The sequence below is a fragment of the Candida pseudojiufengensis genome, assembly GCF_024610245.1.
Source record: "Candida pseudojiufengensis strain CBS 10847 chromosome Unknown scaffold16, whole genome shotgun sequence".
NCBI classification, from domain to species: Eukaryota; Fungi; Ascomycota; class Pichiomycetes; order Serinales; family Debaryomycetaceae; genus Lodderomyces; species Lodderomyces pseudojiufengensis.
The window spans coordinates 19,854-264,835 of NW_026261534.1; the positions used below are offsets into that span (position 1 = coordinate 19,854).

Consider the following 244,982-nt stretch of genomic DNA (forward strand, 5'->3'; position numbering starts at 1 on the left):
TAAAAAAGTATATTCTTTTTCATGACGGACAAAATTAATTCCTTGAATCGGTGTGTTTGAGAAGAATCAATTGTTTTGATAAGTCTAATGCAAGTTAGTCATGGCCACGACTAGAGAAAACCTAACGGAGTATGAGCAACAACTTATCATGATTTGTTAAAGATAAAATTCAGCTTTCTGGAACATAAATCTCTTGAGTCCGTGAAGGTTACTGGAGTTAAATGATTGTTGCTTTTTTATTGGCAATTAGACCAGAGAAATGTTAATTTTGAAGCTGAACTCCAATTGATCAAGATTCACAAAACTTAGGGGAAGAATTTTAATATGAAATCTATAAAAATACAGAAACTGGTGATGATGCTGAGGAATATAATTCAGATTATACATCTGAAGTAGAAGGTGAAACTCCAAAACGTCAAGCACAAGATACAACAGTAGTTATAGACTAAGTTGATGAAGAAAATGAGCAAGATAGCAATTATGAAAAGGAAGAAAGTGACACTCACTTCGATTGAAGAAAGTAATTATTATAAAAATGAAGCAACTATTGAACAAAATTAGACTCAAAATTATAAAAATGAGGAAATTAGAGAAAGAGAACACACTGAAGATGAAACTTAAGAAGAACCTGAAGATGAAGAAAATGCCGAATATGTTAAACAAGAATCTGAAAATGAAGAAAATGTTGAAGACGTTGAAGAAAAAGCAGAAGGTGATTAAGAAAAAGGATCAGAAGTATTAGAAAATGAAATAGATCATGTTGATAAAGATGATAATGAAATTGAAGTTCTCAATTATTTACATGCAGACATATTTTTTATTAATAACAAAATTTTAATGAAAAATGTCTTTAATAAAAAATATGTCTGTATGTAAGTAATTGAGAACTTCATTGCAAATAACAAGTTTCATTAGTTTCGGGATTCGATTGGAATTTTTATTCATAATAACGGCTTATTAATTGTAGCTGCGTTTCCTTCATTTTGAAATAACAAAAAGCATATATTAGGATACCAAGTTAGAAAATTCAACAAAACTTAATTGAATATCAGCATATCAGAAACTCAATTTTGCATGCCAAATAGTAATTGTTATGTCAAAAATAAATGGAAAATATAAATGGAAAGTTAATCACAATTTTTATTTGATCCAAATAGCTCATCTAAGATTAATGAAGTCAATAATCATACAAAATCATGTCAACATCATACAAAATCATGTATGATTATTGACTTCATTAATCTTAATTTTCGTTGAGCTAATTGAATTATTGGTGTTGCTAGGAATTGTGATTGATTTAATTACAATTATAACTCAAGTGGTGTTCTCTCTCTTTTAAATCCGCCTCTCTTCGCCCTATTTGAAAGCAGATTCAAAGACAAGTTTTTGCTACATAGCATTTGTAGGCTGAATCAGGGGTTAAATCGAACTATTGGCAAAAAAAGGATTCTTGCAAAACAACAGATTTTAACCAATTTGGCAACACTCTCGATTTAACAAGAGATGCATTATTTTCTAAAAGCTGAAACAAGCACAAAGAGTAATGTTAACATTTCTTTTCCATTTACACAAAATTTGAGCTAATAATACATAATAATATTTATTAAAACATATAAACAATGATAATATAAAGAAGTGAAAAACCATATCACCAAAATAAAAAAAAAAGAATACATAAAAAAAAAGGGTATTACAATAAATAAATATGACCATCAGAAGAAATACCTCTCAAAGATTTATTCTAATCAAAACAAAACATTTTAACTTCTCCATTTTCTAAACCAGAAACAAATCTTGAATCACTTAAACCAACACAAGAAACACTTGAAGAATTACCAAAACTATGTAAACATTTACCATTTTGTAAATCCCAAACTTTAATTAATCTATCATGAGCACCACTTATTATTCTAAAAGTATCTGATGCAATTGACCAAACACCTTCAATATGACCAAATTGTGTACGAATACATTTTCCTGTTGATACATCCCATAATTTTATTGTATTATCTAATGATGATGTTAGGAGATGAGTTGGTAAAGAATTTGAAGTTGTTGCTGGTATTAAATTTGGTGTTAAATTGGAATTGTTTGCTGTTGTGGTTGAATTAGGATTTGAGTTTGTATTTATATTTGTATTTAATGAAGATTGTTGATTATTTTGTGAAGAAGTACTATGATCAGTTTCATTTTCATTTTCACTTAATTGATCTTCAATTAATTCTTCTTTATAAGTTAATGGTATAACACATTGAACTTGACCAATATGACCATTATTTTCTAAACCTCCAAATATTTTAAGACATTGATTTGTATTTAAATCCCACATTCTTATAGTTGTATCATCACTTGCACTAAATATAGTATTTGAACCAGGATGAATTTTAACACAATTTACCCAATCTGTATGACCTCTTAAAGTATAACAAGTTCTTGAATCAACATGCCATACTCTAACTGTATGATCAGCTGATCCACTTACAATTGATTTATTTGAAAAATCAACACTAACTACTGCATCATCATGACCTCTATAAGTAGCAATACATTGACCAGTATGATAATTCCAAACTTTTATAGTTGAATCTAATCCACCAGTAATTAATTTTTGATTATCAAATACTAAAGATCTTACTCCCTTTGTATGACCAGTTAAAGTTTTAACACATTCACCAGTTTCAATTTTCCAAATTTTTATAGTTGTATCATATGATCCAGTCATAAGATATTTTCTATTAAATTGTAAACATGTTATACCATCTGTATGTCCTATGAATGATTTTAATTTATATATACCTTTTCTCCAATTTTTTTCTAATTTATATCTTTCTGAATAAACTGATTTCCATGGTCTTTTTTTAAGAACTGGGGATGTTTTCTCGGTTTTTTGTTTTTTTCGACTAGGTTCGATATTTTCTGATTGTGTAGGCTGTGCTGGATGTTGTTGTTGCTGTTGAGATGATGAATCTTCAGTTTGTGGTTGTGATGATTGTTGTCTTTGCTCCTCCGCTGCTGCTTCTGCTTGAGCTTCTTCATTTCTTTTTATAGGTTTTATATCATCTTCAGTCATTTCTCTTGCTCTTTTCATATGCATTAAAGGTAAACCCCAACCACAATTTGGACATTTTCTATCAATATGTTGTTCACACATATGATGCCAAACTCTATCATCATCAGCTAAACTTTTCCATTTTCTTGAAACTTGTGCAGCATTACAAAGACTATTACAATCTAAATAACATAAAATTCTTAAAGAAATTTCTTGTGGTAAAATTGATATAAAATCAATTTTAATTAATGATGAAACTTCTTGTGATATAAATGATAATTGAGGAAAACAACATTGAGTTAATAAACCTTGTAAAATTAATTGTCTATGATGTACTGGAGCAGCACTAAAAATTGACCAAACATGACTTATAGCTTCTTGATCTCTATTTGGTAAATTTTCTAATTTATCTTGAATTTTTTTCATTTTAACTTCATCTGTTTGTTTATTACATGTTACATCTGGATTATGACGATAACAATATTTATGAAAATTATCTTTTGGTATTAGATTTTGATCACTTATATGTTTCACTAAAAATGGTGTAACTACAGAAACATCTTGAGTTGGTGTATTTTGTTGTTGTTGAGTTTGAGGAGTATTTAATGATGTATCTAGTTGTGGAGTTGATTCTCTTGAAATTATTGTATGATCATTTGTATATGATTTATCATTTATTAAATTTGATTTTGTAGTTGAAGAAGTTAAATTATGAGGTGGTAATAATATAGAAGGAGTAGTTGATCTTTGAGTAGGTTGCATCGGTACTTGTTGTTGTTGTGGTTTAATTATTGGTGAAGTGACTGTTGAACTTATTATATCATTAAAATTATTAGTTGTAGTAGAAGATGAGACCTGCTTATCTGGTGCACAATTCGTTTGTAAATTCATTTATTTGTGGTTTGATATGACTATTAAAATAAGTTTGGTTGTAAATGTAGTATATATATATATGAAATGTAGTATTTAGACGATACTATCCTTGTTATTTACACGAGACGGAGTTAGACTGAATGTAGTAGTAGTAGTAGTATCTGAATATATAGATGTTACACGAATTATTTATTTGTTGTATGAAAAATGTGTGGAATGTGGTGTCTTTTATTTGCCTAAAAAAAGAAGTTGGATTCTTTTTCTCAAAATTTCTTTTCTTTTTGAATATAGTCTAAAGGATTATAAAACAAATTTAAGAATGTTGATGGTTTTTTGCAATTAAGTAGTTGGATACTTATTGTTTTATGGTAAGCTGATAATTGTTTGGTTGTACTTGATCTAACTAATGAATGACTTTTATGGTTGTAAAAGAAGAAGAAAAAGAAAGCATTAAAAATTTAGTGTGAAGTATTTTTTTTTTTCTTCCTTCTCTCTTTATTTATTATGTGGCTCACCCGCTTTTTTGTCTTAGGCTAAATAATTTTGTGTTTTTGGTCTAATAAACTAAAATGGTTATTAGACTTACTTAATTAATACTACTATATTGATCTCATAAAGATTAGTATATAGATAGGTTATAGAGTTTTATGGGTAGAAGTAAACCCATAACTTTTGGATAGTCACATTGTAAAACCTTTTCATGAACTTTCAGATGAAATTTACTTCTGAAATTAACTTTGAATTTCGTAAATCAAAAAACAATAAGAAGAATGTGATATTTTTTTTTATTCGATACACCACAAAATGTATATATTGTTGTATGGATTTTGTTTCAAAACAATTAGCCACTTACTTGATAGGAATTAAAACTTATTATGATACTTTTAATTCTTTTAGACAGATTTGTAATATAAGAGTAGATTAGTGAAGTTGATCAAAAGCATTTTGGGTCGTCATTACCACCTGATGCCATGATTTCGTTATACATCCTTATTTAAAGCGGGATTGATGATGTCTCACTACCTTAACAAATATCGGTTCGGGATTTCGGTTTCAATACTGAATTTCGGTTCAGCTTAGTTATAGAGAAAAAAATATGAAATCTTCAAATTCAGTTTTTTTTTTTCTTTCAAAACTAGGTTAGTTGTTTATTAAAAGACTTTATGGAATTGGATTTCATCATGTATGCATCATAAATTCTTCGTACAATGTTAAAATTTATAAATACATTTTACGAAGAATTTATGATGTAGACTAAATGGAATCCAATTATATTTAGAGACGCCACTCCACTTTAGAGTTGTAAATGCATATGAATTTCCGTAGAATTTCATCAACAGTTAATGAAACTAGCAACATGTTTTGGAGTGAGTATAGAGCTTATCATTTGGTGTCGAAGAACAGGTGCTGGAGGATGAATGGCAACAAGAAAACGTAATGGTCCCAATTTATAATTTTATTTTGCTTCAAAAATTCAACTTATTCGATGAGATTGAATCATGAAAGACATTTCTATTTTCGTGATTGTAATAATAGTACACCTTTCTTTACATATGCATGAGATTTCTTCAAGTGACCTCGCAGTATAACGAGTTGGAGATTTCAGTGGATCAGCTCTCAAAGCTTTAGAGAGACTAGAAGCATCTAGGTCGAACACTCGCTACCAATGATTATTTGCTTCCAAGCCGAATAAAAAATCCATCGCATCAGGTCATCTCACAAAAACTGAAACTTCTACAATGAAAGACTTATCTATAAAACTTGAGGCATTTGATTGAATTTTATTTTCAATGGAAAATTCGAATCCTGACAATCATATCGATAAGAAGCCAAGATTAAGCATGTCAGAAGAAAAACAACAACAACAACAGCCAAAAGAAGTTTTTGCATCAGTTGGAGATCAAGCTCAATCAGTTGATAATAATAACAATAATACTAATAATGAAGTAAGACAAACAGGAGCTGAAGATGCAGAAGGTCATCCAGTTCAAGAAGTAGAATCATTATGTATGAATTGTCATAAAAATGGTATAACTAGAGTATTATTAACTAGAATTCCATATTTTAGAGAAATTATAATAATGTCATTTGAATGTCCTCATTGTGGATTTAAAAATAGTGAAATACAACCAGCTGCACAAATTGCAGAAAAGGGATCAAGATACGTTTTAAAAATTGAAGATAAAAAAGATTTTAATAGACAAGTTGTAAAATCAGAAACTGCAACTGTTAAATTTACAGAATTAGATATTGAAATACCACCTCAAAGAGGTCAATTAATTAATGTTGAAGGAATATTACAAGATATGATAACAGATTTAGAATCTGATCAAGAAGAAAGAAAAAAAATTCAACCTGAATTATATGAAAAAATTCAAGAAGTTATAAATAAAATTAAACTGTATATAAATGCTGATGAAGGAACATTACCTTTAACTGTAAGTATAGATGATCCAGCTGGAAATTCATGGATTGAATATGTTCCAGGAGAACCATCTCATAAATGGGCAATGTATGAATATAATAGAACTGCTGAACAAAATGTATATTTAGGATTAATATCAGCTGATGAAGTAGCACAACAAAAACAAGAAAAAGAAAATAAAAATAAAAATCAAGATTTAACAAATTCAAATAAACCACAAGAATCCATCGAACAAGATACAGTAATTGGATTATCTGATAAATCAGAAATTGAAAATTTATCAAATGAAGTACAAACTTTTGATGCTACATGTGGTTCATGTTATAAACCATGTTCAACTCATATGAAATCAGTTGATATTCCACATTTTAAAGAAGTTATAATAATGTCAACAGTATGTGATCATTGTGGATATAAATCAAATGAAGTTAAAACAGGAGGTGAAATACCACAAAAGGGGAAAAAAATAATATTAAAAGTTACTGATCCAGAAGATTTAGCAAGAGATATATTAAAATCTGAAACTTGTGGGTTAAATATTCCAGAATTAAATTTAGATTTAACTCCAGGAACATTAGGTGGTAGATTTACAACAATTGAAGGATTATTACAACAAGTTTCAAATGAATTACATAGTAGAGTTTTCACACAAACTTCAGATTCAATGGATGAAACAACAAAATTAAATTGGATAAATTTTTTTGCAAAATTAAAAGATGCATTAGATGGAAAAATTGGTTTTACAATTGAAATGATTGACCCGTTGGCTGCTTCTTATATTCAAAATATTTATGCACCTGATCCTGATCCAAATATGAAAATTGAAGAATTTGATAGAAGTTTTGAACAAAATGAAAATTTAGGTTTAAATGATATGAAAACTGATTAACAAGAAATAAATAATAAATATAAATTACGTGTATTATAATATTGTAATTAAATAAATTCTATAAATTAAACCTTTTGTATTATATTAAATTATTTATCTTTTTTATATTTATTTGATCTAACTTCACTTAATGCATCTCTCCAAGAAGAAGTTTCTAAAATTTCTTCAATATTATTATCATCTTTGAAAGGATCTTCTTCAAATGGTGATCTTGTAATATCATCATCTAATACTTCACCTAATCCTGGAATATTAATTGTTAAACTTGGTCTTTTATTTCTTGTTGGTGATTGTAATCTATTATGATTTAAATTTGATGTATGAATAATTGGTGAATTTGGATAATATATACTACTTGACATACTATGATCTCCATATATAACAGAATTTCTATTAATTGGTTCTTGCTTTTTATAAAATTCATTTTCATCATAATTTTCATTTTCATTTTCATCATTAATGAAAATTGTAGGTGGTAAATCAGTATTAATTAATAAATCTTTATTTGATAGATAACTATTTCTTTTCAATTCTTTATCAAATGCTATATTATCATCTCTTAATCCTAATTTTCTATTTTTTTGATATTTCCATCTACATGCATATGAAGCAATTGTTTCATAAACTCTTTTTGTATGAATTTTTTTCATAACTTTACTAATTAATAATCTTCTTTCTAAATAATCAATTAAATTAAAACATTTTCCTGTATCAAATGTTGTATATAATGGTAATTGTAATATAATTCTTGTAAATGATATACCTGGATCTTCATTAATTTCCATTGTTAATAAAGCTTCTTCAATAAACATTTCATAAGATTTTCTACGAGCTCTAATTTTTGGAATATCCATTTGATTCATTGTTTCTTCTATTGCATCATAATTGACAGTTACATCATATGGATCATCTGAATTTTGTTTAACCCATCTTCTACACAATTCTTTAATTTCTAATTGTCCAGTATAAAAATGAAATGATAAAGCACCTTCTAATGAATGTAATAATTTAGGTAAATCAATTGGTTTAATATATCCAGTACCTTGAGGATCAAATTTTTGCCAATTTCTTTTAAATTTTCTAATTTCTTCTCTTTGAATTAACAGATTATAACCAGATCTATGATTTATATAATCAAAACTATCCAATATTAATGAAACGAACATATTAAGGAAAATATACATTGATATAATATTCCAAGCAATAAATAAAATATAAGCATATTGTTTACTACCACAATCATTATGATCTAAATTTTCTTCTGCTGTACAAAATGGTGATGATAATGTATAATCTTCCATTATATAGTTCCAACCTTCTCCAAAACTACATCTAAATAAAACAATTAATGTTTTAGGAACTGATCTTAAGTTTAAATTACCTGTTCCATTTGGTCCAATTTTAGTTAATCCAAAAATTTGATTCATAGCAATAGCAAATACTAAAAATACAATAATCCATGTATATGATAATGATAATATCGAAGGTAATGAAGCAGAAGCAAATCGTAATAATTGACTTAATCTATTACTTCTTGGAATAACAAATAATAACATAGTTACCAAAAATAATTTATTCAAATTAATGAAAGGGGAATCAGGATCTGTTTTAAATGCAATTAATGTTGTAAGGAAAGCACTAAAAGAAACTGCTAAATTAAAAATATTCCATTTATAATGCCAAAACGTAAAACCTTGACCAGTTAATAACATTAAAGCATTCATTAAAAAAATTGTAGATGCAATCATATAAATAGCAGTTCTAAATTCATTTAATCCATCATATGAAGGAAAACATTCCATTAATAATGCAACTGTATGTAAAAATAATGTTACATTTAAAATTCTAACCCAAACTAAACTTTTCTCTACTGTCATTTTATAACAAAATTTTCTAAATTTTGATAATGATTTATAATCTTTTCTTTTTGATGGTCTAACTTGAATTAGTATTTTTTTAACTTGATACCATGAAATTTGATCTGTTGTCATATAAGCTCTTCCTGTTGTTCTTGAATAATTACTTATAATAACTGATACAAATAATGTTAAAATAAAAACAATACTTATAAAATTAAATAAAACAACAAAAAATCCATTTATTGGAGTAGCATTACTATCAGGTACTGTCCCAATTCCTGTACTTGCCATTGAATTTTTTAATAAATCTGTCCAACCTTCTAATGAAACAATTTCAAATAATGTTGCAAATGCAGATGCAAATCTATTAAATTCTAATTGAGGATTTGTATAAACATTTGGACTTACTATTTCCCAATTAAAAACTTCTGCATTAAATTCATTATAACATTCATCAACTGTTGATTCACCATCAATACAATATCCTAAACGACCATTAAAAATATTTAAACCCCATATAGAAAATGGAAACAATAAACACAATGATATAATTGCAGCATTAATAATTTTACCAAATCCCGCAATCATTGTATTATGAAAATTAGATTTTGCAGTTTCACTAATTGTTAATAATCTTAAAGCTCTTAAAGCTTTTAAACCTCTAACAATTCTTGATAAATCACCGTCATTTTTTATATATGCAAGTGCTTCAATCCATAATGATATTAAAACAACTAAATCAATTAAATTCCAAGATGATCGACAATAGGCATTAGGTGTGAAAATAAATCCATCTGCTAAAACTTTTATAACAAATTCAATAGTGAAAAATACTGCAAATGTATATTCTGACCAAAAAATCCAATTCAGATGAGCATATTGCATTCTAAAAATTGGAGTCATATAACAAGCAAGTACAACTAATCCAACAGTAGCAATGAAAGTTAATACAACAAATGATTCAGAAATTGGTTTATATGGTGGTACACCATCAATTCTTTCTCCAAAACTAGGTTTTACTATTCTTTGACATAATCTTCTAATTTTATGTCTTGGTCCCATCACATAAAATACATAATTATATCTTGGATTTTTTTCTAAAAATTCATTTTGTTTTTTAAGTAAATTATTTCTTTCTTTTATAATAGTTTTTGCAAATGATGAAGGTTCAAAATTTTCTAATTTAAATTTTGTATGATTTTTAAAACTTGAATCAAATGGATTTTTTAAAAAATTAGATATCATATTTTTATTTAGAATAAACCATCTCTTTAACTTATTAGTTGGTGCTTCATTTATATCACTTTGTACTTCATCATCTTCATTAATTTGTTCTTGTAAATCTTTATCTAAAAATTCTTGAACTGCTGTACCACTTAATAATAAATTTACAACTGCTTTTTCTAATTCTTCTTTTCTTTCTCTTCTTCTAAAAAGTTTTGATTTAATTTTTCGAAGTAATCCTGTATCTTCATTAATACTTTGAAGTCTATTAGTCATTATTTCAATGAATTGAAATAATTGTTGTTTTCTTTTGGCTTCTTCTGATACTTCTAATGTTTTAGCTATAACTGCAATGAAAATGTTTAATATAATCATATTTGATAAAATAAACCATGTGATTAAAAATATTGATCCAAATGAACGATAAGAAGTAGTACCTGCATATTGCTGTAGTGAATATAAGATATCTGTCCAATTCTCAGTTGATGTTATTATATACAAGGCAATGAAAGATGATGGTAAGTTATTCATTGGAAAATCAACATCATCTAAATCTTCAACTGGAATAGCACCTTCAAAATAACGTGATAAAATGATACTCATTAAATATAATAAAATGAAGTAAAGGAATGCTAAGTCAAATATAGCTTTAAAGTTACTCATTATTTTTAACCATAGGTTTCGAGTGATTGATGTTGCTAAAACCACTCTATAAAATCTCATTAATTGAAATACTGTCAACCAATAATATGCATGACCTAATTTATTTTTTATTGGATCTATCACAATTATGGTACATATTATAGCTAAAAATAAATCAAAACAATTTCTTTTCAATTGGAAAAATAACCTCCATTTGGGGTAATAAAATAAAAATCTTAAAATTATTTCCACCAAAAACACTATTGTAAAGCTTACTTCGAATCTAAATAATAAATGACGTCTATGATCCGACATATAAAAGCTTCTGAAACATTGAACAAAAAGACTCACAGCTATAACAATAATAAAAACAAATTCAAAATTGTAATAATATTTTAAAAAAATATTTTGCTTTTTCAACAGTTTGATTCTTTCTTCATGCAGTAAAGGATCTTGATCAAATCCAAAAAATTTTAAAAATTTTCGATTCTGAAGGTTTTGTTTTTCTTCACTTGCTTTTAATCTAGTCATATTGAAAGATGCAACGATAACAGCAATGAAAACATTAAGTAACCAAACAGTCATAACAAATATACAACCAATGAAAAATAAACATGCAGCCATATTATCTGTATCCATAGTTTTATACATAATATCAGTGAAAGTATTTGCACTCATAACAACAAATACCATCTCTAACGATTGTAATATATTATCAAAATTAACTGTACCACCATAGGGATTTTCTCCTGATATACATTGTGAATACATTGGACATCTGAACCCCTTCACTGCACCTGACGGTACGCCTTCTCTAGTTAAATAAGATCGTTTCAGTCCATCTAAACCTATAAATGAACCACAATACAGATCTTCATTTATGTATGTATCAGTTGAATTATTTGGATTAGTCCAAACACAATGACGAGTTAATGATGATTTAAATGATTGAACCCCAATTATACCAAAAAATAACCAAAAACAAGAAATGAAAATTGAAACATCAATAAGTTGAGGTATAGCACTTTTACAAGCTGTTAAAATTGTAGTTGTACCAGCAGTTAAATTACATAATCTCAAAATTCTAATACAACTTAATGATCTAAATAACATGATATGATGTTTTGCATCATATTGATTTATTGATAATAATAATGAAATCCAAAAACAAAATGTAGAAACAAAATCTATTCTATGCCAACTACTTCTCAAGAAAGCTCTTTTTAAATGAGAAGGATTGATTTGGTCATGTTCCGGTTTGAAAAAAGTATTAGTTGATCTTAATTTGAAAGGTGGTTCATATTTATGATTTGAAATTTTGGGTGATGAATTATCATGATACAGATCAAATTCATATTTTTTTGATAAATCATAATTTAATGAAGAATTTCTCTCTAATAATTCATGGAAACTTTCATTTGCATCAACTTCATCAATAACATCATCTAAATCATCACTATTTGAACTTGAGAACTCATCATGTTGTGCTTGCTTCAAATCTTCGGACTTAAAATCACTTTTTTTCTTTTTACCAAGTGATATATTTGTTATGTAATTGTAAATAGTTTTTAATATTTGCCAAGATTGATCAAAATGTCCTTTTGGAAACGGTATATTTAATTCTCTATACATTACAGAATCATTAATTAGTCCATATGTTATGATTTGAAATGCTATTTCTATTGTGTATATAACATTTATGATGATTAAAAGAAAATCCGCCCAATTATACCCAGAATAATAGTACCCTTTCTTATTTAATGGATCCCATTGTCTATAACTTAACAATATTACTTGAAAAATCAAAACAAGTAAAATGAACAGATTTGTGAATTGATTCTCAATAATCATATGACAAAGCCTTCTAATTTTTGATTTTGGCGAGAAAATACCTAAACTATTACCAAATAATTTCAGACGTAGTGTAGATTTTGAATGTATTGATTTTTTTTCACTTTCAACATCATGTATTAAAGAAAACTGACTAGTTGCATCTTGATCTTCATTAAATTCAACCCGACTAGATTGATTTGAATTCTTTAAATAAACACCTAATCCTTGAGTTATCGTAGTTTCATTATATATCGACTCTCCCTTATCTGTAGTTACCGTTAAATTGGGTATATCACGCTTGAGACTTTTGGAAGGGGAAGTTTTGTTTTCGTCGTCAACAAATGAAAAATGCTCCCTCATAGGTGTCTTTAACAGCACATTATCTTTCGATTGAATACTTTTCAAGTTAGACGAATCTTTTTGGTTTTCATTCATTGTATCAACATCATCATCATCATCTCCGGCACCAGCTATACGATTTGATATTCTAGCAATAGCATCCGCAAATCGAGATGTACCAGGTGAGGTTGGATCTTTAATCTTGTCCGGACTTAGAAGACCTGCTTCAAGACGCATAGGACTTAATTGATTATGACTGTCGGGATTATTTATATTAATACTATTGTTTGACGTAGTTTGATTTAATGACTTAATGTTTTCCTCTTCGAAAAATGGTTGTGATATAGCTGTACTTTGACTTTTACTTCGCGAATAGCCAGGTCGAGAAAAGTCTAGATCATCAAGTGGTATATTAGTTGTATGATTTTGTACAAGAATGTCGTCTTTCGTAGTTGTTATTGACTCAAGATTCTCTTTTGATCTATTTAGTGTGGGACTTTTCGAGCGTTGGGAAACTGGGAACCAATTAGGTTCTTCATTTTTTGTCCCTAATGCAAATTTTAAACCTTCTTTTAAATCCTCAAAATCGTTATCACTTAGACTTTCTTGTAGAATTGGTGATGATTGTATGGATCGATCAAAAAATGATGACGCGTGATTTGATGAAGGATTCACTTTTAAGAAATTATTTTCACTTAAAATTGAGGTTCTATTTTCATTAAATGGATTATATGTCTTATCAGGATCATATTCTTCATCAATTACAATATTCTGTGTGTCGTAATTTTCAGTATTTCGAAGTGAGGACGAGGTTGATTCATAATTTTCTGATGTTTCCGTGGAATCTGAAAACTTTGCATGTTTATTATGATGTTCCATTTGCGATAGAATATGAAAGTTGTTTTGCCGTGTGTGACTATGAATTTGATAATATAACTATATTTGTATCATGAAGGACGTGGATTAATTTACTGGTGCAAAAGAAATAAAGGTGGGATATTAAATGCAAAAAAAATATTGAAAGCAGAAAGCTAAAGTTGAATATCTCTGCTAGTTATGTTGATAATGAGTGATGTTAGATGATAGTTGTTAATAATAGAATATTTGTGATATAAATAATAACCGAAAGATTAGAGTAAATCGAAAATTTGAGGTTATTGTTTTTGTGCCTCGAAATTAATTGATGTGCATTCTATAATGTAGTGAGCACCTGTTGTCTCTTCAGTTGACTCAGCTATCTGACTTATTGTCAGTTTATTACTAATAGCTACCGTACAGGATTTAAATAAAACAATGTCCATAAGTAACTACAAACTTTCCCGGTCAATTCGTTGATCAATCAAACCTTCATTTGATGTGTTTCACAAGTATTAAATGGAACAAAATCAAAAATCTCTCGCTTTTCATGCAAGTGATTTAATACGAAGGAAGCAGGCTGAGCTAGGCATTGAAATTAATGAAATGTCAACGCCACATAGTCATAACTCTTGAGTTCAGTCTAAACTATTTCATGATAAAATTGGGTAAGAAACTTTGTAGACCAATGTATTGTTAAATTGTTTGGCAAAATTTTATATTTACTCTGTAGAATCGTTGGTGGCTACCACTTTTCAAGTAACATTTGTAAAACTTTATTCTTTTGGAAAAAATAGTGGTAAAATAGATATAAACTTATACATCACATAAAGCACCTTAACAAAATACACATTAATGTCATCGGTGCTAAAAAGTCTACCATCGAAAGGTAGATTAGCACAAGCAAGGAAGCTTACTTCAGAAATATTTGAAGAGTATTGGAATCCAACCGCAAAAAGAAATCCTGCAAAAATTTTAAAGGCTCCATTGAAAGGACCAGAAGTTATAAAATATTATGGTGATAATAATGCAGTCCCAACATTCAAAGATTTCAAAAAGTGGTTTCCAGAATTAAAATTAGTTGATCCAAGAGAGGCTCATAGAACATTTATGGTTGAAGATAGGAAAAGAAGAAATAAAGGTGCTCCAAAGAAAAAGAAAGCATAAATCGTTGATGTAATAGCCACTCATTCTTCAGTTCATATCATGTAAATAAATTGTTCAATATACATCATTTTCGCTCAAATTGGAGTATGTTTTTCAAGTGTAACTAAAATTTACATTCACAATGAATTATGAGTAGTTGGACATTTTTACCGCTTGTCAAATCACTTCCACAACCTAGGAATTTCTTAATTTGAGGCTCATACCAATACAGGGGCATCTTAGTTCTTTCAAGATTTTTTAAAAGATCAAGGCTGAGAGCCCCCAGTTGCTGTTAAGCAACATTCATCTCATTTTTCGGGGTTGCTCTGATCGCTCACGAGCAATTGGATCAACTTTAAAGTACCCTCCAACTTAAGAGATTGAGCCAAAACATCTTGAAATGTTAAGTTTCACTATTCTGTAGACTACCACTGGTGTCAGCAATGGTATTAATTTTTGAACATAAATCGATGCATTCTTCTACATATAACCCAAATCATCAGTTTGAAGGTCAAAACATTACCAAAACGGTTACTGAATTTGCATTGTGTGATTTAAAAAAACCATCACTGCCTCAAAATGAAAACCTCAACTATGAATTAATGTCTTGGAAAAACCATCTGAGTATTTTGACACTCTCAACATAATTTTTACGAAGTCGTACTAAGACTTACAATTGGTTGCTATTAGTACCTCTGAATTTAGACTTTATATGGGAATCTCGCTGTCAAAATTTGACTTGATTGATATTTGCAGCAGGTTTATATATCTTAATGCAGGTGCTTTCAGGATTTACGATGTTCGTTTTAATCTTCGTACATACAAAGAATATAATTATCGACGCATTTTTGTGCAACTAAAATTCAAGAAATCAAAACATGGATAAGTTAAAACATTTACTTCAACCAAAAATACAACGCCCAGGCATACAAGTTTGAATAAATGGCTAAAAGAATCACAGGAGGTTTAAAAAACCCTCAAAAACAAGCACAGCCGAAAAAGTCGAAATCAAAACCAAATACTACAGAGAAAGATAGTGTGAAGGAGAAACAAACTAAAAAACAACCATCAAAAAGTATCTTTAATAGAGACAATAGATTATCTTCATTATTTTCTTCGCAAACGGAATCTCAAAGTCCAAGACAAACAACATTCTCATCTGACGATACTGATGATGATGATTTATTCAATCCAAAAGAGACCTCATCAAAATCAAAAAGAAGGAAATTAAGTACGCCTATAACCCAATTTAACCATATTGATTCCGATTTAGATAATGAACTCGATAATTCATCTGATGATATTTTCGCAGCACAAGCTCCAAAAAAGAAATCAAAACTTAACAGAAAGAAAGCCTCGAAACCACAAAATCATGAAACGAATCAACTAAGATCTCCCTTGCAAGATAATAATGAACAAGAATTAGAACCATTTAGAAAATTAAATCATGAAAACAATCATAGTCAATCGCTTAGTCAAAGTCGAAGCCAAAGTAGGCGACTGTCTTATTATAATCGTGGAAGACGTGTCAGCTCTATTGGTGGATTTGATGGAGAACCTCATCAAGAAGTTCCCTCCACATCATATCATAAATACATAGACAATTCAGTCCCAGAATCTGATAGAATGAGACAATTACTAATTTGGAACTTAAAAGCTGACCTAGATATTTATGAAAAGGAAATGAAAAGTAAACAAGCTGAATTTCAAATGGAGGATCATACGGTATTCAACATATCAAGAACAATCAAGGAAGAATTAATACTGCTGTTGAAAGATTATTCAATATCTATTGATTGGAAAGATGGGGATGTTAACAATTCAGATATCCTTCTACCAAATCCTCAAAATCAAACTAATTTGGAAAACATACGTATTTATTCAGACAAGATAGAAAAACTTAAAAGAGAAAAAATAGAATGGGAAGAAGCTTATAAAAAACAAGGTCTACCGATAAATGATTTGAATCACCACGCAAAAATCGACGATGTCAAAGTTGAACAATTCTCAGCCAATTTAGAGAATCAATATTATGTTTTACATGAAAGCTTAAAAAAAACGGTGCCTTGTGTTGATAAATTATATTTTTCAAGTTATCAAATGGAGAGCGCCACAAAATTAATTGAATTGGAAAAGGATCAAATTAGCAAGAAAGTATCTAATCATATCAACAAATTTCCTATTACCAAACAAGAACCATCTACGACCAAAAACCTACTAAAAGCCATTTGTAAATTGAAAGCACAATGATTGAATAGAAAAAAAATGCTCATTTATTCATTATATAAAATTTCCAATCTATTTACGACTATGACTTTTTTGCAAATAACGGTTCACCAATATTTTTTCCCCTTAATTTCACTCCTAAGGCTCTTTCTAGTTTACCTAAAACTTGTTGGTTTGGAATAGCTCTACCAGCTTCATAATCATTGATAACATTTGGTTTTTCATTAACTTTAGTAGCTAAATCCTTTTGAGTGAATTTCTTTTCTTGCCTTGCCTTTTGAATAGCTTTTCCAACACTTGCGTCAACTTTTTTAACAGCTACAACATCATCAGTAGCATCTAATTTTGTTAATTTTTGACCTTCCGGATTAGATTTGGTGTTTGATGAACCATATTTTTTCTCCGTTCCAACAACAAGTCCTTGTCTTCTTGCTGCATTTAATTGTGATTGTGTCTTTGCAACATGCTCTCTTGGACCACCTCCGCCAACTCTAGCTTTTTGTCCAATTATAGTTACTGAATCCCAGTCTGACATTATTGTTGATAGTGTGTTGATTAAGTTGTTTTATGATACATATAATTGTTTCATTTTTTTTAACAGAGAATTGCAATCACACATTTTTTTACGGCAATTTTACTTCACTCACACGACTATTTAGTAAAACCGAAAATACAAAGCTTGAGTAAATGTTTTAGTAAGCGTATTTCTACCAGTTCAACTGAATACTATAGCTCTTAGAGCGCTATATATGACCCAAATTTTTGAGTTACTTGACAATTAGGTTTAAAGATTCAAAATACTCTAAAATTTGGTAGCGAGGTCAATTGCTTTTGCTCGAAATAATTATCTTATCCTTTTTCCTATATCTTCTACGGAGTACAAAGAATAGTGAAACTACAACTACTAATTCAAAAAATGGCATCAATTGAGGTCAAATCACGTTCCAAGACGATCAAACCTTATTCAAGTAATGAATTGTCTACTGATTCATTAGTCCAGGAGTTAATCGATGAGCTTAGTATCGATAATCACATTTCAAAGCATAGATTAAGAATTACTAGATTGGTGAATGGTAAGCAAATTCCTTTAATTCCTCATGAAACTTTCACAAAGAATGGTATTGAGGAAAGTGCTGAGAGCATTAAATTGTATGCTAAAGATTTGGGTCCTCAAATTTCATGGAGAACTGTATTTTTGGTTGAATATTTTGGTCCATTCATCTTTCATCCTTTGTTTTACTTTTTCAGTGTCTTTTATGGAGTCAAGCCATTTTTTCATACTTTGACTCAAATAATTGCATTCAATTTAGTGCTATTACATTTTTTGAAACGTGAATATGAAACTGTATTTGTTCATAAATTTTCAAACGCAACTATGCCAATTTTTAACATTTTCAAAAATTCAACTCATTATTGGATTTTATCCGGATTTAACTTGGCTTATTTTGTTTATGCTCCCACTAATGATTATACTGGCATTTGGAAAAATTATGTATTTCATGTGAATGAACTTCCAACTTGGGCAATTGGATCATTGGTCTTAACTTGGATTTTTGCTGAATTTTCAAATTTCAAAACTCATTCAATCTTGAGTGAATTGAGAGACAAAGATCCAAAAAAGTATGTTATTCCATATGGTTATGGATTTGATTTAGTTTCTTGCCCTAATTATTTTTTCGAATCATTATCTTGGTTTGCTTACGCTTTGTTAGTTGGAAATTGGTCAGCTTGGTTATTTTTTGCTGTTAGCACTGGTCAAATGTGGCTTTGGGCAGTTAAGAAACATAAAAGATATTTAAAAACTTTTGGTGACGATTATAAGAAATTAAAGAGAAAGATATTTGTTCCATATGTCATTTAGGTAGAGTTCTGAATACGAAAACTAATGGAAAAATTGATCTGTCCAGTGATGTTAAAAGGAACAGATACATGTCTTGATGAAACAGGATCTGGGTTTGCTTTTTACATCTTAGATTCCGATAGCAAGGAATTTTAAGTACCAAGTTGCTTCCAGTTTGCTACTCTTGAATGTTTAATCTAAAAAACGCTTGAAACCTCAAAATCACCATGTATATGTTAGTATTATTGAACTAATTATTTGGCTTATTGAACACCTCCATCATACTAGTTATTCTGATATCACTTCCCGAATTTCTCAATTAAAAGAGCTAATGAATCACGTCGACTTGCGTTTCTGAATCGGAATACGGATGTATTTGTTCAACATCTATCTAAAACTACCTCGATTATTATTCCACTGTATATGGTCAATGTGAGACGGAAGAGTCTTATGCATGAGAGCCAACGGCCGTTCAATTTTAAAACGAATCTACAGAGTTTCAAAGGTATAACAATACAGTATTTATTTACAACTATAAACAACTTCTAATAATTCAAACTTGGTTGACATGTGCAACGCAGTATATCAGTCCTATTTATCATGTGCATTGGGTGCTTGAAACCACACCAATCAAGCTTCCTTTTTTGGTTTAAAATCCAAGGCAATTGAATTTATACAGTGTCTGACACCTGTAGGACTTCCAGAATTAACTTCTCCCTCAAAAATATGACCAAGATGAGAACCGCATTTGGCACATGTAGCCTCAGTTCTAACCATCCCATGAGAATAATCTTTATTTGTTTTAATTGCCCCTGGTATTGAATCTGCGTAACTTGGCCAACCACATGATTGAAACTTAGTTGAACTAGGGTAAAGCGGGTTCCCACAACCACGACATTCGTAAATTCCATGATCAGTATTACTCAAATATTTCCCACTGTATGGTCTTTCTGTACCTTTGTTCCTTAAGACATCGTACTCTTCAGGGGATAGGGTGGCCCTCCATTCTGCATCAGTTTTATTTGACATTAGACGTATAACTTTGAGGTTGTTTGTGAATCTGTATGGTTTTTTAATAATCAGTCCCAATCTCAACATAAATTAGGACAGTTAAATAGAACTAGTAAGATCTGTTGAAATTGAAGAATAAGTTGAGTGAACACTTAGGAATGGCAAATGAAATGATGATTTATAGCAAACATTTAGTGATTCCAGACTGCTTTTTTGTGTAATAATCCGGAGAAAAGTACAAATCTGTCGTATAAACTTTTAAGGGGTAGTAGATTTTAAGGGGTATTAGGACAAATCAAATTCCGTTTACTTATAAGCTAATAGATACCATTTACTTCTCAAAATTGCATCTACACAACTTTTAGTCTAATCATTCTACATACAAATCTGGTACTTTGCATTGTCATCCACCTATCGAAGAAAATATTTATAAGAACCTTTTTGATTTCTTGATTCATCTTTAGCTTCGATATTCAAATCCCACTTAAGTTCAATGTCATACTCTCTTGGATTAATGGTACTGGGTCTAGCATCAATTTCTCCAAAAATTTTATCACCTTTTTTCAATTCCAATACTTGATCCATATAAAATACAGTTTGTTTCCAATGAGTGTAATGATTCATTGGACCAGTTGGTAACACGATTTTTTCTTTACCTGGAAAGATTGCATCCCAATATACTATGTACGCATGACATTGATCATCTCCAATACTTGTTAATTCAAACGGCCTTTTGAATGCTAAATCTTCTTTCTTCACGGTATTTATATCAAATTCAAAAAATTTATAACTATCAGTTATTAATGCTTGCTTATTTACAGTATCAACCAATGGTTCTTCCATTGCTGTTTTTATAAATGGTGAATAATCAAATCCATAAACATCTTCCCAATAATGAATTTTCTCTTCTTTATATTGACCATCTTCAATTCCTGCAATAAACATTTGACATTTATCCGGTAAAATTAATCCTCCTTTGACTAAATATTTATCTCTTGCATACAAAACAGTATCAAGCATTGATTCGTATAATAAAAAATATCCCATCCATTCAGATATTATTATATCTACTGAATCCACAGGTAACTGTATATCTTCTAATTTACCTTGTAATAAAGTTATTTTATCACTAAACCCATTTAATTCTACTATTTCCCTAGCTTTCCCTATTATTGATGACATATCAACTGAATAAACATGTTTTGCTCCAGCCTTTACAGCAAACATTGAAAGTATACCAGTACCGCATCCAACATCGAGTACAATTTTATTTTTAAATAAATCTTTATTTCTATACATAGCATTTCTGTAACTCAATGTACGTGAAGTATCTTTTAACATTTCTTCATGAATTCCAAAATGATCATATGATGAAAAATAATGCTGCTCATATTTATCGAGCTGGGACTTGTCTGTTGCTGATTCAGACATTTTATCACGTAATAGTTGATAAGTTTGTCTTGAATGAATACGTTAGCATTTTGGAAAAAAAAAAAAAATAATAAACAGATTGATATACGCGATGATTCGTATGAAAATTGAAAAAAGGGACAAAAGATCGCTTTCAAAGTAAAAAACAAAAGTATGTGGGCTATTATAATGGACGAGATAAGAATCGAACTCATGACCTTTCCCATGCTAAGGGAACGCGCTACCAACTACGCCACACGCCCAATTATTGAAAAATTTTGCTCATAAATCTATCAATCTCAATTTTGTTGGACCCAATTTCTTCGCTAATTTTGAACTTTCTCTGCCTGGAATTAATAATTTAAGCGAAAGGCTGGAAAGTCATAACCAAAAGCTGAGTATTCAAAGAATTTGCTTCAAAAATAGTATCGATAGCAGCTGGCTAAAACTAAAAGGTCAAATTTATCGCCCCATAACTCAACTGAAACTCAACACAGCCACATACTGAATTAGATATAGTCATATTTTTGATACCTCACCAGGATATTATAGTTCATTAAAGTATATCTACATTCAAGGTCACTGTTTGCCGTCGTTGGCTTTATTTGGTGCATCTTCAAGGTATGAATTGATTTTGATTATTGCTGTTTATTTAGTCTGGTAATTCCTATAACAAACATTATAGACCTGTTCACTCTGAGCTGATGATCTAGCCATAATTGCTGTGTTTCTCTACACTCGGATGAATGATGCCACAATTTGTAACTTGGTGATTCACAAAACCTGTAGGGACTATTTCTTGATTTTGAATATAAGATAAAATCAACAACAAACACTCAAAATAAATTCATACCTCGAAGACATGAGTAAAACACATCAGAGACAACATTCCCCCGACCACTTAAAATCACGGCAATTCGAAATTTATGGGTGATGGTTGAACCTAATGTAAGGTAAGCTATGGTTACCCCGATATTCAAAAGACTTCCAAATAATTTCAAAATGCAAATGCAAATAATCATCCCCATGAGGTTTTTGATTACAACTTGAATTGTAATTTTTTTTAAATCAGCCATAGCGTAAGGCACTTTGTGCAGTAGATACCCTTTATGTAAATTAGATTTGAACATGTATAGATTACAAGAAGAAAAAGTTTATAGATCTTATAATTATTGATTTTGCACTCTTTTTATATTAAATTTTCCGGTTAAGTTTATAATTGTAATATTATTGAATTTTATGTACAGTACTTACTTACATTTTTAATTTAGCCTAAATTATAATATAAATAAACTATAAATATAATATATCAACCTTTTATAACATCGCATCTGACAAATCTTAACTTTAAAGATTTTATAATTAAATGACATCACCTAAAAATAAGAAATCAATTGCATCAAAAAATGACAATAACGAATCATTATCAACTTCAATTACTACTGCTTTAAATAATAATGGGAAATCTAACGAAACTAAAGAAATTAATATTGATGAAGATACAGATACAACAAATAGCACTAACAATAATACAAGTCGTCGTAATTCAATAAATAAAAAACATCACCATCATCATGAAAAACATAAGAAGAAAAAGAAAATACGGGAATCAAGAAGGGTTATGTTTATATTAGGAGCATTATTAGGATTAGCTCTTACAATATTTTTTTCAACTAATAAAGTCCTGTTTCCAGCTGATTTAGATGGGTTAGTTAATTTTGATCATTTGAATTCTTTATTTGATGATTGGAAAAATTGGAAAGATATTTTACCAAGTGGTATGCAATCATATTTACAAGATGCTGATAATGCTGATAATACTTTACATGGTTCAGCTGATTCTTTTAGTGTTGGACAAAGATTAAAAACTTCAAGAAATTATACTGCTAAATATAATGTTGTTATGGTTCCTGGTGTTATATCTACTGGATTAGAATCCTGGGGTACATCAACATCAGGAGATTGTCCATCAATTGGATATTTTAGAAAAAGATTATGGGGATCCTTTTTCATGTTAAGAACTATGATTTTGGATAAAGCATGTTGGTTGAAAAATATTAAATTGGATGAAGAAACAGGACTAGATCCTCCAAATATTAAAATTAGAGCTGCTCAAGGTTTTGAAGCTGCTGATTTTTTTATGGCTGGTTATTGGATTTGGAATAAAATTTTACAAAATTTAGCAGTTATCGGGTATAGTCCTGATAATATGATATCTGCAGCTTATGATTGGAGATTAACTTATTTAGATTTGGAGAAAAGAGATGGATTTTTCAGTAAATTAAAAATTCAAATTGAAATGACTAAAAAAACAACTGGTCAAAAATCAGTTCTTGTTGGTCATTCAATGGGATCACAAGTAATTTTTTATTTCTTAAAATGGGTTGAAGCAAATGGATATGGAAATGGAGGATCTAGTTGGGTTAATAATTATATTGATTCAATTGTTGATATTAGTGGTTCTATGTTGGGAACTCCTAAAACAATACCTGCTTTAATTTCTGGAGAGATGAAAGACACTGTTCAATTAAACGCTTTAGCTGTTTATGGATTGGAACAATTTTTTAGTAGAAGAGAAAGAGTTGATTTATTAAGAACATTTGGAGGGGTAGCAAGTATGTTTCCAAAGGGAGGTGATCTTATTTGGGGTAATTTAACTCAAGCACCTGATGATCCAATCAATACATTAGAAACAAATGATACAGATGTTTCAACTCCAAGTAATAAAAATGGAAGTTTTGGATCTTTTATTAAATATAAACAATCAGATGGTTCTGATCATGAAGTTACAATTGATGAAAGTTTAAAAGATTTACTTAAAAATTCTCCAAAATGGTATTCAAAAAGAGTTGAAGAAAGTTATAGTCATGGTATTGCCAAAACAACAAAAGAACTTATAGCAAACAATCAAATTCCAAGAAAATGGGTTAATCCATTAGAAGCAGCTTTACCAAACGCACCAGATTTGAAATATTATTGTTTTTATGGAGTTGGAAATCCCACTGAAAGAGCATATAGATATGTACCAGCTGATAAATCTACTAAATTAGATTATGTTATTGATAGAGACTCTCCAGATGGAGTTAGTTTAGGAGATGGTGATGGTACAGTATCTTTATTAACTCATACAATGTGTCATGAATGGCAAAAACCTGGTAATAGATATAATCCAGGGAATATAAAAGTTACAATTGTTGAAATTAAACATGAACCAGATAGATTTGATTTAAGAGGTGGTGCTAAAACAGCAGAACATGTTGATATTTTGGGAAGTGCTGAATTAAATGAATTAATTTTGACAGTTGTTTCTGGTCACGGTGATAAGATTAAGAATAGATATGTTAGTAATTTGAGAGAGATAGTTCAACATCTAGATATTTAAAAATTTTGAATAGTATAGAAACCGTCTTTTTTTTAAAGTATTTGCTCTGTTGAATCGAAAAATGAGTCTTATGTAAATAAAAGTTCGTGATTTTCACCTTGTTTCAATCTTTTATTTAACCACTTCCATATTCCTATCTATCGGACCTCTTTTAGATCTGAAACAATAGAGAAAACCTAGATTTATTTATCTTTGCTTTTAATGAAAGTGACTTAAATCAAAAATTTTGAGCAATATTTCGTCATTATTTTTACATACATTAATTCTGAAATTAATTATAATAATTTGAGGGGAAAAAGATTGAAAATTTTCAATTTAAATTAGCCTAAATGAGAATTAAAAAAAAAAAATTTCACTAATATTATTAAGAACCCTTTTTTTCTATTTTAGAGATACAGATCTCTAGAGATCTAAGATTTTGTGTACTGTGTTACATTAGTTATTATTAGAATTTCTCATGTCAAAAATTGCAAGACTGGATCTTGTAACCACTCGTATAAATGAGAGAGAGAATGTTGTTGTTTTGTGGTTCACTCAATTATACAAAACTCTTCTATCTTGATTGATTGCACATTGTTTGAACTCAAATTAATAAGCACTACCAATCAATTGAAATGTGGGGTTAATAATTAATTAATTTGAACCATTTACGGAGTAAAATTGATAATTTAATATTAAAATAGCAAATCAATTTATACAAAGACAATCAAACAATCAATCAATTAATGTGCTTGATACTTTTCATGTGAGATTTACGTAAATCCAAAAAAATTTATTAAGAGTGTTGTTTATCAAATAATAATATTTTTAATGAAGTTGAAACTAAAATTTTTCAACAAACATGACTTAATAAAAGGTACCTTGCATAATTGAAGAAAATAAATCTAATACCGTGTAAATTTAGAAAGTATCTTAACCAATTACGTACGTCCTTCGAATAAATCTTAGATCTTTATCAATCTTTTCTGCCCTTAAAAAGGTCCTGAAATTCTTAAACAAAGAAACCATTACTCAATGGTAGACCTCTAATTTCATAATTTACTCTATTCATTTCATTCATATGCGTCATATACTAATTCTATTATAACAAACAATAAATAACCAAATTTTAATATATACACACATACGGGCTACCAATTAATTCAGATTCAATAACCAAAAACAGTAATAAATTTATTTTTTAAAAGATTAATCTACTACAAACTTCTAAGAAACTAGTTAATAAGAATGAAAAGTTAGAGTGGAGATTACGTCTAGTGAGTTAAAATAAACTTAAAACAAAGGTCACATAGTACACAATATTCATAGTACTTACTACTTTGAGATGAAGAAAAAGATTTATTAAATACTTATAAATTACACATAAATTTAATCAAACATATAAGATGAAGTTTAAATTTAAAAAGTAAATTTCACTTGAATGTATATATTTTTGGCAAAGAGTACTTTTGAATTTTTCATTTAAGTTTTCCAAATAATTATTATATTCAAATTCACGGGATATCATTAACAAAATTATTCATTGAATTGGTCAAAAGTTTAATTTATAAATACTTAAATTTTGCGATTGAAAGAAATAAAGATATTAAAAGTTAAAATTTAGGTGATTTTTCTTATACTTTTATTACAAATTTTCATTACTATCATTGAATTGAAAGCAAGAAGAGCATTATCATAAATGAATAAATCAAATTAAATGAGTTGTTTGAAAAGTTTCAATGTTTAATAATTATATAAATTCAAATAAATCACAAGTGGAAAATGAACTTAAATACCACCATGATCATCAACAACAGCTGCAACAACTGCAAATACCACCTCATCAACCTCCAACTTTGAATACTACTAATCAAGCTCCACTAATAAGTCAACAACATTCGCTGTTAGGTCAACAATTACCATTAAATTTGTTACAAGTACAACAAATGGATCATTTACAACAAGCTCCTCACCATTTATTACCTTCACCTTTAGCTCATCATCAACCTTTACAGGGTTTACAAAATAATCATAATATACAACATCAACATCAACATCAACAGGTACAACCTCCGTTACTGCAACAACCATCCCTTGGCCAATTACCAACACAACCCCCGCAGCCACAAAACATTCCTATACTCAAATCCTCATTTGATATGAGGAAATCGAAAAGTGGTAATGACGGATTTGAGGATAAAACTTGTCAATTCTGTGATAAACAATTTAGTCAAAAAGGTTCTCTTTTACGTCATTTGGATACTAGAAAGGGAGATTCTTTACATCCAATAGATAAGATTAACTTTATTCGAAGTAATCTGGTAAGAAGAAGAAGTGTTGATGTAACGTCTGCAAGTGATTTTGCTAAAACTCCAGGTACTAGAAAAAGAAGAGCTTCAAAGAAAAGTATGGCAAGGTCTCAAATGTCAAGCGATTCAGCAAGTGGTCAAAAAGAAAAAAGTAAATTAAGAAGAAAACTAAGAGATAGAAGGATCAAAGCAAAGTTAATAAGTAATGAATGGATGATTGATAAATTTACAAAACAAACATTACCAGATTTGAAACAACAACCAATAACGCCTTCAACTTTTTGCTTTTTTATTGCATTTTATGTACCGATTAAAGTATGGCCATCATTATCTGTCGGTTATCCAACTACCTCCTTATATGAAGAAGTCATTAATCGAATCAACGATCAAGAAGTTTTAGTCAATATATTCAATCAAAGCATACAATCGTATGAACAACTTGGGATAGAAGATAAAAGAAGATTATGGTTGGAACAAATTCAATATTGTCTTAATTCATCAATTAATGAAATTAATCTTCATGATTTAAATAATATAAAATCAATAGTTGAAAAAAAAGAACAAAATATATTTGAAGAAATTTGTTCAAATGATAATTTATCTGCATTTGTTGATATTGAAGAAAATCATACAGTAGAAGAAGAAGAAGATGAAGATGATGAACAACTGAGTTCTCAACCTTCAACTAGATCAAATAGTTTACCTCAAAATATTTATTTACCTCATTTACCTAATCAAGAATTCACTTTCAATTCTCAATTTTATTAGCTAGTCTATATACATATATTTTTGATTAATATACATATTTCTCGTCATCTTAGAAGAGTTTGATTGTGTAGCTCATTATTCTCTGAGTTGGTGCAAAAGCGTAAAAATTGGCTGCAACAATTTTTCAGATATTTGTTTTTTCTCACCCAAAATCAATTCATTTATTAAACTAAACTACGACTTAAAACACACGAAGAATGTTATGTTTCAAGAGCTGATACGAGTTGCAGTGTGTGGAGATGAATCTGTTGGAAAATCATCTTTAATTACATCACTTATCAAAGAAACAATATTTGAAACTCCAACAACCAATAATGTTTTACCACCAATAACAATATCAAGAAATGATTATAATGAAAGTTTCAAAGAACAATCATTCGCTAAATCGAATAAAAATGAAATTATAAATGAAGTATCAGAGTATATACCAAACACCACAACTATAGTCGATACGAACTCCTCTGACCATGCATCATTAACTCAAGAATTGAAAAGAGCTGATGTAATATGGTTAGTATATTCTGATCATTATACATATGAAAGAATTTCACTACATTGGATGCCAATTTTCCGTTCATTAGGTGTTAATTTACCTATAATTTTATGTGCCAATAAATCAGATCTTTCTACTAAATCGACATGGAAAAATCAAAATAATGATGAATTTATTCCTTTAATTAATGAATTTAAAGAAATCGAAGCTGGTGTAAGGACAAGTGCAAAAAATAATTATAATGTTGTTGAAGCATTTTATTTATGTCAAAGAGCTGTAACTCATCCTATTTCACCAATTTTTGATACAAAAGAAGGAAATTTAAAACCTGGTGCTATTGCTGCTTTAAGAAGAGTGTTTTTTTTATTTGATACTGATCAGGATGGGTTTTTAAATTTTGGAGAATTTAATGAATTACATAAAAAATGTTTTGGATTTCATTTGGATGAAGATGAATTTAATGAAATTTTTAAATATGTTAATTCAAAATTATTAAGTGAAGATAATAATGTTATTAGTGAAGATGGGTTTATTTTATTAAATAAATTATATGCTGAATCAGGTAGACATGAAACAATATGGTGTATCTTAAGAGCTAATCATTATACTAATTCTTTATCTTTAAATGATAAATTTTTATTTCCAAATCTTGATTTAAATCCAAATGCAAGTGTTGAATTAAGTCCTACAGGATATAGATTTTTGGTTGATTTATTCATTAAATTTGATAAAGATAATGATGGTGGATTGAATGAAGAAGAATTAAAAAATCTTTTTAGACCAACTCCAGGTATACCGAAATTATGGATTGAAACTAATTTTCCATCTTCTATCTTATGTAATGAAGAAGGGTTCGTGACATTGCAAGGTTGGTTAGCACAATGGAACCTAACTACTTTTTTGAGTTACAAGACAACACTTGAATATTTAGCATACTTGGGTTATGATGAAGGAAATTCTATAAAAGCTTTAAAAGTGACAAAACCAAGAAAGACTCGTCAAAAACAAGGTAAAATATATAGAAATTCAGTTACTGATCGTAACATTTTTAATTGTTTTGTTGTTGGAGCTCCAAAAGCTGGAAAATCATCATTACTTGATCTGTTCTTACATGGAACTTATAGTGACGTTTATTCCCCTACTATTCAACCAAGATTAGCTATCAAAGATATTGAAATTAGAGGAGGTAAACAATGTTACTTGATTTTAGAAGAGTTAGGAGAATTAGAACCAGCGATTTTAGAAAATAATAAAAGATTAGATGAATGTGATGTTATATGTTATACTTATGATTCATCGGATCCTGAAAGTTTTCAATACTTGGTTGATTTAAGAGAAAAGTATTCACATCTAGATGAAATTCCTTCAGTATTCGTAGCGCTAAAGGCGGATTTAGATAAACAACAACAAAGATCAGATGTTCAACCAGAAACTTATACGAGGGATTTATTTTTGAGTTCTCCATTGCATATATCATCATCTTGGAATAGTTCATTACATGAATTATTTATACAATTAGTTGATGCTGCAAAGAATCCATCTATTTCTACTCCTGGTTTAGAAATTGAAAAATCAGTCGATGAAGAGAATTTAAAACATTTATTAATGGCTGGTGGAGCTATTGGGGTGATGGCATTAGTCAGTATATGGATGTTGAATAGTATGAGAAGACGATAATGCAAAATCAAAGTTCAGATAACATCGATAATCCACCTAAATAGCTGATAATTACACAAAATGATATTGTATATCTTTTTATTTTGTACCACTTTTTTACTCTATATCTCATCTTGTGCCTTTTAAAAAAGTTAATGATTTAGTAACCAGAACATATTAAATACTACTATACAACATTAACGATGTCTAAGGAAGATTATAAACCCGTAACGGTAGAGAAGCTTATAGAAAACACATATGACTTAGGGAATCTAGCCACATTTGATCCCAATCCTTTATCAAATGAGAAACTAACATCAAAGAATGAATCAGAAAAAGAACAATATATTTCATCTATAACCAGAGACAATGTACAATTATTAATAAATCAGATATTATCACTTCCCGTAAAAACCACAACCGATAACCAAGGATCATCTACTGGTCAAACATCATCAATGACATTAATTCAATTACCTGAACCAACTACTCCTCTTCCAAGAGAAAAAGGAATACCTAAAGATAAACCAAAAACTAAATGGGAAGAATTTGCGGCAAGAAAAGGTATAAAAGCTAAAACTAAAAATGAAAAATTAGAATATGATGAAGAAAAAGGTGAATGGGTTAATAAATGGGGTTATAAAGGTAATAATAAAAAATTAGATGATCAATGGTTAGTTGAAGTTAATGATGAAGATAATAGTAAAAAAAGGAAAAGAAATGAAGGAGATGAGTTAATAGATCCAAGAACTTTGGCTAGGTCTGAAAGAAAGAAATTGATAAAGAAGAATGAACTTCAACATAAACGTAATTTGAAGAATGGATCGAAATAATACAGTTGATGAATTTAAGAGGTATGAGATAAGGTCGCTTGATTGGTCTATAATGGCATCCCAATGCAACCAGTAGACTTTTTAATGAAAATAAAGTAAACTTTGGAGTTGGACTAGTTTAGATGGTCGTAATTTCGTTAATTTATAATTCTATCTCCTAGTATCCTATATACAATCCCCCTCCTCTTTCATCTAATTCATCAGCAATGAAAGTTACAGCTTCTGATTTTGGATCCCAACCTAACTTTGCGGTACACTGAATATTTTTCAACAAAGGTAGTCTACCATCTTCTATTGCAACAGCCAAATCCATTGGATCTAATTTTGTAGTTGTTCCAAGCATACCACTACTATTGATATACATAGTTCTTAATGGTCTTTCGTTAGCATATCCCAAATATTGGTCATCAAAAAACATTGATGAAAGATAATCAACACTGACTTCTAGAACTCTCAAGTTTGGGCAAAATATGAATACCTCATCTAATGAATTATTTTTTAAAGCTGGCATTGGATATTGAATTTTTAAAGTTGTTAATTGATTACCAATTCTATATAATACTTGTTTTAACCCTAAATCCGTTATTGCAGGACAATGAGCAAATTCCATATTTGTAATCAGATTTGGAAAATTTGAATGATACAAAAAATCATCATTTATACCGCCTGATAATCTCAAAAAACTTAATTTTGGTGGCCATGATATTTTCTCATGGTCTTCAATATCTATCAGTGATCTTGGAAATGATAAATGAGTCAAGTGTTTTAAATTTTCAATGGAATGAAAAAGTTGAGTTAAGTTCAAAGTTTCAGAAACTAATCTTAAATCCAAAATCTTTAAATTTGAGCAATTTTTTAATGCAACTAAAGGACCAAATCCAAAACTTGTTTGAGGAGCTACAAATACTTCAAGATTTTTTCTTGATTGTTTTAATAATCTTGCAACAAATGCATTTTTTCCAGATTGAATGACATAAGCTAAATCTAATGCATGAATAAAATTTCCAAGTTTCTTATTATTGGATAAAGTTTCAACAAAATTTAAAAAATTGGTTCCTCTTAAATATGGATTTTTATAAATCAATGGTAATATCATCACATAAAATAATTTACAAACTCTCATAAATTTTGGTTTTAATTGTCCCCAAGAATCTAATAAATCAAATATCTTAGCAAATATCTCAGCTGGGAAAATCATCATTGATTGTTTGATTTCCTTTTCAATATTTTGTAAATATTCTATATTCTTTCCATTTATTGCACATTTTAATACATCAATTTTTTCAAATTTTGATAAGGGCCAAACTTTTCCCTTTGTTGAAACTGTGGGGATATTTGAAATATGATATATTGATCTAATACTTATGCTATTCTTAAATTTATTATTATTCGTATCATGTAATGTGTTTTCTTTGTTTCCACCACCTTGATCATCTTCATCATCTGAGTTTGATAAGAATGAGCTCGATTTATAACTCCTATATGGAGCTCTAACCTTTTTAGGTCTACTTTTGTTAGCTATTTTGAATCAACTTATATAATATAATACAACAGCGGGTAATAATACAAATATAATACAGTAGTTTTGTTTATATAGTTACAAATGATTCTATTATTGGTTTGGTGGCAAAGGATGATGTCTAAGATGGATATTTATTATAAAGAATGTGGTTGTAAAACGAAGAGAAAAAAAGAAACCACTTAAAATAAATTTGGCAACCAAATTTAGATTTTGTGTACATGACCAAAATATTGTAAATACAATTGAAACAAGTTAATCAGATAAGATAAACAAGCAGCAAGTCACAATAAAATTGATTATGACGGGCATAGATGCAACGACTCAACCACTACCAGCATATAAAGTAGTGGTGTTAGGAGAATCATCAGTTGGCAAAACTTCATTAGTTCATAGATTCACATCAAACAAATTTAATACTCATACATCAAATACCATAGGTGCAGCATTCATAACTAAAGAATTTTCATCCACTAACAACCCAGAAAAGAAAATCAATTTGGAAATATGGGACACAGCGGGCCAAGAAAGATATAGATCATTAACTCCAATGTATTATAGAAATGCTAAAGTAGCTTTAGTTTGTTTTGATTTAAGTAATTTTGATCACACTTTTGTAACTGCAAAATATTGGATTGATCAATTAAATTTGAATAATAGTTCATCCATTGATGATGATATTGAAATACGGCTTGTGGGGACCAAATCAGATTTAATTGAGGATAATATACTAATAAATAACGAAGTTGAATCATTTTTAAGTGATAAGAATCATTCCATTAAAGAATATAATCAAACTAGCTCAAAGAATGGTACGGGGATAATAGAATTATTCGAGAATATAATCGACAATATAAGTGAAGAGTTTATACAAAATCATTACGAGCTGTTAAAGAAACCTAAAGATAATAGTATTGGAAGTATGCTACAATTTAGACAAAATCAATCGTCTAGTTGTTGTTAATAATTCATTGTCGACATAAAATTAAAAATTGTATTTGTCCTACAAACTTATTTCTTCACTTCATTTGTTGCTGGTGTTACTTCAACATCTTCTTCTTCCGAATCATCTACCAAAAATGCATCAGAATCAGCTGGAGGATCTTCAGGTTGCCAAGGTTGTTTCCTTTTAGTAGTATCCGTTGTATTGTCGTTTAATTTAATAGATGAAGGGGTATCTGATTGTAATTCAGTTGAATTTCTTGGTCTTGTAGGTAAATGAGGACTTGGCATGGTTTCTTCATTATCATCATTTTCTTTACTTAATCTAATTTTATCATGAAAATCAGTTGTAATTATTTCTGGATCTTCATCAAATCTTGTCTTCTTACCTTTATAAAGCTCGTCATAATATCGTGTACCTCCTAAATTTCCAAAATTATTACCACCTTCTCTATGAGATTTTGAACCAAATGTAGTCACATTTTCTCTTTGTTCTTGTTGTTGTCTATTTGCTGTTGCACTATCAAATTTTTTAGCTAATCCAGATACCCATCCATTTAATGTTGATTTAGCTTCTTCTAATCCTTGAGTAAAAGTTTCTTTTATTTGATCAAATTCATCTGGACTTTCTTCTTCTTCATAATAGTTTCTCTCATAATCATTTAAATTCTGACGATGTTGACGATTACTTGCTTGAGGATCTCTTTCCCTTTCCCCTCTATCTCTTCTTCTTTCTTGATTTCTTCTTCTTCTTCTTTCATCTTCTAACTCAAATTCTTTTTGTAATTTTCTTGCTAATATTTCATCATCTGTAAATCCTACAGATTCAACATTAGTGGTTGGAGCTTGATTTTTAATAGAAGGATTCTGATAAACTGGAATTTCAGGTTCAAAACTTGGATCAGATATGTAAAGTAATGCACTAAATGCTGGTTCTGGATTTCCTTGAGATGCAATCAATACTGCTGTGATAAGTTTTTCTTCAATTGATGGAAATGCATCTTTCAAATCTTGAGTTATCTGTTGCACTGGATCTTTTGGTCTTGTAGGAGGAGGTGGAGGTGTGGCATTTGTAATTGTTTCATTAACTGTCTCTTTTACTTCTACTTCATCATCGTCAAGTGGAATATCTTCAATTGGTGCATCATCTTTCTCGTCTTTTTTTGTTTTATCCTTCTCCCCAATTACTTTATCATCTTTGATTGCTTCAGAGTCTGTTATCTTATCCTTTGCTTCAGATTCTGTTTTTGTATCTTCTTTCTTCGATTTCGATTTATCATCATCAATCGAATCTAATGGTGTACTTCCAACGGTTTTTAATTCTTCTTTTTTGCCCATTTTTTGTTTGATAATGTTGCTCTTTGGATAGGAATTAAGAAACTCAATTTATGTAATACTACCTTGATTGTAGGATCATATCAACATGTTATATTTGTTGTTACGATGTGCACTACCTTCGAGTACGTTTTTAATTTTCATACAAACAAATTTTACTTTTAATCTTTTTACCCTTCTCTTTCTTTCTTTGATAGTATTTATTTTAAATAACTCCGAAAATAGCTAGAGCTTTATATTTGTAAAGTAAAGATTTATATAGAGTGTGGACAGCGGAGGAATATTGACTGTTAAAGAAAGAGATAATCTTTTTTTCTTTTTGACTTATATGATTAGAAAATTGAACTTTTGTTTTGTTCTGAATGATAATTATATAGTCAAACATTTTAATTGATAACTGGAGCTTTTATTAATATTTATTGATTATGTATAAAATTGTTTTAAACTGATTATGTGAAGAATCAGTATGTTGAAAAATGGAAGTGTCATCTTGAATTTCCAAATTAGGTCTCCCCGATTATGCTCAATTGAATTCTCCAAAATATCCCAACCGTAGATTTCTTTTAACTAATACATCCTCCAAATCAACTCGATTTAGCTTCTTGTAATAATTGCTTCCTTCTTATCAAATCTAAATTCTCACATTCTTCCCATGCATGTTTATCATGTTTACAACTTATTGACGAGTTTGCAGATTGTCTTATTAAACAAGTTTGGAATAATGCAAAGTAAGCAGCACATCTATCTCTCCATTTCAAGGGTACTTTGTATTTTTGACATTCATCTTCACTGACTGTTTTAAACTTTGTTAGTAATAATCCTTTTTCAAAGCTATAGTAATGTTTCACATACGTAGAGGTGGAAATTCTGTGACTGACATTTTTCTCTTTTAGTAGAAAATGGAATGAATGAAATGGAAGACGAGGTGGGTTCTGTTGTAAATTCGATTGTAGATGGATCTTGAGTATCGTTATTTTAATACGTGCAAAAAATTTGGAACCAATTATAATTATCGCATAGTCAGAAATTATATACAGGAAATATGATTGATTCAACTTTGAACAAGGAAAGGATCATCTTCTAAATTACAAAATGATCAAAAGAGAATGGTAATAGTAGAATCTCTTGTCATCACAGAGACGATTTTAAAAACGAAAAGAAAAAGCTTACTTCTCAAGTCGTGAATTGCATCTCAAGCAATAATTAAAAATGGAAAAAGAGTCACTTGACTTTTAAATAACTTTTAACGATGTGTATTATATTGCAGTTTGCAAGACTAAAGCCAATTGTCTTTGCATTATTATAATTCAATCCTTTGTCTCTGCGAGCCTTCCAAACATCATCATCATCTACTCTTTCGTGAGATGCGTATTACAAAAATTTAGAATCGTATCTCCTCCACTCTCTCAAAATTTTCATAAATCGTATCCTGTCCATGTATTTAACTTCAATTAATGTGTTTGTTTAGCAGCAAAATTATCTAATCTTTCTTTTAAAGCATTATATTGACATTTATAAAATTCATCTTTCGTTTTGGCACAGAATGATGTTCCTTTATCAAGACATTTGTAGTATTCAAGTAGATGAGCAGCACATTTATCTCTATAAAATAAAGGAACTTTTTGTTTATCTAATTCCTCCTCTGAGGCTAAACAATGTTTGTTAGTATTTTCTTCTTCATTCTTTTTCATCTCCTTGATCAGAGGGTGCTGTCAAATAGTATCAGCTTGTACATACGTATTGGTGGGTATGAATAAGCCTCAGAACTTCCCATGGCTATTGCTTGATGTGTATCAGGTTGTAGAATTGTATAACAGTTGATTGTGCAATTGAAATGATTTTTTCAATAATCTCTCTCGTACCAACAGTTATATGCACTACCACGGTTGCAAATAATTAGTCCATAAATTATTAACAAGGGTTTCAAGGCTTGATTTCGGACCCATACCTAGCAAGCCCTTTAAATTAACTTGATATGAGTCCTACAATGACGTATTCCAATATTTGTTTAGTAAAATTTAGTATAAATCACAAAATTCAGTATAAAACGATAAATCAACAGAATGAAGCACGTATCTATGATTTCACTCACTTCGAAAACACCAAGGTTGATAGCTTTGTGTCCTGGATGTTACTAAGCTATATCACAGTAATGGTTTTGAGCTTACTCAGTTTAATACTTTGATGGAATTAAAAGATTTGACAATAGTTGTAGTGAAAAAAATTTAGTATGTGTGTTCGGATGTATGATAATTTTGACTTGAAATTTTCAATTCGCATGAATTTTGAGACAAATTTTTCAACTAGAACAGCTTTCGGGATAAAAATATAGACGAGACTAAACTGATTCGATTTGCAATGAAATGAGTTACGATATTTACGAAATGTGGTATATTGAATTCAACTAATTAGTCTGTTGTAAAGCAAACGATGAAACCATTAATTAGATCAAACATAAAGAATCAGTTATAGATCAATCACCTATGGTATAAAAATAGTAATTAGCGTTGAAAATTCTTTATTGAAACGCGTATTAAAAAGACCATAGCTAATTAAAATAAAAACCTTATTTAATTTTACACGACCAATTTTAATAATTAAAATTAGGATAACAAAAAAATTTCAATAAACAAAAACAACGTAACTGATTAGATCAAAATCATTTTATTAAGAATAATTGAAACCAATTACAACAACATAATACATAATAACTACACAACAATGCCAGAACCAGTTGGAATATCAAATCTTCCTGATCAAAGGTATGTTATTGAGTGCTTTTTAAACGTTATGTGATCTACATATACTAACTAATGAATATAGATTAAATTTGGTCACCAAAACCGGTGCTACTTTCACAATTATGGTTTGTGGTGAATCTGGACTAGGTAAAACTACATTCATTAATACATTGTTTCAAACAAGTTTAAAATCACATAAATCTCCACATCAAAATAATCCACATCAAACAACAACTATTGAAGTAACAAAAGCTATTCTAGAAGAAAAAAATTTTAAACTTAATTTAAATGTAATTGATACTCCAGGATTTGGTAATAATGTTGATAATACTGATTCTTATCAACCTATAATTGAATTTTTAGATGAAAGATATTCAAATTATTTAGATCAAATAAATCAACCAATTAGACATGATGTTAAAGATCTACGAGTAAATGCTTGTTTATATTTCATACGTCCTAGTGGTCATTCTTTAAAACCTTTAGATATTGAAATCATGAAAAAATTATCAACGAGAGTTAATTTAATTCCAGTTATTGCAAAAGCAGATACTTTATCAAGAAATGAAATGGATATTTTTAAAACAAGAATTAGAGAAATTATTGAAGCACAAGATATATCAATTTATACACCACCATTGGAATTAGATGATCCTGCAAGTGCAGAACATGCTAAACAATTGATTGAATCAATGCCATTTGCAGTTATTGGATCTGAAGAAGAAGTAGAAGTTGCACCAGGTAAATATGTTAGAGGTAGAAAATATCCATGGGGTATAGTTGAAGTTGAAAATGATGAACATTGTGATTTTAAAAAATTAAGGAGTTTATTATTAAGAACAAATATGTTGGATTTAATTTTATCAACTAATGAAATACATTTTGAAACTTTTAGATCTATTAAATTAGGTGGAGAAGAAGAAGAAGAAATTACAAATGAAAATGGAGAAGTTATTAAAAAACCTAAAAAAATTAGATTTCATAATCCTAAATTTAAAGAAGAAGAAGATGCTTTAAAGAAATTTTTTACAGAACAAGTTAAAGCTGAAGAACAAAGATTTAGACAATGGGAAACTAATATTATTAATGAAAGAAATAGATTAAATCAAGATTTAGAAGAAATGCAATCTAAATTAAAAGGTTTAGAAGAACAAGTTAAAAAATTACAGATATCCTTTAAATAGTTTTTAATTTACATAACCTAGTTGATTTGTTATTTTGACTTAAAAAAGAGGTCGCTAAACATAAGGACTACCGTAATTTTCTATAATCGGGGGAGTTCTAGTTGAGCTGACATTTGATTTAGAACGACGCAATAATGCTTGAGATATTCGATTACGGAGTTTAATATTTTTCTTATGTCTAAGACTTCAATTTCTCGTAAATGTTTTAAAAAATAAATTCGAGTAACAAAAATTCTGATCTTAAAAACTATACATTCCTTCTATAACCGAATAGATCCTAACCACAGATCAATACAGATTATATGTCAACTACAGAAACAACACCTTCAGATCAACAACTGAAATATAAAAGAAATTATAGAGCATGTCTAAATTGTCGAGTTCGGAAAGTTAAATGTGATTTAGGTCCGGTTGATAATCCTCATGATGGTAAATGTGCAAGATGTTTAAGAGAAAGAAAAGATTGTATATTTGTTGAAAGTAAAAGAGGTGGGTCTAATAATGTTATGAATGGTAAAAAGAAGAAACAAAAATTAGAAGAAAATGTTGAATTACCTGGTGTAAATTCTATTTTACAAGAAAATCAAAATAATTTAAGCCATTTACAACCAAATCAATCATCTCAATTACCACCACCATTTGTTCATCGCCAGCAGCGTCAGCAACTACAACGGCAACCGCAACAACATCATTCAAATTTTCAATCACCTTCTCAATCTCAATCACCACCACCCCAACTTCCACCACCTCAGCAGAAAGAAAAAAACAATTTTTCAACTATGGAAGGTGCTTTAGTGTTTTTAGCTAGTGCAGCAGGTACTTTTGCAAAAGCAGATGAAAGAGATCATATAGATGCAAGAACCAAATATAATGAAATTGAATCAATGACTGAAAAACAAAGAAATGAAACAATACCACAATATATTAAACCTACTGGAAAAAGGATGACAATGCCAGCTGCTGAAAATGGATCATCAGTTAGACCAAAAGCATCAACTAGATTAGCTAATATTGATTATATTGGTGAAAATGGAATTTTAACTGAATCTGAAGCTGAAAATTTAATTAATTTATTTTTCACTACAATGCATCCTTTTTTCCCACATATTCCTAAATTTTTACATTCATCAAAAGTATTAGCTGGTTATCCAATTTTATTATGTGCTATATTGACTATTTCATCAAGATATCATCCATTTGAAAATAATAATACAAATACAGCTGTTCCAAGAAATATTGAAGTACATGATAGATTATGGCTATATGTTCAAAGATTAATTTCTCAAACAGTTTGGGCTGAAGCTAGTACTAGATCTATAGGTACAATATTTGCATTTTTATTATTTACTGAATGGAATCCAAGAGCTATTCATTGGAGATGGTCAGATTATGCTAATAAAGCTGAAGAAGGAGCGGAAGCACCAGTAAATGGAAGTCTTGCTGGTTTAGGTGCAATGAGAAGATCACATCGAATGGCTTGGATGTTGATTGGAAGTGCGGTTAGATTAGCTCAAGATATGGGATTTATGGAAATAAGTTCAAAGACATTAATTGCTACACATATAGCAGAGATTAATTCAGTGATGGATATTTCAAGAAGATCAATGTTGGCTCATTCATTATCCGAGTTAGATTTAAATGAAGATGAAATTGAAGAAGATATTGATGAAGAAATTGATTTTATAAGTGAAGAAGAATTGAAGAAGATTTTAGTTGAATATAAAATTAAATTTACTACTGCTCAAAAAGCTCAAATTGAATTATTACAAATTATGTCATTAGGTCATGAAACATTTTATGGATATAAAGCTCAATTGGGACATTTATCTCAACGTCAAAATTTATCCGTATTAAATATTATAAGTCCATTGATCAATAATTGGAGTAGAAAATATAAACAGTATCTTATTCCAACTACAGGTAAATTGTCAAAACATATAAATCAATGGTCAAAATTAAGTCCCAAAATTATTTCTGAAATCAATGAAAGCATTCAACAAGAATCTTTTATATTTGAATTCAATTATGTTAAATTATATATTTATTCATTAGCATTAAGTCCATCACCAACATTAGAAAAGAAAAATTTAAAATTGGATGAATTATCAAAAAGTGCTAGATTTATTGAACAAGCGTTTAATGCAGCAAATGAAATGTTAAATGCAGCTCATAGAATTCATAAATTTAAAATGTTAAGATTTATGCCTGTTAGATGGTTAACTAGGTTAGTTCGAGCAGTTGCATTTATTGTGAAATGTTATTTAACAATTACTGCACAACATAAAACTTCAAACTTTAGTACAAAAGTAGGTTCAATTTTCCAAAGCATGAGTAACAATGAAATATATGATCCAACTGTTTTAAGTTTCAGTATGATAAGTGTTGATGATATAAGCTCTTCAATTCATAGAGCTGCTTTAACCCTAAGAGATTGTTCACCCGATGAATTACATTTATGTACTAGATATTCTTCAATTTTAATGTATCTATATTCTGAGATGAAATCAAAGAAAAACGAAAGTGAAGAAGTTGAAGAACAAATTCAATCACAACCGCATCAACAAAAACAATTTTATGATCAAAATCAATTTACAAAACAAAACCCAACTCAACAACAAGAAAAACAAGGTCAAACATCTCATCAATCATCGCAATCCCAGCCTCAACAACATTTACCAGGAAGTTCAAATATTGAAAAATCATTACCAGATACATTTCCTTATGGTCCTTACTTTAAACATCCTAGTAATATTCCAACAGCAGCTACGTTAGCTACTCAAGAATATCAACAACCACTTTCTCAACAACAACCAACTCAACTGCATCAACAATCACCTTCACAACAATACATAAATTCAGAAGAGAGCATGAACAACATGTATTACAATAATACTAACACAACTACTGCTAATAATGCTAATGTAAATAGTGGTGGAACAGGTGGTGGAGCTGGTGGTATAACTGGAGGTGATTCAGAAGTCATGGATTGGTTTATAAATAATCAAAACATTGGATTGGATTTCGTTGCTCCTTGGACTGAAATGATTGAACAACAATTGAATTTAAATGATCAATTTTGAAGAATAAACAAAATTGGTTATTGAAGTGATATACGAAAGAGAAGAGAGACAAGAATACTACTTTTGAATGTTTTGAAAGAGGGTGACTAATTTGACTTTAGTTTAGAAGTTTTGATTTAATTAAATATCTTTTGCAGCCATTTCATCCATTTTTGTTTCAACTTCTTAATTTGTAACATCTATATTTAAATCGAAAATAAGATAAGGGAAATGATTGAATGCAGTAAATAGTATCTAATTTGCCAACTAGTACCGAATTGATCAACCAGTATCTCAAATACATCTTGCTTCAAAAGTAGTTAATTTCTTACTCTTTTAGTCAAAATTGTAATTAGCAAAAAGAAATTAACCGAAAGTTCCTGAATTACAATATTATTCGTTTATTACGAAGTCCAAAACAGGTATATCTTAACTGCAAGTACCTATACGCTTGTGTTGAAAGATTTATGATCAGATGCTTTCCACATTGTTACGATCGAAGAATGTAGAAGTTTCTGGAATGAAACCTATTCTTTTAATATTTCTTGATGGTGTGAAGTTTTGATTTTTAATTTTAAGGGGTATTACGGAATTAAATGTACGACATTAACTATCAACTAAAAAATGTCCTTTTGCAAAGAGAATATTATTGTAAGTAACACAAGGCGGTAAAGTGATACAAAATAGAGTGGCTATGCTAATAAAATAAATTCACACAGAATGGAAATGAATGTGTCGAAGAATAGAACATAAACAATTGCTTCCAACTCACAAAACCAATGAAATTGACGTATAGTGCGGTTTAGTCTGTTTGAAGTTCTGCTACTTAGATTTGAAAAGCAAAATTGATATTTGAACGAATAATTTTATTTTTCAAAAGATAGTTAAATCCGTTCTATGTCTTGCTCTACTCAGAAATGTCTGATTTTGATTTACATTGCAGGACATTTTGAATTTAAAACAATATTATTGAAATTATTATTTTATCTTCAAATTAAAATAACGCGTAATTTTGTTCCATTTGGACTGAATTGATTGTTTTATAAATACAATCAAAGCTATTAGTTAATCGAAGAATGAGACGAAGAGCAGAATTTGCAATTCATGCTATTGTCTTTGAAACGATTCACGATACTTAAGCTTCGAAATCTTTAATCTTAGATTAAATCTGTTTCTAAAGGATACTAATTTCTTATCAAAATTAAGGAACGAAATATTATTATCATTTTATGAAAAATGGCTGGTTTAAAAGTTTAAATCAAGTCTAAATCATATCATGAGTAACTCGCATAAAAACAAGGGGAAGGACATGTGGGGTTCAAATTTGATTTCACTTCTTACATTGATGATACAGCTCAATGCTACAGTCAATTAATCGACTTGAAGATAGAGATCAATGACATGTTGTGGTATTCCAATTGAAACGAATTGAAACCGATTAAATTTAAACGACATTATGGCACACTATGATTATTTTTTACTTGTTAAAGAAATAAAAATAATATGTCATATTAAGAAATTAAATAAGTTTATCCGTAAATCTATATTATAGTGATATCTTAAATTTTTTCATAAAGGAATGTGAAAGTTTGTGAGAATTAACTAACCAATACCACAAAGTACTTAGTTAAAGTTTGTCATATGGGTGATCTTGATAAAAAAAGGTAAACAAGATATGCAATTAATTTACACAATAAAGTTTAAAACTAAGTATTGAGATATACAAAAGCGTGGAATTAGATTAGATTATTAGTTGGATCTTTAAAAATGAGTAGCATCGATAGCTTCTCTATTATGCATTTCACTATCACGTAGATTGATGTGAAGTACTCAAATATTGGTCTCATACAATATTTGATTTTCACTAGATTTATTTTTAGTAACAATTTTCAAATATAAACAACAACAATGTCTCTTGAGAGAGACATTTTATTTTTCAAACTGCTTTGATTTGTAACACAATCTCTTTTGTACTTTTGTGTAACATACTTTGTTAAGTTTATTTACAAAATTACAATAACCAAATCAATTTATCAAATGTTTAATTTATATTAAAATTATTGTGGAATTTGAAGAATTATTTCTCATTATTGTGAAAATTAGTTAGATGTTGATATATTCAGTTGACCAGCTAGTGAGATGTGCCATTCTCTAGCTCCAAAAATTTTAAATTCATTTTATAAGTGAGGAATTTGTATCTAATGATCAGATTTCAAAAATTAAATTTTGAAAGTATTTCGGGTACAAAATGTATAACAAAATTAAGGTAAATGCATAATTGATTAAAGTAAGTAATTTATACATACATAATGTTTGTCTCTTTAAATAGTGGTGGTTACTTAACATTCAATTAAATGTCTAAAAATTTTTCATGAGAGGATTTTGATTTTTTTATAAAAAAAATTTAAAATTATCAACAAATTCAAATTTTTTAATTTCCTTTCGCTTTTTAATTCACTTTTTCCTTTTTTTTTTGATATTTTATTCAATTGGTACATTCGCTTTCTATCATCAAAAAGACAAAGGATGCAATTCAAGAATATTTTAGCTATTTCAGCTATTGCAAGTTTAGCTTCTGCTGCTAATAGTATGTATAATATCAAAACAATTTTGAGAAAATTAAATAAGCTTTTCTTGATCCAAGATTCAAAGTAAGGGATCAGATAATATGATAATATATATCAATCGTTCAAGAAACATTTAAATCAAGTAATGAATAGATCTTACTTTGGAGAATAATTTATATAGATCTAAAGATCTGGTGATAATAAATTATAAAATATTCGGTTATAAATCACAAATATTTTGCATGATTTGACATGAAAATTTGGACTATTTCACTAATTCCAAATGAATCACCTAAGTAATGAATAGACAATTGAGAAGTAATATGATCAACGACTAGAGAATCGAATATTCAATCAATCGGCTCAAATCAATCAAAGATAGATCAATGTCAATTTTTTGTGTGTTATTATAATGTCGAATCAATTGAGACAGATTTTTTTATTTTTTATTTTCATTTTTTTTTTCTCGACAAAAAAAAATAATTTATTTTTTAAATCAAAAGGGGAAAAAATATTATAAGAGAGTCTGAAAATTTAGAGAAAAAAGCAATCTTAATCTGAGACAGTAGGACAAATTGGATCAATTATTGTATTGGGATGACAGATCATCAGTTAGAAAAAGTTTAATTCATTTAGGAATATTCTTCATTTCAAAATCAAATTTTTACTCATATGTGATTAATACCGATCCTGCATAATATACTCGTATATTCCCGTATAATTTTTGAGATTTAAGATACGGGAAAATTATAATATTTCAATAGTACCCCTAATAGGATTTTATACGATATTTTATGACACCACATAATTCTTGGAATTCAAAAAAAGCTTCATTTAAGTATTACTATCAAGGAAATTTACTAACTTTTTCTCTTTTTAGATTCTACATTAACCACAGCTACACCATCAGTAGATAAAGAATGTTCTTTCTCAGATTTTACCGCTACTGCTTCAGGTGATGTTCAATCAGTTGCTGCCTGTGAAACCGCAGTTGGTGATATTACCATTCAAGGTCCAGCTTTCGGTACTGTTGAATTAACCGGTTTAAAACAATTATATGGTGATTTATCAATTAAAAATGCTACTCAAGCTTCAACAGTTAATGCTCCAACTTTACAATTAATTTCAGGAACTTTTGAAGTTAATGCAAACACCATTTTATCAAACTTAAACTTAGCTCAATTAACTACTGTTGGTACTTTAAATTTAAATGCTTTACCAGCTTTAGAATCAACTGGTTTAGCCTCTGGTTTAACTTCAGCTGACTCAATCATTATTTCAGATACCGGTTTAAATCAATTAACTGGTATTAATGTTTATAAATTAAAAGTTTTCAATGTTAACAATAATGATGATATTGATACTATTGATTCAGGTTTACAAGAAGTTACTGATACTATTGATATTTCATATAATGCTGAAAAAGTTGATGTTATTTTAGATCAATTAACTTCAGCTAATAATGTTATTTTACAATCAGTTAACTCATTTAGTGCACCAAACTTAACTCAAACTAATGGTTCAATTGCTTTCTCCTCATCATCAATTGAAAAAATTGAATTAAAAGAATTAAAATCAATTGGTAAATCATTGACCATTAACAAGAATGATGATTTAGAAGAAGTTGATTTCCCAAAATTAGAATCAATTGGTGGTGCTTTACAAATTTCAGATAATGAAAACTTAAAATCATTAGATGGTTTCCCAGAATTATCAACAGTTGGTGGTGCTGTCAACATTAATGGTTCATTTGATAATGGTACTTTCAGCTCTTTAACTAGAGTTGCTGGTGGTTTTATTTTAAAAATTGATGGTGAATTATCATGTTCAGCTTTCAATAAATTAAATTCAAATGGTGATGTTAAAGGTGATAAATTCCAATGTCAAGATAAAGTTACTACTTCATCATCATCATCAAGAAAATCAGGTTCAGATTCATCAGATTCATCATCTGAAACTGGTTCATCATCAGGAAGTTCAGGTTCTTCATCATCAGGATCATCAGGATCATCTTCATCATCAAGTAAACAATCAGATGCTAATTCATCAAGAGTTGGTTTATTAGCTTCAATCATGGCTACTTTTGGTGCTATTGGTATGGCTTTCGTTTAATCGATGAATATACTATTAGTTGATTTTCCACCATTTAATAAAAGAGTTCATAATTTTTTTATCTTTCTTGTTCACAAAACCTCGTTAATGTTTTTCTAAGTTAATAAATACATAATACTAATATTTAATGCTATTTAAGTTCATGATGTAAATGCTTCACTTATTACCTCAACAATAGTTCTAGTCGGAGAAAAGTATATCTATAGTATAACCTTCTCAATATCTGGCAAATTCAAAACTTTAGCAATTTGCTCAACATATGAATCCGCAATAGTCTCTATATTCAAGTCTTTATTCAGGTCAGCCTTTCCATTATTCAAATTCTCATCTATCGAAGTTTGTTTACCATTTTTTAACCCACATAATTCAAAAGTATTCAAATATTTTAAATCAGGATTTATATTCAAAGAAGTTCCATATTCAGTTATTCCATGACGAATTCTAACTCCGATACTTGCAATTTTATTTTGATTTATAAATATTCCAGGATTTAAATCATCAAATTGGGAAGATAATTCGAATTTTGATTCTAGAACTTTTTGTAATGGTTTTAAAAGGATGTTATTTACATAACATTTCGGTGAAAGTTTTGTAAAATCTTTTAAATTTAAAATTAAATATGTTACTAATTGTCCTTTCCCATGCCATGTCAATTGGCCACCTCTATTTAATTGAAAAAATTTACTATTTAAACTCTTGAAGTTTTGAATGTCACGCTCCGATATTTGATTTTTCAGCTTGAGACCTGAGACATATACGTTTTCGAATTGAAAAGTTAAAACTGTTGGTGGAATTGGTTTTAATTCTGATTGATCAATTTTAATTGGATTTCGTCGTATCTTGGACATTAATGCATTTTGAGCTAAATGTTGATCCATTAATAGATCTTGAATGTTTAATCCATGCTGAAAACTAGTAATACCGGGGAAATGTATATGTTGTAAGCTTTTTAAATTTTTCAGTATTGGTTTATACATTTTAGCATTGTAAAATAAATATAATTTGCAATAATTTCATTTTCTGTTTTTTATGTAAACAAAAACTATTTGGCAACCACAATTTACAAAGATATGAATAAATGTTTTGCTCACCATTAGAAAAATGTCAAGATATAAGGAAATTCAATCTAAGTCTAAACCTGTATCAATTGCAACAACAAATACCAATGTAACAAGTTATGATCATCAACAGGTATCATCAACTCCCCCACCAATTGACACAAAACAATCAAGTACAGATGTAAAGGAAAGCCTAAGACCAAAATCCAAAATACAAGCCTATTCGCGACAACAACTGGCTCATTATGCTATAACCAAAAAGGACATAAAACTACTCACAAAGAAGGAAGATGAACTTAAACATCAAAAACAAGAAGTTGAAACAGATGAAAATCATAACTTTAAAGAAATTGAATTTTTAAATCAATTATATTTAAAAACTAATTCCACTACAATATCCAAAGAATTGAATAATAAGATACCCAATATAACCTCGAATACTAATCTAAATTGGTCAATTCATATTTTTCTTTCTACTATAATGGTGAAATTTATCAATTCTTGGTATTTGACTAAATTAAACACTAACGAATTTGAATTTATTGAGAAATTATATAATGAAGTTATAATTGTTTTTGCTAAGGATTTAAATCTGAGGATTTGCAAGATTTTTGAAAATGAAGATAAAATATTAACTTTTGTTGATAATTTGATACATATATTAAATGAACATTTAAACGAATTTGTTGATAAAGATTTGAGAAAGTATCCTAATAAGGTGATAAATGATTATTATTATGAATCAAAAAGCTGTAATAGTCTAGCTTATGAACCCAATTTAAAACCAAGCGAAATACTAAATCAATATTTAGCTCAAAAACATATAATTTTTGATCCGAGTAATGAAGAAACACAACTTCTGTATTTTAGAATCATGGTAAAAAAGATTTTACAAACTACATTCAAAGATCCAAATAATATCATATTTAACTCAAAAATTTCAAGTGATTTAGTTATACTTATAATAAGTGATTTAATACTCAACAAGTTATTTGAAAGATTATCATCAGAAGAATTTTTTATTGGTAATTTTGATAAAGTTATCAGTAATTTACTATTAACGATCAAGTCCAAAAAGAAAGTAAAAGAAGAAAAATTATCCATGCTAAGCAAATTAAATCGAATAATCAATAGCACAGCTTTGGGAATAAGTTATTTGACCAAATATCGAGATCATTCATTTGACTTTTTAAAATCTTCAATTTTCAATTTGTTGAATAATTTATTCTTCATAGACGTATACAAGCCAATGATATATGGATTGTTTTATTCTACAAATAGTTTGATTTTGATGTTTGCTGGCTTACATAATTTGATGAATACTTTGATCTTGAATTTTATTTTCTATCAAATCAAAAAATTGCAATTTGAAGAAAAGTTGAGTGGATTGATTGATGATTTGAGGGTGCAATTATTTTATGAAAATAAAACTGAATTGAAACAAGAAGAACAAACCGAAATGCTTAGGTTAAAAGAATTATCTGATAAAGTGAAAGAATTGCTTCAAAGTATACCTATAGTTACCAAATTATACAGTAATGAGGAACATTTAACAAATACTTTTAATCTGATTTTAATAATATTTACTAAAGACGAAGAAATTGATCCAAGAAATAAAATGAACAAGTATTTGGTTATCAAATTGTTGGATTATATAGTTCATTCTTTATATACTGAAATATAAGATATGTACCCTTGTTTTTGTGTAATATGTATTTTCTCGTATTTTATTGTAGAATCATGAAAAGTAAACCAATCACTTATCAAAAATCCAATTTCAACACAATTCATAATTAACAATGGAGTGGCTAAGACTGTCGTCACGATACTCCAGTAGGTTGCTACAGAAGCAGATCAATCTTCAATTATATTTGGGTCAAAGAAGAAATTTTGTATTTACAACATTAGCAACTACTTTATTTGGGTCAATTTTATGGTCAAAAAACAATGTCTTAGCATCAAAGATGGAGAATGGAGAACTACATTATAATGATCCAAACAAAAGCATGACAACAAAAGCAAATCAAAAACCAACATTTCAAAGATCAAAACCAGATTATCCTAGTCATATTCCATTAAGTAATATCGAAAAATTTATGATGTTTGTAGGTTCATCAATTGGATCGTTTTATCATCCAGAAAGAAATGAATTTATTGTTGCTTTGGGGGAATCCACTGCTATTGAACCTGTTTTGAAAAGTTTACAAAAGACAATGTTAAGTGATCCTGTGGGAAGACAAATTTTGAAAGAAAGACCAAGAATCACAAGTACTTCATTAGATTTAGATTATTTAAGATCATTACCTGATAATACTATTGGAAAACAATACATAATATGGCTAGATAAAGAAGGAGTAAGTCCAGATACTAGAGTTGAGGTGAAATACATAGATAATGAAGAATTAGCATATATTTTTCAAAGATATAGAGAATGTCATGATTTTTATCATGCAATAACTGGATTACCAATAATTATAGAAGGTGAAATATCAGTAAAAATATTGGAGTATTTGAATATAGGTATACCGATGAGTGGATTAGGCTCATTATTTGCACCACTACGTTTAAAGAAAAGTCAAAGAAAAAGATTAAGAGAAATTTATTATCCTTGGGCTTTTAAAAATGGTCTTTATTCGAAACCATTAATTAATGTATATTGGGAAAAGATATTGGAAAAGAATATTGATGAATTTAGAAAAGAAATGAAAATTGAACCACCACCAGACTTAAGGGGATTAAGGAAAGATTATTTTGCTGAAAAAAGAAAAGAAAAAGAGTTGAAAAATCAAATGATATAGATTTTATAGGTGATTTTGATGGAACGCATCATATTTAAAATTACTATACATTTCTATATTCAACCTTTTGTGATTCGAATAACTTGAAACAAACTTGTTCCAAAAAATATTAGCCCCAAAAAAAAGCTACCAAATAAAAATTAGACGAAAAGGCTGTACAAGAGTCTTAATAGTTATGCTAAAAAAACTGATTCAGATCACATTTGAGTCCGAAACACATTTAATAATATTCTCTAACGATTTTAAAAGAATGTTTTAGTTTGCCGATCGAAAGATTCACATGAAACGTATTTGAATTTTATTTTTGTTTATTTGTGTTTGAAAATATTTACTTGAGATGAAATTGTTTAATTAAATGAAATAATATAAATATATAGCAACATTCCGTTTTGTTTCACTCTGCTCTAATATTATGCTTTAATTATATTAACCTTGTATAACAGCTATTTTGAGAATTCAATACAGACTAGATCTACATCAGCTTTTCACTAGTCATGTCTCAAATTTTGTATAAGTATTTTTTAAATAAAGTATGTGTATAAAAAGCCACTCAGAAATTTATTATAATGTGATAATTATACTAACTAAAAAATTTGAAGACAAAATTAGATCATTTAGTTACTTTTGGAGCACCTGAGGAGGATCCATATTACGAAGAAATTCCAGACAAAGACTTACATTTTTATCAAAGGAAAGGAGCCAAAAGAAAAAGAAAATTACCATCTTACATCCCTAAACATGATTTAAAAATATTGAATAAAGTCAAAAGCCGAGCTTATACTTTAGACCTACAATTAAGTTTATGTGGTCTCAGAATTGGATGGTCTGCTGTAATTGGATTAATTCCTTGGATTGGTGATTTAATTGCTTTTTATTTTGCTCTTCAATTGGTGAAAACTGCTAAAAAGATCGAAGGTGGTTTACCGAAGAGTTTAGAGACTGAAATGATGGCGAATGTTACATTTGATTTTGGGATTGGTTTGATACCTATAGTAGGAGACTTTATCAATGTTTTGTACAAATGTAACTCTAGGAATTTCATTTTGTTGGAAAAGCACTTGGTAAAAAAATATGGTAATGTTCAGAATAATCAACAAGCGATTGGTAATAATACAAACCCTTCAGGTCCAGCAGCAGCAAGTACAACAAAAGCAAATGCTACGCAAGGCAAAACTACTGCTGCTCGTGAAATAGATCAGCCATACAATCCAGAATTACCAAGAGCTCAAAATAACATACCACCAACTTACCCTGGACGATCGGTTCCTAAAAGATCAGTTGACACTACTGAAATTGGAAACAAAGTTTAGTTAAATATTTCATTCTGTTTCCATTGCATTGTATATTTAGTCAGGTAATTTAATCAATTAAAATTTTTTGCTATAATCATCCAAGTTCTTTGAACCTCAGTTCAATCGCGTCCAACCTATGGTTAAATTCTTCAACGAATAAAACTAACTGATCTATCTTCAGAAACTCTAACTCTAGTTCATTACATTTTTTCATTAGTTCATCAATCTTCTCATACTGAGTTGATAGCTTCAATTGTTTCTCAAAATAATCTTCGTTAATGTATCGTTGTTTTTGTAGAATTGACGTATATGTTTGATCTGTTAGGGTTTTGATATAGTCCTTAATTTTGTACATTAAGTAGTCATAACTTAATGATAGTTGATGTAATTCTAATGGATCTGATTCAGAAATAGGATCTGTATCTTGAGAGCGTTCTTGCGGAGATGGCAGTTTTAGCTCTGCATCTTTATGTTTTTGCTTATTTGCAGTTGTGCTTTGGTGTTTCGTATGATCCATACATGAAGTTAACTTGATATCTGAATTGATCCAATTATGTTCTGGTTGGATCCAAATGTGGATTGAATTAAAAGTAAATCGTTGTCTTATCCGGAAAAAATAAATTTGAACAAAAAATTCGGAATCAGCAAACTAATTTTAATTCAACGACAATAAAAGACAATCTTATCTTATCAATTGAACAACCAATTTTTGCTACACAGTCAATTCAACTGACATGGCATCATCATACTCGTTGGATAAAATAAATCCGAAGTTATTGAGAAGAATATACCGAGCATGCAGACCAACAAACGATGAACCAAATTTAGCGCTTAATTTAGAAATTTGTGATTATGTGAACGCAAAGAAGGGATCAGCTCCAAGAGATGCTGCCATAGCTGTCGTTAAGTTAATTAGTCAAAAAGATCCTCAAACTTCTGAATTAGCTCTTGCTTTATTGGATAATTTGGTCAAAAATTGTGGATACCCATTCCATTTACAAATTTCAAGAAAGGAGTTTCTTAATGAGTTGGTCAAAAGATTTCCCGAGAGACCTACATTAAGGTACTCGAGAGTTCAACGTTTGATCTTAGCACAAATTGAAGAATGGTATCAAACCATATGCCGTACCTCCAAATATAAAGAAGATTTTGGTTATATTAAAGATATGCATAGATTATTGTCAAATAAAGGTTATATATTCCCAGAAGTAAAAGTTGAAGACATTGCAGTATTAAACCCAGGAGATAATTTGAAATCGTTAGATGATCTTCAACAAGAAGAAGCAACGGTACATTCTGCCAAATTACAGGAATTGATTAGAAGAGGTAGACCACAAGATTTACAAGAAGCCAATAAATTAATGAAAATTATGGCAGGGTTTAAAGATGATAACTTGAAGGAAAACAAAAAACAATTAAAAGACGATATTGTCAGATTGACCAGAAAAGTGGAGATTTTGAGTGAGATGTTGACTTCGATAGAATCTACTGGTTCTAAAATCGATGATAACTCAGATGAAGCTTTGGTGGAATTATATAGCTCTATTAAAAGCTCCCAGCCTATTATAAATAAGATAATTGAACAAGGAGATGATGGGGAAGATGACATTCATGGTCTTTTATCACTCAATGACGATGTTAATAATGTAATCAATAAGTTCCAATTATTGAAAGGTGGGAATGTTGAAGAGGCAAGTAAAATCAAAGTATCTGGTGGTGGAAACGCTGGTGCCGACTTGAATTTGATAGATTTTGATGATGCACCTGAAGATGTCACTGCAAGCAAAGAGCAAGGATATAATGACTTATTGAGTGACTTATCTAATTTGACATTTGGAGATAATAATTTGAACTCTTCATCTAATGGTTCACAAGTAAATCCACTAAATTTATATGGCTCTGGTGGCTCAATAGCACTTGGAGGCAATCAAGTAACACCCATTCAACAACCAAAACCATCTTCTGCTAACAACAATTCTTCCAAATCCTCAAATTTAGATTTGTTAAGTGATTTAAATTCGCCATCACCACAATTACAATCCAATATAAGTAAACAAACCTCAATCAACTTAGATCCTTTTGGGTTTGATTTTCCATCGACTACACCATCAAGTTTACAACAATCATCACAATCCCAACAATCACAAAATTATATCAAGATTTTAACCATAGACCAAACAAGTAATTTGAAAATTGAAGTTGGAGTATTACAAGAACAGACGAACCTATTCAAGGGGAAAATATTATTTTCCAACCAATCCAATAAGACTATATCAAATGTTAAATTTATGATCGCTGTACCAAAATCTTGTAAATTAGATTTGAAATCACAATCTAATGATATATTATACGGATTCAATAATCACGGCATATCCCAAGAGTTCAGTGTTGAAAATCCTCAGAGCAAGCAATTGAAAATAAAATGGAAAGTAGAGTATAAGATCGATAATGAAGTCAAAGAAGATACAGGAGTATCAGTTCTATAGATAATTTTTTTTTTTCATTAAAGTAAATCGAAATATAGCAAATATAAAATGTTTAAATCGCATGAACAAAGTATAGGAACGAAGAATTGAAATCACAGCACCAATTATATAGATATTCAAACCGAATTTGAAACTTAAGGTTTGACTAAGGAATCGTTGATAACGAATATCAAACCATTTTCAACTTGTTTGACAGTATCAACTGGAATCCATTTTAGATTATTAGCTTTAATGTAGAACCTTTGGGTCAATAAATCTTGTTTAATTTTCAAATTTTCACCATTATCTAAAGTGGTCAATACGACTTTTTTATTACCATTCCCTTTTTCATCATCATTCTCAATAGTAATCTTATTCTCAAAATTAGTAACAATGTGACCGTTCAAAAAGTTATTTAAATTATCCTGTAATATTAAATCTTGCTCTTTCTCACCTGTTACTGCATCTATATTTTTTGGAAACTCCCATGGTTTTAAATTTGATAATTTGTTTTCAATAGCATCATCAGTAGGGGTTATGATTAGCATATTTGAGTCCAAACTTTCTGTTTTAGAATTTAAATTTGAATTGCCCCTAATATATCCAGCAAAAATTGAGATTGATTTTAATTGAGGTAAGATGGATTGCAATAAGTTATTGAAAGAGTCAGATGCGTTAAATGTGAAGATCAAGTCGTTGTTTTTAGACTCTTCTTCACCCTTACTGCCATCTAAAATTTGTTGTTCATCACTTCGTTTGCTATTTGATTTTGCAAACTGCTCAATGTTGAATTTGTTTTTGGCATCTCTTTTCGATTTTGAGTCATTTTCGGTAACAAAATCTGACAAACTTACTGTATCTTTTCTCTTTGTCTTGGTAGATTCATCCTTCAATGCATTCAATATATCAGTTAAATTCGGTGTGTTTTTAGCATCTCTTTTGTTTTTGTTTTTGTTTCCGGATGGTCCCAATTTGCTAAAAATTTCTTCAAAATCTGGGATATCTTTTGCATCTCTTGTACTAATTTCCCTCAAAGTTTCATAAATTTCTTCAAGAGCCGGTGTATTTTTAGCATCTCTTTTAAATTTAGAATCTCCCAATGATTTAAATAATTCTTCCAAATCTGGGGTGATTTTAGCTTCTCTTTTCTCACTTATAATTTCTAAACTCTCTTTCAATGCTTGTAAATTGGCAATGTTTTTAGGTTCGGCTTCTCTTTTGTCGATTTTACCTGAATCTTTTAATGCTTGTAAGTTGATAACATTTTTTGATGATACCATAGTTGAAAATGCAACCACAAATATTATCGATAAGACCTTCATGTTAATTATAACAGATATATTAATAACTAGAAAATTTGTTGATTGATTAGCAGTTGAATGAAGGAAATTAAGGATGTAACAGTTAGCTTGTTTAAAGGGATAATGCTTAGGCTAATCTATTTATTTACTTACTTGACGAGAAATTTAAAACGAGACTAGAATGACATATTTTTACTGTCATAATGTCATTAATCCCGACTTTGTCAACAAATGCTTGATCACTTTATCAAGAAATGCTTGATCCCCTGTCGAGCTTTGTAAATTTGGCAGCTAAAACTCAGAGTAAACAATTACAATGATTTGCTTTTCATAACAGTCGTAACTATGTATTCAAAAACACAAATGAGACTAAGAGAGCCTCAGATTTAAACTATATTTTAATCTTAACTTATGTGCCCTTAAGTCTCTCAACTTCCTAACTTTAAATTCATCGTATCTAGCATCTTTCAACAATTGTTCAAAATTTATTTCTTGATCGTTTGATTTATATCGTTTCAATTTTTCACGTAAGTTTGTTAAGGTTGAAGATAAGTTATTTCTTTTATGTTCAAGTTTGTTTACCTCATTCTGAATCTTAACATAGTGTTTCATTATCTGGGGCGTTATTGTATTTCTGTAATTCTCTTTGGCATCTTCAACATCTAATTTTGGTACCAATCCATAAGTTCTAGTTGAAGTCAAAACTTGTTTTAATCTCAAACTATCTTTTGTTGTTTCTCTTAATAACTCACTAGAGTTTCGAAGTAATTGAATTGATTCCAGTAGTGAATTATTACAGTTTTCTAAATTGCTATAGGTTGAGCTCGACATGATTCCTTTATCAATTTGTTTATTAATCCTAGAATGCTTCAATGAATCATTGTTTTGACTCCAACTCAATTTTTTTTTGATAAGAGTAAAAGCCGCAACAATTGCTCTTTATGTTTAGTCAATAAACTGAGATAAAAAAATCAAAAGATAATTTAGTAGCTTTACGAATAAATAATTCATAAAATTTTCAGGCAATATACTCAGAATCATATCATTAATACAATCCCTTCATTATCTTTTTAAAGATCATACTACATCTTATCCATCAAATTCAAGTCTACCTTTTGTTGTGGAAGACAAATATTATTAATATATAAGAAGAAAAATAGACGAAAAATAAATCATTGCATACGACCCATATTCTACGACTTTTGATGAAATCCTGTTAATAATAAATCTAAAGATAAACTGGCTTAAGTGTCTTTTTTATTTTATAGTCTATAATATATCAAAGAATGACAGATATATCGGAAAATTTCGACAATCTACAGCATTCTAACAACCTCATGGAAATGAAAAAAGAAAATAAGAAACAACCATTTCCCAATTTAGAACAAAGGAAAGGTGGAGTAATTCACATAAAGAACAATGCACAAAAAAATGGATCCGTCACAAATACAGCTTCAGCTCGTAAAAGATCAAATTCACAATCACAAGTTGTAAATCTACCGATTAAACCAAAAACATCTAGAGACATATCAAATTCATATAATTATAATAATTTCACAAATTCATATCCTAGAAAGAGAAATCAGATACAATATTATGTTACTCTACTACCGTTGAATGATACTTTTGTTAAGAAGCATTTACCAGTTTCGATATTTCCAGAAACAACTAAACTTGGGAGACCAACAGGAACGAAGCACAAACCAGATTTCACAAATGGGTACTTTGATTCGAGAGTTTTATCGAGAAATCATGCACAAATCTACGTTGACTCAAATAATGGAAAATTAATGCTACAAGATTTGGGATCATCGAATGGTACATATCTAAATGACACTAGACTTTCGAATGAGCCAACTGAAGTGAAGATTGGAGATGTCGTTTGTCTTGGGTTTAATGTACAAGCAGAATCAACACATAAACAAATAAGCCTAAAAATAGAAAATGTAGATATTGTTGCAAATACAAAATTTGATACTTCAGCATTAAACAAAAATCAATTTGACACCCCACAATTCAAACATCTTTCATTTGTTGAAGAAATATATCGAAAAATAAATACGGAAGACAAAGAAGCGCAAAAACTGTCAACAAGTTTTGACACCGCAATGTTTGGTGATGTGAATCCAATATTAGATGATGAACTTCTAGGTTTGTTTTTAAATAATACAGGTATATATAATAATTCACAAATCACAAACACATCCACTTTTGAAAAAGTTATCAATACTTTACTCGACACTTTGTCAAAAGTCAAACAGCAATCATCAGCTATTAATTCATTGCAAAATTTTATTACTAATTATGAACAAGAGAAGGACGAATTGAATAAAAAGTACATAGAAGAAGAATTTTCACAAAGAAGTGAAATACTAAGAGAAGAGTTGAAACAAGAGCAACTTAAAAGTAAGTCATTGGAAGGAAAGCTAAATAAATTTAAAACAGACAAAGAAGCTGAGATAGAAGAATTAAATAACAAATTAAAAACAGTTGAAAATGAGAAATCAAGTATGTTTACTTCAATAAAAGATTTACAGGAAAAAATAAATTTCAACGAAAGGAAATACAAAACTTTAACTGAGCAACTAGAGGAACTTCGACAGCCCAAGATTACCAAGGAAGCGTCAACATCTACCTCCGGTGATTTTCTGAATGAAGAGCATGATCTTGTATCTGATGCAATCAACGGATTCATAATGGATTTATCTCGAACACCATCAGTACGTGATAACATGAAAGGTCTAGAAAGTGCGCTGATAAATAAAAGCACTACTTTGAAAGATGCAATTGAATTAACGCCGCCTTCATCAGATAATGAGGAAGAGGAAAATGAACCAGACGAGAATAATGTTGAAGCAGATGAGATCAACCATCAGAACGGAAATCAATCTAGAAAATCCTCAAAAGATTTATACAGAGAAAATTTGTCATCATCATCAATAATAGCTACAAACTTAATGTTAAATGATGTTGAGCCATTTCCAAAGGTTGAAGATTCACCAAGTGTTTCTTCAACGAGTTCAAATATTCTGCTTTCGGAAAGATCTATTCCAGGTTCATCCAATTTAACACAACATAACAAATTTGTTTCAATGAAGTTATCAGATCAGGATAAACAAAGATTTTCCACTTTTGCTATTGCTATGTCTTTCTTATTGTTAGGATATTATTTACAAAGATTGGTTAATTAAATCAATATAGCATTACAGGTTGTTGAATAACATCGATTATTTTTGGACCGTAGTAGCTGTTTATCTTCTAATTTCGATTCTTGTGCTCTTATCATTTCAAATGGTAGAGAATATAATCTTCTGGCTTAAGTAAAAAATGATTTCTTCAATCCTTTTTTAGCCTCATTTTTCCAATTCATCATAACTATAAATATCTTGTTCATTAAATGTCTATTTAAGCTTTCCATATTTTAGAAACTATATTAACTATACCTCCATCCTTTTTTTCCATCACGTAGATACCATAACCAGCAACTCCAGTACCAAAAGTTAACAAATACATGGCATAATTGTACCAATCTCCATAAACTCTTTTTGGAATATAATCTATAATACAAGATTGGAAACCTGCATAACAATGATATAATAATAATGCACTCAAAGTTGAATCAACTAATGTTGAAGCACCTGTAAAAATTGGTAATAAAGTTAAAGGAACTAAGCCAATACTTACCAATCTTTCCGCCGTCCAATGATATGATCCTTCTAATTTATGTGGTTTTGGTGGTACATAAGCATCATTTACCGTTCCAACAATAAATCCTGGTGGTTGAGGTATGGTTTTTATACCTCTAACTAAAGTTGGTCTTACTAGTTTGGATGATAATCTTGAAGTTTGTTGAAGTCCAAGACGTGATAACATAATGATGTGTATATGAATGAATGGATTGTTTTAAACTTGAATATATAAAAGGATTGATATTTGGTTTCCCCGGGTTTTGATATAAATCAATTTTTACAAAATTGTCTTACGCTTATTTTCGAGACTTTTTTAATTGGTTGACTTATATACAGGTGTTTTAAGACAAAACATTGAGAAAATGTGACAATAAAAATGTCACTTAAAAATGTCACTAGCACTTGCAAAAAAATAATAAATCTTAGGCTAAGACTTGGTCTCGTTTATGAATGCTCAGAATGTGATTTCAATTTCATGAACTTTGTTCACGTTAAATAATTTGATATACTTTTACAACTTCCAACAAGGATTGGTCTTTGTTGAACATGAACCATCACTGTTGTTGATGTTATTGAGATGTTCTTTTTTTGTGATACATCTTTCTTACACTTCAGCTTTGCTCAGCTTTAGACTATAATAGTGATTCAAAGTGGTAGCATAAATTTGCAACGTAAAACGTATTTACGTGGTGATTAATTTTTAGAGCGTGGTGGAAAAAAATAATGATCTATCAGTCAGGAGAAGTTACAGCACAAATACTTTAACAATTACTACACAACCTAGCATGGAATTTGATTTAGAGCCAACATTAGAAGCGTTAATAAAACAAGATACATTAAAATGGATTTTTGTAGGAGGGAAAGGTGGTGTTGGTAAAACAACAACTTCATCATCAATAGCCGTTCAATTGGCTTTACAACATCCAGAATCCGAATTTTTATTAATCTCAACGGATCCAGCTCATAATTTATCAGATGCATTTTGTCAAAAATTTGGAAAAGACGCAAGAAAAGTTGAAGGGTTATCCAACTTATCATGTATGGAAATAGATCCTGAAGCAGCTATGAGTGATTTACAGCAGCAAGCATCACAATATAATAATGATCCAAATGATCCTATAAAAAGTATTATGAATGATATGACTGGTTCAATACCTGGTATAGATGAAGCTTTATCTTTTATGGAAGTTTTGAAACATATCAAAAACCAAAAAGTAAATGAAGGGGATAGTAAAGATAAAATTTCATACAAAACGATCATATTCGACACTGCTCCTACTGGACATACACTACGTTTTTTACAATTGCCTTCTACTTTACAAAAATTGTTAGGCAAATTTCAACAATTATCTGGGAAATTAGGTCCAATGATGAGTATGTTAGGTGGAGGAGGAGCAGGTCAACAAGATATATTTGAAAAATTAAATGATGTTCAAAAAAATGTTGCAGAAGTAAATGAACAATTTACAGATCCAGATTTAACAACGTTTGTGTGTGTTTGTATATCCGAATTTTTATCATTATATGAAACTGAAAGAATGATTCAAGAGTTAATGTCATATAAGATGGATGTTAATTCAATAGTCGTAAATCAATTATTATTCGCTGACGATGACGAAAATCCATGTCAAAGATGTGTAAGTAGATGGAAAATGCAAAAAAAATATTTGGATCAAATGGCTGATCTTTATGAAGATTATCACTTAGTTAAAATGCCACTATTAGGTACAGAAATTAGAGGTGTTGAAAATTTAAAAAAGTTTTCTAAATTTCTTTTGGTACCTTATGATCCAAAGAAGGACAATTCTTTGATTACTGAGATCAAAAATGTATAATATATACATGTATAAATACATCCATATAGAAGTAGATTTGTTAATCAAAAATTATAGTAATAGCCTATATTTTGTATAACTCTCACTACAAAGATCCTGCAGATAAACTCAGTATAGTAAAATCGAAAAACGATTTAATAAAAATTTGGTCCATTGATTTCAATATAGTCTGAACTAAACCAGGTTCTTTAATACCGCATTCAGTGGTTGCATTAATTTGTTAATACTACATTCATGGCAAGAGGTAATCAAAGAGATTTAGCTAGAGCTAAAAACTTAAAAAAGCAGGAAGAAGCAAAAAAAAGTCAAAAGCAAGGTGATAAAAATAAGAGAATGGAAAATGATGCTGAAAAAATGAGAGCAAAACAAGCAGCAGGTATGTAATCAGAATAATGGAACTTTAATCTTATGATTGATATTAACTTGATAATTTTAGCCGATGCTAAGAAGGAAGCGGAGAGATTATCGAAAATCCAGAAGAAGTGATTTGGGCAATTTGTATGGTCTTAATTCATATCATTCTCAATTGAATTATCGTATTTGGATCTTCATTCTTCATGGTTCTATGTAAATTCATGTAAATAGAAGCATAAATGTACACTTGCAATACAAGACACGCTGGAATATATTATTTTTTAAGTACATAAGATGCGGCTTTTCAACCCCATAATTAGTAATTTCCAGAGATTGGAAATTATTTAATTTTACATTCTAAACCTTAAATTTATTTTATTAACTTTAATGAATTATTTTTCAATTTACTTTGCATAATGAATTTTCATTGGTTTATGCATAACTTAAATACTCGCCCTTTCTTCCTTCTATTCTTTCTTTTTGCTTTCCAACATTAATTGCATTCTAAGTATACTCAATTGAATTCAAAATGTTAGTTGAAGATTCATTCGTTGATATTAAAACCAGTAATGGTACTACTATGAGAATTTTTGTTTATCATCCAAAAATTCCAAATTATCCAAATGTCAAATTTCCTGGGGTTGTGTATGTTTGAAAAGTCTAAGAATTTACCATTGAACAATCAATTGCTTTACTAACTAAATAATTTTAGATGTTGGAGTGAAATTTATCAGGTTACTCCACCTGTTACTAGATTTGCAAGAGATATTGCGTCTGCAGGTTTTATCGTTGCATGCCCATCAGTCTATCATGATTTTGAAGGACCAGAAGCATTAGCTTATGATGATGAAGGAACTGATAAAGGTAACAGATACAAAATTGAAAAAGAATTGAAATCATATGATGAAGATATTAAGTTAGCTATTGATTTCTTAATTGGTTTAAAAACTTGTAATGGAAACATTGGTTCAACAGGAATGTGTTTAGGAGGACATTTAGCGTTTAGAACAGCTTTGGATCCAAGAGTGAAAGCTGCTTTTTGTTTCTTTGCAACTGATATCCACATTCATGCTTTAGGAAAAGGTAAAAATGATGATTCCTTAAAAAGATGTAATGAAATTAAAGGTGAATTGATCATGATTTTTGGAGATAAAGATAATCATGTTCCATTAGAAGGTAGAGATCTTATTAGAAGTGAATTAAGAAAGAATAAAGTTGCTTTGACATTTATTGAAATTAATGATGCTCAACATGCATTTGTAAGAGACGAAAATAGTAAAGGTAGATATGATTCTCAAGTCACCAAATTATGTTTTGAATGGTTAATGGAATTATTCAATAGAAAATTGAAATTGGATTACGGTGACCATGATGGTAAAGAAAGAGTTATTGAAGATGTTTGTTGAATCAATAAATAGTGTTTCCAAATAGTAACTAAACACACGACTACTTTTTCTTGTCTATGAAAGATTTTTTTTATTATTTTTTTTTCAGTAGAATAAAGTGAAACAAATCAAAAAAACAACCACCTCCACGAATACATATATAACCTCATAATGAGACCTATAAAGTTAATGGGACACGAGCGTTCCTTAACGCAAGTTAAATATAATAGAGAAGGAGACTTATTGTTTTCTGTGGCAAAAGATAATGCAGCATCAATCTGGTATTCATCAAATGGAGAAAGATTAGGAACTTTGGAAGGACATCAGGGTGTAATTTGGTCGATAGATGTTGATCCAGAATCAAAATTATGTGTCACAGGCGGTGGTGATTTAGCCATAAAATTATGGAAAGTCGAAAATGGTGAGTGTGTATATACTTGGAATAGTCCATCACCAGTAAGAAGAGTATCTTTTTCACCAGATGGTAAGAAATTATTAGCCATTGCTGATCAAGTTATGGGTCATATAGGTACTATTTCTGTATATGATCTCAATCGTGAAGACTTTACATCACAAAATGAACAACCAAGTTTGGTGATAGAGACACAACAAAATGGATCAAAAGCAAATGTGGCAGGATGGGCTGATGATGGAAAATATATAATATCAGGTAATGACGATGGATCAGTTTCAAAATTTGACGCCACTAACGGAAATTTAATACAAACAATACAAGCTCATGGTATACATAATGAAGAAAAAAATGTAAGTTTAACAGATATACAATTTGCCCCAGAAGATAGATCATATTTCATAACATCATCAAAAGACAAATGCGCGGTATTGATTGATGTAGATACCTTTGAAATTTTAAAAGTATATAAAGCAGATGCACCCATGAATACAGCTGCAATCACACCAGTAAAAGATTTTGTTATATTAGGAGGTGGTCAAGAAGCAAGAAATGTTACAACTACTGCTGAATCACAAGGTAAATTCGAGGCAAGATTTTACCATAAGGTTTTTGAAGAAGAGATTGGGCGTGTGAAAGGTCATTTCGGTCCTTTAAATACTATTGCAGTACATCCAGATGGTACTGGTTATAGCAGTGGAGGTGAAGATGGTTTTATTAGAGTTCATACATTTGATAAATCTTATAACGAATTTTTGTTTGACGCTGAAAGGAATGAAAAAGCTGCTGCTGCTGGAACTATATAAATAGTGTTAAATCATTAAGTAATTGTAATAAGAATTAATCACTGTTTATTGTAACTTATCGCCTTATTTCTTGCCATTATTTGTCAACTTTAACACAAAATACAATAATTATTCAGATGTGCAGTTATATACAGGATATGCCGTTTTAATTTATTGCTGCAATTAATTTAATGTGATAAAATCTCACTTCATTTTGTTTCAGATTTATTATAGATTTTTCATTCTTTAGTCAGATACCACACACTTATTTTTCTCCTATTCAACACTTACAACCACTTGAAAATTCATTACCTTCATTATTGAATATTATGTCAAAGTCAGAAAGTTCATCGGATCAAGAATCAAGTCTGAGTGATGTTGGTGGAGGTTTTGTGATTAATGATAAGAATGGCAATAAGAGAAGAAGAACTAGCACAAGAAGAACACCTCAAAGGAAGACTACTAGGAAGACTTCATATGTAGAAATATCAGATAACGACAGTAGTGATGAAGAAATAAACTCAGATACTTTTGCAAACATTGAAACGCCAAAGCAAACGCGTAAAAACGGAACGCGTTCCAAAAAGGTTACACCTAAAAAAGATGCTTCATCTGATGATGACGATGATGATGAAGAATTTACATTAAGCGTGGACGAAATCAAAGACGATAGCTCTTCCGACGATGATGTTGAAATCGTAGGTTCGAGTTTTCAGGATCCAGATGGTTCATCAAGAAATTTAGCTATTGATATAGGATCAGATAATGAAGATGAAGTACCGTTGGCGAATAGACAGCCACCAACACCTCCATCATCAACTTCTGAACAGGTAGATGAACAGCCTAAAAAAAAGCAGAAGCGTGCTCCAGCTAAGAGAAAAAAACCAGCTAAACCCAAAGTATCACATTATGAACGTTCAACTAATAATTTATACACTCATCATCCAGAATTAGTCAATGTATTCCCGGATTTGGCAAAATATGAAGGCATCAAACCTGAAAGAGCACCTCATCCCGAAGGTATGACTTTAAAAATGTTGCCTTTTCAATTGGAAGGTCTTAATTGGTTATTAAAACAAGAAGAAGGTAGGTTTCAAGGTGGTATATTGGCAGATGAAATGGGTATGGGTAAAACTATTCAAACAATTGGTTTATTTATGCATGACACTACCAAAAAACCGAATTTAGTTGTTGGTCCAACAGTTGCTCTTATGCAATGGAAAAATGAAATCGAGAAGCATACTGACGGAAAATTAAAAGTTTTGTTGTTTCATGGTGGTAATAGAGTTAACAAGGTTAAAGAGTTAGAAGGATATGATGTAATTTTAACATCATATTCGGTTTTAGAATCCTCATTTAGAAAACAAAATTATGGATTTAAAAGAAAGGGAAATATGGTGAAAGAAAAATCAGCTTTACATAATACTGTATTTTATAGAGTAGTTTTGGATGAAGCTCATAATATTAAAGACAGAACCTCAGGAACTGCTAGAGCAGCCAATCATTTAAAAACCAAAAAAAGATGGTGTTTAACAGGTACCCCATTACAAAATAGAATTGGTGAAATTTATTCATTAATTAGATATATGAAATTGTGGCCATTTCATATGTATTTTTGTACGAAATGTGACTGTTCAAGTAATGATTGGAAATTTTCAAATGGTAGAACTTGTGATGGTTGTGGACATACTGGAATGTTACATACAAATTATTTCAATCATTTCACTTTAAAAAACATTTTAAAATTTGGTTTAGAAGGTGATGGTATGGAAAGTTTCAAAAATTTAAGATTATTATTAAATAATATTATGTTAAGAAGAACCAAAATTGAAAGAGCTGATGATTTGGGTTTACCACCTAGAATTGTTGAAATTAGACATGATAGATTTAATGAAGAAGAAAGAGATTTATATACATCACTCTATAGTGATTCAAAAAGAAAATTCAATGATTACGTTGCTGAAGGTGTTGTTTTGAACAATTATGCAAATATTTTTACATTGATTACAAGAATGAGACAATTAGCTGATCATCCAGATTTGGTATTAAAAAGATATGGTACTAATCAAATTGCAAACCATATAGATGGTGTTATAATGTGTCAAATTTGTGATGATGAAGCTGAAGAACCTATTGAATCTAAATGTCATCATAGATTTTGTAGAATGTGTGTTCAAGAATATATTGAATCGTTTGATGGTGCTAGTAATAAATTGACTTGTCCTGTATGTCATATTGGATTATCGATAGACTTAGAACAACCTTCAATAGAAGTTGATGAAGAATTATTCACAAAAGCATCAATTGTAAACCGTATTAAACAAGGGTCACATGGTGGAGAATGGAGATCATCAACAAAGATTGAAGCATTAGTTGAAGAATTATATAAATTAAGGTCAGATAAGCACACTATTAAATCAATTGTATTTTCACAATTTACATCAATGTTAGATTTAATTGAATGGAGATTGAAAAGAGCAGGTTTTAAAACAGCAAAATTATCAGGATCTATGTCACCACAACAAAGAGATAATACGATTAAATATTTCATGGATAATATAGAAGTTGAAGTATTTTTGGTCTCATTAAAAGCTGGTGGTGTTGCATTAAATTTATGTGAAGCATCTCAAGTGTTTTTGATGGATCCATGGTGGAACCCAAGTGTTGAATGGCAATCTATGGATAGAGTTCATAGGATTGGTCAAAAAAGACCAATTCGTATAACAAGATTTTGCATAGAAGATAGTATTGAACTGAAAATTATTGAATTACAAGAGAAAAAAGCCAATATGATTCATGCAACAATCAATCATGATGAAGCAGCTGTTAGTAAATTAACTCCGGATGATTTACAGTTTTTGTTCATGAATTAAATAATAATTCAGGTCCTTTTGAAGTAAGATTCCCTAAGAAGCGTTGGTTTGAAAATCCAACATCCAAATCAATTACCTAACTTAATCGACATGTCAACAGGTGCGTTGAATCCTTTGACATTATCTATAAATTAAATTTACTCATCTTAAAAAAGCATCAAATTTAAACCTAGCATTCCTCAATCTAGGTTACATAGCTAGATATATAAAGTAGATTCTAATTCTTAAAACGTACCTGATTTTCTTTCTCTATGTTGTTTCAGCCTGCCCCATATTCAAGTTGACTCATTTATCTTATATGCAAGATTACAAATTTTTTTTAATTTTCCGATTAATTAAGAGCGCTTAACTAATATTTACTTTTAATATATCATTTCAATTTTTCACAGCCAAAATTACACTATACATCAATTATCAAAATCGAATCAAAAATGGCTGATTATTGGGTTGATTACTTGAGTAATCCCACATTATCCGTACTACCACATGATTTTTTGAAACCAGCAAATAACAAATCCGTTGAAGGAAGCTGTACTTTTAAAACATCAAAAGTTTCAGATTTTACAACTGGATTAGCAGTTTTCGCTGCATTGGTTTATAGATTGACTGGTGATGAAGATATTATATTGTCTACTGATACTTCAGCTGAAACTCCTGAATTTATAATAAGGTTGAATTTAACTCCAGAATTGAAATTTGAAGAGTTAGTTGAAAAAGTCAAATCTGAATATGTTAAAAATTCAAATAAAATAGATTATAAAACTTTATCGGAAGTTTCCCAAAAAATCAAGAAACATGCAAAATTGGAAGAAAATCCGGAATTATTTAGATTATCATATCAACATGCAAATCCAAAGCAACAATTGAACACAACCGTCGAAGGGTCAATTCGTGATTTAGCAATATATACAAATGGCACAGACTTTACCATATTTTATAATGCATTACTATATTCCAATGAAAGAATTCAAATTTTAGGTGAACAATTTACTCAGTATATAACAGCAGTAACTGAGAATCCTGATATAATCATAACAAAAGTCAATTTAATAACTCCTACTCAAAAATCAAATTTACCTGATCCAACAATTGATTTAGATTGGTCAGGGTATAGAGGAGCAATCCAAGATATTTTTCAAAAAAATGCTTTAGCACATCCCGATCGAAATTGTGTTGTTGAAACCGAATCATTTTTGGATCCAAGTTCTAAAACAAGGACTTTTTCATATAAACAAATTAATCAAGCATCAAATATAGTTGGAAATTATTTGAAAGAAACTGGAATCAAAAAGGGTGATATAGTAATGATTTATGCTTATCGAGGCGTAGATTTAATGGTTGCAGTGATGGGTGTTTTGAAAGCAGGTGCTACGTTCTCAGTCATTGATCCAGCGTATCCTCCAGCTAGACAGAATATATATTTGTCCGTTGCTAAACCAAAAGGATTAATTGGATTAGAAAAAGCAGGAACTTTAGATAAATTAGTGACTGATTATATTAAGGACGAATTGGATGTTATTACTACCATACCTCAATTAAAAATTCAAGATGATGGATCATTAGTTGGAGGAAAAATTGATGGAAAAGATGTATTGATTGATTATGCTAAATATGCTGATATACCAACAGGTGTAATCGTTGGTCCTGATTCTAACCCCACATTATCATTCACATCGGGATCTGAAGGTATTCCCAAAGGTGTTTTAGGACGTCATTATTCATTAGCTTATTATTTTCCATGGATGGCTAAAAAATTCGGATTATCAGAAAATGATAAATTCACAATGCTATCAGGTATAGCACATGATCCTATACAGAGGGATATGTTTACTCCATTGTTTTTAGGAGCTCAATTATTAGTCCCAACAGCTGATGATATTGGTACACCTGGTAAATTAGCCGAATGGATGGCAAAATATGAAGCAACCGTAACTCATTTAACCCCAGCTATGGGTCAATTATTAAGTGCTCAAGCTACAACTGCTATACCATCATTGCATCATGCCTTCTTTGTTGGTGACATCTTAACCAAAAGAGATTGTTTAAGATTACAAAGTTTAGCTGAAAATGTATATATAGTCAACATGTATGGTACAACAGAAACTCAAAGATCAGTTTCGTATTTCCAAATTGAAAGTAGGAAAGCTAACCCAACTTATTTAAAAAATTTAAAAGATGTTATGCCTGCTGGTACCGGGATGTATAATGTTCAATTATTAGTTGTGAATAGAAATGATACTTCACAAACTTGTGGTGTTGGAGAAGTTGGAGAAATTTACGTTAGAGCTGCTGGTTTGGCTGAGGGATATAGAGGATTACCTGATTTGAATGCTGCTAAATTTATAACGAATTGGTACGTTGATCCTAAAATCTGGATTGAAAAAGATTCTGGTGATGAAGAATGGAGATCTGCTGGTTGGTTAGGACCAAGAGATAGAATGTATAGATCAGGAGATTTAGGAAGATATTTACCAGATGGAAATGTTGAATGTTGTGGTAGGGCAGATGATCAAGTTAAAATTAGAGGATTTAGAATTGAATTGGGTGAAATTGATACTCATTTATCTCAACATCCTTTAGTAAGAGAGAATGTAACTTTAGTTAGAAGAGATAAAGATGAAGAACCAACTTTAATTTCATACATTGTACCGAGAGATTCTCCAGAGTTACAAAATTTCAAATCTGATATTGAAGAAGAGACTGAGGAATTAAATGATCCAATTGTTAAAGGATTAGTTGCATATAGAGAACTCATAAGAGATATTAAGTCATACTTGAAGAAGAAATTAGCTTCTTATGCCATTCCAACAATTATAGTTCCCCTTGTCAAATTGCCATTAAATCCTAATGGTAAAGTAGACAAACCAAAATTACCATTTCCTGATACTGCTCAATTGGCTGCAGTTTCAAAATTAAGTGTTTCTGCAAAAGATATTGAAAATGCTGAAAAGGAAGAATTAACTTCTTTAGAACAACAAATCAAAGATCTTTGGTTTGAAGTTTTACCAAATAGACCAGCTACTATAAGTAAAACTGATTCATTCTTTGATTTAGGTGGACATTCAATCTTAGGTACAAGAATGATTTTTGAATTAAGAAAAAAATTAAATGTTGAGATACCATTGGGAGTCATATTTAAAAATCCAACAGTTGAACAATTTGCAAAAGAAGTTGAAAAACAAATTAAAGGAGGTCAAGATTTTGAATTGGCTGATGGTAGAACCAATGTTGAAGAAAAAATTGAAAAAGATGCGGTTATTGATTATGCACAGGACGCTCAAAATTTATCATCAACTGCTATAAGGACAAATTATGAATCTTTAACTCAATTACCTAGTGACGGTAAAGTAAACATATTTGTCACTGGAGCTACAGGATTTTTAGGATCTTTTATTATTCGTGATTTATTAGAAGCAAGAAAAAATAAACTTGATATTAAAATATATGCACATGTCAGAGCATCATCTAAAGAAGCTGGGTTGGAAAGAATTCGTCAAACTGGTAAAACTTATGGTATTTGGCAAGAATCCTGGACTTCAAATATTGAAGTGGTATTAGGTGATTTATCAAAAGAAAAATTTGGATTAAAAGAATTTGAATGGGAAAATTTAACAAATACTATTGATGTCATAATACATAATGGGGCATTTGTTCATTGGGTATATCCTTATTCTCAATTACGTGATGCAAATGTTATAGGTACAATCAATGTATTAAATTTAGCAGGTGAAGGAAAACCAAAATATTTTGCATTTGTATCATCAACTTCTGCATTAGATACAGATTATTTTGTAAATTTATCAGATGAATTATTAAAACAAGGTAAAGCTGGGTTATCTGAATCAGATGATTTACATGGTTCATCAAAAGGTTTAGGAACTGGTTATGGACAATCAAAATGGTCAGCTGAATATATTATACGTCGTGCTGGTGAACGAGGATTACGTGGGTGTATTATAAGACCAGGTTATGTTACTGGTTTTACTGAAACTGGTGCATCTAATACTGATGATTTCTTATTAAGAATGTTAAAAGGTTCAACTGAATTGGGATATTATCCAAATATAACAAATAATGTAAATATGGTTCCAGTTGATCATGTAGCAAGGGTTGTTACATCAGTTGCTTTAAATCCACCTAAAAGTGATGAATTAGCAGTAGCTCAAGTAACTGGTCATCCAAGAATTCAATTTAATGAATTTTTAGGTAGTTTAAAATCTTATGGTTATAATATTGAAGCTTGTGATTATCCTATTTGGACAAGTAAATTAGAAAAATTTGTTATTGAAGAATCAAAAGAAAGTGCTTTATTCCCACTTTTACATTTTGTATTGGATAATTTGCCACAAGATACAAAAGCTCCTGAATTAGATGATTCAAATACAAGAGCTTCATTGAAACAAGATTCGAATTATACTGGAGTTGATGTTAGTAAAGGTAATGGTGTTACAGTTGATTTGATGGGTACATATATTAGTTATTTAATTAAAATTGGATTTTTACCTAAGCCTCAAGGTAAAGGTGAAAAAGAATTAGTTGATGTTGAACTAACGAAAGAAACTTTGGATTTAATAGCTAAGGGTGCGGGTGGAAGAGGTTCTGCTGCCAAATAAACATCTTATTTAGAAATCTAATAGACTGAGTATAATGTAAATATTTATGAACCGCACTTACTTTTTATAAAATCGATCAAATTTTAAACTTTACGATTTTGTGTCTTTCAAAAATGATTGACAGTAATTACGCAAGAAATTAAAATTAAAATTACTTTTTATTATTAATTTAAGCTGCACTTTAATCAAAGCATTACTTGATAACATTAAACTTAACCATATATTGAAATTAAAACCAATGACTCTACAGATATAACAATTAAATGAATGGAAGTATGAGTACATCCAAAAATTCACCATCAAAACCTTCTACTCCCAATTCAAGCTCCATTTTAAATAACAATTCACAGACTTCCAATGGTTCAGAAAACAATCTACGAAATACGAAAAATGAAAATGGAAGTCGAGTATCAATTAAACTTAGCGATTTAGGAATTAAAGTTCCAAGTAAAAAAAATAATAAATCAAATACAAATGGCGTGGGGAATTTAAATAATAATAATAATGAACCTTCTTGGCAATTGAATAAATTGAATTCAAAAAGTCCATTTAATAAATTATCATCACAACCACAATCACCACAAGCTCCTCAACAGCAACAACCACAATTACAAAAAAGACCATCAAGGAGTCCCTTGTTTAAACTGAAGAATCGATCAGATACAAATATCACAAGTCTTAATTTGAATCATAATAAAAGAAAATCTGTTTCATCAATATCAACTCCTGGTTCAAATTCTATAACTCCTCCATTAATATCAAAATCAAGTGATAATTTACGAAATTTATTAGATCGTGAGCCTCCCATCACTCCACCTGTTTTTGAAGATGATAGTAATATGTCATATTTTAATTTAGATAAAAATCGAAGAATTTCTAGTGGTAATGTAAATAATAACTTTAGATCAAAAGATAGACGAAAACCTTCTTCTTTTAATAATGGAAATAAGAGTAATACGGAACTACTAAATAGTCCTAGATTTATCAGAGATTTTAAAAAATCAATTGCTAACAATTATTTAAATTCATCATCATTCAATTCACAACAACATTCCAATTCTAATAATCCTAAATTACAAGTACAAAAAGAACAAAAAAATCGATTAGTTGATCAATTTTATAATAATGTCCCCAATTCTCCACAAAATAATAGTGATTTAAATAGAATTTTACAAAATAATTTAAATGATAGTAATGAATCTGGATTTTTAGCTTCTTTACAAAATAGTAATGTTAATTTAAAATCAATGGCTCAAGGATTAAGTTCAACAAAAAATAATGATATTAAAAAATTTAAATGGGATCAAGATGAAATTAATGTTGATGAAAAAATGAAAGAATTTGAATTATTACAACAAAATCAACCTCCTAAATCAGGACATTCAACAACAACTACAAATAATATGCCATTTGATTTAAAAGCTAGTGAAGATTTAGTTTTTAGTATTTTAAATAATGGAGGATTTAGTTTTCAATATGATGTTAAACATGTTATAGAAGATGATAAATTAGTCAATTATTTAATAAATATAGATAATATAATTGATGATTATATGAAATCTAAAAATTCAAATCACAGCAACAATCAAAATTTAAATGATGATGCAATGAATCAATTAACTAAGATTATATCATCAATTTCAGATAAAATAATGATGAAATCAAAATTATTAATTCATTCAAAATCTAATCCTATAAAAATGTCAATATTACAATTAAATATAATATCAAATTATCTAATAAATTTAAATTTAGATATAAAAAATTTAAAAAATTATCTAATAACAAATTTAGAAAATACCAAAAATGAAAATAAAGAAATTATTATCAAAAGTTTAAATAAATTAGATAACATAAATGAAAATTTAATAAATTTTGAAAATAAATCAAATTTTTATAAAGATAAAATCTCGAATTCAAAAAATTATATGAATGATGAAATTAATAAAAAAATTAAGTTATTGGAATCTATTAATATTAAAATTCAAAATCAAAAAAATTTAAATAAAACTAAAAATTATTTAAAATTAAATTGTTTGATTATTATTGGATTTATTTTATTTGTTGGTGTTTGGATTTATAAACGTTGATGATATATATCTTTTTTTCATGAGTTACTGGTTATAGACTATTTAAACAAATTTGTTTATGAAAGATTTATAAAAGAAATTAAAGCACGATAGAAGTTTCAATTAGAGGTGTTTGAATTAATGCCAACAGGAGATGAAATTTACTTAACCTGAAAGACGGGTCAGTTACTACGGAATCCGCTATACAAAATACCTCAGAATGTCAACTACAATCACGAGGAATAGACCAACTGGATCACGATTAATTGTTTTTATTGAGCCATAATAAGTTTGCAACAAATACTACTTATATATTTTATTTTCACTTTCTTTTGGCATGAAATTTATATTTTATTAAAACCTTGGCTCTTGTCAATGCTTTGTGGTTTTATCAGCATAATATACAGTATTTTATTATTGTCTAAATCAAGTCTTCGAAAGAAGTATTGCATATTTCTCATTTCCTGAATAAACTGGTACATCACCAAACGATAACTTATTTTGCTTTCCAAAACCTTAAGTTTTCACAATGAAACAACATTACTCATATAAATCTCATTTGAAAATACAATTCAAACTACTTAATACTACTTTTATTGTACTTTTATAAGTTTGATAAATTCATGAATTAGCTCTGGTTAAATTGACAAGGATTCTCTGTACATGTATCGAAAACAAAAACAAAAAGTAAACAAACAACCTTGTTTAGGTGTGTAATGCGGCTGATGTTTATTTCGACAATTGTGAATTAATGTTTGTATCACGTGATTTGGCAGTTGTATTGAGCACATATTCACTTGAGAAACAGCCATTAATATTAACACAAGTTTAATAAACGTCATACAAATACGATTCAAAAATAAGTAATCAACTTATTTATCTTACCTTCATAATAGTTTCAAGAATATTGGAAATTTTAATACCAAGATACCAAATTATCGAAAATGTCGAACACTTTTTTTGTTTACCTTTCGAGAATTGTGTTTGGCTATCTGGCTCACGTGATAGGATTTCCATTCTTGAGACCTGATTTTTGTCTTTTATAGGTATTAGTTCCCAAGTTGAAGCAAAACTTTTCATACGAAATACATTTAAAATTATCTGAACAGCATATTAATGTTATATTTAATGTACCTTTGATATACTAGAAAATTCGTTTTTGGCGAAATGAATTTGACAAGGATTTGTTTTTACATGGTAGGAAAGGTAAACAAAAAAAATACAGAAAGTTGTGTAAATTACACTAATACAATTTTACTATTGCAGTAGGGAACTTGTGTAAAGCTAAATATTGTCCTCTATTTTGCGCTTCAAAATATGTTGTCTCTTATTATTACTAATAGTATCGTATGATTTTTAGTAGAGATCTACGATTATCCACAATGTATAAGCAAGAACCGCAAAACATAACAGTTCAATTCTATTGTTATTGGTGTTACTGTTGTGTTTGTCGTTGTTTCATTGTTTTATTCAAATGTTTTAAATTAGAATTTTATGTTTTGATCTATTTCTATACATACATACATTATGTATAAATTGATTATTCCTACATAAACTTGCGCGAAGTTACGTCATAGACAGTAGAAATATAATATTATATATTGACCATATAATGTATTAGGTGTGAAGCTGAATTTAATGTAATTGAAAGATTACGAGATATGAAAAGTTTATAAATGTTCTATATGCATATGTTAAATATAAGAGACTTGAGCATTGATTTGATGTTGATTTAATTGTGATTTATCATTGTGGAAATTGTTTATATTTCCACTTTTAAAACCGATTGAAGTAATTGAAAATCATAACTTTCTATAAGAAGCGTTTTATTGTCATAAAGCGGCTAAAATTATTTTTCTGTATTAAAGCTAAAAATATATTTGTATATGCTGTATCTTTGATCTAACACTGTTGGCTGAATTACATCATTAGAAGATAAGAAGATCTCAGTGTTAACTATTTAATGATAAACTCAACTACAACGATAGTGATTAAATAGTGGTTTATACTTCTATTAGATGAATTTCATACTATTGGGGTTTCCTATATACAAAAAAAGCCATTCTTTGTCTTTTAATAAAAAATAAAACAAGAAACGGTTTTGATATTTATTTTCATCGGTTAAAAAATAATTAATAAGGTAAAATATTATATTCAACTGTCCTCTGGGGTGCTTTTTTCTTCACTCAATACAACAGAGATATAACTAATGACTATACTAGAAACTTGCTCTGTTGAACTAGTAGAATATTGTTGTAAAATACGTTTATATATTTTTGAGATGATGTATTTATTTAGTATATGTTAGTTTTGTTAATAAGTTAGTGAAGTAAAACATAAAGTAGTGTACTTATGGATAAAACGTATATTTTATCCACTACTATACAGTACTACTAAACCTTAATTATTATCTAACTAAGTAAATTTCTTTTTTTTCTTTTCTGCTTCATTAATTTTATTTTTTTTTTTACAACCAAAAAAGTTTAAGTAAGATAAAAAGAACTAAGCTACTAGAGATAACAATAAGATTCAACCACCACCACTTGTATTCAACTACTCAATCACACCTGTATTCTAATTCACAGTTTTTACATTTCAAGATCTTCAGAACGTTACTTACTGATCATATTATCATTGAATTTCAAGAACAAACTCAACTCAATTCACTCATAGTAATATAATTCTAAAGTTAAATTAAACAAAATTTAAGCTTATATAGTTTTAACAACAACATCCACAACTAGTATACTCAAATCATAAAGTTTAATTAAGCAAAAATAGAATTTGAAGGTTGAAATCATAACTAAAGATCATTTTTTTCATATTTTACTTGTGTTTATACCCCAAATTGAAATCAAATACACTATAAATAGGAGTTAGGAATTAGCATAACCTTTTAAATCCACATTCAATCCATTCATTACAACTCATTATATCTTAGTTTTTATCCTACAGTATCATTTGGGTCAAAAAAGTTGAAATCCAGTTAGCAAATATTCAAGAAGATGTGTGAAATATTATCACTAATAAAAGATATACCAAAAATTAAATTGAATTCAAATAGATATCCACATAAATGTGAAAAAGAAGGTCATAATAAAAATCATCATAGTCATAAACATAACATAGAAAATCAAAAACCACAACAATTAATACAACATTATTTCTCATCTTTTAAATTATTAATTGAACATTTATTTAAAAAGGGAAATCAAGAAACTGATATAAATTATCCAATTTTAATAATTTTAAAAAATGATAATAACCAGGAAAAATCAAATTATGAATCTTTAGAATCATTATCATATAAAGAAAAATTAATTTTATTAGATTATTTTTTTGGTCATTTAAATATTATAATTATACCACATAATCATCAAGATTTTAAAAGTTTAACAAAACAATTAGATTCAATTATAATTCAAATATATAATAGAATTTCAAGAATTGGAATTTGGACAGGTATAACAACAATAGATGATGAATGTGATGTTGATAAACGAATACCAACAATGAATAAATTATTAATTAAAAATGTTTCAAGATCATCACAATCAACTAAAAATTTAATAAAATTAAAAAATTTGATTATTTCAGAAATTGAATTTTTAAAATTATTAGGTAAGCATGATTCAAAACATTTAGCAAAATTATGTCATATAGTTGGAAATTGGTCATTTACAGCTCATGAATTAACAAATGATGATTTGGTATATTGTGTATATTTAATTTTAAACTATTCAATAAAAGAGGTTGAAAAATTGAAAATTGAACAAACAAATGAAAATACAAATACAAATTCAAATTCAAACTCAAACTCAACGTCAAAATCAAATTCATACACAAAAAACTTAATTTTACCAAATTCAAATGAATTATTAGCATTTATTTTTATATTAAGGGATACTTATAGATCAGGAAATCCATTTCATAATTTTCGTCATGCAGTTGATGTATTACAAGCTTGTTTTTATTTTTTAATAAGATTAGGTTGTTTACCACAATTTAAACAATTTATTATAAATCCTTTACAATCTGAATTTGAAATTGAAAAAAATTTAAATTTTAATATAAATGAAGAAGAAATTGAATTAATATCTATATCAAAATTATTTAATTCATCTTTTCCATCATCATCAAATTCATTAACTTCATCTTTTTCTTCTTCAATTTCATTATCATCTTCATCATCAACATCAGATTCAATCACCTCAAATTCATCATCTGTAACAGTAAAACAACCACAAAAACCACATTTAAATTCAATACAAACATTAGCATTATTAATAGCAGCATTAGGTCATGATGTTGGACATCCAGGTACAACAAATGCATTTATGATAAAAAATAAAGCTCCAACATCATTATTATATAATGATAGATCAGTATTAGAATCTTATCATGCATCAATATATATAAATAAAGTTTTAAAAATTTTATGGCCATCATTATTAATAACTCCTATTGATGAAGAAAGTCTTTTAAATATAAATGATTTAATCATATCATCTATTTTAGCTACAGATATGGGAGAACATTTTGAATATATATCAAAGTTAAAAAATTTTAATCAGCAAATTAATTCATATGAGTTAAATGATATAATAAATAAAGATAATCAAATAAAATTAATTTTAGCTTTATTAATTAAATGTGCTGATATTTCAAATGTTACAAGACCGCTTAGAATTTCTTCTCAATGGGCAGTAATTTTACAAAGAGAATTTGATGAAGTAAATAATTTAGATTCTTATTTAAATAATTTACAAAATGATGAAAATTTAACAAATTTTTCAAAATGTTGTATAATTGAAGATGAAGAAATAATATATCCAAAATTACCATTTGAATTATCAGAGATATTAGATAATGAAAACACTATAATAAAAATTTCAAAAGGTCAAATGTTTTTTATTTCAACTTTCGCTGAAAATTTATTTAATAATATAAGTCAAGTTTATCCTAATTTATCTTTTACTTGTGAAATTATTAATAATAATAAAAAATTTTGGTCAAATGAAAAATAATGAATAAATGAAATAAATTAGTGATTAAATAATTATAAAACGATTGGGAAATTGAATGGGTTTGAAGAATGAATTTACAGAGATGAATGATATTTGGGATTGGGAAGTTGTAAGGCGATTGGAATGGGGTTAATGAAGTAAAAAAAATGAAAATTTATAGCATATAATAAACGAACGATTATGAATGGATATATTAATTTATGTGTTATTTCCTTTTATTACATTATCTCTAAGTCACTTATGTAATATCTTGAAATAAGTGAAACAAATTATTGTTTTTTTCGCAACAAGATTCATAAAAATATCATTTACAAGCAGTTTTTTAATTCAGTACTTTGAAATTTTAACTTTCAAAGTATTGTAAACTAGCTCTCAAAGTATTCCAAACGATCTAACTTTTAAATTGTATCGAATAATATCTTCTCTAGCATTTTAGTTGATGTATTAAATATTTTAATGAAAGAAAAAGTTTTATCATTTTATACGTAGGTATGGAGGTAAAAATTCTTATGTATTGAAGTACGGAAGTTTCATTTAATTTTATTAGAGGGGAACTATAAAATTCATTAAGTATTTTGATAAACGTTTGTAAATCTAATGAAGAGAATAATATGATGTAGATTAGTCTAAATATTTATTTTGATTGAGGTACATTATTTATGTCATGCTTTTCAGAATATGAGATGATCTCAGTGAAAAAGAGGTGGTTTTATATTTTGGTGAATTTTTTTGTCATTGTTTGGTTGATTTATTTTTAGTATCATTCATGATTCTTTGATGTCACGAGATTTCAGGGTTTTATTGTCACCTTTAGTATGAAACCACTTTACATTTAATAACTTGCAGATTAAATTTGTAAATCTCTTACTCTATACGATTTTGTTAAGATTTGTTGAATGACATTTGGATACATGTTCATTTCAAATATTACTAGATAAGTAAGAAGGGTTTATTTATGAGAAGTATACTTCAAATTGTTATGAGAATGCTCAATCATTCTAGGACTCGTTACTCCTCTTTTTATATCCTTGAAAAAGTTGAGACAAAGAGTGAGTCGTACCTCAAATTAAAATGCAATGTAATGTGATTAAATTCTTTTAATTCGGGTTATGAATTGACTATTTAGCTTCAATTACCGATATGTACAATTTAAACTATTACTATTTAGAGGAGTCGATCCTTAGATAAGTTTTTATTGATGTGTAAGAAAAGAACAATTTATTGTTTCCCCTCCATTATCTGCACATGATTAGATCTAAAAATCATAATACTTTGTCAAAATTCAACCTTATCGATTGACCAACTACTAAAGTGTTCAAACTATCAGACGCCTTTTGCTCTTTTTGAAGTTCTTCCGCTCAATCTGGACTAATCCAAGACATCTGATTCGTTTGAAAAATCCCAATAAAAGTTTATAGGCTTTCAGATTGATCAATTCTAAAAAGTTTTGTTTGGTTACGTATTTTAAATCAAATTTATTCCGTTCTTCGAACATTCACCAAAAAGAGATCAATAAGGATAAATTAGTAAATCATTACAAATCAAAAACTAGTAAACTCAATGAAGAATCTATCCCCCACTTTTTCAAAGGATCTCATTGATATAAAAAATTTGTATTGTTACTGCAAACTTAAAATTGTTCCAAGATTTTCGGAATATTTATTGATTATTACGAAATCCGGATTATTTATTTTTCTTTGCTAAGTATGTAAGTATAAGGCAATAAAAATAATTTATTAGTATTTTTGTGACGCGTACTTCATTAGTCAGAAGCCTTAATGATCGTCGATTTTGCCCCACAAAAATTTTAAATTTGTATACTGATCATCAAATTTTAAACAAATTTGGAGATAAATTTTTTTTCTTCAAAACTATAGTTAATGTTCAAAGTGTTATAATTCAAAATTTAACATGAGATGTTTAGAAAAAGAGTTTTGGTATATTTGTAGAAGCTAAGAATTTAAATTATTCCGAAGTCATGTATTCGGTTTTAAAATTTTATTTTGATGATACTTCTTTATCATACTATATCTTTTTGAAAAAGATGTGACGAAAATAGAAAGTAACATTTTTGCAATAAAGAATGTAGCCTTATGATCATTAACCCCAGCTTTATAACTTTTACGAACGTAACAGACAATAAAATTTTAAACTGTATATCAATCGGTCATTTTTTTTTCCATTCCTAACTATTGCTATTAGGCTAATATGAAGTAGTGTATTAGGGTCAATTTGTTTGGTTAGTAGTAATGATAAAAATACTGTGTTTGTGTGAGTAAGTAAATTTCGTAAATATGGAACAATTATTTTTGAAATTTGTAACAAGCACAAAAGTACAGTAGTAGAAGATCTCGTCTGATTTAAATGATTACCAGCATTGACAAAAAACCTGAAAAGCTTGCAAATTAGCCAGTCTCGTCCATTTATTCAGCTAAGTAAACTTCTATATTCATTGTATAATAATCTGATGAACCGAAACTGAAATCACATTGTCTACAAACGCTAATAATCGGCTATAAAATATTATGAAGCCTGTTTTGATTGTCTGGAAGAAACAATACAGAAAAGAGTTTGCGGCATTTTATTCTCCAAATTCTTTAATTTGTATCCATTGAACTACTAGCGAGTTAAAGATATCATTCATTTGTCAAAATCAAATATTTGTGAGTGGGATGATTTGAAAATGGTTAGAATTTGCCATTCCAATTTTATACTGCATTTCAGTTTTTGAATGGTATTATATGTACAAAATAATTGTACAAAAGCTAAAGATGAAAATTTTTCCGAATTGACCGACAAAAAGGTGCAAGAGCTTCATACTCAGTAATTAATATCTCCAACTCCCCAGATTTTAGTTTACGAAACCATTCAGACATTAATCCACATAGTAACGAGTACGATTGAGCCATTAATTTCTTTTGCATTCAGCTACTTTTATTTTTATTAGCTTGTTTCAAATAAGGATTACCAAGAAAAATTTTAAAGATCGTTAATAATTTTTCCAGCCGGTAATGTGTCAAAGAAGAAAAAAATAAGATAAGCTTAATTACAGATTTTGACAGATTGATCAAGTTTCATATATCAACAAGATGTAAAGCTACAACCAAACACAAGGCGATATGTATTTGCTAAATTGACTCCACCAGTTTATTGTAACCATAAATATCAAAGCCTGGTCACTTGTTACTATAAAAAAATATCTCTTTTTTACTTTCAATTTTTTTTATGTCTGCATACAAAACAAATAATCCGTGTAGTTTAAACAATCATAATCTAAAATTTTTTTTTGCCTTACTATACAAAATATACCCCGGTGGGGAAGAAATTCTAATGACAATAGGCAAAATAACCAAACTAAGAATGGCTTAATTGAGACTTGAAAATATTATAAATAGCTTTTTATACCCCCCCTGAAATACAAAAAAATTCTGTTGTTTTAATATTCAATATCATTAATCTACAAATATCAAATATGTCTAGCAAAATAGAAGGAGTATTTGCTCCTATAGCATTAAAAATAGCCAACTATTTAGATGGTTTACCTAAAATATATAATCCAGTATTCATTGCTTGTATTTCAACAATAGCAGGTATGATGTTTGGTTTTGATATTTCATCAATGTCTGCTTTTATTGGTCAAAAGCCATATATGAATTTTTTTAATTCACCAAGTTCAACTATGCAAGGTTTTATTACATCTGCTATGGCTTTAGGGTCATTATTTGGTTCAATTTTTGCAACATTTGTTTCTGAACCTTTTGGTAGAAGATTATCATTAATTATTTGTGCATTTTTTTGGTGTGTTGGTGCAGCAATTCAATCATCTTCACAAAATAGAGCTCAATTAATCATTGGTAGAATTATATCTGGTTTAGGTGTTGGTTTTGGTTCATCTGTTGCTCCAGTTTATGGATCAGAATTAGCTCCAAGAAAAATTAGAGGTTTAATTGGTGGTATGTTTCAATTTAGTGTTACTTTAGGTATATTGATTATGTTTTTTATATCTTATGGTTTAGGTCATATTAATGGAGTTGCATCTTTTAGAATTGCTTGGGGTATTCAAATTGTACCAGGTTTAATTTTATTATTAGGTTGTTTTATAATTCCAGAATCTCCAAGATGGTTAGCTAAACAAGGACAATGGGATAAAGCTGAATTTATTGTTTCTAAAATACAAGCAAAAGGTAATAGAGAAGATGCAGAAGTTTTAATTGAAATTTCAGAAATTAAAGATCAATTATTAATTGAAGAATCAGCAAAATCTGTTAGTTATGCAACTTTATTTACAAAAAAATATATTATGAGAACTTTTACTGCAACTTTTGCTCAAATTTGGCAACAATTAACTGGTATGAATGTTATGATGTATTATATTGTTTATATTTTTGATATGGCAGGTTATTCAGGTGATGCTAATTTAGTTGCTTCAGCTATTCAATATATTTTAAATACAGTTTTAACTATTCCAGCATTATACTTTTTAGATAAAGTTGGTAGAAGACCATTATTAATTGGTGGAGCTATCTTTATGATGATTTGGCAATTTGGATTAGCTGGTATCTTAGGTTCATATTCTGTTCCATGGCCAGATTCAGGAAATGAAACTGTTAATATTAGGATTCCAAAATCTAATAAACCTGCTTCAGATGGTGCTATTGCTTGTTGTTATTTATTTGTTTGTTCATTTGCTTCAACTTGGGGTGTTGGTATTTGGGTTTATTGTTCTGAAATTTGGGGTGACAATAGAATATCTCAAAGAGGTAACTGTATTTCAACTGCTGCTAATTGGGCTTTAAATTTTGCAATTGCAATGTATACTCCTTCAGGTTTTAAAAATATTAATTGGAGAACATATATTATATATGGTGTTATGTGTTTGTGTATGGCTATTCATGTTTTCTTTGGATTTCCAGAAACTCGTGGTAAACGTTTAGAAGAAATTGGACAAATGTGGGAAGAAAAAGTACCAGCTTGGAGATCAAGAACATGGCAACCAACTATACCAATTGCATCTGATGCTGATTTGGCTAGAAAAATTAGTGTTGAACATAAAGAAGAAGGACTTATGGAAGATTCAAATTCTGATGAAATTGCTCAATCAGAAGAAAAAGTATAAAATTGAGATAATGAAAAAATATAAACTAAATTTAGTAATATTTTTATTACTAAATTCTAAGTTTTGGTTAAATTTTAGTTCTTCTTGATTGCATAATCAAATCTTTTGTAATACTTAATATTTAGATTTTAATGAACGGTTTTTATGTTGAAATTATTATGACTTTTGATGGTTAGTTTTCATGATTCAATATCTCTATTTATATTCCTTTGAGAATTATCAATCCATATGTACAGCAGACGTTGAAATGAATGAGCTCAACCATTACAATTTAATATTCTTTAAACCATATATCATTACTTAAAAAATCATCATACACGTCTATCAAAAATTTTCTTGTAAAAGTTAATCCGTGTTTCTCTTTATTAATATTACTTAGTACAAGCTCAATTAGACGATCGTAATTTTTGTAACTCTATCTAAGAAAAATTATTTATTCCGAGGATGGATAAATTACGTAATCACGGCTTTGAGGCATCAAATTTAATTTTTTAGTCTTAGCAAAGAAATTTTATGCTTAAATATTCGAGAAGTAGTTAAAATCAATTTTGTGTTCATCAGAACTTTAGATCTCCAAATTTAAATTTGTTTTCACAGCTGACTATTCAAACTAGATCATCCAAGGTAACAGAAGATTTATTTGAAAACTCTGAATCCCTACTGCATTTGAACCGTATGTGTACGTGGAACTTACCCAAATTTTTGAATGAAATCATGTTGTATTTAACATACGTTCAATGAAGTGCAGCAAAATATTAGCAAACGTTTATGTTTTATCTGAACCAGCAGTAAAAATAACAAATAAAATGGGGAAAGTTACAAATTTAGATTATTTTGTTTCACCACCGACTAAAGCTACTCGAAAATCAATTCGGTTATGAGAGTTTGTAGTATATAGAGATTGAGTGACTACAGTTTAGTATCACTCAACATTAGTTGAACAAAAAAGTTTTAATTTCGTTTTAGTGTAATACCGTAAAAAAAATTATTGCCTTACACATAAGGCTTTTGGTAATTCAGTTTGTGTAGGATAAAGTTTAATTTAAAATTCAAAATTTTCTTTCGTTACCTATGTTCATATAACAACAATCGTATGAGGATTTTGCTCGTGAGTATAAAAAGAAATGACAAGGGGTAGAGATAACTAAGATTTACGAGTTGAGGAAACTTCTTGGTCAGATCCACTCTTTGTCGTACGTTATTGTTCCATCCCCAGGTGAAACTATACTCCCTGAAAGAAAATTTCTTGAGAATAAATTTTTTTCCGTTATACAATAAATATTGTTCCTTGCCAAAGAAAATTTTGAAGAAAAAAAAAATCCGAAAATATGGGGTAAAATTACACAATAAGATAACACATACAAAAATTTGAAAAAACCACCAATCAATATCATGATCTACTTGGAATATTTCTGGAATCGGAAAAATATTTTCCATCATCCCTTTCTTCCTTCAGTTTGCTAACAAGTTTTGTTAGAAAATTTCCAAGAAAAAATGATTTTTGTAACATAATTTGTTAGTACTATAAGAATGCAACTAGTCTAAAAAAATTTATCCATAAGGCAAAAAAAATAATTTAGTTTAGTGGTAACTAAAAATAATTAGGTGGTAATACATAAAACATCATCTACCACATTTTACAATGATATACTTTGTTATGTATTACAATCTCATTCAGTTTTATCGAGTTAATTATTTCAATTTGCATTAGAATTTATCAAAATATGAGCATAAAGTATGAATGTATCAAGTGTTATTACCCCAGCGGGGAAATTCTTTGTTGATTTTACAATAGTAAGGCTTTCAGTGATATTTAGGCTAAACTATAAACAGAGTAATGATAATAATAGTAATTTAGAATTAAATACGAGTTTTAGCTTCACGATTCCATACTAAAAGTTTTAATATAAATACCTGTTAAAATCTTGAAAAAAGATGTTGCAATTATTTTTTTAAAACTATTAATTTCATCAATCAACAATTCATTTTGAAAAAGATGTCTTCTAAAATCGAAAGAGCTTTTTCAGGTCCAGCTTTAAAAATATCAAATTTTTTGGATAAATTTCCTAAAATTCATAATGTTTATTTCATTGCTTGTATATCAACCATTGCTGGTTTAATGTTTGGTTTTGATATCTCATCAATGTCAGCATTTATTGGCTCAAATCCTTATGGAAATTATTTCAATCATCCTGGAGCTGATATGCAAGGTTTTATAACTGGTAGTATGGGTATTGGTTCATTTTTTGGTTCATTATTATCTTCTTTTGTTTCAGAACCTTTTGGAAGAAGATTATCTTTAATTATTTGTTCTTTATTATGGATGATTGGTGCAGCAATTCAATCTTCAGCTCAAAACGTTGCCCAATTAATTATTGGTAGAATTATTTCTGGTTTTGGTATTGGTTTTGGTTCATCAGTTGCTCCAATTTATGGTGCTGAAATTTCACCAAGAACTAGAAGAGGTACTGTTAATGGTTTGTTTCAATTTGCAGTTACCGTTGGTATAATGATAATGTTCTATATTTGTTTTGGCGTTGGTCAAATCAATGGAGTTGCTTCATTCAGAATTGGTTGGGGTATCCAAATTGTACCAGGTTTAATTTTATTTTTTGGTTGTTTCTTTATTCCTGAATCACCAAGATGGTTAGCTAAACAAGGTAGATGGGAACAAGCTGAACAAATTGTTGCTAACGTTCAAGCTCATGGTAATGCTGAGGATACAAATGTCTTAATTGAACTTGCAGAAATTAAAGAACAATTATTAATCCATGAAGAAGCTAAATCAGTTGGATATGCTACTTTATTCAAAAAAAAATTCATCGTCAGAACTTTCACTGCTATCTTTTCACAAATATGGCAACAATTAACTGGTATGAATGTTATGATGTATTATATTGTTTATATTTTCCAAATGGCAGGTTATTCAGGAAATGCTAATTTAGTTGCTTCATCAATTCAATATGTTTTAAATGTTGTATGTACTGTTCCAGCATTATTATTATTTGATAAAATTGGTAGAAGACCATTATTGATTGGTGGTGCTATTTCTATGATGATTTGGCAATTTGGATTAGCTGGTATTTTAGGATCTTACTCAAAACCTTGGGCTGATTCAGGTAACGATGCCGTTAATATTAGAATTCCAGAATCAAATAAAGCTGCTTCAAACGGAGCTATTGCTTGTAGTTATTTGTTTGTTTGTTCATTTGCTTCAACTTGGGGTGTTGGTATCTGGGTGTATTGTTCTGAAATTTGGGGTGACAACAGAATTTCTCAAAGAGGTAATGCCTTATCAACATCAGCAAATTGGATTTTAAATTTTGCAATTGCCATGTACACTCCTTCTGGTTTCAAAAATATCACTTGGAAAACTTATATTATTTATGGAGTAATGTGTTTAGCAATGGCTATTCATGTTTATTTTGGATTCCCAGAAACTCGTGGTAAACGTTTAGAAGAAATTGGACAAATGTGGGAAGAAAAAGTTCCAGCTTGGAGATCAGCTTCATGGCAACCAACAATTCCAATTGCATCTGATTCAGATTTAGCAAGGAAATTAAGTCTTGAACATAAGGAAGATGCTGAATTTTCAGATGAAAAAATTCAAGATGTTGAAACTAATTCTGTTTGAGGAGAATAATAATTGATGATTGGGTTCATTTCAATTCTACTTTATTTCATTTAAGTTTTGTTGGTTTTTTTAATGTTATAGTTTACGCCGTTTATGTTTAATGTAATTATGAAACTCATGTTTCTTTTATAAGTTTTAAGCATCTAATTGTAAGTTGATATCCTTCCATGTCCTCTAAGTTTCAAAAACAGCTGTAAGTACGATTTTCTCTTGAAACAATTTATTTTTATGACCACATGTGTTAAGGGGATGATTTGAAAAACTGATTCATATAGGAATAACCTATGATAGGAATCCCCACCTTTCAAATCCACTTTTTAGCTAGATCATGTGTTGCTGACGAAATACTTGGCTCTAAAAAGCCAAATGGTTATGTTTCTTCGGTCGGAATTGCAAACATTTTCACTTTTTTCATCATCACTCAATTGTGATAAGAATAAATTAAAAGACCAAGAAAATTATATCAAGTTTTAATCTTTTGTAAAGTGGCATATATCGGAAAATTTTTTTTAGAGTTGATTGAGATTTCATTACATATTATAATGATTGAAACATCTTTTCTATTGATTAATTCTTCAAAGCAATTTTTGAATTATAATGTCAGTTAAGAAAATCATATGACGCCTAATCACTCATTACACATCAGGCTAATATGGCTGGTGTATTGTAGGAAAACAAACCTATTAATCCAGAACCTATTAACGAAAATAATTTGAAATAATCCGAACTTGTATTATGTCATTAAATCTTTACTTTAAAAAAACTAAAATCTTGTATAAAAGAAACACAAAGAAAAACTATCATACCATGGACAAAGACATAACTTCCAAATATCGGAAAAAAAAATCATACAAGCTATTTAAAAATTTAATGTGTTATTGTTGTTCAAGGATTAATTTATTTTGCTATGATCATACATTTAAATAAAAAGTTTAATTTGTATGAAAAAAATTTCTGAAGTTAAGAAAATTTGTTAATTAACAATAAAGAAAAATTCTTAACAATTCAAGAAATTAAGTGTAACATTTGAATGACTACTATGAATAGCATTAAACGAAATTAAAGTATGAAGAGGGGATAAATATATCGAAGATTACTGTACTTTAAAAGATAATGAGCAGTAATTAGATCGTGCTTAATCAAACATTGTTAATCAAATAAACAGGGATCGTTTCACAAAATTCGAAACATGTTTTTCCACTAAAACATAAGACGAACCATAGGTTAACCTTCAAGTCAAGAATTTAATTAAATCTTAGTATGTAAGATGGGTAATTACCCCAGCTGGAGTTTTTCTCAAATCTAAGAAATTTTTATTGTTACATGGCCATGTTAATGTTTACATTATCATCCTCAAAACAAAATTATTATTTTAATATGGAGCACCAAATAACATTCAAATATAAATAAGCATAAATTTCCTCAAATCTTCAAAATGTTTTTAAGTCCCAAACTAGTTAATAAAGACTATTCACACAAATATGTCGTCTAAAATTGAGAGAATCTTTACAGGACCTGCTTTAAAAATATCAAATTTTTTAGATAAATTCCCTAAAATTCATAATGTATATTTCATTGCTTGTATTTCAACTATAGCGGGATTGATGTTTGGTTTTGATATCTCATCAATGTCAGCATTCATAGGTTCAAGACCATATCTCGAATATTTCAATCATCCAGGAGCTGATATGCAAGGTTTTATCACCTCATCAATGAGTTTAGGATCATTTTTTGGAGCTTTATCGTCAAGTTTTGTTTCTGAACCTTTTGGAAGAAGATTATCTTTAATTATTTGTTCTTTGCTTTGGATTATTGGTGCTGCTATTCAATCTTCAGCTCAAAATAGAGCTCAATTGATAATTGGTAGAATTATATCTGGTTTTGGTGTTGGATTTGGTTCATCAGTTGCTCCAATATACGGAGCAGAGATATCTCCAAGAAGACGAAGAGGAACAGTTAATGGATTTTTTCAATTTGCAGTTACATTAGGTATCATGATTATGTTTTACATAGGTTTTGGAGTTGGTCAAATCAATGGAGTTGCATCTTTTAGAATTGGTTGGGGTATCCAAATTGTACCAGGATTATTATTATTCTTTGGATGTTTCTTTATCCCTGAATCACCAAGGTGGTTAGCAAAACAAGGTAGATGGGAACAAGCTGAGACCGTAGTAGCAAATGTCCAAGCTCATGGAAATCATGAAGATGCTGATGTTAAAGTCGAAATTGCAGAGATTAAAGAACAATTATTGATTGATGAAGCGGCCAAGTCAATTGGTTATGCTACTTTATTTAGAAAAAGATATATTGTGAGAACTTTTACAGCCATGTCATCTCAAGTATGGCAACAATTAACTGGTATGAATGTTATGATGTATTATATTGTTTACATTTTCCAAATGGCAGGTTATTCAGGAAATGCCAATTTAGTTGCTTCATCAATTCAATACGTTTTAAATGTTGTATGTACTGTTCCAGCATTATTATTATTTGATAAAGTTGGTAGAAGACCATTATTGATTGGAGGTGCTTTAATGATGATGTGTTGGCAATTTGGTTTAGCCGGAATATTAGGTGCACGTTCTGTGCCTTGGCCAGAGTCAGACAATGAATCAGTAAATATTAGAATTCCTGAAAGTGATAAGCCAGCTTCAAACGGTGCTATTGCTTGTTGTTACTTATTTGTTTGTTCATTTGCTTCAACTTGGGGTGTTGGTATTTGGGTTTATTGTTCAGAAATTTGGGGAGATAGTAGAATTTCTCAGAGAGGAAATGCTTTATCAACATCAGCAAATTGGATTTTGAATTTTGCTATTGCAATGTATACACCTGCAGGTTTTAAAAATATAAGCTGGAGAACATATATTATTTACGGAGTTTTCTGTTTCTGCATGGCTATACATGTATTCTTTGGTTTCCCAGAAACTCGTGGTAAACGTTTAGAAGAAATTGGACAAATGTGGGAAGAGAAAGTACCAGCTTGGAGATCAGCTTCATGGCAACCAAGTATACCTATTGTATCTGAAACTGAGATGATTAAAAAAATGAATGTTGAACATAAAGAGCATGGTGGTTTAATGGATGATGATTCATATTCTGATGAAAGAATGAAAGGTGTTGAAACTAATTCTGTTTAGAGCTGACATTTTGATTGACGAAGGGACGTAGATTATGTTTGATTTTATATTGCTAGAATATATAAGTGTAATAAGTTTAGTTTATTCTTTTATTAACATGTACTGTAAATGTATTTGAATTTATACAACGTTACAACATCTCTTTAATTATTACACAAAATTGGACCACTATAAGCAGACACGAAAAATTTATATGAAAATTTGTAAACAGTGTTATGTTAAACATATCCAGGTACATGTCAAAAAAATTAAAACTAGATAACATGGTCAAAATTTGTACACACTCGGGGTCGTTTCATGCAGACGAATCATTAGCTGTGTATTTATTAAAATTATTACCTAAATTTTCCAATGCTGAGGTAATAAGGTCGAGAAATCCTGAGGATTGGGAAAGATCAGACATAGTAGTTGATGTAAGTGGGAAATATGATCAAGTTAAATATTTCGATCATCATCAAAGGGAATTTGATACTACATTTAATAATAATTACAAGACTAAGTTATCATCTGCTGGATTAATTTACAAACATTTTGGGAAAGATATAATACAAGAAGTATTAAATTTACAATCTAATGATAGTAATGTGGAATTGTTATATGACAAAGTATATAAAGAATTTATTGAAAGTCTAGATGCTAATGACAATGGTATTAGTAATTACCCTAAAGACATAGAAAGTAAGTTCAATGAAAAAAATATCACATTGCCTGCAATGGTTGCAAAATTTAATCCTAGATGGAATGAAAGCTGTAAAGATGAGGATTTTGATCGTCAATTTTTGATTGCAAGTGAACTAATGGGTAAAACTTTTGTGAATTTATTGGAAGGATATGGCAAAGGTTGGTTACCTGCAAAATCTATTGTTGAAAAAGCATTTGAAAATAGATTTAATGTTGATAAATCAGGAGAAATAATAATTTTATCTCAATTTTGTCCATGGAAAGAACATTTATATGCAATTGAGAAGAAAAATAATGCTGAAGGATCAATAAAATTTGTTCTTTTTCAAGATGCAAGTGGTAATTGGAGAATTTCTACTGTTAGTATCACATCAAGTTCTTTTGAATTTCGAAAAGGAATACCGGAAGAGTTAAGAGGATTAAGGGATGAAGAATTAAGTAATAAATCAGGTATTGAAGGTTGTATATTCGTGCACGCTGCTGGATTTATCGGAGGAGCAAAAACGGAGGAAGGAGTTTTGAAATTAGCAAAACTTTCCTTACAAAAAGACTAAAGTTAATATTGAGTAATGAAAATATCTTATTTATTGGTTAGTAATCAGATCAAAAACTGTGTAAATCATTTATTTGTCTATTTTGTATCGAATCCTATACCTCGTATACCATTTGCATGATATAAATTTGCCAAGATTAATTGTAAAATGCGTTCTAACGTCGGAATGAATTGACTAAATTGGTACAGATGTCTAAATTTTGTAAAACGTGAGGCTCAAAATTTTTTATTTTCCTTCTTCATTTTCGGTTACATATTTGATTTTTTAGTACTACATAGTATATCCGCAAAAACTTGTAGTTTATTAGCTTTAATTATGTTTGGTTCACGATGATTTTGATAGTTCTCTATCAATCAATATTTCTACGTTGCTCGGTTTTGAAATTGAATTTCGAATGGTTTTGGATGATGTTTGTAGGTAATTACCAGCGTCAATAACAAAAGATGAGTAAAGGGCTACAAAATCTGATAAAACCCCAAGCGCAATTTCAAGATTTGAAAAAGAAAGAAAAAATTGCGCAATACACAAACTTGAGAAAAATTGCGCTTTTGATTTTTTACAATAATTTTTGATGATAATAATTACTAATTCTGTCCTATATAAAAATTTATTGAATCCCTTCCGTTTTAGTTCCCTTCACAATTCATATGTCACTTTATTTGTTCCCTTATTATGTTTTATTGCTGTATTAGGTGATAGAAATTTAATAATTAGTCAAGATCAATAGAGATAGTAAATTGCATAAAAGATTGAAAAAACAAAATGAATGATTCAAATGTTCTTCGAATTCCACCAGGTCAAAGAGTTGGTCTTCAAATAAGAAATTTAACAGTTTCGGTCAAACATCAAATTTCTGGATTGAATAAAGTAAAGAAAAAACTATTTAGACAACAATTAAAAGATCATGAGACAAAAGACTTTAATCTGAAATCATCCAAAATTTTAAATGATATTTCATTTGATGTAAATAGTGGTGAATTGATTGCATTAATGGGAGGTTCAGGTGCTGGTAAAACTACATTATTAAATACTTTAGCTCAAAGAACTAATGTGAGAAATAAAAAGTTGGAATTTTCAGGTAGTGTTAATTATATTAGTGATGATGATTCTAAGCATATAAAACATGCTTATTTACTTCAAACAGATTTTTTTTTACCTGGTTTAACACTTTGGGAAACTTTAAAAAGTCAAGCTGATTTAAGATTACCACCTTATGTTACAGAAGATGAGAAAGTAAATTTAATTAAATATATTTTAAATGTTTTGGAATTAAATCATTTAATTGATACAAGAGTTTGTAATTTTTCATCACATTCTTCAACTTTAAGTGGTGGTGAACAAAGAAGAGTTAGTTTAGCTATACAATTATTATCTAGACCATCCATATTATTCTGTGATGAAGCTACAACTGGATTAGACACTTCAAGCTCTTTAAAATTAGTTCAATTGTTGAAAAGATTATCATCTTCAGATTTGGGAATTACAGTGGTTTTATCTATTCATCAACCAAGACCTGAGATTTGTGATTTATTTGATAAAGTTTGTTTGTTGACTAAAGGAGGTAGATTAATGTATTATGGAAACTTACAAAATGAAGCATATGATTATTTTAATAAATTAGAAGATTTTCCTAGTGATGATGGTAAACATATTAGTACCTATGTAATGGACATATCTGTTAAGGATTCAAGTACTTTGGATAACGAATTAAGATCAGCTGCTAGAATTAACTATCTTGTTGAAAAATGGAAAAATTTACACCATTATGAATATCAAAGTACTTCCAAGAAGGATCAAAAACATTTCATTTCCAATTTAAAATTATTCTCAACTCCAAAGCAGGATCAAATATCATTCATACAAGAATTGAAAATCACAACAGCAAGAACATTCAAATTATCTTATCGTGACAGAGGCAGTTTAATTGTTTTAAATTTTGGAGCATTAGTTATGGCCGTCACATTAGGGTGGATGTTTTATCGTCCAAAACATGACTTAGCTGGTATTAGATCATTAGTTTCAGTTCAATATGTGTTACTAGAAGTTGTTGGATTTTGTGCTATGTTCATCGAAGCAGAAAGATTATGGGTAACTGATGGTGTTTATTTTTTTAGAGAATATCTTGAACATGTTTCAAGTCCTGCAGGCTTTATTTTGTCAAGAAGATTAGCTAAATTTTTATTGGAGGATTTACCTATGACTATTGTATTTTCAGTTATTACTTTTTTTATGTGGGGTTTAAGAGTTGGAAATGGTTCACATTTTGGAATATATTTTGCTATAACTTTATTGGTTCAATTATGCTGTATGACTGGTGCAATGTTAATGTTTGCAATTGCTCAAAGTATGCCTATAACAACGTTATACATCAATTTATTTTATCAATTACAAAATTCTGCTTCTGGATATTTTGTAAATGCAAGAACTATGCCTGTTTATGTAAGATGGGTTAAGTATTTAGCTTATTTTTGGTATGGATTTGGTGCATTATGTGCAAATCAATTTACAAATTGGGAAGGAGATTGTCCTTACGATGATCAATCAAGATGCTTAGAATATACTGGGAATGCTCAATTGGCTTTATTGGGGTATCCACAAAATTGGATTGCTGAACCAATTGGAATTTTAATTGCTTGGGTTGTTGGATTTATGATATTATCTTGTTTGGGATTACATTTCAGAAATCATGACACTGGTATGGCGAAGACTAAAAAGAATACAATTGGTGATGAGGAGGATCATGATGATGAAACGGAAACAGAGGAAGATGAAGATGAAAAGGCGAATGAAAATGTTGCATTTGGAATCACTACTGATGAAATTGTTAATGATACTTATCCTATGAGTATTGAATTATCAAACATCAATTTAATTGTGAATAAAAAGACATTTTATGGTAAAATCTTAGATCAAAAAACATTGTTGAATGATATCAATGCAACATTCAAAGCTAATTCAGTTAATTGTATTATGGGTCCATCGGGTAGTGGTAAAAGTACTTGTCTTAACTTTTTATCAAACAGGTTAGACAGATCTTCATCCTTCATTTCATCTGGTAATATCAAAATTAATGGAGTTCAAGATGTTTCAAGACTGCAGTTAAGTAAAATATCAGCTTATGTGACTCAACATGATGATTCGTTGATTGCGGATTTAACAGTTAGAGAAACTTTGTATTATCAAGCAAGGTTAAGAATACCATTGGAACAACATAAATCAATACCAAAAATCATCAACAAGTTGATACGTCAAACTGGATTAATTGATTGTGCAGATACTTTGGTAGGTAATGAATATATAAAAGGTATTTCAGGTGGTGAGAAAAGAAGGTTAAGTATTTCTATTCAGTTATTGTCCAAGCCAAAAATATTGTTTCTTGATGAACCAACTTCAGGTTTAGACTCTTCCACAGCTGAAGCTATATTTAATTTGTTAACAGAATTAGCTGTTGAAAATGGAACTACTGTTATTTTGACTATTCATCAACCTAGTGAAGATATATTTTTCAACTTTGGAAGTTTATTATTTTTAGGTAAAGGTGGTAATGTAATATATAATGGGTCATCATCTGAAATTGTTCCATATTTAGCTAAATTAGGTTTCACAAATGTAAATAATTTAAATATGGCTGATTATATTTTAGATCTTATCAGTAATGAAGAGGAATCAATCATTGATGAGAAGAATGATTCCTTACAAGATAGGATTAATCTTTTAATTAACAATTGGAAATATAAAGAACAAACAATACGACAAAATCAAACTGCATCACCACAACAAGTAATCAATTTATCTCAATTTTATTTCAAAAGATTATCATTCATTCATACATTTCCAACAGTTACAGAAAGACAATTTCTAACATCATATCGATCAAAAGATAGTATCATTAGTAGAGTTGGTCAAACTATATTTTTAACTATAATCCACACATTATTTTTTGCACCATTAAAAAACACACAAGATGGAATAAGTAACAGATTAGGTTTAATTCAAGAAGTTTTGAATCTTTATTTTGTGGGATTAGTAAATAATATCAGTTTATATCCATTTGAAAGAAATTTATTTTATCAAGAATATAAAGATGGAATTTATGGTGTTTCAGAATTTGGTATATCCTACTTTCTTAATGAATTACCAACGGAGATATTACCATCTTTCTTTTTCAGTGCTTTAATTGTATTTGTTTGTGGATTACCAAGAAACGCATCAATGTATTTCGCAATGTTTTGTACTGGATTTGTTTCAATAAATTGTGGTGAGTCATTAGGAATATTTGTAAATAGTGTTTTCAATCATATTGAAGTTGCAACAAATGTTTTATCTAATGCAATTATTATTGCAATTTTTATGGGTGGAACAATGTCATTACATATGCCTCATTTTTTTAAAGCTATAAATTTTATAAGTCCTATGAAATATGCTGTTGCAATTTGTGCAAATTTAGGTTTTAAAAATCAAACTTTTACATGTGGTGTTGATGGAGTTGATTGTACTTTTAGAACAGGTCAAGATGTTTTAGAATATTATAATTTAAAACAAAATTTAGGTGCTATGTTTGGAGGATTATTTGCTGTATTCATTGTTTATAGATTAATTGCCATTGCTTCTATTTATGTAAGAGTTAAATGGTTTTAGCATTTTTTATAGAATTTAATACGTATTAATTAATATCATTTTATTTAATTAAAGTTAAGAATTTGTAATGAGGGTATGAATGTAGCACAAAATAAATCTAAATTGAAACTGAAACTCATTTAACGTAAGTTACACAAGATTATCGATCAACTAAAATATATAAGAATAAGTGCTTTGAATAAGATTTTGAGAACTTCACCGAGATATAATAGAGTATTGTTGAATTGTTTATCGTGATTTTTTAGTAGCTTTTACATTTAATTAGAACTTAAAATTAATACAATTTAAGAAACGTTTTTGGAATTTAATAGTCCGAAAATATTTTATAATTGTGTCAAACCTGATAAGCAAAGCTAATCAAAACAGTTGAACTGATTAATGGGAAGTAACATAACAACAAAACTCTTAAATACTAGATACTTACCATAAGCGTCGTCTGATTAAAGAATAAATGATATGGTTAAGATGTAAATAATGATTTACGGAGTAAAATGAAACTGTGTAATTAATTTGTAGGAGAAAGAAAAAGAATTATTATTCAAATTGAGCTTATCTTTTAATTTTACACGTAAATTCCGATTTGTGATCTCAACAATTGACTTTTAAATTCCCATATTATTTCAATTAATTTATTTAAATTTTGATCTAATTCTAACTACTTGTGATCAAGGTCTTTATCTTGTTAATCTTTTAACTAATAAAGATAACGAGTAGAATTTTTAGGGATTGGAAACTGATTTTTTAATTTTTAAATTATATTTTTTTGTGTATTATCTGTGTGTTTTTATCTTTTATCAATCACTTAGTGAATCACAATTAGTCGAAGAAATGGTATATCAATATACAATTAAAGGACCAACAGGTATCAAATCGGTCCAAATTACAGGAACATTTGACAATTGGTCTAAATCATTACCAGAAATAACAAAAGAACCATTTGAACAAACTATAACATTAGATACTAAAGAAGATTTAATTTTTAAATTTATAATTGATGGTACTTGGAAAACTTTAGATTTATATGAAACTACAACTGATCATGAAGGTAATGTAAATAATGTCATAAAAGCTGAAGATTTAATTTTGGTTGAAGAACCAATTAATGGTGATGATGAATTTGTTGATAATCAAACTTTTACAACTACCGATAATGAAGATGTTTTATCTGCTCCAGTTGTTATAAATGATGATGAAGTAATAAGCAGCTCAAAAGATGATGGTAAAAAGCAACAACAGAAAACAACCCCAACAACTTCTTCTACAAAAGAAAATGCTAATAACACTTCTGCCGTTTCATCATTTGCTGCTGTATCTTCACCACCTTCTTCTTCCGATTATGAACATATTGATTCAAAAATTAGTAACGATACAACAACAAATAAGATTGATTCAAAACCCAAAGATACAAACGATGACCCAATTGTAAAAGATACCACTTCAAACAATGAGCCAAAAGCTGGACCAAAACCCGATAAACCTACATTACAAGCTCAAGCTTCTGATTCTACTTTAGGCATCAACAACAATACTCCTGGAGGTTCTCAAGCTCAAACTAGTTCATCATCTACAACTACTATTAAATCAGGTAAGAATTCACAACAAACCCACAAAATCCCTGGATCTTTCGATCAATCAAAAACTACAAAAGAGAGACCAGGTAATGAAAGGTCAGACAGTGGTTTAATTTCAAAATTAAAGAAATTATTTAAATAATTAAGTAGTTTCTTGTTCAGTCAAATCATTGTCATTAGCAAAATGCTTTTGATTCTAGTTTACAGAAGTATTGATGCATTCGTAATATTAATTAATCTATATATTGTCTATTTTTTTTTATTCTTTTTCTTATTCTTCTTTTTGGATGTTGTTGGTTTCACATCACCAGTAACGGTCGGTGTACCTTCCTTACTATTATTATAGCTCTTATTTACAGCTTCGGTAGCAACCGTAGTAGTTGATTCATCAATGTTTTCTGTTTCAGGTTCAACATATTTAACATTAGTCATTAAACTAGTTAACCCAATTTGATTAGATAATCCTTGTGGTCCCAACAAGTTTAAAATTTTACTCAATTCCTTTTGCTTTTTGGTCTTATATTTAAGTAATTTACCTTGATGTGGCTCGTATAATTTTATATTGACTTCATGAGTTGCTTGTTGTTTATTTGGTTTTGAATTTGGTTTTTTTGAAGCTTTTAATTTTTTAGATTTATTGGAGTACGTTATTGATAATGTTGTTGTTGATGGAAATATGGCTAACAAATTTGTCGATAGTTCTATGAAGTCATCTAGATTTTTTATTATAGGCATCGTCTTATGTGTTTGTTGTGTAAATGCAAGTGTAATTGATATATGGTTGTAAAATGAAAAGATGTTGATGGAATTTTTTTTGGTTGTAAAGTAATTGTCGTGTGTATTTAGAGTAAATCTGTAAAGATAAAGATCAAATGAACTGGTACAACTCTTAAATTAATGCTATTACATGCTAATATACAAATCAAGTAATCTATCTATATTTCGTTGATGGACCTTTCTCTTGTCTTGCTTTTAACTTTTGTTGACGTTTACTTAAACCAGAAGAATCTTTTGAAGTTGCACTAGTTTCTCCAACTTCTTCACCAACAACCGGTTTGGACTTTTTAAAGAAAGGTAATATAAACCCACTCAATTTATAAACTATATAACCTGGAATAATCAGATACAAGTACCAAACTTTGTTCGACCCTAATAAAATGGTCAAAATATTGAAAAACCATGTCAAATATATAATATCAAAACAATATTGAAATAAACTTCCCTTTTGTAAAATATCATCACCAGATTTGACTAATTGACCTGCTGAATTATATTTTGGACGTCCATTTTTTTCTAATAAGTTTTGCAATATTATACTTGGTATTTGAAAGATAAGATATGGAATATAATTTGATGGTCTTTTGAAATAAAATATAACAAATAATGTCAAAAGGTTTACTCCAATTGAAATATAGAGTAACTGATCTAGTATTGACTTGTTTTTAACTGCTAATTTCTTCTGACTCGCTCCAGCCATGACTTGGTTGTATTTTAGTGTGGTGACAATTGGTGAAAAATTTACAAAATTTATTACTTTGCTTTTGTGACGTACTAATAAGAAGATTTAATTTTACTTATCTTTAAAAACTCCGTCATTCAATTATATTTACATAAATCTATAAACACCTATCTATTGAGTCTTTTTAACAACATCTTTAGGTATTTGAATTAAACTTATATAATGAATAGCTAAATCTCTAAGTTGGAAAAATAATTGAGTAAGTTTTGGATTGTTTATCTTGTTTATATAACCATTCCAAGTTTGATCCATTTGAAGTACGGATGCTTTAGTATATTGACTATGATCAAATTTGAATTTATTGAATACAATCACTGTTAAAAATACAATGACTTTAGTAATGTAATCGATCAAATTCCACCTTAAAATTAACCAAAATGTACTTATTAAAACATCAAATCCTGTAGTTACAGCCAAAACTAATTCAACACTTGATGCTGCATACAAAGCAGGTTGATTTAATTTAGTTGTGAAGTTGTTTATCAAAGAATTAACATGTTGTTGAGCTTGAATTGATGGAATAAAAATAGTAATTAAATGATTTTGGAAGTATGTAACAACGTGAAAGACTCCAAATATAAAATATGGGTATAAAGCAGCTTGAGTTTGGGTCTTTAAAATGTAACTTGACAACAAAAATACTAATGCAAGGATTAAATATTGAACATTTTCATCATTTATTAATTTTACTCTGCTAAATTTAGCCCCAATTGATTTAAAATGAATTTGTTTTATGACTATCCCATAAGTTATAATATTTGATATCAAAGCAAATCTAAAATATTTTAAAGATGATTCATTTCTGAAAATCAATCCTGTTAAAGTACTTAATAATGAAAATAATAATGCAAATACATGACCTAAAAACCAGTAAAATTGTTGAGTTTTTATAACTTTGATCAATTGACTAACAGGAGATGCGGATTTGATAGTTGATTTAGTAGATGGAGTAGCTTTTGGTGGCATCTTGAGTGAGCTTAATTGATTGAGTATCTAAAGATGAAATTGAAGTGTTGTAATGTGAAAATATAATTTGGGTAATTGCTTTTAAGATTTTTTTTCTTTTCTTTTGCTGTTTTAAACTAAGTAAGGTGTGATAAATAAGCCTCACTTGACTACATGAAATTTTGCAACCATCCATATATATGAGCTAGAGATTTAATAAAATATTCTACAAATTTTAACAATTTTAAGAAAGTTTATGCATTTGTATAAAAAAATTAAACACCTGAAATTAAAAAAAATTGATTATTGAATTATTAATTAAAAAATTTGGAAAATCAAACTTGCAATAGAACTTTAGCTCTTCAATCTCTTACGACTTCTTCCTCAACCAAAGCTTCATCAGTATTTGGAACACCTGTTGGAGGTACTGCGGTATCACCAGAATGTCTTGGAGTATCTACTCCAACATCCTTTTCAACATCATGATGACCAATATCACCATCTCTACCATTATTCAAATGGAAATGCCAAATTTTAGTGAAAAACTCCTCATCAACTCTATTTATAGCAATCCAGGTTAATATAACTGGTACAAATCCAAAAGTTATTAAATCTAAAATACCATAAAATACTGCTTCTGAATCTGGTTGAATAACATTTCCACCTTCCGATAAACCCCAACATACTGGATATAAAATCCAAACAACAATATAAAATGTAATTATTAAATTACCTAACCAACTTTTAGTTGGTGATTGAAAACTATGATGTAAATCAACACAAACAAGATAGATTGCAAATAATTGAGCAACTACTGCAAAAGTAAAATAACCCCATTTATATGATGATCTAATTAAACCACCAATTAACAAACCTAATACAAATACAGCTATAGCTAAAAATCTTGTAAAAATGGTTGAAATAATTTGGACAACTCTTTTTAAAATATCATCTCTATCATCAGTTAATCTTGTATGAGTTATGATAGCAAAGATAGTTAAAACTAATGGCCAACATAAGAACCAACCAATATATTTATTGTAAAAGATTTGACGAACTCCTAAACCTCTGTCAGTAGTTACATGATGAAATTCAGTTCTAATCCAAGTATAACCCAAATTAGATGCATAAGTATAGTAAGCAAATGCCATTACAGCATTTGTAAATAATGGAATAATTAACAATGATTTTTTTAAACCACTTCTTCTAACACTTGTTAAACTGTAAATAAAACCATGAACAACCGCTAATAAAGCAAATACAGAAAAAGCTGCCCATAACCAATCTGAACCATGAGAAGTTAAGTTAATATCTGATTGTGGTGGTGGTGGATTAATATCGACTGCACGATTTCTTTTAACGATATTTGAAACTCCATCAAAATAAGTCATCTTTGTGTCAAATTTTATTATGAAATATGAAACAAGTTAAAATTATAAACTTAAGATTGATGTTTTTGATTAGAAATAATAATAAAAAGAAAAGGAATAAAAAAAGTTTGCTGAATAAATAGGGGTAAAGATCAATAGCTTATATAACTTCTCAATTTTAAGGGATGTTTAAATTTTGTCTGTCAATAGTATAATTATTCATAATAAAAATAGTAATTTGGAGAATAAAAGCAAAATTAGAATTTTTTTTAAGGATAGCCGTAAGAATCCATGAAATGCGTGATGATTCAAAAATAATGAATTCTATAAGAATTTGGTTTCAGAAGTATCAAACATATGATTGCATAATGCTAATTAAAGTTTTTATTTAATAATGGAGAACACGGAAAATGTAACATTCAAACATACAAAAGAACACACAGAACCAAATTAATAATCAAAATATAATTAAATTTTTAGAATATTCTAATAAAACATTTTGTTTAAGCCGTAATGTAAAGCCGAATTCGAAAGAAAAATGTTTGACATATCGAATTAACATTTGACAAAAATTATGATCATTCAAAGTCTAAAATTGTGGAAAAACGTACTTTACATTAATTTGAGTGGGACAAACTATTAAATTTCGGTCTTCATTTCAGTACCATTAAATTTCAAACTTCAAGACATTCAACTTACATATAGCTGAACAATGCTAATTTCGTAATACAAGGACTTCAATTTGATTATAAGATTCGAAATGTATCTATCGGACCACAAAACATAGCAAGATCAAACCAACTAAAATTATCTGGATCACATCGGTTACAGTTTTGAGTCTGGTCATCTAAAATAAAGATTGGATCACAGTAGGTTTAAAATATCTCAAATCATTTATATGGTTTTCCCCATATTTTTCCAATAAATTCTATTGTTTTCAAGATTTTATTGAGTTTGTATGCGCTTAATTTAACTAGGAAAGAACGGCTTAAATTTAATAGAAAAGAAATGACACAAAATTATTTTAGTTGCAAATTTTATTTGTCTTAAATCATGAGATTATTCTAACATCAAATTGTGGTGATTACAAATTGCTTTGAAGGTCTCTCCAACCTCACACATTTCAAAAGAATGTAAGATGAAGTTTACGTAAAGTTGATTTAAACTTCTGAAACAAATATGAGTAAATATCTCAATTTCGACAAATAAACTAAAGACATCTAGCACCACAAGAGTTCAATATTTTACACACTTCAGCTAAAGTATGATATCACGATCAGTAAAAAATTTAATTATTTGATTTCTTTAAATTTCTTGAAAGCTTTCAAAATTAGACATACAGTAAGTCAATTATCCTGTTGATAAAATCAGTTACCCGAATATCTTTTATCAGAGGGTATCAACGTTTGAACTAATGTTGACTTAATGATAAGCATCTCTATTCTTACTAATTTGAAGTTGTTCAACGTAAGCATAAAGTTTGTATTACAAGTTGTTGGCAAGCCAGACTACGAATCTAATAAACGTTAGTTGTATGGTAAAAAAAAAAAAACGAAAGCATAAAGATTGTATTTACAATGTTTTGTAATTATTTCCTCAAATTCTTTCAAAAATACATAATTTTGCAGCTAAACTTGTATTTAGCTTAATTTTATGGAGGATGATCATAATTAGAGAATAAATCAATACTTCTGAACATGAGACGAATAAAGGACAAGATTTATTAACAATAACTGGCTTATATATTTGGTCAATGCATAAAACGTTCAAAAAAGTTATAATTATTTTTTTTTATAATGCTAACATCATTAATAGTTACCTTGATGCATACATAATACCAATTCATGTTTTGGAATCAATTTCGAAAAAACGTTAAGGTTGGGACAGACATTTCGCGTCATAGGCTCGTACTGTTAGACATGCCCGTTAATATAAAAGTACCATAATAATCGTGAGTCTTCGAATTTTAAAATCTTTATCATCCTCAAGAACGCCTAATATTGTCCACCACATCAGCCAAACAACTCTTTTTTTAAAAATCGTCATCAAAGAGCAGAACCTTCATGCTCCATTCAATCGCTGATCTGAAATGAAAGTAATAGTGTGTCTCGTTTTTCGAGAAGATGATAAAATGTTTCAGTATTGCTCGCAATTTTTCAATTACTCAATTAGGCAATTAAAGCGGATCTTTAGACCCTAGTCAAAGTGACCCTTCAACAAGCTTTTTTTCTCATAATCCACCATATGTTATCTCCTTTGACGAATGCTTATCAATGATCTTGAATTCAAAGAGTAAAATTATGCTTTCCAGTTGAAAATTTTAGATCATTAAAATTCCGTGAGACAAAGGCGGTATATTGCAAAATGTTAAAGGTAAAAAGAAGGGTGCAAAAAGTAAAGACAGCATGTTGAGTGGAGTGAGAGATATGTCTTCCTTGAATTTAATACTCAATCAAACTCACTGACTCATTCATGAGAGTAAAATTTGATCATATTGATTGTAAGATTACCTCTGCTTCGCTTTTTGACGTTTCAATTGATATTGTCACAAAAACGATTTGCAAAATTTTTATTAATCTCTTATCTATCCATTTAATCAATCAGATTGCAAAATTTTTTTAGGGTTAATGCATGAAGAATCTTTTAACTCTATTATGTTTAAAGTTCTTTGAGATGGAATTACTTCAAATTAGTTAGTCTGCATATGGATCTAATTTATACAAACAGATATATATATGAAAGATGTTTCCCATTATTAGAAATGACGAAGTGTTATGGTGAAATTTTCATTCATTCAACTTCAAATCATTGATCAACTCAAATTATGAAATCAGGTTTCACTTCTTCGGTAAACTCAACACCTCAAGATCAGGAACTTCAACCTATAAAATCCAAAGTATACGTTGATGATTTACATATTACCTCAATTTTATCCAATCGAGGGGCAGTCATTAATGTTGACCATGAAATAGATGATGACGAAGCTTTAATATTGGCAATGGGTTATAAGCAAGAGTTAAAAAGGGAATTTTCATTATGGACTGTATTTGGTGTTAGTTTTTCAGTTTTGGGAATTCTTCCATCAGTAGCTGCAACATTTGATTATCAACAACTAGTTGCAGGATTATCACCAACATGTTGGTTGATTGCAGCACTTTTTATAATCAATATATCTTTAAGTATGGCCGAAATTGCGTCTGCATTTCCATGTTCAGCTGGTACACCATATGCTGTTTCTCAATTAGCTCCACCATTTTGGAAAGCTTATTTAACATGGTTCACATGCTGGTCTAATTGGTTATGTCAAGTAACAGCTGCTCCATCTGTTTCTTACTCAAATGCTTGTTTAATTTTGGGTATTTATTCATACAACAGTTCTTCATACACCCCAACAAATGCTCAAATATTTGGACTAGCCACTGCAATTATGATAGTGTGTGGATTGATGTGCTCAACAACTTCAAGATGGGCAGCAAGATTTAGTTCAACTGGTACGGTTTGTAATATTTTCTTTTTAGTCATAGTGTTTGTGATGGTTTTGGGTGGTAACAATCGTGCAGAGGTTCAGAATAAACCAATTCCAAAATTTAATTCAAATTCAAAAGCATGGAGTTTAGATAATCAAACTGATTGGCCAACTGGTATTGCTTTTCTCCTTTCATTTCTTGGTTGTATTTGGGGTGCTTCTGGTGCTGATGCTCCATTACACGTGGCAGAAGAGTGTTCCAATGCTTCACTTGTTGTTCCAAGAGCCATCGTGTTGACTTCAATGTCAGGTTTATCTATTGGATTTATTTTCATTATAGCAATCGCATACACCTTATATGATTTGGCTGAAATTGCTGCTGATCCTCAAGGATTAGGTCAACCTTTTTTAACTTATCTTTCACAAATTATGAAACATGATCTATTGAATGCTGCTATTGCTTTAACAATCATATCTTCATTCTTCATGTCATATACTTGCCTATTTGCTGCATCCAGAGTCACATATGCTTATTCGAGAGACGGTTTGTTCCCTGGCTCTAAAATTTGGAAGAGAGTTTCACCATTAACTCATACTCCTATATGGGCTGTTGTTTTTAATATTATAATTGGTGAATTATTATTATTATTGATTTTTGCGGGAGATGTAGCTATAGGTGCTATATTTAGTGTTGGAGGAATACTGGGGTTTGTCAGTTTTGTTATGCCAACTTTGCTCAAGATCACATATGCTAGAAACACATTTAAGAGAGGTCCTTGGCATTTGGGAAAATTATCACAACCAATTGGATGGATATCAGTTGCATTCATTGGCTTAATGGTACCAATATTGTGTTTCCCTACAGTTAAAGGTAAAAACTTATCACTTCAAGACATGAACTGGACTGTAGTGGTTTTCTTTGGTCCATTACTTTTAGCAACAATTTGGTTTCTTGTAGATGCACATAAGTGGTATATTGGTCCGAGAAGCAATATAAATGAAATAGATATTACTTACCCAGATGAACTTGATGGCGAAGATACCCTGGAAAATACTCAAGTAATTGAAGCACAAACAGTTCATGACTTTGGTGATGAAAAAAAAGGTGAAAAATAGAGTATAGATTTGGTTGCAAAAGTAATTAGTAATTGAAATACAGAAATTTTATGCAGGACATTTTTTAGTATTTAATAGAGGCATTTAGGTGAACTATATTTTAAACTTCAATTAACTAGATTACTCTTATGATAAATTTGTGATTATGAATATGCGGACCTTCAAAGGTTAAAGGTATCTTATTATAATATACTTAATATAGATTGTGTGTGACAATCTGAACTCCAAAATTAAGTGCACTCAGAAACTAAAACATGACACAAAAAATTTGTTCTGAGATATCATATTAATAAGTAGACTACTATCATACTTCACCCAAATTCGTCTCCATCAAAATGAACGGACGTGAAAGGTATCAACCGAGACATCATGATAATAACAGCAGTTCTTCTGTCTCCTGTCTATTTTACAACAAGATAGGTGCTTGCAGACACGGTGAAAAATGTTCAAAAAAGCACATCAAACCCACATCATCAAAAACTTTACTTTTGGCAAATTTGTATCAAAATCCGAAGCTAAATAAGAATGAAAGTGAAGAACTAAGTCAAAAACAGATACAAGAAATTTTCGATTTGTTTTATCAAGATATTTTTATACATTTGAGTACTTTGGGGGAAATTTCATCTTTGGTAGTATGTGAAAATGAAAACAATCATTTAAATGGGAATGTATATGTGCGGTATTTTTCAACAGATGATGCATTAAAAACGAATAATGAATTGAATCAAGAATGGTTTAATGGAAGACCTGTACATTCGGAGCTATCACCTGTACTAGATTTTAATGATGCTCGATGCAGAGCTTACGATACAAATTCTTGTGAAAGAGGTGAAATGTGTAATTATATGCATATACGACAACCATCCAAAGGTATAAAAGATAAATTGTACAAAGGTCAAGAGAAGAAATATCAATTAATAAAGTTGAAAAGATTGCAGAATGAATTGAAAGATGTAGAAAAGAGAGAGCAAAGGGAACAAAATGGAACGCACATTAAAAGCGAAACGAACAAGTTATTGAACTCCTTATTTTAATGGCAAGTAATGTGTATAAAAATTAATGGAACTGCTCTTCTTGTCGTTTTAATATTCTTGTTTGCAATCCGATTCGCACGATCTTAAAAATAATTGAACGAATATAATTTTTAAAAACTGGAGATCAAACAAAGTTCTATAGATTTAATACATTTACATCACAACACGAGTTTGTAAAAAAATTTCATAATTCAAATGTCAAGGAGCTGATTAAACTAACTCAAGAAACATCCCATTTGCCAAATTAAAGATCATAATTAAAAAATAAAGCACACTATTTTTACAATTTTTCAACTAAACAACCACGAAAAAAATAGTTAGTTTTACGTTCTTTTTAAATAAAAAATGAACATTACAAACCAAATACTCACTCCAAATCTACCGAAGTTATCACTACGAAAGTCCAATTTTAAATCAATTCATTACATACCACAGTATAGAATCAAAATATCTATTTATAACCAGCATAAACCATTTATAATATCTAAAAAATTATTTTCAACATTCACCTTTTTCCATCAAAAAATGTCAACAGGATCTAATTCAAATGATTTAGAGACTAAACATCAACAATCAAACACTCATTCTCATTCTCATTCTGAGGAAGCGCATACCCATTCTCATAGTGGAGGAAGTATGTTACACCATCATCATTCAATGCATGAACCGAATGAATTTTTAGCTGCAAGTGCATCCTCAATAAAGTCAAATCCCGCTGTAAGGATAACTTGGATTGGCCTATTAGTAAACATTGGGTTAGCTATATCAAAGGGTATAGGTGGAGTGGTGTTTCATTCACAAGCCCTAATTGCTGATGCAATCCACTCAGTAAGTGACATGCTAGCTGATTTTTTGACATTAGCTACTGTAAATGTTGCAGCCAAAGTCGGAACTCCTACCAAGTTTCCATTTGGATATGGAAAAATAGAAACTATTGGATCTTTTGCAGTTAGTGCCATATTATTATTTGCTGGTATTTCAGTTGGTTGGTCTTCATTATTACAAGTATTCGAATTCTTTTTACCTACTCAGTTATATGAAATTGCTGCAAGTATTCAAATTGGTCATAATCATACTCATACTGATCTTGGAAATGGAGGTGTTGGGGAATCACAAAGCAGTTCACATAGTCATGTACATACACCAACAGGAACTGAACTTTCAACACATAGAGAAATACCAAATATTAATGCTGCATGGTTGGCTGCGGGTTCTATACTAGTGAAGGAAATTTTATACCGTAAAACAATGAAAATTGCTCATGAAACTAATTCCAAAGTATTGGTTGCTAATGCATGGCATCATAGAGTTGATTCATTAACCGCGGTGGTTGCATTATTGACTGTAGCTGGTGGAGTGTTATTCAATGTAGCGTGGCTTGATTCAATAGGTGGGATCGGGGTATCCATATTAATTATTAAAGCCGGATGGGATTCAATCAAAGAAGCCTGGTATGAATTGATTGATAGAGGTGAACAACCAGGATCTGAGATTTACAATAAAGTTGAAAATATAATAAAGTATGAACTTGAAAGTAATGAACAATTGAAGCAATTTAAAATAAAACAATTATCAGTCTTATCTTCCGGAGCAAATACAAATATAAATTTCACATTGCTTACTCAAAATAAAAATATAAATTTAGTTACTTTAAACAAATATGAAAAAATTTTATCCGATTTAATTCACCAAGACGATAGATTTGTTAGAAATGTGGGAATAAAATTCGAACTAGAAAACTCGACTGAAACTGAGAATTCAAATAATCATGATGATCATCATTAACTTTTTAATCATTATAAATAATATATATACAAAAATAGTTCAATTAAGTCTATGTACATGATGTCCTCATTCTATTAGTTTTTCTTTGATTTTGTAGAATTTTTACCTTCGATGAATTTCAATATTTCATCTACTGATTGACTTGCAATTTCTGGTACTGATTGAAATGTCTTCTCCTTTTTTGATTTATTGCCATTCTGTTGTTGATGATGGCCATTTGAGTTCGATGTAGCTTTGATTTTATGTTGACCATTAGGAGCTGATGCTTTTTGCAGTATTGCTTTTTTCTTCTCTTTCTCTTTGGCCTTGGAGTAGTCGATATATAATAAAACGTTAGATAAATATTTACTAATTTGTTTAGTCATTGAATCTTCAGGACCAACCAATTTTGCGAAAGTATCATAGGCCTCTTCGAAATATTGTTTTGATTGTTCGATTTTATTTTGAGATATGACAACATTTGCAATTCTGTATTTGATTAAACCTGTAATTTCTGAGTCGTCACCATTAAGATTTTCGCTGTGTTGCAAAGCTTGTTTTAATAAATTAAATGCATCATCGAAATCTTTAACTTTCATCAATGAATCAGATGAATTAAGTAACGTGTTGATGATAGCTGGATGGTCTTTCCCATATGTCAATTTCCAGGTAGTAACTGCTTGGTTATATAATTTTAATGAATTCAAAGTTTGATCATTTCCAGCTTCAAAATAAGCCAGGTTCATATAAGCAGTAATAGTTTCATGAGAATCAAACCCACAAGATCTTTCACATAGTATAATAGCTTTACGACCTAACAAGGCAGCTTCATGATCATATCCTAATTCTTGATAAACTTGAGCTATTAAACTATAAAATTTTGCAGTTTCTGGGTTGATCTTACCGTAGATAGATTCTTGAATAGCTGTGAGTTCTGCAAACATTGCCATTCCAACCTCTTTATTTCCTGAGCTTAATTGAGATCTAGCATTTGCATAAATTTCATCAATTATGGTTGACTTATACGAGGAGTCTTTAATTTTAGGGATAAAGTCAACTAAATCATCAACAATAAAAATCGAGTTTCGTTTTATGGATTTAGATACAATTTGTTGAGTTTTCTTTTTCGATTTTTTGGATGATTTGGTTTCAATAACATCCTTTTTAATTTCATTATTTGCAGAATCAAAGTCAGATTTAGTATAGGTGTAATTAAGTGATTTCCATTGAATACCAAATTGTAACGCAATTTCTCTAAATAATTGAGGTAATCTAATTTCAGTAATCCAATTTTGAGGCAATTTATATCTAAATCTTGCTAATACTTCTTTCTCAATCAATTCAATTACGGATGCATGAGTCAACTCAGCAAACTTGAAATTTTCTTTTGGATAGAATGTTTGATATACTTCATCAATTTCAGCTACTGGGGTTTTATTTATTTCACCACCAAATAAACAATTATGAAAATGAACAACAGCAGCTGGTGAAAGGTAAGTTGGCAATGATTTTACCAAGTTTCTCAATATGTGTTTTGAAGCTCTAGCAATCATTTCATTGATGATAATTTTGTAAAGTGTATTATAGTTTGCATAAACTAAGTCATAAGTGGCTTTTGAGGGTATTTCTTCCTTTGACTCCAATTCCTTATCTTCCTGGTCTTCTTTATCCACCTTTTCTTCTTCTTTAGTTTGCTCTGATTCTTCTTTCTTTTTCTTATCTGATTCAGCTTGTTTTTCCTCCTCATGCTTTGCAATTAATTTCTGGTTTTCAATTATTGTCTTCTCGATAAATTCTTGATGTTGCTGTTTCTTCAGCAACAATTGTTCAGCCACATATCCCAAGTATCTTAAGTTAATACCTTGTCTATGCAATTGCTCACTCAATTGTTTACCATCAAACGGAGTTAATTGATGTTTAACTTCATCTAAATATTCATCAATTAATTTTTCTTTAATAAATTTCGAGATTTCCCTAACCTCATCTTGGTCCTCTTTCAATTCATCCAATGATGAAAATGAGTCTGGATTGAAAGTAACTTGATCAGCAGCTAATGCAATTTGTGGCTTCTCGTCCCCATCTTGCTGTTTCAATTTACCTTCGGTTTCCAATCTGTCCGTTTCTTGTTTAAACAAAACTGAAATTTTACGTTTCCACCACTCGTTAACAGCTTCATGTCTAATTAAAGCTTCACCATGAGGATATGAATTCTCAAAATCTCCAAAATTTTGCTCGATAAATTCTATATCTCTAGGTGTGGTACGATATAAATCGATGACATATTTTCTACCATCAGTTCCTTTCAAACCCTTTGTATCTTTAGAAACATACAAATTATCCTTGGATTCAGTTTGGTTATTTAATTTCACTTTATGTGGTTTTAAATGGAAAACCTCACCAATTTGTTTTAATGGTTCTTCAAATGATTTATCTTCTAAAATTTTTGAACCATCAGATGATAACCCATAAAGAACTTTTTCTTGAATTTCTTCTTCATTTTCTTCAACTGCAGGTGGATCTAATATACCTGGAACAGGAGCTTGACAAACAACTCTTCTACCCATATAATCTACAATACAAGTAACTAAAGTCGAAATACCATTTAATTCATGTCTGTTTATAATTTTAATACCAGAGAGATCTTTTGAAGATACATATCTTGATGCCTCTTCCCCACCGGTTGATTCAAACACATCAACAGTAGCAGTACCTGCCGAATAAAAAACACCATTTTTCAAATAAATTTGTTTGTCTTCAGGTTCACCAGGATTCATTGGTATAATATTTCCCTTTATAATATTTTTTGCAGTTTCTGTAGCAACTTTGTTGAATTCGAATAATGATTTTTGTATAAGTTTATCACGAATTATTCGTTCTTGAAATGATGAACTTGGTAATTCTTTCATAGTTTGAATATCATTATTCCAATCCCTTATAATATCTGAGCCATCAACTCCATTACTTATCAATGCTAATTGTGATCTTGATGAATCTGGTATATTTTTTAATTCTGATTCATTAACAAGCCATGGATATGCTAAAAATGAATTATGTGGTAATAAATATGATTCTGGATGCTCAGTTGATTTTGATAATTTTATTTCATTTTCAGCAATTGTTGTAGCAAAAGATGGTGATATTGAAGAAATCAAATCATATAATAAATAACTTTTGTAAAATTTGCCTTTTTCATTTACTTTTATGTTAGGGTTGAAATTGATAGTTGATGACTTGTTAACAAAAAAACCAGAAAAATGACAAGTAATATTGTAAGTCTCATTCTCCAATGTTTGTAAAACTAAATATAACAAGTCCCCTTTACTTCTTTGGTATGGAGGAACTGGGGACCATTGAGAAATAGTCAAAGATTTAATTGGACTTGATGTGTTCTGATTAATAGTATCAAATTTAGTGGCATTTGGGAAAGTTTCAATCACATCTTCAATCAATGAATTAACAATCTTTTCCACTTCTGCTTTTTCTTCCAGTGTCCATTGCGTCTTGTCCTTTACTTGACTGGAACCATTTGTTTCTTCTTTTGATTTAATTTGATCTAATTTAATACTATTAAATTTTGATACCCCACCTGATGATCCTAAATCATTTGAAATTCTATCGACATAATAAAGCCCAATAACTTCCCTAAATCTAACAATTTGCTCATAAATTGCAGCCAAATTATAAGGTTTTGCTTTAATATCGATATTTAATTCTTTTAAATCTTCTCCTAATTTTAATTCTTCAATTATGCGACTAAATGTATAAAGTTCTTCAAATTGTTCAACATCAATACCTTTGATAAGAATTGAATAATGTGACAAATTTCTGGTTTTTGGAATTAAATTTAAACTTTGTCTCAAGTCAGTTAAATTTTCTTCATAATGTGAAGGTATACTGATCTCAGGTTCATCAAGCTGTAAGATTGAAGGTAATTTAATTTTCAAAACTAATTCTTTCGCCACTACTTGTTGTGGCTCTTGAATTTCCACATTGCTTTCACCTTCACTCATTCTTGAGTTCACTATTTTCAAATCTGAAATCGGTTGTAAAAATATTTAAAAAATGGAGTTGAAAAAAAAAAATAAAAATTTTCAAACAATTTTTGTGGTTGCAACTTCAGAGCTCAAAAACTTTTTGCAGCAAAAACAAATTGCAGAAGAACAAATTGTAGCTTTAGTAGAATCTAAACAAAATGATCATAGAAAAGTCAAAATCAGATAGGCATATTGCTCATATAGTTGTTAAACTTTCATCATTTTCGTCGAGACTGGAAAAATCACGCTATTATAGGACTGCAGTCGAGACAGAAAATATGGAACCATTTCCAAGCAGTAAGGCTTACATTTTGAATCATAAAATCACACTCTCCGAGCAATCAATTGAGAGACATCATACACATGAATATATGTTGTTTAAATGATAATTTATTTTGCAACATTGTGTAGAGCTATCACAAAAATCATGAAACCAAAAAATTCGCACGCGGTCGTTCTAGAATACAGAATGACAAACATTGCAATACTTAAGTGAAGAAGTTGTATGAAAAAAAGGCAAGCAAAATCGAGCCTTGACAAACGGAATAAATAACATGAAGATATAGCCCATAATGAATGACGATAATAATTCAGCAATAGATACTGATTCGTTTGGAAATACAATCACTCCACCAAATTTGATTGATATACCCAAAAAACAATCGATTTTTATAAATGATTTACCTGATGAGATCTTGATTCAAATTCTTTCTCAATTAGATCCACTTTTATTAAATAATTTAAGATTAGTTTGTAAAAAATGGAATTATATAATGAATGATAAAGAAACTTGGATAAGATCATTTCAAATTAGATTTGGTATCCAATCAAATATGACATCATTTCCAAGTGTAACTAATAGTAATAATTGGATGAATGAATATTTTTCAAGATTACAAATTATGAAAAATTGGAAAAGAGGTAATTCAATTCATCAATCTTATAGATTAATAGTTCATGAATATGATGATCTTTTAAGTTTATGTGATTTTAAAATGAATAAAATTTGTTTACTTGATAAAAGATCAACAAATATAAGTTTTGGAAATTTAGATTCTGGAAAAAATCAAAGTTTTATACCTGGTGATAATGCTCATTTAGAAAATTTAACTTGTTGTATAAATTGGAATTATTTAGTTATTGGTAAATCTACTGGTGATATTGTTTTAAAAAATTTAATAACTAGTACTTCTTTGAGTCAACGTGTTAGCTTCATCATATTTGATGTTCCTGAAGAAGAGAAAAGTGCCATAACGGCTATAACTATGAATCAATACGTTGATAAGAATGCAGCATCAGTGGATGTAATAAGTGGTTCGTTCAATGGTTTATTACAATGTTGGTCAATAAATGGTCAATTAAAATTACAAATTGATTTAAAAGAATCAATATATAATGTAAACTCAGATTTTAAGAATTATATAATTACAAATACTAGAAATCATTTATATGTTTTGGATTTTGAAACTTTGAATATTTTAAATAAAGTGGAATTAGGTATTAACATAGTGTATTATGAAGATCCGGAAACTATTGTCAGTTCAATATCGCGAAATACATTAAATGTTGATTATGGTGGAAAAAGTATTGTTATTACATTTATGTCATTGATAAAAGTTTTTAACTTCCATGATGTGGGAGTTAGAACGCTAACTTTAAAAAATGGTGTTAGAGCAAAGAAAGTTAAGTTTCAAACGTGCTACCCGAACAAGATTTTGAATCGAAATGAGAACATTATAGGAAGTGATGGTCTTTTAGTAGGAGTTTTATTAAACGATGATAGTATAATGGTATGGAATATAAGAGAAAATTCAAATTCATCAATCGTTCCACAATACAGAATATATCCGGAATTAAATTACAAAAAATTACTGAGTCGTCTTAATTACGAAATATCTCGTTTGGAACTTAGTAAAATTACAACATTTGCATTAAATTCTTCAATATTAGCAGTATCTGGTTATAATGGACTTACTTATATATATGATGTTTTCACCGGTAAATTTTTAAGAGAGATATCAATTAAATTTCCAAAAAGGTTTGAACAAATGCATCATCATTTACAATTTACAACAGAGATAAAATTGAATCCTGATCCTTTTAATACAAATGGATTAATTATATGTGGAGAATATATACAATATTTTCAATTTGGTGAATTAATAAATCAAAACAAATCAAATAAATCGAAAAAACCTAAACAAATTAATTTAGGAGTTCACAACAAACATGAGTCGAAGAAGAAAATAACTGATGGAATGGATGAATATAATCGACAGCTAAATCAACAAAAACAAACTAATCAATTATTTGATAAATATAATGGTACGATTTATGATGATGATGAAGAAGAAATGAGAATAGCTTTAGCAATGAGTGAAAATCTACATTCAAATCAAAATGAAGAAATGGACGAAGATTTAAAATTAGCATTAGAATTATCAATGATTGAGAACAATTATACTATGTAGATGTTAGTTGTATTAGAACATTTTTAAAGAATCGGATTTAGTATTTCTTTCCACTTCTTTTTATAGCCGCTCAAAATTCTAAACTCATCAATTGTTTAAATTAGGTAAGTGGCGAAAAAAATCAAGTTTTACGAGGTGTTTCCAATTTGTAATAAGCATAAATCTGTTCATATCTAGTATCGATGAACCATAGGTACAAATTCAAAGACAATTAAAAGTAATATTATTAGAATAATAGTTAAGCTAAGTACTGTCTATTTGATAGTCTATCTTGTAATTGGTATTAGATTTGACACTACCAAGTGAGGTTAATCCGATTTCTTCCTTACTAATTCCACTAAGTAAAATGATTCATACTTTGATATGAAAACTATTATATACAGTACACATAGGGGATACATAAAAAATTTTTGATTCTATATAATACATAATACGGAACTTAACTTACAACTTCTTATTAGTAAGAGTCTCTCTTTATAATAAATTTGATTCTTTTTTACAACCAATTTGTTTTAACAACTACAAAACCAAACACAAACGTCAATCATCTTCATTCTCTTCCAAATTCAACAGAGAAGGGATAATCTATTAAACAATATATTTATTCGTCATTTCCTTTATATGAATTTTCAAACACTCGCTTTAACATCAATCATATAAATCATATTCTATTCTTCATGAGAGTATAAATTTTTTTGAATTTTTATATCAATATAAAACTTAACCATCTACAATCATAGGACACTTCAACAAACATACGTAACTACAATTCAACATGGTATTTTCATCGTTCATTCGATTTGCCAAATTTTCAACAAAATCATCATCACATACTACATCAACTATTCATAATCATTTTTTTCAAGCATCATATCCTTATTTAAATACAAATTATTATTTTCATGGTTTACAAAAACATAGTAAATTTGCTCATAGAACTAAATGGTGGAATAAAGCTGAGACTGGATCTACAAGTAATTCCAATTCATTTTTAACTATATCAAATGGTCATTATGGTTTATATTATTCAATGTATAATAAAGAATCAGAAAGAAAAGAAAAACAAAATAAATATGAAAGATATATTAAACATTATTTATTAAAACAATTTCATGAAGGTGATAGAACTAAATTTAGACAATGTATGTTTAGAAGATCTCATCATTATAGAAAAAATTATGGTCATTATCAAAATTATAGAAGAACTCGTCATTTAAAAAAATTTTTACATTTAAAATTAATACTTATTGGATTTACAGCAAAATTTTTAATATCAAAAGTAATAAAAGATTCTCAATTAAATATAGATAATTTTAAAACTTTTTCATCAAAATTTATTTCTTCATGTTTATTTAAAAATTTGGCTACAACAAATCAATTTTCATCACCATATTCATCAATCCAACTGTCAGATAATGTATTTTCATTAGGTATTTCGAAAAGGTCATTCACTACCATTTCTCATACACATCGTGATAATAAACCATTACTTCAATTAAAAGAACTACCTCAAAAGGATGAAAAAGTACAAGAAGTTTTAACGGAAGAAGTTGATGATTTTGAAACAAACTTTTTACAAACACAAGTAAAAACGATTAACGATGCATATGACAATCACAAATCACCAGAAGACCTCAATATCATATACCCAATGTACCAAGCAGTTAAAAGAAATAACTTAACTTTACCGTCAATTGAAGATTACAACGTTGTTTTGAGATCAATTATAGAAAGAGATCTCGATAATAATCTTGACTTAAAGTCTATTGAATCAAAACTTACAAATTTACTCAGCATTTATCAAGATTTATTACAATCCGGAATCAAACCTAATAGCGAAACATACAAGTTGGTGATCAATTCATTATTGGACAGTAGTATAAGCTGCTCCAAAATCAAATGCACAAATCATATTCAATATAATGAAATAAGAAATAGAACAAAAGAATTTACACAATTAAGTTTTGAGTTGATACAAACAGTCAATAACCAAATTGATAAATTTTCAATTTTATCAAAGATTGTTGTTCTTGGGGCAAAATTTCCAGAATTATTAAATAAAAATTTGTTATTGATATTTGATGAATGTACAAATAATATTGACACTTTGAATTTACAAGGATGTATGGATGTTTTCAAATTAATCCGTTTTTCTAAAAGATTCTCATTAATGGATGAGGAAAAAACTTACAAAATTATAGAACAAGCTTATCAAAGAATTAGACAGTTTGACAATGTAAATGATTTTGAAGTTTATCAAATGGTATTGATAGCCTTAATTGACAATAATTTCAAAAACAATGCAACAGAATTGTTAGATAACATTTTAATGGATTATAAAGAATCTTTACAATTTATGAAACGTCCAAATAAATCAGAAGTTAGTAATTTATTGGGAGCATTTTTAAAATCATATACTGAAAATGTCAATGTCTCTAAAGGATTAGAATTGATGAAAAAATTTCAATCAATTGCATACTTACCAGAATTACCAATATCTCTGTACAATTTTATTATAAACAAATTGCAATCAAATGATGATCACTATAATGACATGTGGGCGCTTTATAATCGAATTGCTTTAAGAAAAGATTATCAATCAACTAGCACCATATCAATTATTCAAGAAAATGATGACTTATGTTGCAGAGATACCTTAATAGCACTTGCTATTCAAAAAGGGGATCATGAAAGAGTTTTTCAATTGTTGAAAGAGATTCTGTTGAAAGAACATTTGATCGGTGATTATCAAATTATGAGAATGGTTTGTAATTATTTAAGTAATGGGGTAATGTTTAGCAAATCCGAAGGTGAATATTTCAATCAACAATATTTTGGATTACTTTCACAATTACTTGAATCTCAATCAAAACATTACCAGAGTTCAACAAATTTAAATGATTTTATTTCAGAATATGCTCAATTTTTAACTATTCCAATTCCATCTGAATTTATATCTAATAAATTAGCTATTTCAAGTATTTCAAATTATAATGCTCAATTTTTAATGTCATCTCAATTACCTTTTAAATGTCTTGAAAATTTTGATTTAAATGAAGATAATTTATATGGATTAGTTATTATTGCTAGACAAGTAATGTTATATTCAGGAAATGATGAAAATATTTTAAATAAAATTGCATTTTTTGAAGCTAGTTTAATTAATCATTTTGAAGATTCTGCAAATCATTATATTGAATTGACTGATGAAGTTCTTGAATTTAAAAAACAATTGATTGAACATTTTAAAAATTTAATGATGAATATAACAGTTACTAATTATGAAATTACTGAGGCATGTAAACATTTGAATATTGAATCGAAATCTGATGAAACATTTGTAAGGGATCACAATTCAGATTTGAGTGTTTTGTTAAATATCAACTACAAAAAAGGAGTTGCTCAATTTTTGGACCAATTGGAAAAAGGTTTTATATTCCCAGCTAGAAATTGGGATATAATAATAAATGAAAATTTCATTAATGAAAATTATTCAATTATTGATCAAAACTTTTTACAAAGACTTTGGGAAACAAATTGTGAAGAAGAGAAGAAATTGGCTTTATTACAAAGATTAATTATGTACAATAATTTCGAGATTAATAATTCCATCTTGAATTTTATAAGTGATCAACAAATTTACGATACTGAAATTTTGTCATTGATTTTTAAGAGTTTGGACGGTAACTTGAGTGGAATTCAAAATTTTGATTTTAAGTCGGCTATTGAGACCAATGAAAATGCAAAATGGATTTTGTCATATTTCAACTATTTGAAACAAATGAATGAATTTGAGAAGATAAAATCTGATGAAAAATTTATTACAAAAAGATCTGATGATATTAAAACATTGATACTTGAAGCAGAGATGGAAACGGATTTATCACATTTTCAAGAAATGATTGAAAAAGTAGGTGTGGAAGATAGTACAAAATTAGAGCCGTTACTCATCAGGCACGACTTAAAAAAGGGAGTTTCAGCTGATTCAATTTTACACAAGCAGTATTCAAATTCAAGTAATGAAATGATTGAATTGATATCATTTGTTAAATTATTGGATTCATTACAACAACATAAATATTCTTTTGATGATAGATTTTTCGTATCGGTAAAACACATTGCTAATGCTTTATTGACAAGTGGTAATTTATCAGAAATGAAAAAGATCATCACAAACAACAAAATTAATGATAAAGAACTATTAATCACAACTATGTTACAATCTTTGATAGATTTATCAAAATTACCAATAAACAATTTATCACAACCAATAATCAATAGACTTTTAACATTTATAAAATTTTTTAAAATCTTGGACATTGGAAGTTCAATTAAAATAGAAAATTTTTTACAAATTTTAACAATTTTAAAATTAAATAAATCTGATTTAATTGAAATTATTAAAAATAAATTAATTGGACCAAAAAATCAAATTTCAGATATTATTAATTTTTATTTTCTTGAAGTGAGTTTATTTAATCAAAGTGATAAGCAACGAGTATATAATTATATAATGACCAGTTAACGTGAACAAGAAACAATTTTTTTAAAAATTTTTTTATGTCTGTTTGAATTGTAAAGTATTCGTTCTTTTGAATTGTAAAATATTCATTCAATCCATTTATTGCAGAATCCCTTTTTTGAACTTACGCGCTCCGTTTTAATTTAACACAAAATATCTAAAAAATAGAACTATCAAAGTTAAAAAATAATAGATTGAATCATTCTATTGACATAACAAAATAGATTATAACCGATCGATATAAATAACAAATGAGATGAGTACATATGAACCAGATAAATATCTACCTACCATAGATGTATGTTACGCTTTAGAAGTTACGTATAATTGGAAAAAGTTGAACGAAATTACTAACAGAATTAATGAAATAGGCAATCCTTGGGGTAGCTGATCTTGAACAAGTTAGTGTTAAAAAAATGAGAAGAGCAGTACTGGAATTGTTTGCTATTGATTTGAATCCATATAAGGTATGTTTTAGTGAGCTTGAAACGAAATAGATATGTGTACTAACTGATGATCCTTTTCGATAGAAAGAAATAAATCAATTAATAATGGATAGATTTTATCTACTTCAAGAGAAAAGAGCTAAACAAGAAAAAGATGAAATGGAAAGGAAGGATGCATTATTAGCTGCAAAATTAGCAAGGGAAGATTCAAAACCAATTAGAAAAAGTCGAACCACAACCACTAAAAAATCTACAACAAAAGAAAAATCAAAACAAGGATCATCTTCACCAAATCATATTTTTAATAGAGAAATGTATTTAAGTCGTGAATTAGCAGATGTATTAGGTGTAGATGCATGTTCAAGGCCTCAAGTTGTTAAAAAATTATGGGCTTATATTAAAGATAATGAATTACAAGATCCTTCAGATAAGAGACAAATTATATGTAATAGAAAGCTTCAAAATTTATTCAAAAGAAGTATGTAAACCGAATTCATGCACTTATGAGAATCATGTACTAACGTTTTTGCAGAGTCTGTTGGTGCTTTTGAGATGAATAAAATTTTAAGTCGTCATATTTACAAGCCAGAAGAAGTTGAATCTGGCGGCTCAAGTAGACCGACGCCTCAAAAGTCTTTGGTTAAGAATGAAGATACTAGTGATGCCCTAGCCGCTGAAATTGAAGATAATTTGGAGAAAGACGTTTCTCAATTGGAGGCGGAAATGAGTTCTGAAGAAGATTAGACATCATTTGCTATTGACAATTTCAATTCTAGTAAACAATCTGAAACTAATGATATTTAATTACGTTACTTTAATTTTTTTTTGTTGGTGTTGTAAATCTTATGTCATGAAGTCAAATTTTAATATACATTATTACTCAATACATATTACCTCTTAAGATCTCTGACATCAAATACCCCTTAAAGAATACTCGATTCGGTAATATTACTTCACAGTAAAATATTATTTTCTTTCGTATTTACAGTTTACCGTTCTTTATTTTCGTTAGATCAAACAAGAATACAATTGTACCGTGAACTTTAACGTCCTTATATTCTCGAGATATGAATGGCCATAAGAATGGGGAAACATCAAAAGATGGATTGCTACTGAATGGCCAGTATAAGGATGAAAACACAAAAGAATTATACAAATATTTACTCAAGATACTACTATTAGAGTATAGCAATGAAACTAGATTTAGAACACCCATAATAACACCAAAGAAAGTTACAAGTATAAGTAGGAATAGTGCCGTTTTTGACTCAATACTACCTTCACAAGTCATTAAATCATTAAAATCACGACTACAGGACATAATGACAAAAAAAATACAGATAGATGAAAAATCACGAAGATCACTACTACGATTATATGGAGATCTACTAGATCCATCAAAGGAGATAAGAAATGTTGACTTTTTAATTTCAAAATTCGCTTCTTACGCAGATCAAGAACTTCGAAAAATGGGAGATGAAGATGCATTTGAAATGTTTAGACAATCTTCCATATTTATAGATATGTTGATCTCAATGTTAAACCCCAAAAAGGAAAATGAACAAACTATAATAACAAGATTAAATGAAAGAAAGAAAGAATTTAAAGAAAAACAAACATCAAAGAAAGAGGTATTTGTGTATCCACAGAAATCATATAGGGTGGATGATATGAATGAAAGTTTATTATCCATAATAAGAGAGATATTTGGTGTCGATAATATAAAAATCCAGACTGATATATTCAAATATAAAGACCTTTCAGATCCCTACTTGCTACATAAAGATGTTGATAAATTGATAAGTCTAAATAATGAGGAGTATGTGAATACTAGAAACTCTATCATAGCGTCTCAGTTAAGAAGCAGATACAAATACGTGACAGAACCAACTGTTGCCCTACCGGCAAATGAAAACTATTTTGTCATACCAAGTGATACCAATAGAAGAAACTTGTACATACATCTAACCTCATTACTATCAAATACGGACAAAGACATACTTGGAAATAACTCTTTAGATTTTTTGCACATAGTAGCTCGTGTTTGGTTCATTGATTCACCAACCAAAGTTGCCGCATTATATCAGGCGTGTAATGAAAGCGAGTATTTTTTATCAGCATCTGGCCTTGATTTGGTCAAAGCACGTCATGGGTTTAGTTTGATTCAAAAAATTATTGAAGACAGCGGATTATCATGGGAGGATAGAGAAAAATGGTCAGCTGATGATCAAAACTTATGGATTGAGAATTTAACCATTACTTATAATCAACTATTTGCGTCTATAAGAGAATGTTTTACTCATTTGTTCGATGAAAAAAATAAGCCGAAATTTGGTCCATATCTTGAATTCCTTCAAATGTATATTGAGCAAGATAACCTTTTTCAATTAATTGAGGAATCAGGTCTTCCTAAAAAATGGGAGAAAAGATTAACGAAATCATTATTAAAGGTAGCAGGTAAAAGATATGAAACATGTTTAGAGAATATACCGAGAGATGATACTTTAAATGTTATCCATTTATTCAACATTTGTGATACAATAGTGAATGATATCAAATCTTTACAGAAGAAGTATAAGAAACCATTTTTGGGGTTCTTGAATGTTTCAAGAACTGTGGCATCGATAACTACTGGTATGTTCAGTAGCGATGCCAAAATGATTTTGATTCATATACAAAACTATATGAAATTGAGGCATGAAGTTTTTCCCGTTGCTGATGCATTAGAGTTATATAAGCTGTTATCTGAAATTCGAGATATTTATTATCAGGTCTCTACTCCATCTGCCTCAAAATTTCAATTCGATTTGGAACCCTTTTTTTACCCATACATAGACTCCTGGGCAGAAGAATCGGAAGATAAATTGAAGAATATAGTTGAAGAAGCATTAAAAAAAGACGACTATCAACCAATCAACATCAATGAAAATGCACAAAAGAATAGTAAGGCGGTATTGGATATACTTGCAATTGTTAAACAATATTTGTCAATAATGAACAAACTAGGGTGGCAGAATGAATATCAACTTGCTAAACTTTATACTAAATTACTAAGAGCTATATCCAGTTCCTTATTATTTTATTCAGATCAAATCACCTTTAAGTTGAATAGAGAATTGGCAGTTACGAAATCGGAGGTTGAAGAGTCTCAAAAAAATTGGTTTGATGAGGTAAAGAATGTTGTGAGTAATATTCAAGGTAAAGCTGAGCCATCAATTGTTTATAACTTTGAAGCTGAAACTTGTGTATCGTTAAATAACATAGAAGCTATGATGGAGAATTTTGCAAAAGTGGAAGATTGGCTAGATCCAGAATCAATATCGAATTCATTAACTACTTTTGAACCTCAAAATAATTATTTGAGTCACGTATTCACGGTGAGGGTACTAAAAGCTGAAAATCTTACATTATCTAAAGAATCAACCTTCGGAAGGATCAATCCTTATGTTGCATTAGCAGATTTTAATCATAAGAGACCAATTGGTAAAACAAGAGTTATACGACAAACATCGGATCCTGAATGGGATGAAGATTTTGAAATTACAATTCCAGCTAATACAATTTTGGAAATATCGGCTATTGTTTGGAGTGAAAGTATGGGTCAACATCAAGTTTGTGGGAAAACTATATTTGAGCTAAATCCAAAAAAATTTAAGCATAATGGGTTTCCTGAAGAAATTATATTAGATCTTGATTTACTGGGTAAACTTATAATTGAAGTTGCAGTAGAAAATGAAACTTTGGATGCGTTGTTTGTCATGGGAAGAGCATATAGAGCATTAAAAAGAGCTCAAGAAAAATCTATTAAATTAATGGTTGAAAAATTTCTGGGTTTTATTGAAGGTTGTTTTTCAAAAGCTAATGTTAAAGCAGTTTGTTCAAAAGGAAACCCAGCAAATGCTGATTTTGAAGCATCAATTGAAACATTATGTGACTATTTGAATCTAAACTTAAGTACTTTAAAAGCAAATTTGCGTGATGATCTTTTCATGCAAGTGATGTTAGCAACATGGAATGTTGTTATTAAAAGTGCAGATGAGTTATTATTACCAAAATTATCAAAAGCTAAAGTTGATGCAACAAGTTGGCAATCAATGTCATCAAGATTTGCAAATACTTCCATAACATCTGCAATGTCTAAACTAGGGTATGATACTCAATTAAGTGGTTTAGAAATTGAAACTGTATTAAGATGGTTAGATTTGTTGACTGATTTTTTTCACAATGAAGGAAATGGGCCTCCATTGGAAGATTTGAAAACTGATAAATATCAATCATTGTTATTAATTCCTGCTTTTTATGATCAATCAGATGATGAATTAATTGATGAAGTTGAAAGACTTTCACCAGCATTTGTCAACATGCTAACTAATAAAAATGATTTTGTTTCATCTAAGAATTTTGGTAGAGCCGGAACTTTATCTAGAAGTAAGACAATTCAAGCAAATGCTACTGTTAAAAAAAGAGCTCAAGCTGCAAAAGATGCAAAACGAGCTAAGACTGATATAAATGCCAACATGGTTTCAAAAGAAGATATAATTTTAAGAATTTTACTAGCACGCGGACGTAAAGATTTTGTAAGATTGAGATTGTCACAAAGAACAAAATTAGCATATAGTGTTGCAACTGAAAGAATGGCAAGAATTGCAGCTGAAAAGAAATTTGATAGATAAAATTGTTTAATAGAATTAAAAAATATCATTTTATATATATTACAATTCAAAAATTATATAGTTGTATCATTTGCTGTTACATCTTCTTGATTTTCAGCAACCTTCTCATCTATTTCCATCCCATTGGATTCTTCCTCTGGTTTTTTTTCCTCTTCCTCCTTTAAAAATTTCTGATACGCTTCACCTCCTTCTTCAAACAATACTTTGATAGCCTCTTCTGCTTTGGCTACTTGTGATTCCTTGGTTTGCTCTTTTGCAGCATCTCCCTCTTCTTTCTCTGTTTCATCTTCAGTATCTAATGTCGATTTCCAACCATTTTCACCATTTATCAAATCCTTTAATGATTTAATTTTGTCCTCAGTATCAATATTATCTTCATTACGTTTCTTGTAAACCACATTTGAGAAAAATTCTTCATGAGACCCACTTTCAAAAAATAATTTATATGAATTTTCACATACTGAAACTTTCAATTCTGAATGCACTCTTCCATCAACAGAATCTTCATCTACTTGTTCCAAAAATGCTTTTGAAAATGGCATATTCAATTTCGATGCTGGTACACCTTCTGTTGGATGTGACATTACATAACTTGTGACGTAATAATTGTATTGTTCTTCGTTAGTGTGTTGATCACTAAGTGTAAGATCGTCCAAACTTATATATTGAATATTCACTTTATGAGATCTGTCATTGTAGGCTATTTTGAACATATTTTCATCAGATGACATCAAAGTTCTAACTGCTACACGATACAATATTTGTTCTTTTGTTGATGAAATTGGTTTAGTTCTATCATTTTCAAATAAAACAACAATTTCAGAAGTCTTAACATCTGTTATCATCGAATGCATATGTTTTACTAAAGCTTGAACAACTTTATCAACAGTATATATTTTGTAAGCTTTATTCTTATAACCTTGACGTAAACTCTCCTCAAACCATTGATGTTCTATTTCACCTTCAATTAATCTACCTGCTAATTTAATTACTTGATCGTAACAATCTTCAGATCCATTGATGTCAATACCCATGTCTTCTAGTTGATGAGAAAGTAAATTCAAATCTTTAGCAAATTGTGGATACTTCCTGTTTTTAATTTCCTTACCAACTTTATCATTCATTTTTTTGATTTCATTTAATCTATCATATAAAGTCGTCAAATGACGAAAAAATACATAAATTGAAGTGTTACAGAAAAAATTATATTTGTCACGTCTTTTCTCAATGTCATTAGTTTCAGGTTCTGAATTGATATTTGTTGATTTAACCCACAATTCACTTGATCTTTGTAATTCTTCATCTGCTTCTTGTGCTGCATTTTCTGACGATTGAGGACCAGGTGATTCTCCACGTTCATCTTTCTTTGATTTCGATACTTTTTTCAAAACATCTTTCAATAAATCTGTTTCCCTAGCTCTTTTTTTCGATGAGTCAGCGCCACTGGCAATAGGAGTTGATCTACCATTAGCTTCTTCCTCTTCATTTTCTTCTTCGACCTCACCTCTAGCTTCTAATGCTTTATCAAATTTTTCATTTGGTATACCAAAAAACAAAGATATAAAAAATTTGAAAAATTGTATCAATTTTTTCCTATCATAAGTTGAGTAAGTTGAAGATTTGTTTATGAAAACACTTGCTAATTTAAATATATCAAATAGTATATCTTCGTCATCAAATTGATAATTTAATTGTTCTTGTGGCTTTGGTGTTAATGGATGAAGTCTTTTATTTTGTTGTTCAATTTTAATTGTACTTATTTCACTAACTAATTGTTTAGCAGTTAATAGTTTTTTATCAGCTTGTTTGAAAGTTAAACCTAAATGATCCAATGATTTATAAAAAACTTTTTGTTCCATTTCCCTCCAAACTTTATTCCATTCTCTTTGAGCACGTTTCCATTCTTCATCCTTTTGTTTTAACCTTTTCAATACAATTGGGACAGCAATAGCAGGATTATCATGTAAGGCATCAATAACCTCAAAACCACGATCTTTATCATAAATTTTTCTTATAACTTTTTTATATATCGTTGTTGAGTTATGACCCAATCCAGGCGGAAGTTTGAAATTAGCTTTTTGTTCTGGTGTCATATTCGCTATTCTATTTGCAATAGTTTCTAATATTTGAATTGTCCTTAAATTAGATTCCATATAATAATCAAACTCCAATCTTTCTTCTTCAATTTTAAATAATATTTCTTCGTATTGATTTTTACGGTGTGCAATAAAACCAGAATCTTCTGAAGCCCAAGTTGGATGACCTACCCATTCATCATTCAAAACTTCCCAACACATTTCATCTCTTCCAGAACAAGGCATAAAAGTTTCAGCCTTAGGTAATTGTCTATATGATGGTCCATATGCTTTACATAATGAAAGCTCTAAAGCATGCTTTTTGAAAGTAATATTTTCTAAATTTTGAGGTTTTTTCTCGTAACCAACAAATAATTTAAACCAATCAAATAAGTCGGCATTTGCATCACCTAAAAAGCTATCAACACGTTCTACTAAAGTGTCTTTATCAATAATATCTTGAGTGAATAAATTAAGAAGTTTCAAAAATTCACTGTATGTTTGCTTGTTACCCAAAGCCTTCTTAATTTTATCGAAAAAGCTAATTTCTTCAATTAGTGAAGAAGATTTTGCTGTACCTGGAGGTGGGATCGGTTCTGGAATACCAGGTACTAAAGTTGCATTTATTGGTGCTGTCTGTGTTATAGTAGTTGTTGCACTTGTTGCAGGTGGACGTCCTTGAGTTTTAGTTGATTTTGCTGAACTGACTCCAGAACGAACGCTTGAAAATTGAGCGTCTTGATTGTAATTTTCTTCAACTAAAGATTTTTTCTTATTTGATTGTTCAACGGAATCATATTTACGTTCAGGACTAAAACTTGAGACTTGATTTGAAGGTTGAATTTGTGGAGCATATGGAGATTGTGTCGGACTAGGACCAATAGGTTGAAAATTTCCAACAGGTGGTAGTTGAGTGCCATTACCCATATATTGAGATTGTTGTATCTGAGATTGAGGTGGTTGAGATGATTGTTGATGTTGTTGATGTAAAGGTGGTTGAAGTTGTTGTGGCTGTTGAGTTTCTGGATAACTTTGATTACTAGTATCTGGTAAAAATTGTTTAAAATCATCTAAAAGATCTGGACAATTTGCAAATAATTGAGTGACTTGTTCATAAACTTCTGCAATTGGCTTTTGTTCTCGTTGATATGTCTGTAAGATTTCAAGGAATTGCTTATATATATCTGGTTGATTCGCAAATCTAGTTTTAATTTTATTCACATAAGATATAGCATGATTAAAATCTATTTGTCCACCACCATTAGTTTGTGCACCTGATAAGTCAATTTGTTGTTGCTGCTGCTGCTGTTGTTGTTGTTGATTGGCAGCTGTTTCAACTGCGGCGGACTCTTCATTACCCCAACTTTGATTATAAGTAGTTCCAGCTATATTGGGTCTTGTTGTAGTTCCAGTAGGAGTTGTAACTCTAATAGGATTTGGATCTGATGGATCTAATGAGCATTCAATCTTATAACCTGGTGGTAGAAACGTATTAAAACCTTGTATTAAATTAGGATGACCTTTAAATAAAGTAGACACTCTATCAATAACTCCAGGAGTGTCTATACTTTGAGATTTAAAATCTTTCATAATGTCAAGAAAATTGTTGTATACATCTGATTGATTATAAAATTGTATTTTAACTTGATCAAGATAAGATAATGCATCCTTCACATTTAACGGTCTGTAAATATTACTAGTGCCTGATCTATTTGGAATACCTCCAATTGATGTTGTAGTAGTTCCATGTGGAATTTGAGGTGGAAGTTGTTGAGTTTGTGGTGGAGATTGATGAGGTGGAACTTGTTGTTGAGGCAAAGACTGAGATTGACCTTGTTGTTGACTTTGTTGTGGTTGTTGGTGCTGTTGAGAAGATGATGGTTGATGTTGAGATGGTGGTTGTTGATGTTGTAATTGATTTTGTGCATATTCATTGTTTATAATTTGAGGCTCTGAATTCAAACCTGTTAAAGTAGATGAAGGTGGTAATGGTTGATTTGCAACATTTCCAAAAGTTACTGCTGAAGGTCTTCTTATATCTGGTGTTTGTCTTGGATGAGGTTGTTCCGAGTTCTTTCATCATTAGTTAGTAAATAATCTTTCAACATGTTTTATTTTTCTGTTTCGTTATACATACTTGTCCTAAATCGTTGACTGGATTAATTGATGGAATAGTAAAACCATGTTGTGGATGGCTACTCCCATTTCCTAAACTTGGCAAACTTGGTAATGGATAAAATTGTTGTCCTCCTTTATAAGTTGTTAGTAAATGACTCTTTTTTCTTATAGGAATTTGATTGAACATACCTTGTTCTAATGTTGCTGGTGGAGGTAATACTGGTGGATGTTGACGACTATTGATAAATTGTTAGTATTCACATTGGGTTTATTTTGAAGTGACACATGAAGAAAAATACATACTTGAACTGTTGTCCCATCTGACGTTGTTGGTTTGACCAACTGTCTTGTGGATTTGACATTTGGAATCTATTTATATGATGATATCGGAATTATATGAAAAATAACGTTGATCTTGTAATTATAAAATCAATCCCGAAGGAACTTCTTTAATGTTTGTGACTTTACGTTGATACTAAAGAGTTACAAATAACAAGATAGTGTTATGACTTCCCACGTTATTTTATTATATATAGGTTGGTGATGATCTCGATTGAAATTTCTTTAATAATCTTAATTTCACTATAAAATGATAATTGGTTGTAAATTTTGCATTGAAGGAGAGAGAGAGACAATCTCATTTTTTAAATTTTTGTAAACAAAGAAAAAAAGTACTGCATATTAGACACATACTGTGTCGGGATTTATAAGTCAAGACGAACGCATGTATTTTGTCGCATCAATAATTTTCGAGACATCATTATTGAATATTACAAAAACAAACTCACATCTAAAACCATTTTCAAAAGCCAAACGATTTCAGCTTGACATACAATATCTCATAAAACCACAAGATGAATGCTCCAGATAGATTTGAACTATTTATACTACCAGATGGATTAGATAAGTATGTAAAGTTCTGAACTACATGTCTATTTAATTGCAGTTGTACTAACCAATCTTTTAATCAAGAGTGAAAATAACACCAGATACAAAAGTGCCGAATGCTGCAATAGTGAAAATAGAAAGGGAAGATCATACACTAGCGAATCTATTAAGAGCTCAATTAATAAAAGATGAAAAAGTTATATTTGCAGCATATAAAGTTGAACATCCATTATTTGCAAATTTTGTATTAAGAATACAAACAGAAGATGATTATACACCAAAAGAAGCATTATCAAAAGCTTGTAATTCATTAATTAATGAATTAGAAATAATAAAATCTAAATTTGAAGATGAATGGGCTTTAAAAGTTTTATTAAATAATGATGATGATTATTAATAGGAAAGGGGAATAGTAGTTTAAACAAAAATATGCTTGGATGATTATTAATTGGTATGGAGAGTATTTAGATTCGACAAAATTTTGTTTTAAGTACTTTTATTTTTGATTAAATGCTAAAGCTAGATAGAAATCTATATAGTATAAAAAGTAAATTTATGATAGTGTACATGTACATGAAAGAAATATATAATAATACAGCATTAAAAATTGAAATAGGTAAAATAATTGAATGATCAGATTATTCTTCATTAAAAGCTCTTTTTTTAATAGCTTCTTTTATAATGGAAATTTTTTTCAAACAATCTGGAACATGTTCATTTGGAAAATCACCTTCTTGTAAAATCATTATTAATGGATGAGTTTGAGTTAAACGATTTGGTGAAATATGAGTTATTGCTAAACCAGATTTTGAAATACAAATTTTATGATGATCTTTAAAATTAAATTGAAAATTACCATTTGTCATTTCAAACATAATATAATCTGTTGTTCTTGTATATCTTCTTAAAAATACAATTTCTTTTCTTTCTTCATTTTCACTAACTTTTGATAAATTACTATTCATATATTTTGCAAAAAAATCAACAATTTCTAATTGTCTTTTAGCTTGAGCTGGTGGATGAGTTGTAGAATTTTCAATACATGTCCATCCTTCACCATCATGATAAATTAATTCTAAAAATTTTGTAGAATTATATAATTTTAATAAAGTATTTTCATCATTAAATAAAACTCCAATATCATCATTATTTAATTGATAAGAAAATCCATATTTATTTGAATAATCAACCCATTTACTAATTAATGTAGGATTATCACAATCTGGTAATTCAAATTCTTCTATATTATCGAGTTTTGAATGTTCTAATCTTCTAATATTTTGATACGTTTCAAAACAAACTTGATTAAGACGTTTTATAGTTGTTGAAAAATGTGAATTAAAATTAACTCTTCTTGGTCTACCCAATTGATCTGGATCAACTTCTTGATATTTATTTTTTGTATCATTTGGTGATAATGATTGAGGTAATAAAGTTTTTGGTTGTTCTGATTGTAAATCTGATCTTAATATTTCAACTGGATTTTTGGTTTTTGGTGTATATATACCAGCCATATCTTTTGCATTCTTAAAATTACTTTTAGATTGAAGTCTTGATATTTGATCTAAACCTTGAGGTGTTTCACTTAAACTAATTTCTCTTGTTTTATCTGGAAATGAACCTTTAAACCATTCATAAGTTAAAACTTCATCAATTGTTGGTCTATTTAATGGATTTAAACTTAATAAATCTTTAATTAATTGTTTTGCTGAATCAGATATTGGTTTTTCTTCTGGAAAACAATATTCTGTTTTTTTAATTCTTTCATAAATTACATTAACATCTTTTGCTTGAAAAGGTGGTTTTCCAATTAATAAAGCATACATCATAATACCAATAGCCCAAATATCAACTTCAAAACTATGTCCAGTTTGTTTACCACCTAAAACTTCAGGTGCAATATAGTTTGGAGTACCACAAATAGTATATTTTTTATGATCACTTGAAGGTAATACAGATGCTAAACCAAAATCTCCAATTTTTAAATTCATATCTGGATCAAAAAATATATTACCTAATTTTAAATCTCTATGAATTACATTTCTTGAATGTAAATATTTAATTGCACCAACAACTTGAACCATAAAATATCGTACTTCAGGTTCAGATACTCTTTTTCTATTTTTCAATAATTCCATTAATGATTGATTTGGACAAATTTCTAATAGTATATAAACATTAATATCATCTTCAAAACAATCTATAAAATTAACAATATTTGGATGTTTTAAAGATTTATGAATTTTAATTTCACTTAATAATTTAGTTTTAGTTTTTTCATTTTTAATTGAAGCTTTTGCAACAGTTTTAGCTGCATAAATTTGACCTGAAGAATCTTTCATTTGAAAACAACGAGCAAAACCACCTTCTCCTAAGAAATTACCTCTTCTATAATCTCTTCCATTTCTAGTTCTAACAATTGAAGGAGGAGTTTTACATAATGCTGATAATTTTTCTTTTTTCTTCCTTTGTTGTTGTTGATGTTGTTGTTTATTATTTTGATCCGATGATTGTAATGGTTCTTTATGACGTCTTACTGATTTGATTGGAGTAATGTTATTTCCTCTTGCATTTAATTGACCACTATTTAAAGCTTGTAAAGGTTGTTGTGAACGGACCGCTGACATTTTTGAATTATTGACAATATATTAAGTTTTGGAAAGAATTAAAAAAGATGCTATAATTATTATTGATGCTAATAAGATGATTTGAAATGATTTTCAAGGAAATACAAACAAACAAAACAAATGGTTGATGAAATGAAACGGGGACAACGAAAAAAGGTTGAAGTATTCAATTAAGTACTGAATTGGAAGTGATAATGATAAGTGAATTAGAAATAAAAAAGTATTAAAAAGAAGAAGTTTTATAGAAATATGAACATTTTATATTTGAATTTGTAAGTTTTATGATTTTGTATTATCTTTATTAAATTTGTATTGATGTTTGGATGTTTCAACTTTGGTATATATTTACTTTTTAACCAAATTAAGAATTGTTTGTTTGTTTTCTTAACAAAAGAAGAGTACGTCACGTGACGCATTAATAAAATATGAAATACATAGGCATTAATACCAAATATAGAATTAAACATAACTAATATCAATTAACACCAATTAGGTAAATATTTCTTACATTGTTTCAGAATATACAGACTTATATTTATATTTAATATTAGCAATGTTTAAATTTAATCCTTCATTTACGACTAATTTAAGTAACCTTTACAACCTGGTGCTCCACAAAGACATCTAATTCTTTCATCATCATTTGTTTCTCTTTCAAATTTATAATCATAAGTTAATTCTTCATTAGCTTCAATATCTCTTAATGCATATATAACAATTCTTTTTTTACCTTCAACTTTAATAATTTTTGCTGTACAACTTGGACTACAACAATGATTTATAAATCTTGCTATACCTCCCTTTTTTGTTGCATCTATAACTGTATTTTCATCAATTCTAAATAAATATGAAGATCCAATACCTGTACGTAAATAACTTTTTTCTCTATGTTCTGCAACTTGTTGTCTTATTCTTTCTCCAACATATTCAATAATCATTTCTTTCGCAGCAATTGGTTCCATTGCATAAAGCCCCCAATTATGAATTGCTGATCTTGCAAATGTTACTGGTTTTTTACGTTTAGTTAATGCATTCAAACTTAACACATCTGACTCTGAACCAATTTGTGCAGTTATATCTGCTGCAAATCTTCTATTATTAGCTCTATTAACACGAGAACTTTGAATATTTTCAATTGGTTTATCATCTTCTTCATCTTCATATTGAACTGTTTTAATTGGTTTATGAGCTTTTTTACGATGTGGTAAATATTCAATTTTATCAATATCTAATATTTTCTTATATCCATCTGATTTAAAACATCCCTTTGAATTTAATCTTGATGGTAATTCTTCTATTAAATCTTCATCATCTATTATTTCTTCTATTACTGATTTATTTTGATTTTGTTTCCAAGCCCAATATTCAATATTTGATAATTCTGTTTCTTTAGTTTCAGATAAAACTTGTCTAGCTAATAAAAGATCTTCATCATCTTTAATATGATCTTGTAATGATTCTAAATCTGTAATGGTACTAGCTAATGGTTCAGGATAGACTGTTAAAGGTCCATCTTCTGTTGGTCTGAATAATGGATCTATGTTATCTTCCACATCAGATTTAGGTGATTCAACTATTGAAGTAGATAATTTAGTTTCAACATCCACTTCCATATCATCTTCATTTTCATCTTCTGGAGTGGGGAGTGAATGTTTTTTCTTTGGTGGTTCAGTCTCCAATTCTTCATCAACACTAGTTTCTGTTGAACTTCGTATACGTTTTAATTGTTGAGGTATTGGTGTGGTTGATCTACTAGTTGACTCGTAATCTTCTTCATCTTCTTCATCAATTTCATGTCTTGAATTTTTATCCTCATTTTCTTCATCGTCATCATCATAATTTAAAGCATGCAGCATAGGTATAATTGGTTTATGTTTCAGTTGTTTCATTCGTTCATTAGCTCTTTTATAAAATGGTAACTTGTTATGTGATTCCAATCTTTGTTTTTCCAAGATTGACATTGCAGATTGCTTTAAATATACATTTGATGAAATATTTTTCTGTTTAGCAGCTTCTTCCTTCTCTTTCTCTTTAGCTTTTAACTCTTCAACTAGTTTAGGGTATCTATCATGATCTAAAAGACTTAAAATGTGAGGAGCTATAATTCTTTCTCTTATATCTTTTACAAGATAAGTTTCAAATTCTTTGATCAAAATATTTGTAGCTTCATCAATGACTCCACTTCTCATGTCATCATCTTTTTCAACATTTTTAAAACCGTCTGGTATAGCTAATTCCATAACCATTTTGCACTCAAAAAACTTTCTACCATCTTCTTTCATGAAACATCTTTCACATTCAATTATTGAGTTGAAGACAATATAGAAGCCTGTTTTATCAGATAACACTCTAGTCCAATCGTATTTTTTTAATATCCTTTTAATTTCTTGAGATGATGTTTTTTTAGTTGGTACATATTTATCTTGAATTAAAATATAAGGTCGATTTTTAATATATTTTGAAAGATCTTTCGGTAAATTTATTCCTTGTACTACTTTATTCGAATGACGAGATGATAATATTGTTGTATTAGGTTTGAATTTTGAGACTGGTGGTTCTGAAGCTTCCTTTTTAGCAGCTTCTTCTTCTTTTCGTTTTTTCTCTTCTTCTAATTGTTGTTTCTTTCTAGCTTCTTCCTCTCCTTTCTTTTGCTCCTCTGCTAATTTTATCCTCTTCTTTTCTTCCTCTTCTTTTTTCTTTTGTACAGCTAAAACTTTAACTCTAGCAGCTTCAATCTTTTGATTAAGAAGTTTATCATTATTGTCATTAAATTCAATTTTTATCGGTTTTCCATCAATTTTGATTGAATCTGAAATAACAGTTTTCATAAATTTTTCTGCCACACTATTTGATTTTTCTATACTTCCCAGAAATTTAAAAGTAGCTATACCCAAAGGAAATCCAAATTCTGGATCGTTTATTAATTTTAAGTTTTCAACTTTTGAAGAATCATAACTATTAAGGAAATTGGATAAATATGTTTCGTTAGTGCTTGATGGTAAATCCCATATAATTAATTCAGTTAAAGGCGCTTCTCCTAATGAATCATTATCAAAAACAAATTTAGGTCTAGGTAGTTGTTTGAATGGAAATTTTGATGAAGCTTTATTAGGTTTCAGTAGATATTGAGTTAAATTTGTTAGTCGAGGGTCAGAATTTTCTGATACGCCTTCTCCATTAAACCGTATCTTTTTATGTTTGATCTTTTTGTCATGTTTTGATAATTTTGAATCTAATTCTGGGTCGTATAATACTTTGTAAGTCTTACTATTTTCGATGATTTGTATGTTTTTTGTAAAATCACTATGATGTGCAAGTTTAGTGAATTCTGAATCCTTTTCATTCGATCCAGTTCTAGTATCAGTACCTTGAACTGCGAATTCAAATTTAGTATCACTATTTGCAGATTGAGGAGTTCTTTTACCTGAATAATATTTATAATCACTATTATCGTAAGTATTTTGATAGTTATTATAATGACTCGCGTGATAACTACCCAGATGAGGGATTTGATGATTATAATGACTTTTATATGTTGAATGAGAGTAATTCAGACTCCCTTTATAACTCGTATCTCGTCTATCAGACCTATAAGAGTTATTTCCACCTCGTGAATACCCATTTTGATAACCATGATGGCCATATCCTCCTCTATAGGACATGATTCTTTAGATATTTAAGATGTATAAATCACGGTCTATCTAATAATCCTTTGGATAATGCATGCAAGTATATGAAATATGTAAAGATGTAAGTATTATCTTTTGTTATTAGTGAATGAACTGTTAGAATATTGTTTTCTATCTAGAAATACAAATTTCTATTTATTATCACACAAATTCTACATATTTTTTTTTTTTAAATCGATTATCGCGACTACGTTACTAAAAGAGAATTAAACTTAAAATAATGATAGGAATTGGTGATATCGATGATGTAGATAACACTCATAATCTGATGAATATCTAGAAGTTTTTAACAAGCATTTCATTGAGAAATTAAACTACTTCATGAATATATACTAATCTATTTAGTTCTTATATGTTTCAAGGGACCAGGTACATGATAAAAATTCATGGCATATTCTTTCTTTCTAAAATGTCTTTTTTTAGGTTCTTGGACGTAGTGATCCCATCCTTGATTCTCTGCAAACCTTATAGCAGCATCTTTTGTATCAAATCTCATTATTGTACCTTGCATATAATCTGAAGATCCTTGATAACCCATTAAATCATTCTCCCATCTATTACCTTTACCTAATACATCCCAATCTAATTTCCAATGATCTCCATTATGATGTCCTGATTGAGTAGCTGGTTTAGCTTCTTGATATATCCTTACTACTCTACTTGTAACTAAATCTCTTGGTGCACCAGACACTATTTCTTTTCCATCATATGCCGTTGGTTTGGCTAATTCTGAATTTCTTATTATTGAAGTGCAAGTGAACGAGCGACTTAACGTAATTGGTTTTATTATGGTTCTTGATAACATTATATTCACAGTTTTGATGGATTTATTACAAATGAGAAACTTTGGTTGGTTAAATTTCATTTTTCTGGATTTGATAAACTAAAATTTATTGTCGTGACTCTGTATTTTGCGACCCAATGCATAATTGAAACCATTTGTAAAGTATTAATTCTGCTTCATATATTAACCAAATCAGTTCACGTAATGACAGTTGCTCAAATAAAACAGTCAATCAAGGATATTATACCCTCTTATGACGGAGAAGATAGGACAAAATTGACAAGTTACATTGACTCATTATACAATTTAAGTTTAAGGCATTCAAGAGTACTACCGAATAATTCAGAAATAGCTAGATATCACCTTTGCACTTTTGTTATAATTGAGAAATATAAAAACTTATTTGATCTACCACAGCCCGATGTTTCAAGAATACCTATACAGCCACAAATTGCGAAAAAGCTACTAGAAGATTTTAGAGAGTTTGTTAATCAACTATCAGCATCAAGTACACCCGTTTCAACTCCAAAAAAGCAAAAACCTGCTGCACCTATATCAACACCTAGACAATCAGGATCACCTTTAAAGAAAATTCAAGCTCTAGCTTCATCTCCATCGCCATCTCCATCAAAAAATTCAACTCGTTATGATTTCAAAACCGTCCTGATAGAAGAATTTATCACATTTTGCAATGCCTTTTACATTCCATCGGAATTCACTAAACAAATGCTCAAAACTTTTTATTCCCACAAGCATAAATTTGCGAAAAAGAGTGATTGGTCATTAGCTTGTGGTATAGTTTATGCCGCGTATATGAGAATAAATCATCTTTTATTATCAACAAAAATGGGTGCGAGATCGGAATTTATGACGCTATTATTACAATATCAAAAAGGTGGTTTACTGAAAGATTCATTACAGACATGGTGTAGTTTAGTAGAAGAGTGGGTGAAAGATGAACAATGGGTTCAAGATATTGAAAGACAATACGTCTTTGGTAATCAAACTATTGAAGAAAAAATATCTGATGAAGAATATAGAGGAAGAATAGGAGACGGTTGGGAACAACTCGAAAGATTAGGAGCAATGATTCATGGTGAAGTACTATATCAATCTGATTCTCAAATTGAATATTATAAGAATTGGTCAGAGAAAGCGTGTAATGCATGTTAGTTAAATTCATAGACCAAAAATATCTGAAAGCCGCAGTAAATGTGTTAAACTCACCTAATTTGGTTAACCATCACAATCTCTTACAAATTTGATTTTGTTTCTTTTTTAATTTTTTTTTTTTTTTTTTTTTCATTTTGAATTTAATAATCGATCTAGTAGATAATATTGCAACTACACTTGAAAATTTCATACTAATGAAGAGAAATGGTGAACCACATTTAAATGGAAACTCAAAAAAACTAAAGATAGATGAATCAGAAGAAGAGGATGAGTCAGTGATCTTTGATTTTCCTATTGCAACTAGTAACAAGTGGCAAGATACTATTAAAAAAGTAGTAAATTCAGTTGTATCTATTCAATTTTCACATGTTGCACCATTTGATACTGAAACGGCGGTTGTCAGTGAAGCAACGGGATTTATAGTGGATGCAGAAAATGGGTTGATTTTAACCAATAGACATGTTGTTGGACCTGGTCCTTTCACTGGATATATTGTTTTCGATAATCATGAGTCAGTTGATGTAAAACCTATTTATCGTGATCCGATACATGATTTTGGATTTTTAAAGTTCAACACAAAAGACGTAAAATATTTGGAGTTAACAAAACTAGATTTAGAGCCAACTCTTGCCAAAGTAGGTACAGAAATTAGAGTGGTTGGTAACGATAATGGAGAAAAACTTTCAATATTAGCAGGGATCATTTCAAGAATAGATAGAAATGCTCCAGACTATGGAGCTTTAACATATAACGATTTCAATACAGAATATATTCAAGCAGCCGCATCAGCCACTGGTGGTTCTTCTGGATCTCCTGTTGTTAATGAAGATGGAAAATGTGTAGCATTACAAGCTGGTGGTTCAACTGAAGCTTCAACAGATTTTTTCTTACCTGTAAATAGACCAAAAAGAGCTTTAGAGTGTATTCAACAGCATAAGGTTATTACAAGAGGTGATATACAAGTTGAATGGGAGTTGAAACCTTTTAACGAATGTTCAAGACTTGGATTAACAGCTGAGGCTGAAGCAAAGTCTAGAGAATTATTTCCAGATAGGATTGGATTGTTGGTGGCGGAATTAGTGTTACCAGAAGGTCCTGCTGATGGATTTATAAAAGAAGGTGATGCATTAATTTCAATAAATGGAGAAAATATTTCCACTTTCATTAGAGTTGATGAGATACTAGATGAAAATGTAGGTAAAGACTTGGAATTTGTTATACAAAGGAGTGGAGTGGAAATGAAACAAATGATTAAAATTGGAGATCTTCACCAAATAACACCCAATAAATTTGTTCAAGTAGCGGGTGGTTGTTTCAATGATCTTTCATATCAAGTTGCAAGATGCTTCTGTTTACCCGTTAAAGGTTTATTTGTCAGTGATGGGGCTGGATCTTTTGAATTTTCAAATCAAGATACTTTGGGATTTATAGTGGAAACCATTGATGATAAGCCGGTGAACAACTTAGATGAATTTGTTGAAGTCATGAAACTATTACCAGATTGTTCAAGAGTCCCTGTCACTTATCGTCATGTTTCAGATATGAATGCTGAGTATGTTCAAACTATTTATATTGATAGACACTGGTATACATCATTCAAATTGGCAACAAGAAACGACGAGTCAGGATTGTGGGATTTTACGTCATTACAAGAAAAACCTTTGTCTCCTCCACCTCAAGTTGCTCAAAATGCGAAATTTATAGACATACCTGGTCAAGAGAAAAAGGAATTATCAAGGCTAGTTAGATCGTTCGTTCAAATACGAACGTTATGTCCAAGCGGAGTTGATTCACATCCATTCAAAAAAGATATATGTTATGGAGTTGTTATAGATGCAGAAAATGGATTTGTTTTGACTTCAAGAAGATTCGTTCCTCATTACATGTGTGATATATTTGTCGTATTTGCTGAATCAATAGATGTTTTAGGTGAAGTTGTATTTTTGCATCCACATTTAAACTACGCAATTATAAAATATGATCCTAAATACGTTCTTGCTGATGTTCAAACGCCTAAATTTTCGACTACTCCATTAAAAAGAGGAGATGATTTGTTTTTTGTTGGATATAATTATAATCTCAGATTGATCACTGATGATGTCAAAGTCAGTTCAATTTCTTCGTTAAATGTGACTGCGAATGCAGTTGCACCTAGATATAGAGGTACAAATTTGGAATGTGTTTTACTAGATAGTAAAATTACTCATGAATGTAACACCGGTATTTTAACCGATTATGATGGTACAGTAAGAGCTTTTTGGTTGTCATATCTTGGAGAGTCCAACGAGCAATCTTATAAAATGGGTTTGGATGTAACAGATGTGTTGGATGTCATAAATTCATTAAAACAAAACATAATACCGAAAAACATAAGAATGTTAAATGTTGAATTCGCATCTGTCACTGTTTTTCAAGGTAGAACAAGAGGTGTACCACAAAAATGGATTGATAGATTTGAGGAAGAAGCGGAAGATCAGATTAAGTTCTTATCTGTCGATAGAGTAGCTGCAGGTTCACCAAATCCATTGAAAGTCGGAGATATAGTTTTATCGGTAAACGATAAACCTGTTAAAAGTATGAGAGATTTTGCATCAATGTATCACAATGAACAACTTAATTTCAAAATCATACGTCAAAAAAAAGAACTCGATATTGTGATCCCTACTGTAACAACATTAGAAACTTCAAATGTAGTATATTGGTCAGGTGCATTAATTCAAAAACCACATTTAGGTGTAAAACAATTGATGACGAAAATTCCATCAGAAGTCTTTGTTACCGATAAAAGTTCATGTGGTCCTGCTCATCAATATGGTATAGTTCCTATAAGTTTCATCACTCATATAAACGATTTAGACGTAACTAAGTTTGAAACATTTGTCAAAGTCATTAAAGAAATTCCAGATAAAACATATGTTAAATTACGATTGGTTTCATTTGATAACATTCCCGCTGCTATATCTTTGAAGACAGATTATCATTATTTTCCAACAACTGAGTTAATAAGGAATGAGAACACAGGAAAATGGGATACAATAAAACAACAAACTTAATACTTTATACAATCTTATAAATTAATACATTCAAGCATAAGGATACATTTTTTTCAAATATCCACCTTCTTTCTTTACTGTAGTGAATCCTCTCAAATGTTTTAATGACGGCGTACTGAACTTCCCTAAACCATGGTTCATACCAGCATGTTTTCTCTTCAATCCTGAACTTCTTTTTATTATTCTACTTGTGATGGCTTTATGTGATTTCATTTTGGTTCTGATTTGAGTGAAATTTATGAATGATCTAACTGCATTTGACCGTATTATGTTGTTGAACATTTTTGACTAGATTATTGATCTTTATTTGATATTGTAGGGTGTATTGAGATTTGTAGACGGTTGAGCCAAAAAGATGAAAATTTGTTTTAGAACAATTTGTGAGATCAAGAATCATTAAATCATTTTGCGACAGAACAATTTTATTACGACCTGATTTGCGACAAAGAAACTTTTAGACAAAATCTTTCTATAGTCTATCAACATCTATTATGCTAAAGCATCTATTTAGTTTACAATGTATATACGACCTTCGAATGGTGATAATCTGTCTTCATCAATGTCAGCCTCATCTACATTGCAACTGACCAATTCGTATTGGCCATCAATCAACTTTTCAAATTTAGCATTTTCTTTAGAGAAGTTCAAAACAACATAAGCTTTTGGTGAATCGGCATCTTTTAAACTTTTCACGTAGGTGAAAGTTTGTTTGTTATCATAATCTAAAATTTCGAAAGATCCATAAATGAATAAGTCCTTATATTTTTTTCTTAATTTCAAAGATTTCTTATAAAAATTTAATAAAGAATTTGGATCATCATATTGTTTGGCAACATTGATTTCCTTGTAATTTGGATTAACTTTGGACCATGGTTTGTAATCTGAAAAACCGGAATATTCAGAATCGTCCCATTGCATTGGTGTTCTAGCATTGTCTCTAGCTAACAAATTGATGATATCCATTAACTTTTCTTCTTTTTCAGCAAAATCAGCATCTTTACCATACTTTTCCTTGAATTGATTATAATAGTTGATAGTATTAACATCTTGGTATTCATCGATTGACCAGTCTCTAGGAACATTAGTCATACCAATTTCTTGACCTTGATAAATAAATAAAGTACCAGTTAATGTAGTTTGAAACATAGCTATTAATTTTCCACTTTTAACTTGATGTTTCTTATCACCAAATCTAGTTATACATCTTGGTTGATCATGATTTTCTATAAAAACAGTAGACCAAGCATCTGTACCTTCAGTGAATTCACATTGAGTTTTAATAGCATCTTTCAAATCCTTCAAATCAAACCCATAGTATCTAAATCTATCACTTTTATCTGACCCAATGTCAACAGTGTCAAATAAGAAAATCATATTCATCTCACCTCTAGATGCACTAACATATTTCAAAGCTTCTTCTCTTGAACAATGGCCAACCTCACCTACAGTCATGGCATCATAATTGGATGTAACCTTGTCGTACATTTCCTTATGAAAAAAATGAATTCTAGGACCATTATTACTTAAGTTTCCACTTGGTTGAAATTCATCTTCAGGATAAAGAATTGGGGCATCTGGGAAATCTTGATCTTTTGAATACAACCCAGCAGTATCAATTCTGAATCCATCTACACCTTTATCTAACCAAAATTTCATAGCTGACTCATAAATTGCTGCTCTTGTGTCTTCATTTTCCCAATTAAGATCAGGTTGACTAACATCAAATAATCTTAAATAATATTCATCTGTTTTAGGATCATATTCCCAAGCACTACCGGAAAAAAATGAACCCCAATTATTTGGTGGATGCCTGTTTCCATTTTCATCATATTTTGGTTTTTTCCAAATATACCAATCTCTTTTTGGATTGTCTAAACTTGATCTTGATTCTTTGAACCATTCATGTTGATCAGAAGTATGGTTAATAACTAAATCACAAATGAGTTTTAAACCGCGTTTATGACATTCGTCAATCAATTCCTAATATAAGGTTAATATTGAACTTTCGTGTACAATGGTTTCTGAGTCTAATTGTTTAGATGAAGATCAACCATTGAGTTTTGTAATGCTTAACATACTTGCATATCTTCTAAATTACCATATCTTGGTAAGATTTTCTGATAGTCTGAAATGTCATAACCAACATCATTGTTAGGACTTTCATAATGAGGACTTAACCAGATAATGTCAGCAATTTCTTTCAAATAGTCTAATTTCCCAATGATACCTTTCAAATCACCAGTTTCTCCATCAAAGATATCTTTTGGACCTTCAAATTTTCCTTTACGACCCTTTGCAAAAGTAGATGGATAAATTTGATAGATAGTACCGTCTTTCCACCATGTATAATCTTTAGTCATGATTAAATTTTTATCGATTCCTGCTATGAAAAATTACAATGATACCAATCTAATAATACTTCTTAAAGACTTATAAGTTGGATTGATTTTTAAAGATCCAAATTTTGACATCTTGTTTGAAATGAAACCATTTTTATATTCATTCACCTGGTTTGTTAATTGGAAGGATTGATTAAGAACAATGTAAAATTTTAAATTTTATGTTTGTGGGGAATAACTTGCCAACTAATAACCTCCAATTTTTTTCCAAGAAAGTTCAAAATATGCTTTGGCTTGGATCTCGTATCGAGATAATCTAAAATTGTTTTTAAAAGAAATTTTAAATGTGGAGGATAAGGCTGAGAAAAACGGAATAACATCACAATTAAGAAGAGTCGCATAAACAATTAAAGTTTCATAAATCAAATGCGGCCGCTCTTACGATTCGAGCAATGAATAAAGAAAGATCAGAAGATCCTAACTCAACCCCATCTTGCAGCCGAATCCAATTGTTAGGTACAATTTTGAAATTGCTGATTAGAGAAATTTAGCAATACCTGTTCACCTGACAGATTATCATATTGTCGACTATTAGTAAGTTCAGATTTATTTGAATCAAGAATTAATTGACCAAGCAAACACAATTTTTGCCAAATATCATGGCCACTTTAGTATTAAAAAGGCAACCTTAAAAGCTATGTTACTCGAGGAATTCCCACATGAATAGTAATGAGCTCTTTTTAAATTTTCAAGTAGGACGTTTGAAAATAGTTCAAAAAACAAACAAAAAACAAATTTTAGCGCTGAAACAGATGGAAATCTCTATAGTAAACGTTTAGGAGCAAATCTTTTTTGTAACGTTTAGTATCAATTCTTCCGACCACATTCGCTTCTTCAATTGTTCCATATATGTGGGGAAGAAAAAAATTCAATATGACAAAGTAAGTCAGCTTATAATCTTGTTGGGTTCTATTAGATACGAATTAAGGTTGAACTTGCTCGTGTTAATAATTTTTTGATGTGCCTTAAAACATTTTTATTCGCATTGCAACAGGTAAATCAATAACAAATGAAAGAGAAGAGAGTCACATTGAATACAATCTTATCTTGATCTTTCGAAAGATTAGAAACCCTTGTTTGATAGTAGAATTTGTTTTCTATTATTTTGATATAAACTTATTACTAGTTAGTTTGCAGCAATTTATTTTTGTTACAGAAAACATTCAACAATTGTGGAAGAGCAATTCATATTGAATTTCTTGAATTATGTTCTTACCATTTTTAAGTTACTAATGGCTAATTTGTGGGGATAGTTTACACTTCTTTTTAATCCAGAGATTTTGTGAATTCAATTGATTAAATTTTCCTGCAGAAAAGCGAATTCGAAACTCGGAATAACACCATCTTACGTTTAAACCATACGTTTCAAATAATGTAAATTTATTTGTTAAAGCAATTTCTGTAAAAAGAAAAAAACCTAAAGTCTTGAAGTTGGGAAATCAGCCTCCTCCTCCACCAACTTCAATAAATTTTTGATGGAGTTGCTGAAGATTTGAGATCTCAAAATATTTTACGAATTATCTGGAATTTGTGTCAGTTCCAAGTTCGTAAATTTAGATTACTTATAAAAGAAATTGACAAAAGACTTTATATATGTTTTCAATCAAATAGCTAGAAACATTAATCAAATTATCCAAACGTATAGTCTCTTCATTAATCATGGGTTGGAAATATAGTAATGTCATATGATGTTGGGTCGTGATTTCGGAGAAATAAAAGTTGTTTTACTTGTAGATTTAGTTTCGATTCGAATACATCATACGTTTGAAAAATAAAACATTTTTGATAAGTTTCTATTCCAAAAACTTGCTTAAGTACTCAGCTTTTTAACTTACGCCTCATGGACAATATTCCAATGCTATGCAAGTTTTTCAAAATGTTTATCTTGCCTGTTTGTTGATTTGATAGTTAAGTGGTATTCAGAAAAAATAATTCTTCAAATCAAGTACTTAATCATTGCTATGGAACCATTCAAGAGAATTATTATTATCAAAAATTACTAACCGTATTATGTGTGCTCAAGTTATACGCCGTTGCTTGTGACTGAAGTGAATTAATTGAAACTCGTAGTGCTTACATTTGTTTTAGATTGGTCTTTGCAATTCAAATTGCTTTTTATCTTCAACTACGAAATAACTTAAATGGGCCAAAAAAATCAAATAAAGAAAGCGATTTACCTCATTTACTCCAAGATTATTCCATTTAGTTTAAGGTTGTATACATTTTACGTCACCTCGATTTTTGATGCTATTTTTTATTTTATCTTTAATTTCTACTCCGAAATCAATTTTGAAAGCCTGCATATAAGAACTTCTGATGCGTTACCACTTAAAAAACTGGGGAAAATAATATCAAAATGTAAAACTTTACATGAAAAAAAACTTGAACTTCAAGAAATGATAACAGAATGGTGGTGAATTAATTAATTCAAGAGATAGAAAATGAAAATTATAAATACTGGTGGATATCGTCGCTACTCGTTGTAGCTGGTTTGTGATTTAATCTATATCTCGAAGAGAGTCAACAAAACTTCAAAAATGTCAGATCATATAATTCATGAATATAAAGGTGATGAGAAACTTATTGCAACTACTTCATTGGTAAGTGATATTGATGATAAGACGACAATTAAGACTTCAGATGTGGATGTTGATGACTATGTTTCCAAATTCATAGAGCTTTCAAACTCAGCTAAAGCTGAAGATTCAAAAGATAAAAGCATGCCGTTGAGAGAAGGTGTTAGAACATTCCCCAAAGCTGTTCTTTTTTCATTAATTTTAAGTAGTTGTCTTATTATGGAAGGGTATGATACTAGTTTACTTGCGTCAATGTACTCCAACGACCTGTTCAAACTTCAATTTGGAAATTATTATTCTGATATTGATCAATATCAAGTACCTGCGAAATGGCAAACAGCTTTTTCAATGGGTTATCAAACTACTCAATTGATTGGTTTGCTTCTTGGAGGAACTTTAGCTGATGCTGTGGGATATAGAAAAACTATTATTCCTGTCTTGGTTATTGAAATTGGTTTTATATTTGTTCAATTTTTTGCTGCAACTAGAGAAATTTTATTATTGAGTTATTTATTATGTGGTTTAGTTTATGGAAGTCTTCAAGTTTTAGCTGTTTGTTACGCTACTGATGTTGCTCCATCTTGTTTAAGATTATATTTGACGTCTTATATTAATGTTGCTTGGGTTATTGGACAATTAGTTTGTAGTGTGGTTTTAAAAGGTATACAAGATCTTGAATTTGCTAGGTCTTATCGTATAGCTTATGCTATTCAATGGTTTTGGCCAATTCCCATTATAATTGGTGTTTATTTTGCTCCTGAATCCCCTTATTATTTAGTCAGAAAAGGAAGAATAGAAGAAGCAAAACAATCTTTAAAAAGTCTTTTAACTGATAACAAATATTTACCTGATAAATCATTAGTTGTTGAAAGTATGGTTACAAAAATTCAATTAGTTATTAAAGAAGAAGATATGACAGGAAAAGGTGCAACATTTAAAGAATGCTTTACCGGAACTGACTTTAGAAGAACAAGGATTGCTGCAATAGTTTGGATGATTCAAAATGTAACAGGTGCTTCACTTATGGGTTACTCAACTTATTTTTATCAACAAGCTGGTTTAGATACTTCAATGTCATTTACTTTTACAATTATTCAATATGTTTTAGGAATGTTTGGAACTTTTGGTTCATGGGTATTAAGTAGAAAACTTGGTCGTTATTCAATATTCTTTTATGGTTTATGTATAATGCTAGTATTGCTTTTAGTCACTGGTGGTTTAGGATGTGCAGATTCAAATTCAGTTTCTTGGGGAATTGGTTCAATGTTACTTGTCTATACATTTGTTTATGATATATCAATTGGTCCAATAATTTATTGTATAGTAGCTGAAATTCCATCTGCAAAATTAAGACAAAAAACAGTTATGATGGCTAGATTTTTATATAATGTTGCAGGAATTGTTGTTTCAATATTATCAAGTTATATGTTAAATCCAACTGCTTTTAATTGGGGTGCAAAATCTGCATTTTTATGGGCTGGTTTAACTATAATATCAATCATATGGGCATTTTTTGAAGTTCCTGAGACTAAAAATAGAACATTTGCTGAATTAGATAAATTATTTGCTGATAAAGTACCTGCTAGAAAATTTAAAACTACTGAAGCTAATACTTTTGATGCTGGAGAAATGATGGAAAAATTAGGTAGTCAAGGTATAAAAGATGTTGTTAATGAAAGAGAACATATTGAATATGTTGATGATGAATCTAGATGATTGGCATTTTTATTTTTATTTTGTAATTTTACATAAAATTGTACTTCCATATTGATTATGAATTGAATTTTAAAAAGATTGTAGCTTTCTTCTACAAACCATATTTGAAGGCATTCTTCACATAGCAAAATTTTCGTCGTTATATCTAATTGGATCGAGAAGTCATAATGAAAAATCTCAGCAATACAATGCAATGCTAACAGGTCCCAATTCTTTAGTTTTTTACCACTTGTTCTATCACTTGGTATTTAATAGTTATAAATATGAGTAGGATTTTGTTCACTGATAGTCTTGTCATAAACTCAAAAATAGAATTGATGTTTGATTTAGTTGATTTTTTTAGTATTATATAGCCATATAATTTTAATTTCAATAAATAAGGAAATTATGGATTTTTGGATCAATCTATTTCTGGCTAAATCGCTAGCAGACAATTTGTTAATCCGGACGTAAAAACGTAGTTCATCTCATAGTTGTAGCTGTAATCGATTTCATATTTGCTCATACATGCTGCCTCGTAAACTTACTTGATCAAAATTTATAGTCACTCGACATTAAAAAAGATACGTTTCGTAGTTCTTCCCATATTATCATAAAGCGTCCATTGTATAATCATATTCAATTCCAGGGGTAACACTCGCAATGAATTTTAAAAATATAACCAAATAATGATCAGGTCTTATTCCTTGATCTTCTTCACTATTCGGTTCTTCATCATTAATTGATAAATCCTCTATTGTTTTTTCTTTCTTTTTTAATTGATGTTTCATCAAAACTTTCATAACTGATGAATGTTTACATGGATGTATAGATATAGAAGTTGTATTATGAGCAACAGGTAAATTTTCAATTGTAACTGTTTTATCTTTATAATCTGAATTTATATCTTCATACATTTGATTTGGTAATAATGGAATACCATTTGAATTAAATCCAACCAAATATAATTTTGGAACTCTATAAGAAGTTGAATAAGTTATATATAGATCATATTTTCTTAAATTTGTATTTATATTTGTTTTTATATCTAAATCATCAAAATCTTCATCAAATTCATTTTCTTCGGCATTTTCATCTATAAGTTCATCAATATCATTTATTTCCTTTGTTGTTTCATCTTCCTTTTCTGTCTTTTTGGGTTTCTTTGACTTAATCCATCCATATTCTTCATCATTTGAATTATCTGTGGCATCATGTGGCTCTTCTTCATCTTCCTCTTCATCTTCACCATTATCAAAATATTTATTAGCTCTAACATTACTGGGAACATGTCTTGTTACCAATACTTGTTTATCTTCTGGTAAAAATGATTTTTGTAAATTTTTAGGACAAGAAGACCATGACCAAGTAGGAAATTTATAAACTAAATAATCACCAGCTTTTATAAATTCTTCAGGACTTATTTCTCCTGTTGTTAAGAAATTTGAATTATGATTTATAGGAGTTAAATATTCTCTCAATGATGATAATTTTGATCTTAACATGACTTAGCTGTATCAGTATGGTTGTACACAAATGGTTAGTAATTATTGTAACAAATTAAATGTGACCTTTTTTTGTCTCTTATCTAAATCTTTAATTTTGTTATCAGAAAAGAGCCGCACTTAAGGACTAATATGGAATACACGGAAGAATTAAGCTCAATTCAATACTGGGCTAATTTTATTAAAAACAAATCCATATTATGTAAGGTAGGTTCATTACGGTCAAAAAGAGACAAAGACGAAGTGCAAGTTGTTCTTGTTCTATCATTATAAAAATTTCCGAAATTTCATGGGAAACTATATTCTACGTCATCCTTCACAAAAATTTTGTAGCAAGACTTTTTGTAAGTCTTAAAAAATAGAGGAACCAGCAACATCCGTAACGCAATACAAAACTTGAAACTAACTCGTAAATAATTTATAGACAATCAACAACTATTCAACAAAAATAACAATAGGTTGATTCTACGAGGAATAAAACGAGATCTATTGTATCTAAGTGGGTTAAGGCAAATTACACTCAACATCAAAATATTAAATCAATTTATTTTTAAATCGTATTACTGGAAATGGACTATATTAAAACAATAATTTACTTTAATACGTATGAATCAATTTGATCTCGTAAATTTTGAATCTACAAATATATCAAGATACAATTAGTAAATAAATTAATATGCTGCTATTTTGATACCCTTTTTAAAAGGTTTCATAATAAAGAAATTTGATAGTAAACAGACATTGTCGAATACACTCTTGTCTAATAGATTTAAACATCAATTACGTATTTCTGCATTTTCGAAAGTTGTCTCAATTCAACGTAAAAGATACGTGTTAGTACTAATAATAGTACATTAGCAAAGCAGTCAAAGTTGGAGTAATAAATATCAATAACCAAAATCATTAAATTTATAAATAAACAATAATAAATTAACAATTTAATAATAATAAAGAGATCCAAATATTGGAGATCGAATATATCACAAAATTAATAGGTCACGATTTTCATAGACATTTACGTATATCAAAGCCAATTCAATAACCATGTAGTTGTTGATACTAACTACTACAAGCATTTTCCACTTAGGTGCAATGGCTGACTGAGGACTTCCATACACTAGGGTGTATTTCAATCAGTTTAAAAGGGTTCATCATAAATTGTTTAGAAATTGTAATACAAACAAAATTTTTTGGTGTATTTGTGACATAATTTTGTGTAATGTTTTGTTACGCGTAATAATTGTTGTTTCGTTTCGATTCGTTTTGTTTCGTATTGAAATCTGAAAGGAAAATACGCCAAACAAACTTTAATTTGTATCATGACTGAAAAAGATGAATTGAGTTTCTTCGGCCTAACCAATGCTCCTCGCTTGCAGGAAATTCCCGTTCCTTTAGCGAGAAACAAGTTTATTTTTGGGGTTTTGTAGAGATGAGCCCGTCAATATTTAAATTCGTGTATTTATAGTTGAGTTCAATACAAACTAACAATCACATGGAGTAAATTGGCAAGTCAATTGATTTCCAGATCAGGATCATCTTACCTTCGATGTAGAATATACGGGTAATAAAAGTAGTTGATGCATCTTTTGCATCTTGTTTTGATTTGTTTATTTTTTTTGTTTTGATGAAATCCATTTTTAGTATTTTAAATTTTTCACACAAAGTTGCAAAATGAAAATAATAAAATGTTAATTATAACATCAATTCAAGAATATTTTCAATAAACCCTTGTATATACTTGAAAGTTGTGACTTGTTCATTCACTTAAACTCAAAAGAATTCAATCACATATCATTACATTCAATTTGTTTAGTGAGCAACACACAATTGACTAGATTGCATAAATATAAACACGATATCACACGTAAAATCACGATAATAAAGAAATCAAGTCACGTCAAAAACAAATGTCAATAATAAGTAATAGAGTGGCATTATCAACTATTAGAGATAACCAATTGAATTCATCTAAATCAACAACTCCAAACAAGAACAACCTATTCAAACAAAGACGATATCCTGACATTTTGACGAAATCTTTTTCAATTGAAAAATCTGGAACTTATTATGGTAGTGATTATAGAGATGTTGATGAAACAAAAGCTACTAAATCAGTTAGTTTCAATGATTATGGATATGAATCTACGGAGAAATCACCTACTTTGCATTCAAATTCTTCAAATGATGTTGCAGGATTAGCAGCAACAAAATTAAAATTAAAGCTACAATTAGCACTTTATAAATTGAAACAAAACAAGAAGAAAGTCAATAACAAAAAATCGATTAGTTCTAAAACCATTTTAAGTCCAATCAATTCCAAAAAAAGTACTCCAAACTCATCTCCAAATATTGAATCAATATATCATCAATCTATTTTATCATCCTTACCAACTCCACCAGAACAACCCAAATATTATACCAAATCAATCAATGTCAATTTACAATACAAAAACAAACCAGAAGTCTCCGCTACATCATTATCCAAAGTTGCAAATAATAAATTCAAAAAACAAAATGGTCAACAAAAATTAAAACTTTTTCAAATTAAAAAAGATAGCATATATTATTCAGATAATACCAAAAAATTACCTTTAATACGTAAAAAACAACAAATAGAACCAAGTTTTAAAATGGATTCATTCATTAATAATTTTATTTATCAACCTTCACTTACAACACTTCCATCAATTTCAAATCAAAAAATTAATCTGGAACTTCAATTACCACCAATTAATAAAATTTTAAAAACTCCAATTAAACAAGCTAATTTATCATTTACAAATGCTTCAAGAATACCAACTACTGTGGATGATACAATTGATGATGATCAAGATATGACATTATTACAAAACTCTACTTATCAAAATTCAACCTTACACGATACAACAAAGGATAATGATGAAACAAAACTCCAAGAAGAAGAAGAAGAAGACAGCGAAGACAGTGATGATGAAGATAAAATTGAAAAAACTGTTTTAACATCATCACCTTTTAATAATCATTTAGGAACACCAAATAGTTTCAGTGTGGCCAAATCTTTATTACAATTAGGTGGTCATAGAATGTAAAAGTATTTCAACATAAGTTTTCGAACAACAACACATACGAATCCAAAATCTTTTTAATTCATTTAATGTTAAAGTATTAGTCTATATTTTTAATATTATATAATTTATAAATAATTATTATACATATTACATCGTATCCAAAAATTTCAATTTCTCGCGTTCGTTGTTATTTTTTTTTTTTGCAACTTTTGATAAATTTTAAAACAAAAACAAATTGGTAGCACACAGTACTTAGAATTTTCCATTTAATAAATTTTTAATCATATCTCTTGCGGTATAATAACTTGTTAAATAAAAAGTATGAAAATCTAATGTTGAACTTAAAGTATCTAACAATCCAAATGGTAACATTGCAGGAATCCAACCTTGAGCTAATTCCAAAGCAAAAGATCCACCAGGCATTGCATATTGTTTAACATGACCTTTTGGTAAATGATGTTGATCACCTGGTTTATAAATTTCAGGAGTTAATACTCCTGGATAAGCAGCTCTTTGTTCTCCAGTTAAAATTGTAAAATAATCATCTGCAAAATGAACACCTGTATGACCTTCTGTACCAACTGATGTACCAAAAAATATTAAATATTCAGATATTGAAGCATGTAAAATTGTCATTTGTCCCATTGCTCCTCCTGCATTATTATAAAACCATTCAGTAAAAGTTAAATCATTAATTAATCCTGGATATTGTTTTTGTAATTTAGGAGTTAAATTTATCATTATTTCTGTTGCATTACCTTGAGGAAATTCATTTAATGTTTCTTGTACTAATTGTTGTAGTACTACTTTATCAAATTTATAGTTTGTTGGTAACCATGTGTAGAACAATTGATTGAAGATAAGGTATAAACCTATAGGTATTAAACCAAAGTATAGTAACCTCATGTTTGATTTGGTTGTTGTAGTAGTTGAGGAAAAGTGGATTAAAGTGAAAAAAAAATAGAATCTAAAATTTAAACGAGAGACCGTTTTATCGTATACGATAGTATCTTTCATGGTTCAATGTCAACTTTATTGATAACAACAGGTGCAACAGTCACTTTCACATCATTAATTGAAAAAGTTGTTGATGCTAAATTCATTAATTACCTAATAGAAGCTAACATATCAAGGTTGTATCTTCAGTATGGAAATGAAATCAAAAATTCTAAACATATAAGTAAAATATTTTTTGAATCACAACTAAAAGAATCAAGTATAATTGATCATCTAAACTTGAAAAAGGTTGAAGATACTAAAACCAATGCTATAACATTATCAAATTCAAAAATCGAAATTGTGGCATTCCCATTTTCAACAAATATAGAATCATACATAGAATCATCCACCTTGGTTATTTCTCATGCAGGAACAGGTTCAATTATTGATACGTTAAAATATAAAAAACCATTAATTGTAATTGTTAATAACAAATTAATGGATAATCATCAATTAGAAATAGCTGAAGAATTTGAAAAATTAAATTATTGTTTAAATTTAAATGTTAATGATCTTGTTTCTGAAAAATTTAAAATTCTACTAAGTGATATAATTAATGGGAAAGTACATTTTAATGAGTTTAAAGAGAGTGATGGGTCTATTTTGGAAACTATTATTGCTGAAGAATTACAAGATTGATCAGTTCGAGATCGATGATATCGTCGTGATACAAAGAAGCTTATATAAATCATTTTAATTTGTATGTCAAAGCTTGGAATCAATGGTATTTTGGCCTTTCAGAATTTGAAGTGAAATAGTATTTAATTATTGTATGGAATATCAAATTTTGGAATGTAGCTGCCTTCAATCATGGTACAGCATAGCAAAGGAATTTTTGCTCAATTATACTTAGGGCATGTCGAAATGTAAAAGCTGTCAATTACGAAAGAGCCATATTGAAATGAAATAGTTAATTTTTGGCAGATTCAAGTAAAGCTGTTTATATTAAATATTTGGCATTTCAGAGTGTAATTGCTTCCAATCACACATGTGACAAATCAAAATGAAACTTTTGTCAACTACAGCATAGCATACATATTTTCATTCGTTTATATCGCGAATAACAAAGAATAATCGACTGACTTCAACTTAAAAGTTACTATTAAGCACAATGAAAATAAAATTGAAGGGATAAATTAAAGAAGCATCAATTTAAATAGTTTACATCTTTATTTGGACAAATTTGAAACCATACAAAGACAACTATATACCAAAACTAGATAGTAAGGAATACTCATACATTTAATCATATTTTGAATATTCTTTTGAAAATTGTCTAACTGTTTTTTGTTTACCAATTTTTGTAATTTCTTCTTCATCCTCTTTATCAAGTTCAAAATCAAAAATTTCTAAAATAGCTTTAATTCTATTTTCTTTTGAGGAAGTAGTAATTGGTAAAACATTTTTTTGTAAAACCCATCTTAATAAAATTTGATCTTCAGTTTTATTATATTTTTTACTTAATTTTTCTAAAATTGGATCTAATGGACCTGGTTTACCTTTTGTAATTGGACCTAATGGACCATAACTTTCAACTAATATGGATTGTTTTTGACAATATTCAACAATTCCTGGAGTTTGATCTTGTAAATAAGCACTAAATTCAATTTGATTAACTTGAGGATAATATTTTGGATTTGATTTTATAATATGATCTAAATCTTCAATTTGAAAATTTGAAACTCCTATATTTCTTGCTAATCCTTCATCTCTAAGATGTTCTAATTCTTTCCAAGCTTCACTTAAATTAAAACCATGAGTTTCCTTTTTAATATATGGATAATGTAAAAGGTATAAATCAACATAATCTGTTTGTAATTCTTCTAAATCCGATTTAAATTGATCTTTGATACTAACATGTTTTGCATGTTCGTGGTTCGTATTGTATTTATTAGAAATGAATATGTCTTTTCTATCAACTCCACTTTCTTTCCAAGCTTGGCCAATTTCTATGTTCGTACCATACACACTAGCACCATCAATGAGCTTAAAACCTCCTTCTATTGCAGTCCTGATTAATCCAACTAATTCTTTATTAACTCCACTTTTTGGATCTCTTTTGAAATGTGCAGTACCAACACCATAACCAACTGCTGGAATGGTATTTGCATCTTCTAATTTAAAACTTTTATTGACAAGTGACATTTTTACTCAATTGATGAATGAAATTTGATATGTAATCCTTCACTTTTCTTTTTGGAATTTTGACCCCCTTATAAATTCCACCACAATAACGCTACCAACTCCGGTAGTTTGCTACAATTAAAAAGTGCCACAGCTAAAAAGTTTTGAAATTTTTTAACGCGGGAGCTAATTACATCATTGGTGGATTCTCGAATCAAAAGACTTGAAGTCTTCCATCACATTCCTTCCTATCAGTTACAAAATCACTCTCAATATATTTTTTTTTTTTGAAAATTGTTGGAGTTGATCGCTGAAAATGCTTTGGATCATTTAGTAGAACTGTGTCAATTTTGTATAATCCAGTCAGACGTATGAAAAAATGTAAATCTTGCATTTATGTATTGAATAATAATAAAAAATCAGAAATCCAACTATAATTTGCGTTTCTCGTAATATTTGCGCTCGTGGCGAATGCAAGATAGCAAAAAACTACTTTTTACAGAAATTAAATGCTGTATCAATTCATTATCTATCAATTCTCGAAACTTTTCAACAAGTACAATCTATATACAATGTTTCAATTTGCTAATTGATCTTCTTCTGCTATTGCTTCATTCACGCATTCATCAATTATATCATCCCAATTACTTTTTATAATAACAATTAATTGTGAAATACTAACAAATGCTAAAGCTATAATCATTCCACACCAAAGTCCAATCAATTGTAAATTTTGAATAAATGCTAAATAATAAGCTATTGGTAAAGCAATTAGATAATAACCAATTAAATATAAATAAGCCCCTATTTTTTGTCTACCTTGAGCTCTTAAAAGACCACTTGTTGTACAACATAAAAAATCATTAACTTGATAAATTGCACCAATTATTAAAACTTTACTACTTACTTCAATAACATCGGAATCATTTGAAAAAATTGAACATAAGCTTCGTCTAAATCTAAAAATTAATATAAAATTAAAAATTCCAAATATTAATGAAGTATAAATTGCTGAAATACTTGATTTTTTAGCTGAATTTTTATAAGCTGAACCAATAAATAATGCAACTCTACTTGATGCAACCATTCCTAATGCAGCACTTGCTTGATAAAACCAAACTAATAATGAACTTATAATAGATTGAGAAGCTAAAACAATTTCACCAAATTTTGCAGCTTCAAATGTAATAATTTCAAAAGCTAACCATTCTGCTTCAACCATTAATACACCAGGTATCGATAAATCAATCATTTTTTTCCAATTTATAAAATATATCTTGTTTAATAAATTCTGTTTTGGCCAACATTGATTATTATAAAACAATATATAACCATAAAGTAATATAGCCATAAACCAATTTGTTAAAACTATAGCTAATGAAGCCCCCAAAAATCCAATATTAATTTTACTCCAAACTAAAATATAATTCAACAAGATATTAAAAGGAAAAGCAATAAATAAAATATAAGTTGAAATATGAAATATACCTTGAGATTGTAAAAAATGTTTACCATTTTCAAATAATATAAAACCGGGTAATCCATAACTTAAGACTTTTAAATAATTTGAAGCTAATTTACAAATATCAATTTCATTTTCACCAATAAAAAATATTAATATTTTTTCAACTCCAAAATTCCAGAATATCCAAATTGGTATAAATAATAACATTATAAAATAATTACATCTTATAAAATGAATTCCAACATTATTGAAATCTTTTCTACCATAAGCTTGAGCACATAAAGTATCTAAACAAGTACTTATACCTTGTATTATTGCTATACCACTTATATTTGAAGTCATTGTTGATAAACTTATTGCTGCTAATTCTTTTGAACCTAATTTTCCAACACTTATTACTGATATAACATTTAAAGAATATTGTAAAAAATATGTAATCATTAATGGAATTGAATTTACCACGAGAATTTTAGATTCTTTTAATATAGTTGTTTTTGGTTCATTACTACCATTTTCCATATCATGATCAGATAATATATCATGTATTGAAAAATGATAAGAGTTTGAATTATTTGATGATATCGGATTTAAAGTTTTTGGTGGATGTCTTTGACCTTGTTGTAAAATTTCATTGGGGATTTTATTATCTATCGATGCTATTGATTCTCTTCTTGATTTTACATATGATACTATTTCATCTTCTGTATGTGATGTAGTTGGTGATAATAATGGTGATGTTTCAGATCGCATTATGTATTTTTTCGTAACCTCGTGGGGTTTTAAAATGAATCGAGATTAAGTTAGATTTTGTGTTTGGTGGTGCACTTTGAACGAGTTTTTGTAGATTGATTGAAAACGATCGAATGTTGATGGATTATTGTAATAAATTTGGTCTATCCTTTTCAAATATCGGTTGTAATGTTGAATCAACTCTTCATGTCATTTATTAAGGTTTAAGTTATGAAAGATAAGAAAAATTGATATTTGCAACAGAAGTAAAAATTAAGCGATGTTACATCATTTGGAAAAATTATTATTTTTTCATAAAATATATTAAAGGACTTTGTACAAGTAAAGAGTGGTCATAGGAAGCCTAATACACTTGAATCAAGTTCTTGTCAGTTCTAGCGAGGTTCGATGTTAATTGCATAGAAAGTATTTGATAGCTTTGCCTAGACAAAGTATCTATATTTGAATAGTGGATTAGGTAAAACAAAGCATCTTGTTAGGTATAATATCCTACTAGCATCGAACCAATTGCAATGTGGATGCTCCCAAAGTTTCTTTTTTGTTGAGAAATCACAGACTTTGACATTATTGGAAAATACAGAGGGATAATGAGTCTCACATCCTACCACAGATTTCATTCTTTCAACGATTTTAAAGTGAGTCCTAAGTTATACATGAAATTGAATTGCTTGAGGAAATGAGAACTAAAAGTTCCAGATTTTCAACCTTTTTCAAAAATAAGTATTGATCGAATTAATTGAGCAATTGCCATACTTTCAATTCAACGAAATATTGAAAATGAGTATCAATTTTTCAACGCATTGTAGCAGCATTAAATTTTATAAGCAAACTTGATAATTGAACTATTTGAAACTTGAATGCTAAATTATAATGATTCAAATACGTTGAGGAATTCAACAACTTCTTGAGACTTCCATATGATGGAATTTATTTACGCATTTTTGTTACCGAAGCTTTATTATACAATTGTTTTGGTGTTTGTTTAATGTTTTTGTAGTCACTGATAACGTAAAATCCATTTGTCACAACATTTACAATTGTGTATCATCAAATTCATTTTTCCATTTCGTAAAATCAATTTGTGTAGTTCACTTACCTTTTGAATTGTAAATTGATACTGATAACCCACAAACACGTCTAGTCACCAAATTTTTTTCAATCGCGGGTCCAGTTTTTTTTTATTTTGCTACTACAAACCTCGTCGATCCATCACAATCACGAATTTAAAGGGTCTCTTTCTTTTATGATTATGAGAGTGATCTTGATAAACAATTGTTAAGGTCCAATCTGTTTATTATCATCTTTTCTGAAAAATATTATTATTTTACTCAGTTGAAGTTTGGGCCACTTGATTTAAGCCGGATGAATTTTTCAAAATCATCCGAGAATTATAATAATATATTAATAGAAATATTATTTAATAATTTTCCAATTTTGGTAACTGATTCCAAGCATCATCTAAACAATTTGATTATTGATCTAAACAGTATAGAATTCAACTTCAAATGGTTATATTCCATACAGAATTGAATAAATTGTCAATCATTCGAAAGCCTACTCATAGAGAGTAAGTAGCATTATATTTAAGAATGTATGATGAATTAAATAATTAAACGAAAAATGGAGTTAAGAAAGTTTAAGTTTTTTAATCTTACATTTAATACATCTTACATGTATGTAATGTATATGTTTTGTATAACAGTTTAATAATATTCCCGCTTAAATATTTTTATTTTGTCTATGTCAAATTCCTGATTTTTTTGTGTCTTAGCCTAAGGCTTTTTTTTTGATGATATGTTTATTTACATACCAAGTAATCATATCATTCCATTTGACGAAAAATAATCTTGTGTTGGTCGATTATAATTATGATATGATAGTTTTGATTTAAAGACAACAAACATGATTTGAATTGTTTGTAATTAATCTCAATTAGTTAATTTTTTGTTTTTTCTACCAGTAGATCTATTACTTTGTATCTGTAATAAAGTGTTGATCCTTGCCTTTATCTTTTTTATTTTTTGAAAGATTATACATACTTTAAACTTTGAGGCAACAAGATACCGTTATTTATTTGACATTCCAAGTTCAAACATAAGTAGATAGTAGATCCTTTGGCGGAAGTGTGGGTAGTAGTTGATAGAGCTGGATTGTAGAGTTTGTAGAAAATCTCAGAACTCGTAGAAACGTTTGAATAAATGGCAAGAGTTTGGTTAGGTGGGTCAATAGATTCTCGATTTTTGCAAGTTCGTTAATTGACAAAAAGTATTACGCGAAATTCTAACTGTAAAATGAATAACCGTCAAATGAAGTGTACGTTTTTTAATTTTTTAATTATTCATCAATGATAATACCAAGTCCAAATATTTTGAATATCGAGAATGCAATCAATTAAGGTCATATGATCTATAATTCAAATATCATACTAACATTCATTCCTATCTCTATTTTTGTTTCAAAACGCCGTTTTAATTGTCATTAAACAATAGATATTTAAATTTATAATTCAAAACAAACATATCATATCACAGTTAAAGAATTGGAAGTCCTTGCTGAGACAAAAGGTTTCAAAAATTTAGATGAGAATCAACTGTAATATATATAATTTTTGTTTTGAATTTGACTTATTCTAGAAATTTGAAATATTGATAGATAGGCATGAGTAGATCCTTTTTAAATTTATAATTAGATAATTAGTTATTGTTTTTTTTAAGACAATACAATATTTTTTAATACAATAGTAGGCTTACTACCCACTAGTTTAAACAATAATTAATTTTTGACGAAAATGTATCATAATGTTTTAAAAAAATGTATGTAATTTCTATTTTGTACTTCCTAATTTGCAATATTTTGAAGTTACAGTTACAAAATTAATTTTAAAATAGGTGTTAATTTAAAAAAAATAATTCAAAATAGATTTACGATCTTTATCAAACTTTATTAGTTATTCTAGCCAGTAAAAACTGTAGTAGTAGTAGTAATACTAAGTAGAACTATTAAGCTTTTTAAAAAGTAAAATTGATAGATGATATGTTACAAAATTGTAAATGATACTACAAGCAAAGATACGAGAGATCTAAACTTTTTTTTTCATGAAGTACAAAATACAGCTCGCTTGAGCTTTACTTGTTCAAACTACTGAATGTGATATATATTTTCAAGAATGTATGTGAATAATAACAGCTAACACTATACATTTGAATTATTTAAAGCGTTTTATTGTATGGCTATAAGTAGAATTAAACTAACTCGATTAAGTTAAGTATTAACGCATAACAATAAAACAAATTGAAAAATAAAAAGGTACAAACCAAAATACTATTAAAATAAAATTAGTTAACTCCTACATTACGATTTTAGATTAATTTTTAATACTACAATTTTGACATTCTAGAACAACTAATTTTAAACAATTTTACACAAAACAATTTGTCTTATTTTTTGGTGTCCAGTTGTTTTATTGTTAATTTGACGAGATTTTGTTTGTTAGCCTAATAATAAATTTATGTTAATGTCTCAGATAACTAAATTTTATTTTATTATTCATTTTTCAATTACATTCTCTATAATTATTATTATTCAATTTTCACTCTTTAAGTTGATCTCTAGTTTAATTTGAGTTAGTTCTTGCTCGAATTGATTGAGCTGTTAGTTGAACCGCCTTTATTGAAAATTATAAATCGTCCAATTTACTTGCTAATTTTAAGATTTCCCCTGGTACCTTAAATTAGTACGGTAAAATAATATTACAGGGTGCTGTACCAAGTACTGCATATAAAGATAGAGGAGGAGCTATCAGACATATTTATTAAGGTAGGTGAACCAAACGTATTATAAGTTAAAATCTCGTCTAAATATACAGTCAAGTCGTAAATTTATCCCAAAATATTTTTTTTATTTTCTCTAAATTGCATACTAATTTATCACGACATTTACTATCAATTTATATCTAAATTTAGAACAATTTATCCCAAAATATGCAATTTATTTTTCTCGACCTAAACTATGCGACTCTCATAGTAATATTGGGGATAATTTTTTGTTCAGTACAAATAAAAAATTTTTTCGTGATAAATTAAATTCTCGCTCGAGATAAATTCTTTAGTAGATGTCGTTTAATATTCGTACAAAGAGGTTATAAATTTACGACTTGACTGTATACGTAAGGAGTAGATTAAGCTATGCAATCAATATGTTTCTTGTTTATCTATTGCTTATGATTTTTTATCGATACCATCAGTATATCCAATCGCCGTATCAATGATGAGATAATAAACATTATGGCTTGATTTGAATATCTAATTATTTTGATTGAGAAATACTGGTTTTGTTGTTTATTAATGTAAGACGCGAATTATTTTTGAGTTATGATAAATGATAGTTCTAGCTTAGTTTATTAGTTTATATGGTTATGTTAAATTTTGTTTCAAGACACTAAATTAATCAAGTAATAAACAAGACTTTGGTCTTATAATAATTTTTATATATTATTTGTTCTATTATTTTTTTCATACACTTGTCTCTCAACTTCTGGGGATTTCGGAAATATCAAATTCTACGGACTGGTAAATCAATGAAAATTATTATATTTCACTAAGAAGTCATGAAAAAACTATTCAGGAAGAAACGCTGTTCAATTGCTGGAAACAATCTTGTTATCAATTTTAATTAACCCCTATCAACCACATCTTCAATGGTTTGTAATATCAATTTGAATATCTGATGATATTTAAATCATTAAGGTTTTGTGATAAACTCTTGCAAGTACTCATGAAAAAAAAACCATAACAAATACTATGAATAAATTGCGAGTAATAATTCGTATTATGACTTGTACAACCAATTCGATTTCTTTTGTGTTTCACCCTCATTTTTTTTGAGTGATTGATGACATGACGAAGAGTATGTAATATTCAACAAATTATAATAATATATTTTGGTTGTTAATTGATGTTTTGGTAGTATGAAACATTGACTTCATTAATATTATATTTCAGAAGAAAAAAATAAAATTATTTTTAAAAGTTTCTTTCTTTTTAAAATGTTTCTAGATAAGGAAATATCAAGTATAAACTTTAATAATGTTCTGAGCGGTGATGAAGACCACTTGTTTATTTGATATGTGTCCTTTTTGTTTATATCGAACCTCTTGATACTTAGTTCTAACCACTACGATAAACAGTTGTCCCCTTTTTCAAAATGGTTGTTTTAGACACTAGACTGTTTATTTTTATTTTAGTAAAAGTAACACAATAAGATTGTTATGTATATTAACTTAAAACATAAACACACTAAAAAAAAAATATAATTTATCGTTTAATCAATAAATGGTACAAAATGAATACAATACAATAAATAAATTACATGTAATAATAATTCAATAATCGTCAATCTTTTGAATATTTAATTTAGTAGACTATTGTAATAAAGTTAATTATCGGTAATATTTAAAACCCTGGTTTATTATTGTTCACTTTTGTAGTACTTTGTAATATTAATTTTTATAATTTTTCAATAACTTTACATATTAAAAATTAAATAGGTCTCGTTAATCTTTTTGGAACTTAAATTACACTATTCAATTATATAAATATAATTGAAAAAGTTCACAAATTTTAACTTTTTATTTTTATAATTTATATATCCATATTATTTATCATAAAGTTTTTTTTTTCAAACTTTGATAACTTTAGGATTTAATCCATATTTGGTATAAATATCAATTGATATAATTAGATCTTTGGGATTAAGAAAAATACAAAAAGTCTAATATCATAAGTTATCATAATTTAAAGTTAACTTAATTCCATTTCTTTCCAAAATAAAAAGTTTAAAAGTTTATTCATTCATTTATTTCATTCAATTTGTTTTTCCAATTTCGTTCAAATTACTTGATTTGTTCATTGATCAAGCCCTTTCCTTCTTTAATTCATTTCATTTCATTTTTAACTTTCATTTTATATAAATAATTTTTGCATTTATTAAATATCAGCATTCATTCTTCAAAATTTTAATTTTAAAAAAGTTTCATTATCATTAGTTCATTCTCATTTAAAACATTATCATCATCATGTTAAGTCCAAAATCAATTTCACAAATTCATAATCAACAAACTTTTATAAAGAATAGTGGTGCCAATAATAATAATTCTAATTCCCACTCAAAAAATTCAGAATTTAAACAATTAAATTATTCTTTTCAATTATATAAATCAGAATGTAAAATTCATCAACAAACTATTCATGAATATGAAAATGAAATTTATAATAATTTAATAAATTCAATGAATGTTAATAAACCAAATTTACAATTATATAAACAACAACCATATTTAACATTTAATATAAGATTAAAATTAATTGATTTTTTATTAAAAATGTCACAAAGATTAAAAATTTTACCATTTGTATATTTTAAATCAATAAAATTATTTGATAAATATTGTTCCAAAAGGATTGTATTATTAGATCAACTGCAGCTAATTATTACTACTTGTTTATGGATTGTTTCTAAATTAATTGGTGGAAATAATCATTTTATAAATTTAAATAACATTGGTGGTGGTAATAAGAATTATAAAATTATAAATGATTTAGGTTATGGATCAGGTGGTAAATTTTTAGGACCAACTGAAAGATTTAGATTACCAAAATTATTTGAATTAATAAAATTATGTGGTAATAAATGTAATTATGATATAAATATGTTTAAACAAATGGAATTACATATTTTAAATACTTTAGAATGGAATTTAAATGATCCAAGTATAGAAGAATTTTTAATAAATAGTGAAGAATTTAATATCTTGGGATATAATTTTTCTGATGTTAATGATATTGAAATGAAACAAAATAATATTTTTAAAATTAAAGAATATTTAAGTTATGTTAGTTTATATTCAAATGAATTAATTGATGTTAATATTATTGAATTAAGTCAAGTTATAATGGATTTAATTAATGAAATTCATTTACCAAGTTTAAATCATAATACCACCAATTCATGTAACAACAAGTTGAATATAAAAATGGATTTTCAAAATTATAAATTTATTAAAAAAAATTTAATAAAATCAATTTTAAAAAGTTCTGATTTTATTTTAAAATATTTTGATTCTTTTGGTCCTCAATATATTTATCAACAAATTAATAATCAATATAATTTAAATATTTCATCATCATTATCATATGATTTAAATGGGTTGGAACATACAAATAGATCTTCTTCATTATCATCATCGTTATCATCAACTACTTCATCATCTTCAGCAACCACATACAAGTCAGCAACAAAATCCTCATTACCTAATATTGAATCAATTACTCCTCCAACTCCATATATTGTATCTCAATTACCTCAACAAGTTAAAAAATTTAAAAAATTCCCACTTTCAATAGATACAAATTGTGCTGTAGCTCCTCAAATACAACAACAACCAGTACCTTTTCATCAACACCAACATCAACATACACAACATCAACAGCAAACACAACAACATACACCATTATCTTATAAATCAAGTCCAATTCCACCTCAACCAAATTATAAATTTATAACTCAACAAAATAATAATTCATCATTATCATTAAATCAAAATCCAAATTCAAATCCATCATCTTCTACATCAACATCATCAAATTCTTCAAATAATTCACCATATGATATAAAATCAATAAAATCTTCATCACAATCTTCAATTTATTCAATTGATTATAAATTTTTACAACAACAACAAAATAATACTCCAATTAGTGAAAATCAAAGTCCAATATTTGCAAATTTAAATAATAAAAAAAATTTATTTAATGACGCTAATCATAATCATAATCATAATGGTGGTAACAATACTAATCAATTTATTACTTCTCATTAGTTCTGGTTGAAGTGTTGTTTCATTAAAATTATTTACAACCAATATTTAATTTTGGTTGCAAAAATAAATTCGTTTTTTAATAACGTGTGATTTACAAAAAGTTTTTAATTCTTTTAATTTTTATTATGTGCATTTCAATATTTTACATACTTTTAATTCTTTTGTTTATAATTCTTATACATATATAATCTTATAATAACATAGTGCATTTCATTGATTACATCCATACAGACAAACACATCTCTAATGATCGACTTCATGAAATCTATTCTATTGTAACTGTTCTTATTGATGTCAATACCGGTAGAGAGAATAGCATAGCCATATTTACCATTTTTTCTTAGTAAGAGTGTTAGTGTCACAAAAATCAAATAATAACACTTGGTAGTGACACTCAAGAATAATAAAACGCCAAAATTTTTTCTTTCTCTTGATTTCTCGAGCTGTTTGCTATTAATTATTTTACTACTGCGTATTCTACTTAATATATTAATTACTATTACCAATACAATAGTCAATATAATTAATTAGAAGAAGAACTTTTTTACAAGATCAAATATTTATAACCATATACCTCACATCACTGACCACCTGTACTAATCTCGGTTTACTCATTCGCTATACATCATAAGACACTCAACCACATAAATAAATCACTTACCATTTCACAATACAATAGCATATCCCATTCCTCATACATCTAACAAAACACTACTCATAAAATGTTTATAACATCATTATATATACTTCTATTTACAATTATAATACCTAATATTTTAGCTGATCCATCTATGGAAGAATTAGAAGGTACATGGACTTCAAAATCAAATACAGTATTTACAGGTCCAGGATTTTATGATCCAATAGATGAATTATTAATTGAACCTGATTTACCTGGAATTTCTTATAGTTTTACAAAAGATGGTCATTTTGAAGAAGCTCTTTATAGAGTTGTTGGTAATCCAAAAAATCATTCATGTCCTGTTGCTTCAGTAACTTATCAACATGGAACTTATGAAATTTTAACAAATGGATCAATTGTATTAACTCCAATAGCAGTTGATGGTAGACAATTATTAAGTGATCCATGTAATCAAGAAAATCCAAATGAATCTCAATATGTTAGATATGTTCAACCTACTTTTTTCAAAACTTATCAAAAATATGTTGATTCTTATCATGGTAGATGGACTTTACAAATTTATCAATTTGATGGTTCAAAAATGCAACCATTATATTTAGCTTATCAACCTCCTTTAATGTTACCTACTTATGCTTTAAATCCAACTGATTCAGCAAGTGAAACTGCTTCAACTTTGAGAAGTAATGGTGGAACCAATAAGAAAAAAAGATCTACTAATATAAAAAATAATTTAAAAAGATCATTAGAAAATAGTTATAGAACTAATGCTATAAAAAGAAGTTTTATTGATGATAATAAATTTGATTTTTATTGGTGGTGTTCTGTATTGTCATTAGGTATAATTAGTAGTTTTTTATTTTTAAAGAAGTAAAGTAAGTGAGGATATAGTAATATATTATTTTTGTGTAACTATATGTACTCTCTATTATCATTAATAATTTAAAAGAGGCAAAGGTTAATTTTACAACCACTTATCTTTTCATACTACAACAGTCTCATTAACAAAATCTCTACCTACTTCATCTAACCTCAACACAATGTCTTGGTTTGGTTCATCTACATCCGCACTACAATTAGAATTAGATAATAAAATATCAGAAGCAACATCAGAATCTATTCCCAATGGAGAAATTGATTTATCAATATCATTAGAAATTACAGATTTTATAAGATCAAAAAAATTACCAGCTCAATCATGTATGAGATCATTAAAAAAGAGAATTAATTTAGTTTATTCAAATCCAAATTTATTAAAAAGTTCATTAAAATTAATTGATTTATGTATAAAAAATTGTGGATTCCCATTTCTTGTAGAAATTAGTTCAAGAGAATTTATTGATTATTTAATTGATTTTATTTTTAAAATTCATTATAATATAAAAGATGATAGCTTGGATGAATCAAAATTAGAAATTGGTGAATTTATTTTAAAATTATTAAAAAGTTGGAAAATTTCATTTAAAGATCAATTACAATTAAATTATATTGAAAAAAAATATAATGAATTAATTAATGAAGGTTTTAAATTTCCTGATATTGATGTTAGTGTGGTTGATTCAAAATTTATTGATTCTGAAGTTCCACCAGATTGGATTGATTCAGATAGTTGTATGATTTGTTATACTCCTTTTTCAATGTTAAATAGAAAACATCATTGTAGAGCTTGTGGAGGAGTATATTGTCAAACTCATTCAAGTAATAATTTACAATTAGTTAATTTAGGTATAATGGATCCAGTTAGAGTTTGTGATAATTGTTACGCAAAGAATAAACATAAATCTAAAAACCATTCAAAAAATAAAAATTCTGTCACTGGTAATGATGATGAAGATGAACAATTGAAAAGAGCTATTGAATTAAGTTTACAAGATAATAGTATTCTGATTAATCGACCATCAGAAGCACCACCACAAAGAGTACAGGAAACTCAACAACCACAAGAAGAAGAGGATGAAGATATGAAAGCTGCAATTGCTGCTAGTTTAAAAGAATATGAAGCCACAAAACCTAAAATACAAGAACCATTTTCTCAACAAGTTGAAAATCCATTTGAACAAGAAGAAGAAGATTCTGATTTATATAATATTGATTTTACTAGTTATCAACAACAACAACAACTGCCATTACCATTATCTAGTCAACCATCTTATCATCAACATCCATCTTATCAACAACAACAACAGCCACAACAATATCATCAACCACCTAAAAAACCTATATCACAAGATTTATCACAACAAGAAGAAGAACAAATTAATTTATTTATAACATTAATGAATAATGTAAAAAACGATCCAAAAAAACATCAAAATATAATGTATGATCAAAATTTAAGTGATTTATATTCTCAAATTTTAAAATTAAAACCAAAAGTAAATAAATCACTTAGAGAATCAATAGATAAATATAATTTATTTTTTGAAATGAATAATAAATTAAGTACTATAACAAGATTATATGATCAATTTTGGGAAAAAAAATTAAATTTTGGTATTAATAATAATTTAAATTTAAATCAACATCAACAAGATATTAATGGTTATCATTCTCAATTTAATCGGGAGGATTCAATTCAACAACCTCAGTATACTGGACAATATACTCAACAGCAATCTCAACAACATACTGGTTACCCTCTACAACAACAATCAACTGGTTATCCACAGCAACAGCAACAACATACTGGATACCCCCAACCACAGCAATCTCAAAATACAGGACAATATAATCAACCTTCAGAACCTCAATTTGATGAACCAGAACTTCCAACAAATCCACAACTTTACCCTCCAACACATCAACAACAACAACAACCTCATTCTCCCCAACAACATCAATATTCTCCTCAACAAAATTATAATCAACCATCTGAACCTTCATTTGATCAACCAACAACTATACATAAACACCCTGCTCAATCAATATATCCAACAACTGAAAATTTACCAGAATCAAGTGAAAGTGATACAGAAAAACAACAACACCAATCTAACCAACATCAACAACAACAAAATACAAATGAATATGTAGAAGTATCATTACCAAATTATCCACCACCAGAAGATATAAGTAATGAATTACCAACTCAATCATTTTTAAGACATGCAACAAGTTCATTATCTCCAAATGCTTTTGAAGATGCTTCATTAAAATATCCAAGTTTGAAAAATGTTGAAGAAGATTATGAATATCAAAAATTAAATCATCCTAATCAACTACAACAACAACAACAACAACAACAGAATCATGGTATTGGTGATTTACCTAAATTGCCTAATAATCTTGAATCTTTTGATCATCAACAACATCAACAACATCAACAACATCAACAGAAACAGAAAGTATATGAACCGGAACCTCTTATCGACTTATAGATATATATATTTGTTCAATCAATACAACGTTTATCATGAAGTTTCTAATTGTTTATGTATTTGGTTAGGAATGAGTAGTAATGCATCAATATCTAGAAGAAAAGACATCAATCAATACTAAACAAATTGAGCTCAATAATTATGTTGTAGAAAGACATTGATTTCAACTTTGTATAGAGTTTATCGATCAGAATAAAAAATTACCACTCAACCTTATCTAGCTTTTTAAACCTCTGCTAGCTTTGATCAACTACAGCTAGCGCCAACTAATTTTGGCACTACACTTCGTTAAATTTCCTCCCTATTTGATCGTATTAAGTAATAGGCGGCTAATTTTTAAAAACATCTCAAAATCAAAACCTCGCAGCAACCAGAAAAAGAAAAAAAAAAAAATTTAAGAATTATAATTTGAAAAATTTTTAGTAAATTCATAAACTTATTACATCCATTTAACACTCCAAAAGATTAAAAATAACTCATAATATCACCTACTTTAGTTTGGTTTTTTATTTATTTTTTTAATATATCTTACCTTCCCATAAGTCTAAACATTAACGTGTGTATTTCCAACCAACACACAACGAGAGCTGCCGAATAGAGTCCAGTAAGAGAAATATAAGAATTTTCAACTCAGAGGTCACCAAGCCAAGTATTTTAAACTGAATCAAGAAACAAATTAGAAACTAAACCCACTGTGTCTTCCTTAACGATCCCCATCACAAGGTTATGACAACAATTATTGAGAATACAACAAATACAAACATTATTGAAAATGAAAAATTGATTGATTTAAATTATCAAAAACCAAATATTCATGAAACCTCCATTATTGGAAAAGCATTAATTGATCATATCACTAAAATTGATCATGAAGAATGTGAAGCAGGTGATGAAGATTCATTTTTTGTATGTGATTTAAATCAAATTATTAAAAATGTTGAAATTTGGAAAACATTTTTACCAAGAATTCAACCTCATTATGCTATAAAATGTAATACAAATATAAAAGTTATAAAATTACTTTATGAATTAGGAGTTAATTTTGATTGTGCATCAAAAAATGAAATTGATACAATTTTAAATTTAGGTTTTGAACCTTCAAAAATTGTTTATGCAAATCCATGTAAAACAAATTCATTTATTAGACATGCAAAGACAAATAACGTTAATTTAACAACTGTTGATAATGTTGATGAATTATATAAATTGTCTAAATTTCATTCAAATTGTCAAATATTAATTAGAATTATGACTGATGATGAAGATGCTCAATGTAGATTAAGTACAAAATTTGGTTGTGATTTAAATGTTGCTACTGAACAAATTTTACCAATTGCTAAAAAATTAGGATTAAATGTTGTTGGAGTTGCATTTCATGTTGGATCAGGTGCAAAAGATTTTACTTCAATTTATAAAGCAATTAGAGATTCTAGAATTTTATTTGATTTTGGAATTAAATTAGGATTTAAAATGAATGTTTTAGATATTGGAGGAGGATTTGAATTTGAAACTTTTTTAGAATCTTCAAAAGTTGTTAATTATTCAATTGATGAATTTTTCCCTTCGAATGATATTAAATTAATTGCTGAACCTGGTAGATTTATGGTTGCAAATGCTTTTACTTTAGCTACTCATATTATTGCAAAACGTTCATTACCTAAAAATATAGGTGGTATAAATTCAATGATTTATATCAATGATGGAGTTTATGGTAATATGAATTGTATATTATTTGATCATCAAACTCCATTAGCTTTTGTATTAAAAAATAAAGATGGTTACCATTACATGGAAAGAGAATTGAAAACTTTACAAAGTTATTCAATTTGGGGACCGACTTGTGATGGTTTAGATTGTGTTTCTTCAAAAACTGTTTTAAGTTATGAAGTTGAAGTTGGTGATTGGTTATATTTTCCAAATTTAGGTGCTTATACTAGTTGTGCAACTACACAATTTAATGGATTTAAAAATGATACTAAGATTATATATGTTTAAGTGCACAAGATATCTTGGTATATAATAAATAGACTTAACCTAATAAGCCTCGATTATTTTTCTTACGTAATGATATTTTTTGTTTTTTGCTCTGATAGTCTAGAGATAATTTTTCACCAATCTTGATTGATAAATAGAAGTCTGAAGAGCCTAAATCATCTCGATAGATCTCACTCATATCATGTCTCGTCCGATTAGATCCAACTCAACAATAGTTAGGACTCAAAATAATACAAATCAAATAAATAAAGCTTTAAATGCAATACAACATAAACGAACAGATTCAAATCAAGATCGAACTACTTTCACAACTGATGATGGTGAAACTTATTCAACAATTGATAGAGCAGTCACATCAGTAAATGCTCCAGCAACATTTAAACCATTTAATGAACAAGTGTTTTTGAAAAATGGATTACCAAATTGTGATTTTATTAAAGAACATTTTATAAAAGAGGGGAGACTACAAGAAGATCAAGCAATTAAAATAATAAAACAAGCTACTCAATTATTAACATCAGAACCGAATTTATTATCAGTTCCTGCTCCAGTTACCATATGTGGTGATGTTCATGGACAATATTATGATTTAATGAAATTATTTGAAGTTGGTGGAGATCCAAAATCAACTAAATATTTATTTTTAGGAGATTATGTTGATAGAGGTTCATTTTCAATAGAATGTTTAATTTATTTATATTCTTTAAAAATATCATATCCAAATTCATTTTGGATGCTTAGAGGAAATCACGAAAGTCGTCATTTAACCGAATATTTTACATTTAAAAATGAATGTTTACATAAATATTCTCAAAAATTATATGATGAATGTTTAACAAGTTTTAATGCATTACCATTAGCTGCTATAATGAATGATCAATTTTTTTGTGTTCATGGTGGAATAAGTCCTCAATTACAAGATTTGGATAGTATACGAAAATTAAATAGATTTAGAGAACCACCAACAAAGGGACTAATGTGTGATCTTTTATGGGCAGATCCAATAGAAGAATATGATGAAGATAATATAGATACAGAATATTTAAATAATGCAGTAAGAGGTTGTTCATATGCTTTTACATATAAAGCTACTTGTAAATTTCTAGATAGAACTAAATTATTATCAGTAATTAGAGCACATGAAGCTCAAAATGCAGGTTATAGGATGTATAAAAGAACTAAAACAATGGGATTTCCAAGTTTATTAACAATGTTTAGCGCTCCAAATTATTTAGATAGTTATAATAATAAAGCAGCAGTTTTAAAATATGAAAATAATGTTATGAATATTAGACAATTTAATGCATCACCGCATCCATATTGGTTACCACATTTTATGGATGTATTTACATGGTCATTACCATTTGTTGGTGAGAAAGTTACTGATATGTTAGTTAGTATATTAAATGTTTGTACAGAAGAAGAATTAGATGAAGAAATTCCATATACTGAATCACAAATAGGTGTTAGTGCTGCTTCTCCACAAGCTATACCTCCAACACCTGAATCAACAGAATTAAGTTTAGATGAGAAAAAATTAGCATTAAGAAATAAAATTATTGCAATTGGTAAAATGTCAAAAATGTTTCAAGTATTAAGAGAAGAACAAGAATCTGTTGCTCATTTAAAAGAATTAAATAGAGGTCAATTACCAAAAGGTTCTTTATTACATGGAAGAGATAGTCTTCATGATAAAATTTTATCATTTGAAGATGCTAAAGCTGCTGATCGATTAAATGAAGCATTACCACCAACTTATGAAGAATTGAAAAAAGCAGAGGAACAAAGAAATCAAAGGTTGAAAAATAAAATTGGATTTTCAGACAATAGATTTATATAGTTAGTTGAGGAAGTAATGATATGATTCACGTCTAAATGTTTTACGCAATTCGTTTTTTTGAGAGTTTCTTGAACAATCTTATTAATAATGTGAGAGACTCAAACCAATGACAAGTTTGTCTCGAGTTTCTTCTTCTGTCGTCGTGCTTTCTATGATCAAATGTTTAAATTGTTTGTCACAACGGAAAAAATCAAAATCAAAATAAAAGTGAAACACGAGATAATAATCCATTAATATAATTACGTCAGAAGTGATATTGGAATGCCTCCACCAATAAAATACATTAACGAAGAACCCAATATAGAAAATACAATACTATATCATGCATACCAAGCATCTAGTCCTGCAAAGTTCTCGGCAGATGACGACAAATATATCATCTACGAAGGTGGTTCATTTCGTTTAGAAGTCAAGAATAGACCACTAGAATTCATACCTAAGTTCACATCAGATCAGGTCAATATATATGTTTTATCATCTTGTTTTATTATATGGTCAACAAAAGATAGTCTAGGTTTGGAAATACCTTATCAATTAATTTATTTACACGCTTTAGATAAAAACTCACTATATTTACAAATACAAATACTACCTGATGATGTGTTCGAGGTTATACTACATCCCACCGTGGAACCCAAGAATGAATTACTTAAGGAAGTTACGGGGAACGCTGAATCAGTTTATCAAGCTATGTCCAAATGTTCAGCAATGCATTATGATTCTGATAATGAAGAAAATCATGTACAGGAAGAAGACGAGCTTCCATCATTAGAAATACCGTCTCAATGGATTGAAGAAAGACACTATAAAAACGAGGGAAACGCAGATGATCTAGATGAACTTGATGATACCAATCAAAGTGATGAAATTATAGCTGGAATGAGTGTTGATGTGGGATATGCACAAATTGCCGGCAATAAAAGAAATGAACACGATTATGCATCAATTAATAGTAAAAAGAATAAATTATTTTAACAATTAAACACCAACACTCTTTTAATAGCAATCGATACTAAATTTATCTTTTAAAAAATGGAATTCAGGTGGTTATGAAAAAAAAAGCCGCTTATCTACTTGTATTAGGAAAAAATAATAGTGTATAGAATTTATTATTAAGCGATCTTTAATGATGTATTACATGAAAAAGTTGGTCCGTTCGTTGCAAAACATCTTCCAAATAAATCAACTTTCGTTTTGATTAATCACACATTCCTTGATGAAAGCGGCCGATGAGAAGTTGTATTTTAAAAATCATTTTTATAAATTAGGTCAGGGCCGTATAATATCGAATGATGATTATCCATTTTGGTCTAAATTTTGGAGATTACCAACCACAAGTGATGATATTTATGAAATTATAACTTTAGAAGATCTTAAATTAGTACAGAATCAAAATTTACAAAACTATTACACATTTGTCAAAGTGCTAAGTCTAAAAATTATTCAATTTACAAAACAACAGAATGAATTTAACGACTCCGATATAAATAAATTGTTGAACTGTATACGGTTCTTATGTAAAATTATACCACCATTGTTTGCCTTGGATACTTATAAAGACATAGAAATTGAATTATTCTGGGACGAACAAGGGAATAAAAGTCTAGCATACAATTTAATGATGAGTCTTGTGGATTTATTGTTCACAAAAGGATTTACAATAAATTCTAAAGAAAAAGGTGGATTATCATTGTCAGTTTGGGAACCTGGTATTGGATATAATGCAAAATTCCAACAACCAAATTTGATCATTGATAGTAATAGAAGTGAAGTTTTAAAATTGATTATATGTTTGTGTTCAACTACAATGTATTATAAAGCTTCAACAGCTGTATCTACAGGCTCTAAATTCTTGACTATTTTAGTTCTGGCTACACCGAAAAAGAATTTGTTAACATTAGTGTCATCATTGATCAATTTGGTTTGCAGATCATCGAGAAGTTCAATTAATGAGAATGCTCTTTATTATGACAACATAAATTTTACAGAAATTAGACATCTTTGTGCCACTCAAGCATTCCAACTACTCACATTAATGATTGTATATCCCCTACCGGAGAACTCAACCGAATTGAATGATGGTGTTAAGCCAATGAATTTGGCAAGAGCTTACATGGGTAAGATTCATAAGGAAAACGAAATTCTATTCTTGGTCACATCATTAATCAATATACTAAGATACCCAATGGTCAATTCAGAAGATAGCACATTCGGAATCATCAAAAATGTAAATCAACCGTCACTATGGGCAGTTGAATCAGTCATCTTAATTTGGGAATTAATTCAATGCAATAAACACTTCAAGGAAGTTTTAACAAAAAAATTTATTTCAGAATTCATGGTTATTTTATTATACTATATTTTTGCTTTTCACAATCATTATAACCATAAAAATTTAGTTCGTGTTTGTTCTTATTTATTATTATTTTTATCATCAAATTGTAGCATGCTTGAGAATTTATTTTTACCCATGAATTCCATGCTTTATGAATCTATACCTGCTAGTTTCAAATTATCAATCACTCCATTAACAACCCGTGATTATTTGGTTTGTCAAATTTGTACAGTTTTATTGAATGCATACCCTTTGCAACAATCATATATGACAAAACCATTACCAAATCTTTTATTAAGTACATTGGCTGAAACATTGTTTAATTTGATACCTCCCGTTTCATCGCAAGAATTAAAGGTACATAATGATCCGCAAAAGAAAATCAATAATCCAAATCCAAGAGGTGGATTATCCTATCAATCATCTTCATTAATCATACAATTGATTGCGAGATTTTCAAACAAAAGTTTTTTACTAGAGAAATCATTTCATTTAAATGTAGTCGCCTTGATCATAAGAGCTGTTTGTACAGCCGTTATAAAATATCCACAACCATCTAGAATGTTATTATTTTGTATTTTAAAGAATGAAAAGATCTTTGATGAACTTTGGAATACTATTTTTAGCTTTAATGAGGTATATGTTAGAGGAGAGGCAATTGCCAAAATCGTCGAACAAGAAGAAGAAGTGCAAACCAATGTTACTGCAGATACCAATTCTATAACAATAAAACCTAAAAATTTCGAGGATAATGAATCCGTTATATCAGAAGCGGAAAGTGTTGAAGCTTCGTTAAGACCCAAACCACCGTCTGGTATGTCCACAAAAGCAAAAGAAAAAAGAAGGAAAGAAAGTCCTATAGGTAAAAGTTGGGAAGGGAAAGACTCCTTAGCATTAATTATAACAACTATAGTTCCTTACTTGAAGACCATACTTAATTCGATTTGGTCTGGTACTCGTGGAAGCAGTGTCGATAGTTTTGAATTAGTTCGGAAAATTGAACATGCAGATTATCATCAACTTATAGAGGAACACAAACATCAAATCAAATCGGATCTACTACCTGACACTAAATTGGAACAACTAAAATTTAATTGGAGTTATATATCACTAGGATGGTACCTTTCCTTATTGTACGGCAAGATCTACAACACTACTACTGAGGTCAAAGTTTATATCGGAAACAACAACAAATTTATTAAGAACTTTTCAAATTCAATTGCTACGGTAAGTAAAATAACTTCAAGTTGGACAAGCTTTTTAAAGCAAGATACACAACCAGTGACAGATGAAAAAACAGCCGAATGGATAAAAAATAGCATTACCAACTTTAACCCATGGCAAGGAACTGACATTAAATTATTTGAATTACAAAATGAGTCTAATGATAGCTTCTTTGCAAATTTAAATAAAATAAGTGGAAATTCACATTACGCTGTTCCAGGAACTCCTGGTAGTATTAATGATATGATGAAAAAATTCAACGAACTCAAAGTCAATGGCAAAACTTCACCACCTAGCACTCCTACAGAAGATCAAGATTCATATTTTGGTAAAAGGAGTGGTAGAAATTCAGTTACCAGTTTGCATTCATTAAACACATTAAATAGAATTAGAAGTCATAATACCCCTAGAAATTCCATAAGTTGATAGAATTTTAATAGATTATCACCTTCTCCTACCTTTTTTTTGTACTAGCTCAAAACCATCATCATCTACTATGGGTCCTTTTGGCTCTTCCTTATCTATCACCATATCATCACCGTTACTCATCTCAATGTCTTCAGTTTCTTCTTCATCATCTTCTTCATCATCACTCGAATCAGGATTATTTGGATCTTCTTCAATGTGAACTTTTGAGTTTGCAACCCGTAAACTCTTCTTGTCATTCCATTTTTTATATAATTCCTCAATGCTATCATATTTCTCTAGTTGAACATCTTTGTAGAACCTCATTATTAATGCTCCAATTTCCAAAGCGGAATCATTATCTACTTCAGTATCAAACTCATCCACCATAGCATATAATAAGGTTTCTTCTATTAGTTGTATATCAACAGCTTTATTTTCCAGAAACAAATCTATTATAACTCCACTGATCCAATCTCTTTTTTCACTCGAGTTGGCTCCTCCCCATGAATTTTCAACAGCTGTTGCTAACTCTTCCCATTTATATATTGCCATGCATACTCCTAATTCAAATTTTGCTTGTTGATGTGTATTGGGAAATTGCAAAGTACCTTGTTCAACTTCGACATATTCTGTTGGATCTATAGAAATTGTTGCCATTATGATTTTTAGTGGTTGCAAAATGATTCGAATTATCACGAAGTGACATCTCAGATTTTAATTAAATCATCGCGAGATGCTACCAACGAACATTTCGAATTTGAAACAAGTGGTTTTGTGAAGAAGAATTAGACCCATGGACCGAAATATGACAGGATTCAGACGCGATGTATTTAATTTTCGTATGAGAATAGAGAACTTACGAGTCGGACTTATACAGTAAGATTTTGCCATTAAATCTCTGGAATAATGTAGCTTTATAATTAAAAAACTAAAGACAAAATATGATCCAGTAGAAATCAACGAGCAATTCAAGTCGATGACGACTTTGATCTTTCTACGATGTTAATAAGCCTTAACTCTGTCTCGATCGCTATGTGATTACTCTTCTCATTCCTTGAATGAATAGAAGTTAAAAGTTACAAAATCGAGAAATCGTTTTTCAAAAATAATTTTTCAGGACTTACAGATCATTTTTAAAAAGAAACCACATCATAATACTAATCAAACATACATTTCATTGTTATTCACTATTAAGTTATCACTATCATATTCACAAATTTAAAATTACATCCACCGACACTGAGAGCAAAATCACTATCAAACAAACTATCAAAAGACTTAAACACACAATCATAACACATTACTATGGGTAAAGATGTTGTAGTAGATATCGCCCCTAAATGTATTAGTGGGCTAGAGTTTAGTGCATTATCAGCAAAGGATATAGTTGCACAATCAGAAGTTGAAATTCAAACTAGGGATTTATATGATTTAGAAAAAGGAAGGACACCTAAAGAAGGTGGTGCATTAGACACAAGAATGGGTATATCATCGAACGCATCGGAATGTAGAACTTGTCATGGAAATTTAGCATCATGTCATGGTCATTTTGGGCATATTAGACTAGCATTGCCAGTATTTCATGTTGGATATTTCAAAGCTATAATATCAGTGCTTCAATGTATTTGTAAAAATTGTGCATCCGTATTACTAGATCCTCAAAGTAAAAGACAATTTTTGACTGAGTTAAGACGTCCAAATATTGATAACTTGAAAAGAATGAAAATATTAAAGAAAATTAGTGATCAATGTAAGAAACAAAGACGTTGTCTAAAATGTAATCATGTTAATGGAGTAGTAAAGAAAGCAGCTAGTGGTGCTGGTCCAGCAGCATTAAAAATCGTTCATGATACTTTCAGATGGATTGGTAAAAAAGATACTCCAGAAAAGGACAAATGGGATAAAGAGTTAGAAAAAGTATTCAACAGAAATCCTGAGTTAGAGAAATACGCCAAAAGAGTACAAGAAGATTTCAACCCATTAAAAACCTTAAATTTATTCAAACAAATTACTCCTTCAGATTGTGAATTATTTGGAATGAACTCATCAAAAGGTGGTAGACCTGAAATGTATATTTGGAGATATCTACCGGCGCCACCAGTCTGTATCAGACCGTCAGTCATGATGGATGCTCAATCAAATGAAGATGATTTAACAGTGAAATTAACAGAGATTGTTTGGACTTCATCAATGATCAAAGCAGGGATTATAAAAGGTATTTCCATAAATAATTTAATGGAACAGTGGGATTATTTACAGTTATCAGTTGCAATGTATATAAATTCAGATTCAGCAAATCCTGCATTAATGGCTGGTGCAGGTGGAGGATCAAAATCAGCAAAACCTATTAGAGGATTCTGTCAAAGATTGAAAGGTAAACAAGGTCGATTTAGAGGTAACCTATCAGGTAAAAGAGTTGATTTTTCTGGTAGAACTGTTATTTCACCTGACCCGAATTTAAAGATTGATGAGGTTGCTGTACCAGATAGAGTGGCAAAAGTTTTAACATATCCAGAAAAATGTACTAGATACAACAGAAAGAAACTTCAAGAACTAATTGTAAGAGGGCCGGATGTTCATCCAGGAGCTAATTATGTGATGAAACAAAATGAAGCAAGTAAAAGAAATTTAAGATTTGGTGATCGTGTCAAACTATCTAGATCATTACAGATTGGGGATGTTGTCGAACGTCACATAGAAGATGGAGATGTTGTTCTTTTTAATCGTCAACCGTCATTGCATAGATTATCAATTTTATCGCATTATGCAAAAATCAGACCATGGAGAACTTTTAGATTGAATGAGTGTGTCTGTACGCCGTATAATGCAGATTTCGATGGAGATGAAATGAATTTACATGTTCCACAAACAGAAGAAGCAAGAGCAGAAGCCATCAATTTAATGGGAGTGAAGAACAATTTATTAACACCAAAATCTGGTGAGCCAATTATTGCAGCAACACAAGATTTTATTACTGGTTCATATTTAATATCTCATAAAGATTCATTTTTTGATCGAGCACAACTAGTACAATTATTGAGTATGATGTCCGACGCAGATGTTCAATTTGACATTCCACCACCTTCAATATTCAAACCAGTAATGTTATGGACTGGTAAACAAGTTTTCTCATTACTTATAAAACCAAATAAACAAAGTAAAGTAGTCATAAATTTGAATGCTAAAAATAAAACTTTCCATCCACCTCCGAAGGGATTACCTAATGAAATGTCGCCAAATGATGGGTTTGTGATAATAAGAGGTTCTCAAATTTTATCAGGATTAATGGATAAATCAACATTAGGTGATGGTAAAAAACACTCAGTATTTTATACAATTTTAAGAGATTATGGTCCTCAAGAAGCAGCAATAGCAATGAATAGAATGGCTAAATTATGTGCAAGATTTTTAGGAAATCGTGGGTTTTCAATTGGTATTAATGATGTTACACCGGCTTATGAATTAAGACAAAAGAAAGAATTGATGGTAGAACAAGCGTATTTAAAATGTGATCAATTAATTGATTTATATAATAGAGGTAAATTAGAAACTCAACCAGGTTGTAACGAAGAACAAACTTTGGAGGCAAAAATTGGTGGTCTTTTATCAAAAGTTAGAGAAGAAGTTGGTGAAGTTTGTATTAGAGAGTTAGACTCTTCGAATGCACCATTGATTATGGCTACTTGTGGTTCAAAAGGTTCCACATTAAATGTTTCTCAAATGGTGGCGGTTGTTGGTCAACAAATTATATCAGGTCATCGTGTTCCTGATGGTTTTCAAGACAGATCATTACCACATTTCACAAAAAATTCCAAAACTCCACAATCTAAAGGTTTTGTTAGAAATTCATTTTACAGTGGTTTAACTCCTCCAGAATTCTTGTTCCATGCTATTTCTGGTAGAGAAGGTTTGGTTGATACTGCCGTTAAAACTGCGGAAACTGGTTATATGTCTAGACGTTTAATGAAATCCTTAGAAGATTTATCATCACAATATGACAATACTGTAAGAAACTCGTCAAATGGTATTGTTCAATTCACTTATGGTGGTGATGGTTTAGATCCATATGATATGGAAGGTGATGCAAAACCAGTTAATTTTGTTAGACAATGGGATCATGCATATAATATAACTTACAATGTAAAAGATAAGCCATTATTGCCATATGAGATTATGGAAGTAGTGGACATAACATTAAAACCGTTGTTACTGAAAATTAAAGTTTCAATCCCTGATGATATGGATGAGGATTCAATGGTTGATCAAAACGATGCAGAAATTGAATTTTATGAATCTGTTAAATCATTCATGGAGATAAAAGCAATAGCGTTAGCTCGATTACGAGAAGAAAGAGGTCTCAAAGCAAATTTTACAAGATCTAAAGATGATATGATCATAGATGAAGATGAATCCACTATAAATGCTATTAATCAAATAATGAAAATTTCTCATAGCTCAGTCAAAGAATTCATGAAGCAATGTTTATATAAATACAAAAGGGCAAAAGTAGAACCTGGTACAGCTGTTGGTGCGATTGGAGCTCAATCTATTGGTGAACCAGGTACACAAATGACATTGAAAACTTTCCATTTTGCTGGTGTTGCCTCTATGAATGTTACATTAGGTGTTCCACGTATAAAGGAAATTATTAATGCATCTAAAACAATTTCAACACCTATTATTAATGCAGTTTTAGTAAATGATGATGATGAAATTGCAGCTCGTGTTGCTAAAGGTAGAATTGAAAAAACTTTATTAAAAGATATTGCTTTTTACATTGAAGATGTTTACAAGGATAATTTGGCATATTTATCAATCAAGATAGACACTGAAACCATTGACAAATTACAATTAGAGTTAAACATCCATAACATTGCTAAAGCTATTTGGCTGGCTCCCAAATTGAAGATTTCACAAGCCGATGTAATGGTGATTGGTAAAAACAGAATCAATGTCTTGTGTAGTGTAAATGATGGTAAATTTGACAGTGTAAAACGTGAAAATGCCAATGCATTATTTTTCAGAATGCAATCGTTAAAAAGACTGTTACCTGATATTTGTATAGAAGGTTTACCAAATATTTTCAGAGCTGTTATCAATATTAAAGATGATGGTAAAAAGGAATTACTTGTTGAAGGTTATGGATTGAAAGAAGTCATGAATACAGAAGGTATTGTTGGTACAAAAACCACTACCAATCATGTTCTTGAAGTTAATCAAATTTTAGGTATTGAAGCAGCTAGAGGGTCCATAGTAAGAGAAATTGATTATACTATGAGTAATCATGGTATGAGTGTTGATCCTCGTCATATTCAATTATTAGGTGATGTTATGACTTATAAAGGAGAAGTATTAGGTATTACAAGATTTGGATTAAGTAAAATGAGAGATTCGGTTTTACAACTAGCTTCTTTTGAGAAAACAACTGATCATTTATTTGATGCTGCATTTTATATGAAAAAAGATGCTATAGAAGGTGTTTCTGAATGTATTATATTGGGACAAACTATGAGTATTGGTACTGGTGCTTTTAAACTAGTTAAATCTTCAAATTATGATAAAAAGGTTTTGAGAAAAAAGCCAACTTTATTTGAATCTTGTTGTGAAGTAGCTAGTGTAGCTTAAATAAATTAATGCATATTATAAAAATTGAGAAATTTCTTTATCTCTTTTCAATACTGAAACAACTTCGTCTTCACTAACATTTAGTGTGATTATTCTTCTTCTTTCAGTTGAAAAATTCAGTAAGCTTATCACATCAGCTTCGACCAATGATTTTAATATAAATTCAAAGTTAAGAATCCTAATATAAACCTTGCCTTCACCATTTGTATATAATAAATCATACATTGTATGATCAGTTAGGAAAGGGTTTGAAGTTGTTGACATTAAGATGCTATTTTTCATTTCATCTATTACTTCACCCACTGCATTTTCAGCCAATCCTGTTCTTCGAATTCTTTTTAATAAAGCAGCCAATAGTAGTTTACCAGCATATGGTAATCCAGCCAAATATTCGGCTAAAGAAGAATTAATACTTTCATTTACAGCTTGTGAAATATGAGATATGGTTACTTGATATACTTGATTCTCTCCATTAGTAGCGTGTTCCAAAAATTGTTTTTCAGCAATTTCAACTGCTCTTCTACATATTGTTAATGCTCTTCTTGCATCTCCTGAAACACTTGCTACTTTTCTAGATGCAAATCCTATAGCATCATTGCTTATTTCAACCTTATGTTTACTGTTTTTAGTCAACATATCTAATCTATGTTGAATGATAATTCCTAATTGTTGAAAAGTATAACCTTTAAATTGAATTCTTCTTAATCCCATTCTTGATGAAATTTTATTCGATAATAATCGTTCAGGTAAATCCATGGTATTGCCAACTGCAATAACAATTAATTTTGATGTTGAATATGTTGGCCAATTAAAAAAATTATACATTACATTTTGCTTTTTTGAAGCAATTTGATCTATTTCATCCATTAATACAACTAATGGTTTCCGATTTTCATCTTCAATTTTATAATATTCTTCTAAAAGCACTGCTGCATTTGAATCAGATACTTTATCACCACTTATATATTCCCAAAGTTTACTATATGCTACTGTCGGTGATAATAATTTCAATCCATTAATTTCAATAAAATTAAACTCATTTAATTGTTTTTCTTTAACTAATTCATTCATTTGAAATATAACATCTTTAACAGTAGCTGTTTTACCCATTCCAGGAACTCCACTTATATATATACAACAACCAGTTCCTTCATTAACTGCACTTTCCAAACTTGCATATATCATTGAAAATTCATCTTCTCTACCCGGTAATGCAGTAAGTTTTTGAGATGTATGTAATTTTGCTTTAATTTCTTTGATTGCTTCTGAAGTCGGGTCTAAAATTTCAGGTATATTTTTGGGTTTTGTAGGTGATGTGAATAATGGTATTGAATTGTTGGATTGTGAGATTTGAATTTTTCTATTGGGACTCAATAAGGAATACATGTTTTGTATTTGTGAATTATGTGGTGAAATTTTACTTCTCTTTGAAGGTAAAAATTTAGCCGGTGACAATTTAGCTGGTGATGATTTCGTTGGTGATTTTCGTTTTCTTGGTGTTGAGATTGCTGGTTCCTCATTTTCACTCATACTGTCATCATCTGAACTTTCTGGTTTTGCCAGATCTTCTGATTCTTCGTTAGGATCTTCAGGTGAATCTTTATGATTTTCAATCGGTTCCACATTCTTTTGCTTTGTTTCTTGCTTTAGGGAACTCGGATTAAATAGCAATTTTTTAACGTGATCAGTGAATATTATACTACTGAGTTTGAGCTTATCTAACAATTCATTATAATCAAATGTATCAGACAACTTGTCCAGTTCATTTGTAGCTCTTTGACAGATAAATCCTTCCCCTGCTTCATCGTTCGACAGTTTAATTTTGACGTGATCTTGTATTTCATTTAGATTAATTTCATCAGAATATGGAGTTATAAAAATTTCATTCTCAAGTGCATCAATAGGTTGATTTCTTATTTCGTTCTTTGTGCAAAACCAAGCTACTGTTACCTCAAGTTCATCAATATCATACTTGATTTGTTTTACTAGTCCGTAATTAACCACCCCTTTTGATTGAATTGAGATAGCATCTCCAACTTGAATTTCAAGTTTATCATCTTTTCGTCGTAATTTGATAGAGTCTGTTGATTTCGTTTTTGTTCTTTGAGTTCTTCTACCTGATCTTCTAGGCGATTGTTGATTACTTGAATCTGGTGTTTCTTGGACTGAATCTATGATTTCCCATTGATCCTTAATTGAGGTTTTCATGCTGGATTATCGCATATCAATTGATGAAGCTTCGGTATTATATTCATGTTATGTGTTTGTGCAATAATTTGTTTTTGTTTCACGCGTTCAAGTTGGTTGCAAAAATTGTACGAAATTAAGAAGTGAGTTTTAGAGGTTGTTACATATAAGTACCTTGGTATTTATTATCTTGAACTGTTTGTCAGATCACCCCTTGAAGATACATAAAATCAATACTCATGCAAATTTTCGTTAAATCATTTTTCATTAAGTTCTATTTAAATACTAAAATAGGTTCACCCACATTAACAATTTCATCTAAGTTTAATTTCAAATCAAAAGCTTTTGATAAAATAATTTTAAAAATCTTTTGAACATTTATGGAATGACTAGTTGAACAAAATATTACTGGAGCTTTCATTGCAACTCCGAATTTCTTAGCTTGTTGAGTAATTTCCAATTGATCTTGAAATGATAAATCAATAAATTGATCATATTTTGTACCCACTAAAAAAGGAATTGCTGTTTTATTAAAACCTCTGACTTGTCTATACCATTCTTTAATTGAATTTAAAGTTGATTTTCTAGTAAGATCAAACATAAATAATATTGCAACTGCATCATTACTTACTAATGGTAACATATTAATGAATTCCTTTTGTCCACCTAAATCCCATATTGAAAACATTATAGTAGTATTCCGTATATTTATTCTTTTATCCATGAAATTTACTCCCAATGTTTGTATATAATCTTCATCAAATGATCCTTCCACATATTTGACCATTAATGAAGTTTTACCAATTTGAGAATCTCCTATTAGTCCAATTTTTAATGCGACTCTATCTTTAGTTAGTATAGGAGTAGATTGATTAGCAAGAACAGATCAAATTACATACTGGTTATTTTGGTCTTGTTGTTGTTCATGTTGTTGGTGACTTTGACTTTGGTTGTCCATTATAGATATGTGATTCTATTAGTCGAGACTATATTTGAGTAATCATGAAGATTGGACAGTTTGGTTTGATGATTTTAAGAATTGATGAATTTGAACTGCACTATATGTGAAATCTGTCGTAGTTGATACACGGTTTGTTTATCAATTACATCAATCTCCCAAATCAATCAATTATACGATTTGTTTACATTTGTTTACATTTTGGTGTATGCACTATAAAAGGGCAAATACCCTTATTATAATCTAATCATGTGACACGCACGAGTTCTGAGGAATGAGTTGGTAGCTGGATTAAGATTTGAAAAGTCGTGGAAAATTTATTGTATTACATAACACTAGGTCGAACAATTACGTAATACACGGACCTAGTGCGAGAATAATTGAACCTTGCCTGAAGAGATTACACACAAAATAAAATTTTTAATACTATTAAATTTTTCAATAGAAAATTTCTTTAATAGATTTATCCATTTCAATTTTTTTTTTTTCAAATAGTTTAATCAATCAACTAAACCTATAATAATCAATCATGGCAGTAGGTAAAAATAAGAGATTATCCAAAGGAAAAAAAGGATTAAAAAAGAAAGTTGTTGACCCATTCACTAGAAAAGATTGGTTTGATATTAAAGCTCCAACTACTTTTGAAAATAGAAATGTTGGTAAAACTTTAATTAATAGATCAACTGGTTTAAAAAATGCAGCAGATGGATTAAAAGGAAGAGTCTTTGAAGTTTGTTTAGCTGATTTACAAGGATCAGAAGATCATGCTTATAGAAAAATCAAATTAAGAGTTGATGAAGTACAAGGTAAAAATTTATTAACTAATTTCCATGGATTAGATTTCACATCAGATAAATTAAGATCATTAGTAAGAAAATGGCAATCTTTAGTTGAAGCTAACGTTACTGTTAAAACTGCTGATGATTACGTTTTAAGAGTATTTGCTATTGCCTTCACTAAAAGACAACCAAATCAAATTAAAAAAACTACATATGCTCAATCTTCAAAATTAAGAGAAGTTAGAAAAAAAATGATTGAAATTATGCAAAGAGAAGTTTCAAATTGTACTTTAGCTCAATTAACATCAAAATTAATTCCAGAAGTTATTGGACGTGAAATTGAAAAATCAACTCAAACCATTTTCCCATTACAAAATGTTCATATTAGAAAAGTTAAATTATTAAAACAACCAAAATTTGATTTAGGTTCATTATTAGCTTTACATGGTGAAGGTTCATCTGAAGAAAAAGGTAAAAAAGTTTCAAGTGGATTCAAAGATGTTGTTTTAGAATCTGTTTAAATAACTTAAAATGAATCGAGACGTAATTCACATCACTTGCCAACTTCTTATTCAATCATTCTTTTCCTTCATAGTTCATCTGTAAAATACTTTTATAACAAAAATCAATACATAATAACAGTTACGAAAATGAGTTTGTTAATTTTTACCTGTACTCTTTTGTCGCGTATGAATTTGGACCAGAATTCTATCTCACGACACTAATTTTAATGATGAATATCGAGTAAAACACAAAACTACAAGGATCTATAGAAGCAAAATTAAACATAAAATATTATTTTGACATTATTATAAGTACTATTTATGAGTATGCCATTAGAAAGTAATTTGTATTTCAAAACTTCAACTTCAACAATACTAATTCAGATCACTTTCGTATTGAAATTTCATGTGCAGCTTTTTCAAATAGGTCGAGATCCATTGTCTTTTCACATTATCTCAGCTTAAGTTACTACGTCATTATCATGGTGTATTTTTCGTATTGCTGTTGTCTCGAGAGAAATTAATTTAGAAAACAGGTACAAAGACCAAATGGAACAGAAAATTTATTAGTGAAACGTTAATTTCTACTTTCAAAGTATATTGATACTGGTCCACCAATTTATCTGATATTCTGAGAATTTTGATGAAATGTTATTCAATTTAAATCGTATCTTTGTCAGGTTAAATGAAGGTTGTTTTATAGTTGTATTAATCTCTTCTATTGCTTTATCTTTACTATCTATCTTATATTCGTATATTTATTTAATAATAATATGAGATAAGTAGTACAAAAAATAGCAATAAAAATTCCAAATGAAATTCTGAAAACTATATTTTATATTTGGAATCAGACCGGTTTAATAACTTTTATAATTCAAAAGATAAAAAGTTAAGGTACAATCATTCGAACAATCAACTACACCCTACTCAATTGACTTAATCTAATTGACTTTATATCAAACAACTTCATAAAAATATGGTTAGTCAGGTATGTGCTACTACACTAAGATTTAATCGAATCTGATTATACAATTTCAAGATCTCATTAACTGGATACTAACATTCAATTAAGTCTGATTTTCAAAAAAAGAATGAACCTGAAGAGCATGGACCTTCAGGTTATATAAATAACAAAGATGATGTGGATAGTTTTAATAAAAAAGTACATTCAGATTTAAATAATCAACAACCAACTTCAATTAATACAGCCACTCAACCAAAACCACCTTCAAAAGAGCCTCCAAAAATACCAAAACAAGATCAACCTAAAAAGAAAGTTCATATAAGAGATCAATTGACATTTTCTTGGGAAAATGTAGGTGGATGGGATATTGATAATACTGAAGATAAAAAGAAATTATTAAAAAATGCCAAATCAGTTGAGAATTATATAATTGATCATTTTTATGGTGATTGGTATTGGAATACTTCTTTAATGATAGGAACTTGTTTTTTTGCTTGGTTTTTAGCAAGATTAGGAGGAGGTATATTATCATTAGGATTAGTATTATTATTTACAAATTCAGTATATCGAGGAGAATTTAGAAGATTTAATAGGAATATAAGAGATGATATGGCAAGAGTTAAAGCAAATAATAGATTAGTTAATGAATTAGAAACTATGGAATGGATGAATTCATTTTTAGATAAATTTTGGGTCATTTATATGCCAGCATTATCTGAAACTGTTATGTTTCAAACTAATGAAATTTTAAAAGATCAAGCTCCTGGATTTGGAATAGATGCATTATCATTAGATGAATTTACTTTAGGTTCAAAAGCTCCTAGAGTTGATTCTATTAAATCATATACTCAAAAAGGACATGATGTAATTGAAATGGATTGGGCTTTTTCTTTTACTCCAAATGATACTGATGATATGACAAAAAATGAAATCAAAAAGAAAATTGATCCAAAAGTTGCTTTAGGTGTAACTGTTGGTAAAGCATTTATTAAAAAATCATTACCTATTTTAGTTGAAGATATGTCATTTACTGGTAGAATGAAAGTAAAACTTAGATTATCATTGAATTTTCCACATGTTAAAATGGTATCTATTCAATTTTTGGAACCACCTACTATTGATTATGCTTTGAAACCAGTTGGTGGTGATACTTTTGGTATTGATATAATGTCTTTTATTCCAGGTTTATCTAAATTCGTTAATGGTATCATTCATGCAACCTTAAGACCAATGTTATATGCACCAAATTCTTTGGATATTAATGTTGAAGAGTTATTAGAAGGTCAATCTAATGATTCAATTGGTGTGGTTGCAGTTACTATAAAATCATGTAAAAATTTGAAAACAGGTCAAACAACTAAACCAAATAGTATTAACCCATATGTTCAAATTAAAGTTTCAAATAATGGAGATGTTGATGAAAGAACTAAAACCAAAAAAGAAGTTAATGATCCAATATTCTTAGAAACAAAATATATCTTGATCAATCAATTAGATGGTAACTTTCTTAATTTCAATGTGTTTCATTTATTAGAGGATAAAATGGATGACCAATTAATTGGTGATTGTGAATTTCCATTAGGTGAATTATTACAAGAAGAAAATTTCCCAGGAATCACTAAGAATATAATGGAAGGTGGGAAAGTTGTTGGTAAACTTAATTTAGACATTAAATGGTTCCCTACTTTACAACCAATAACTTTAGAAGATGGATCAAAAGAAGTTATTACAGATTCTGAAGTTGGTATTATGAAATTAACATTACATGAAGCTAGAGATTTAGATATTTCACATTCTGTTATAGGTTTATTAAATCCTTATGCTGAAATTTATGTTAACAATGAAATGGTTAAGAAATGTCGTAAATTGAGACAAACAAATGAACCTTCATGGGAACAATCTTTTGAAAGTTTAATCACTCAACAAACTGCTACATCCATTCAAGTGTTAGTTAGAGATACAGTTGATAATAACATTGTAGCCAACCTCGAAGCTAATTTACAGGATATTGTTTTTGAAAGTGGTAGAGGTCAACAATGGCTTACTTGTCCAGCAATTTCTGCCAATGCTCCACCACCACAAATTCGTATTAGTGCTAGTTGGAAACCTTTAGCAGTTGATGAAGAGACTAGTGCTAAAATCATAAAACCAGCTCCAATTGGTGCTATTAGAATTCATTTGAGAGGAGCAAAAGGATTGAAGAATTTAGAATCAGTTGGTTATGTTGATCCTTATGTTAGAATAATATTGAATGGTAAATTAAGAGCCAAAACTGTAACATTTGCAGAAACAGTAAATCCACAATGGAATTCTGTCTATTTCTTACCAGTCACCAATCCTCATCAACATTATTTATTTCAAATTATGGATGCTGAAGCAGAAGGTAAAGACAGATCTTTAGGAACAGCTGCTGTTAATGCTGCCGATTTCTTAAGAAAAAACGATGAAGGTTACTTTTTAGGTTATGATGGTTCACAAGAAATTATTGAACAACCAGTATTATTTGAAGCTGATCCAGTTGGTACATTATTTTATTCAATTTCATTTTTCCCAACAATTCCAGCTTATTCATTATCCGAATTAAGAAACAAAGCTGAATATGAAGAAGAACAGAAAGCAAAAGAAGAACAAGAAAAGAAACAATATGAAAAAGAAGAAAAACTTTATAAAGAAAATCCAAATGAATATGAATGGGTTGAAACAGAAGAAGATGCTATGCCAGAACCACCAAAGATTGAAGTTAAATTAGCTGATGCTATTAAATATAGAGCTGGTGATATGGCCGTCCATTTATTAAGTGGACATTTTGATAAAAACGATGTATTTGTACAAACTCTTTTTGATGAACATGCTTATCCATCTGGAGTATCACCAATTGTTGAAAATAAAAAAATAGTTACTGCATCAGTTGGAGAAACATTTATTAGAGATTTACCAAATTCAAATTTAATTTTTAGAATTACTAAAAAAGCTGAAGTTGCAGATCAAAAAGATGTTATTATCGAAAAAACATATCAAACTATTGACATTTATAAACAATCTTATAAAAATCCTATAAAACTTCATCTTGGAGGTCGTAATACTATCGAAATTCAATTAGAATATTTCCCATCAATTGCTAAATTAGCTCCATTAGATACTATTTTAGATGTTGGTAAAGTTAAATTAGAACTTATTGGTGCTAAGAATTTGAAATCAGTTGATTCCAATGGTAAATCAGATCCATTATGTGTGGTTTCATTAGATGGTGTTGAAATTTATAGAACTGATAAGAAACGTAAAACATTAGATCCACTTTGGAATGAAGCTGTTGAATTCCCAATGATTTCAAGATCAAGACAAGTGTTATTATTGGAAGTTTATGATTGGGATTTAACACATGATGATGAATTATTAGGTATTGCAAATCTTGATCTTTCAACTATTCCAGCTTTAACTACTACACCATTCCATGTTGATCTTAATACTCAAGGACAATTAGATTTGAGAGCTACTTTCTTCCCAGAATATGTAAGACCACCATTGAATCCTAAAGCTATGATTCCAATTGATCTTAATATGGTTAGTGATGCACCAATGAAAGCAGTTGGAAATGTTACTGATTTTGCATCAAATGCAGTTGGAAGTGGTATTGGAGCAGCAGCAGATGGAATTACAAAAAGTCATGGATTATTTAAAAGTCTTAAAAGTAGAAGAAAAGATAAATCTTCGAAACATAGCCACAAAGGTAAAGAAACAGAAAATGGTGAACATGGTGAACATGGTGAAAATGAATATGATGAAAATTCTTCATTTGCACCAAGTCAAACTAATACAAGTGAAGGAAAAAGTTCAAAATCAGCACAACAAAAACAACAAGATGGTGATAATGAAGGAGAAGATGATATACCAGAAGAAGAAAAAGAATTTAGAAAAACTCAAGATAATGAAATTTCTTCAATTGTTGCTGCACCAAATATTCGTGAAGATCCTTTACCACCACCTCAAAAACCAATTTTTAATCAAGGTCATAATAGAAATGCAAGTAATGCTACTGAAGCAAGTAGTTTTGCTGCTAGTTTGAATGGACAAGATGCTATACCTGGTAGATTAACAATTGTTGAAGCAACAGGTTTTACATCTGGTGGAGCATTAGAAGTTAAAGCATCATTAAAAACTTCAACAAAAGATAAATCATTAATAAGAACAAGAACATCAAAATTAGATAAACATACAGAAACTTTTAAATGGAATGAAAGTGTACCTTTTAGATCTGCTTCAACTGGTAAAATTATATTTAATATAAGAGAACATCATACATTTGGTAAAAGTGTTACTGTTGGAGAATGTGAAATAAATTTGGGTCAATTTGTAAATGTTTCTGAAAATATTACTATACCTGCCGGTAAAGGTAATTTAATTATAAATTTGAAATATTTCACTTAATGAATCTTTATTTCAAAAATTAACATTTTTCAATTCAGCTTGGTTCAGCATGTTTAACTAATTAGTTTATGTATAGTATGTTAGTAATAATAATTTAAATTAATTTCGATGAAGACTACTCAATTATTATCTCAAGTATAGCTTATAGATTTAGTGCGAGTTTTATTGCAAATTAATTCAAATTGTTGCAAAATATATGTACAACAGCATTATTTTACTGCTGGATCGATTATTCGAAATTTAAACGAGTCAATTTCTGCAAAATTGGTTCTCATTTCTTCAAGATTAGAGGAGTATTGAATCTTTAAAGAGAACATAGATGTAGAAATGCGATACTGATGTTGTAAAGTCCTATTGTAAACTAAATTTGTACCTCTTTGTTTCGAATTACATGAATCGATCTGTAATCTAAACAGCTTGAAACAAATTTTTGAGCATAAGGATTTGAGATTCTTCAAATTGAACTATTCATGCTATGACCTCCTATGTAAGGATCTTGGTTCAAATTAGGTCGATATGATTATCCAATGTTAACGTCATCACGTGCTCACTAAAATATAGGGCTAGGAACCGCAAGTTTGTTAAACACAAAAACTTGTCGCACAAATAACACAAAATGGGACAGATTCCAAATCTGCAACGGAGAAAAAGATAAAGTAACTTCGACCTAAAAATATTAATTTTTCGACCTAAACTTGATTCGAATTACTCACCAGCTCGCAAAATAATTTTTCAAAAGTTAGAAAAAAAAAATTACTAAGAGTTATACCAACTAAAAAAAATTTTGGATTAATATTTGAATTTTAATAGTTTCATATATCATTCATACCTTAATTAATACACACACAACAATGAGTCAAGCAGTATGTTTAAACATAATCATTGGAAGGATCATAGAGAGATTTGGTATTTTTAATTTGGAATGAGAGAATCAGAAAGTTTGGAGAAAATAAGAATGAAAGACTTGAAAAGGAATAGGAAAAACGATACGAAAGTACATTTAGAAGATATAATTAGGGACTCGTTCATGATACATGTCTGTATTAGTCAAATTACAAATCAAATTATCATACATTTATCACAAGAGGCGGACGTCTCAATGCAATATAGAAGAATTGATACTATCGAAGATTTGAGAATAACAATTTAAATGAAAATATCATTAAACTCTATGTTTCCATTAATCAAGCGACTTAATACTAACCTCTCATATTTTAGGCTACTAAATGGTACCCAACTCAAGACGCTGCCGTCCCAAGACAAGCTAGAAAAACCTCACGTCCACAAAAATTACGTGCTTCATTAGTTCCAGGTACTGTTTTAATTTTATTAGCAGGTAGATTCAGAGGTAAAAGAGTTGTATATTTAAAAAATTTAGAAGATAATACATTATTAGTTTCAGGTCCTTTCAAAGTTAATGGTGTTCCATTAAGAAGAGTAAATGCAAGATATGTTATTGCTACTTCAACTAAAGTAAATATTGATAATGTTGATGTATCTAAATTTAATGTTGAATATTTTGCAAGAGAACAAAAACCAAAAAATAAAAAATCAGAAGCTGAATTCTTTAATGAAACTCCAGCTAAAAAAGAAATTAAAGGTGAAAGAATTTCAGATCAAAAATCAGTTGATGCTGCTTTATTATCAGAAATTAAAAAAACTCCATTATTAAAACAATATTTAGCTGCTTCATTTTCTTTAAAAAATGGTGATAAACCACATTTAATCAAATTTTAAATTAATTCCAACATTATCGAAATTTAAAAGTCGTCGTATATAGTAGTGTAAAATTATTATATAAATCTTAGTTAATTAACGAATCGAATCTTTCAAAACCTACATTGACAGAGACACTCTAAGCTGATGAAAGGAGGTCAAATTGATATTATCAACTAAGTGTTATAAGTTTGTATCACGTTTTCCCATATACATTTTTTCTGTTTCAGATTTTCTTCTATTGTTTTCTCACTCCATCAATTTAAATTAACCCATCGCAATAAATTTTCCAAATAACTTTATTAGTCTCAAGAACTCATTAAAGCATAACCAACAATGTCACATTTAACACCAATAAGTACATACAATTTAGCATTAAAACCATTTCAACCTGAACCAGCCATTGCTGAAGATTATCCAATTACAATTAGATTGACTTTAGCTTCATTAGATCCTGAAGCTGATGATGATAAAGCTGAGCCATCAACTTTAAGAATATTGAAAAAGACTCAATTTCATGATGAAGATGATGAAGATGATGTTGAGTATGATGAAGACGATGATGAAGATGACGATGATGAAGATGACGATGACGAAGAAGATGAATTAGATGAAACTGTAAAAACAAATGGTTCCAAAGAAGATATAGAAATTGATGAAGAGGAAGAAGATGAAGATGAAGATGATGACGAAGATGACGAAGATGACGTAGACATTGATGAAGATGAAGATGAAGAAGATATTTCAGAATATGTTGTTTGTACATTATCTCCGAAACATCAATTTCAACAAACTCTTGATTTAACTATTACACCAGAAGAAGAAGTTTATTTCGTTGTTACTGGTTCGTATCCAATTCATTTAACTGGTAATTATGTTATTCATCCAGGTGATGAAACTGATGAAGAAGATGAAGATTATGATGAAATAAATGAATATGATGATGAATATGATTTAACACCAGATGAAGATGAAATAATTCATGGAATTAATTTTAATGAAGAATATGATGATGAAGAAGATTCTGAAGATGACTTTGATAGAGAAGAATCAGCAGAACCAGGTAAAATTGAAGAAATAAAAGATGATGAAGAGGAAGAAACAAAACCAAAAAAGAGATCAATTGAAGAATCAAAAGAACCAAAAGAATCTAAAAAATCAAAAAAATCAAAAAATAATGATTCTTCATTTTCAAATGATGAAAAAAAATCAGTTCAATTTTCAAAAAATTTAGAACAAGGTCCAACTGGTTCAACATTAATTAATGATAAAAAGAAAGATAAAGATACTACACCAAAATCAACTCCAACTAAACAAATTCCAACAAAAGAATCAAAAGAATCAAAATCATCATCTAAAGATTCAACTCCAACAAAAGATAAAAAAAATGATAAAAAATTCCCAACTCATACTTTATTAGGAGGAGTTATTACAGAAGATAGAAAAATTGGTGAAGGACCAACAGCAAAATCAAATAATAAAGTTGGTATTAGATATATTGGTAAATTAAAAAATGGTAAAGTATTTGATAAAAATACAAATGGTAAACCTTTTTCTTTTAAATTAGGTAAAGGTGAATGTATTAAAGGTTTTGATTTAGGTGTTACAGGAATGAGTGTTGGAGGAGAAAGAAGAGTTATTATACCACCAAAAATGGGTTATGGTTCACAATCATTACCTGGAATTCCTGCAAATTCAGAATTAACTTTTGATATAAAATTAGTTTCATTAAAATAATTTAAAATTTTAAATTTTAAAATAAAATATTTAGAAAGAAAAGTATTAAAAGATTTTACAAAATACATATAGGTATAGAGAGATTTTAATATTATAATTTTTTTAAATTATTAAGATGTAGTTGTATTTTGGATGAGTTATGAGTGTATAACTTATTTGAGCCTTTATGTCTTAAATCATATAAAAGTGACAACAAACCAAACACGACATTGTAAATGTAATGCTCATCATTAATTGTATAGCCATACCTAATTAAACTTTCTCGTATAAATTTAACTTTAGGCCTAATACAATTAACAACATACATTAATGATGAATATGGTAGTAAACCTCAAACTAATTGTGTTGCTAATTTTTACTTCCAAAAACTTGCTAGTACCCTACAATTGAACTGCCTCGACGTAATCAGTCGGAGATAAATCGATACTCCACGAACTTGAGTATACATTTATAATAAAACACGTCTTAAAATTTGTAGTACATTTTTTTTAGCAGCCAAAAAAATTTCTTTCGTTTAGAATCAAATATTATTATGATATTTTATTTAATATTGCAGTCATTTAATTAATATACTTCATATACTTTCGACCAAACTTTATTCAAACACACATAGAAAAGGAAAAGTAGTATCTAATGCTCAGTTTTGTACCGAATACTACTGGTGCAATAGCAAAAACTGCAGCTCATAGACCTATTCAATTCATTGTTATACCTACTTTATTAGCTTCAATAGCTTATTTATTTATTGCAGAAGATTATTTACCAAAAAATTTATCATCTACTTTGAATGAGGAAAATTTAGGTGTTAAATTTTATCATTCTCCTAAAAAATCAGATAATTGGATTCCAATTGAAAATAATAACGAAGCTATATTAAAAAATTATTCAAATTCAAATCATATAACAATTATACCATTAAGATTTAGAAAATTTCATAATTCAATCCCAAAAATTCCCAATTCAATAACTTTAAATCCAAATGAACAAGTTTTAATAGTTGAATCAAATAAAGTAAATAGTATATTACAAGATTTAAATAAGATTGATGATCAAGATGGTATTCAATGGCAAATTAGAAATGATTATAAAATTGGAAAATATTATGATTATTTAAAATATTTAATTTTAAAAGTTCAAGAATCTATAAAAATTGCTGATAATTTTGATATTATATTAATTTTTATTGCTTATTTAGCAATGTGGTATACTTTAATAAAAGTATTTTTTGATATGAAAAAAATTGGTTCAAAATTTTGGTTAGCTTTTTCAACTTTAATTTCTTCAACTTTTGCATTTTTATTTGCTTTAGTTGTTTCTAACAAGATATTAGATTGTAAAGTTTCATTTTTAAGTTTATCTGAAGGTATTCCATTTTTAGTTGCAATTATTGGATTTAAACATAAAGTATCAATTGCAAATTCTGTATCTAAATCTTCAACTGCTTCACCTGATGATGTTCCTAATATTGTTGGTCAATCAATTTCTTCACATACTTTAAGTATGTTTAGAGATCATATTGTTGTTATTGGAGCTTTAATGTCATGTGCTTTATATGCTAATCATTTAACTGGTTTAAGAAATTTTTGTATTTTAAGTTCATTAATTTTAACATTTGATTTAATATTAGTTCATACTTTTTATGCAGCCATCTTAGGTTTAAAGATTGAAATTAATCGTGCTAGAAGAACAGAAGATTTAAGACAAGCATTAGAAGAAGATGGTATTTCATCATTAGTTGCTGCAAGAGTTGCAGAACAATCATCAACTATTGAACATCCAAATGATATAAATTTTTTTGAATCAAAAGATTATTCAATTTTATCCTTTAAAGTTATAATGAGTGTTGGTTTTATTGCATTTCATGTATTTTGGTTAGGAAGTTCTTGGTTATATAATACATCTGATGGAAATGTTAAAGTTTCATTATTTGGTGGAGCTCCTTTATTAACTGAAAATATATCAAAACAAATTCCAATTGGAAATAAAGGAACAATATTAACAATTTTACCAACAAGATTTTATATGCCTTCTGGTTTAATTGCTCAAATTGAAGATTCAATATTTTATATTTTAGCTAAAATAAGTAGTGCTATAAGAGATAGTTTATTATCAAAAGTTTTATTATTTGGTTTTGGAGTTTCAATTTTTACAAATATTTATTTTCTTAATGCTTCAAGATATCAAGTTTCAGCTACTCATAAATTATTAGAAAAAGAAATTTCACGTCCACAACTTAGAAAGAAAAGTATATCACAACCCGTGACAGTCAAAGATACTATTGATGATGAATCATCTTCTGATGATGAATTAGAAATCAAATTACCAACTAAACAATTACCTTTAGAAAAATGTATTGAAATATTAAAAAATGGCGAAGTTAAAACTTTAAATAATGATGAAGTTACTTCATTAGTTACTAATGGTAAATTACCATTATATGCATTAGAAAAACAATTAGCTGATAATAAAAGAGCTGTTGTTGTTCGTCGTAAAGCTATTGCTAAATTAGCTAAAGCACCTGTTTTAGAATCAAATCGTTTACCATATGCACACTATGATTATGATAGAGTTTTTGGAGCATGTTGTGAAAATGTTATTGGATATATGCCTATTCCTGTTGGTGTAGCAGGTCCATTAATAATTGATGGTAAACCATATCATATTCCAATGGCAACAACTGAAGGTTGTTTAGTTGCATCAACAATGCGTGGTTGTAAAGCTATAAATGCCGGTGGTGGTGTTGAAACTGTTTTAACAAGAGATGGAATGACTCGTGGACCTTGTGTTAGATTCCCCACACTTTCAAGAGCAGGTTCAGCTAAAATTTGGATAGATTCGGAAGAAGGTCAAAGAACTATAAAAAAGGCTTTCAATTCAACTTCAAGATTTGCTCGTTTACAACATATTCAAACTGCATTAGCTGGAACATTATTATTTATAAGGTTTAGAACTACTACTGGAGATGCAATGGGTATGAATATGATATCAAAAGGTGTTGAACATTCTTTAAAACATATGGTTGAAGAATGTGGTTATGCTGATATGGAAATTATATCAGTTTCAGGTAATTATTGTACTGATAAAAAACCTGCTGCAATTAATTGGATTGAAGGTAGAGGTAAATCTATAGTTGCTGAAGCAAGAATACCTGCAGATGTTGTAACAAAAGTATTAAAATCAGATGTTGATGCCTTGGTAGAACTAAATATAAGTAAAAATTTAGTTGGTTCTGCAATGGCAGGTTCAGTTGGTGGTTTTAATGCTCATGCTGCAAATTTAGTAACAGCTGTATTTTTAGCTTGTGGTCAAGATCCAGCACAAAATGTTGAAAGTTCAAATTGTATAACATTAATGAATAAAGATAAAATTAATGGTGATTTACAAATTTCAGTAAGTATGCCTTCAATTGAAGTAGGAACTATTGGTGGTGGAACAATATTAGAACCACAAGGTGCAATGCTAGATTTATTAGGAGTTCGTGGTCCTCATCCAAAAAATCCAGGTGATAATGCAAGACAATTAGCTAAAATAGTTGCATCAGCTGTATTAGCAGCTGAATTATCATTATGTTCAGCATTAGCTGCTGGCCATTTAGTTCAATCACATATGCAACATAATAGAGCTGCTCCAACACCATCATCTATAAAATCTTCAACTGCATCTGCAACATCTGCATCATCACCAAATGGAACAAATGGAACACAAAAAGTTAATGGTTCATCTGATTTAAAAAGATTGAAGGAAGGTTCAGTCAATTGTATAAAAAGTTAGAGAGTTTTGTATTTAGGTCGTGGTCATAAATAGTTTTGAATGTATCAATATGTATTGCATTGTAAGAAAATTGGGAGTGTAGATTTTTGTAGAGTGTAGATTTTTGTAGAGTGTAGAACTAGGTAGCGAGTTTATCTATCAAAAATTCAATATCAGATTTGATTTTTTTAATTCTAAGCTCCTTAGGCTAACCTCAAATCTATGGAATTCACTAACACTACACTCACTCACATGACATTTCAATGATCAAAAGGCTAACTCAAAAGTTAAACAAACCATTTCATAACTTATCAACACAAGAAAGAGCTCTTTTGATTTTAAGACTTGGAACTGCATTTTTATCAATAGCTTGTTTTCTTGTTCTACTTATCGGACCAATATTTTCAAATTCATTCAATATCAGTAGAATAAATTGTGCTCATTTAGACGTAGCATATGGACTTTATAAGTCGTTAAGAACTTCAGTTGTTCTGGCACCATCAATTTTAGGTGGTGGTGAAAATTATCTACTGGGAAATAGTTTAACTAATAGTGAAATCACTTTATTGACGGATTATGCAGAGAGTCAAGTTGCAGGAGCTCCTCAATATTGTCTTACAACATTATGGCGTTGGTGTTACGGAAATTATGATTCTCATGAAACTATAGGTAGACAAGGTCAAAGAATTACAGTAAAAGTTAATGAAATTGTAACTTGTGTTAAAAATAAAAAATATGTATTTGATTATAGAACTCAATTAGAAGAAATAGGATTACAAAGTATATTAGCATATGCTTATCAAGGACAAATTTCTAATGAAACTGATTATGATAAAAGTATTGCAAAAAGAAATCATACTTTTCAATTAGCTTTAAATGCAATTATATTTTCAGATTGTGTTCAATTTTTTTTAATTTGTGCAATATTTGTTGTTTATTCAAATAGAAAACAAGCAAAAGATTTAAGTAGAGTTCCAAGTTTTATACTTCATATATTATCAATATTTGCTGTAATGTCATTTTGTAGTTCAATAATTGGACTGGCTTTAATAACAAATTTATTAAAAATTACAAATGATGAAATAAGTAGTAAATTAGGAGATTTTGGTGTATATTTTGAAAGAGGTTCAAGTTGGTTTACTGCTTTATGGTTATCAACTGTTGGTTGTACTATTTCAATGTTAAGTTGGGCTTTTCCTATGTGGTGTGCAAATCCTCCAGAAGAGAAAAATAAATATAAAGGTAGATTAGGTATTTAAATTATAGAAGATTTTAGTAAGATTGTTTTGATTTCATTTTGTGATGATGGTTTTGATCTCTCACGATATTATGATAATTTTACTTACTTGTTGATGAGTTTACCTCTTAATCAGAATTCCTACCCCTTAACCAATTTGACTTTCAACCCCTTAAGTTTAAAAAAATAGCTTCGTAACGATTTTGGTAGCTTAAAATTTGGATCTATTTGACCTGGAAATTATCATTATACGAGGTTAAATCAACCAATGTCAAGATCCAATTTCAACTTAATTGATATAGTACGAATCTTTGGTGGAATACTACTATTTAATGCTATTTTATCTTATTGGTTTACTTCCGACACTACATGGGGTTATCACGGTAAATACATAAATTGGAGATTTTATAAACACAAATTACTACAACCTCAACTACATTTAACATTAGATGAACTTTCGGAATTTGATGGTATAAAGAAATATCAAATTTTATTAGCGATTAATGGGAGTGTTTTTGACGTGACATCAAATTGGCCTGTATATGGTCCAAAAGGAACTTATCATAAACTAGTTGCGAAAGATGCATCAAGAGTTTTCATCACTGGATGTTTTATGAAACCAGATGAGTACACTTATGATATGAGAGGATTGGATCCAGAAGAGTGTAGATCTGATATCAAGAAGTGGCAAGAATTTTTTAAAAATCACGGTAATTACTGGTATGTTGGAGAAGTTGAATTAAATTTCGATGTATTAAAGAATCGACCTCCACCAGAGCCTTGCGAACATATGAAATTTCCAGGAATGAGTCATTAATGGTGGCATTTATTTTTATCCTAATTTAATTAATCTAACGATTTTCTAATGACGTCCAATAATTCATCACTATCTTCTAATCCAATACTGATTCTAATCAAGTTTCGATCAACTTCCCATTTTTCAATTTCATCTAACTCTTGATAATGAGCCAATATAGCATACGGACAAGCTAATGTAAAATTCGTTCCTAATGAAGGACCTTTATGTAAATTAACTGCGTTGAAAAATTTTATAGCTGCTTCAGGTTTATGAAACAAAAATGAAATCAATCCTCCATATCCACCATCTTTATTCTTTATTTCATCATAATACTTTTTAGTTGGAGATATACTTGGATAATACACTTTTGAGATTTTAGGATGTGATAATAATAAGTCAACTACTTTTGCTGAAGTTTCGTCTATTCTATGTACACGTTGAACAAAGTCTCTTGAGTTACGTTCAAGCCATAATGCATCTTCAACCCAAAATAAATCTTCATATTCTTCATTGAAAAATTTTTTTAATTTTTGATAATAATTTGATGATTTATTTAGTATGAGTGATCCTGCTAGAACATTTGAATCACCTGAAAATACTTTGGTCAAAGATGATGCTATCATATCTGCGAATGGTAAAACATGAATGTTTAAAAAGTTCCCAACAGTTTCATCCACCACAATTGCAAAGTCATATTTATCACTTAATTCTTTTATTTTCTTCAAATTTGGAGTCTTTAGTAATGGGTTTGATGGACATTCACAAAACAAAGCCATAATCTTTAAACCTCCCTCTAGATCTTTCTCTAATTGTTGCAAGGATTCGTCATCACCTAGACCTAAAAATATTACTCCCGGTCCAAATTTTTTCAAAATATTTAAAGTATCAACATATGGAAACCCAAAACAAACTGACTTTCCTGGTTTGTCAGAAATATTTAGTAAAGCATGGTGTGCGTAGAAAACAGTAGCCATACCTGATGGGAACAAATAAACGTCCGATTCATCAACTAATCTCAGTCCCGAATGATTACAACCTTGTTCAATCTCACCACTTATACGTCTACGTAATGCTCTTTTAGCTTCTTTTGCAAATTTAAAGTCTAAAACTCTTCCATATTTTTGTTCGATAAAAGTGTTGAATTCCTTTTCAACGTCTTCATTAACTCCCGTTCCACTAGCTCTTGATGCTGTGATTGAAGGTGATTTTAATTGAATTTTTTGAGCTTGTAATTCTTGCTTCAAGTTACCTCTTAATCCAATTACATCTTTATCTTTTTCAAAAAGTTCTTTCAACACATATTCACCCATACGGGAACTTATACCTTCACCTGAATGTTGCCAATAATTTTTAGCCAAAGGAAATAAATTATGAGGGAAAAACACAACTCCGATAGTAGTACCTATTTTGGTTGATTTTTCTGTATCAGTAACAGGGTCATTTGTGCTTAACTGTAAAACTCTTAATTGTACTTTTTCCTTTGAATGATTCTTGATAAACTCTCGACATCTTTTGGCAACTTTATAACTTGGAAAAACCAAACATTTTTCGCCCTGTCTTCCATACTTATTTTCCAATTTTCTACATAATTTTTGAATTGATTGATGTATGAAAAATCTAGGATAACCTGAATTCATTTTTGAAGTGACCCATTCTTCACCTTCTTCATACGCAACTGTGGCTTCCCAAGTTGGTAATGTTACAGACACTGCATGCGGGACATTTGGAATTGGAGTTCCTACCTCTTGTGAAGGCATCTGAAATTGTGGAGTTTTTATCAAGTTGAAAATGTTACAATTTAAGTGAATCATATTGAAAGAGTCAGAAAACCCATAAAAGATATGCTACCACTTTAAATTTTAAACCCGCCAATATCCAAGGTGAGTTGCAAAACGTAGGTTAGGTATATAAAAAGCTATCTACAGTTAAATAATCACTATAATATTAGTGTCCCTTTATGTTATATATTTACAAGTTTTATAAGTTGAATAATCTATTTAAGGTGCTTATTCAATTATTCTGGTAATCATACCTGTACCTACAGTTTTACCACCTTCTCTAATATTGAAACGTTGGTTTAATTCCAATGGAGCTTTCTTGATTAAAGTTCCAACCATTTCAATATTGTCACCTGGCATAACCATTTGTGAATGGTCAACACCCTCACCTTCTGGGAAAGTGAAAGTTGTAGTAACATCACTGGTTCTGAAAAAACATTGTGGTTTGTAACCTTCACTGAATGGAGTAGATCTACCACCTTCTTCAGAAGTTAAAATATAGATAGAAGCTAAGAATTTTTGATGTGATTTAGTAGTTCCTGGTTTAGCTAAAACCATACCTCTTTTAACTTCATCTCTTTTAACACCTCTTAATAAAATACCACAATTGTCACCAGCCATAGCAGCATCTAATTCCTTTTTGAACATTTCAACACCAGTTGAAGTAGCTTTGAATGAATTTTCACCAACAATTTCAACTTCTTCACCTTTTTTCAAACTTCCTCTTTCAACTCTACCAGTAACAACAGTACCTCTACCTGAAATTGAAAAAACATCTTCAACAGGCATTAAAAATGGTTGATCAGAATCTCTTTCAGGTGTTGGAATATATTCGTCTACGGCATTTAATAATTTTTCAATTGCTTGAGTACCAATTTCCGGTTGTTTGTTCTCTAAGGCACATAAAGCAGATCCCATAATAACAGGTGTGTTTTCACCATCAAATCCATATGAACTTAATAATTCTCTCATTTCCATTTCAACTAATTCCAACATTTCTGGATCATCAATTGTATCAACTTTATTAACAAAAACAACTAAATTTTGTATACCAACTTGTCTAGCCAATAACATATGTTCTCTAGTTTGGGGCATTTGACCATCAGTAGCAGCAACAACGATAATTGCACCATCCATTTGTGATGCACCAGTAATCATATTTTTTATATAATCTGAATGTCCTGGTAAATCTGAATGAGCATAATGTCTTTTATCGGTTTCATATTCAACATGAGCAGCAGAGATAGTAATACCTCTTGCTCTTTCTTCTGGGGCTCTATCGATTGATCCATAATCTAAGAAACTAGCTTGACCTTTTTCAGATAAAACTTTTGTAATGGCTGCTGTTAAGGTAGTTTTTCCATGATCAACATGACCAATGGTACCAACATTTACATGTGGTTTTGCACGATTATAAGCAGCATATCCTCTGGATAATACTGGACGTGAAATTGCTAACCTAGCAAATCTTTTAAACATTTTAATGATGGTTGATAAGATTAGAATCTGAAAATTTTTCAATTAAAGAATCGGTTTAAAGAAAAGAGAGAATAACTTAAAGAATTCCCGAAACAAAATATTTCAAGACACGTGAGCTACCAAAGTACCAAATATTTTTGTTTTAGAAGTGCTGCAAAGACAATTCCGTTTGAGTTCAAGATTAATGCAACAAATGTCATCAGACTATGAACCTCCTAATGAAAATTCCCTACTAAATAATATACTTCCCAGCTATGGAATGTTTAAAAGCACCATATCACTTGAATTGGAGCCAAGCAATGAGAATTTTCTGGTGGATCCACCAACTTACGATAATCATGAGATGACTCCAATAACTTCAGTTTCATCATCTCAAATTCAATCACCACAGGAAGAGTCGACACCTTCAAACATATTTGTTGATGATTATTTTGATCCTAATCAAGAAAGTGACAATCTTTGGCAAAACACTATTTTAACAAACGTGGACAAACTTCCAAATCTAACATCAGAATCAAATTCAAAAAGTAATGCGTTACAAGTTAACATCAAATTCACTGAGAATGTTTGTCAAAAGGGAATCAAACCTGTGATAATAGATCCTTCGTTGAAAGAATTTACTCAAGGAGATTACATTCATGGGTATATAACGATGGAAAATACATCTGATGAACCTATTTCGTTCGATATGGTCTATGTTGTATTTGAGGGTACATTAACTGTGTTGGAATCAAACTTGACCTCATTAGTAAAATTCAAATTCTTGAATATGATGGATCTATTTGCTTCATGGTCCTATGCAAATATTGACAGATTAGTAACGGACAATGGATATCCACACGATTGGTGCGATGGTGAAATTGATCCTTACGATAATACTTTGTTGTCAATTGATGTTAAGAGAATTTTCGAACCCCATGTAACTTACAAACGATATTTCACATTTAAAATTCCAGAAAAATTACTAGATGATGAATGTGATCATAGCCTACCTATGCATACTCAAATTATACCAACTTTTGGAATCGATAGACAAAATATACCACCTTCCTTGTTACTAGCAAACAAATCTACTCAAATCAAAGACTTGGCGTTCATCGATAGCAATATTACGTATAGTGTGGATGCAAGAGTAATTGGAAGAGCATCAAAATACAATTGTCAAACAGAAAAAGATCATTTTATACTAGCGAAGCAAGCATCTTGTCCTATTAGGGTTATTCCTAACCATAACGAATTAGATTATGATGCAAATGTCGACTATCATGCATTCGTTCAATCAGTTAAAGAGAAAATCGACTTTGGTAATGAATTATTAAACAATCAACCACTATTAAGTCCTTCACTAAGTCATGACACAATGAAAGTCAAACAGCTTTACAATGAGACAAAATGTGATAAAAAAACTTCACAATATGAATCTGTTCAACCGTTTAAAAGAAAGATATTTGGAACAACTAAAAATCTAGGGATTGTTTCATTATCCACTGATAAAAGAGTTTATGTAATTCAATACACACCCCCTTCAAAATTTGGAACCAAAAACAAAGACACTGAAATCATCATTCCTTTAGAGTTAAGATATACCGGTAAAGAAGCTCCTGAAATCAAATCCGTTGAAGTAGAACTAGTCTCCCTAACTATTCAATCTAAAAAACATTCCATACCTATTGAATTTACATCAGAAATGTCGTTCAATGATCAAGAGATCAACTCAAAACCAGTTGCAGAAAACTTTGACCTGATAATAATACACAAGTTTCAAAAGTACCTCAATGACTTCAACAAACTTATCAAGGAATGCGGAAATGAAACATTGAAAATAGAAACAAAACAATACAGAGACGTCAAAGCTTTGGCTGCTTTGAAGACGAAATATATCAATCTTCCAATCTCAGATTTACAGTACTTGACACAATCAAAAGAAGGTTTTGGTTCTAACGTACTGATAAAAACAATTCCATGGGTGAAAGATGATGATTGGAGTAAAAAGAATTTTTCAATAAAAATGGATTTGAATAATTGTGGTTTGAAAGGAATTGATCATCCGGTGAAAGGTTTAAGTAAAATTACCTTAGTTCCTAATTTTCAAAGTTGTTATATAAGTAGGATGTACTATCTCAAATTAAACATGAAAACTAATGGTGCATTACTAGTCTTGCATGTTCCACTAGAAATTGTCAGATAAATAGAATGAAATACACAGATCTCGTATTTTAGGTTTCACGATAACGCAAGATAAGTAAGAAATCAAATCGCAATCTCCCTCTCGCTTTCTTTTTTTTTGCAAACAATCTCGTTAACTACTAATTTTGCAACCACTACCAATATTCTTATGTTGATCACATATAAGTTGGAAGTCCTATAAATGACCAATAAGTTCAATTTGAAACTACCGACCCCCGACACAAATAATAATGAAAATGAGGAACTCATCAATATTCTACCGTCTTATCAAATGTATAGAAATACAATCACCAAAAATTTGACACCAACAATTGAAGATCTCAGGCTAGCCCCACCTTGTTATACTCCAAATTCTGCCCCACTGGATGATTATTTTGCATCTCAACCCACATCACCTGAGCCTGAGCTTGAAGTAGAAGAAGATAAAGAAACAATACTTGAAAATGCTCACAAACTAAAGCGACTAAGCTCTACAAATAAAGATATCTCAAAGTCATTGGAAGTGAAAATTTATTTGACTAAATCAATTGGAAAAGCAGGTGAACCATATAAAATTATAGACCCATTGAGCTATGAGTTCAAACAAGGAGATTTTGTTTATGGATTTGTATTAGTAACGAATAAAACAAAAGTGGATGTACCATTTGACATGTTTTCAGTACAATTAGAGGGAACAGCAACTTTTGGCAAAACGAATAGCACATTAGTTGATCAACCAGCTCACATTTTAAGATTTTTGACCATGTTTGATTTTAATGCGTCATGGAATGATGCGTTTTTAGACAGATTTATTTCAGACAATAATGATCCTCATGCATTGGACCCTCATTCCACATTCGATTCTACCGATAATACATATTTCCATCTTAACCCAAAGAAGATATTTGAACCTGGAGTAACATATAAAAAGTTTTTCACATTCAAGATACCAGAAAGATTGCTAGAAAATAATTGTGAACAATCTTTAATAAAGCATTTACAATTACCGCCAACGTTAGGAATTAGCAAGAATGAAGTTATAAGCTCATTACGACATAAATGGAAAGACCAAGATATCCAGGTTGAGGATTTGATTAATAAAAAGTACAAGTATGCATCATTGACAAATGATTTTTCCTTCACCGACACTTCCATCAGTTACGCTATCAGTGCTAGAGTTATTGGTAGAATTAATTGTTATACAAGTTTGATAGGAACTGCAAATAATGTAATCAGTAATAAAGATGAGTACGTAGTTGCAAATGAAGATTACAAATATATTAGAGTGATACCAATCATGCCGGAGGTGTTTTCGTTGAACAGATCGATGATCCATCAAGAAGCTAGACTTCTTTATACAGCTATGGTTGATAATATTAAGGAAAAGATAAACCAGGGAAGAGACATGCTACAACATACGAACGCATTGAGTCCAATGACGAGTGCCGGATCTTTGACATCTTTAAGAGAAGAGCCAAATGCATCTATAGGTTCAGTCATGGAAGAATCAAACTCATTACATCCAAGCACGAGTACAACGGAACTATCTAAAATGCAACAGTCATACTATTCAAAAGTTAATATCAACTCAAGAAATGTCAAAAATCTGGAAGTTTACGAAGTGTTTTATCCAATAAAAAAGAAATCAATGTTTGGGGCATCAAAAGTTACTGGACTTATGGCTTTCTCAACTCCTAAAAAAGAATATAATGTGGAATATAACCCACTACCTTAATTTGGTTCAAGTCTGACAACTAATTTGGTTATTCCATTTGATATCGTATACATAAATGATAAACATAGCCCGCCAGAATTCAAATCCGTAACTGTGGAACTTGTTTCTCTCACCTTCAAATCCAAAAAACATCCTATACCTGTTGTTATTCACCCTGAAATGTTGTTCGAAAATAAGAATAAAGGTACAAGCTCATCACAAGATAATTTTGATATAATAACTGTGAAAAAATTTCAGAAATATGCTTATGAATTGTCCAAATTATTAAAAGAATTAGGTTCCGAACTAAACGTCGAGAGAGATATAGTTCAAGATATCAAATGTCTAGCAAATTTAACTACAAAGTACGTACATTTAAGGGTCAAGAATATTAAATTTGACAATTTTGCATCAATCAATCAAGTTGCTTGGGTTAAAACTGTCGAGCAAAGTACTAAAGGTAATGAAGCATTCGAGGATATAAAGTATGTCAAAAAATTCAATTTAGAAATTGATATGGGCTCGCTACAATTGCGTCCTTCTTTATCAGATTTTTGTTTGGTACCTGATTTTCAAAGTTGTTTAATCGGTAGAGTGTATTATTTAAAAATTGATTTTAGATTACATACGGCTGAAAAGGTGTCTTTAAGAATTCCCATAGTGCTACAAAAAACTTGAATCAATAAAATGATGATTAATGACGTAATAATTGAGTCTTGTAGTTTGATCTCTTCTCAGTAAATTAAAGTAAATCGCGCTACCGCCAATATCAGATCATTTTATTTAACACCAACTACTACATGTCTGATCCAAAGCTATCATGGGAAGGTAGCAAATATGACCCAAAACCAGGGCAGCCAGAATTACCGCCTCAGCTAGCTGAGTTCTCAAATAAGACCACTGATCAAGTTTTGGAGGAATTGAATAGATTACCCTTTTTCATGACAAAATTGGATGAAACAGATGGAGAAGGTGGAGAAAATGCGGAACTAGAAGCACTAAAATCATTGGCTTACGATGGAAAACCAGATGAAATAGCATTAAATTTCAAAAACCAAGGAAATGATTGTTACAAAGCTAAACAATATCAAAATGCAGTGATATATTATACAAAGGGACTTGAAGTTGATTGTGTTGATGATGAAATTAATAAAGCACTTTATTTGAATCGAGCCGCTTGTGATTTGGAATTAAAGAATTATCGAAAATGTATTGGAGATTGTAAACAAGTATTGCAATTGGATGAGAAAAGTGTGAAAGCATGTTATAGAGCTGGGAAAGCATTTTCTGCTATTAATCAATTTGAAGAAGCTAAACTAATAACTCAATACGGTCTTATGATTGAAGAAGACAATAAGGAATTGAAAAGTCTAAAGGAGCTGATTGAAAAGAAGGAGAAAGATTTAGCTGACTTGAAAAAGAAACGAGAGGAGGAACAACTACAAAGACAAATGAAACAAACAGTACTAGATAATTCTATAAAACTTCGTCATATCGAAGTAGTGCAAACTCGTGATACCCCAGAAATGTTAAGAGACGCCAAAATCAAACTTGAAGATCCAAAAGATTATCAATCACAATTAATTTTTCCTGCATTAATATTATATCCAACAATAGATGAATTTGACTTTATTGCAGAAGTAAGTGAATTAACCACACCTTTAGAAATATTAGAAATGATACTTAATAGACCAAAAGAATGGTTTCTTGATCCCAAGCATAAGGATTTTAATGTCAAGACTTTGAATTGTTATATGGAGACAACATCCGGAGGACTAGTAAAAATTGGTAAAAAGATACCGATAAATGAGGCATTAATGAAAGAATCTCCCAAAGTTCCTCTATTTGATAATTCATTGAAATTATTTGTTGTTCCAAAACTGAAAGAGAGTGAATGGATATCCCAATGGAATAAATCTACAGCTTTACAATCTCGTATACAACATTAATTTAATACATTTATTCGTAACCCATGATCTTTTGATATTCTAGTTTATCTTTGTCATTCTTATCTGGAGTCGGAGCAGGAGAAGTTAGCATTTGTGTGTTAAAAACTTCCATCAAATCAACCGATGTCTTCTTGCGGAAAATTTTTGAAGGATCTACATGCTTCTTCAATTTCGCAATTTTGAAAATTTCAGGCGTTTTACCCCATGATTTCAAAGTTTTATGATTATCATCTGATAAAATTTTTGGCAAATTATCTGGGGTATAAGTCTTTGCAGGTGTTTGAGGTGGTAATGTTGATTTACTAACTTCTGATTTTCTTAATTTCACCACAATTTTTTGACGAGGTTTTAATGCTGCTGCTTCACTTCTTTGTTCCATCATAGATTTTTTTGTAAGTTTTGGTAAGTTAGTGATTTCTGTATTTGGAAGTATATCATTTAATTTCAACGCTTTTCGAGCACTTCTTGGACGTAGTTGTTTATTTGGTATCTCGATCTTTTTGGGTTGAACCTTCTTAGCTGCGCTTGAAACCGTTTGTGCAAATAAACGTGATGTTGGAGACTTATGGGGAGTTGTATGCTTTTTCAATTGTGGATTTGTAGGAGAGCGTAGTATGTTTGGTTTTATAGGTGATTCTCGAGCTGCTTTAATAGTTGATTTTATTGGTGATCTATTGGACGCTTTTGTTGGTGACTTCAATGAAAAGTTTTTGACAGGTGACTTTTTGATACGAAACGTAGTATCTAATTTTATAGGACTAAGCAGATATTTTTTTGGAGAGAGTGCTCTATATTGACTTATTTTATCCCATAATGTTATAGTAGGTTGAACTTCCTCTGTTAAATTCTTTGTTGGTTCGTTGCTGGTAAATAAGTTTACTTTTTCTGGACTTGATTGTAGATCTTCTGTCTTTAATGATTCACCAGTTAGTTTGGAAACATCTGTTCTTGGTATTAACTTTACAGGTGATAATTTAAAACCAGATTCGATCTTATTTTTTGTGGTTGATTTTGGTTTACTTGTGGATTTTAATAGTAAAGGTTCTCGAGCTGGTAATGAAACAAATATCGAACTTCTTGTTCGAGGTGTTTTGGGAATTTGTCTATTGTTATTTTCATCTCTCTTTTTTCCGGCTATACTTTTTCTAATGGCGGTACTAATGGCTTGGAATGAATCTTCTGAGGCCAGCTCAAAAGTTGTATTTTGAATACCAGTGTTTTGAAAATCATCATTAGGTGAGCTATTGGCTCTAGCATCTTTCTCGACGTATTTGGAGTGAACCTGGTCATCGCTTTCTTGGTTGACTAACTCACGATTTGGCAAGTTATTGCTTTCCGAACTTATTCGAGTGGAATTTCTTGATGTTTTAGGATCCACGGTCTTGGACTGTGAGCTTTTAAATTGATCAGTCTTGTGATTCTCTCTAGAATTGGCATGATTTTCAATTTTGTCAAATGGTGATGTAGTGTTATTTAGATCAATGTCATCCTTCTGTGAAATAATTGGTTTAAGCTTGGGAATTTTTATCGGCGAGGTGTGATTATTCTTAGTGAGGTGATTGAGTTTTTCCAAAGTTTCAATTTGTTGTCCAGGAAATAGTTTTACTTCACCTTGTGATATTTTCTCTGACTCCTTAGAAATCGGGATCTCTAGATTTTCATTAGGTGTAATTATTGATGTTGGTTGAATAACTTTGACTGGTGAGTTATTTATAATTTCTTCATCTATAGCTCCCAAATGTTTAATCTCATCGTCATTATCATAAACTTTATTCATAAACTCTGATAGGCTATTAATTTGATCTTTGATCGTAGTGAAATGATTATCTAAATTAGATGATGCAATTGAAAATTGTAAACTTAATTCATTGGATATAAATTTTGATGATCCGGGTATGAACCCGTTTCCCTTCTTTCTTGAGGCATTCAAAGCCCAGTTAGACATATCATAAGTTGATCCCACTGGTTATTTGTTTGTGTATAATTTATTCCTAATAATGATAAGTATTATAAAAAATATTATTTTAATTAGTTTTGTTTAGACTATTATTTTTTTCTCATACTTTAAAGAATACCCGTATAACTAACGATAAAGATTACCACGTTCATTCGGTATTCAAGAATGTCAATACTGCGAGAAGAAGTACCGCTTAATTGTTCAGTGTATGAAGGAGCGTCTACCTTTAATTTCATATTACTGATTTTAATATCATTTGGCATAATTATAAGTTATCTACCACAATATAAACGTATATATGATAAGAAAACATCAGAAGGATTATCTACTAACTTCTTACTACTTGGATCATGTTCATCAATTTTCACAATAACAAATATTATTTTGATAAGTTCAAGAGCAAGACAATGTTGTTACATTGGTGCTTTAAACACATTTAATTGTATTAATTCTCAATTGAACTTATTTCAAATTAGTATTCAATGTGTTTGCGCTATACTTATTTTAGTATTTGTTCTAGTCATTACTAAACATTCAATCAAACAAGATAAAGAAGAGTATAAGAAAATCGTTATTGTTGGTAAAATTGTATTAGCTCATGGAATAATCTCATTTATTGAAGTGATTGTGGGTTATACTCATACTAATTATTTATATTCAATAGCAAATGTAAATGGTTTATTATCAGCAGCTTTAACCATAATAAAGTATGTTCCTCAAATACATACCACATATACTTTAAAACATCCAGGTACTTTATCAATTGGAATGATGAGTATACAAACTCCTGGTGGGTTTGTTTTCGCTTCGACTTTGATTTTCACAAAGGGATCTCATTGGAGTTCATGGGTAAGTTACCTAGTTGCGGCTTGTTTACAAGGGGTATTGTTATTGCTTTGTATTTATTATGAATACATAAAGCCAAAATATGATTATGAACCTTTACCTGATGAATTAGAAGGTCAACAAATTGCAAGAATTGAAGAAGAAAATTTGCAAAATAATTAAAGATTAGGAACTATATAAATTATATTTCTGTTATTAGAAAAAGTTACGAATGTATGATAAATCTATTTTACTTTGAAGTTGTAGTATATTAGTATGTTTTATTCATACCTCTCGTTATATGTTTGAAAGCGGAATTAACAACGGCATTAAGATATTAAATTTTTCCACACATTTAGCTCGATTCATACGCCACTTTTAGATAAAGATTACGACAGTTTCCTGATCGTATCTCTTGTTTCCTTTATCATCAAATATGCAAGAGAAGGAACTACTACTATCTGCTAAGAGTCAAAAGCTAAAAAGAATAAGTTATGTGTTCCTACCATTCACGATATTAATCATCTTAACAATTATAAAATTAAATTTTACAAACTTTACACCATTTACGATACCACATAATCTCACACGATCAGATCCATATCTCACTTATCAATTAGCAACAAATGATCCATTACTAGATAAAATAGGACAGCCAGATTTAAATCCATCGCACAAACATTTACATGAAGGTTCAAAAGCTATGGTTGCTAGTGATGTTCCATTATGTTCAACAATGGGTAAAAACATCTTATTAAAAGGTGGTAATGCTGCTGATGCTGCTGTTACTGTTGCTTTATGTATTGGATCTATAAATTCTCATAGTTCAGGTATTGGTGGTGGTGGATTTATTTTAAGTAAAAAAGGTGAAAAAGTTATTAGCATCGATGCAAGGGAGATGGCCCCTACGTTAGCATATAAAGAAATGTATGGAAGTTCTGAAATATTGAGTAAAATTGGTGGTTTGGCCATTGCTATTCCCGGTGAATTAAAAGGATTATATGATTTGTATAAACTTCATGGTAGTGGTAAATTAACTTGGAAACAATTATTTGCACCAATTATTGAATTGAATTATAAAGGTTGGAAATGTTCTAAAATATTTGAAGTTGTTGTTGCTAAAGAAAATGAATTAGTATTATCAAAAGTACCTAGTTTAAAACAAATGTGGGATTTTATATTTAATGAATCGGGAGATTTGATTAAAGAAGGAGACTTCATAAGAAGACCCAATTATGCAAAGACTTTGAGTATCATAGCTAATAATGGGAGCAGCGATGTATTTTATGATCCAACTGGACCTATTGTTCCATCATTGGTCAACACAATCACAAAATGGGGTGGAATCATAAGTCCTGAAGATTTTGCAAAGTATCACACAATCATTGAAGAACCATTGACTACTACAATAGATAAATTTAAAGTCTATACGAGTAATGGAATATCATCCGGGTTATCTTTAATTGCAGGGTTGAATTTTTTCCATTCCATTTATAATCCAAGTGACTCTGATATCTTATATAATCATAAACTTATAGAAAGTTTCAAATGGTCAAGTTCAGTAAGAACAAGATTAGGTGATAAGTCAAATCAAAAACAAGAAGTCATTAAAAAATTTACTGGACTAGATTGGATTTCTGAAACAAACTATTCAGATAATCAAACTTTTACATGGGAAAATTATGATCCAAAATATGATCTTGTTGAACCACAAGGTACATCACATTTTGCTATAGTTGATGAAAATGGTGATTCAGTAGCAATGACAACTACAGTGAATCTTTTATTTGGATCAATGATTTATGACAAAAATACAGGAATTATACTTAATGATGAAATGGATGATTTTTCACAACCAAATGTAAGTAATGCATTTAATTTAACTCCATCAATTTACAATTTTGTACATCCTGGAAAAAGACCATTGAGTTCAACTGCTCCAACCATTATAACGTATAATGATAAAGTAGATTTTGTCATTGGAGCAGCAGGTGGTAGTAGAATAACAAATGCTGTATTACAAGCTATAATTCGAGTTTATTATAAAAATTTATCATTATTAAAAACAATTTCATATCCTAGATTGCATCATCAATTGATTCCTCAAAGTTTAATGTGTGAGAATATAACAACTTATGAAGAAGAATATCCTGGAGAGGAAATCTTGAAACATTTAAAGGAAAAAAATCATACATTTTTGGAAACCGGTTCATTGACCGCTATGAATGGTATTAAAAGACTCACTAATGGTAAATTACAAGGTGTTAGTGATTATTGGAGGAAAAGAGGTGAAGCGGATGGATATTAGACATTAATTAGATAAGTTAAATTATAGAATGTAGTATTTATTGTATTATATATGGAGCGTAACTATACACAGTTAAACTGATACAAAATTTATACTTACACTAAATAGTGTAAGCAACTATGAGATGTATAAAATTTTCTTATTTTTGGTCAAATTCTGAGTCAAAAAATGTTCAATTTGTGTTGATGATGAAAAATTTTCAGAAGATCTTACAATGTTCCTTATTATTTGATTAATATTATTTTTTGAAAATAAGAAAAACATTATTGGATCATATCTAATTGTTATATAATTTTATAATGCCGATGGTATTGACTTTTATAATATTCGGTAATTGGTAGCTTTCTTACACTTAGTTACCCCAGAAAATCACAATATCTCATTTGATGACACAAAAACTAAAAAAGTCCGAACTTTTCATTTTTCTTAATATGAGAAATTTGAAAAAGATTTATTTTATAAAGTAACAACCCACAAAATTTTAAACAATATATATATTAAATAACCCTGGAAATACAAATTCTTAGAGACATTCAAATATTTGGGTAATTCGTTTGGCTATATTCAACTAAAAACTTTGCATTTAATTCACATAAAAAGGACTGGAGCCTTATCTATATATCTCATTATCTAAAAAATGTCGACTTTTCAATATCAAAATACTTTAAAGAAATTACCAATACCTGATTTAAAACAAACTTGTGAGAATTATTTAAAAGTATTAAAACCATTACAAACTGAATTAGAATTCTCAAATACTGAAAAAGCAGTTAATCAATTTTTAAATGAAATTAATGATGGTGATTCAAAAAGTATAGGATATTATTTAGATGAAAAATTAAGAAATTATGCTAATGATAAAGCAAGTTATATTGAACAATTTTGGTATGATGCTTATTTAAATTATGATTCTCCTGTTGTATTAAATTTAAATCCATTTTTTTTATTAGAAGATGATCCTTTTACTTCAACTGAAGCAAGTTCAGTTGATCCTCAAATTAAAAGAGCAACTACTTTAACACTATCTTCATTAAAATTTATACAAGCTTTAAAAAATGAAACATTATCAATTGATACTTTAAAAAATGGGAAACCATTATGTATGTATCAATTTACTAAATTATTTGGTGCTTCAAGAATTCCAACTGATGATGGTTGTATGATGCAAAGTGATTCAAAATCAAATCATATAGTTGTTATGTCAAAATCTCAATTTTATTGGTTTGATGTATTAGATTCAAAAAATAATATATTGTTAAATGAATCAGAATTAAATATAAATTTTAATTCAATAGTTTATGATTCTTTAAAAACTTCTAATAATGATATTGCTAAATCTTCATTTGGTGTTTTAACAACTGAAAATAGAAGAATTTGGGCAAATGCAAGAAAAGAAATTAATGATAATAAAATAAATAAAGAAGTTTTATCTATAATTGATTCTGCTTTATTTATATTATGTCTTGATGACATCGTAATTGATGATTTATCTCAATTATCTAAAAATATGTTATGTGGTTTATCAATTTTAGATAAAGGTATACAAGTTGGTACTTGTACAAATAGATGGTATGATAAATTACAAATCATTATAACAAAAAATGGTAAAGCAGGTATAAATTTTGAACATACGGGTATTGATGGTCATACTGTTTTAAGATTTGTTTCTGATATATATACAGATTCCATATTATCATTTGCTCAATCTATAAATAGAAATGCACCATCATTATGGAAAGAAACAAGATCACCATCAATTGATGATGAAATTGAAGAATTTATAACTGTACCAAGAAAATTAGAATGGGATCTTACCCCAGATCTTTCCTTAGCTTTAAGATTTGGTGAAACAAGATTATCAGATCTTATAAATCAAAATGAATTTCGTCATTTGGAATTTAAATCTTATGGATCTGATTTAATTAAAAAAATGAAATTTAGTCCTGATGCTTTTGTTCAAATGGCTTTTCAAGCTACTTATTATGCATTATATGGAAAAGTTGAATGTACTTATGAACCAGCAATGACAAAACATTTTTTTCATGGTAGAACTGAAGCAATTAGAACAGTTTCAAATGAATCTAATTTATTTGTAAGAAAATTTTTTGATTCTCAAATTTCAAATAAAGATAAATTAGAATATTTAAATCAAGCATGTAAAGCTCATTCTGCTCAAACTAGATTATGTTCAAATGGTGAAGGTGTTGATCGTCATTTATATGCAATATTTTGTTTATGGAAAAGACTATTAATTGATGAAAATGATAACAATGATATACCTAAATCAATTCAACAAATTCCATCAATTTTTCAAGATTCAGGTTGGGATAAATTAAATAATACAATTATATCAACTTCAAATTGTGGTAATCCTGCATTAAGATTATTTGGATTTGGACCAACAACAGCAAATGGATTTGGCATAGGTTATATAATAAAAGATGATTCAATATCATTTTGTGTTGGGTCCAAATATAGACAAACTCAAAGATTTTTAGTTACTTTAAATTCTTATTTTCAAGAAATTCAAAAAATTTGGCAAAATGTTGAAACTTCAAAAAAATTAAATATTGATGAATTACCTAAGATAAATAATAAAAATTTAACAAGTTTATTAGGTGGTTATGGTTATTTTGATATGGGTGATGAAGATATTAAAAGTAGAGGTCAAACTCCTGAACCTCCATTTTTAAGTAGAGGTAATTCTTCTTATACTTTAAGAGATATTGGTAAAAAATTAAGATTAAGTGAATATTAGCGTTTAGCTGTATATTATTATTACAAATAACAAGCATTTTTATTTATTTCTTAGGTATTGATCATTAAGTTCGTGAAATTTTATCCTCTCCGTTTATATTCCATAATCTCCTTGTACAAAAGCATGTCGTAAATTAACTTTATTAGTTGCTTTATTCTTGTTGTGTTTTGCTCCAACTGGTACCATTCCCATCATTGCAGTGTCTGATAAATTGTTAGTTTTAGGTTTTGCTTGCGGTTGATATTGATTTGGGGGTTGTTGATGTGGTGGTTGATGTTGATGTGGCATCATCGGGGGTGGTTGTTGATACGGTTGTTGTGGATACATTTGAGGTTGGTAAATCTGAGAATGAGGTGGAGGTTGCTGATACATTTGAGATGGTTGTTGATACATTTGTGGAGGTGGAGGTTGTTGAAGCATTTGAGAATATTGTATATGAGGATGGAGTAGTTGTTGATTATACATTGGTTGTTGCATTGGTTGTTGCATTGGTTGTTGTAATGGTTGTTGATACATTTGTGGTGGATACATTTGAGGATGCATTTGTTGTGGTTGCATATTAGGTATGGGTGAATGAAAGTTTTGTTGAGGCATAGGTGACTGCATGTTTTGTTGAGATGTAGATGGCTGTATATTTTGTTGAGATACTGCAGTATTCATTTGAGGTCTCATTACTTCTTGTTGTTGTTGTTGTTGTTGCTGTGGTGGTGGAAGTTGTGGTTGCTGCTGTGGTGGTGGTACTAAGTGAACCTGTGAATTATGCTGAGGACAATGCTGAGGACTTAATGTATTTGGATTTGGTGGTGATCTATGACCTTGTTGAACCTCGAATGATTGATTCGGTGAAGTACCATTTGAATGTGAATGGGATATTTGTTTATTATCAAATGATTGATTTGGTGAAAGTCTTTGTGGTGATGTAGTTTGTTGAGTAGTTAAGGTTTGGTCGGGGGAAAGTCTTGGTGGTTGTGAATTTATTGTAATTTGACTATCTAATGTTCGATTCGGTGATTTTCTTTGTGTTTGCACTGTTGAATTTGTTGCAGATTGTTGATGATTTTGCATTGGTTGAGTTGATTGGAGATATTGGTTTTGTACTGAAGAATTTCCAGCTAATGATAATGAAGAAGTACTAGACTTTGGGTCTGATCCAGAAGATAACGGTACAGTTGAAGAAGATTCAGGAGCAAATGGTAAAACATGATTTTTCACTGGACTTGTTGAATTAGATGGAACAAATTCATTTGATACGAATGCATTATAATTAGTTGGTGGATATTGTGATGTTAATTGTGGTGATGGTTGTATGTAACTTTGTGGATTTGGTGAACTTATAAATCCTATTGAAGGTGAATTAGTCATTGTTGGAGCTTTTAATGGGGGTTTCAATTCAAGTTCTGGTTTTGATTCAATTGGATTTGGTAATGGTTTAGATTCATCAATTGGTGTTCTCCTATATTTTTGAGGTGATGTTTTTCTTGAAGAAGTTTGAGAACTAGAATTTGAAGTTTGTGGTTTTTCTTCTGATATTAACATTGATTTAACAACTTGTTGAGTTTGTGGGAGATTCATATCAAAATTTAATGGTGGTAAATTTGTTGTTGATGTAGGAATAAAAGAAAATCCTGCTGCTTGAGCTGCTGCCATTTGAACTGCTTCAGCTTGCTTTTTTAGTTTAAGTTCTTTCTTTTTACGTTTTTTCTCTAGATATGCATCTTCCTCTGATAGTTTTTCTTGCCTATTAGTGTTGTTGTTTGGAAGTGGTGAATCAAAATTTGGATCAAATACTTCAGAATATGGTTGATCTTGTTGAGGTGTGATTTGTTCTTGTTGTTGAGTTGTTTGAATTTCTGGAGGCGCTTTCCTGATAGGTAATTTATTATTTGGTGGATACATATCACCAACCGTTACTTTGGTAAATCTTGATGTCATTTCGGTAGTTGGGTCTTCTTTCAACTCATTTGAGTTTATAGAAGTTGGATAAATATAACTTGATTCATCACCAAACAGTCTTTCGAAATTTTCATATACTTGAACCAAGTCAGCTGGTAAAACTTCAGGATCATCATTAGTTATTGGAATTGGTGGTAGAGATTCCAGTAAATGTCTTTTATCAACAGGTAATGGAGGTAATGGAGCACTCTTTTTGGATATATTTAAAGCCTTTTTCAATGATTTTGGATCCATTAATTTTTCAGTGATGACAATCCATTTTTGAAAACCTAATACATCAGCTTCTACTACAACTGATCTTCCAAATGCTCTTTTAATACGTGATGGTTGATCACTGGCCAATGATGACAACCAAGTCCATATAAAATAATCTTGTATTGAAATGTCTTTAACAACGATATCAGAAACTAAAGGAACATCATCATAATTATCAATAGTTGCCCATCCAGGTTTCAAATTAAATTTATTATCTTCAGGTTCCATTGTTAACCTATCAACAACTCTTTTTGATTCTTCAGTAAAAGTTTCAACTATTTCACTTGTACTTTTTTTAGCAAATACATTTTTTAAAATTGTATAATTTTCTTTTGAAAATTTATCTTTTTGATCAAATGATAAACTATGTCGTACTTTACTTATTAAATCAAAAACATTATTTGAAGGACGTGAAGAATTTACATATACACAAGGTATAGTAATCAGTGATCTTATATTTTCTTTTTCAGATTCTGGAGGATATTGAGTAGTTATTAATAATGATTGTAAAGTTTTTGGTAATTTTAAAGTTTCTGAATCTGATTCAGGTAACATTGATCTTAAAAATGATAAAACTAAATGAAATAATGCATTTGAAATTTTATTCCAATTTTCAATACCTTCAATAAAATCAATATCCCTTTTTGAATTGGAAGTTTGATTTCTAAAAGCCCAAAGACTTGCCATTTTACTTATTTTTCTACCACTTAAATAATTATATTGAGAATTTGATATAACATTTAATATTAAATCTAAAAAATCATATACAATTGATGCATGAGCTGGTGATGATAAACATTTAGGCATTATTGTTAAAAATGCATTTTTGGGATAATTTTCAATTTTTTCTTTTCTTTTAAATTCTAAATAAATGTTATAACCTATTATTTCATTGTTGGGAAGTCTTGACCAAAAATATTTTAAACAACATATTAATGTAAATTCATCAGTTTCTGAACAAATTGTTTTAATTAATTTTAAATCCTTGATGATTTCTCCATTAGGTGCAATAAGTGATAAAAATTCATTTAAATTTGAATCTTTAATTTTAGATCTGAACGGTAATAAAATATGAGGAGTTTTAGTTCCTTTTTTTTTCAATTCTTGAGTTATTATATGTAGAATATTTTGTAAAGTTTTTCTACCAAATTGATCTGGTTGTAAAATTCCTGAATCATTTATATTATTTTGAGGATTATGTTGAGGTAGTTTTGGTAATTGTATATCAGATTGATCTGATAGTGTTATCATTGTTTAATATGTATCTTTAGTCATTTAATCTTTACTTGGATTTGTAGTTCGATTTGTTTATGATTTGATCCTATCTTTAGTTGTGTTTTAATTGTAAATCAATTTTCGAAATGTATTGTTCCTAAAAAAAGTTTAATTTTTTTATTAAGAGAGAGATTAACGTGACGTATTTAACCGTTTTATTTTTAGACTCATTTACGAACAATAAGAACAAAGCAAAGTATGAGTATTGTAATATATATTACTATATCTGATTCAAAGTAGTTGGTATAGTAGATGGAATTGAACTAATATTTTGTTGAGCACTTTCAGTTGCTTCAGTTGCAAAATTAGCTTCTTGTATAATATTTGTTAAATTGTCAAATCCTCCACAATATTGAGCTAGTGATGGACAACTTTTATGAGCTACTAAAATATTTTTTATATTAATTAATTGAGATCTTAATTGAGCAACTTGAGCACTTGATTCTCTATAACCATTTGAATAAAAAGATAATTCATCTTCCATTTTTTGAATTAATTGTTTTTTCCTTTGTCTACATTTTGAAGCTGCAACTCTATTTCTTTCTAAAAAGTTTTTTCTTTTTTCTTCATCATTTGATGATTTTCTTTTATTTAATTTTGGTTTTTCATCTTTTGAATTTGAATCACCATTTTTATCATTATTTTCGTTATCTTTTGAGTTTTCTTTTTCAGTTTCGTTTTGAGGTGGTTCATTAGCTGTAGTTTCTGTACTTGATTTTGATTTTTTCACCTTTGGTGCTCTCGGTTTTTTAGTGGTAGTTGATTGTTTAGTTCCTGTGTTTTTACGTTTTCTTGTTGGTTTTTCACTAGTTCCATTTTCTTCAGATTTTGTTTTATTAGTTATGTCTTCATGATTTGGGGATTGTGTTTTAGAATTTGGAATTGCAGGTTTTGGTTGATTCTCCGAAGGTTGCGATTGTTGTGGAATAGTTGGTGACTCATGGGTCGAATACATTGAATGATTAGAAGATGATTGAACATGTGGTTGAGCAGGTGGATGTTGATATGGTATTTGAGGTTGTGAGTCAGGTATACTTTGAGCAGGTTGTGGTTGTGGTTGTTGTTGTAATTGAGGTTGTGGTTGCATTTGAGGTTGAGATTGTGGTTGACTTAAAGGAAGTGCTTGATTATGAATGCCATTATTATTTAAATTCATCATTAAAGAATTACTTCCAGATGATAATCCTAATAAACTTGATAAACCTGGAGTTATAGGACCATTTAATAAAGCTCCAGGAGTTGATAAACCTGGTACAACCCCAAAATTAAACCCACCTGGAGTTAAACCAGATCTTAAATTTGATTCGTTTGGAGTTAAACCTGTTTTTCTCATTGATGATATAAATTGATTATAATTTTGTTGTTGTTGTTGATTTTGTTGATGAGGTAAATGATTTGATGATGGAGGAGGTGGTACATGACTTGGTTGTTGTTGATTATTTGATACATTTATTAAACTGTTCCATAAATTTGTAGTTGGAGTTCCAGGATTTGAAGTTTGATCTAATGGTGGTAGCCTTCTTCCACCTGGTGTAAATAATGGAGGTGTTATACCTGGTAATTTCTGTTGTTGTCCATTACTATTATTAGTTGATGTTGGTACCTGTATTATTTGTTGTTGTGATGGTGGTATTATAGGTTGTTGTTGTTGATTTTGAGAAGCTTGTTGTAAATTTACAAAAGATGATGGATTACTATGTTTACTTATGGAATCAACATGATTATTATTTATTATTTGATTTGAATGATGTGAACTATTACCTGTTGTTTCTATTTCTGAACTTGATTCATTTCTTGATTGTTGACCAGTTGTTGTACTTATTGATAATGATGATTCTTTAGTTGCAAATGATCTTTCAAAAGGATTTGGTTCTAATTCAAATTTAGATCTCAGCTATATCATAGATATTGTTAGTATTATAAATGTTGCTTTTGTTTTAATTTATGATGATTGATATAGAATATATAAGGTTTTATAAATTCTTTTATTATACATACGTCACTGGACATGACAAATAATTATTTTTAGATTTTATGAATAAACAATACTATGATAAAAGGTGTGAATTGATCTTTGAATTATTTGCGTGTTCTCTTTAATTGATGAATGGTGTTTCAGTTGTCTTGTTGATTAGGTTGTTCTACCACTGTATATGGTTTGATTACTTATGTTATGTGTATATGTTTTGTTATAATAAAAAAGTGTATAGTAAATGTTAGTGTATAAAAAAAAGATCATGAAAAAAAGTATGATGTAAGAATTATCAAATTTACACTACCACAACAACTCTCCTCCTCGAAAAAAAATAAAGATACGAGTTTAGCTACCAGCTGCTTATTTATTTCAAGACGCGAATTTGTGTCAATGACATGAGAATATATTTTTTACCATTCAATAGAGTAATATGATTTATATCAAAACCTCAATCATTAAACATTCGTACGAAAACCAGATACATATACAAAATACATTACAACTTAAAAAACTTCATTATTTTATCTCCTTAACTAAATCATCTAATTTTTTATCTACTGGTTGAGCTTCAGGTATAATTTTTTGATTTTTTAATTTTTCTTCTTCATCATTTAAATCTCTCATTTTGGGTTTTATATTTTCTAAAATTTTTCTTCTCCAATTTGTTTTTAATAAATTATTTGTATTAAATTTTGGGAATGGATGAGCTTCAGTATTGAAAATATATTTATCAATTGGTAATTTGTTGTCATCATCAAATAATAAATATAAATATTTTAAAGTTTCTGCAAACCAAAATGATTCTGTATTATCTATAAATTTTGATGTACCATCTTTATTTAATGATGTAACATCTGATAATGAACTAAATAAAATTTCTCCTTGTTTATTTATAATTTTAGTATATTTTAAAAAATTTTGGAAAATTTCATATCCATATTTCCTATATTTTTCATCTCCTGTTATTCTATAAAGATAAAATAATGATTCAACAGTTTCTGGTCTTTGTAGATTATGTCTATCATTTGGTTTTATTTTAAAATCTTTTTCAATTGATGAATCAGTATTAAATACAACAATTTCTGGTGATAATTTTGTTGGTAATACATCATCATACATTTTATAACAAGTATAAGTTAATTCTTCTCCAAATTTAAAATCTGATTCTCTTATTGAATTCCACCAAGGTTGTTGTTTAGCTTCTTTCAAAGTTAATCCATTAGTTGCTCCTAATGCTAATAATCCACCATAAAAACATACTAAATGATCCATTTTTGTTGATAATGGACCCTTTAAACCTCTTTCCAATTCTCCAATAAATGTTAATTCATTTGGATATGATTTTTTCATTAAATGTTTTTTAACTCCTTCAACTGATTCTTGATACAAATCATAATATATCTGCTCTTCTTCATTTGTTTGTAAATATTGTTTTAATAAATATTCATAATATGAATCACCTCTACTACCTAATCTAATTAAATTTCCTTGAAATTTACCAGAATCTGGATCAATATATATTGGAACTAATCCATCTTTTGGTTTATTTGATTCTAAAACTTCCATTATTTTTTCAGACATTTCCCACCATTCAATTTCTCCTGTTAATTTTGCTAAATATCTTAATTCTAATTGTACAGTTGCTGCTTCTGCTGTTGATGATGCTCCATTATCTACATGATTTTTAATTCCCACTCCAGTTTTTAAATTAACTGATGAATAAGGTATACCTGAACCAGATTTATAAGCACCATGTAATTGATTAGCTAATCCAACAGCTTTATCTAAATATAAATCATCACCATCACTTAAATGATAAGCACTTAATAAACCCCCCAACATTCTAATAGTAGTTTCAAAATTATTTACATTATAATCAAATTTATAATCTAAATCTTCTTTTATCCATTTTCTTGCTCTTTCAACTTCTTTTGGACAATCCATAATCATTAATGTATCAATTGAATCAACAATCATCCAACCTAATGGTTGAGGACCCATATTTTCACCTTCTTGTTTTATTGGATGATATATATCATAACCCCAACCATATTTTTCATAAGTATTCCAAGAATCAATCATTGCTTGTCTTACTTCATTTTGTACTTTCGACCAATTTTTTGAACTATTTGTTGAAAATATATTAAATATAAGATTATCATTTATTATTGAAAAATTATTACTTGCAAAATAATATATAATATATAATCCAATCAGATATAGAAAACCTTTAAATAACATTAATAATTTTTGATTTCTTTTATAATTTGAATATTTTGGATGAAATGGGGATTTATCTTTATAATATAATGGTAATGTTTGTGAAGAAGATGATGATGATGGAAATGTTTTATCTTTATAGGTTGGTCTTTTACCTTGAGTTAATTTTGAAATACCAAAATTAAAAGACATAAAATTTATTTAAATGATTGAAAATTGTGATTGAACTATAAATAAATTATGGTGATATATATAAATTAAGGAAAGTAATATCTTGGATCTTTGTAAAATATGGTAATTGATGACGTATAATTTAAATCTTATTCATGAAGAATTCTTAGATAAGTAAAACATAAAATTGATCTGACGTTACTCGTATTGTTTTTTTGTTTGTATTGATTTTATTTTTTCAGTCGAGTTTTGATATTTTCAGACTAAAGATCAAAATTACGTCAGCCGCTTGATGAAGAGAACATAACTAAATAAAATTGGAGAATCTCGAGTATTACTAGTTACACCTCTGAACTGAACAAAAGCAGTAAAGTTGCTAGAACTGTTTTGCAGCATTTATTGAAACAAAATCGAAACTATAATGCTTTCAAGAATTCATAATACTAGAGATAATAAGTACAGAAAATATAAATGGTATGATAACAGAGAACGGATTCGAGGTAAAATTTATCTTTTTTTTGGTCTAAACTCGCTTAAGATTGTATTAAAATAAGGCACCAAAGTTTATCAATTATACGAGAAAGGGGCCACAGAAAAGAAGTGCAAAAAAATTATTGATTCTAATTTTCAACATGAAGTATACATGTATATTTGGTCATATAATTCAAAAAGAAAAGAAAAAGGGTAACTGGTTATGTAATTGATAACAATGTTGAGGATAAAGAGGATGCACAATATGAAGTTAGAACAATATACCGAAGATAGGAGAGTCATTACCATTATCTGAAGCTGAACTAGAGTGGATAGAATCAATTGATGGCGTCAGCACTTCTGTATCATCTTCTCCTTATTCATTTTGCTTCAGTTGATCCAAATTGATTTTTAATGGCACCATCCACTTCACTTAAATCTAATTGTTCCTCAATCATAGACATATACCACCAATATTTCCATAATATAAGCCAATTATTTGATACTAGAACTACTTTTGTATCAGCTGGAATCGGGACGCGTGTATGAAATACTTGAAAATTTTCGATCTCCTTCCGTTAGAATGGATACAAATGCAGTTCTAGTATCAATGGAATTGGATAATATATTTGAAATTTTAACAATTATATCAACAAAATAATGGCGACTAAAGTTAGCAAAGGACTGGAATATTATCCTATTCAGTATGATAGGAATGCTCACTCAAATGATAATTCAACTGGATGTGTTGGGTTATCATTTGAGTGAGCATGAAAGATGCATTCAAGCAAAATATTAGATTGAAACTCAAAAGCGAAAATTTGAAAAGTCCTTTTGGATAATATTCCAACCCTTTACTGAGTCCAGTAGCTACCTTTACAATTTGTTGAGGCAACAAAAGATTAAAATATTGAACTCATAATCAGATTTATGTGGTTTAAGTAGAAGTAACAGTTATGAAAGATTTCACATAAAATTTTCACATTTCCAATTAAAGTATTTTCTAATTGTATAGTTTCACAAAATATAGATATTGACTAGTATAGTTTCATATTTAAGGGGTGTACAATATTAAATATCGTAAGGCGGGTTTTTGATTCTTAATGAAAATTAAAATATGTTTAATACACCCATCAAAAGTAAGATAAAATATATTTTAAGTAGACCACCTTAAATCAATTCTAACCAATCAAATCAAATTATTAAAGATTTTAGTGAAAATACGACAATATTATAATAAGAAATATATTACACAAAATCTATACTTTTGTATACGGATTTATACACCTAACATAATAATAATAATAAGAAAAGTATGTGTATGAGTAGTAATGTTTTTGGCAGTTTTGTATGTGTAATGAAATTAATAATATTAATAAATTCACTCCGTTTGAACCATCTGCTTGATCTAATTTGTATATATGGCACATAATACATATATTACCTTATCTATCTTAATATACACCTAGTTTAGAATACTATTGATCAGTTAAATCTTATTGAAATCAGAAGTTTATAAAATAATAAATGATAGTCTATACAAAATATTCTATTTCTATTTAAACTTTAAATTACAGGTAACTAAGTCACTAACTAGAAGTCCAATTATTAAAGAATTGTAACCAAAAGTGAAAATCAAAATCATAAGAAGAGAAAACTAAACTAACTAAGTTATACTTACATAGTTAAAAAAAATTTCAATCATTCTTTTAAAAATTAAAAAAAAAAAACATCATAACCATAAAATTCAATACTGTAGTAATTTCATAAGAATATTAACTTATACGTACTATACGTACTTATATGGAATTAGAAAACAATACAAATATTGATCATACATTCTTTATTTAATCGTATAGATATCAAATATAAACATATATACTCAAACTCATACAATCACTAATATCTTCATTCACATTATTCACATATCCGTATAGAAACCATAACATCAGATAACAAAGAACAACAACTACTACAACTACTACAACTACTACTTATAAATTTACATTGACTCCACCTTTTACCTTTTTACAAAGAAATTTCATTTGAGAAAATAAAATAAAATAAAAACAGTTACTAGATCTATAGTAATCATTCATATTATTCATACTCCAATTTCATATCTATTCATGATAACATACAATTAATTAAGAATATAGTTTAAAATGTCAGTAATAAAAGCTGAAAATAATCATAATAATGATTTAAATGACTATACAACAACAATGTCAAATACAACTTTAAATACTACTACAAATACCACTACAAATACAGAAAACTCCACTCCAAATTTATTTACAAATAATAGTAATAATAAACAAAGTAAAAAACGTATTCATGAAAAAATTAATAATAATGAATCAGATGATGATAATGATAATGATCAAGATAATTATGAAGATAATGATAAATCAATTCATAGACAAAATAGTAATAGTAATAATACTACTACCAATAATAATAATAAACCTAAGAACTCAAGAAGATCAGTTGCATGTAAAGCTTGTCATGCTTTAAAAGTTAAATGTACTCCTTCAAATCCAAATGAACCTGGTGCACCATGTATAAGATGTCTTAATGCAAATAGAAAATGTGATATTGATTTAAATCAAACAAGAAAAAGAAGAAAAAAAGCAGAAATATTAGAGGCTAAAAGGAAAGCAAATGAAAAAATTAATAATAACAACAGTAGTAATAGTAATAGTGAGTTGGAACAATCATTGAATAATAATAGTCATAAAGCTAATAAGATTAAAAAATCAAATCAGATTCCAAATCAAAATCAAAATCATAATCAAATTCAGAATCAAATTCATAAACATGATTTAAAATCAGATGATCAACAACCATCTTCATCTCCTATCCAACCACTACAACCACAACCACAACCACAACCACAATCTCAACCTATAAAACATCATCAACAACTTCCGCAACAGCCACCTCAACAAAATCAACAACAACCTCTCCAGCAAAATCAACAGAACCTACAACAACATCAGAATCCTCAACAACAGCAGCAACAACAACAACAACCACATAATATCACAAACAACGATCCCTCTTCAATTTCATCTGTTTCATCACCATTATCAATTCAATTACGTACTCAACAATCAAATATACCTCCAATATCTTCTAATTTAAATCCATTAGGTAATAGTCCACCGTCATTATATACAAATTATTTATCACCAACGAAATTAGAACAAACAATGACTGGATCAACATTATCAAATAAAGATCAAGAAATTTTTAATTTAAAACAAAAAGTAAAATTTTTGGAAAATCAATTAAATCAGAAAAATCATTTGTCAAGACTGTCAACTTCTGAAAATCATTATAAACATGAAGTTATTGATATAAATTCTCCACCTTTTATTTCAAAAACTGATTTAGAACAAGAAATAACAATATTAGTTGAAACTTCTTCAAAATTAAGTGAATTAACAAATGAATTAAATTCTTTAGCTGATAAAAGAACTAAATTATTAAGAAAATCAATGGCTCCTGATGTTGTAACAAAGGGTTTATTAACAATAGAAGAAGCAGAAATTAGATTAGATTTATATAAGACAAGAATTTTATCATTTTTACCATTTATTGATGTACCAGAAAATTTAAATGCTGAAGAATTAAGAATTCAACAACCTTTTTTATTTAATGCTGTTATGGCTGCAAGTAATGTTGTTTATACTTCAAATACTCCAGTTGATTTAGAAAAATATTTATCTATTGATAATGAAGCTATTAGATCTGTTTGTGATGAAGTTATGGTTGTTGGAAAAAAATCAGTTGAATTAGTTAAATCTTTATTAATTTTAAGTTTATATTATAATTCTCCAGAATTATTTAGACAAAGAAGATATCATTTATTAAATACTATATGTGTATCATTATTACATGATTTAGGTATTGTTGCAAGACCATTATATTCTTTTGATAATAAAGATGGAGCAGTTAAAAAAAAATCAGAACCTAAAACTGGTGAAGAATATAGAGCATTAGCTTTAATAATTTATTTTAATACTATTAGTATATGTCTTATATTAAGAAGATCTATATATATTAAATGGACTCCATATGTTGAAGAATGTTGTTCAATGTTGGAAAATTCAAGTGAAAAAAAATATCAAAAATTAGCATTATTTGCAAGAATAAATGCAGCATTAGAAAAAATTCATTATATAATTCATTCACCAGAAAATGGTGATAGAACTGTTTCAACTTCACAATTTATTATACAAGAATTACAAAAACAATTAACTGCTTTAAAAAAGAAAATTAGTAATGATGATCATGTATTTTTATCATATTTATATTCAGTTGAAGCTTATTTACATGAACCAAATTTAAGTAGTATATTTGAAAGAGATGAAGAAAGTGGTTTAAGTGCAAATGATGCAAAAGCTATATCAAATTGTACAAAATCTTGTCTTGCAGCATTAAATGAATATTCAAAATTATCATCTGATCAAGTTGCTCAAATGCCTTTAACTTTTGGTTCAAGAGTTATGTATACTGGTGGTATGTTATTAAGATTAAGATATCTTATATTATCATTACCTTCACATATTGAAAAAGATTTGGTTCCAAAAACTGCTGTAACAAGTATTCAAAGAGTAAGTAATTTAGTTGAAAAAGCTCATATTCAACATCCATCAAATTATTTATTAAAAAAGACAAAATTAGTATTACAATTATTTATACAAACTTATGCAACTCAAATTCATGATTTATTAAGAAAAAATGGTGAAACTCCTCAAAATTTTAAACCAACAAATACAACAAATGCTCAAATTGTTCAAAAATTTGATGAAACTATATCAAATCAAAATGAAAATGGAAATGGAACTCCTCAACCTGTTCCTTTGGATATTTTAAGTTATGCTGCTTCATATAGAAGAGAAGGACCTATGGATGAACAATTACAAAATCAACAACAACAATCGCAACAACAAAATCAAAAAATTCAAAAACAAAATCAACAACAAAGAACTTCATCAGAAACAAATGATAAACAATCTAAATTTACTCCACAATATTTACCATTTACATCAGCAGGAAATACACCAATTAATCAAATAAATTCTCCACCACAACCTCAACTTTCACAAGTTCAATCTAATCCTATACAATTTGCAGTTCAACCTCCACCTCAATTTCAAGGACAACAATTTCAACCAGAACAACAACCTCAACCACAGCAACAGCAACAACAACAACAGCAACATTTACAACCAACTCATCCAATTAATCAAACCACATCATATCAACCTCAACAAAATTTTCAAAGAAATGGAAATTATGGATCACCATCTAAAAATTTATTAAATACTTATGATGTATCAACTGGTTTAACACCTTTACAATATAGAGAATTTAGATTGCCACTGATAACAAGTGTAACAAATCAAAATAATCCAACAAACACTAACACTACCACTAATGTAAATACAAATAATAATAATAATGATAATAATAATTTAAGATTTGATTCAAATTTAGCAAATCAAGATCAATTAGAAAATTCTTATATGGTTTTAAATGATGAATTTTGGTCAAATTTATTAAGTACTGATTCAAGTGATAAAATTAATTTTACAAGTAGTAATAATATTAATGGTAATCAATTTAATGATGAAGTATTTTTTATGAATTAATAAAAACATTAAAAAAAAAAAGATTATAAAGGTTAGAAATTAGATGAGATTAGAGATTAGAGAATATAATTATATAAGAGATAGCGATAAAACAATGTTCAATGAATGAATCAACCTTAACGTAGAAATTCATGCAATTTATTCCAAATGTAAATCTCTATGTCTATTCATCTTATAATTAGTAAAAATTATCCGTATATTATTCGCTTTCGTAAATTTTTATCTCTTGGCTTGGTCCTAGATTATGATAAACTTCCTATAAATTTGTTTTTGTGTGTTTATTCGTATTTTGAAATTAATTTTTGTGTGCCGTATATTAAGTTTTGCAAAATGTATTGTATAATTTGTTAATCATTTCACCAATTGATGAGTCAGATGTTTACTACAATCTTATATCTAAAAGATCATCATCTTTAAATGTATTCTTTTAGATATTGTCTTCTTTATTTGAAAAACAATGTTTTAATTAACTCATGACTATTTAAAAACGACTAACGAAATAGAACTTGAAAAATAATAATTTGGATATGACAGGAGATTGGAGAATATTTTAAACTTATATGTATTCAATAGAATTGCTTAGTAAACTTAATTCTCTTTGCGACTGAATATAAGTAATTATTTCCTCATCAGTAACAGAAACATAGTTTTCATCTAATTTTGGATTTGGAAATGAGTTAAGTCCTATACCATCAGAAAATGCTGAATTTAATTTCATAGTCTCAATATAATCTGGATTAAATTCCAAATAATTACCAGTTTGAGAGTGAAAATTATAAAAAGCTCCATTAACTTTAATAAATCTACTTTCATCTTCTTGACGATATAATTCACCATAATTTTTTGCACAATTTTCTGACCCTGATATATATTTTACTAGTTTGTTTTTATATGGACCATTTGTTACAAAATGAGGGAAATTAATTTGATGTGATAAATGGATTATTATTGGATCATCAATATTTAAATTACAATTCGAAGAAACTTCTGACCAATTTGTTCTTTTGATTGACATATTTCGAATAATTATTATGAATTTTTAATTGTACTGGATTCATAGTATTATTTATCTCTGTCAAAAAATCTTCGAATTCACCTAATTTATTCTTGATAAGGATTTAAAAAACATTGATCAAGTAGATTTACCGAAAAACAAATTATTTCAAAGCACATAAAGTTTAACACAAGCTAGTTTGAGGTAAGTAATACCACAATTGGAGAGAAATAGCAATTTAGATATATTAGTCTACACATAGAGTAGATAATTCCTATTGGGATTGGAACGGAGAAAGAGGCAAGCATTATTATAACAAAATAGCATCTAAGAATCTGACTAATTCGCAGAACTCAATCCTGTTTAAAATATACTTAACTTTACACAAGTCCCACACCGCAATGAGGATATTTTGAGAAAACGTCTTGAGAGGTTATTTACACAGTTTGTATCTGTTGGATTTGTACTTTTTTATCTATAAGAGAGACACTGGACAAATTCATCTCACCTCAACAGTAATTTTCAGTATTAACTAAAATGCGTAGAAAATATTTTTCACTTATCGCTTAAATAATAATGAAGGTTATTTGCTTTTTTCAACTTGTGAGGTGTGATTCTGAATTGACTCTCAAAATCAAGCTCCTATATCTAATAGCGGGTACTCTCAAAAATTCGCTTTTTTAACTAACACAAAAATAAAAATGTCGACCTAGCAGACATCCCCATCCAGGCCATCCTCATCCCATCCGGTCGAGAATTTTTGTAGAACGAGTTAAATTGATATACAATTCAGAATATACGCTAATAGCTTGGTAAACAATTTATCACACAATATTAAACAAGGTGTTTTTGTCTACTCGTGTGTGCGGCGGGTATGCAACTACAATATGTTCGACATTTTCAGCTTTCAGAAATGTAGTATTAAATTTTTTAAAAAGCTTGGAAGTATTTCGAAAATAAGTTTTGTTGATTGATTACTTGAATCTGAATTGTATTTATATGACAATCAATGAGCTTACTCAAATATTTATGTCTGTCCTTGAATTAAAAGGCGTTCGATAAAACTGCTAAATCACGTGAAGTGTATCTCCTTTGAGGTTTTTAAAAACCTATTAAATTATTGCATGAAAGAAAAAAAAAAAGAAAAAATATATAAATGTTGTCGAAAAACCAAAAAAAAAAGAATATATTTCCCCAAATTTCCATAATGATTAACTTCAACGATAACTTCAACTAATACTCCTGCCATAATTGAAAATTAACAGACTCGATGTTCAAAAAGTAGAGGTGATTCCACTTTATAAAAATAAATCTTGCTCAAGATACATCTCGTGAATAAAAAACAAAATTACATTTTCTAGTGTTAAATGTATTTAAAACATGGGAAAAGGATAGAGTGAAATTTGAAGTAACAGATTTTACTTCAATACTGATGAATGATTATTGAAAGAACTTATGATACATTAATTGTTGACACTAGAAAAATTTTAAATATTAATGTATTCAATCTAATTGTTGATACTAGAAAAATATCAAATTTTGTGAGCAAATACTATGAAGAAACTCATAAAGGTTTAAAATTGATTATTAAAAATAAATTAAGTGGTACATTATCTAATTTAGATTCAATTTCATATTCATGGACGTAATGAATAATTTAGATTGACTTTTGTATTCTCGCCATTTCAGATTCATGGATATAATTATGAAATGATTAATTCTGTCCATGAATAAGAAATGGAGAGAATACAAAGGGAAATCAGAACTTTTGTCATATGATCCAAAAAATATTGAATGGAATCCAAATATTATGGAAAATAATGAAGAACAAGTTTTAGTAGATCTATTTGAAAATATTTCAGAACAAACAAACTGATTGAAGCATTAAAAAGAAGAGGTGTTACTAGAGTTAAAAAAGTTATACCTAATAAATTTTATCAACAATTTTATGGGAGAGATTAAGATAGAGAAAATTAATCTCAGCCAATGAAAGAAGAACAAAATGTTTCAAATGATATAACGTTAATTGGAATTAAGCAGCAGTTGAGGTGTTATGCGATTAGGTCTAGTAGGTCGAGTTAAATCGGCTTCACGTGTATCCAAATCGTATTCTTCGTTTGTACATTCTGGCGGTATAGTATCTGAATTCTGCTCTTCTTTTACCAGGTCACCACTCGTTGGCGATTTTTCTCAGAGTTATCAAAGCAGGCCTGAAGCAGGACTGAAGCAGAAACTACGTTGTTGTTATCGTAAACAAATGATTTATCGCATGATCAGTTCCTTCGGTTGAGAACTTCAGATTGTGTTGATTGTTGAACTCCAATTTCACGAGTTGTTTCATAAATTTTTCATTCATTTGATAGGCCCACCTCCTATCCTAATCATATCTGATCTTCTCATAGCTATTGAAGTAGTATGCTTTTAACAGTTCCTTGTTCAGTATTTAAAAAACTCATTCCGTCAATCAATGGAACGTGATAATGAAATATTTCTCAATCTTGAGCTGCGTTTCTTATTTGATCGTAGTTATGATTGATTGAACTTCATACTGGTTTTTTTTTTTAAGTATCGTTATCAGACTTTACAACCAAACACATATCAAGTACAGCAACAATGGAAGATTTTACATTTCCCGATACTCGAGATTGATTATACTTGCATATAGAGTATCAATTATATATGGTAATAATATGATGAGGAGGATATGAATTAGTACCGCGGTCTCTAGACTTACCAGGGATCATATATCAAAATATTGTTAATTAACTGATCAAAATTTTTAACTAATAGCTTCATTTCATCTTCTGATAATTCAATAATTCAAGTCGTTATAATTTGTCATTGCTTCTAGCTGCTTTTAAAATTTCTATAGGGATGATTACAGAAGTTTGGGCTTTTAGAAAAGCAGTACAATATTTGTTTTGCAAAAAACAGACAGTATACAACAGGTTTGCGTCGCAGGTTTCAGATTTAGGATTTTGCAGCCGTTTTTATATGCAGTGCGAATTCCTTTTAAATAATGAATTCCTCAGACTTAGAAAATTTAGCTGAAGCATAGAGATCAGAAACCTTTTTATCTTATTTCACACAATGGTTTGTCAATTCAGTAGGCTCATGGTAAGCATTCATTGAATAATTTAATAGTTCCATTGGTAAAGTTTGAAACACACCAACTTCATTTTCTATTTTCCTTTCAAAATTTATTACATCAACGGTTAAGCTGATGAGTTTGACTTATAATGAAAAGATCTTTTGACTGATCATCTGTATGAATTCTACTTTTTGATTGAAAATTTTCATCAAAGCATCTGAAAACCCTTTTTTTCAAAATTGGTAGATAGTAGTGTTAGAATATCAACTTCACGAACAATTGATCAACTTAATATTTTTTACCCTATTTTTAACTCCATTCTTGAGTTCATTTTTCTAAAAAATTTCATGTTGCTTCATTAGTTTTTAATATAGATGTCGTTTAAACTACATGATATATAATATTTTAACCTATTTATTGCGCATTAAAAGATCATAAATCTTAATATTTGTTCTGACGTGAAAATTGTAACTCTTCGTGTTCATTGATAATATCCAAAATTAGATCGCAAACATAACCATCATCAATGAGATCCATTTCAAAAAGTTCTTCAATTGAATACTCGTTTTTCAAAATTATATCTAATGTTTTGGGAGCTTTACTCTGGTTAATAAGTGACTCCTCTTTTTTATTTGAAATTTTAGTGCTCTTGAATAAGTATGATGGCCATTGACAAGATATCATTTGAAAATAATCTGGTGTATACATCTGTATATTTTTAATGAAACCAAACAGGTAATAGTCATATGGTCTTGTAAATCGTGGCCACCAAGATAATTTTAAATTTGGATTATCGAAATATAGCTTGGCAATTTCAAGTGCAAAATGATCATTAGCAATATCAGTACGTATAGTCAACTTATGTAGTTTTGAAATATCAATCAATTTCAAGTCCAAATAATGTGAAGATAAACTTAAATTCCTCAATTTTGATAAGTTGGCATTTGCGAGCATTTCCCAAAATTCAAATTTTTCAAAAACGAGATCACTTTCATATTCCACTTCGCTATAATGGTCTAACGATAATGAAGTGATCTCTTCTGTATGAAAAAAATTGTCTAATGTGAACAACCACTTTCGTGGTTCCTCTCGTGGTTCTTTTATAATTATTTCGTCCTTACTTTCGGTTGAAAATTTGTGTTTACCCCAAAATATTAATGAAGTTTCTTTAATTTGCAATCAACTTTATTTAATTTTTTAAGCAATAGTTGATCCGTCAAATCAACAACATCTCTAAAGTCAACGTGCAATTCTTCAAGATTTTTGAATAAGTTTAAACTGTTAAAAACTTCAATGGTTTCTTGTAGCTCATACTCATTATGATTGTATCTTCTCACCGTATTACAACGCATTCCAAATTCAAACTTTAATATTTTGAGGTTATTATACAAAAAATCAGGTGGCAGTGGATTATTATTAATATCGAAAAACAATATCCTATCAAATAATTCATCATAATTTTCAAGTCTTTGATAAGTTATAGCCTCCAATGCTTCTTTAGAACTTCGGTATTTATTTGGCTCTAGTTGGTCGTTAGCTGAAGCAAAAGTAATGTAATCTATATTCTTGAAATACATAACATTTTTTTTCAATAAAAATTGTGCATCTGATCCATTTGTAAATGATATTTTACCTATGTGTTCCAAAAAGTCCTCATTTTCAATACTAAGATTTTCAATTTTTTGAAATCTATCAATTTTATGATCAATCACGCTTGAGTAAAAATTATAAGATTCAATGATGGTAAACTTTTTAGTAAAGTCATTTAAAATGTCTTTATGCATTTTCCATTCAGTGGAAGTTGAACATTGTGATCCATCTTCATCAGAAGTGCAATAGTCAATCTTCCTTTCGTTAAAATATATATGTATAAATTTATATAATTTCGTTTGACCAATTTCACGAAATTTAGAATGTAATGGTATCAAATTTAATACCATGTGATGATTCATCTGTTGAAATATTATTTCCAACACTTCAATTGGGAAATCGACTAATTTCTCCATGTTTTAAAAATTATTGAACGGTTTGTTTATGATTGAGTACTTTCGATTATATTTTTGATATGTTTTCAAATTGAAAATTATATACAGTATAAAGAAATTTTAGGAAACCTCAACACTCAGGATTTTTTCCTTTTGAAAACAGGATTCGATAATGAATTTGGTTGCAAAAAATTGCAAAAAAGAATTGAGAAAAATGCTACCAGCTATTATTAAACCCAAAGGCTGAAGATAAGAAAATGAGAGTAAATATAGTTAAGCCTCTAGATTGAAGATCTTACAGCACATTAATTCCACATCCTTCATGTTTTGAAATTTTGATGTATTTAGAAACACTAAAATGAAAAAATAATCAAAAAATTGATATATTTATTTGAGTGCAATATGAGAAGACTAATATCAATTATAGTTAGAAGTGTATATGTTTACATGTCTCAAAAATTCAATTTCTATCTTATAATTGAAAGAAATTGAAATCACAATTAAATTATAAAATAAACTAATCTTTAATAGATTATGCCGCCGATTTTTTCACTCCTATTTTTAATCACGATAGTAGTTGATGATAACTTTGCTAATTCCATTGATTTTTTTTGACAAATCAATCAGACTCGATCAAACAACTGTTTCCATTCACATTATTTGATCTAAATTTAACTGAAAAAATAATAAGCAATGAAAACTTAAATTGTTTTACAAAGCTATTTGGTCTGACTTCTTATGATGAAGAATGTAATATGCAAGGGAGTAAACCAGTAGAAATAGAGCCAGTTAGTTTTAACAAAAGGAGTAACGTTGAAGTCGAAAAAACAAAATTTTTAATTTGAAGAATTTTATAATCATGGACGGTATCTTGTTTTACAAAACTCATGATTTTCGTTAAGTTTTAATTAACTTTACAATAGAATGAAAATGAACGAGAAAGGTAATAAGATGCTTCTATTCAGGCCATATATGAAGAACAGTATTAAGAATCATGAAATTAAGACATTCGTCAGTACAGATTATGGATTTATAATGGAAGAGATACATTGTAATGACTCAAGAAAACCAATCTCATTTAATCAATCCATCTTTCTTTGATTTATTTAGCGGAACCTGATAATAATGCCTTGATATATAAACACTAACAAACATATTGACTAGCGTGAATCGATGCATTGCGCTTCCTATCGAGAATTAAACTACATAAGTGGTTATTGGAGCACTTAATTCTATCTTATCGTAATATGATGGTAAAGCTCTACTTTATAAATTCAATCTTTTCGTAATTTTCTTCGCTTTTCATAATGCTCTAGAAGTTCTTTGACTGAGGTATAAATTGACTGATTATGAAATAGTCCCATGTCATGAATATCCTGTAATGAATAATCTTCTTTCAACAATATCGTGAGTAACTTTGGATATCTAAATTGAATCAATCTTCCACGTTTGGATACATATTCGATTTTCTTTTTAATGAATATTTTAGTATCTTTGAAAAAAAACGATGGCCATTGACACGAAATTATTTGAAAATAATCAGGTGTAAATAATTGTAGATCAAAAAGAGTAGTCAAAAACGTTGATTCCCTTTTCATCCAACGAGGCCACCATGATAAGTTTATGGTTGGATTTTTCAAATATAACTTAGCAATTTCAATAGCATCTTGATCATTAGCTATATCAGTACATATAATTAATTTTTGTAAATTTGAAACATCGATTGAATCTAAATCTAAACGATGTGAGCTGAGAATTAAAGTTGCCAAATTTAGTAAATTTGCATTTTTTAACATTTCCTTAAACGTGAAATTCTCCCAATGATATAAAAATGAAAATCTTGGAGTACTAAAACAATTTATCGATAAACGAATGATATATTCTGTATTGAAATATCGAACCAAGGTGAATGACCAATTTTTTAGTTCCGGCTCCCTAAGCACAACTATGTCTTCATCCTGAAACTCGATATATTTGAACTTACCATGAAATGAAATATTGAGACTTTTTAATTTACAATTAATTTTATCCAACTTTTCAAGTAGTGATAAATCCATTAAATTGATGAGGATATCAAATTCAAGGTGCAACTCCTCAAGATTTTCAAAAAAGTTAATTTTATTATACATCTGTATAATTTCGAATAAGTCAGATTCACAATTTTGAATCTTGATTCTGAATGCTGGCAGTGTAAACTTATATTTCAAAGTTTTAAGATTGGCATATAAATAATCAAGTGACAAGGGATATAGATTATTTGGAGGCGGTATGCTTTTGAAAATAACATCAAGTTCATTAGAAACCAAAAAAGTTACATCCCTCATTGTATGGTGAATCTCAACTTTGTTCCCTGTAGCAAGTTGATTATGTGGTGAATTAATACTCAAAGATTCAATATTATTAAAATATGACAATACATTCTTTATAAATGTCGATGCAGCTTTCTTGGAATTTAGCACAGACTCAAATTTTAAATACGATAAAAATGAATCATCCTCAATACAAAGATGTTTAATTTGTTCAAATTTGTTCATTTTCTTTTGACGAATACTTTTATCAAAATTGTAGGATGAGATTATAGTATACTTTGTTGTAAAATTATTCAGCACTTCTTTAGGAAATCTCCAGTTCCAGTACTTATTAGTGTAGTTTCTGGAAGAGTCGCCCGTAGAAAATCTGTATTTTCTAGTTTTGGGTCGAAAATAAATATGAATGTATTTATATATTTTTCTTTGACCAACTTTATAAAATTTTGAATTCAAAGGCATCAAGGTTATGATCATATGATGATTCAATTGTTGAAATATCATTTCCAATACTTCTATTGGGAGATTAGTTAGCTGTTCCATGTTTTTTAATCTTTATTGATTATCGAAACGTGTTGAAGAAGTAATTTGATCATTTAGTTTTGAGTTTTATCGTCAAATTTGTTGGGCAAACAGTAATGGAATTTTAGGAAATTTTAACAGCCTTATTTTGTTTTCATACTAATGAGTTTCAATATCTTTGTGATTGACTTGTCAAGGTGGACCATTGATTATTGCAAACTGGGACTTTAAATTCTAGTTACCATTTAGCTAAATCATGGAAGACTAACTTGTTTGTTTTGTAGTTTGAAAATTAATTGTAAATTTTATAAGTAACTTTTCGTTAATTTATAAGTAACTCGCGTTTTATGTATTGTAGTCAGGTAGTTAAATTTAGTGAGAAAGAAATAAGATTCTTCTTACTGACACGTGATTTTATTTGAAAAATGCAACAAAACTCCTGTATATTAACTGTTCGAGTCTAAGACCTGGAAACTGAAGATGATACAGTTTAAGGTATTTAGGTGGAAGGAAATACAGTTTTATCTATGCGTTTTATTTACTTGGTGTGTAAAAGGTTGTTATAATAACTTTAGTTTGTGAAAGTACTCTTATGTATTTGAAACTTTACTTTATTCGTTAATATTTTGTCCTAGAGTTTGACGTAAAAAAAATTAATGAGTAAGTCTTATCTCTCGAAAATAGTTCAGATAAAAGAGGTAGTATTTGATAGTGAAAAGTATACTAGAGATAGAGGTTTTTGAGAGAGTGTGAAAACTAGGTTGATAATGAGTTAGTTACTTGAGAATTATAATAATGTTAGGTTTTATAGGGAAAATTGTTTAAATAGTAGTTGATTATAGTAATTCTCTTAGTTATTAATTGGAATAAATTGAAGAATACTTTGTAGTAAAAAAAGTACGTTTAAATAATTTTGAGGAAGTATAGGATACTTGATTTATGAAATTTACGACACTATTTGATCGGAAATTAATATGTAAATAACTGTTGAAAAAAGAAAGTTGATGAAACTTATTTCCTCGATAGTTATTAGCTAATGAGTGAGGTAGAATTGAATGTGAGTGTCCTTAAAGAGAATATACTCGATTTATGAAAGTATTGAACTTTAGTATATTTAGATAAATTTTGACTTAAGTGAGTTTAATAACTGAGGTACTTAAGTATTAGCGTTGAGGTACGTAATTGTCTTGGTGTATCTTAGAATTAAATGGTCTTTACGGGGTTGAACTGTTGAAGTCTAGTAACTTAGTGTTGGACGTTGTAATCGTTTAAAATTTTTGAAAGTGTAACTTTCAAAGGAACTTAGGTGAAGTTAATTTGAAATGAGGTTAAAGGTGAAAAACAGGAAATAAAAGTTGATGATAGTAGTTATCTTGGTAATTGGTTGATATAAAAAACTACTTACTAGTAAGAAAAATGGGATTGAATGTCGAACGCCGAGTAAGAATAGGATACTTGTTATGTAAGGATAAGGGCTTGGAAATTTTTGATTGAGTAGTTATTACTTAAAAACTTTTGAGAAAATAAAAGTTGATGAAAGTTATTTTTTTTGATAATTGTTAAAATGAATGAAGGTGTACTTTTTAATGTAATATAGGTTAGAGTTAGATGTTTTTAAAAGAAAGTGAGGACTAGGTTAAAGGTTAAGTTACCTGAAAAGTCTTTTATCTTACTGCTTAGTTGAGTAAGTAAAAGACTGTTGAAAAGGTAAAAGTTTATGGAAGTTACTCTCTTAATGATTATTAAGTAATAAGAAAAGTAGAATTGAATGTGGAAATTTTGAGAGGAATGAGATGCTTAATTAGGAAAGTAATGGATTTAAAAATACTTGTTTGGGGTTGATTTAGAGATTTTTGGTGTAGATATACCTTCTCTGAGACTACTTATTGTGTTATTATATTGTAAATCTTTTAGTAAGGGACTAACTTTCTGTTGCGATGAGTAAGACTATTGACTATGATAGTTGACTTTAGTAGTTGATTGTGTTAGTTGACTTTGAGAACTTACTTTGTTTGATACTTTACTCTGTTAAATGACTTTGATGGTTGACTTAAGTTAAACTTGTTAGTTGTTAATAGTTACTTTCCTAGTTGATAGATAACTTAGTTAGTTTGATCCGAAAGTTGATTTTGATAGTTTTCTTTAATAGCTTACTTTGACAGTTGCTCTTAATAGTTGACTTCTGTCGATAGTTGACTCTGTTAACTGACTTTATTAGTTTACGTTAATAATTTACTTTTGTTGAACTTGGTAGTTGAGTTAAATAGGTGAAAATTCCTTTGATAGTTGATTTGGTTGATTGACTATAATAGTTGACTTTAAGTGCCGATTCTAAGAGCTGATTTTGATAGGTAGCTTAATTAGTTGGTTTGAGAGTTGACTTTGATAGTTGACTTTGATAGTTTAAATTCTAAGTTTAATTTGTTATTATACTTTGTCAGTATGATTTGTTAGATAACTTTGATAGTTTACTTTCTTAGTAGACTCGAATTTGTTGGTTGAACTTGATACTTTACTTTGGTGGTTTACTTTGATAGTTCTTTGGTGGGTAACTCTAGTTGACCTTGCTAGACTTTATTAGTTGAGTCTGATAGTTGTCTTTAGTTGACTTTAAATAGTTTAATTTCTTAGTCGATTTTGATAATTTACTTTGATTGGTAACTTTAATAGTTGACTTT

General features: G+C 29.1%; 107 protein-coding genes across 107 annotated transcripts; 66 read left to right on the forward strand and 41 right to left on the reverse strand. All coding sequences in view use genetic code 12, as the record gives it.

Moving 5' to 3' along the window:
* Window positions 1-1,741: 1,741 nt before the first annotated feature.
* KGF55_004093 (ubiquitin-binding SDF ubiquitin ligase complex subunit) lies at window positions 1,742-3,940 on the reverse strand (the record flags this gene model as incomplete). The annotated part of the gene is made up of 1 exon (XM_051758959.1): window positions 1,742-3,940. One exon carries the CDS (start codon window positions 3,938-3,940, stop codon window positions 1,742-1,744), a length of 2,199 nt encoding a protein of 732 aa, XP_051613102.1.
* A 1,772-nt stretch (window positions 3,941-5,712) lies between these two features.
* ZPR1 (zinc finger-containing protein) lies at window positions 5,713-7,236 on the forward strand (the record flags this gene model as incomplete). The annotated part of the gene is made up of 1 exon (XM_051758960.1): window positions 5,713-7,236. One exon carries the CDS (start codon window positions 5,713-5,715, stop codon window positions 7,234-7,236), a length of 1,524 nt encoding a protein of 507 aa, XP_051613103.1.
* Window positions 7,237-7,325: 89 nt separating this feature from the next.
* On the reverse strand, window positions 7,326-14,012 carry CCH1 (Cch1p; the record flags this gene model as incomplete). The annotated part of the gene is made up of 1 exon (XM_051758961.1): window positions 7,326-14,012. One exon carries the CDS (start codon window positions 14,010-14,012, stop codon window positions 7,326-7,328), a length of 6,687 nt encoding a protein of 2,228 aa, XP_051613104.1.
* An 831-nt stretch (window positions 14,013-14,843) lies between these two features.
* KGF55_004096 (mitochondrial 37S ribosomal protein mS33) lies at window positions 14,844-15,155 on the forward strand (the record flags this gene model as incomplete). The annotated part of the gene is made up of 1 exon (XM_051758962.1): window positions 14,844-15,155. The coding sequence occupies one exon, from the start codon at window positions 14,844-14,846 to the stop codon at window positions 15,153-15,155; it is 312 nt and encodes a 103-aa protein (XP_051613105.1).
* A 921-nt stretch (window positions 15,156-16,076) lies between these two features.
* On the forward strand, window positions 16,077-17,384 carry KGF55_004097 (uncharacterized protein; the record flags this gene model as incomplete). The annotated part of the gene is made up of 1 exon (XM_051758965.1): window positions 16,077-17,384. One exon carries the CDS (start codon window positions 16,077-16,079, stop codon window positions 17,382-17,384), a length of 1,308 nt encoding a protein of 435 aa, XP_051613106.1.
* Window positions 17,385-17,442: 58 nt separating this feature from the next.
* On the reverse strand, window positions 17,443-17,895 carry MBF1 (Mbf1p; the record flags this gene model as incomplete). Its single annotated transcript, XM_051758966.1, has 1 exon — window positions 17,443-17,895. The coding sequence occupies one exon, from the start codon at window positions 17,893-17,895 to the stop codon at window positions 17,443-17,445; it is 453 nt and encodes a 150-aa protein (XP_051613107.1).
* Window positions 17,896-18,276: 381 nt separating this feature from the next.
* On the forward strand, window positions 18,277-19,221 carry KGF55_004099 (trans-2-enoyl-CoA reductase (NADPH); the record flags this gene model as incomplete). The annotated part of the gene is made up of 1 exon (XM_051758967.1): window positions 18,277-19,221. One exon carries the CDS (start codon window positions 18,277-18,279, stop codon window positions 19,219-19,221), a length of 945 nt encoding a protein of 314 aa, XP_051613108.1.
* A 609-nt stretch (window positions 19,222-19,830) lies between these two features.
* KGF55_004100 (peptide-methionine (R)-S-oxide reductase) lies at window positions 19,831-20,229 on the reverse strand (the record flags this gene model as incomplete). The annotated part of the gene is made up of 1 exon (XM_051758968.1): window positions 19,831-20,229. One exon carries the CDS (start codon window positions 20,227-20,229, stop codon window positions 19,831-19,833), a length of 399 nt encoding a protein of 132 aa, XP_051613109.1.
* A 393-nt stretch (window positions 20,230-20,622) lies between these two features.
* Window positions 20,623-21,642, reverse strand: HMT1 (protein-arginine omega-N methyltransferase; the record flags this gene model as incomplete). The annotated part of the gene is made up of 1 exon (XM_051758969.1): window positions 20,623-21,642. One exon carries the CDS (start codon window positions 21,640-21,642, stop codon window positions 20,623-20,625), a length of 1,020 nt encoding a protein of 339 aa, XP_051613110.1.
* A 1,345-nt stretch (window positions 21,643-22,987) lies between these two features.
* LRO1 (phospholipid:diacylglycerol acyltransferase) lies at window positions 22,988-25,003 on the forward strand (the record flags this gene model as incomplete). The annotated part of the gene is made up of 1 exon (XM_051758970.1): window positions 22,988-25,003. One exon carries the CDS (start codon window positions 22,988-22,990, stop codon window positions 25,001-25,003), a length of 2,016 nt encoding a protein of 671 aa, XP_051613111.1.
* Window positions 25,004-26,721: 1,718 nt separating this feature from the next.
* KGF55_004103 (uncharacterized protein) lies at window positions 26,722-28,059 on the forward strand (the record flags this gene model as incomplete). Its single annotated transcript, XM_051758971.1, has 1 exon — window positions 26,722-28,059. One exon carries the CDS (start codon window positions 26,722-26,724, stop codon window positions 28,057-28,059), a length of 1,338 nt encoding a protein of 445 aa, XP_051613112.1.
* A 202-nt stretch (window positions 28,060-28,261) lies between these two features.
* On the forward strand, window positions 28,262-30,229 carry KGF55_004104 (ERMES complex Ca(2+)-binding regulatory GTPase; the record flags this gene model as incomplete). The annotated part of the gene is made up of 1 exon (XM_051758972.1): window positions 28,262-30,229. The coding sequence occupies one exon, from the start codon at window positions 28,262-28,264 to the stop codon at window positions 30,227-30,229; it is 1,968 nt and encodes a 655-aa protein (XP_051613113.1).
* Window positions 30,230-30,411: 182 nt separating this feature from the next.
* Window positions 30,412-31,041, forward strand: RRS1 (Rrs1p; the record flags this gene model as incomplete). Its single annotated transcript, XM_051758973.1, has 1 exon — window positions 30,412-31,041. One exon carries the CDS (start codon window positions 30,412-30,414, stop codon window positions 31,039-31,041), a length of 630 nt encoding a protein of 209 aa, XP_051613114.1.
* Window positions 31,042-31,198: 157 nt separating this feature from the next.
* KGF55_004106 (uncharacterized protein) lies at window positions 31,199-32,783 on the reverse strand (the record flags this gene model as incomplete). Its single annotated transcript, XM_051758974.1, has 2 exons — window positions 31,199-32,484; window positions 32,762-32,783. The coding sequence occupies 2 exons, from the start codon at window positions 32,781-32,783 to the stop codon at window positions 31,199-31,201; spliced, it is 1,308 nt and encodes a 435-aa protein (XP_051613115.1).
* A 78-nt stretch (window positions 32,784-32,861) lies between these two features.
* Window positions 32,862-33,524, forward strand: YPT53 (Rab family GTPase; the record flags this gene model as incomplete). Its single annotated transcript, XM_051758976.1, has 1 exon — window positions 32,862-33,524. The coding sequence occupies one exon, from the start codon at window positions 32,862-32,864 to the stop codon at window positions 33,522-33,524; it is 663 nt and encodes a 220-aa protein (XP_051613116.1).
* A 47-nt stretch (window positions 33,525-33,571) lies between these two features.
* On the reverse strand, window positions 33,572-34,840 carry CUE5 (ubiquitin-binding protein; the record flags this gene model as incomplete). The annotated part of the gene is made up of 1 exon (XM_051758977.1): window positions 33,572-34,840. The coding sequence occupies one exon, from the start codon at window positions 34,838-34,840 to the stop codon at window positions 33,572-33,574; it is 1,269 nt and encodes a 422-aa protein (XP_051613117.1).
* A 581-nt stretch (window positions 34,841-35,421) lies between these two features.
* On the reverse strand, window positions 35,422-35,717 carry KGF55_004109 (uncharacterized protein; the record flags this gene model as incomplete). Its single annotated transcript, XM_051758978.1, has 2 exons — window positions 35,422-35,630; window positions 35,690-35,717. 2 exons carry the CDS (start codon window positions 35,715-35,717, stop codon window positions 35,422-35,424), a joined length of 237 nt encoding a protein of 78 aa, XP_051613118.1.
* Window positions 35,718-36,288: 571 nt separating this feature from the next.
* KGF55_004110 (uncharacterized protein) lies at window positions 36,289-36,611 on the reverse strand (the record flags this gene model as incomplete). Its single annotated transcript, XM_051758979.1, has 2 exons — window positions 36,289-36,479; window positions 36,575-36,611. The coding sequence occupies 2 exons, from the start codon at window positions 36,609-36,611 to the stop codon at window positions 36,289-36,291; spliced, it is 228 nt and encodes a 75-aa protein (XP_051613119.1).
* Window positions 36,612-37,558: 947 nt separating this feature from the next.
* CDC12 (septin) lies at window positions 37,559-38,762 on the forward strand (the record flags this gene model as incomplete). Its single annotated transcript, XM_051758980.1, has 2 exons — window positions 37,559-37,599; window positions 37,661-38,762. 2 exons carry the CDS (start codon window positions 37,559-37,561, stop codon window positions 38,760-38,762), a joined length of 1,143 nt encoding a protein of 380 aa, XP_051613120.1.
* A 302-nt stretch (window positions 38,763-39,064) lies between these two features.
* Window positions 39,065-41,842, forward strand: ARO80 (Aro80p; the record flags this gene model as incomplete). The annotated part of the gene is made up of 1 exon (XM_051758981.1): window positions 39,065-41,842. The coding sequence occupies one exon, from the start codon at window positions 39,065-39,067 to the stop codon at window positions 41,840-41,842; it is 2,778 nt and encodes a 925-aa protein (XP_051613121.1).
* A 2,505-nt stretch (window positions 41,843-44,347) lies between these two features.
* Window positions 44,348-46,500, forward strand: ECM33 (Ecm33p; the record flags this gene model as incomplete). The annotated part of the gene is made up of 2 exons (XM_051758982.1): window positions 44,348-44,408; window positions 45,269-46,500. The coding sequence occupies 2 exons, from the start codon at window positions 44,348-44,350 to the stop codon at window positions 46,498-46,500; spliced, it is 1,293 nt and encodes a 430-aa protein (XP_051613122.1).
* Window positions 46,501-46,700: 200 nt separating this feature from the next.
* On the reverse strand, window positions 46,701-47,477 carry KGF55_004114 (lipoyl(octanoyl) transferase; the record flags this gene model as incomplete). The annotated part of the gene is made up of 1 exon (XM_051758983.1): window positions 46,701-47,477. The coding sequence occupies one exon, from the start codon at window positions 47,475-47,477 to the stop codon at window positions 46,701-46,703; it is 777 nt and encodes a 258-aa protein (XP_051613123.1).
* A 124-nt stretch (window positions 47,478-47,601) lies between these two features.
* Window positions 47,602-49,242, forward strand: KGF55_004115 (uncharacterized protein; the record flags this gene model as incomplete). Its single annotated transcript, XM_051758984.1, has 1 exon — window positions 47,602-49,242. One exon carries the CDS (start codon window positions 47,602-47,604, stop codon window positions 49,240-49,242), a length of 1,641 nt encoding a protein of 546 aa, XP_051613124.1.
* A 115-nt stretch (window positions 49,243-49,357) lies between these two features.
* On the forward strand, window positions 49,358-50,356 carry COQ4 (ubiquinone biosynthesis protein; the record flags this gene model as incomplete). The annotated part of the gene is made up of 1 exon (XM_051758985.1): window positions 49,358-50,356. One exon carries the CDS (start codon window positions 49,358-49,360, stop codon window positions 50,354-50,356), a length of 999 nt encoding a protein of 332 aa, XP_051613125.1.
* Window positions 50,357-50,850: 494 nt separating this feature from the next.
* On the forward strand, window positions 50,851-51,666 carry KGF55_004117 (uncharacterized protein; the record flags this gene model as incomplete). The annotated part of the gene is made up of 2 exons (XM_051758987.1): window positions 50,851-50,886; window positions 50,956-51,666. 2 exons carry the CDS (start codon window positions 50,851-50,853, stop codon window positions 51,664-51,666), a joined length of 747 nt encoding a protein of 248 aa, XP_051613126.1.
* A 76-nt stretch (window positions 51,667-51,742) lies between these two features.
* Window positions 51,743-52,165, reverse strand: KGF55_004118 (uncharacterized protein; the record flags this gene model as incomplete). The annotated part of the gene is made up of 1 exon (XM_051758988.1): window positions 51,743-52,165. One exon carries the CDS (start codon window positions 52,163-52,165, stop codon window positions 51,743-51,745), a length of 423 nt encoding a protein of 140 aa, XP_051613127.1.
* Window positions 52,166-52,382: 217 nt separating this feature from the next.
* GGA2 (phosphatidylinositol 4-phosphate-binding protein) lies at window positions 52,383-54,134 on the forward strand (the record flags this gene model as incomplete). The annotated part of the gene is made up of 1 exon (XM_051758989.1): window positions 52,383-54,134. One exon carries the CDS (start codon window positions 52,383-52,385, stop codon window positions 54,132-54,134), a length of 1,752 nt encoding a protein of 583 aa, XP_051613128.1.
* A 134-nt stretch (window positions 54,135-54,268) lies between these two features.
* KGF55_004120 (uncharacterized protein) lies at window positions 54,269-55,435 on the reverse strand (the record flags this gene model as incomplete). Its single annotated transcript, XM_051758990.1, has 1 exon — window positions 54,269-55,435. One exon carries the CDS (start codon window positions 55,433-55,435, stop codon window positions 54,269-54,271), a length of 1,167 nt encoding a protein of 388 aa, XP_051613129.1.
* Window positions 55,436-55,783: 348 nt separating this feature from the next.
* SPC19 (Spc19p) lies at window positions 55,784-56,245 on the reverse strand (the record flags this gene model as incomplete). The annotated part of the gene is made up of 1 exon (XM_051758991.1): window positions 55,784-56,245. One exon carries the CDS (start codon window positions 56,243-56,245, stop codon window positions 55,784-55,786), a length of 462 nt encoding a protein of 153 aa, XP_051613130.1.
* Window positions 56,246-56,700: 455 nt separating this feature from the next.
* Window positions 56,701-58,605, forward strand: KGF55_004122 (uncharacterized protein; the record flags this gene model as incomplete). Its single annotated transcript, XM_051758992.1, has 1 exon — window positions 56,701-58,605. One exon carries the CDS (start codon window positions 56,701-56,703, stop codon window positions 58,603-58,605), a length of 1,905 nt encoding a protein of 634 aa, XP_051613131.1.
* A 214-nt stretch (window positions 58,606-58,819) lies between these two features.
* KGF55_004123 (succinate dehydrogenase membrane anchor subunit) lies at window positions 58,820-59,287 on the reverse strand (the record flags this gene model as incomplete). The annotated part of the gene is made up of 1 exon (XM_051758993.1): window positions 58,820-59,287. The coding sequence occupies one exon, from the start codon at window positions 59,285-59,287 to the stop codon at window positions 58,820-58,822; it is 468 nt and encodes a 155-aa protein (XP_051613132.1).
* Window positions 59,288-59,888: 601 nt separating this feature from the next.
* KGF55_004124 (guanine nucleotide exchange factor) lies at window positions 59,889-60,938 on the forward strand (the record flags this gene model as incomplete). Its single annotated transcript, XM_051758994.1, has 1 exon — window positions 59,889-60,938. The coding sequence occupies one exon, from the start codon at window positions 59,889-59,891 to the stop codon at window positions 60,936-60,938; it is 1,050 nt and encodes a 349-aa protein (XP_051613133.1).
* Window positions 60,939-61,172: 234 nt separating this feature from the next.
* On the forward strand, window positions 61,173-62,698 carry KGF55_004125 (YDL086W; the record flags this gene model as incomplete). The annotated part of the gene is made up of 3 exons (XM_051758995.1): window positions 61,173-61,314; window positions 61,829-61,937; window positions 62,005-62,698. The coding sequence occupies 3 exons, from the start codon at window positions 61,173-61,175 to the stop codon at window positions 62,696-62,698; spliced, it is 945 nt and encodes a 314-aa protein (XP_051613134.1).
* A 150-nt stretch (window positions 62,699-62,848) lies between these two features.
* Window positions 62,849-63,895, forward strand: TIF34 (translation initiation factor eIF3 subunit i; the record flags this gene model as incomplete). Its single annotated transcript, XM_051758996.1, has 1 exon — window positions 62,849-63,895. One exon carries the CDS (start codon window positions 62,849-62,851, stop codon window positions 63,893-63,895), a length of 1,047 nt encoding a protein of 348 aa, XP_051613135.1.
* Window positions 63,896-64,203: 308 nt separating this feature from the next.
* Window positions 64,204-66,747, forward strand: RAD16 (DNA repair protein; the record flags this gene model as incomplete). Its single annotated transcript, XM_051758998.1, has 1 exon — window positions 64,204-66,747. The coding sequence occupies one exon, from the start codon at window positions 64,204-64,206 to the stop codon at window positions 66,745-66,747; it is 2,544 nt and encodes an 847-aa protein (XP_051613136.1).
* A 431-nt stretch (window positions 66,748-67,178) lies between these two features.
* Window positions 67,179-71,360, forward strand: LYS2 (L-aminoadipate-semialdehyde dehydrogenase; the record flags this gene model as incomplete). Its single annotated transcript, XM_051758999.1, has 1 exon — window positions 67,179-71,360. The coding sequence occupies one exon, from the start codon at window positions 67,179-67,181 to the stop codon at window positions 71,358-71,360; it is 4,182 nt and encodes a 1,393-aa protein (XP_051613137.1).
* Window positions 71,361-71,623: 263 nt separating this feature from the next.
* On the forward strand, window positions 71,624-73,450 carry KGF55_004129 (uncharacterized protein; the record flags this gene model as incomplete). The annotated part of the gene is made up of 1 exon (XM_051759000.1): window positions 71,624-73,450. The coding sequence occupies one exon, from the start codon at window positions 71,624-71,626 to the stop codon at window positions 73,448-73,450; it is 1,827 nt and encodes a 608-aa protein (XP_051613138.1).
* A 2,984-nt stretch (window positions 73,451-76,434) lies between these two features.
* Window positions 76,435-78,456, forward strand: PDE2 (3',5'-cyclic-nucleotide phosphodiesterase; the record flags this gene model as incomplete). Its single annotated transcript, XM_051759001.1, has 1 exon — window positions 76,435-78,456. The coding sequence occupies one exon, from the start codon at window positions 76,435-76,437 to the stop codon at window positions 78,454-78,456; it is 2,022 nt and encodes a 673-aa protein (XP_051613139.1).
* Window positions 78,457-81,928: 3,472 nt separating this feature from the next.
* On the forward strand, window positions 81,929-83,572 carry KGF55_004131 (sugar porter family MFS transporter; the record flags this gene model as incomplete). The annotated part of the gene is made up of 1 exon (XM_051759002.1): window positions 81,929-83,572. One exon carries the CDS (start codon window positions 81,929-81,931, stop codon window positions 83,570-83,572), a length of 1,644 nt encoding a protein of 547 aa, XP_051613140.1.
* A 1,996-nt stretch (window positions 83,573-85,568) lies between these two features.
* KGF55_004132 (sugar porter family MFS transporter) lies at window positions 85,569-87,206 on the forward strand (the record flags this gene model as incomplete). The annotated part of the gene is made up of 1 exon (XM_051759003.1): window positions 85,569-87,206. One exon carries the CDS (start codon window positions 85,569-85,571, stop codon window positions 87,204-87,206), a length of 1,638 nt encoding a protein of 545 aa, XP_051613141.1.
* A 1,481-nt stretch (window positions 87,207-88,687) lies between these two features.
* On the forward strand, window positions 88,688-90,343 carry KGF55_004133 (sugar porter family MFS transporter; the record flags this gene model as incomplete). The annotated part of the gene is made up of 1 exon (XM_051759004.1): window positions 88,688-90,343. One exon carries the CDS (start codon window positions 88,688-88,690, stop codon window positions 90,341-90,343), a length of 1,656 nt encoding a protein of 551 aa, XP_051613142.1.
* A 236-nt stretch (window positions 90,344-90,579) lies between these two features.
* On the forward strand, window positions 90,580-91,578 carry KGF55_004134 (uncharacterized protein; the record flags this gene model as incomplete). Its single annotated transcript, XM_051759005.1, has 1 exon — window positions 90,580-91,578. The coding sequence occupies one exon, from the start codon at window positions 90,580-90,582 to the stop codon at window positions 91,576-91,578; it is 999 nt and encodes a 332-aa protein (XP_051613143.1).
* Window positions 91,579-92,340: 762 nt separating this feature from the next.
* ROA1 (Roa1p) lies at window positions 92,341-96,216 on the forward strand (the record flags this gene model as incomplete). Its single annotated transcript, XM_051759006.1, has 1 exon — window positions 92,341-96,216. The coding sequence occupies one exon, from the start codon at window positions 92,341-92,343 to the stop codon at window positions 96,214-96,216; it is 3,876 nt and encodes a 1,291-aa protein (XP_051613144.1).
* Window positions 96,217-97,044: 828 nt separating this feature from the next.
* KGF55_004136 (uncharacterized protein) lies at window positions 97,045-97,929 on the forward strand (the record flags this gene model as incomplete). Its single annotated transcript, XM_051759007.1, has 1 exon — window positions 97,045-97,929. One exon carries the CDS (start codon window positions 97,045-97,047, stop codon window positions 97,927-97,929), a length of 885 nt encoding a protein of 294 aa, XP_051613145.1.
* A 107-nt stretch (window positions 97,930-98,036) lies between these two features.
* Window positions 98,037-98,522, reverse strand: KGF55_004137 (signal recognition particle subunit; the record flags this gene model as incomplete). Its single annotated transcript, XM_051759009.1, has 1 exon — window positions 98,037-98,522. The coding sequence occupies one exon, from the start codon at window positions 98,520-98,522 to the stop codon at window positions 98,037-98,039; it is 486 nt and encodes a 161-aa protein (XP_051613146.1).
* Window positions 98,523-98,718: 196 nt separating this feature from the next.
* On the reverse strand, window positions 98,719-99,264 carry KGF55_004138 (uncharacterized protein; the record flags this gene model as incomplete). Its single annotated transcript, XM_051759010.1, has 1 exon — window positions 98,719-99,264. The coding sequence occupies one exon, from the start codon at window positions 99,262-99,264 to the stop codon at window positions 98,719-98,721; it is 546 nt and encodes a 181-aa protein (XP_051613147.1).
* Window positions 99,265-99,417: 153 nt separating this feature from the next.
* Window positions 99,418-100,272, reverse strand: KGF55_004139 (uncharacterized protein; the record flags this gene model as incomplete). The annotated part of the gene is made up of 1 exon (XM_051759011.1): window positions 99,418-100,272. The coding sequence occupies one exon, from the start codon at window positions 100,270-100,272 to the stop codon at window positions 99,418-99,420; it is 855 nt and encodes a 284-aa protein (XP_051613148.1).
* Window positions 100,273-100,613: 341 nt separating this feature from the next.
* On the reverse strand, window positions 100,614-101,642 carry HSP30 (Hsp30p; the record flags this gene model as incomplete). Its single annotated transcript, XM_051759012.1, has 1 exon — window positions 100,614-101,642. One exon carries the CDS (start codon window positions 101,640-101,642, stop codon window positions 100,614-100,616), a length of 1,029 nt encoding a protein of 342 aa, XP_051613149.1.
* Window positions 101,643-104,445: 2,803 nt separating this feature from the next.
* Window positions 104,446-106,203, forward strand: GPT1 (Gpt1p; the record flags this gene model as incomplete). Its single annotated transcript, XM_051759013.1, has 1 exon — window positions 104,446-106,203. The coding sequence occupies one exon, from the start codon at window positions 104,446-104,448 to the stop codon at window positions 106,201-106,203; it is 1,758 nt and encodes a 585-aa protein (XP_051613150.1).
* A 335-nt stretch (window positions 106,204-106,538) lies between these two features.
* On the forward strand, window positions 106,539-107,237 carry KGF55_004142 (splicing factor SR family protein; the record flags this gene model as incomplete). Its single annotated transcript, XM_051759014.1, has 1 exon — window positions 106,539-107,237. The coding sequence occupies one exon, from the start codon at window positions 106,539-106,541 to the stop codon at window positions 107,235-107,237; it is 699 nt and encodes a 232-aa protein (XP_051613151.1).
* Window positions 107,238-107,762: 525 nt separating this feature from the next.
* Window positions 107,763-109,022, forward strand: KGF55_004143 (uncharacterized protein; the record flags this gene model as incomplete). Its single annotated transcript, XM_051759015.1, has 1 exon — window positions 107,763-109,022. The coding sequence occupies one exon, from the start codon at window positions 107,763-107,765 to the stop codon at window positions 109,020-109,022; it is 1,260 nt and encodes a 419-aa protein (XP_051613152.1).
* A 74-nt stretch (window positions 109,023-109,096) lies between these two features.
* KGF55_004144 (translation initiation factor 3 subunit) lies at window positions 109,097-113,011 on the reverse strand (the record flags this gene model as incomplete). Its single annotated transcript, XM_051759016.1, has 1 exon — window positions 109,097-113,011. One exon carries the CDS (start codon window positions 113,009-113,011, stop codon window positions 109,097-109,099), a length of 3,915 nt encoding a protein of 1,304 aa, XP_051613153.1.
* A 596-nt stretch (window positions 113,012-113,607) lies between these two features.
* Window positions 113,608-115,506, forward strand: KGF55_004145 (SCF ubiquitin ligase complex subunit; the record flags this gene model as incomplete). The annotated part of the gene is made up of 1 exon (XM_051759017.1): window positions 113,608-115,506. One exon carries the CDS (start codon window positions 113,608-113,610, stop codon window positions 115,504-115,506), a length of 1,899 nt encoding a protein of 632 aa, XP_051613154.1.
* Window positions 115,507-116,281: 775 nt separating this feature from the next.
* RPM2 (ribonuclease P) lies at window positions 116,282-120,031 on the forward strand (the record flags this gene model as incomplete). Its single annotated transcript, XM_051759018.1, has 1 exon — window positions 116,282-120,031. One exon carries the CDS (start codon window positions 116,282-116,284, stop codon window positions 120,029-120,031), a length of 3,750 nt encoding a protein of 1,249 aa, XP_051613155.1.
* A 253-nt stretch (window positions 120,032-120,284) lies between these two features.
* KGF55_004147 (uncharacterized protein) lies at window positions 120,285-121,218 on the forward strand (the record flags this gene model as incomplete). Its single annotated transcript, XM_051759020.1, has 4 exons — window positions 120,285-120,326; window positions 120,400-120,495; window positions 120,559-120,952; window positions 121,007-121,218. 4 exons carry the CDS (start codon window positions 120,285-120,287, stop codon window positions 121,216-121,218), a joined length of 744 nt encoding a protein of 247 aa, XP_051613156.1.
* Window positions 121,219-121,541: 323 nt separating this feature from the next.
* KGF55_004148 (uncharacterized protein) lies at window positions 121,542-125,147 on the forward strand (the record flags this gene model as incomplete). Its single annotated transcript, XM_051759021.1, has 1 exon — window positions 121,542-125,147. The coding sequence occupies one exon, from the start codon at window positions 121,542-121,544 to the stop codon at window positions 125,145-125,147; it is 3,606 nt and encodes a 1,201-aa protein (XP_051613157.1).
* Window positions 125,148-125,200: 53 nt separating this feature from the next.
* SIN3 (transcriptional regulator) lies at window positions 125,201-129,702 on the reverse strand (the record flags this gene model as incomplete). Its single annotated transcript, XM_051759022.1, has 3 exons — window positions 125,201-129,295; window positions 129,360-129,576; window positions 129,644-129,702. The coding sequence occupies 3 exons, from the start codon at window positions 129,700-129,702 to the stop codon at window positions 125,201-125,203; spliced, it is 4,371 nt and encodes a 1,456-aa protein (XP_051613158.1).
* A 492-nt stretch (window positions 129,703-130,194) lies between these two features.
* On the forward strand, window positions 130,195-130,625 carry RPB11 (DNA-directed RNA polymerase II core subunit; the record flags this gene model as incomplete). The annotated part of the gene is made up of 2 exons (XM_051759023.1): window positions 130,195-130,247; window positions 130,313-130,625. 2 exons carry the CDS (start codon window positions 130,195-130,197, stop codon window positions 130,623-130,625), a joined length of 366 nt encoding a protein of 121 aa, XP_051613159.1.
* A 241-nt stretch (window positions 130,626-130,866) lies between these two features.
* CDC5 (polo kinase) lies at window positions 130,867-132,855 on the reverse strand (the record flags this gene model as incomplete). Its single annotated transcript, XM_051759024.1, has 1 exon — window positions 130,867-132,855. The coding sequence occupies one exon, from the start codon at window positions 132,853-132,855 to the stop codon at window positions 130,867-130,869; it is 1,989 nt and encodes a 662-aa protein (XP_051613160.1).
* Window positions 132,856-133,436: 581 nt separating this feature from the next.
* On the reverse strand, window positions 133,437-136,517 carry SET1 (histone methyltransferase; the record flags this gene model as incomplete). Its single annotated transcript, XM_051759025.1, has 1 exon — window positions 133,437-136,517. One exon carries the CDS (start codon window positions 136,515-136,517, stop codon window positions 133,437-133,439), a length of 3,081 nt encoding a protein of 1,026 aa, XP_051613161.1.
* Window positions 136,518-136,881: 364 nt separating this feature from the next.
* Window positions 136,882-137,349, reverse strand: KGF55_004153 (uncharacterized protein; the record flags this gene model as incomplete). The annotated part of the gene is made up of 1 exon (XM_051759026.1): window positions 136,882-137,349. The coding sequence occupies one exon, from the start codon at window positions 137,347-137,349 to the stop codon at window positions 136,882-136,884; it is 468 nt and encodes a 155-aa protein (XP_051613162.1).
* A 183-nt stretch (window positions 137,350-137,532) lies between these two features.
* KGF55_004154 (origin recognition complex subunit 6) lies at window positions 137,533-138,501 on the forward strand (the record flags this gene model as incomplete). Its single annotated transcript, XM_051759027.1, has 1 exon — window positions 137,533-138,501. The coding sequence occupies one exon, from the start codon at window positions 137,533-137,535 to the stop codon at window positions 138,499-138,501; it is 969 nt and encodes a 322-aa protein (XP_051613163.1).
* A 194-nt stretch (window positions 138,502-138,695) lies between these two features.
* On the forward strand, window positions 138,696-141,554 carry NMA111 (Nma111p; the record flags this gene model as incomplete). Its single annotated transcript, XM_051759028.1, has 1 exon — window positions 138,696-141,554. One exon carries the CDS (start codon window positions 138,696-138,698, stop codon window positions 141,552-141,554), a length of 2,859 nt encoding a protein of 952 aa, XP_051613164.1.
* A 30-nt stretch (window positions 141,555-141,584) lies between these two features.
* KGF55_004156 (uncharacterized protein) lies at window positions 141,585-141,836 on the reverse strand (the record flags this gene model as incomplete). The annotated part of the gene is made up of 1 exon (XM_051759029.1): window positions 141,585-141,836. One exon carries the CDS (start codon window positions 141,834-141,836, stop codon window positions 141,585-141,587), a length of 252 nt encoding a protein of 83 aa, XP_051613165.1.
* Window positions 141,837-142,061: 225 nt separating this feature from the next.
* Window positions 142,062-143,914, reverse strand: KGF55_004157 (uncharacterized protein; the record flags this gene model as incomplete). Its single annotated transcript, XM_051759031.1, has 2 exons — window positions 142,062-143,534; window positions 143,633-143,914. 2 exons carry the CDS (start codon window positions 143,912-143,914, stop codon window positions 142,062-142,064), a joined length of 1,755 nt encoding a protein of 584 aa, XP_051613166.1.
* Window positions 143,915-146,490: 2,576 nt separating this feature from the next.
* Window positions 146,491-148,245, forward strand: MAL31 (maltose permease; the record flags this gene model as incomplete). The annotated part of the gene is made up of 1 exon (XM_051759032.1): window positions 146,491-148,245. The coding sequence occupies one exon, from the start codon at window positions 146,491-146,493 to the stop codon at window positions 148,243-148,245; it is 1,755 nt and encodes a 584-aa protein (XP_051613167.1).
* A 590-nt stretch (window positions 148,246-148,835) lies between these two features.
* KGF55_004159 (uncharacterized protein) lies at window positions 148,836-149,729 on the reverse strand (the record flags this gene model as incomplete). Its single annotated transcript, XM_051759033.1, has 1 exon — window positions 148,836-149,729. One exon carries the CDS (start codon window positions 149,727-149,729, stop codon window positions 148,836-148,838), a length of 894 nt encoding a protein of 297 aa, XP_051613168.1.
* Window positions 149,730-151,636: 1,907 nt separating this feature from the next.
* NRM1 (Nrm1p) lies at window positions 151,637-152,797 on the forward strand (the record flags this gene model as incomplete). The annotated part of the gene is made up of 1 exon (XM_051759034.1): window positions 151,637-152,797. One exon carries the CDS (start codon window positions 151,637-151,639, stop codon window positions 152,795-152,797), a length of 1,161 nt encoding a protein of 386 aa, XP_051613169.1.
* A 231-nt stretch (window positions 152,798-153,028) lies between these two features.
* ERG2 (C-8 sterol isomerase) lies at window positions 153,029-153,682 on the reverse strand (the record flags this gene model as incomplete). The annotated part of the gene is made up of 1 exon (XM_051759035.1): window positions 153,029-153,682. The coding sequence occupies one exon, from the start codon at window positions 153,680-153,682 to the stop codon at window positions 153,029-153,031; it is 654 nt and encodes a 217-aa protein (XP_051613170.1).
* A 117-nt stretch (window positions 153,683-153,799) lies between these two features.
* Window positions 153,800-154,414, forward strand: KGF55_004162 (N-acetylglucosaminyldiphosphodolichol N-acetylglucosaminyltransferase catalytic subunit; the record flags this gene model as incomplete). The annotated part of the gene is made up of 1 exon (XM_051759036.1): window positions 153,800-154,414. One exon carries the CDS (start codon window positions 153,800-153,802, stop codon window positions 154,412-154,414), a length of 615 nt encoding a protein of 204 aa, XP_051613171.1.
* A 603-nt stretch (window positions 154,415-155,017) lies between these two features.
* Window positions 155,018-155,920, reverse strand: KGF55_004163 (aldo/keto reductase; the record flags this gene model as incomplete). Its single annotated transcript, XM_051759037.1, has 1 exon — window positions 155,018-155,920. The coding sequence occupies one exon, from the start codon at window positions 155,918-155,920 to the stop codon at window positions 155,018-155,020; it is 903 nt and encodes a 300-aa protein (XP_051613172.1).
* A 556-nt stretch (window positions 155,921-156,476) lies between these two features.
* Window positions 156,477-158,114, reverse strand: KGF55_004164 (uncharacterized protein; the record flags this gene model as incomplete). Its single annotated transcript, XM_051759038.1, has 1 exon — window positions 156,477-158,114. The coding sequence occupies one exon, from the start codon at window positions 158,112-158,114 to the stop codon at window positions 156,477-156,479; it is 1,638 nt and encodes a 545-aa protein (XP_051613173.1).
* A 6,073-nt stretch (window positions 158,115-164,187) lies between these two features.
* On the forward strand, window positions 164,188-165,990 carry HGC1 (cyclin; the record flags this gene model as incomplete). The annotated part of the gene is made up of 1 exon (XM_051759039.1): window positions 164,188-165,990. The coding sequence occupies one exon, from the start codon at window positions 164,188-164,190 to the stop codon at window positions 165,988-165,990; it is 1,803 nt and encodes a 600-aa protein (XP_051613174.1).
* Window positions 165,991-166,712: 722 nt separating this feature from the next.
* On the forward strand, window positions 166,713-167,504 carry ROT1 (Rot1p; the record flags this gene model as incomplete). Its single annotated transcript, XM_051759040.1, has 1 exon — window positions 166,713-167,504. One exon carries the CDS (start codon window positions 166,713-166,715, stop codon window positions 167,502-167,504), a length of 792 nt encoding a protein of 263 aa, XP_051613175.1.
* Window positions 167,505-167,670: 166 nt separating this feature from the next.
* VPS27 (ESCRT-0 subunit protein) lies at window positions 167,671-170,007 on the forward strand (the record flags this gene model as incomplete). Its single annotated transcript, XM_051759042.1, has 1 exon — window positions 167,671-170,007. One exon carries the CDS (start codon window positions 167,671-167,673, stop codon window positions 170,005-170,007), a length of 2,337 nt encoding a protein of 778 aa, XP_051613176.1.
* Window positions 170,008-170,733: 726 nt separating this feature from the next.
* SPE1 (ornithine decarboxylase) lies at window positions 170,734-172,002 on the forward strand (the record flags this gene model as incomplete). Its single annotated transcript, XM_051759043.1, has 1 exon — window positions 170,734-172,002. One exon carries the CDS (start codon window positions 170,734-170,736, stop codon window positions 172,000-172,002), a length of 1,269 nt encoding a protein of 422 aa, XP_051613177.1.
* Window positions 172,003-172,183: 181 nt separating this feature from the next.
* On the forward strand, window positions 172,184-173,842 carry CMP1 (calcineurin catalytic subunit A; the record flags this gene model as incomplete). The annotated part of the gene is made up of 1 exon (XM_051759044.1): window positions 172,184-173,842. The coding sequence occupies one exon, from the start codon at window positions 172,184-172,186 to the stop codon at window positions 173,840-173,842; it is 1,659 nt and encodes a 552-aa protein (XP_051613178.1).
* Window positions 173,843-174,103: 261 nt separating this feature from the next.
* Window positions 174,104-174,817, forward strand: KGF55_004170 (uncharacterized protein; the record flags this gene model as incomplete). Its single annotated transcript, XM_051759045.1, has 1 exon — window positions 174,104-174,817. The coding sequence occupies one exon, from the start codon at window positions 174,104-174,106 to the stop codon at window positions 174,815-174,817; it is 714 nt and encodes a 237-aa protein (XP_051613179.1).
* Window positions 174,818-175,058: 241 nt separating this feature from the next.
* KGF55_004171 (uncharacterized protein) lies at window positions 175,059-177,827 on the forward strand (the record flags this gene model as incomplete). The annotated part of the gene is made up of 1 exon (XM_051759046.1): window positions 175,059-177,827. One exon carries the CDS (start codon window positions 175,059-175,061, stop codon window positions 177,825-177,827), a length of 2,769 nt encoding a protein of 922 aa, XP_051613180.1.
* Window positions 177,828-177,845: 18 nt separating this feature from the next.
* On the reverse strand, window positions 177,846-178,466 carry TSR2 (Tsr2p; the record flags this gene model as incomplete). The annotated part of the gene is made up of 1 exon (XM_051759047.1): window positions 177,846-178,466. The coding sequence occupies one exon, from the start codon at window positions 178,464-178,466 to the stop codon at window positions 177,846-177,848; it is 621 nt and encodes a 206-aa protein (XP_051613181.1).
* A 648-nt stretch (window positions 178,467-179,114) lies between these two features.
* KGF55_004173 (DNA-directed RNA polymerase III core subunit) lies at window positions 179,115-183,434 on the forward strand (the record flags this gene model as incomplete). Its single annotated transcript, XM_051759048.1, has 1 exon — window positions 179,115-183,434. One exon carries the CDS (start codon window positions 179,115-179,117, stop codon window positions 183,432-183,434), a length of 4,320 nt encoding a protein of 1,439 aa, XP_051613182.1.
* A 15-nt stretch (window positions 183,435-183,449) lies between these two features.
* ORC1 (origin recognition complex subunit 1) lies at window positions 183,450-185,642 on the reverse strand (the record flags this gene model as incomplete). Its single annotated transcript, XM_051759049.1, has 1 exon — window positions 183,450-185,642. One exon carries the CDS (start codon window positions 185,640-185,642, stop codon window positions 183,450-183,452), a length of 2,193 nt encoding a protein of 730 aa, XP_051613183.1.
* A 253-nt stretch (window positions 185,643-185,895) lies between these two features.
* TEM1 (Ras family GTPase) lies at window positions 185,896-186,579 on the reverse strand (the record flags this gene model as incomplete). The annotated part of the gene is made up of 2 exons (XM_051759050.1): window positions 185,896-186,463; window positions 186,521-186,579. The coding sequence occupies 2 exons, from the start codon at window positions 186,577-186,579 to the stop codon at window positions 185,896-185,898; spliced, it is 627 nt and encodes a 208-aa protein (XP_051613184.1).
* Window positions 186,580-187,108: 529 nt separating this feature from the next.
* RPS1 (40S ribosomal protein eS1) lies at window positions 187,109-187,879 on the forward strand (the record flags this gene model as incomplete). Its single annotated transcript, XM_051759051.1, has 1 exon — window positions 187,109-187,879. The coding sequence occupies one exon, from the start codon at window positions 187,109-187,111 to the stop codon at window positions 187,877-187,879; it is 771 nt and encodes a 256-aa protein (XP_051613185.1).
* Window positions 187,880-188,837: 958 nt separating this feature from the next.
* KGF55_004177 (uncharacterized protein) lies at window positions 188,838-193,250 on the forward strand (the record flags this gene model as incomplete). Its single annotated transcript, XM_051759052.1, has 2 exons — window positions 188,838-188,849; window positions 188,934-193,250. The coding sequence occupies 2 exons, from the start codon at window positions 188,838-188,840 to the stop codon at window positions 193,248-193,250; spliced, it is 4,329 nt and encodes a 1,442-aa protein (XP_051613186.1).
* Window positions 193,251-194,101: 851 nt separating this feature from the next.
* RPL6 (60S ribosomal protein eL6) lies at window positions 194,102-194,987 on the forward strand (the record flags this gene model as incomplete). The annotated part of the gene is made up of 2 exons (XM_051759053.1): window positions 194,102-194,113; window positions 194,469-194,987. 2 exons carry the CDS (start codon window positions 194,102-194,104, stop codon window positions 194,985-194,987), a joined length of 531 nt encoding a protein of 176 aa, XP_051613187.1.
* A 315-nt stretch (window positions 194,988-195,302) lies between these two features.
* On the forward strand, window positions 195,303-196,703 carry KGF55_004179 (peptidylprolyl isomerase; the record flags this gene model as incomplete). Its single annotated transcript, XM_051759054.1, has 1 exon — window positions 195,303-196,703. One exon carries the CDS (start codon window positions 195,303-195,305, stop codon window positions 196,701-196,703), a length of 1,401 nt encoding a protein of 466 aa, XP_051613188.1.
* A 633-nt stretch (window positions 196,704-197,336) lies between these two features.
* On the forward strand, window positions 197,337-200,474 carry HMG1 (hydroxymethylglutaryl-CoA reductase (NADPH); the record flags this gene model as incomplete). The annotated part of the gene is made up of 1 exon (XM_051759055.1): window positions 197,337-200,474. One exon carries the CDS (start codon window positions 197,337-197,339, stop codon window positions 200,472-200,474), a length of 3,138 nt encoding a protein of 1,045 aa, XP_051613189.1.
* Window positions 200,475-200,716: 242 nt separating this feature from the next.
* ECM7 (Ecm7p) lies at window positions 200,717-201,712 on the forward strand (the record flags this gene model as incomplete). Its single annotated transcript, XM_051759056.1, has 1 exon — window positions 200,717-201,712. The coding sequence occupies one exon, from the start codon at window positions 200,717-200,719 to the stop codon at window positions 201,710-201,712; it is 996 nt and encodes a 331-aa protein (XP_051613190.1).
* Window positions 201,713-201,958: 246 nt separating this feature from the next.
* On the forward strand, window positions 201,959-202,507 carry KGF55_004182 (uncharacterized protein; the record flags this gene model as incomplete). The annotated part of the gene is made up of 1 exon (XM_051759057.1): window positions 201,959-202,507. One exon carries the CDS (start codon window positions 201,959-201,961, stop codon window positions 202,505-202,507), a length of 549 nt encoding a protein of 182 aa, XP_051613191.1.
* Window positions 202,508-202,536: 29 nt separating this feature from the next.
* On the reverse strand, window positions 202,537-204,246 carry STR2 (cystathionine gamma-synthase; the record flags this gene model as incomplete). Its single annotated transcript, XM_051759058.1, has 1 exon — window positions 202,537-204,246. One exon carries the CDS (start codon window positions 204,244-204,246, stop codon window positions 202,537-202,539), a length of 1,710 nt encoding a protein of 569 aa, XP_051613192.1.
* A 249-nt stretch (window positions 204,247-204,495) lies between these two features.
* TUF1 (translation elongation factor Tu) lies at window positions 204,496-205,746 on the reverse strand (the record flags this gene model as incomplete). Its single annotated transcript, XM_051759059.1, has 1 exon — window positions 204,496-205,746. The coding sequence occupies one exon, from the start codon at window positions 205,744-205,746 to the stop codon at window positions 204,496-204,498; it is 1,251 nt and encodes a 416-aa protein (XP_051613193.1).
* A 193-nt stretch (window positions 205,747-205,939) lies between these two features.
* KGF55_004185 (uncharacterized protein) lies at window positions 205,940-207,934 on the forward strand (the record flags this gene model as incomplete). Its single annotated transcript, XM_051759060.1, has 1 exon — window positions 205,940-207,934. The coding sequence occupies one exon, from the start codon at window positions 205,940-205,942 to the stop codon at window positions 207,932-207,934; it is 1,995 nt and encodes a 664-aa protein (XP_051613194.1).
* Window positions 207,935-208,114: 180 nt separating this feature from the next.
* KGF55_004186 (uncharacterized protein) lies at window positions 208,115-209,647 on the forward strand (the record flags this gene model as incomplete). Its single annotated transcript, XM_051759061.1, has 1 exon — window positions 208,115-209,647. The coding sequence occupies one exon, from the start codon at window positions 208,115-208,117 to the stop codon at window positions 209,645-209,647; it is 1,533 nt and encodes a 510-aa protein (XP_051613195.1).
* Window positions 209,648-209,806: 159 nt separating this feature from the next.
* KGF55_004187 (uncharacterized protein) lies at window positions 209,807-210,304 on the forward strand (the record flags this gene model as incomplete). Its single annotated transcript, XM_051759063.1, has 1 exon — window positions 209,807-210,304. The coding sequence occupies one exon, from the start codon at window positions 209,807-209,809 to the stop codon at window positions 210,302-210,304; it is 498 nt and encodes a 165-aa protein (XP_051613196.1).
* A 122-nt stretch (window positions 210,305-210,426) lies between these two features.
* CNS1 (HSP70/90 family co-chaperone) lies at window positions 210,427-211,575 on the forward strand (the record flags this gene model as incomplete). Its single annotated transcript, XM_051759064.1, has 1 exon — window positions 210,427-211,575. The coding sequence occupies one exon, from the start codon at window positions 210,427-210,429 to the stop codon at window positions 211,573-211,575; it is 1,149 nt and encodes a 382-aa protein (XP_051613197.1).
* Window positions 211,576-211,585: 10 nt separating this feature from the next.
* Window positions 211,586-213,520, reverse strand: KGF55_004189 (uncharacterized protein; the record flags this gene model as incomplete). The annotated part of the gene is made up of 1 exon (XM_051759065.1): window positions 211,586-213,520. The coding sequence occupies one exon, from the start codon at window positions 213,518-213,520 to the stop codon at window positions 211,586-211,588; it is 1,935 nt and encodes a 644-aa protein (XP_051613198.1).
* A 177-nt stretch (window positions 213,521-213,697) lies between these two features.
* Window positions 213,698-214,540, forward strand: KGF55_004190 (uncharacterized protein; the record flags this gene model as incomplete). The annotated part of the gene is made up of 1 exon (XM_051759066.1): window positions 213,698-214,540. The coding sequence occupies one exon, from the start codon at window positions 213,698-213,700 to the stop codon at window positions 214,538-214,540; it is 843 nt and encodes a 280-aa protein (XP_051613199.1).
* A 253-nt stretch (window positions 214,541-214,793) lies between these two features.
* On the forward strand, window positions 214,794-216,665 carry CIS2 (gamma-glutamyltransferase; the record flags this gene model as incomplete). The annotated part of the gene is made up of 1 exon (XM_051759067.1): window positions 214,794-216,665. One exon carries the CDS (start codon window positions 214,794-214,796, stop codon window positions 216,663-216,665), a length of 1,872 nt encoding a protein of 623 aa, XP_051613200.1.
* A 637-nt stretch (window positions 216,666-217,302) lies between these two features.
* On the forward strand, window positions 217,303-219,423 carry CTN1 (carnitine O-acetyltransferase; the record flags this gene model as incomplete). The annotated part of the gene is made up of 1 exon (XM_051759068.1): window positions 217,303-219,423. One exon carries the CDS (start codon window positions 217,303-217,305, stop codon window positions 219,421-219,423), a length of 2,121 nt encoding a protein of 706 aa, XP_051613201.1.
* Window positions 219,424-219,516: 93 nt separating this feature from the next.
* On the reverse strand, window positions 219,517-222,882 carry MSB1 (Msb1p; the record flags this gene model as incomplete). Its single annotated transcript, XM_051759069.1, has 1 exon — window positions 219,517-222,882. One exon carries the CDS (start codon window positions 222,880-222,882, stop codon window positions 219,517-219,519), a length of 3,366 nt encoding a protein of 1,121 aa, XP_051613202.1.
* A 244-nt stretch (window positions 222,883-223,126) lies between these two features.
* SKO1 (Sko1p) lies at window positions 223,127-224,916 on the reverse strand (the record flags this gene model as incomplete). The annotated part of the gene is made up of 2 exons (XM_051759070.1): window positions 223,127-224,800; window positions 224,905-224,916. 2 exons carry the CDS (start codon window positions 224,914-224,916, stop codon window positions 223,127-223,129), a joined length of 1,686 nt encoding a protein of 561 aa, XP_051613203.1.
* A 481-nt stretch (window positions 224,917-225,397) lies between these two features.
* Window positions 225,398-227,293, reverse strand: MNS1 (mannosyl-oligosaccharide 1,2-alpha-mannosidase; the record flags this gene model as incomplete). Its single annotated transcript, XM_051759071.1, has 1 exon — window positions 225,398-227,293. One exon carries the CDS (start codon window positions 227,291-227,293, stop codon window positions 225,398-225,400), a length of 1,896 nt encoding a protein of 631 aa, XP_051613204.1.
* Window positions 227,294-229,908: 2,615 nt separating this feature from the next.
* On the forward strand, window positions 229,909-233,406 carry WAR1 (War1p; the record flags this gene model as incomplete). The annotated part of the gene is made up of 1 exon (XM_051759072.1): window positions 229,909-233,406. One exon carries the CDS (start codon window positions 229,909-229,911, stop codon window positions 233,404-233,406), a length of 3,498 nt encoding a protein of 1,165 aa, XP_051613205.1.
* A 556-nt stretch (window positions 233,407-233,962) lies between these two features.
* Window positions 233,963-234,421, reverse strand: KGF55_004197 (uncharacterized protein; the record flags this gene model as incomplete). Its single annotated transcript, XM_051759075.1, has 1 exon — window positions 233,963-234,421. The coding sequence occupies one exon, from the start codon at window positions 234,419-234,421 to the stop codon at window positions 233,963-233,965; it is 459 nt and encodes a 152-aa protein (XP_051613206.1).
* A 3,511-nt stretch (window positions 234,422-237,932) lies between these two features.
* KGF55_004198 (uncharacterized protein) lies at window positions 237,933-239,497 on the reverse strand (the record flags this gene model as incomplete). Its single annotated transcript, XM_051759076.1, has 2 exons — window positions 237,933-238,611; window positions 238,806-239,497. The coding sequence occupies 2 exons, from the start codon at window positions 239,495-239,497 to the stop codon at window positions 237,933-237,935; spliced, it is 1,371 nt and encodes a 456-aa protein (XP_051613207.1).
* A 1,253-nt stretch (window positions 239,498-240,750) lies between these two features.
* Window positions 240,751-242,325, reverse strand: KGF55_004199 (uncharacterized protein; the record flags this gene model as incomplete). The annotated part of the gene is made up of 1 exon (XM_051759077.1): window positions 240,751-242,325. The coding sequence occupies one exon, from the start codon at window positions 242,323-242,325 to the stop codon at window positions 240,751-240,753; it is 1,575 nt and encodes a 524-aa protein (XP_051613208.1).
* Window positions 242,326-244,982: the final 2,657 nt, after the last annotated feature.